This window comes from Girardinichthys multiradiatus, chromosome 8 (assembly GCF_021462225.1).
Source record: "Girardinichthys multiradiatus isolate DD_20200921_A chromosome 8, DD_fGirMul_XY1, whole genome shotgun sequence".
Taxonomy (NCBI): domain Eukaryota; kingdom Metazoa; phylum Chordata; class Actinopteri; order Cyprinodontiformes; family Goodeidae; genus Girardinichthys; species Girardinichthys multiradiatus.
Window position 1 is genome coordinate 23083842 of NC_061801.1, and position 288358 is coordinate 23372199.

General features: G+C 38.9%; 1 protein-coding gene and 2 long non-coding RNA genes across 4 annotated transcripts; 2 read left to right on the plus strand and 1 right to left on the minus strand.

Moving 5' to 3' along the window:
* Nucleotides 1-674: 674 nt before the first annotated feature.
* LOC124872455 (mediator of RNA polymerase II transcription subunit 13-like) lies at nucleotides 675-129362 on the plus strand. Of its 2 annotated transcripts, none has more exons than XM_047372477.1 (31): nucleotides 675-2073; nucleotides 33918-34155; nucleotides 81201-81285; nucleotides 89683-89766; nucleotides 102666-102811; nucleotides 103827-104033; nucleotides 104816-104980; nucleotides 106193-106349; nucleotides 106435-106539; nucleotides 108059-108715; nucleotides 109124-109337; nucleotides 111112-111190; nucleotides 111278-111393; nucleotides 111617-111713; nucleotides 112411-112628; nucleotides 113141-113319; nucleotides 114586-115514; nucleotides 115619-115798; nucleotides 115941-116170; nucleotides 119689-119887; nucleotides 119985-120258; nucleotides 120357-120612; nucleotides 120702-120890; nucleotides 120988-121211; nucleotides 122951-123093; nucleotides 124208-124366; nucleotides 124752-124916; nucleotides 125051-125211; nucleotides 126729-126893; nucleotides 127541-127650; nucleotides 127764-129362. In XM_047372477.1, the coding sequence occupies exons 1-31, from the start codon at nucleotides 2002-2004 to the stop codon at nucleotides 127894-127896; spliced, it is 6336 nt and encodes a 2111-aa protein (XP_047228433.1). In that variant the 5' UTR covers nucleotides 675-2001; the 3' UTR covers nucleotides 127897-129362. The 2 variants fall into 2 exon arrangements, with proteins under 2 accessions (XP_047228433.1, XP_047228434.1); XM_047372478.1 differs by having other exon boundaries at nucleotides 112414-112628.
* On the plus strand, nucleotides 14983-16059 carry LOC124872456. Its single transcript, XR_007039289.1, has 2 exons — nucleotides 14983-15621; nucleotides 15876-16059. It is a non-coding gene; the product is annotated as an uncharacterized LOC124872456 (long non-coding RNA).
* Nucleotides 129363-142254: 12892 nt separating the features above from the next.
* Nucleotides 142255-150755, minus strand: LOC124872034. Its single transcript, XR_007039188.1, has 3 exons — nucleotides 150595-150755; nucleotides 146729-146835; nucleotides 142255-142586 (listed from the first exon to the last, which is right to left on the minus strand). It is a non-coding gene; the product is annotated as an uncharacterized LOC124872034 (long non-coding RNA).
* Between the last annotated feature and the right edge of the window lie 137603 nt (nucleotides 150756-288358).

The window sequence follows — 288358 nt, forward strand, 5'->3', positions numbered from 1 at the left end:
TTTCTTCCTGCTTCTAACACATCAAATTTGAGGACAACATGCTTACTTGTAAAATATTTCTCGCCTGCTAACAGGTACCATGATGAACAAATAAACCCTATAACCCTAATCGTATTGTTAAATAAAATAAGTTTTTTTATCAGGGTGGTTATCTGGAGTTTTTGGTCCAGTTTGGGTTTTGTTTCTTGTGAGACTAACCTATACAGATTCTGTATCTCTTATGGAACACAGTGTGAGCAAAATAAATCATGGTGACCTCTATTCTGTCACACCGTCTTGTTGTGAGAACAGTTGCATTATGTAACAAATGCATCACAGAATGAGACCATGTAGTGATGAGGAAACTGAAAAATCCTTAGTAAATATGCATTATTAGAATCAACAAAAGGGGGCAGTTAAAAGGGCTTCTCCGTCGTCCCATCCAGACTCCCATCAAACAGATACCTAACAGGATTGTAATCCCAGACTTTGGTCACGTGAGTGCAAACTTGGCCAAATAGGAAGGAGTCTCTGTAGCACGCTTCCGACCGCCATTACATTATTACAATGCCTTGTAGGCTGGACCATGGTGCACGGAAAAAAAAAAAAAAAGCTTCAGCGCCTCGCGTGAAACCCACCCACACACACCCATACCCACTCACACACACGTAACGACGGAGAGACAGGGTGACACATTCAGACTGCGCGCACGCCCATCGAGCAGTATAATAACGCGCTCTGACAGATAAACAATGAGGAAGGAGCCGCTGCGGTTGAGAAAATCATGCACATGTTTGAGGATTTAAATCAACATTCGCACCGTTTCTCGACAAATTCGCGGATGATGCGCGCTTTGTGAAGCCGCGATCTGCAGCCATGCAACATGGTCTTTATTTCAGAGTCGGCGCCAGACGAGGAGGGTCACTTTTGAATTGATGTGTACACATTTACACAAAAAAAAAAAACCATCTGACTTTTTTTCCCTGCAAGACTGGGGCTTTTGTGGCTTTGAGAGCACGTTTCGTAATGATATAAAACTGAAAGGAAGGAAGGATTTTTTTCAAACCTCCGTTTACAGCAGCCGCCTGCTTCTCGTTTTCCTGGTTGGTGGAGTGTCAGAATAGTTTTTTCTTTCTTCTTGCCTGAATGGTTTGACTTATGATTTTGCGTGTTATTGCTGGGAACCCGCTTGACTTTGTCCACCAGGAGCAACGCCGAACAAGGAGGGGGTGGATCTCTTTCTTTCCCTTTTCTTTTCTTTCGTTCTTTCTTTTTATAAAGCAATCGGGATCCTCGGATCGCTTGGTTCAGGAGCAACAGAGGGATTAAACATTTCTGCTCGCAGCGCCCTGTTTGTGCGAGCTAGACTGTCTTACATTGTGAGAGGAACGGTTGTGGCAAGAGAAAGAAGGGCTATAAATAGCGCATGCAATTCTCGAAAACTATCACAAGTGGTGCATCAGCTTGTGGAGCACACGGAATCAGATATCCTGCACTGCAATCGCCTTTTTTCATTGAGTTGATCTTTTGTTTCTTGCAGTGTTTCTATTTAAAGTTTTGACGCGTAGAATTTCTACATATTTGGGTTGAAAGGAGGAGAAAAGGAGTGGTTTTCTCATGGATCGGGATGATTTAATGATGAAACTACTTGCGGAAAGACTTGATTTGGAGACAAGCTGATTCTCCTCTGTGCGTGGATTGAAATGGATCTATTGTATGCCAGGGATCGCATTTGGAATCGCCTGACCTGGATTGTAACAATGTTGTGATCTCCCTCCTTTATCTCCCTCTCGCTCGCTCGCTCTTACAGCACACGCTTGGATTTATACGCACGGGCTTTATGGATGCATTGTGCACTTCGTTTTGAATACGCCCATTCTCTCATACCGACCATCCCGACTCTATTATCCGCCGCTGCGAGACTCATACAGGGGAACCGATTTGCCAGCCCTGATCGGTGTTTGGATACCGATGTAAGGATTTCGACATGCCCTGCGCTGGCGACCCCAAAGGCGGACGATTATGACTGCAACGGCGAATTGGGTGGCTAACGGGGCAAGCCTTGAGGACTGCCACTCCAACATCTTCTCTCTGGTACGGTATCAATAAATCATGCTCGGCCAGCTATGATAGACAGGTCATAAGACCGTGGGAGGCACGCTTATGTGTGTGCCTGGTGTACAAAGGTGAACCAATTGGTTTAGTTGTTATTGGGCAATCATTAACACACATGCAAACCAACACACTTAATCACTAAACCTGTTAGATTAAGAATTTTTGTTTAATTTATAAAGAAAAATGGAAATTTATAAAATCTAACAAATTAGATTAGCATTTTTTTTTTTTTGCATGCATTTGTAGAACCATTGTGTTCCAAGCAGATATTAACTGAACCAGCACCACATTTTCTTGTTATCATCATCCTCTCCTTTTACTTAATTATATTACTGGAAATCTTCCTTGAACTCTGTTGCAATGCCAAGCAACTAACTTGAAAAGAAGGAAGCCTCTGTTTATTACCTCAAGATTCTTTCATGTGCTTATGAAAATAGGTTAGAAAGTGTAAAATATCCTGCCTTTAGCAGGACATGAAAAGAGTTGTAGAGAATGCAAAAAAAAAAACAAGTTCAAAATCTTGACAATAACAGGCATACAACGGAAGCCACACTTTCAGTTATTCTGAAAAAGAAAAAAAACCGTTGGACTCCATAGGTGCAGTGTCATGTTTTTTTTTTTTTGCAGAACTCACTGGTTTTGAGGTTGCAGGAGACAAAGCAGCATGCTTTTCTCAGTTTTCCTCCTGCGATCAGTGAGTTAACTGTCTTACCACTGTAAGCAGCCAAGTGGAAAGGCACGCATGAGACTGATCTCAGGCTCCCGAGAACCACAACAACATAGGGGTCCTGAGGGCTTTTCAGGTGATGGTGCAGGTTGCGACCCCTGTTACGCTGCACTAAATATGACATCGGAGCTATTTAAACACATCTCAAGGAATGTTCTTAAATAGAAACAGACTTTCTTTGAATTGTGAGGCTTTCTCAGAACTTTTTGTTTATAATCTACATATTTGACTTCAAGAAGTAAGAAATTCCATCTAGTATCATTAACTATTCAGATGCATCTAGTATAAATTCTTCTGCACTGATTTTGATATGCTTGTAGTATTATACATCTTACATTTCCCCAGCTTGACACAACAGAAAACGGTGATTGTGTCTGTGTCACCACCTCATCTGAGGCTATTCCCCTTGTGGAAAAAAAGCTTTAATTCACTCACTGCAGCTTTATTGGCCATCATGAACATCCCTTTCAAACTGAGGGTGAAAGAGACCATCCATCAGCTGGCTTGTTGAGAATATTTATGACTGGCAAGTGCCTCAGCGGTTACTAACTGGCGTGGTTCCTACAGGGGAGTCCAAGACAGGACAAAACAGTAAAGCACACACCGTGTGTACTGGTTTGATGGTTAAACATAGACGTGCGCAGTAGTTGAACATACATCTTGATGTTGAGACAATGAGAGTCAGCGGAGTAGGTTGCATCAGTGTTTCTAAAGGAGGAAGCTTTTTCCCTTTAAAACAATAACATTACAGTGAAAGTTGTTTCATTTAAAGGTTTCAAGACATACATTAAATGTATGCACTTGTGGCACACTGGCATGAATAAAACAGTTTTTATTACATTTGGTTATAAGCAAATATTAACTCAACTTCTGACCTGAAACAAGAAGTTTAGAATAATGATGTAAAATGAGTTTTTTGGTTTGGTTCTGACCTGTATTTCCAAACCATTTAATAATTGGTTTGGAAAGCATAATCAGTATTTCCGACTGTGATCTCTTAGTTAACTTTTGTTTTTGCCGGATGGATTTTTAGACATAGTACTTTAAACCATAGAGCTTTGCTGTGGCTTCATATAAGCTTAATGCTTAATAACATTATGGACTCTCTCATTTTAGCAACAAGCAGAAATTTAGTACTTAATATCATTATTTATGCAGATGATCAAATGATATTTTATACTGACTCATTACCTTGCTCTTGTTTTGGTGTTACAACCTCACTTTACTGTTGAAAACTGGAGCAACATTTTTTTCCTACTTTCACATTGTTGTAGGAAGCCCAATAAAGTAGTTTGTAATAACCAGCAAAACTATTACAATCATAATGCCCTGGAATGTTTTTGTCAGCAGCACGCAGTCTTTATATTAGGGTCATATTCTTTGAAATGACCTGTAGCATACCATTATTTGTTTTGTTTATAATTATGAAATAATCCAAAAGTTTTAATCCTCAGTAGGCGTATTACTTGCATTACATTGGCCCACAACTGAACTGAAAATATGCTAAGCAAATGTGAACCTTTTGAGTTAAGAATGAATCCTCAATGCTTCAGACTCTAATCTAGAACTAAAGTTTAGTTTATACCAGAGAGATCTTTAAACATGGCACTTTTGTGCCCACACATTGTTGAAGGAAATACAATTAAGTAGTTTGTTGTAACAAAATAAAACTACTTGCTGTCAGCATGCAAACAATAAATATTCATTTATCAAAATTTTGTATGAGCATTAAACTGTTTGAAATGATATGTAGCATTAGATTATTTATGTGGTGTTTCATTTTATACTTAAAATAATAATAACTCAAGGAATATCATTTCTCAGTGAACATGTTTGTTATAGATGACCCACTTGATCAGAAAATATAGGTATCACACACAAGCTATGTCAGTTAAAAAAACGTAAATGACAAGCTGGAACATGATTACAAAATATTTTAGACTCTGATGTCTGATTTGTTTTTACCTGAGGGACATTTGGTACTTTTGCCAATAGAGCTCACCTATAGCTTCATATACACAGAGTCCATGACTCAATTCCATGGCTTAATAATATTATGTAGCTGCACATTTTAGCAAGAAGCATTGTTCAGTAACTCATGTCATTCTTTATGTGGACAATCTAAAGATTTATTGACCTAACTGGAGACTATATATATTCAGATGACATTAATCCTCAGTTAACATGTTGCAAGTATTAGATGTCCCACTGGGTCATAAAATATGCTAAATGAGATGTTAGCTTTGCTAGTTAAGGTTTCATAAATTCAGAAGGTGGGAAACGTCCTAACCTTTTTCTGTAGGTCATGAAGGCTGCACTCTTAGATAAAGATCTTGCAGCAAACTCTTGAATGCTCTTCTCTGACAAGCTGTTAAACAGCATTCCTGTATGCATCAATGCATCAACCTTGTCCCTCACACTGATTTGCAACCCACAGCAGTTAAAAAAAAACAAACAGCTTACTAGAAAGCATAAGTGCCCATAGTGTGGGGACTTTATGGGGGCAACAGCAGATTACTGTCAAGGCTGGTGTAAGATACTCGGGATTGCCCGCAATCACACAACCCACAGAACAACTGTTTTGTGTGCTGGTGATCAACCATCTGTGACAGAAAGCAAACTAGACCCTTGTAAGTGGGAGAAAAGAGCCCGAGCTGGTGAGATGAAGTGGCAGTGAAGGAGGGAAAATGGTGGAGGAGGGTTTTTCAGTAAGAGGCTGAAGGACTGCAGCAGAATCTGTTTTCATTTTAGGAAAGTATTATGACTGATGTGCATTTCCTGACTGCAAGCCTCAGCCTATTTGAGCAAGGAACTGAGAGTGAAAGAACGAGACAGAGCACAAGAGAAAATTAAAGAGGGAGACGGAATTGAGGGAGAGAAAGGGACAGAAAGAGAGAGAGACAGAGAAAACAAATATCTTTCTGTGGACAGGCCAGGGTTCCTTTTAACACTGAATTCTAGGCTGATCATGAAATGCAAGGAGGAGACAGTTAAAGGCTACACAACACAGGAAGCCTCAGTGTGTGTGTGTGTGTGTGTTTATACTGAGCACATTGTAAACCACGCAGACTCAGGAGACAAACTTCAAACAGCCATCGTTTTATACACACACAGACACATTCACAAATACAAGTAGCTAGGAGAGGGGAAAATCCTGGTGCCCACACAGACATATGTACTACAAACGTGGCATGCACTGCATTTTGCACACACACACACACACACACACACACACACACACACACACACACACACACACACACACACACACACACACACACACACACACACGTATGTCGCCTATATTTGGGCTGTGAATACACCTTGCATTCCGACAATGTGGGTTTGTGCAAACAGAGGTAAAATGCAGGGACCTTGATTGAGGGACTTCTCTCCTCTCAACAGAGGTGTGTAGAGTGCAACGCTGGTAATTAAGTGTCCTCATGTAGAGGTCTAATGTGATCAACTCGGATGTGCTCATTAGCCCAACTATATCCCAAAAGAGATCCTTGCTTGTATAACGATGATGCTACTCTCTGGTGAGGAAATAAAGTGCTCAAAGATGAGGCTGGAGGAAATAGCTGCAACGTGGTGATTTATGGCAGGTGAGTGGCCATGGCTTGTAAGAAGAAGCAGGTAATCAGGAGTGGTGCCTTTTTAATATATCCTGTTTGCATTAGCTCATTATTAATGGTAGTGGAGGGTGCAGGGATGCTTAAGCATGAATAAGAGGCTGTGCTCGGATGGAGTGTTAGCTGAGCTGATAAATAATGGGGAGTTAATGTAAACCTGGGAAACAGTAGAAATTTTGTGATGTTTGTGCTGATGCAATATTGGGTAGCTGAAACCAAAGCAAAGCTCTTTTCTTACACTGGAAAATATGAATAGGTTGATAAAGTCCTGTTTTGCTTCCAGCTCGAATAATAAATTACTTATTGGAAAGTACATATAACCTGTAAATACTGGAAATCAGTTATTTATGTGTATCTTAATAGAGAATTAGATATGGAGTATATTTAATCAGTTTGTAATTATCTTGGTCAGTTTTTTTTTCAGGCTCACAGTTATAGCATTTCAGCATTTATTAGTCACGCTGAACCATGCGATCTCTAACTACAAATTGTAAGAAAAAGTTCTAATTAGGCAATAATATCACTTTCTTTTTTTAAACAATTAAAATTGCACATATAAACAAATTTAAAAGCATTTAGGCCATAGAGCATTATAGGACATTTTTCTCTATCTCTACCATTTCTCCAACTTGTGTCTAGTACAATTAACATTAAACAACGCAAGGCTTCAAGTATACTCAGTGTGATATTAGCTTGACTTAGAAACTGTACCTTTTAGAGGTAGGTCGAAACAACAACTGTGTATTTGTACCCCCATTCAGTGGCCATGCATTGTCATTTCCTCCCTTTTATTATGTTGTACCCCTGAGCCAGCTATGTCATACCCTAATTACACCGCTGCATATCTGTTTTGCTTCTCCGTGATTTAGCATTTTCATGAATTGTAGAAATATATAGTCATAAAAAAATTCTCAAATCTCAGATATAAATCAGTTTAACTGTATATTATTTTTTATAACTTTATATTACACCCCATGTCCATTTAATTAGATTTTTTAAATGAAACCTAGGTCAATTAGGGTAATGTTTACAGAGCCAGTTCACAACATTGTTCTTCATAGGGGACCATACAAAGAAATTACCTAGTCCAATTCAAATATTGTTACCTGTTTTAACAGCCACATTCAACATTAACTGTATGTATATAGAGTCCACCTGTTATTACAGACAAACCATTTCCATAAATTAGTAAAAAATTTGTAATAAAGTATTTTCATAAATTATTGAGACAATTAGTCACAAAAATGATCGAACCTCACAAATTAATCTCCAGAATGTTACATTTAATAATGCATTGTTAAAAAAAAAAATGTTTTACCCAGCTGACATTATTATTATAAATATGGATATAGACCCCTGCAATGGACTGGCGACCTGTCCTGGTGTACCCCGCGTCCCGCCCATAGACTGCTGGAGATAGGCACCAGCTCCCCTGCGACCCACTATGGAAGAAGCGGTAGAAAATGACTGATTGACTGACCGGATATGGACCCCTGATCCAACCAAAAGCAATTCTGGACAACCTCCTGCTAGTAGATATTTACTGTAGTGATATCACCACATTTTCTTTTCAAATACCATGTATGCAATTGTTGCATATTTGATACGAAATGTCCAGTGGCTCAATTTTGCATGGAGCCATCCAATAAAAGACGAGTATAAAATAGCCGAAATGGTTAGCACCCCTGGTGGTAAAGTTTGTTGTTGATTTTGATCTAAAATGAACATTTTAAAAATTACTGTCTCAAGTGGCCAATTGAGAAACTGCAGTGCGGGGCTGTTTCGAGATGTAAATTCCCAGATTTGGTGAAGAAGTTTATAGCATTCATGCATTGATACATATATTATGAATAAATACGACGTCTTTTGTTTGGAAAAAAGAAATAGCAGTATGCTAGTCGTTCAGTAGGCTAATTGTCAGATTACAGCTAAATTAAACATAATTCACAAGCTGAATGCAATATATAGTAAAGTTAGTATTAAGTGGTGCTTATCTTGAATGTTTGCAGGTTATTAGGGATTGTGAAATCATATAGTATTGCTTTAAAATTTGCTTTAGATTGGCTTATAGGCAAACCTAAAAAAAGCATTAATCTGTACTAGACATGAAGAAATGATCCCGAAATTGCCTGTGGCACTAAACATTAGGATAAAAATGGACTACTCTAAGCCATGACAAACTACAGAGAAAATGCTATTTATTTTACATATTTACAGTTTAAATTAAAAAGCCTGTAATAAGGAGTAAAACTGCTAGTCTAAAAAAGGGTCTATATTTAACCAGAGATATTCAGGCTGAATATAATCAGTTAGGCAACTGCTGTCTTAAAATATCGTCTGTGTGCTCAGTGCTAAGAAGGGAAATTAATTTTTATGTCATAACACAATGTTTTTTTTAGCTGAATGTGAAAGAAATACTCAAACAGTTCTTATTTTTCATGCCCAATTAATCTCCCAAGACAAACTACTTTGATAAATCACAGTTTCATCGGGATTCAAGGTTTCCTTTTTTTAGCTTGTTGTTCATCAGTTACGTTCAGGTTACGCGCAGCAAAATGACTGTGAAATTGGAAAAAAAAGGTGAATAGAGCTGAAAAAAGAACCCCTTGTCCTGGAGAGGGGAGTCAATTTGTTCATCTAATATGATGTTGCTGGAGCCTCCCATGAGATCATTCTCATTTATTTTATACATGCGCTTATGGGTATAGGCCACCCGAGACCGAGGGACAGTCCTGCAGCGAGAGCGATGAAGCAGGTGGACCCATTCTCTTTCCACATGCCTGTCTCCCAGCTCTATTGCTGTCCATACACTATTTGAAATAGTTGCTTTTTTCTTCTTTACCATCTGCATCTCTAATTGGAAACCACGCTGAGAAATAGTTGCAGGTACACGAGGAATGGAGAAATAATGACGCCCTCTCAGTCAGAAGAACAGAGGTGGATTCACCCACCTCTGTTCATTGTTTCAAAAGCAACTGTTACATCTTTGATGTTAAAAAAGGTTCACAATAAAAAATAATTGAATAATTATAATGATTTTCTCTGCAGAGGAATTCATAAAATCACTCCAATCATTCCTGAATTTTAGTAATTTTCCCAGATTTTGGAGCGCTCTTGAGTAGATCTATTCGGATTTTCCTCTTTGTTTTTTCTCTTTATTGATGTTCTAAATCAATTTTCTTTTCTTCAAAAGTGTTTACTTGTTTTATGTCCATTATGTTTGTAAAAGCCAGTTGATGAGTTCTATTCATGTAGCTTTGGTGATGTCATCATATCAGCCACAAAGAATTATCAGTTCTTTTTCCTTTAGTTCCCTTTTAAAAAATCTTTATATTTTGTGAATGCAGCAGTGAAAATCCATAGTTCATTATCCAGCTTGACAGTGTACATCTGTTAGGGAAAAAAAATACATTACTAGTCAATATCGTTAATCTGCTTATGATATTTTTACTGGTTTTGCTAAAAAAAAACAACTGAAAAGAATATATTATCCCCCCTCAATAAAATCATAAAGGATCTGATAGAATTGTGACATTATGTAAAACAATTTATTCACTTTAGCTCTTTCCACTTTTATGGGCACCTCTGGGAAAGATCTTTGAAATAGATAGATAGTTATGTAGATGTGTTGACCCCAAGTTGCCACTCTTCAGCAGTTCTCTGACAGTGACGTTTGGAGTTGCTTTTACCTGTCTTGCGTTCGATCCGTTGTGCTCATCGATCCTTGTTCCAGTTGTGGAAAACTGTAAAAGTACGTTGCTATGTTATAGGAGCCATTTTGTTATGAAGATCAACACACATCTCCCTCATTTGAATGCCATGTTCTCCTGGCTTTCCCATTTTGAAGTGTGGCTAATAGAAATGGTCCTCTGTGTCATGTCTTTTTTCGTTGGGTGGCGGAGGAATGCAGTCTTTGATTCTTGTGTTTTAAGTGTATTTAACTGTAGAATTTATAGGGAAGGTGATCACAGGTAACATTGAGGGCATGTCACCATCAAGGAGACAAAAGTGCAGGTTTCCAAGGCAGCATCTTTGTCTTCTGCTGCATACCCCGCAGAGCATCTCCATCTGGTTGATTTGCACTAAATAATCCACCCCCTATGCCCAACCTGTGCTTTTGGCTTTGCTAGCTTGCAGTTCAAATAGATTGAATTGGCTTCACCTTGAGCATATATGAGGCACCTCCCACTAATCTGCCCCTGTCACTGCTGTGGGAATTCCTTGTCATCTCAATGGGAGAACATCCAGACAGTATGAACACTGTGTAAATCAGAGAAAAAACACAGGCATATGGGCTGTTGTAGGAAAATGATTTGTGAGTCAGAGTTGCCGTGGGTCAGAGAAACAGGGTGGAGTGTAAGCTGGAAACAGGAAGGCTGGGATCCTCTCACTTCTGTTTTTACAACACATCTCTTTTCTAGTAAATTCTCCAGAGCGTAGTCATGGATCTTATCTGAGAAGCAGGCTTGTCAGAGCCCTGCCACAGAGGTGAAGAACAGTTCAAAGGCGGAGTGAGGAGAGAGGGAGGGGAGGAGGAGAGGCGGGGAGGGAGGGGAACCACCACTGGTCCCGGAGCTGGAATTGGGACAGGATGGGCTGGAGTATTTTTTTGAGCATGGTGGCTTGAGTGTGAAATATGTAAGCCCTGCAGTGCCAGCTGTGTTCTATTCTTAGCGCCTGCTGGTGTTTCGGCATGTGTGCTGGGCAACAGAACGCTGTGTGCAAAACGAGTATTGGCAGGAATCGGCCTAGAAGGGGTGCCATCAAATGCCTGTGATAGCGGGAAAGTCAGCTTGTTAGCTGATACATGTATACTAACCATGTTGGTATCATTTGCTTTATTAATTTAATGCTAAATTAAGACCTACAAAAAGTGACAAATATAAATATATGTTAAATATCTCACAATATTTCAGCCCCATTCAAGTTTTAAGACAGAACAATTTTCCTATTGTTTGATAACTTATCTTTTGTATTGTTTTTTTGAATTATGAATTTTAACTTACACCTTCTAAGATCGGAATTGTGACTCGGAAAGTTGAGACTCTCCACCAACCCTGACCTTGAAATCCAATATGGCTGCCTCATGTATAAAACAGAGTGATAGCAGATCACAGGTATTTGCACTTTTGACAGATTTAAAAGTTTCTCTTTTTTTGTAATGTTAGAAAGTAATATTGTAATATTAAAAAGTAACATTACATTACTTTGTAATGCAATATCTCAGTTTTCTGTGCATTTGGGGTTTTCATTTGCTATAAAACAGAATCATCAGAATTAACAGAAAAAACTTTAAATATATCACTCTGTGTGTAATGAATGTAAGCAATACGAGATCCACTTTCATATGACCTTTTTAATTACATTGAAATGTATTAAGATGCACCTGTATATGTGTACAACTGGTGCATTTTCCAACATGTCTTTGAAGAATGTTAAACTCTGTTGGAGCCCTAGGCCTGCAGAAGGGACCTTAAACTGTTGCAAAGTTTGCTTATACAGGTCCTTCTCAAAATATTAGCATATTGTGATAAAGTTCATTATTTTCCATAATGTCATGATGAAAATTTAACATTCATATATTTTAGATTCATTGCACACTAACTGAAATATTTCAGATCTTTTATTGTCTTAATATGGATGATTTTGGCATACAGCTCATGAAAACCCAAAATTCCTATCTCACAAAATTAGCATATCATTAAAAGGGTCTCTAAACGAGCTATGAACCTAATCATCTGAATCAACGAGTTAACTCTAAACACCTGCAAAATATTTCTGGGGCCTTTAAAACTCCCAGCCTGGTTCATCACTCAAAACCCCAATCATGGGTAAGACTGCCGACCTGACTGCTGTCCAGAAGGCCACTATTGACACCCTCAAGCAAGAGGGTAAGACACAGAAAGAAATTTCTGAACGAATAGGCTGTTCCCAGAGTGCCGTATCAAGGCACCTCAGTGGGAAGTCTGTGGGAAGAAAAAAGTGTGGCAGAAAACGCTGCACAACGAGAAGAGGTGACCGGACCCTGAGGAAGATTGTGGAGAAGGGCCGATTCCAGACCTTGGGGGACCTGCAGAAGCAGTGGACTGAGTCTGGAGTAGAAACATCCAGAGCCACCGTGCACAGGCGTGTGCAGGAAATGGGCTACAGGTGCCGCATTCCCCAGACCTGGGCTACAGAGAAGCAGCACTGGACTGTTGTTCAGTGGTCCAAAGTACTTTTTTCGGATGAAAGCAAATTCTGCATGTCATTCAGAAATCAAGGTGCCAGAGTCTGGAGGAAGACTGGGGAGAAGGAAATGCCAAAATGCCAGAAGTCCAGTGTCAAGTACCCACAGTCAGTGATGGTCTGGGGTGCCGTGTCAGCTGCTGGTGTTGGTCCACTGTGTTTTATCAAGGGCAGGGTCAATGCAGCTAGCTATCAGGAGATTTTGGAGCACTTCATGCTTCCATCTGCTGAAAAGCTTTATGGAGATGAAGATTTCATTTTTCAGCACGACCTGGCACCTGCTCACAGTGCCAAAACCACTGGTAAATGGTTTACTGACCATGGTATCACTGTGCTCAATTGGCCTGCCAACTCTCCTGACCTGAACCCCATAGAGAATCTGTGGGATATTGTGAAGAGAACGTTGAGAGACTCAAGACCCAACACTCTGGATGAGCTAAAGGCCGCTATCGAAGCATCCTGGGCCTCCATAAGACCTCAGCAGTGCCACAGGGTGATTGCCTCCATGCCACGCCGCATTGAAGCAGTCATTTCCGCCAAAGGATTCCAGACCAAGTATTGAGTGCATAACTGTACATGATTATTTGAAAGTTGACGTTTTTTGTATTAAAAACACTTTTCTTTTATTGGTCGGATGAAATATGCTAATTTAGTGAGATAGGAATTTTGGGTTTTCATGAGCTGTATGCCAAAATCATCCGTATTAAGACAATAAAAGACCTGAAATATTTCAGTTAGTGTGCAATGAATCTAAAATATATGAATGTAAAATTTTCATCTTGACATTATGGAAAATAATTAACTTTATCACAATATGCTAATATTTTGAGAAGGACTTGTACATCAGGCCAGCCCTGCTTCAGGTGTTGCTACACTGCCTATTGATAAAGCGTAAATCCTGAAGCCCACTTTCATTTTTATAGACACATTCCAGAAACATAAAATTTGTAAATCTGGGGATTGTTGAGTAACTCACGGAGTTTGATGCAGAAGATCTGTTTTCAGCCTCCTCAACTGACTGTCTGCATATCGACAAGGAGAATTTCTTTAAAGGGAAATACTGCCTCGCTTGTAACTGGGCAAATATTTTCTGCAAGCCAGACAGCTTTGCCGATATGGCTGGCTGGGATTCAACAGCAGTTAGAGCGCTCTCAGGTTAAAGGATGTCAACGCTGCAGAACGAGAGGGAGAGAGAAAGAAAAAACATTAACGTTGCCTGGCGTGCTTTTGCAAATTGTAATTATCACATGTTGATCTTCCATTGAGAGATTATCCGCAACCGATTGGACCGGTGCTTGATGAGAACAAACACATTATGCACACACTGTTGATTCACAAGCGTTTGTGTTGCATTGATTCTCTGTGCTCTGCCGAATGGTGCTCACTCCCATCGTGAATTAGACAGACGCTCATGATTTTTCAGATGCTAATGAAAATTTGTACAGCTCTATTTCAGTCATGGCCTGATTTACAGGATGAATGGACAGTGCTGGACAATAGGGAGGCAGGTAGGCTTTGTGAAAGTATCTGAACAGGCGTGACTGAGTGAACTTGGACATGCTAAGGTGGTCTAGAGACAGGTGCAGACAGGGTGGTCTTGGCAATAAAGTATTGTAATTCTTTGCAAATAGTAAAGTGCATAAGTTGTGTGATTGCTTGCATATTTGTGTTGCTCTGCTGATAACTTCTAGAGTTAAAGCTGAGATTGGCAACCACTCCCAGTTAGTAAGTAAACAACAGATTTTGAGACAGCAGTCGGGCGAGTTGCAAGTTGGAACTTGTTCAGGTGTGACCTGCAGAGATGTTGACAGCCTGGCCCAGGCTATGTCCTGCATACTCATGCACTGGGTTATTTATTGTTTTCCACTGGTATTCTGGTAGCAAAGGAAAGAAAATTAAATGCTGACTTATGCCTTGCTGTCTTTTTAACTGACATAATATTCCTGCAGCAGAAAAACAAAAATTAATGCAGGAAATTAGAAGCCAAATGAAACATTTTTCATACTGCTTATGCACCATTTGCCCAGTTTCAAGAACAATCAAACTAGCTGCTTCTTGTGGCCAATTCAGAAGCCTCCATGCAAGACTAATTGCACAATTATTGGACTAAAATTACCAGAGTAATTTTTAAACACAAGTTAAGCAGTTCTCTAACTGCTCTCATTCACTAATCCTGCTGTATGAAGCCGTAATCATCGGGTAAATTTGAACTCATGAATTCCAGCTGCAAGAGAACAAATTGGGCTTTTTGTTCTGCTCTGGAAAAGTCAACACACACACATGCATTGGAGTGATTTTTAGAGTACAGTAAGGGATATAATGTGTTATGTTTCTACTGTAACCCTGGAGACAGAAATCTCTAAACTTGAGCTTACTGAATTCTTACAGATGTTTTATGTTGCCTAGTAACTGTTTTCAATTCTCTCTTCTGTTTTTCTTTTTTGTGTCTCCCAGTTTTTATTTCTTTGTCTGTTTCTCTCTTCCCTTCATGGCCTCTAGTTTAAGAAATTACAACAAATACTTGTTTATCAAGACATGTTTTTCATGTAAATAATTTAGGCTAAAACCACTGCTTTAGCCTCTTCTTGATGCTCCAACTGATTTTATGTGGCTAATGGCTGTTGCATCTTATTGGTCCCTCTGCCGCCGTTCCTTCTGCTGCCTGCCTCTCTTTGTGTCAGGTGAGAAGTCGTGGCTTGGCGGAGGGCTTTCTAACACGTGATTGGCAGGTCTATCCGTCACTCAGCTCCTGGGACTCTCGCTCGCTCTAATTAGGTCGCTTGGCTTGTTCACCTCCCAGGGTTGGATGCTACAGCAGAGCACAGATCAAATGACACCCCCTTGTTTTGTGGGGGACGTTTAAAGGCGGTGGCAGAAGGCAGAGGGAAGGCATCTGTTTGGCGTCTGAAGCCCCCACACAGAAACGTCCTTTCCACACAGGTTCAATGCTTTTCGTCACTTTTTTCTTGCCTCACAAGTGCGATAATGTGCATTGCTCTTGATTTGTGTTGCAATATGCCAGAGGGGAGTACGACTCCTTGTGGGTTAATTTGATTTCTGCGGGTTAATTGATGAAGGGAGGGGAGGGAGTCAATGCGTGTTCTTATTTCTGCCACTGGCTGTTCTAATTGGTGACTTCTCTGTGTTAGCAGCACAGGCTTTGCTCTAAACTGTCCTGTATTTTTTCATTTCAGGGAAAATATTAACCAGAAATTAGCAGCAGCTGCATGGGAAACACAAAAAGAGGAGCAGTAACTGGATCTCTCTGCTGTACAAACAAAAATGCAACGTGAAATCATCCTGAAATTATTATTATTGTTTTGTATTTTGTATTTGCTGCTGTCTGGTCTGGCATTAAAAACAATCAGTTGAAGATGAGATTGTGCAGATAAGGTGCTTTTCTTTATTTTGTCACCTTCAAATTAAAACCAACCAAGAATTACGCCTGCTGAGTGCTTTAAATGGAGAAACAGCAAACAGTTTGGCTCATATCCATGAGATAAAATTACAAGCAGGCGGCTTGAGTTGTGCCACTGCTGGAATAAGGAACAATAAGAAAACATGATAGAAAGGAATGTAATAAAACATATCAGGTATTTGTCAAAAGCATTACATTATAGTATTTAGAAATAATAAACTTGAATATGAAATCATTTTAACTGATCTTATCTTGCCCCAGATATCAGAAGCTTCTCAAGCATCTAAACAGATTAGACATAGACAAGGAATTGATGCCTTTTTTACATAATAAGTGATTTGCATGTGCCACAGTACTTAAACTTGCTGATACAGGATGCCTCTAAATAGATTAAAGTGCATTCCTTGTCAGGCTGTGAGGCTCTCGTGTTGTTAGAAGTAGCACATCGGCTGGGATGCTGTATTAACCACAAATGTAAGATCAGTCGCATCAGCTGCATTTAAAGTTGAGTAGTGGCCCTAAGAAAGCTTAAACAGCAGAATTAGGTGCAAGCTGGACCGGGCTGGTATGAAACTCTCACAGTAAGTATGATAATCTTGAGTAAAAACAGTTTCACAGTATTAACACAAACGCAGGATCTAATTGATTTTGTTGAAAACAGAAAAGCAACTATTGTTGCCACTGCTTTTTACAACTAATTGTGCAGAATATTAGACCTTTATAGAATAGCATAAGTATAACAAGCTGATTAGCTGGTTAATTAGTCTGGGTATCTGCTCAGGTACCCAGCCTGGAGTCAGGTGCTTAAAAAAAACAACTCTTATTGAGGTTTCGCTCCTAGCGTTACCTTAATAAGAGTTATGACTGGCGCTTCTTTTGTTTTCTCATCATGACTGTCTGTGCTTTTTGCGACCAGAGATATTTTCAAACTGCAGGATTTGTTTTTTCTTTTAAGGGACGGAAAAGTGTAGCTTATGCTTACATAAGCATGAAAATACACCAGTCACCAACCGCTTACCTTTTAGTGCAACATTCATGGCTCTTTTTCTGTATTAAGAAGCTAAAGTTTCTCCAAACGTTCCTTAGTTTTCATACATTGTTCACTCCAAAATAGAGCGCTGTTTAATGAGCCCAGGGAGATCCATGCTTAGTTTAACTGCAAAATTTAGAAAACAGCAAGGTCGCTCTCAAAAGAATCAACGCCATTCATTTACGCATGTACAACACTAGCTAAGGTACTCTACTCTCCATACAACTATAGAAAACCTTGGTGAATTCGGTACTTTCTCTGGCATCTTTGTAAAACTACTTTAAACTGTATAAACAGTATGATGGATTTTTTGTGGTTTTGAAACTGTAGCTTTAAAACCTTGTTATACCAATACTTAGCCTATTGCACTTGTATCTTGCAGTATGCCTTATTTTCTGCTTGACACTGACCTCTTCAATAGTAACAGTAACAGTCCCATTTAAAAGGTAGAGGCAAACACACAGCAGGTATAGAAAATGGTGAGTCCTGTCACAAGCAGAAGAAGTAAAACAATTGTTTTTAAAAAGTAGAGTGTGTGGAGATCCACTGTTTTCACTATGTAGATTATTTATCTCTCAGAAACCACAAGGACACATTTTCAAGGTTATTGTATTCTTGCTGTCCATTATTGAGAAAATTTTATGCTTTATATATAAGTAATTCAGTAAAATTTGGCTTATAGTTGGAGAACTTGAATTTATGAATATAGAATTTAGAAAGTATAATTAGCAGGTTAATAACATTAAAGTGAGAACTGAGTTTACTGTCAATACCTGTGTAACCAAACAAAACATTCTACCAGTAGAGTTAAGGTGATCAGAATTAAAACGTGAAAGTTTGCTCCGAAGATGTTTTGTAAACAAGCAATAACAGAAAAAGTTAACCAGTATTTACCTATCGACCTTACAAAAAGTACAATTTACATGAATAAAGTCTCTGAACGTAGTGGTTAGTTGTATAAAACCTATAAAGCATTTTTCAGGTCATCAGTTACCACTTCTTCTATTCTTAATTGAGTAATTGTATTCAGTTTTGCATGATACTTTCTAACTTAATAAAGTAAAAGAAAATTTGCTCTCATTTCTCTAACCACTGTTTTCTCACAAATGCCCCTTCTGTCCTCCTCCTGTATACAATACCCAGCCTTTCTTGTAATTTATTTAGCTCTATTTTATCCTCCTCTGTTTGAGACGCTGGAGAAAGCTGCGAATAAGAGAAGCCTGTATCTCACTATTTGTTCTCAAAACAAGATTGGGAATGCACAACTGGCTTTAGTCCTTTACTCTGTTTAAAAGACTCTTAGCTAATAAATAATTTTTGGTTTCAAATGGCGAATTATATTAGATGAGCTTTAGAGTTTTACAATTGATTAATTATTTCCATTATTCCTTACATTGCACTGGATTCATAAGCAGGAAAAGTTGAAATCATTATCTTACATTAGGTTTCTTTACCAACCAGCATCTGGCCAGAGTTGTTGCTTCACAAGTGCATAATTCATTTACAGTAACTACTAAACACTGATTAATACACTTGTTTTTCTTTTTCTATTATATGCAGGTAAACTTCTTTCAGATATGTGCGGTGCAAACATAAAATGAATTTAGTAAACATTTTATTTATAAGAATAAAAAACAAACAAACAAACAAATAAGATAATCAGTCCAGAAGTACAGGGAAATACATTGACTGTCTAATCATAAAGAAATATTTATATAAAGTAGAAGATGCTTGGACAATGTAGTAGAGGATGGGAGGACACTAGTGTGAAGAGGATCACTAGGAGGTTTTGGGAAACTGCTTCCAAACCTGGAACTGTGGTCATTCCGCCTGCAGAGCTGTCTGTTTAAAACTATGAAAAATGGAAAATAATAAAGAGTTCACACTTCACTTCACAGTTTTACATAAAAAAGCCAGTCTTAGGGAAATATACATTTATTTTTACATACAAGGAAACATAAAAGAGGTCTGTTTGGGGTGCTCCAGTAATCTCTTTTGCTTTTAGAATTGTGGATAACAATTTGTAAATTATTATATACTTTCTCCTTTAAAAACATCTTAAAACTACTTTTTGTGACAAATTAACACTATAAAAACGCTCAATTTGAACACTCACTTCTGCCATTACCGCTGCTGGTGGCGCAATGCCTTGCTGCACACAACCCTGCCCCTTTTACAATCCCGGGGACATCTGGAAAGACCTGCCTCAGACCAGGACCTATTACTTGTGAAAGTAAGGCCCCGGGAAGTCAAATTACCCTGGTAAATTTGCATCAGACGCGCCCTGGACTTTAGCACAAGTTCGAACTGCATATCCCTGAGTGGTAGGTTTGGTTATTGTTTAATTTGAGCGATTCCAGTTCTAATTCCGATTAATTGTTTCCATTTCAGTTCCTATGGATTCTCAATTCTAATTTTTTTTTTTTAAGTCAGGGTGAAAATAGTTTACATAGTTTAAACTGGCCAGCTAACTAGGGGTGTATTCACACCAGGAAAGTAGTTTGGTCCGCTTGTTAGCTTTTGGTCCGGACCAAAAGCTAACTTTATTTTTTTCATTTGGTGCGGTTTGTTTTCACATTGTACTTTTTGCAAGTGAACTATTACTTGTAAACAAAGCCACGCGGGTGACGATCATTGCTCCCATTGGACAGAAATGACGGGGCGGGACAGAGCACAGACCCGGAAATTGAGAAAAACAGCTGTAGACGTGTTGCGTTCAGCTCCTCTGTTCTGCATATTTGTGCCGTTATTACAGCTTCAATATTATTGTGAGGGTGAAGAGCAGCTCATTTAACACAGACTTTGAGACGTTCCATTTATAATGTTGGAACCCCGTCGGAGAATGCGTGCTGAACGCCGACGTTCTCTACGTGCCTTGTCCCACAACAAGCCGGTAGCGTTGCTAAGCAACACACAGCTTATCAGATATGATTACCTTACAACACACACCTTTGCTACCGGCTATGGTGGCTTTTTATGTCCAAAGAAACGTACGCTTTTTGTAGTTGGTTCGGATCGGGGCCGGTTTGTATTCAGACCATAAGCAAACCGCACCAGAGTCCGTTTGGAAGCGGACCGAGACCACCTCAAAAAGTGGGTCTCGGTCCGGTTGTTTGGTCCGGACCAGGGTTTGCTTGAGTGTATTCACACCTGCACAAAATGTCCGGACCAAGGGGGGAAACGAACTCTGGTCCGTTTAAAGCGGACCAAAAGTGGCAAGTGTGAATACACCTGAGTTCTCTCTGGATGCAACAGTTTGAACTTCTCTGTGAATTTTATGAACTTTTTTCTCTTTATGAACTTTATGATGACTCTCTCACAGGGCTATTTTCAACCAGTATATATGTAGCAAACCTATCAACTTGAATGTAAATGTTATGAGTTTTCTTTTCACAGGGGTACACTTTCACAAAAGAGCTTTATTTTTGAAAACCTCACTAAACAAATTGACTCATATCCAGTGTCTGATGATGCAGGTATACACCTGTTACTGAGTTCCCATTAATGGGCTAACCTGGTGCAGAATATCAAACAAACCAAAAAGAACAGCTTGCACAACCCAGTCCAGATTAGCATCATGTACAGTATAAATTCAGTTCCTGTTGAAGAAAGCGATCATATCTGCCTTCCCAGGCAGTATGCGTGAGCGTTCTGGACAGACAGTGTCTCCTGCAGTGGAGAACACAGGTTTGCTGGGTGTAGAAGAAGCTTGACTGCTATATATGAGAAAGTGAGACCTGACAGGAAAGAATAAGTCTTTCGTTGGTTCCACCGCTGTGCAGCAGGGTCCTCCGACATAATGCAGTAGCAGATCACAAAGTCTGGTCCACTGCCCGGCTAACGTTAGCTGGGTGTGCATTTGAGATGACCCACTGTTTTAGATCAAGTATAACCTGTTGGTGCCTCAATGTTGGTATAACATATATTTTATTGTTTTACTTAACTAATGTTGGTTTTGCACTCTCCAATCTCCTTTCAGCACTTCCTAGTTTCCTAAACTGGGAACCGAAATGTAAGGATTTGAACAATTTTTGGAGAATCGGAATGTTAGTCCTGCTTCCAATCGATTCTCGAGACTCGATGGTAACCCTAGAGTGGAACACTATGCTGCAACTAAGTCAGTAATGGTATGACTAAGGGAGTGTGCTTGTTAGTGAGGGCCAAGCAACTAAAATTTATGAACAAGGAGAGGAAGGTAAAGGCCTTATGCAGCTTACAAGCAAGGCTAACATATTTCTTGGCTTTTTCTTTATGCATGGTGAAGAGTTCACATTTAGGTTTGGCTTTATGTTTTATCAACATAAAGATGTGGTGTTTCCTGGCTGAAGGAGGTTTTCCATTACAAATCTTGGCTGTTTAGACTTGTCTGTGTAGAGTTGATGGTTTTAACATTGAAAAACCACTCAGGTTTAGTGAATTGCTGATTCCAGATAGTTTATGAGGGTGTTTGATTATGATTGGACAGTTATCTCGTGTGTCTCTGTGATGGACCGGTTAAATCCCACATTCTGCCTGATGCCAGCTGGAAGAGACTGCAGCTCCCACCCTATGGAGGTAAACTACAAAAATGATGAATGAATAAACGCATTAATTTGTAGTGGCTGTAAAATAAAATGCTTTGCATAGTCAGGGACGCAAAAGTCTCTTTATTATCTTTGAGGAAGCAACACAAATACGCCAGCATTTTGAGTTGTTCAAAACCTCAATTGAAGTCGTAAAGGCTTTCGAAAGGCAAAAAAAGACAAGCTGAAATATTTTCAGTCAGCAGAGGCATTTCTAAAAGGTGCGTTTCAAGGATGTTTATTTTTCTTAGCCTCGCTATCTTCACCGTTTACAGGAAGATTTCCACTTCATTTAAAGATCATTGGAATGACAAACATTTTTAACCATAAGTAGGATTATTTTCTCATGTTAACAACCACTTCCTGTATGAGGAACATATATCTGACATTTGATTAACGGCTTTCATATTTCTCTTTGATAAAAAAGAAACCATGCTTGCTTCTATCCCAAGCATGGTTGGGATAGAAATGATATATACTGAACTTACATGTGTCAAAGGTTTGCTGCACCACTTTTAAAACATACTTAACACATGAAGCAAAAATATTTTCATGCTTTTGAACTTTCTTGGAATGCTATAGATGCATTGCAATATGTTCTTTTTAGCCTACGTACATTCAGGGGTTTTTGTCCTAACTGTTTACTCTGCAAAAATACATAAAGAAAGGACTTGAATAAGGTAAAAAGAGGGCAGAAGATGCTCCGTATTCATAGGCATCCATGACAGCGAGAGAGCACTGAGAGATGAGAGGGAGAGTGAAGACGGGGAAGATAATAGAGGTGAGGGTAAGGTCAAAGCTCCAGTCCGTATCGGCAATTGAAGGAAAAAGCTCTTGTTTTTGGTTCTGCACTTTATCAGAGACTGAACCAGTGGACCTGCTGAACACGGGGCTTGGATCAGTTGAAGTTTTATTGACAGAGAAACAAACTCCATCATCTTCTTTTTCTTTTCATTTTTATGCCTGTGGTATTTTTTTTTTAATAAGCAGAAAATATTTTTTTATTTCTTTCCCTGAATTATGATCTTAAGGAAAATATAGCTTAATCAAAGATGAACTGATGTCAGAAAGAAGCTGTTTTTGTCAAGTTAATTCTTCCCAAGTCAACCTCTAAATTATAACATTTTTGCATTCTTGTATTCACCTAAAACACTACAACAATACCCTTTAAGCAGTTTCCAGATTGTCTTTAGTACCCCTGATAGGATCAATTAAAGCTTGTTTCTATTTATTATATTTTGATTAGTGTTATAATTGCTCTGCATCTGTTTCTTAAGTGGATTCAGTCATTTGAATTTACATTCAGGTTTTCTCCTATGTGTTACACATGATAATGTTTTTAAAAATAAATATGAAAACCAGCTGTTTCACATGAATTGAAAAGGACATTTATTTCTGTGCGCACAATAGTGTAAACATCCACATGCAGAATGAAAACACTAAACCATAGTTTTCTGCAAAAGTATTGAAACCATTTAAACCTTTTCAGTATTTTAATGTCATCACCACAAACTTTAATTTCATTGGGCTTATGTGGTATTCCAAACCTTTGAAATGGAAGGAACATTTTTTGAAAGTACAAAAATTAAATGTGTGACATGCAGTCAATGCTTTGAAAACCATGTTTGTCTGCAATCAAAGGTGCAAGTATTTTAGAGTATAGCTCTACTGGCTTTCAGGAGTGTTTTTATCTATCTAAAACATTGCTCTAGCTCAGTCAGATTGAATGGAGAGCATCTGTAAACAGTAATTTTTAAATCTAGCCACAGGTATTCAGTTCTGGACTTTGACTGGGCCATTCTAACTCATGAATAGGCTTTGATCTAAACCAGCTAAAAAAGCAGGAGGTCCACTACCTCCATTATCCAAACACCTTGGGTCGGAACATTTTAAATCAACTGACAAAAATATGTTCTCTCATTTTTATTTAATATTTAATTAACACTAGTTTTTTCTGTTTTTTTAACTACTGATCAATTATTCATATGCCCATGAAATCATCTGCTGAGCAGAAAAGTGCATTCAAATAACACTATTAAATGCACTTTGAATGGCACAATTGAGCTGGGTCTGTACATCTTGGTATAAAAGTTCTGCACTCCATGTTGTACTTGTGGCAGGCAGGGCAGTTTGCTTAACCTTTTCCTTAAGTTGTTGTCTTTCTTTTCCATCTAAAGGTGTTTCTGCCACACCTGCCATGCACTCTTTGATCATTTCCCAGTCAGTGAAATGCTTTTTGGGTTTTCCTAAAATCCACTGTGCTTGCAGTGAACACTCGTATAGTCGCTGTTGTGCCGTAAGAGACTCTGTTATCAGCCGTTTAGCTCGCTCATACTGTCCCCTCGGTTCATTTATTCTCCTTGTCCTACCGTCAGACCCAGGCGGATAGCTTTTGTTGAAGTTCTTATGTTTGGTTTCATAATGTCTCTTTAGATTTTCACTCTTTATAAATCCAACTGATTCATAACATATAAGGCAGACTAGCCTTAGGACCCTACAGATGTTAAAAGGAAAGCGTATGCTCCTGTCCATTCATCTTTAAATGTGCGGTTTCATATTCCACTTTAGCTATTTTTGACAAAGCCATGTTCTTTTACTCATTCACCTGTGGACCATCATGTCATTGAACTGTAAGTAAGCGTGAGCTCCCAAGCTAGTAGCAGTAGCTATTAACAGTAACATTAATAGCGCCACAGCACAACACACTGACGGCTGGAGGCGGGGCTTCAGCCGCCATAGCTCCAGCTGTCAGTGGGTCAGTGGAAACACAACTGGTACCGTACCGAGTAGAGCGAAACCAAGTGAAGTGGAGCTGCACCACCTAAAAGGAGCCAGTGGTTTAGGGGCACTAGCAACCGGTGTTCAAGAACCCCGCAGAGCTTCTTCTTTGTTGTTTTCTGGCAGTTGGCATACAATGGTGTGGTGCATTAGCACCACCAACTGGCTTGGAGTGTGGACCAGAATGCCGCTGACCCACATAGCTGTCTGTCGCGCCTGTTCAAAAGTCAGACGCAGCGGCCAACAGGAATAAAATGTCAATATCTATGTGGTAAGTGAGAAAATGTTTTTCAATCCGGACAAAACGCTCTCTAGGTCTGGATTAGGACCAGAGTGGGCCAGGCATTTGGGGACCCCTGATCTAAACCATTCCATTGTAGCCCCGGCTTTATTTTTTTTTGTTGTCCTGATGAAAGGTGAACATCTGGTCCAGTCTCAAGTTCTCCAGGGTTGCCCTGTATTTAGCTCCATTCATCCGTGCTGAAAGAAAATAAATGCATGATACTGCCACTACCATATTTCACTGTGTGGATGGTGTGTTCTTGGTGATGTGCAGGATTAGATTTCCCCAATACATAGCATTTTGCAAGTAGGCCAAAAGGTTAATTTTTTTGTCTAGACAAATTTGTTCCACATGTTTGCTATGTCCACAACATGGCTTATGGCAAACTGCAAACAATTATTCCTATGCCTTTTTACTTCAACAATAGTTTTCCTCTTGCCACTCTTCCACAAAGCCCAGATTTGTTAAATGTCTTTGCAGCTCCTCCAGAGTTACCATGGGGTGGTAAATTTGCAGATTTACCTCTTTTTTTCCATTTTCATTTTCAGTGAGGATCACATCTGCACACAACAGCTGGATTCATATTGAGATTTAATTATACACAGGTGACCTCTGAAGGGGACAAAATGAGAAAAAGTTGAAATGCCAAATAATTTGGTGCTCTAAATGCACAAAGAGCAACAGGCAGATCTTAGCTTTGCTCTCTGATACACGACCAGACATCAGGTGGAAAATATGTCTGCGTTTTTCAAGCTCTTCTGGTCCGCACATTCTTACAGCTGCTTACCATGATGTGGATGTTGCTGTGTCTGGATGCTGCCTACAAGCTTGTAACTGCTGCTCTATTCCCTTTCCTGCAACCATGCCCCTGCTAATCCTTTACAGGAGTTCAGTCGGGTGTTATGGTAGCGTTTTCCACATGGCTGATAAATACACAGCACCTGTGTTTGCACAGCCTCTGGCCACTGATTTAACCAGGAAATTTAAATGATCATATAAAGTGTAAGCCTCTTTTGCTGCACTAAAAAGTGTGTTTCTCATTGTTATTTGACAGTGAGGAATAATGCATGAAGCTCATTTCACATTCATGTGATGAAAGAGGAATGTTTCACTATGATCATAAAACATGGATCATATAGATTCTGGGAGATGTATTTTGAGATGTTTCAACCAGTTTGCAAGCTAATCATTAACTGGTATCCAGCTTAGGTAGTTTTAGTGAAATACTATTAATTAAGCATATTTGCCTATTCATGGATTCCCTTAACAAGAGGAAGAAGATTGAAATATAATATTTATTAGCCTGCTAAAATATTTTATCAGCTCCGACTGATGTTAGAATTTAGTGAAATGAGCACAGCTCCTCTCTCGTCTGTTCCCGTTTTGTTGGAGAAAAAAAATGTTTCCAAGATGAGTAATTTTCTGTCTTACATGTCTGGAGAGGCCCATTTATCAATGAGTTTGAAGGAGAGCTTGTTTTGCTTTTTAACACAACTGGTGTGCCTTAGCTGTGACTATATTTCCTGATGTCTTGCTTTCCTCCCCGTCTTCGCCTTTGCGTTCAGCGCTTGGCAGACAGCTGGAGGAACTTTTGACATTGACTGGGAGTGACGAGGCAGTGCGAGCAGATGTCTTTCTCTTTGCTTTGGGACAGACAGCATCCTTGACCTTGTCATGGCTAATTTTAGTGCTTGGCTTATCACAGCACCAGTGTTTATGTCTTTCATTACACATGCTGTCATTACAGGAGGGACGTGCTTGTAATTATGGGTGCACTCTGCTGTTAGGATGCTCGTGGGTGTCATGCTCATGCCTTAATGTGTGCTCACCTTTAGGATGCTCCAGAGAAGTCTACATCTGGATATTATAACTCAAATTTTCTGCAGATTTTTGTTTTTTTTGCACTCAAATTTACATAATCATACTTAGTCCCTTCCTCCACAGTCGTCAAACCTGGGATGCATCCTTTTCTTCACCCACTCAAACACTCTAAATGCTTTGTTGTTGAGCTGCTTTTTCATACCTGTCCCAGTGTGAAAATGGGTCAGTATTTTTCTGGTCTCAGTTGTTGTTGGATGGCTCAGTGCCCAGGACAGTGTGCCAAACATGGTCCACACAGCTGGGTGAACACTGGGGAGGAGAGGAGGGCAGTGCAAAGTGTTGAGAGACCCCTGCCCCTGCACTCTTCCCCCGCCTCCTGCCCCTCCATGCCAAATCTCTTTCCTGCTCTGCAATGCCTTTTGTGAACAGCGCTCATTCATGTACAAATGCAAACACAAAGATATAGACAAATATAATAAAAGGTTCCTAAAGCACAGAGGGGTCAATGATGGTTTCATGGGTTCTTTGTACAAAGAAATCATAGCAAGTATCTATTTCATGTTCTGCTGCAACTGAAATATAAATTTGTGGTCTGATGTTTACTTACATGCTCATCATGGGCATTAAAGTCATAATAAATTTGGACTTTTGATGATGAAGTGGTATGTTGATTCAGCATATACCCTCAATGATTTTTAAAAGCAAGAACAGGGTGGCAAAGTTGGAACGTATTGAGTATTTTCTAACACAAGTTCAAATATATACATACACCCCTATTACTACTTAGTTATTTGTCGGCTAGCAATTTCCAGTTACGGTCAGTTCATTTGTGCAGCCTTCAGTTAGCTTCTGGGATCATTGTTGCAGAAAATGTTTTCACTCTTTTTGGCAGAATTTGTAGAGTTTATTTAAATAGGCTGGTTACCTGTCATGAACTTAGCCTGTTGGCATGGACCATAATTTATTAATGATAATTTACTGTGCGCCCATCTCCCTGCTGCATATCAGCTTTGCAGTTCAATAGAATAGGAAAATACATTTCCCTAAGTAAATACCACTTTAGCAAAGCCTTTCACTGAGGATAAATAATTCGATTACCAGCTGAGCCAGGTTGATTGATTTCTGTAGACATTTATACAACTAGTTCTCAAATGTTGCAGAAAGGACTCTAATATGACATTTTTATCATATTTATTCATATTTTATCTCATGCAGCACCCTGCAAAAGCTCTGTCTGCACAGATGAAAATTCACACATCATAGGTGTGGTGGCTCGATAAAAGTACGGACCCAATCCTGACACAACAAAACACTGAATTCCACACCCTTGCTCCCTGTACACTCACACAATTCAGGTTGGTAGAGCATCAACAGCAACAACAATTCTTTAAAGATAAGAGAGGACATGATTTTGGTAATTTCCTAATTGTTGGACCTGTGTAATATTAAAGAGACTGCTTCATGTTAATGTTAGCCTTATTATCCATTCCAGATAATTTTTTCACATGTTTGAGATTACATGAATATGTCTAATATGTAATCAAGCCAAATGCTTTTTAGAGAAAAAAAAACTTTATTGTATTATCTTGTTGGTTGCATCCGGCTCAGGGTCTTAGACAGCACCTGTGGAACCAATGCATTGCTTTCAGAATGTCCCTAACCTCAACTTAATTCAACATTTGTGGACCTTGTCTAAAAAGCTCTGATAAGAACAGCTGTCAAATGATTAATTCGAATTATGCAAGGACCTGGTTTATAGCTACAAAAGCCCTGTGGTTTCTCTGCAGCTTGCCATGTGACATTGAACTAAATATTACTGGGAGATGTATTCATATATATGAGACTGTGAGAATATTTTTGGAAACGTGTGTATTAGAGGAAAATCCACAGAAACGTGAAAGTTGTGCAAGCTGTTGATAATGAATTAATGTGCAATCATTCCACCCTGGAAGAAGAATCATTCATAAAGGTTAATAAAAGTCAATAAAAGTCAACATAAAATTATTGGCCATGACTGTATACAAACGTCTTATTGAAGGTGTGGGTACGTGCAAATAGCCGTTGGATCTATAAATGCTAAAAGCATCACAAACATTATTAAGACATATGCTCTTGTTGTTTCTTCCTCACTCACGATATACTCAGCTTCACTCAACTGTCTCTCTTCGGCTTATCTCTCTGCAGTGATTTCACTATTTAGTCTAATGCTGTTTGCGAGGTTCTAACAGTTTATCAGCAAGACGCTGACTGAACTTTAACATTTTAAGAAGCCTCGCGGCCGTCTGTGGAGTTTAGGTGAAACCAGTGCTGTTTGATTGGCATTTTTATTCGAAAACACAATATGTGAATAAAGAATGGACTTCACACCAAAATCAGATAATGGATTTATTCACTGAGCTTAACAAGACACTCAAAGCTTTACATTTTGATATAAATAAAATTAGACCATGATAAAGCATTTCAAAACATTTCCACATATAACATGTGACAATTAGCCTGTACAATTGGACTGAAAAAGAAACATATCTGTTAGAAGCAACAAAATGAAAAAGCTGCAATGCACTGGTAATATAAGTGAGCACACCCTGTAACTTATATTTGGTTGAAGCACCCTTTTCATTAAACTTCAGGATCGGTCTATCAGCATCCAGCATCTAGACATAGTAACATTTGCCCACTTTATCTGGCAGAAATTCTGCTAATCTCTCTGAGTGTGAGGACATCTCTAGTCAACAGCTGTCTGCAGCTGACATAAGGTTTGGATGTTTTCTTTGGAAGAAAATCATTTTGTTTTGCAATCCTACTCTGTAGTCCAGACATGGAAAACAAAGGTAGTGTTGCCACATGCCACATGGAGAACACAACCAGGCCTTGCTGGAAATTCTGTTTGGGATGTCTGGGTCTGTTCGAACATGGTTTTCATCCTACATATCTTGTAGGAGTTTTAGTGTGTCTTCACATCAGATTATGTTTTATTTTAAGTACATATATTCTTCCTTTAAGCCAGATAATTCAGCAGTTTAGTGATGTTTTTTATCATCTTTTTGCATATGATGTTCACCTATACTTCTTATTCAAGCCTCCTGAGGACAAAAATTAAAGTTTGATTTTTGATTATTAGTGCAATGTCTGACATTGAACAGCAGCTGGGTGATTTAGGGAGACTCACAGATGCACAGCTTCAGAAATCTAGGTGTTTGATTTGGTGAAACTTTTTCCCTAGAGTATCATTTAAAACAAATAGTAGGAAACTGCTTATTTCATTTGAGGGACATCTCAAAACTTAGATCAATGGTGAAACAAGTGAACTTGAAATGATTATTCATCTTTTTGTCTCCAAAAAGGACTGGACTATTGTAAATATCTGTTTATCTGTTTCAGTATTTAGGGGCTGGCTTGTCTTCAGGTTGTCCAAAACTCTGCTGTGAGACTACTGACTCAATCAAACAGAGGAACTCATGTAACCCTTGTTTTAGTCACTACACGTGTTGCCAATCAGATCTAGGTTTTATTTTAAACTTTAATTCTTAACCTTTTCAGCTTTACGTGGACTGACTCATTCCTATATTTCTGATTTGATTCAAATATATACCCTCTCCTGTAGTCTGAGGCCATCGTATTAAAACTTTTTAGTGGTCCCTCAAACCCACTTCAGAACTCCAAGAGACCGACCTTTTTAAGCTGTTGCACCCAGACTATGGAATGTATTGCCTCTTTAACTATTGAGTTTGGACTATGCGGATAGTTTAAAAAAGCTGCTAAAGAATTTTTTATTTAAGATGCTTTTGTTAGATTTGAGCTTTTATGATATGAAATGTATTGTTGACCTTCAGGTCATCTGCATTGTTGGGTCTGGTGTCTCTAATCTTCCTCTTGACAATACACCGATTCTCTGTGTGGTTCAGGTCAGGCCAGTTTGCTGGCCAGTCAAGCACCATGTTCATTGAACCAGCTTTTGTTGCTTTAGCAGTGTGGACAGGTGTCAAGTTCTGCTGGAGAATGAAATCAGCATCTCCATAAAGATTGTAATCAGAGGGAAGCATGGAGTGCTCTTAGATTTCATTGAAGTCGGCTGCATTGACTGTGGAATTCAGAAAACATAGTGGACCAATGCCAACATATGACATGGCACCTCAAATCATTGCTGTAGAATTTTCACACAAGACTTTAAGCAGTGTGGAGCCTGTGCCTTGCCATTCTTCATCCAGACTGTTGGACCCTAGTTTCTCAATGAAATGCAAACTTTACCTGAAAGGACTTTGGACCACTGAGCAACAGTCCAGTTCTTTTTCTCCTTAGCCCAGGTAAGACACATCTGATGTTGTCTCTGGTTCAGGAGTAGCTTGACATGAGTAATGTTGCTTTTGATGTGCTGACTCCAGCCTCAGCCAGCTCCTTGTGAAACTCTCAGTTCACGGCTTGTAAAGCTTCCCTAAATTCTTGGATGAATTTTGCTTGAAAAACCTCAAGGCTGCTGGTATCCCTGTTGCTGATGCACCTTTTCCTACCACACTTTTTTCCTTCCACTCAATTTTCTATGAATATGCTTGGATTCAGTACTCCGGCTTCTTTGGCAATTAACCTTTGTGGCTAACCCTCCTTCTGGAGGGTTTTAATTACTTTTTTCTGGACATATGACTACTCACCAGTCCTCCCCATGATTGTATAGACTACTGACCCAGACTGAGAAACCAGAGGTGGGTTTTGAGTTACTAATTTAGTTAGGTGTGACACCATGGGTTTTCAATATTTAACCTTTTCACAATATTAAAATTTTCTGAGACACAGAAATTTGGGGTTTCATTATATGTAAGCCATACTCATCAAAATTACAAGGAACAGAGGCTTAAAATATTTAATTCTATTAAATTTCACTTTCTAAAATGAGTGACAAAAACTTTTTCACAATATTTTATTTTTTTGAGATGTACCTATTATGTACTGGATTATCTGCAGAAACACCAGTCCCACCATAGAGAGAACTTACAAACTTCTCACAGAAAGCCTTGCACAGGTACGTTTCCAGGAAAACAATCTTTGCATTTTTTCTTCAATATTTGTTTCAGTAACTTCCAGGACAGCTTAAAATGCAGAGGGTTCTTTCACTTCCCCAATTTTCTTAAAGCTCTTCCCTTAGTACTTCTTCTTTCGCTGCCATATAACCAAATGTCTAAAATGAGCTTTGTTTTGGAATTTATAGCAGCTGCGTCTCAGGGCTGCCTTGATGTTAGATCTGTGTGTTCATAAAAGGATTTGATGCTTTCTTTCTTGAGTCCACATATCTGAAGTTTTTCTCGCCAATAATTCACAGCATGCTTAGACGCGGTAATCCTGCCCTCAGGAAGCATACACAAACCCAACTGAGGAATGTGCTTTACAAATATATGTACATGTGACAGCATCTGGGTCAGTTTCAGTTTCCTGCTACACTTTTTAGATTAGTAAAATCGACTAATAAACTAATAAAACTTCCCTTTAAGCATCTATTGAACACTAACTGGATTGCTGATATTCCCTTTTCCGCTTTTTTGAAGCTACAGTGTGCTGTTTCTAAGCAAAGTGCACTTCTGTTAAAAAGAAAATATTTGAAAGTGTATCCTCATGGTGAACTCAGCTTGAAGCAGTTGAAGGTTGTGAGGAAAAATTACTATTTTATTAAAGCTGTTGACAAATAATTGGAAAGGTGAAAATGTCCAGAGATGATCATGGATCCATCAATGTTTTGTACATGAACTCTAGCTAAAGAAGAACTTACAGTGTCAACCATTACTGTTTTGGGCCATATGGCTCACTGCCAAAGTAGCAACTGCACTTGGAAAAGTAATCTGTCAGTTGTGCCCTGAACAATGTTTATATTGCTGATTTGCACACACTATCACAATGACAAGTGGGTGCCCAGCTGTGTTGTGCAGTGTTATCACTGTAAGAAATTATAATAGCACACTGCACTTTGCTAATGGTACGAAGGTGGTGTCTGATTTGAAGTTTCTAAAGGGCAACACACATTGATGAAATACAAATGAAGCCTCAATTATTTTCTCTCTAACAATCCACACCACCAGTGTCAAGACGAGGTGCCCAGCAAGCCTTTTCTGACCTCTTCTATTTAGAAGTGTAAATGGCTCTGAGAAAACTATCGTCTGAAGTCCAGTAAGTACATCGACCAGAGCTTGTTCGATGTACTTACTGGTCGATGTACTTACTGGTCGATGTACTTACTGGACTTCAGACCAGTAAGTACATCGACCAGAACTTGTTCTCCACAATGCGGCTCTAAATCAAAGGGAAATTTCACAGCTTTTAGGGAATCTGTCCCACATTTTATAATTTCTAGTTTTAAAATCTAAAACACCTACATTTGATTTTTCTACACTGGACACAGATTCTTCAAAATACAGTTTATTCTATTTGAAAAAAAAAAAACACAAAAGAGATTACTTTTACTTCTTTATTTATGGATTAGGAACACATTAGGTCAAGTAGTTTGAAAACCACAATATATCGCCTATATAAAATATCCAGAAGAAGAGGCTCTCCTAAAATTTAAGCAAGAACTGCCACATGTCCTGGTAGTGGTAGTGAATAGCTGGTTAGCAGTTGCTCTTTACTATGGGTAAAATCCTGCAGAAGAATTTTTTCTCTACAGATATGCTATGAGCTCTGGACTATTCCCTGGAGTATTACCTTTCTGGAGATTAAGTATGTTTAATTCATTTTGGACATATTATTGTCGAGTACATCTCTCAAAAAAAGGCCTAGGCTTTAAGATGTTAAAACGAGACCACATCAAAAGCAACACACACATGGCAGGACTTGATGTTCAATAAAACTGCTTCATTTGCTCACATTAAGACCTGTGTAACACAAGTTTTTCAATACACTACCATACCCGGCAAGATATAAAACAGCAGCATTAGGGCTTTGGATTTTTAGTTTGGGCAGAACTGTCTGAACCACGGTGGCAAAATCTCTCCACATTGTTTCAACAAGGAAAACAAATCAAAAACACATCCAGAGAAATTACTGCAAACTGTTTTGGTGTCATAAATATTAGTATGCAAAATAGAGACACTTTAAAACATTTTACACAGCCAATTGAGGCCTTTTTACCATTGTATGCCAAGCAAGACGTGTGACTTATTCTGTATGAGCATGTTAACTGCGCTCCGCAAGCTAACTTGGGTCAACTTTTTGTTTTATTATACTGACACACACACACAGCTACAAGCAAAAGTTGTTCTGAACACACTAGTAATAATATTGTCAAGCATAAACTGATTTTAAGCTTGTTGAATGGCTAAATGTCACTGCTGCAATGCTTTAATACTTACTCTCCTTTTCCAGGCGGAGTTGACGGGCATCAAATGGCGCTGCTACAGCTTCTGCAGCGGTGGGGAGTACGGGCCTGTGATCTCGGCCCCGGCTCAGGATGACCCGGTCCTGCGCAGCTTCATGCACTGTGTGCAGGCTAACCTGCTTTGTGTGTGGCGACGCAAGATCAAGCCCGATGCCAGGGAGTTGTGGATCTTCTGGTGGGGCGAGGAGCCCAACCTCTCTAATGTCATTCATCATGAGCTGAAAGGTGAGAAAGAGAGGGAGGAAGAAAGGGTGACAGAGATGAAGGATGGGGCTTGCCGCTCTGCTCTATCCATCTCAATTATTTTTTCATCCCATCGGTCTTTCCCTCAGCTTCTATTGTGCTCTCAAAGTTTGGGATAGAAACTTGTACATGCGGCATTATTTGATGGCTGCTCTTTATTAAGGTGCGCTGACTTAGAGTATATGGTGTGGGGAAATATTGCATGGGATACAACGATATTCTAGTTTTAGTGGGTTTTTATGAAAAACTGTCTGAAGAAATCAGCAATTGAGGTGCATGCCGGAGATGTGAGCCATGAGTGCCGAATGGATCTAAGCATTGAAGTGTACCTGTGCATAGTGCAGTACATGAGCCACAGAGGCCAACATATAGCATCAATTCAGTCAGCTGCAGATTGGAACTGCTGTGCTGTTTGTTCACGATGTTCTGAAGACATTGATCTGTTTTCTGTGGAGCGCTCCTGTTTTTGAACCTCAAATAGCATAAATGTGAAATGTGTTTGGTTTGCAAACTCAAGCATATTTGTGCTGCTTCAGGAGTATCGCTGTGATGAAGCACAGGGCGAGAGAGTGGATTTCTTTTCTTTCCTTGCTGCTGTTTACCAGATACCTGGATTTGTGTCTGTGCGTGTTAGTGAAAATTACACTGAGATATCTCACTTTGGAGAGTGCTACTGTCAGCATTATTGTCCCTATTTATAGAGACATTTGCATTATCTCCCTACGCACGTGTACGGCTGTCCAACATATCGACCGAGCCACGGCAAGACAGGGGGAGAGGGATTATAATGGGCTTGGTTTTGCAGAACAACAGCCAGGAGGGGAAAACAGGTATATTGGTTTGAGAGGTTGAAGCATCAGTTACCTAATAAGCTGACTTGATATGAAAAGGCCTCTCAGGGACTGCAGTAAGTATTTGCCAAATGTTCTAACTGCTGCTGCAGGGAGAGCTCTTTACTATGTGCAAATGAGCAGCAGAGAGTTATATATTCATCAAGCTGTACATGTGTATAAATAAGTGCACCATGCTGCAGTGGTATACAATGGCCTCACTGAAGTATGTATTTTGTTGTACTTATTGATTTTGAAAGATCCACACAGGCAACTATCACAATAACACAATGAGTCAGTGTGGTGAGAGGAGGAGGCAGCGATTTGATTTTGAGAGCAAAATCTTCATTACCTGAAGCCAGAAAATGAGAATGTAGGAGGGTGAAATTTTAGCATTACCTCACCAATTTACACGCTGCTAATGGCTGCTGAAAATATTGATTATGACTCTGTTTGAGGTCCAGTAAACTTGATGATAACTGAGACCATTCAATTACATTTTATGGCTATTGATTTGGAACTGCTGCAGTTGTGTCACTGCTTTGAGAAGTGTGATTTTATTTGTCTGTTTATTCATTCAGACCATAAAGATGTAATCAGTAGATTGGTGTTTTAAATTATGTTTTTCTCCATGTCTCAGGTTTATGTGTTATAAAAGAAATATAATGTTTTGCTGCTACAAAAATTAATTGGAATCGTATTTTATCAGAGCACAACAGGCTTTGTTTCAATCCTATTTTGGCTGTGTTCAGATAATAATAATAAAAAAAGAATATTTCTAACTAAATAAGTGGTAACAAATTTCCATTTGAGTACTTTTAGTGCAAATTTATTGGTTTGCTCTTAAGATAGAGGCTGTTTTTGTTTTTATTGACTCTCAGTGCTTTTGTTTTTTACATTTTTACCATGCATTTATTGATGTTTTGGGTTAGGGTTAGGGCAACCCTCTCTTTTACTCCACAATATTAGATAAGTTAAACTTTAAAATATATCAGGACAAATCTATTTCTGTACATTTGACTAATAATTACACCGATCAGAGTTTTGTGGCTACTTCCAGAGTTTTCTGTAAGAACTATAATTATCATAGTTCAAACAAAATTTTCTGTGATAATTAATTATTTATATTAGGAGCAGAGGCTACGTCATACTGTGTGTGTGCGTGTGAGAAAAGTAGCTGCAAAACTGGGTTTTATGTATAGATATTAAAACAAAGTGAAAAATGAATATAAATTAGATTTTTTATGCTGCCTCTAACATCTTATGTTAATGATTAGCATAGTTAGCGTGGTTAGCATTGCTAACTTTAAACAGCAATCTCCCTGTGATTGGCTGCAGAATGTAGATCTTTACCTTAGCTTTGAGTTTTCCAAAAGGCTGCCAACATTTTCAAATCCAGAATGTTTCATGGCAGACATGGCCTGCAAATTTGAAAGGGTAAAGCAGACCAATGTTTGTTGTATTGTAACTGCTTAATTCACGGTTTCTCCTACATTCAGAAAAAAACATAGAAATGTGTTTTTGCTTTTACACAGCTGCTTAAACATTTTATGCTTCATCTAACCTTATTTCTCATTACCTCACCTATACTGTAATAGCTAACCTTGCCACTTTTCTGCTCAGTAACATCAGTCTTCACTAAAGATGTTTTTTGTTGCTGCAGTCTGTTAACCCTTAGGTTCACTGTTCAGGAAAAGACTGGATTTTTGAGTTTCTGATTAGCTAATTTCTTGAAACATCTCCAGATAAAATATTTCTCCTAATCTAAATAATTAGGATTTATGACACTCAAGAGAAACCTGAGCTTACCTGAAAAGTGGAAAAGAAAACAAGTGTAACTACTAAAACCTGTGCTTTAATATTTGCACAAATGTTACTTGAAGAGGATTGCTTCAAAACAGCAGGTGCTGACCTACACACACACACACACACACACACACACACACACACACACACACACACACACACACACACACACACCAAACGCACAGACACTAACATTCTTCCTTCAGTCATTATATCAAGACTGCTTCACTCATTTTGTCAAATCTCACAGGCCTTTCTTTATAATTCTCATTAAGTGTGGAAAATAGCACTTAGGGTGTGAACAGGATTTGGTAATTGTTAATTAAAGAGAAGCTGAATTTTCTCTATAAATTAGTATCAGTTGTAGCACAGGGAATATCAAGTCTTAGAAAACTACACATCTAAACATTTATTGCTGTATTTTATTTTTTCTTCTGCAGTTTTTGTCTCTTTGTCTCCCTCATGAGATTTTCCTCTTGTCTCTTTTCACCTGCAGTCCTTTGTTCTTTATCTGATTTCTTCCTTTTTCTTGACGGTTCCGTGCTGTCTTCTCTCTAAAGCTGGACGTTTATTAAAAATAGATAGATTTTTATACATTAAATGATCAGCTGTTGTTTTAGTTGGCTTCAGATATCCGAGACTCTTGTTAAAATGTGGCCCTCTTGTGTACAAACTAGACAGATGTACAGAGCTTTTTTATTTATTTATAAGATTTACATTAGTTTCTATGAGACGTTTCAGCAATTACTATTCATTGTTTTCTGTTTATGAAGACCAAAGGGTTTTCAGAGTGAATATCCAGAGAAACCAGTTGTAACAAATTAATGACTGTTGTTGCTAATCGATGCCATATCCACACACAAATAGTGCGAGTTAATTCCTGCGAAGGAGACACTCTTCCATTCAGAAACGACTGGCTGATTTATGCAGATTTGACAGAACGGCAACAGCTGTCGCTGTGTGAATAATTAACAGCCTGTTTTTTCATGTTTTGAGTCATAAATGAAAATTAAAGCAGTGCGGATTTCTGTGTGAAAAGGCGAGGACTGATGTCCGTCTGTAAAATGTTTAGAAGGTTTAATTACCTGGGTAGCAATAGGATGTTGTTTAGCACTCCTTACACAAGGATGTGAAATGAGACTGCAGAATATTACACATAAAATAATTTTTCAAAGAATATATAATAATTCCAGCAAGCCCTAAAATAATGCAACTTATATTGGAAATCTACTGATTTAAATTTGTATTTAATTGTAGAAATAACAAATTTGAACAAACATGGATAAATAACTTCTTTATGCATTTTGTGAACAATGTTAACATATAACTTGTTCTGAATGTGACCTGTAAATCTAAGAGAAATTCCACATATGCACCTAGTGTAGACCCTGGTTTAAGAGCTGGTTTGGCTTGTGTAATCTGCACAAATAATGTAGAGATCCATGTGGAGGCTTTCACAACAGATGATTCCTGAGGGAAAAATGCTTTTACTAGCATTGGCACCAAATCTTAGCTGGACCAGAGCAAAATACTGTGAGGTTAAAGAATTAAATCCCATTTAAAAATGCAATGTTTAACTTTTTTGGTTTTTATTAATTCAATTAGAAACAAGACATTAAAAAATAATGCAATAACAACAACTAAAAGGCCCCAGAATAATCAGCCCCTCTATACTCAACCACTGTGCATCAGTTAGTATATTTTAATTCAGTCAGTTATTTTCATCAATTATGGAATGTCAGTCATTTTCTACCGCTTATTCCATAGTGGGTCACAGGGGAGCTGGTGCCTATCTCCAGCAATCTATGGGCGAGAGGCAGGGTACACCCTGGACAGGTCGCCAGTCCATCACAGGGCAACACACAAACAACCACGCACACACTCATTCATACATACACCTAAGGGCAATTTAGAGAGACCACTTAACCTAACAGGCATGTCTTTGGACTGTGGGAGGAAGCCGGAGTACCCGGAGAGAACCCACGCATGCACGGGGAGAACATGCAAACTCCATGCAGAAAGACCACAGGGCGGGTATCGAACCCAGGACCTTCTTGCTGCAAGGCAACAGTGCTACCAACTGTTCCATAAATAATGAATAACGATCATAAAAATTCTAAAATCTCTTATTTCTAAAGATTCTATATTATAGCCGATTTCTATTAGTTTTGGTTCTGATACCAACTTGGGCCAGTTTATTTCTATGAAATATGAATCATTAAGATCCCTAATCAAACCAAAAATAACTCTCTGGAAATCGCAAAACCACATTTTATTGAAGTAGACTATAAGCAGAACAGAAAATTATTTAACTAATCAAGTATCTAGGAGAGTAAAAATCATCTTTAGTTCTGGAAACGGTGCATGTTTAATACCAAGCATCTTGTGTTCAGTAATGAATTGACCGAAAATCTTTAGTTAAAGAACCCTACTTGATATCTGTCAAGAGCATAAAAAGACTAAAAACTAGAATATTATTAATGTTACAGTAGAATACCAATTGCAGAAGTATCACCTAAATAACTTGCAAATTGGGATTTTAATGCATGGAAATCAAGTTCAGTCTACTGTAATAAAATCAATTTGGTCACTTCCATTAGAATTTAGTCTGTGAGATATTTTTAAAGATTGATAAAGTGCATAAACACACTTTAACACCTCTGCATACCTAATAAAGGCCATAATTTAAGACATTATTATTTTTGAGTGTTGGTAAGGTTTTGAAAGCAGTTTTTTGAATTGGCTGTTTGATTAATTAACATTCGTAAGTAAAAAAACTAAAATAATTTGAAACAGCTTAAGATATATTTTCTTGGTTTCTAAGAAATGCTGTGGTTTCTAAGTTAGAAAACAAAGTGATGTTTACACAGTAAAGAAAGATAAGTCTTTCAGCCACTTCTGTTTGCTCTACCTTTACCACTGCTCGCCATGACTGAAAACTCACTCTGTTTTCTGTTCTGCCTGTTTTAATAACTTCACATTTTTCAAATTAAATTCTCCCTGAATTTATTTGTGTTAAAGCAAGATTACAAACCCTAATACAAATAAATACTCACATAAATAAAATGGGAATGTGTTGTATTTGATGCAGCTGTGTAGAGGTAGATAAAAGTTTAGTAATCATGGCTCTGAGGTAGTTTTGACAGTGTGTGCAACTTTGACCCAGTGTTACATTTTTTTTTTCCTTGTCCTTGCCACCGCGGCACCCTGTCATGGCTCCTACCCATGAAACCATAAAGCATCAGGTTCAGCTCACACGGACTTGCTCTTCTGAAATCAGATGGTCTGTAATGCATCCAGCATATTAAAAACACAGTGTGGGCTGTGTACAGTTTGCGAAGCAACAGGATTAATGTGTTGAATGGGCTGAGTCAAATGCGTGTTGCCAGCACAGCCAGAGAGACAGTGACATATTTTGGACAAGGAGACATAAATATGAATGCACACACGCAAAAGCAAATAGGCAGGCCGTTGTGGACGCACATGCTCAAACGAACGAATGTCACAGCAGGGGAATTCACAATCTGGACCTAATCTCACAAAGGTATCAACTAACATCTAGTAAATTTGCATCCACAAACAGAGACGGTCTTTGTTCATGATGATGTCAACATAAACACACTTCTCATTTTAGTGTTTGCATAAACCGTGAAAGATAAAACGATTCAGTAAAAGAAGGAAGTATTCTTATTTTTAAGTTTAAAACAACAATATTGTGTAAACTTGTGTAAAACTAGAGAACCACTGATTATTTGTAATTAAATGGCTATGAACAAGAATAATAACAATAAATGATTGGATGTAGGTCACAATGAGTCAATAAAGCAGGATTATTGGAGGACAATGGACCTACAAACATAACTGCTTTACAGTATCTGAAAAACTGAACACATAAATTTTAATCATCTTGTCACTTATATTCCTTATTGGCTTGTTGCTGTTCTCTAATGATTACAAAAACACACAGGTTTATCCAGTAAGATAATTTGAATAGCCCATGGCAATCCATGGCAGTACGTCAATAGTTCTTATGCTATGTTAGGATATTGGTACGCTTTTATAGAATAAGGCTATCAATACGGTGATAAATAACACTAACAGCAAGACACTAAAGGTTCTTAAAGCTCATAAAATAATAGATCTGCTCCCAGGATTCTACTGATGAAAAAATCTAATCTCTTTGTGGTGCCCATATTCATGTATTTTTATGATATTCGGGGCAAAAAACGTTAGATTCTCCAAGACCACCGCAGTTTGTTACATGGAAATTGCTTGTAATTTTTACCGTCTTCTGAAAGCAGGTGGTAATTTTAATAAAGCTCAATAAATTAAAACGAATAAACTGGCTTTGGAAAAAAAGAGAGCATGGATGTCAAATAAGGAATAGTTTGTCCTATTCAAAATAAGTGTCCAAATAATGTAAAATCTTACCACCTAAATGTAGTACACTGCCTTATACAGCAATCAAGCCTTATGCAAACAAATGTTGCCTTAAATGCAGGTGGTAATAAACATAATTCAAATGAATTACCTCCTCGTGCAGTGCAGCTTTGTCTCACTGAGGTGAGTCAGTCCCTGCTGGAAATCAAGGGAACGCACAAAAAAAACCTAAAGAACCTTTTATCTTTACGAAGTGAATTTATTGATCTTTAACAAAGCAGAAGTATTTCTTTTTTATTCACACAGCATATCAGACCTGATCTGTAATTTACTTAAACTAATGCTATTTATCTTATCTGATCAAAGAGATTACTTATTTCACAGTTTTTTATTTATTTATCATCAGTAAATGTGCATTCTCATTTACAAATGTAGAAATTCCAACTAAAACTGAGAACTTGGCTCAATCCTGTAAGGAACCAGAGCTCACAATAAGGAAATATTTTTATTTTTCTTTGCCCCCTCTGTACTTTTGGTGTTTGTAGTTGAGTGCCATATGTCGAATGAGAAGAGAGGAAAACCGTGACTTGAGGCGAAACAAGCACAAATGACTCAAATCTGCTTGAATTGAAGGAAATGTAATTAGAGCAATCAGTGACAGAAAAGATAGTGAGCACAAGAGTTAGGCAAATAAATAAAGTGAATTGTGCACCATAATGAAGTTTTACACACAAACCTGTTAAAAATAGCTGTTTCATGAGTGGTGTTCATGTTATCTAGAGAATAAGGATGTTTTTACAGGAGTAATTTGAACCAAGCAAATCTTGGTCTCAGGTTCTGAACATATTTAATTCTAATCTTAAGTGTACGAAATCACACAACTGACATGTTGTGAGTATAAATCAACAATGAAGCTAAAGAGGAAAAGCTCTATGACAATATTGAGAGACTATGTTCAGTTTTTGTCCAGTCCTTTTTACAATATTGCTTCATGTCATTGACATTGGTTGATGCAATGCTAATTATGGGGTTTCACCACTTCTTTTCAACTTGACTGAGGTCTAGACTTTGACTAGGCCATTGCAGCACCCTGTTTAATTTTGTTTTTAACAATGCAGATTTTAATTTGCTGCTGTGTCTGATGTTATCTCATTGATTACCCAATTTAAACAACTTTTAGCTGTCAAACAGACGGTCTCACATTTGGCACTAGAATAGTTACCACACAGAAGAGTTTATGGTCGACTCATCAACTGCAAGGTGCCCCGGTCCTGTTGCTGCAAAACAAGCCCAAATCATTACCCCTTCACCACAATGCCCGACACTTGGCATGAGGTTTTTTTGTGCTATTCTGACCAGATATGTTGTATCTCTACTTTGGTTTTATCTTTTAAGAGGACACTCTTTTAGTGATTTATTCAAATGCATCTTCACTAAACTACACTTCACTGCCTTTTTCTTTTTCGAAAAAATAGGTTATCTCTTATCAACTCTTAAAAACTCTTCAAAACAAGTCTTACTTGTCTTTTTCTAATATTTCTATCATTACTTTAAACAGCTAACATTCACACTAAGGACTATAGAGTCTGGAAAAGCTACTTATTGCTCTAAATTTACATTTAGAGCAATAATTAAGATGTTTGAAACAGCTGGAAATGTGACAAACAAGGCTGGGCAAGGATTTGAGTTTAGATGGTAAGGAAGATAAATCCCCACTGTCAGACAGCTACATAAAGGTCTGAGATGATACTGCTCCAAAGAAGCATTAATATATTTCAAGGTTTTCCACACATCTTTACCGAGGGTGCTAATAATTGTGGATGATGGTATTTATCTTTATTACTGCCAGCTGTGCTTAGTGATTAATTCACTGTTAGTTCAAACCATTCAAGAGTAGTTTCTCAGGGTTTATTATTGAGCCTCCTGCCCTTTTTTTTATATGCGTTGCCTCACTATAATGCAAGTGGACCACCCACTGAGGTAGAATGTAAAACGTAAAAACATATTATCCTGCCAATAAAATGTGCTGAATTGTGACTACAAATAAGCTGAAAGGCAACACATTACCTGACTCTGATCATCATTGAACTGATAGAAACAGACCTTTTCTCAATTTTTTTTAATGTGGAAAAACTTTGTTTAAAGTCTTAGCATAGCCACAAAACACTTTCTTATATTTTTTAAATGTAACCTAGCAACCTAGAAAATTGGTACTTGAGCATTTCTCATATTAAATTCAGCCACCCACATAATATTAAATAAGAAAAGTAGAATACAAATGACTCATAGGTCTAAACAGAAACAGAAACAGGTAAAAGTGTCTTCCTAAACATAAGAAAAAATGAAAAAACTATTAAAAACTGTAACGGATCCACAAAACATTATTTAGGGTTTTGATTACCCATTTGTGGTTCAGCATAGTGTTTTCTTTTTCACAGTGTAATAATATTTTGAGTAACCCAACAGAGGTTTAAATTACCACTTTATATTAAATATAAAAACATCATCTTGCTTTGATGGCAACAAAAATTGATAACATAAAACAAAAATCAAAGAATGCTGTCTGTTTTTTTTTGTGTCTTTGGTTGATTCTTCACATACCACAACCTACAGCTGACTGCATTTACACACTGTTCTCGGCAGCTGCATGAAGTCTATTAAAGCTGTGCCTCCTTTTTGTAGAACCAACATATAACAGTTTCAACCTGCTACATCTGACTGCATCTACCAATGCTGACTGATCCATTATCTGACAGAGAGAAATGCATTTTCTGCTTCCTAATTTCATGTCTCGACTTGGAAAACCTCCTTTCTGTCCAGGTGCAATGTCTAGTAATTTATCCCAGTCACTACAGCAGCTGTCCAGTCTCTTTCTTTTCCTGTGGTGCCATGACTTTCGCACTTAAAGATGACTCATTAAATGAACTCTAATAAAACCTAAACACTTAGATTAGATTTGAGTCACAACTCTGGATCAAAATGAAGTGTGAGGCTTTATTATTAACCTCTTACTGCCTCATCCTACATTCTGTAGGCTCCACATTTATTACCGCCCCTGGGATAGGTGTGTAAAAATCCTTAAAATATATTCATTTTTTACTGCAGTAGCATAATCCTATGCCATAGAAATTGCTGCAGTTTTTTAACTGTGAGCTTTGGAGATGTTTTGCCTCCCTCAACTTCCTGCTCACTTTGCATGGTGGGTCCTTGTCCAGCCTCGTTTGTCACAGCTCCAGCTGTTTTAAGCCTTCAAGTGATTATCTTTTTTCCATATATCGGGATATTTTTGTAGCAATTTCTAAACTTATTTATCAGCATGTTTGGTTGTCTTTCCCATGTTGAAGAGTGGTAAAGAGTATTGAGCCTCTGGAAATGTCACACAGTATTTGTCATGCAGGAAAACTTACTGTTTGCTTGGTGTATAAACATCATGGATTATGAATTATTTCTGAATTTATTTCAAGGCTTTTTACACATATTTACTGTTTATTGTGAAACAATCATAATTTAAGATAATTTTCTACAGTGAGTTTTATTTTTCCTTTATTTTGTCATAGAAAGAGCTTTTTGGTTCACATTTAGCAAACTTAAGCGGTCAATAAATTTGCAGATGCTCTTTCTCATTATTAAGGCCTCATTAATGAGAAACACATGTACTGTTTTGCAGTCCTAACATTGCGTTCATGATTTATGAATTCCAAATAATTCTTCCTTTTCTATTCACTTAATAATCTGTATAAAATTGTGTGCTTGATTCCTAAAAAATAGGATGCCAGTTTGTTTTATAAGCCTGCAAATGTACTCATTACCAAAGGATGAAAAATACTAATAACAGGATTAAGAGCGTGTAACGTCATCTAGTCAGGAGTTTCCCTTGCAGAAAACTAGGAGCTAATAACTTTGATAACGCTGATGGTGGTGCTCCTGTGTGCCACTGAAACAGCATGTGGTCAAGGTGAATTCAGGAGCATAGGGAGTTAGAGGGGCACTCAATAAGCCACGTGTAGCAGGTGTTTCCCATTTTTAATGTGGCCCTATAACATCTTTTAAGATCTTTATGTTGGACTCATAAAGTTATTGCAATAGGAGTTTGCCTATCAGTTTCACTGTTTCTACTTTTGTTTTGACATTATAATACAGTACCTTGCAAAACTATCTCTACCCCTATAACGTTTTTTTTTTCATAATACAGCCATAAACCTCAACACATTTCATTTATATTTTATGTGATTTTATGTTTGGCCATTTCAAGGTCACCACTTTCAAAGATGACTTAATCAGTAAACAGAGTCCAACAGTGCACTATTTAAAGCTATAAGAAGGTGCATTTGCAGTTTGCCAGTAGCCATGTAGGGGTCTCGGCAAGCATGTATAACAAAGGGGCTTTGGTCAAATGAGACCAAATCGAAACTTTTTTGTTTGCAAAAGTCTGTGTGTGGTAAAAAACTAACCCTGCACGTTACCCTGAACCACTATGGCAACCATGTAACAAGGTGGTAAGGAGAGGAAAGATTTAATTGCAGGATGGGGCTTCATACAGGGCAGTCTTGTAAGGAAACCTGTTAGTCTGTAAAATAATTGTGTGAGTGTGAGTGTTTGTGTGTCCCTGTGTTGTCCTGTGGCTGAGGACAAGGTCACACGGTAACAGGAACAAAGTCCACCCCCCAATGCTGGCCTTTTGGCAGTCTGACTAGTTTCTGTCTTGTCTTTTCAATAATTCTAGTGAAATGTAATTTTTTTTTTATATTATTTCCCACCTTTTCTCCAAATATTGATGACTGTCTTTATTGTGTCATGGTTTATAACAAAAGTTGTAGAATGTTTGATATCCTTCTCCTGACTAACACATTTACACATTACACATTTACATTGCCAATCTAACAGATTTCTTTGGTTTTCAGCAAAATTGTACAGGATAAGTGTGACACTATATGAGAAAACAAAAATCCAAATAATTTATTGTAATCAAATTTTTTTACATAAAAAACCTTTTTGAGAGCCTCTGTGTGTATTGACGATGATATGAAAGATGATTCACTAAACAGCATTACAAGGCAGAACAGGGAAAATTACATTTGAAACGTTGGGAATTACATTTGCAAAACAGACTGGCAAATTATTTGGCTACAAAACCATTAGCCTCATTCTGTGTACTACTCCTGTCATCACAGTTACCATAAATGTGAGCACTAATTGAGAAATGCAAGGAGGGAATAAAAAAAACATGGCTTTGTATTATCAGCACAATAATAGGACCTTATCAGCAGGCAGAAAGAAAGATTGTCCTTTATTTGCACACTTTAAATAAGGTAAATCTCTAATAAATACAGTACATAGGGAGACTGTGACAGTCTGGTTGTCTTCTCTGCGCTAGAGCTACAGATGGGCGCTGTGCCCTTCAGAAACAGAGATGCTTGCCATACTTTACAGAGCTAGAGGCGTTGTTGAGTGTGTATGTGCACACCATGACAGGTTGTGTGAGTGGTTCCTCTGTGACGGTTATCATTCCTTCACTGTGTTTGTAATTGGCCAAGTGTGTTTGCCTGTGTGAGTGTGTGTGTGTGTGTGGGCTGGCAGAGGTCGTAAGGTAATTGTCCTGTGAAAAAGTGCTTGCCAAATATGTGTGTGTGTGTGTGTGTGTGTGTGTGTGTGTGTGTGTGTGGCAGAGCACAGGAGGGAGGACTAACCTCTGCCTCCATCTGTCCATGTCTGGCTGTGAACTCATAATCTGGCCTGTGGAGACAAACCCTCTCCACCGGCAGCCGCCTGCCTCAGAAATACAGGTTAGATTGAGGTTATTACTGTCATGGATCTACCGGCAGAGGAAACTCAGTTATTAAAGCACCGTACATAATTTCCTGTTTATTTTGTGGCTCTGCACGACCAATTCTCGATTTACATTTTCTACATCGAGCAGGCTTAAAGTTTTATTAAGGATTCTTTTCGGTTTTTGCAGGAGCAGCATGAATTCCTGACACTATGAACAGTCAAATGCTTTCTCACAGAGAGGGCGTAACTCCTGCTCCAGATAAATGCTCCTGCTTGATTTGTTGTATTAATATGCACCTGAGACAGCTTATGTTCCAAAAAAAGCTAAACTTTGACAGTCTGCGTCTCTGCATCAGTCAAAACATTTGTGCTTTTTATTCTTCAGGATTAAAAAATTAAAAGGCAGCAAATGTTAACGTACAAGGACATGCTTTTTTTCTCTCCTCGCAGATGAGGTAATTAATTCATTTGAGACAGGTATTTAACACAGTTGTGTCGTCTTCAATTATGACTAAAAATCTGTTTTTCTAAATTAATTAAAGCATGGTTCAGAAGGAGAAGGACACATGTTTAATGAAGTAGAAAACTGAGACTTTTTCTTTAAGCTTGCTGTGAATAAACAAGTGTAAATCATACATTTTTGTTTTCCTAACTTTTTATGAATTTAACAATATTAATAAGATGAAAATCTGATACCTTTAAGAAAGCTGAGCTAATGTTTACCAGCTATAACAAAGTTACACGTGACTGTTATCTACTCTGGCTTTTGTCCTTCCTGGTACAGTACTTCACTTCCCTTTTGTGCTTTCTATGCATGGAGCAGTATGAGATTCTCAAGTTTGATAACCTTAAGCAAAAATACCACAGTATTATGGCATTTAGATAAAAAAAATGAAAACAAATAATGTATGACATGATCCAATAACCTTTATTAAAGACAGAAAAACAGCAAATATTTTAATTGCTGCTAAAGTAATAAAGCATATTGATTATTCCAGTTACAGTTAGAAACGAGGCAGCACAAGCACTTTCTATTACTTTTATGCATGTGCATTGACAGGGGAGTGGGCACATAGGGTAAGGGCTTTCTGCTGGACAGCACTGATCTCCCCATTCTGCATGTTTATTTAGCTCTCCTACAATTATGTACAAATGACTTAGTTATCTAAATCCAGTTTAAACTGAATTCACTGAATATTCTCTTTTGTCTAAACATTCTGAGACTAAAAACTTTTCTAATCCTTTTTAAGTCCCGTATCAGCAGTTTGGAGTTAGATAAAATCTTGAAAAGATGTTGTTTGGTGGTTAAATTTAGCTTTTCAGCTCAACATAGCTATTAATCCCGCTCTACAGAACATCCCTCTCCTTGATTAGGTTTAAGCACCTTAAATCAAATGGTGGTTTTGGCATTAAATCCTATCATGTCTCAATTTTGAGTTTTTAGTTTGCTGCAAAATACACACACCTGACACAAGGACAGCCTCCAGTTACTTAAAACGTTATGTTATGAAATTGCTCCTCTCTGTTTGTGTGTGGTTGTAATCCCTGGATATTTTCACATAAAAAAGGTTTGATAACCTTTGTTATTGATAACTTATGCAGATCTCCCAGTATTAGGATTCCAAACTGGTTGACTAATTTTGTCTGCTTTTGTTTCACTAATTGTAAACCCAAACACATTTAGCTGACAGCCTGATTACAACCTCTGCTGTGTAGCCAGCCTGGTGGCTCTCCTAAGGCCAGTGGCGGAGTAAGTGTTTTGCTGAAGTGCATCTCAGCATCAGTTGTTATGGGACTGGTGTCCACTTCACCTCCCTGATTATCGCTGCCAAGATTAAAACCGCTTACTCAGTACACAGTCAGATTGAAACTGCTTGCTCTTTATCTTTTAGAGTGAGATGAAACCAGATGATCATTTAATGATGGCAGTGGGCACCATAACGTACTATGTACTTTATTCTCAGCCCAATTTTAATACATAGCATTTTAAGACCTGGTAGGCACAGTGCCTTGCCTAAATATTCAGACCCCTTGAAGGTTTCCACTGTTTGGCATCCTACAACCACAAATTGTAAAGTATGTTATTGGGATTTTAGTGAAAGATCAACTCAAAGTAGATCATTATCGTGTTTGCAGGTTAAAATCTTTCAGGGTATGGCTCTTCCAGCTTTGCACTTCAAGAGATTGAAATATTTGCCCACTCTTCTTTGCATAATTGCTTAGGCTCAGTCAGATTGGATGGAGAGCATCCATGAACAGCAACTCTAATCCTATCACAGATTATCAGCTGATTTTGGTCTGGACTTTGACTGGGCCATTCTAACATTTAAATAGGCTTTGATCTGCATTGTCTTTTTAGGCCTCTAACAGGTTTATATCAAGGATTGCCCTGTGTTTAGCTCCAACCATCTTCTCATAACTATGATCAGCAACGCTGTCCTTGCTAAAGAAAAGTATTTCCACAGCATGATACTGCCATCACCACACATAGCATTACTGATGTTGGTCAAAACATGCATTTTGATGTCATCTCCCACATGTCTACCATGTCCTCTGCATTGCTAATAGAAATGGCGAAGGCAACTGGTTGCCCTGCATTCTATTTAGGGACATCAGAGTAAAGGGGGCTGAAAAAAAGTCCTTAACTTCACAATTATGCACTACTTTGTGCTGGTCTAGCAAATAAAATCACTATAAAATACACTGAACTTTGTGGTTGTAACATAAAATAAAATAGGGAAAAGGTTTTGCAAGACACTGTATAAGAATCGCTGCTCCTGATCTACCTCCCACAATCTGAAAAAAGAAAGATGCAGTAACAAGAGGATTTCTCTGATTTGCATGCCCTGCAAAATATCTGTAAACTGATTGCAGATGCAATAAACTCAACCACCCAGGATGCTTTTATAAAATGTGAAGCAGGGGAAAAGACTCCAAGAAAGCAGAGTCAGAGCATGTCTTTGATTCTACATTCTGGGTGAACGTGATAATTTCTTTCCATGTTTGTTTTGTTAGAAAACCTTTAAAGTTCTGCCTTCTGTCATAAATTGGTAACGGGCATCAACTGATTGGAGTCAAAGATTAACAAGACAGCCCCCAAGACGGGTCATTGAGGGCAGAGTGTTACAGGCAGGATGTAAATAAAGGAGAGCAAATAAACTCAAAAGAGATGTCTGTGAATGGTTTGAAAAAGAAATATTTATGGTATAATAATATATTTTGTAGATGTGTAACAGATGAATTCATCACTTTTCCACTGAATGTGATTTTTAAGTGTATGTTTCGTCCACAAAGGTGAGATACAAAGCAAAGAAAGTGAAGCACAGGTTAGACCTCATCCTTTATTTTATGATCACACAAATTAAATGCTAGTCTTCCAATAATTTAATGACTCACTATCTCCATTTCTATGTCAACAAGTTGCCCTCCCTCCATCCTCTCCCATCCTCCTGCTTCTCCTCCCCCTTTTCACGCTTTTTTGGGCTTGATGATTTTTTTCCTCCTCCCTTGTTTTTCTTCAGAGGTCGCTCTCTGTGATGTCGGGATGGTGGATGTCTGCTAGCACGCTCAGTTCCTTGGCAAATAAAAGGGTGGGTGTACGGTTGCCAATCAAGGCCCACTCATTCTCCTTTATTCCTCTAAGATTTGTCTTTGAAAAAATAGCTTTTAGATGTGAAACACAAACAATGAAACTGCATAATTAGCCTCCCAAAATTTTCCTTTAATTGGGAACTGGGTCACCAGGCCGACACTTGTCTTGGTAGGGAACAACTCTGTTGGGAAGCAGTCTTATATTTAAAGAAATGGAGAAGCTGCAAGTAGACTCATGATTTGACTTTTTCCCCATGTCTGGCTCAGGCTATTGAAAAAGTGAGTCACATGTGGAAAGCAGCAATTTAGTGTTAGAACAAAAAGGCCACAAACAAGAGAAAGCGGGCAAGAAAAAGGAGAAGAAAGGGAGTGTGTGTTTTTTAATGTGAATTCATGCTTCAAGAAGAAGAAAAGAGGTGGTTTGTTTTGCGGGAGAGGAGAACATCTGCGATTTCCGCGAGTTGGTTATGCAGTTGGTGTGGTGTTTTGCACGTGTTTCTTCTCTCCCCTCCCAGGTTTCTTATTTGCTGTGTTGCCAACACAAAAAAATAAACATACGCATATTTTTGAAAAAGGGAAAATTTCACACCTCCTGTTCACATCTCGCTCACGCACGAAAGGATCAGCCTGTTCTTTGGCGGTGGTTGTTTCTAACTGGGTGGACAGTCAGACAATTTCACAGCACAAAGAAGAAAAAAAATGGATTTTTGTGTAGGAGAAACTTTGTCCTTATAGTTTTTCTTGGCAGCACAGTGGAGGAGGGACAATGAGCCAGGGAACAGGGATGAAGGGAAAAAATTGTCTCAGTCATGTTTACTTCTCTTTAAATTTGTGGCCAAGGAAGGAGGACCTCTAATTTCCCGCTTCTTCTTCTCCTTCTCCTCCCCTTTTGTAGGCTGTTGGGGCGTGGTCCATGACCTTCTGAACCTGTGCTTAACATGTGTGTATGCATGTGCATGCGTGTGCATAAGAAAAAAAGTTGCAATGGCAGGGGTGAAGTTTCCCAGCTGCACAGAGAAGGGGTGGGAGTACAGGCTTCTCCCTTCACAAGCTCTGAGTTTTGAAAAGCCACAAACTGAAAGAATGAGAGCTTTGTGTGTGCTTGTGTGTGTGTCTTAAGGAGAAGAAGAGGGAGAGAAGAGATGACAAGACAAAGTAAGGGGCAGACAGGGACAGGGAGTACTAAAATGAGAAAGAAGAGAAAAGAAAACAGAGTTGAAGGAGTCTTTAAATGTCAGCTGCAACGCAGAAAGAGTAAAACATGGTTGAGGGGAGGGGTAAATTATTGGTAGAGGGTAGAGGCTTGTATGAGGTAAGGAGGGGAAATGAGTAACTTTTCTGATTCGGCTAAGTACAATCAACAACTTAGACCTTACAGGTTTAATTAATCCTCTTTTTTTTTTCTTTTTTTTTGACTTTTCACAATTTATGTGCCTGTACTGCTTTTATTTAATCAGGACTGGTTTTCATAAATCTGGAATAGATAAAAAAGCAACAACAACACAATAAACCAGTGAATGTAAGGTTATTTTATGCCTGGTGTCCTCGGCCTCACAGAGTTCTCCCAGGCTGGTTTTGTAATTTTGGCTGCTTGATTCTTCTAACTTGCCCCACCAGTGCCGCCTGTTAAAACAGGAAGTGTATGTAGGAGTGTTTGTTTTTACAGGAATAGGTCTTGGGGAAGCAAAGTCAGTTTTTTACAAATGTTACATGGATGCCAAAAAATGCCAAATGTAACGCTGTTAAGGTTGTTTAGTTCTGTATGTGTATGAAGAAATTAACCCGTTTGTGTCTACTTCTGGTGCCATTTCTGCTGTTTAGCTGTACATGTTCCCAATAGCTCCGCTTATTGTTTAAGACAAGAACTGCAGTGAATGTATTGCAGAATAGACATATAGCAGTTACTTGAATAGAATTAGGACATTAAAAACTGTTGTTTCAGACAGAAAACCTTGCGGCCAATCTAAGAATATTTGTACAGAAATCAGGTTTTATCATATTTAAACTGCGTGCACTTTGTTTCTAAGCTGGGAAATTGTTATGTTCACATGTTTATCCATCTTATACCTATAATCCGTGATGATGTATTGAACTATGTGGCCGCCTTCAGAACCGGCATTCTCACAGCCCATTTATGCTCCCTTTTCATGTGTAAAACACATGTAATATCAACTGCTAAAATTGAAATGGCATAATATTCATTTTAACTGTTTACATTTGCAAGCATATTTAACTGCTTCTTCAACTATGTTTCTACATGTCTGTTCTGGAGTTTTCTGTGCTTTTAAATCTCTGAGTGGTAAGTAGTTGCATAGTTGACAATTTGTAATTGCTCATTTTCTACTGCAGATTGAAAATGTGGTTAAGGGGGGAAAGACTAGGATGTCATTCACTAATAAATCACTATGTTTCATATATTATCATTATTTGTTATTTCTTAATGCTAAAATCATACCCGATCTGTTCTCAGCAGTACTATTAATCCTTTTCAAAAGCCTATGTTTCTTCTCTGGTGGATGTTCGCAGCCAAACCATAAAGTAGGGTAAGGGTTTTCCTCTTTGTGTGTTTCCTTGTTAAACTAAAAAAAAAAACTGAAAATACAGGATCTTTGGGAAGGGCTTTGATTTTCCAGACACATTCATCTTTATTATTGGTTTGTTGGTAAGCGATGGAAAACAATCAACTCCACTTTGACTCTAAAATATGATGAAATATATTATGATTTTAGTTAAAGTAAAACTTTCTGGTGAATGAAATACAAATCAGATGAATACTGTATGTATAATTTCACAAATTACTAGACTTCATCGATTACCAGTTTGATACCAGCATCCATTTACACTGTTGGAATAACATTTTCTTATCAAAGCTTTACCAGTTGCTGACTTGGCAGGACAATGATCATTGTGGCACTTACTAGAGCAGATCAACCCCACCTTTTGCCTGTACTTATGCAAAATTAATGATCAAGATAGGCCTATAGATGTTAACGCTACCTCAGGCTGACAGTTTGGCACCCACAGTACACTTCTGCTTCACATTTCCCCTTCATTATTTAGCTGAAAATCTTTCCCACAATCATGATGCACAATAAAATCTTAAAAGCATCTGACAGTGGAGATTTCAGTCAGTCAAATCTGACAGTTTCAAGGATAATACACATTATACACCACGGCCAGTTATTTTTGTTGGTGTGGTTTCAGTTGTAATAACTGTCTACAATATTAGTGTTTATGGTTTTAGATTGTAAGTTATACTGACTGACTGAAAAAAAATCAAAAAAATGCTTAGAGCTAAATAGTTTATACTGCTCTCTGTATCTTCTGTTATTCTGAGTTAAAGATTAGTGAAATGAAATTGGTTTGTTAGCAAAAATGATGAAAGAATTCAGCTTTATGCACTTAAATTAAATAAAAAACAAGATTGAAGATTATATCGATGGACTACTGTTCTTCTTTACACCCTGCCTGCGATTTGAAGATGAGCCAGTTCTCTTTGATATCTGCAGTTTGTGAAGCCTCTCAGCCTGTCACAAGTGTCTGCAAATGCCAAATTGATTTTTTCCCCTGGCGTCGAGATGCTAATTTGGTTGCAGAAGCCAGAGAATCATTACCCCATCAACAAGTGTTTATTGTCCTGCAGGTTCTGCAGCTATTTGTTCAAACAATTATGAAAAGAGAAGAATTTCTTTTGAATGATGAAAACCTACATGTTACCTTGTAAACTCTTTTGATGTGAGTTTGCAGTTCATTAATCTAATCGAATGTAGTCAATGAATTTACACAGTCTGTCATTTTCGGTATAGATTTGACCCACATACAGAGAACACTCAGAAGGAAAAGTTTTACGGTTTTTATTGTCAATGGGACAGGAACCGGGAACACCAGCTTTAAGGGAAGGAAGCAGAATGGATTGGTGAACAAACGAATGATATGAAGCAACTGATTACTTAGATCTGAGAAATGGCTTACTAAATTGTTGTAGCTAGAACCGCCAGGGGTAGAGAGATTCAGAGTCTTAACTTGCGAAGGAGGATTGTCCAGTTGTCTTCTCTGTTGTGAGCTTGGTGCCAACAAAAAGGAGCTCAGGTGCTGATGTTCAAGAAGGAGGAAGAAGCAGGGTGTGCTGATGCCTAGGAATCCAAGGCTTAATCTGTGAAACATGAAACGTAGGGTGTATGCGAAGGCTTGCAGGTAGACCGCTGATGGGCTGATCACTGTCTCGATCTCATAGGGTCCGATGAAACGAGGTGAAAGTTTTCGGGACATAGACTTTAATGGTATGTCACGTGCAGATAACCAGACCTTTTGGCCAGACTGATAGTCTGGGGCAGGTTGGCGTCGACGATCAGCGAACCTTTTATTTTGTTCTGCAGTTCGTTGGAGGGTTTGAATGGTGGAGTTCCATATGGTCTTGCAGCGACGGATGTGTTGGTGGACTGAGGGGACCGTGATGTCTGTCTCATCAGCAGAAAACAAAGATGGCTGGTAACCTAGCGATGCTTCAAAAGGGGAATGTCCTGTAGCAGAAGAAACTTGAGAGTTCAGAGTATATTTGACCCAAGGCACGTATGAGCACCAGTCTGTAGGATTAGTTGAAGTGAGACAGCATAAGGTGGATTCAAGTTGTTGGTTGAGTCTTTCTGTTTGTCCGTTGGATTGGGGGTGGTAGCCGGAGGTTAGTGAAACTCTAGCTCCCAAAGTTAAACAAAATTGCTTCCAGACCTGAGAGATGAATTGTGGACCTCGGTCAGACAGTATGTCATGTGGTATGCCATGTAAATGGAAAACTTGTTTGGTGAGAAGCTTGGCGGTTTGCAGAGCAGAGGGGAGTTTCCTGAGTGGGATGCCAATGTCTTAGAGAATCGGTCAACAATTGTGAGAATAGTGGTCATACCTGAAGATGAGGGTAAACCGGTAACAAAGTCCAAAGCAATATGTGACCAGGGACGACCAGGTATACTGAGCGGTTGGAGAAGACCAGCGGGGGGTTGATTGCTGGTCTTGTTTCTGGCACAAGTGGAACACGCCTGAACAAAGTCTTTAACATCCTTGTGGATTGAAGGCCACCAAAACCTTCTCTGTATTAGAGCTATTGTCCTGCTAACTCCGGGATGGGCTGAAAACTTAGCTGTGTGTAACCAATCAAGGAGTCTATGACGAACCTGAAGTGGGACGTAGGTACGATTGGGTGGTCCTGTGCCGGGGTCGGGTGCTTGTTGCTGTGCTCTGCGGATTACGTCTTCCATCTCCCACCTGAGCGCCCTGACCGTCCAATTAGGTGGTAAGATGGGCGCTGGCTCCTTTACAGATTCATCATCTGCAAACTGTCTGGAGAGTGCGTCAGGTTTAGCGTTCTTAGTTCCAGGTCTGAAAGAAATACAGAGGTCAAAACATGAAAAAAACAAAGACCACCGGGACTGACATGGGTTCAATCTCTTAGCAGATTGTAAATAAGCCAAGTTCTTATAGTCCGTCCAGACTTGGACTGGATGTGCCATGCCCTCAAGCCAGTGGCGCCATTCCTCAAGAACTAACTTGATAGCCATTAATTCCCTATCTTCGATGTCATAATTTCTCTCTGCGTTGTTCTGACTGCGTGAAAAAAAGGCACAAGGATGTAATCTCCCATTTTCAGAGTTTTGTGATTAGACTGCTCCTACCCCAATGTCAGAGGCATCGACCTCTAAAATAAACTGTTTCGCAGGGTCGGGGTGCTTTGCTGTTATCTGGTACATGCCACTCCAGGACCGCCTTAATCTTCTCGAGGTCAGATCGAACTTGTCCACTCTCGAGAATGTATCCTAGGAAGGTGACAGAGGTTTGATGAAACTCGCACTTTTCACTCTTCACAAAGAGTCGGTTTTCTAAAAGACGTTGTAGTACTAAGAGTACATGGCGACGATGCTCCTCAATGTCCTTGGAATAAATTAAGATGTCATCAAGATATACAAAAACAAAAATGTTCAAAAAGTCTCTAAGTACGTCGTTAACAAGTGCCTGAAAGACAGCAGGAGCATTGCATAGTCCAAAAGGCATGACCAGGTATTCAAAATGACAGAGAGGAGTCTTGAAGGCCGTTTTCCACTATTCCCTCTGGCAGATCCTAACAAGATGGTAAGCATTTCTCAGATCTAGTTTAGAGAATACTGTAGCACCATGAACCGGTTCAAAAGCAGAGGAAAGTAGTGGAAGAGGACACTTATTTTTGACGGGGATTTGATTAAGACCTCTATAGTCAATACATAGTCTTAAAGAACCATCCTTTTTACCTACAAAGAAAAATCCGGCCCCAAGAGGCGAAGAAGATGGTCGGATTATCCCTGCTGATAAAGAGTCATTTTTATAATTCTCCATGGATTTCTGTTCTGGGTGGGAGATATTATAGTTTACTAGATGGTAAGGGGGCGCTAGGGAGAAGGTCGATAGCGCAGTCGTAAGGCCTATGGGGTGGTAAGACAAAGCCTTGTTTTTACTAAAAACTCCCTTGAGGTCATGGTATTCTAAGGGTACATGTGAGAGATCTATCTCCTCATTTTCCTCACTACTCTGTTCAGAAAAGCTCGGGGAAAATGATGACTGAAGGCAAGATGAGTGGCAACTAGTGGACCAAGATTCAACACGTCCCTTCGACTAATCAAGATGAGGATTGTGTTTTCGTAACCAGGGGTAACCTAAGACCAAAGAACCCTGCGATACTGGAAATACAAAGAAATAAATCTTTTCTCTATGGCTCCCTGATAACAAAAGGTCAATGGGTCTGGTCCGATGTGTAATTTGCTGTAAATTGAGGGTTTGCTGTAGCATGGAGGTGAGCTGCAATAACTGCTGGTTGGTTTGACGCTACTGCTCTGTAAGAAAGTGGAGAGAAGAGTCGTGAGAATGAAGCTGATTTGCATGTTCTGAAATAGTTCTTCTGAGTGTTTCTGCAGGATCTTGTTGGCCAGAGTGTTCTGTCACTTTCGGTATAGATTTGACCCACATACAGAGAACACTCAGAAAGAAAAGTTTTACGGTTTTTATTGTCAATAATGTAGTCTGGGACGGGAACCAGGAACACCAACTTTAAGGGAAGGAAGCAGAATGAATTGGTGAACAAACGAATGATATGAAGCAACTGATTACTTAGATCTGAGAAATGGCTTACTAAATTGTTGTAGCTAGAACCGCCAGGGGTAGAGAGATTCAGAGTATTAACTTGAGAAGGAGGATTGTCCAGTTGTCTTCTCTGTTGTGAGCTTGGTGCCAACAAAAAGGAGCTCAGGTGCTGATGTTCAAGAAGGAGGAAGAAGCAGGGTGTGCTGATGCCTAGGTCCTGGAGTCGAAGGAAACGGGAAGCCGCCAGCTTGGTCCATGTCCGAAAGGTTCAAATGGAAGTGAGAGAAATCCAAAAGAAGGTACTTCCTTAACTCAGTAGTTAATAATCCAGATGCTCAGAGATACTCTGGAACGGAGTCCAAACTCAGCAAGGTAAACAAAGCCTCAGGTAGAAACCACTAAGGCAAACACTCTGGCATCAAAGTGCTGGCAGCCTCCCACTTAAGTACTCCTCCAATCAATCAGCAGATGGAATACACCTGTCATCCAGCGCACCTGAGAACTCCAGCACCAACTGAAACACTGAATGGTTAGATAAACAAGTACACAATACACACCCAACACACACACACAGACTCAGACTCTGACACAGTCTTACGTATTGTTTTAAGCTTCACTATACGATGTGCGTAATGGCAGAGAAAATCCAGATACAGATTCAGTAAAGAAGAATCAAGTACTTGAAAGACATATTCACTATGGATACATACAGTCCCTTGCAAAAGCATTAATTCTCCAAAAGCTTTTTAACGTTTTGTCACTCTACAAGCACAAACTTCAACTTTTTTGTTTGAATTTTGTAGACAAACACAAATAAGTGCAAATTTGATAAATAGAATGTAAAAGACCAATGGTTTGCGGTAGGGATACATTCCTTCTAAGATTCGGGTCAGAGTTGATGTAAAAATGGATGGTGCTAAACACAGCGCAATCCTAGAAGAAAATCTGTTAGAGGCTACAAGACACTAGAGACTGCACTGCAGGTTACATCGGAATGATTTCGATATAAAGTATAATTTGTTTGAGCTTGAAAATTCTTGCAGCTGTAATTGCAGCAAAACATGGTTCTACAAAGTACTGACTCAGTGAGGCTGAATAAAAAAGGTATGCTACAATCTTAAGATTTGTATTTGTAAAAACAAATTCAATACCATGTATTATTTTCTTTCACTTCACAATTACAGTGCCTTGCGAAAGTACTCGGCCCCCTAGAACTGGTCAACCTCTTGCAACATTTCAGGCTTCAAACATGAAGATATAAAATTCTGTGAAGAATCAACAACAAGTGGGACACAATCATGAAATGGAATGAAATTTATTGGATGTGTCAAACTTGTTTAACAAATAAAAAACTGAAAAGTGGGGCATGCAATATTATTCGGCCCCCTTGCGTTAATACTTTGTAGCGCCACCCTTTGCTGCAATTACAGCTGTAAGTCGCTTGGGGTATGTCTCTATCAGTTTTGCACATCGAGAGACTGAAATTCTTGCCCATTCTTCCTTGCAAAACAGCTCGAGCTCAGTGAGGTTGGATGGAGAGCGTTCGTGAACAGCAGTCTTCAGCTCTTTCCACAGATTCTCGATTGGATTCAGGTCTGGACTTTGACTTGGCCATTCCAACACCTGGATATGTTTATTTATTAACCATTCCATTGTAGATTTGGCTTTATGTTTTGGATCATTGTCTTGTTGGAAGATAAATCTCTGTCCCAGTCTCAGGTCTCTTGCAGACTCCAACAGGTTTTCTTCCAGAATGGTCCTGTATTTGGCCCCATCCATCTTCCCATCAATTTTGACCATCTTCCCTGTCCCTGCTGACGAAAAGCAGGCCCAAACCATGATGCTACCACCACCATGTTTGACAGTGGGGATGGTGTGTTCAGGGTGATGAGCTGTGTTGCTTTTACGCCTAACATATTGTTTTGCATTGTGGCCAAACAGTTCAATTTTGGTTTCATCTGACCAGAGCACCTTCTTCCACATGTTTGGTGTGTCTCCCAGGTGGCTTGTGGCAAACTTTAAACGAGACTTTTTATGGATATCTTTGAGAAACGGCTTTCTTCTTGCCACTCTTCCATAAAGGCCAGATTTGTGCAGTGTACAACTGATTGTTGTCCTATGGATAGACTCTCCCACCTCAGCTGTAGATCTCTGCAGTTCATCCAGAGTGATCATGGGCCTCTTGGCTGCATCTCTGATCAGTCTTCTCCTTATTCGAGATGAAAGTTTAGAGGGACGGCCGGGTCTTGCTAGATTTGCAGTGGTGTGATATTCCTTCCATTTCAATATGATTGCTTGCACAGTGCTCCTTGGGATGTTTAAAGCTTGGGAAATCTTTATGTATCCAAATCCGGCTTTAAACATCTCCACAACAGTATCTCAGACCTGCCTGGTGTGTTCCTTGGTCTTCATGATGCTCTCTGCGCTTTGAACAGAACCCTGAGACTATCACAGAGCAGGTGCATTTATACCGAGACTTGATTACACACAGGTGGATTCTATTTATCATCATCAGTCATTTGGGACAACATTGGATCATTCAGAGATCCTCACTGAACTTCTGGAGTGAGTTTGCTGCACTGAAAGTAAAGGGGCCGAATAATATTGCACGCCCCACTTTTCAGGTTTTTATTTGTTAAAAAAGTTTGACGCATCCAATAAATTTAATTCCACTTCACAATTTTGTCCCACTTGTTGTTGATTCTTCACGACAAATTTGAATTTTATATCTTTATGTTTGAACCCTGAGATGTGGCAAGAGCTTGACCAGTTCAAGGGGGCCAAGTACTTTCGGAAGGCACTGTATGTGTTTTTCTGTGTTGGTCAATTCCATGAAATTGCAATGAAGAACATTGAGATTTGCAATTGTAACGTGACAAAATGTGAAAAAGTTCTAGGCGTATGAGTAACTCCTGAGACTAGGTGATACTTGCAATCCACTGTAAAATATTATATTTACTGTATAAATAAATGGAAAGGTCTCAATGTATTAGGCAAAATAAATGGAATTGAACAGTTCTGTTTTATTAAGAATAGAAACATGAAACAGATCACATGGGGTTATTTGGAAGAGTTCAAGAGTTCTGTCAGAACTGTCAGCCGCTAGGGCTTTACCGGGGACTCTGTGATCCAGTTGCTTTGTGTGGGTTGACAGTCTTCAGGGCATGACTCTTCTAATGATTCTGAAGGGTGAGAGGTGGAGGATCAGTGATTCAATGAGGTGTCAGTGGTGAAGGAGGTCTGAATGTGTCAAAGCAGATAAAAGCTGATTTAATCTTTGTGTTGATTGATTTCTGTTGACCAGTTTTATGGGGGAGAATGATGCTATTGGGCAAATATGCTTGTTCAGTGTATGTTTTGACTATTTCAGTACTGACTGAATCAGAAGCCTCACATAAAGTGTCCTTAAGGCACAAGTGCTCCCAGGGTCAAATGGGGACCAACCCAGACAGCTCAGCCATTGCTTGAACTGCCACTTGGTGTGCCAGGGCAGAGCTGAGAACCATCCATCCCTGCTGTATCTTTGAGACAGAAAGAATGAGAGAGAGAGCTTTGCTTGTCACTCTCCATGTGTCTCTCTCGTTTGGCCTCTAGTGGCAGTTAGGAAGCCCTGTGGAGTCCTGTTAAGCCTCTCAATAGCTGCTCTGCCTCCCACCTCGAGGCTCATTCACTTCTAATAAGGTGCTCAAGTGTCTATGGCTTAACACAAGGGTCAACACAGACGAACGGTTCCTTTTTACACCGTTTGCGGTACCATTGTAGGAAACACTTAAGTGATTAATGATAATGTCCTCTTATACTTTAATCTGCAAATGATTCACTTTATTATGCATCATTTGTGAACCTTGCCAAACTTATTTTTATTCCTGTGCAAATAACAAAACCTTTCACTGCAGCTTGTTTACATGATATTAGGCAGCTGTAATTCAGCATCTACATCACTGAAGTCAAAGATAAACAGTTTTTCTTTGCCTAATTGGTGTAATTTGCATGCCACAGCAGCACTGGCTGCTTAACATTTGACATTTACATGTAGACTGAGAGGACCATGCAATCTGAACAACACTTCAAATATCAAGGTCCCAAACAGACCTTGTGCACTTCAGATGGCATTACTTAAAACAAACAGCAGGCACTTAAGTTGGAATCACTTTCCACTCCCCCACTTCAGTAGCTCATTCATTGTTTTTTTTTTTGACTGTCATTTATTATCTCTGGCTGATATGCTGTCTTGATGTGAACGGTGCGGTTACACAGCCCACAGTTATGCAGTAGGTTCCACGTGAGTCTGATTTGCTCTAATTGCATGGTTTAAACAAGTATGAACAGGTACAGCCAGGGTTCACTCTCAAATCTGGGATTATTTAAAACAATCTATGACACATAGAAAATAGGCGTTTATAAAGGAGGTTTCAAATTATCCTGTTTCACCATTATAGAAATGTTTGTTGCATGGACAAAAGTCTTTCAAAATCCTCTGTAAAGTTTATCTTTGGCTTGGAAGAAGGTTGAAAAGTCTTTTGAAAACCAACATTCCAACCTTCACACCCACTCAGACCACCACTGCAGCCATCATAAATATCTTCTTTCATAAAAAGCAAACTGCAAATAGGAAGTCCTCCTCACTGCATTCAGCTATCTAAGCTGAAATAAACAGTCTTTGTTACTGCCTGACAACTTAGACAAATTAACGTTTAGCGTTAGATGGCAATTTGACACCCAATTTATGCCGCAGGCAATAAACCTGAAACTGTGAAGATAATGCACATGTGGGCCCAGTCATGGGGAAAAAAAGAACTGAACTACATACAGAGAACAAAAGAGAAGGGATTCAGAGTTTTTACTCTGAATCCCAGAATGCACAGCATTAACTAATTTTCATTACAGCTTCCAGGAAGGAGAAGCTTCAACTGGAATCCCCGTGATGCCATCCACTGGCTGTGCTGTGGATCTGGTACAACCCACTGGCCCTTTTGGTGTTAGCTTTGTTTTGTTGTCTGCTGTTTACAGCTCATTCTGTTTGTGCTGCAGTCGACAGTGGCGCGCTGTCAATTTCTCTTTGTTGCTAACTGAGCAGCTAATTTTGAATTTTACATCATCACTCCTGCCGTCAAGATGGCCAAATAGCGAGTGTATGCGTTTTTTGCCGCCATCTTAGTAGTCCATCACTCCACTTAATCAGCCATTGTGATGGCTAGTTGACGCAACGTTAAGAAGCAATTGTCCAAAAGGTTATTTATCTCTAATTCAGCAAATTAATTTTAAAAGAATATTTTATTAAAATAATATAACATTTTCTCTTGTAAACTGGTTGTCTGAAGACATCCGAATTCTTAATTAGTTTTACAGCTAATTGGTTCTTAATCCTAGTTCCTCGAAACAAACCTGGGTTCTTAAACATAGATATTCTCACTGGACTGTTATATCACTAGATTGTTTTATTGGTTATTGGTTTCAGTTTTATTCTTATTTGTTCCGTTTTACTATTTTTTGTAGTTTATTAGTTTTCTTTATTCTTTCTTTTTTTTCTAAGTAGTTTAGGTGAATGTTTCCAGCCAAGTTAAAGAGTTTATTGATTGAAAAACTTTTACTTAAAGTTTAGGTATTTTGTTAATACATTATTGGATTTGGGAATATGTTGTTACTGTTTGTTCTGACGGAGACAGATAGCTGTTTGCCTATTAATTCCTAATAATCAGATTGATTAAAATTACTAACTGCGTTAATAATGGCCCTTTGGAACTTATTAATAGTTATTTATAGCCAAACCAAACCTATTGTTGCACAACACAGTAGTACAGTGCCTTGCAAAAGTATTTATACCCTTTAAACTTTTGTCATGTTAAAAACACAAACTTTCTGAAATTGTGGCCCTTTCTTCTCTGCAAAATAGCTCAAGTTTAGTCAGTGCTAGCATCTCTGTTCAAAGCAAAGTGCTACAGATTCTCACTTGGATTAAAGTGTGAACATTGACTGGATCACTCACTAATGTACAAACATGCTTTGATGTAAACCATTCTATTGTACAGGGGTTGGACAATGAAACTGAAACACCTGTCATTTTAGTGTGGGAGGTTTCATGGCTAAATTGGACCAGCCTGGTACCCAGTCTTCATTGATTGCACATTGCACCAGTAAGAGCAGAGTTTGAAGGTTCAATTAGCAGGGTAAGAGCACAGTTTTGCTCAAAATATTGAAATGCACACAACATTACGGGTGACATACCAGAGTTCAAAAGAGGACAAATTGTTGGTGCACGTCTTGCTGGCGCATCTGTGACCAAGACAGCAAGTCTTTGTGATGTATCAAGAGCCACGGTATCCAGGGTAATGTCAGCATACCACCAAGAAGGACGAACCACATCCAACAGGATTAACTGATGACGCAAGAGGAAGCTGTCTGAAAGGGATGTTCGGGTGCTAACCTGGATTGTATCCAAAAAACATAAAACCATGGCTGCCCAAATCACGGCAGAATTAAATGTGCACCTCAACTGTCCTGTTTCCACCAGAACTGTGCGTCGGGAGCTCCACAGGGTCAATATACACGGCCGGGCTGCTATAGCCAAACCTTTGGTCACTCATGCCAATGCCAAACGTCGGTTTCAGTGGTGCAAGGAGCGCAAATCTTGGGCTGTGGACAATGTGAAACATGTATTGTTCTCTGATGAGTCCACCTTTACTGTTTTCCCCACATCCGGGAGAGTTACGGTGTGGAGAAGCCCCAAAGAAGCGTACCACCCAGACTGTTGCATGCCCAGAGGGAAGCATGGGGGTGGATCAGTGATGGTTTAGGCTGCCATATCATGGCATTCCCTTGGCCCAATACTTGTGCTAGATGGGCGCGTCACTGCCAAGGACTACCGAACCATTCTTGAGGACCATGTGCATCCAATGGTTCAAACATTGTATCCTGAAGGCGGTGCCGTGTATCAGGATGACAATGCACCAATACACACAGCAAGACTGGTGAAAGATTGGTTTGATAAACATGAAAGTGAAGTTGAACATCTCCCATGGCCTGCACAGTCACCAGATCTAAATATTATTGAGCCACTTGGGGTGTTTTGGAGGAGCGAGTCAGGAAACGTTTTCCTCCACCAGTATCACGTAGTGACCTGGCCACTATCCTGCAAGAAAAATGGCTTAAAATCCCTCTGACCACTGTGCAGGACTTGTATATGTCATTCCCAAGACGAATTGACGCTGTATTGGCCGCAAAAGGAGGCCCTACACCATACTAATAAATTATTGTGGTCTAAAACCAGGTGTTTCAGTTTCATTGTCCAACCCCTGTAGTTCTGTGTGTATGTTTAGGGTTGTTGCTTTGCTGAAAGCAAAACCTCCCCATGTACTCTTATCTTTTGCAGCTTCTAAAAAGTTTTCTTCCATCATTGCCTTATTTGTAGCTCCAATTTATCAACACCTCTCACCAACTTCCCTGTTCCTTCTGAATAAAAGCCTCCCCACAACATTATGCCATGTGTCACTATGGTTATTGTGTGTCTAGGATAATGTAAAGCATGTTATTTTATCCACTCATAGCAGTTTGTAAACAGGGTAAAAAGATACATTTTTGTTTTCATCAGAAATGTATCTGATTTGATTTTTATTTGTATTGTTTTGACGCGTCACTGTTGTGAGGTACCTTTTGTTGGTCTAGCACATATAATCCAATAAGACACATTGAAGTTTGTAATTTTAACATGACAAAATGTGGGAAGGTTCAAGGAGTATGAATGTTTTTACAAGACATCGTACCTCACTTTAATAAAGCTTTCCTAGTTAACAAGATGAGAAAAACTGAAACAATGATTATGTGTTGCACTGAACTGCACAATTCCCTAAGAAAGTTACTAAAGGCAGATTTTAAGGTTATTTAAAGAAATATTAAGTAGAGAATTAAAAACCATCCTGTCAGAAATACTGAGCAGTCAGTTTACAGGCACTAAATAACAGATGGAGGATTAGTTTTAAAGCAAGACTGGAATATAAAGGATAATCCAGCATTTTGGCTGGCAATCTGCATTTTATCTCCACTGAGTATTGGCACTGAGGCCAATTTTTGTTATTTGATTTAATTTTAATTCAGTTTTTCCTTTCTGTGCTGGAATCCAAGATGCCAATTGTAATTCTTTGAGACTACAGAGACAAATGTACTTTTTGTGTATGTGTGGTGTGTGGAAAACAGTTCAGACACCATGTTCTATTCACTTATTTACTTCTCCGTGACCTCAGGGGAAACACTTAGCACTCAGCATCCATCTAGTTGTAGCATCCTAGACATTGAGAAGGATCTGTGAGAGGTATTTCTTTGTGTGCACGTACGGGTGTGTGTTGCAGTGGATAAACTACGTAAGTGACTGTCAAATTATGTAAGTATGTGGGATATTTCTGCAGTCTTTCCTTTGCACAGTTTGCTCTTTTTTCATTGCCGGAGGTTGGCTTGAAGCTTAAGCACAATTCTGCAGCAGCACACACACACTCACTCCTTTATTTGGTATCACACAGAGCTGAATTCTATCTGTCACGACCTTGTTGCCACCTTTTATTGTTCTTTCTTGTCTGTTTTTGCCTGTGTTTTTCAATTTAAATTAACTACACCTCTTAGACCTTTGGCAGCACATTCAATCTTATTTGACTTTTGATGTTAATATTTAAGCTCCAGCTAAATTGCCTTCAGTCTTGGATTACATCACTGACTTTACATTAACATAGAAAATATCTTAGTAAATTATAAATGAAGTTGTCAACACGCCCTTCTTAATGGGAAACTCTGGAATCAGCCGCAGCATTCCTCCAAATTAGTGCTGGGTTAACTGGTGAGCTGATAAATAAATTATAGAGTTTGTGTCGTTTTTGTTTACTGAATTAGACATAAATTGAAAAAAAGTTGTTAAAATATGCACAAGAAGTGAATTACTTGTTAAAATTTGAAGACAAGCATGGTGTAATGTGTGCTGTCTTGTTTATTTGATGTGAAATTTAAGCTGGAAGCAGCTGGTACTTCTCTGTTAGCATAATGTTGCAGTGTTGTGAGCTTTGTGATTGTTCTTTGTAATTTTAAATAATTAATTGTCTTTCCTATTTCCTGTTTCCCTAAGCTGATTTACTTCCTTTTGAGTTGATAAAATATCTTTGCTCATCAGATATTTACTGTATGTGTGAGCTTTAATCTTCTGTTCACTGTCTAATGTTTGTTAACATAGTTAACACTCAGTGTGTACCTGTTCCCACTTCATATTGATTCCTTTTTTGTCTGCAAAAAACCTCTCCTTGTTTTTAGCCTGATCTCTTAAAATACATTAATAACAATTCATGCTGTGTATCGTTCTTTTTTTGGCATGTCATTACATGCTCCTCACTGTAAAGACATGACATTCTTCCCTGCACTTTATTTTAATTTTAACCATTTAGCATGTTATTTTAAAGGCTTAATTATGCAAAAAGCCTAAAATACTTAACAATTTAGAACCTGAACATGTTCCAAATGGGTACTACTTAAACCTGATTCCATTTGAAAATATTTACATTCAAATCCAGGTCTTTGCTGGCATCACAACAGCTTGTCTTGTATTTGTGTTTAACATAAAAGAATGCAGAAATGTTTTTTTTTTTCCTGTTAAAACTACACATTTTCTTTTTGTGGGGCTTTTACATCTTAATGTATTAATGATTAATTAATTAATGATTTTTACATTTGATAAACTTGGGTGAAAGTACCACAGATCTTACAGTATCATTTTGTTCACAAAAAAGTGTAACAAAATCTTTTATGTCAACTGTAACAAAAATAATATTACATGCTAATTTTACAGTTACAATAATTGTATTTTTTACCATTTTTGAAATGTATGCAAAACTAAAGGATAAACATTAGCTATATTTATTAGTAATTTCAAAGTGCTTAACCTACAGAATCTAATACCTTTTTGCCATTTTTTCCCTCATAAAGTAATCCAAGGTAATAACTGGTTATTGGTCAGGCAATCTGCTCAGGTAGCCATCCTGTAGTCATTTGCTGAAAACAAGGTTTTCCCATAGTAGATGGACAGTACCTCTTTGATGAGCTTAAATAAATTTTCGAAAATAAAAGCAGCTGTTTTTGGTATGTAGGTGCTTGAAAACATGAACTAAAGATGCTGTCACACAGTGTGTTACGTTTGCTGGCATGTGTGTTTTATTTGTATTGTGTGTTTTATTTGTATTTTTTTTATTTTTTAGGCATCAACAAGTAAAATTTTATTTTAATGTGCTGTGAATGCACCCAAGTCTTCAGATAATTAGCCAAAATAATCAGGAAATAGGTGATACTGTCAGTTTTACTTTTTTTTTTTTAGTTAAGTTGTGTCAATTCTGTAGCAATGGTGCACATATACATGACTTGCAAGAGTATTTCCAAAAAATCTGTTGTAGCCTGGCTCATGTGGTGATTAAACTGTGTTTGCTACAGTGTCAAATGCATCTTAAGGTTATACTGGAATGTTGTTTTCCTATGGCATCATGTCTCCCTACCACATTTAGAGAGAAGATCAGGATGTTTTTTTTCATAGGACTTAAATTTCAAGTGCGGCTCTAGAAACACTGGAACACTGAAATTTTGCTATGGCTTTTGTCTTTAGTGTCTCACATCATGATTATTTGTGACTCCTATGTGGCTACCCCCCTTACAAAACTTTCTGGAATCAGTACTGTAGCCAGCTGAACGGCAGTGTGCAGCAACAGGCAGGGGAGGGTTGGCTGCATACAATGAGAGAGATCTTTGGTCATCTTGGAATGTTCTCTGGCTTCAAATTAGAGGCCCTTTAAATTGTAGGAATGGCATGAAGGACACTTTTGGTATTTCTGAAATTTTTAAAACCTTGAGGTAGTTTGATACCGGTATCTTGCCCATGCCTACTTTAATGTTAATAAAAACACATTATTGCTTTTCTACAGTACATTACTGCAGCGGCTTTTGTTATCTGATTATCAGTCTCTGTGGTTGTTTGCTATTAATGATTCAGCCAAAAAGACTAGGATAAGTTCCCATGAACAATAAGTCATCCACTTTATCTCCACTGATGTCAGGATCGAACAAAGAAAGCTTTGTTTGCAGCCAACTGCAGAACTTTTGACATGCCTTGCTTGTGAATAAGACATTTTACCAGAAGCTCTGGAGAGAAAATAATGTTTCTTGAAACACTCTTTCTGTATTGTTTGTGCCAGGTTTTGTTTATATTAAGTCAATATGTTACAGGTGACTTATGTATTACCTGTAAGAAATGTTAGTGTCCTCTTGTGAGAGATTTAAAAAAAAGTTCTGTTGGTGTGCAGTCTGCAGATTGTTATATGGCTAAAACAGATATATAATTCACCAAAAGAAAGGAAAAAACACTAAGACCATAATATGTCCTCTCTAAAGCTGAGACTTGATATATTCTGTGCTTTTGCTTGCAAATTCAAATTGCTTCGGCATGCCAAATCTCCACTCACAGCAAGACACGAGCCATTTTTCTATAATATGTGCTTTCTTTCCTTTTTTTTCTTCAAGTCAAAGTCCCCCATTGACAGAGCCAGTGATACAAAACAAAGTGTGTTAGATCTGGTGCAGAGAAGTAATGAGGGGAAGTTGTGTAAGGGAATAGTGTGAGCTGCTGTGTTGACATAGCCTGGATCGGTGCCAGCCATCCGTTCTTGCCCTCCACTTTAACCTCAGATGAGGAGAGGTGGAGCCTTTTTTCAGTCTGAAACATGACTGGTGGATAATTTGCTAAAGAAGATTAAGGAAGGCAAAAGATTCACGCTGACGATTCAAACAGGAAAATTCTGTAGCTATTTTTGTGAGCTTGTGTTTATATGAATGCACACTGATGGCATAGCACCCAGTCTCTTCTACTGGCTCTATGCTTGACTCACCCCCACAACTATGCAAGCAGCTCCAGCTCAGTCACCTAATTGATTCCAGATTTCCCCTCATCCCTTCACTCTTTCTCAGTCTCCTCCCCCTCCTCCTTGCTGTCACCCCTGCTCTTCATTTTATCCATCACTCCAGGCCTGCAGGGTCTCACTGCCTTCCATGGATGTATTTATCTTCCTATCATTTAAATATACTCACATGGTTTTGCAGACTGAAATTTGTTGATGATAAAGCTTTCCTTGCATAACAATATTCAGAGTAATGATATAATATTCATGTGCTGAAATTCAGAGGTGATGTACAATATGTTGTGATTATTATTATGATTATAGTATTTAATATATAATGTTAGTATTATAATATTTTATGAAATAATAATTCGGTCTGTTAAGTGTTGTCCAGTGAATACCAGCCTAATAAGGTGGTGGTATTAGGACAATAGTGAAAAGGGTGGAACGAGCTCTGGCATTACTAAACAGCAAAACTCTGCATACACATGGAATAAATTCACACAATTTCTTAAAATCCAAGAATTTAATCACAAAAATGAGTCAGCTCAAACTCAAACATATTTCAATCAACAAACTCTCTACTATACTAGAACAATCCAACTAAACTACCAAACAAAATAGAAGAATAAGGAAGACCAACTATATACAATATGAACAAGTGAATCAAAGATGGTTAAAAACCATGACCAATAAAATGATGCAAAATTACCAATTAATGTTATTTATGTTTGAGAACCAAGGATTATCTTGAGAAATGAGGTTAAGTCAGTCTTGGAACTAACTTAGACGATAATAGGTATACCTTCAAACCACCATTCACAATACAACATCAGATAAAACATTATATAAAAAAAATAATATTTCAAAGAATGATTTGCTTAATAAACAACCTTATGGATGACTGATTCTCAACGGTGTTTAATTAGCTATCACATTTAGTAAAATAATATTTAGGAAAATATTATTTATCTAGATTGGAAACTAACAACCTTTCTGGATGAATGGTTCTTAATAGACTTATAAGATGGCGGTCATAAGTCATGTGTAACCACTCTCTAAATAAAGTTGTCTTAACTTTAAAAACACAACACAGAACACACCATTAGCTGAGCAGCTAGTCTGCTAGCACCTAGCTGAGTTTTCTCAACACAAAGAAAATGAAATGTCATTAAATAAACATTATTTAGATTATTTCATTTTAAACTAATCTTCTCTGCCCAAACACTACCTCTTACGTGAACCATGCTGAGGAAGGGTTTCCAAAGAGTGCTGGTTTGGGAAGCGAAGTTGTCCATCCTGGTCATCCACATGTGGACTTGACTGTACGAAAAAAGCACGTTGCGGCATTTTCAGTGGCCACGGTGCGGCGGGGTAGCTCTCGCTATCTGGACGTGCACGAAGGAAGGCGAGTAATGCTGCGGTTCCAATGCCTTCTTCTCCAGGCCATGGGGGAAAATCCGCTTCAATTACGAATGCTTCTGGAGGCCTCAGAAGAAAAGGCAATTTGTGCATGTCTTATTACACCCTTTTTATGGATGAACGCCGGGTTCTTGAACAGCAAGTCATTAGTTTCTACATGTTTTTATGTCTCCTGCTTGTCTTTTGTAGTATAAACATGATTTCTTTAACATTGGTTTTTTTCGTGCTGTTATTTAATGAAGTTCAGATTTGTAAAATGCAGGACTATCTTATGTCACACATTTCAGATTTCTATTTGTACAAATCACTTCCTTCCACTTCACAATCATTGCATAGTGTTAGTGTATCAAAAAAAAAATCCCCCCAAGATACATTGGTGTCTGTGGTTGCAACAGGGCAAAATATGAAAAGTTCAATAGGTATGAACTGAAGGAGTGATACACATGATAACTTCATTATTAGACGTATTTCCCCTGCATGAAAACAATTTAAACTATGACTGATTTGTTAAAAACCAGCAATTTTCTGTACAGAAAAAGAATTTCTTTGTTGCACTGGTAGCTGCTGTTTGATTAACTGATCTTGTTTGACTTGTGACTACTTCATGTGTGTTTGAAGGGCTTGTTTCCACAACATGAAACTTGGAACCTGAAACAGAGAAAATAGCAACGGCTAAAGGTTAGCTCATCCTCAAACACTCATCCAGCAACTTTCACAGAGTTCCACAGCTTCAGCCAGAAAGAGTGGGCTCAATCAAAGCAGGTCTCATAAAATCTCATATTGGTTATATGCAGTTTTACTGTGTCAAATTGACCCTAGAGAGAACGTTAAATAAATGGAATACTAAAAAATAGCAAGACAAGAATCATGCAGTAAGCCTGATTACATGCTTGCTTTATCTAACACATACGATCTATTTATAGCTAGTTATGTTAGTAATAGTTTGATGCATTAGGGTTAAATAATAATGACTCTTTAATTTGGGTTAAAATTTGAAAATGAGATGGTATTAGCTAAAACTATGACTTTTTGTTTATCCTCAAACTCTAATTTGATAAAATTTTATCAGCGGGGATTTTTATGGACATGAAAGGAATATTTTGGTCTCCTGATGAATGAAAGCAGCGGAGTGACTGTTCGGGGCCTTTGTTTTCTTGAGCTTCTGTAGCGCTTTATGCTAATCTCATTTAATTATAGAATTAGAGACAGTTTTGACATTTGAGTTCAGCTTTGAGTATAAAGTTAGAACAACAGTTACTTTATGATTTATTTTATCATCTGATTTTAGGATATTTCTTTGATATCAAAAAGACCCAGTGACAACAAAGTGTTCATTTAAAAGAACTACATCACAGAATCGGTCAGATCAAGAAACAAGACTACTGAGGTGTGATGACATTCCAGTAAGAAGTATTTTTAACACTTTTATTTGAAAAAACAAATAAAAGTGTATTCCAACCATTAACTTGCTGCAGCCCAAACTTAATTTCCAATTAAAAAACAAAAGTTAATTAAAAGCAGTCTTATTATTTGAAAATTAAGTTCGAATTTTTGGAATGCTAAGTTCAGGGTTAGTTTAGAGTCAGAAATTCACATGACCATTTACCTATATAAATACTGTTCAAATAAAAGTGAGCTCTTCATAGTTATTACCTAATTATCTAATTCTGTTAAACATGATTTATTAAATTTACAGTCTAAATGAGTATATGCCCTTTTGAATATCTTGTTGTAATATTATATTTCATCACTTTTAGAAGGGAAACATTAAAACAGTGCAATAAAAATAAAAAGAGATAATTAACATGTTTGTAGAAAATATTTTATGTCTACAAATCATGACAGCCCCATTTCCACCCAGTCAGGATATTATTAGCCCATTTATTGGTGGATTAGGCAAATAAATACTTTTTGGAACCTCCTCACAGGTTATAAATATTTCTATAATTATTTGCAGCTTATGTTGTATTGTGTCATTTTGGGAATCTCCACTGGTGTCTAATAAATAAAAAGTATGATCATTTCCTTCTAAAGGGCGAAACACATAGGGAGCGCAGTGCAGAAGTAGAGCAGCTACGGGAGCCAGAATGTAGTGGTATTTGCATTTGCTTTATTCAGTAACATTGACACTCTTGAATACTACAGGATCACTACCTTGGTGTGCCAGCACCCAACTAGATGCCAAAGCTTTTCATAGAAAATAATGGGGCTGTATTTTTCTACGCATGTCAGATGCAGCTGATTTGCATTGCCTTTAAGTTTCCTCAAATTTGTTAGAATTGACAGTGGGCAAATATTGAGTTTTATACAAAGTGTGCGCATTACTTTGGTGTTTTTGGGAAGCGAAGTTGTCCATGATGTACCGGTGCTCTGTTTTACTTTTCAGGCCCTAATGCTCACCATCAGTTCCACATTACTGCCATATTAACAGCGAGCACAAAAATAACAAACTATTATAAGACTATAAATAACAGGAGTTGTAGGCCCTGGTCAGTGACATGCGATGGGCTTCATGACTGGTGAGGCACAAGTCCCTCTGGAGTCAGATTTGCAAAAATATGAACCCTAAATAGTCTTATATTTCAATTTTGACCTTAATTGAAGCATTTAAATCTTTTAAAAGTTTTAAATCATGCTTTAATCACTTCCATACTGTTCAACAATACAATATCAAGGAAAATAAAAGAATGCTTCATATAAGGTAAAATTTAATTATTTAAAATTTTCTTTTCATTTTGTCTGATCTCTTTTTTTATTAAAATAAAAAAATTGTGTATGATCTTATCTTTATTTGTATATAAAGTCCATGGATGCAAGTTGCATTTCTCAAGTCTTTTAAAATCTCCTGGTTTTCACGCATATTTGCGTTGTGCACGCTATTGTTCAGTCTATCCTGGCCGTCTAATGCTAAGTTAAATTTGTGTACTCCACACTGTTTTTGGGTGTACAACGCCAGTTGAAAAGAGGGGGTTACCTTTCTCCCACTTGTCTGAAACAGATCTTTCAGCTCTGGAGTTGGTCTTCCTCTCTCTAAAACCTCCTGTTTCAATCCAGTTTAGAACAATCCTTTTCCAGATTATAAAAGTAACCTTCCATTTTTTCAGACCAAATTTAAATAAATATAAGGTTACAGGACTTGTTGGTGAAAACATCTCTGCCCTCTGCGTAGCTGAAGAGTACATAGCGTCGTGCTGTTAACTGTCTGTGCCTATGGGGCTTGGCACTGCCCCCTATCAGTGCGGCACGGTACGTTTTGCCTCACCCTGTCCATTTTCACTTCGCATTTTTGGCTGATGAGAAAGATTTAATATGTCACACACATTCATTAAATATATTTGACAGACTGTGGAACGTCAGCATGTTTAATACACATGTAATCCAGCATGTATATTGGGGATTTAAAGAGAGACAGGAATGGACATGCGCCAACTGCCTTCCTCAATCAGTGCCATTGGTGGTGAGGCACAACTATTCACTGCCTCACAATGCCTTCCTCCCATGTATTTCAATCAGCAATGCATACATTCAATAGTTTTGACTGTAAACATTTTGAAATCAAACAGAAAACTAATTTATACAACAGTCAAGTGGCGAAATAGATGTTCTCTTATTATTGCTAGTATTTTACTTGTCATGATGCCTCCCCTGACTGCACGTCACTGCCCCTTGTACTTCTTGTTTCTTTCTGAACGGTCTTCCTTCTGTTATTGTGACATCCATCAGAGTTCTGCATGGGAAACTGCCCTTTCTTGAGATGTCCTATTTGCAAACTGCCTAATACTGTATAACCAGAGCAGCTGTTCTGTGATTTGGAGAATACTGGCGTCAATAAATGTACAAAAAAGAGGTTGCCAATAAATCAACACTTGAAAGCTTTAATAGCATTATTGATGATGTGAAAGGAGAATTACTTTTATTTGTGCTGATCCAAAAGCTCTCCACAAAAATGGGTTTCTGGATATATAACAGTCAGTTTTTATGGCCTTTTAGTTTTCCTGGGTGGCACCTTAAGACCTTATCCAGCACCTAAGGGTGTTCACAAACTACCTATACTCATCAGTTTGACTGTAATAAAAGTTCTCTAGAATTTAGCACTGTACAGGTGTGTGTTTATGTGCACAGTTTCTCCTATAACTCAAAAGCTTTTATGGTCTTAACACATGACTGCATTTTACCAACTCCGCTACAAGGTTGGGATATGGTTTACAGTACTTTAAAACAGATTTCTTCTGTTTTTGCTTTTTTTGTCACACTTTAATGTTTCAGATAATCAAACAAATATTATCCAACAAAAATAACATGAGTAAATTTCAAATAAACTGTTCAAACCGTGGGTTCCTTCATTAAAGTAATTACACTACCAATTAAATTGCGAACAAACTTCATAAACCAGATCAGGAAATCAGGCCCAATTATTACCAGACCTGCAGAATCAGGAAATCACTTTAACTGACTATCTGACAACATAAAGTAGACCAAAACATCTCAAAATGCAACAGACCATGTCCTAGCTGTCCAGGATTGACTGGCTACCCAAACCACTCCAAGAGAGCATTGTCATCTCATCAAGGAGGTTACAAAGAACCCAAAACAACACCTAAAGCACCATAGTCCTCACTTGCTGCAGTTAAGGTCATTGTTCATGATTTGAACAGGGTTAGGGTGATGGAGATGGAAACTTCCCAAAAATTACACCCTTGGGAGAGGCACGTGAAAGCTCATCTCACATTTGCTAAAAACATCTTGATTAACCATAAGCTTTTTGGAAAATATTTAGTGAAAAATCAAGAGCACAACGTTTTAGAAGCTGATCATCTCATTACATCTGGTGTAACATCATTTGAAAATTAACTTGATACGATGATGTCAGTCAAACATGGGGTGGCAGTGTGCTGCTTTACTGCTTAACAACCTGGATGTCTTGCTATAATTGATGGAATTGTGAATTCTGCTCTTTACCAAAAACTCCTGATGTCTGATCGTTGGTTTGTGAATTTAAGCTCTTGCTTACCAGGGTTATGCAGCAGGCCAGTGATGTGAGGCATTATAGCAATTCCACCTGTGAATTACACAGGATGAAGGTTTTGAAGTGGCCTAGTCAAAGTCCGGACTGAAATTTGATAAGATGCAGAGGCATAACCTTATATGGGGCTTTAATTGTCAGAAACCCCCCAATGTGGCTGAATTACAGCATTTCTACAAAAGAGAGTGGGCCTAACCTCCTCGACAGCAATGGCCACTCATTGCAAACTTTCAATGGCAGGTTTTACAGCCAAGGGTGTCGCAACTAGTTATTGGGTTTAGAGGGCAATTGCTTTTTCATTCAATCCCATGTTGGCTTTTGTCCTCCAATAAAAGAAATCATTATTTAAAACTTCTTTTATATTTAATACAGTTATCTTCGCCAGATATTAAAATTTCTTTTGGGATCTAAAACATTTAAGTCTTATAAAAAAAGTCTGTGGGCAAACATAAATTTTACAGCACATCCCAGCCTCAGTAATTAAGCATCAATCAGTGATGTTTACTAAAGAAATTTACGTTTAGCTTTAATCTTGTAAGAAAACTTTATTGTATTTTTAAATATAGCCATACCTCTCTTTCAGACTTTGACAAACACATTTGCAGGTTGCTCCAGTTCTCTGTAATCTAAAAGCTTGTTGAGCCATGCATGAGTACATCCACTTAGGAAATGTATAATTACCATCTTTATCCCTGTTTCCCTGTGTCAATCTTTGCTCTGTTTCGCTTTCCACCCATCTGTGCAACATCGTAAATGTTTTTTCTCTCTTTCTATAGATGAAAGCACAATGAGCAATCACTAAATACTAAAAGAATAGCAAAAAGAGACTGATCTCTGCTCAGACAAGTGGCAGGGTAGCTAATTACTTAAGGAACGTTTGGACAATGAGTGAATTTGCACACACATCATACTTGGAGCTGATGGCACGCACCCTGCAGAAGACACAACATAACATCACTATGGCTGATGTTATCGATCCGAGACAAATGAACAAATGAGAGACGGGGTGTGGGGGTTTGGGAAGGAAATGTGGGGTGTGGGGCTACCATGCGCAAGATAGAGCGTTGTCACAGCTCAGGTCCCGCCTTCTCTCCTTCTCAGATTAATACCAAATTTGTATTTGTTTCCACAGAGTTGAAGCAGTGAGTTGTCAGTCCCTCTTGTGGTGTGAGACACGCAAAGTTGGGAGATGAGACAGAGAGAAAAAGACTGAAGGACAAACATGGGGAGGTGGAAATCTGGGGCTAGACCTGGAGGATGCTAAAAGAGAGAAAGAGAGGTGGAAAGAAATTAAAGAGTGGAAGTGGCGACCCAGTTCCATCACTGCTTGTTTGTGTTTTGAGCTGTGCGGCAGTTAAGAGCATTGTGGCACGAGGACGAGGGAGGAGAAGGTTGTGTGAAGGAAACATACATTTGTGAGAGCATGAACTCACTCCCCACACATCATGCAAAGTCAGGCCCAACTGCATGTTCTACTGACAGCACTGACTTTTGACCCATGGCACATTACTAAAAAAACATTTATACTGACAATAGTAAGACAATTATAAAAAACACATTTTAAATTGATCTAAAAGTAATAAAACACATTCAAATTATGGGACTTGTGAAAATCATGTAAATCAATTAGTTGTACTTATAGCCTTAGCAAAACACATGAATGTTGTTAAGCTCTCATTTTTATTATCTCTAAATCATAAAGTCTTACAGTGAATTAAAACAAATGTTTTAAACTGCAGAATTTCTTATGGATTTTCCTGCTGATCTTTGGCTTTCAGTGTGGATTATTAAATGTCTTTTATTGCCTGAATTATGTATTGATTAGTAGTTTAAAAGCTAAGCTGGATCAGTAATAAGCCATTGCATTTCTGTTTTAAATCACTAATTTGAATTATTTCTAAAAATATCATGAAGTTATTTTTTTTTGTAAATGAGTATCCTATTTAGACAGCATTTGCTTTATGTGCTTTGTTGGTGTTTTGTTTTTAGTGATCCAGGTGTAAGTGTACAAAACACTCACAGTCTGATCTATGCCTTCCTCTACTTGTCCCTTAGTTATACTTCTTTTCCAAACATTTTCACTTCTGACACCAAACAAATAAAACAACAAAATGTAATGATGGCACTGTGACTTATAACATTGTTTGTCACTTTGTTCCTTATCAAACATTACTGTTGACACTGACTGAAAATGACTTCTAGGAATTCCCAGAGTTATTACTTCTCATCTCCTGATGTTATCAAAATGGGAAACTTCTTTTTCTAAACTGGAATTTCCCCAGCATTGTTACATGCCATTTAATGCTCATTTAGTCAAAAAGATTTAATGCAGCCTGTTGTTTTTTTTATTCAAACAACCTGTTTAATTATTTATTTATTATAAATAAGCTACTGCTTTTCTATGAATTCAAATATACTTGTCCTAATGCTGGTTCTAATTCTGAATTTATTTGTAATTTACTGAATTCAAATGGAATAAATTGCTCTAAATAGGGTGGTAGAAAACCAGATTTGTGGTCTCCCCCCGACAAGGTATAAGCAGGTTTCCACAATAGATCAATAGAACCCAATTGATTTAAAGTGAATTTAACTGAACTGAGTCAAAGTGAATTGGATTCAATTGACCTGAACCGAATTAATATGAATTGAATTTATCTAGACTGAAATGAATCAGTTCTAATTGGACTGAGCTGAGTTTGACTGAGCCAAACTGAATCAAATCCAATGGAAGTGCACTATATTGAGTTGAATAGAAATGAATTCATTAAAACTTAATTCAATTTAAGCCAACTGTGAAGTAGACCGAATTGAATTGAAATAGATGCAACAATTTGGCCAGGAATAAACAGGCATATAGAAAAAATTTATGTATTGAACTTAATTAAACTGAATTAAAGGGTATTTACTGAACTGAGTTAAGTTGAACTGAACTGAAAATTGAATTGAGAAATAAGAGGATTTGGTGAAATGGAATTGTTGGGTTTTCAGTTCTCATATTTGATAACAAAATGCATGTACGAGGAGACAGGCTATTAAATATAACCCCTATGTTTCTTAAGTAACATAAACTGAAACCAAACTCATGATCAGTTCACGTTGTTCGTTTAATATGTGAAGCAAGAAATGTGTTTGGGAGGGGTAATAGTATGAGAGAGACCAGGGCATACTGCATTCTGTGCCTTTACAATATTTAGTTGCATTCATGTAACTCCGTCTGTGATGACGGATTGATCGTAACACTATAAAAACCACCACTGCACTTAGGTGGGCATTAAGTGTTTACAGCCTGCTCGTTCCCTGGCCTCTTCTGATTAATTGGAGGTAACATCTAAAAATGTGACAGTTACCGGCTGACAATTGGGAAAGATGTCAGTTTCACGGGGTGTCAGTTTCACACTCATTTGGGATATTACTGCTTTGAAATATCAGACAAATGTATAATTTCACACTCAATTTTTCTATATTTATAATGATTTATTGTGTGGTGTTTGTGCAGATGTTCTTGTGGATGCCTGACCTTAATTTCTGGCTACAGTGATTTGTCACACCTTGCATTGATATGGCGCAGTGAGCTGGCTTGCTGACAACTGCGATTTAAACAGACAAACAAGCAATCTACATTAAACGTGACTCCTAAAAATATGCTACTTTCACTTTATTGAGATTGGTGACACACTGAATGCAGCAGGAATTTTTGGGAGCAAATGTGAAAATTTTTTCTTGCTTACGGGAGTCACTGTAAGAACATGGTTTTAAGTTCTTCTTAAGAAGATGTGCTGAAATGATGGAGGGGTGAGAAGTTAGTTACATAGATTTAGACTAATGGGGGGTCAGGAGTTTACTGCCTAGCCTGCCACAGGAAGAGGGAATGAAGATGGCTTGTAGGGAGCTAGGAGAGCTGGTAATGAAAAAAAGGTTGGTGTTTTTTTTTTTCAAGAGCAGGAGAAAGAAGAAGATGTAGAGACAGGGAGAGCTAATGAGTTGAATTTTCCAGAGACTTTGCATTCTGCTCATGGTGCTCGCTGTATCTCTCTCAGCTGTGGAAGAGCTGGCTGGAGCGAGCTTCCTGTCTGAGCCCTGAAGCAGGAGTAAATGAGGGGTGGGTAGGAAAGGGGGTGTTGGGAGCAATAGAACAGAGGAAGGAGGAGAAGGGGAGGAGGGTGGGGGTGGCAAGGAGGGAGGGAATCCAGTGTTGAAATTGAATGCCAGGGCGCCATGTTCTCACCGCCAGCGTTTCCATGGTTACAGGGTAATTCTGGCGAGTAAGGAAATTTCATTCACTTTGGTTTGAAGAAGACAAAAACAAGGAGAGGGGGTATTAACAAAGCAGCAGAGGAGGAAGGAATACATACTAAAAAAAAAAAAAAAAAAAAATAAGGGAGGAGATTTTAAAAGAGAGGCAGAAGGAAAAAAAGAAAACATCTAGTGGGATTTATGCCACCCATCCCCCAGGCGAACTGCCTCTCTGCCTCTCATTCCTTCTTTTTTTCTTGTGTATTCCTGTGATGCTTGGTTTGTTTGCCACCACCCTATCAGCAAACACAACACCCACCCACAGTCTTCCAGTTTTTCTGCAGCCCTGCAGGTATACGATGAAGAACAAAGAGAAACACTGCTAACTGGCCGCTGTGTATGTTTTTGTCAGTGTGTATGTGTGTGTGTGTGTCTCCTCTTTAGGGGGAGGGCAAATATGGGGGTTGGTGCTGGGGTAGATTTAGGAAGAGGTCTGAGAAATCGGGAGGCTGCAGAATAGTTCACGAGACATGTGTAGTCGCTGCTTAAGCCTTTGCCAAAGTTGATTTAAGCATATTAAACCGTTAGACTCCCAAAATTACAAAGGAGAACAGCTAAAACAGTTGTGTGCATGTAGGTATCTAAGCACGCAGGCATGTGTAGCAACCTATACAAAAACAGACACACTCACACTGTCTGTCTAACAAGGGTTGACAACTGCAAGGGGGGTTGACTGGGATGTCAGTGCAGTCAGTGTGACAGCTGTACAGCCAAGCAACCCCTGTACACGCACACACACACACACAAACACACACACACACACACACACACACACACACACACACACACACACACACACACACAGATGTGGTATGTGTACATCAGCATAATTTCTGATACCATCATCTAAATGATATTATCTGTGAGTCTAATAAATTATAACGTTTCTTTTTTTTCCTTCTCTTTCAGTGGCTGAGGAGGGGCTTTGGGAGTGTGGACTGTCCTACGAGTGCAGGACCCTCCTTTTCAAAGCCATACACAACCTGCTGGAAAGGTAAAACTGATGACCACTGTACAGAATATCAGGGGGAGTCACAAAGTATCCCCTTGTCCTATAATTTGAAGTTACCATAGTTAAACAGGGTTTCAGAAAGGAAAACCTAAGGCTTTTTAGGATATCTTAGGGCTAATACTATTTTACAAATTTAATGACTGCATTAATTAACAAAAACTAAATCAGTCAGAATCAGCTTTATTAATGTATTAATTTAATTTAGCTAGGGTTTCACTCTCAATTAGGACATTTCAGTTCCAGAAATATAAAAGGGAACTAAATATAAATTTGTAAATATTTATATATACAGTGTTTTTACAAAAAAACAAAGACATTGTTAAATTGTGCGAGTATGCATGGTATCAATCAGGGCACTCTGATTGTTAAGTGTTCTTTAGAGAGACAGCCTGGGGGAAGAAGCTGTGTCTGTGGTGGCTGATTTTTGCAAATAGCGCTCTGAAATTCAGACCCAAAGGTAAAAGTCTAAACAGTTTGTTTGCAGGATGTGTGGGGTCTGCAGAGAAATTAGCTTTTCCTGACCCTAGACCTGGTCAAGTCCTGGATCGAGAGAAGGTCACCTGTCCTGTTTTGTGGATGAGCCAAACCACACAGTGATGCATGTGCACAGGACAGACTAAATTGACTAAATAATGGTAGTAAAGAAAATGATCAGCAGCCCCTGGGGAAGTTTGTACTTCTTAAGTTGCTGTTGTAAACACAGTCTCTGCTGGGCCTTCTTATGAACAGTGTTGTTGTGTGAGGAGCAGCTCATGTCCCAAGAAAGGTGGTTTCTAGAAACCGGAAGTAATCCACAGCAGTCATTGTATTGTTGAGGATGGCGAGGGGAGGCAGTGCAGGGAGTCCACTTTCATCTCCACTGTCTTGAATGGGTTAAGCGCCAGGTGGTTTGTCTGCTTCTCCAGTAAATCCCATGGGGAGCTGTTGAACCACCAACTAAGATTTCAGTGAGGCTGGGGTCGATTACAAATCGAGGAAAATGCCTAGAGAGGATGTTTAGGAGTTCCTCTCTGGTGTAAGTGATCACAGAATGGCAGAGAGCAGAATAAGCAAACAAAAACATACAAATTACAACAGAGCGAAGTACGGAGGCTGTTATCCACAGTGGCATCTTGGATGAAGTAACTCAATGACTTTCTTAATAACTTATATTTAACTTACTTAAAATTTAGGTGAGTGAAATCTCGTCTCTCGTCTCGTCTCGTCGTCTTCCGCTTATCCGGGACCGGGTCGCGGGGGCAGCAGACTCAGGAGAGACGCCCCGACGTCCCTCTCTCCAGACACCTCCTCCAGCTCCTCCAGGGGGAGCCCAAGGCGTTCCCAGGCCAGCCGAGAGACATAGTCCCTCCAGCGTGTCCTGGGCTGTCCCCTGGAACACCTCCCAAGGAAGGCGTCCAGGAGGCATCCGGTATAGATGCCCGAGCCACCTCAACTGGCTCCACTCGATGTGGAGGAGCAGCGGCTCTACTCCGAGCCCCTCCCGGATTGCCGAGCTCCTCACCCTATCTCTAACGGAGTGCCCGGCCACCCTACGGAGGAAGCTCCTTTCAGTCGCTTGTATCCGGGATCTCGTTCTTTCGGTCATGACCCAAAGTTCATGGCCATAGGTGAGGGTAGGAACGTAGACCGACCGGTAAATTGAGAGCTTTGCTTTTCGGCTCAGCTCTCTCTTCACCACAATGGACCGGCACAGTGCCCCCATTACTGTGGCAGCCGCACCGATCCGTCTGTCGATCTCCCGCTCCATTCTTCCCTCACTCGTGAACAAGACCCCGAGATACTTAAACTCCTCCACTTGAGGCAGGAACTCCCCTCCAACCTGAAGAGGACAAGCCACCCTATTCTGGTCGAGTACCATGGCCTCGGACTTGGAGGAGCGTATCCTCATCCCAGCCGCTCACACTCGGCTGCGAACCGCCCCAGCGCATGCTGTAGGTCTTGGCTAGAGGGGGCCAGCAGGACCATATCATCCACAAAAAGAAGAGACGAAATCCAGTGGACCATGTTCTCCGCATCTATTGTCGATGCTGCTGCCTGTAGCTGCGGCCGTAAGGTCTGCGGTGCCTGTCGTGGCGGCAATCCCCGAACCCGGTGGTGGACAACGGCAGTAAGGGACGCTGTCAAGCTGAAGAAGAAGTCCTATTGGCTGTGGTTGGCTTGTGGGACTCCTGAGGCGGCTGACGGGTACCGTGAGGCCAAGACTGCCACGGCCCAGGCTGTGGCAAAGGCAAAAACCCGGGCCTGGGAAGAGTTTGGTGAGGCCATGGAGAAGGACCACCGGTTGGCCTCGAAGCAATTCTGGCAAACTGTCCGGCGCCTCAGAAGGGGGAAGCAGTGCGTCGCCAACACTGTTTATAGTGGGGGTGGGAAACTGCTGACCTCAACTGGGGACATTATTGGGCGGTAGGAGGAGTACTTTGAGGATCTCCTCAATCCTGCCATCAGGCATTCCCTGGTGGAAACAGAGGCTGGGGACTCAGGGTTAGACTCTTTCATCGCCCAGGCTGAAGTCACCGAGGTCGTTAAAAAGCTCCGCAGTGGCAGGGTTTTCAGGGGTGGATGAGATCCGCTCTGAGTACCTCAAGTCTCTGGATATTGTAGGGCTGTCATGGTTGACACGCCTCTTCAACATTGCGTGGCGTTCGGGGACAGTGCTTCTGGACTAGCAGACTGGGGTGGTGGTCCCCCTTCATAAGAAGGGTGACCGGAGGGTGTGTTCCAACTACAGGGGGATCACACTCCTCAGCCTCCCTGGTAAGGCCTACGCCAGGGTACTGGAGAGGAGAGTCCGGCCGATGGTCGAACCTCGGCTTCAGGAGGAGCAGTGTGGTTTTCATCCCGAACACTGGACCAGCTCTATACCCTTTACAGGGTACTCGAGGGTTCATGGGAGTTTGCCCAACCGGTACACATGTATTTTGTGGACCTGGAGAAGGCATTTGACTGTGTCCGTCGTGGTGCCCTGTGAGGGGTGCTCCAGGAGTATGGAATCGGGGGCCCTTTATTAGGGGCCATCCGGTCTGTACAAGCGGAGTACGAGTTTGGTCCGCATTGCCGGCACTAAGTCGGAGCTGTTCCCTGTGCATGTTGGACTCCGGCAGGGCTGCCCTTTGTCACCAGTCCTGTTCATAACTTTTATGGACAGGATTTCTAGGTGCAGCCAAGGGCCAGACAGGGTCTGGTTTGGGGACCAGTGGATTTTGTCTCTTCTTTTTGTGGATGACGTGGTCCTGCTGGCCCCCTCTAGCCAATACCTACAACATGCGCTGGGGCGGTTCGCAGCCGAGTGTGAAGCGGCTGGGATGAAGATCAGCTCCTCCAAGTCCAAGGCCGTGGTTCTCGACCGGAAAAGGGTGGCTTGTCCTCTTCAGGTTGGAGGGGAGTTCCTGCCTCAAGTGGAGGAGTTCAAGTATCTCAGGGTCTTGTTCATGAGTGAGGGAATAATGGAGCGGGAGATCAACAGACGGATCGGTGCGGCTGCTGCAGCAATGGGGGCACTGTGCCGGTCCGTTGTGGTGAAGAGAGAGCTGAGCCGAAAGTGAAGCTCTCGATTTCCCAGAAAACTGTAAATCGCCGAAACCCTAAGTTACTTTAGATTAAAAACCTATTTGGTTAGAGTGGCCTTTGACTATGCCATCTAATCATTATTAGTTACGTTTTCAGTACAATTTTCCTTTCATTTTCTTATCCATCATTCTATTCTCTTTATTTTATTAATTTATTTTTTTTAAATTACCTCTGTTGTTTGATTTTCCGTATCATAGTAATGTTTTTCCGTATGTACAGCGCCTTGAGTGCCTTGTTGCTGAAAAGCGCTATATAAATAAACTTGACTTGACTTATTTCAGCAGTCGGAACAAGAAAGCTAAAAGTTAAACATATATGCAACCTTTTCTGTCCTAAATTTCATCTTAATAAAATTATAATCTGTGCGTTGAATCACTTGCTCAAGCACCCAAAGCTCTCCTTTCTGAGTCGTAGCCATCTGTTAAATGAAGCAGCACATATTTGCTCTCTATTAAGTTAAGCCTCAGTGATCATCACAGGGGAAAGGCAGAATTAACCTTCTTATTACCTTGGAGCTGACTCCTTTTATAGCTTACTGTTTCAACACTAGAGGGATCACTTTTGCTTTGCTTTTGTACAACTGCAATGTGCTACACAAATGCATCTAATAAGGGTCCCATGATGTTATATAAAGATAAACGCTTTGTAAAGGTTGCTGAATTTCAGTGATACTTTTATTAATATATTGGGAAAACAATGCAATTAAATTAGAAGTGAAGTTAATTGCTATAAATATGTTTTTCCCATTATGAGTCTGATGTGTTTGTTAAGATAGCTCGGCTCAGGCGCTCAGCGATATGTTTCATTACAAGAAGGTGCTCAGTGTCTGAAGGAAATCAACTAATGAGACACAGACGTTTTGTTGAGTCAATAAAGGGAAATGTCTTCCACCAGATTTATGGGGAAAGATTTATGAGCCAGTGCAGCAGGCTTTTGGGTGTATTATCATTTATTAGAAGATATAAAGTATCCCACAGCTTTAATCTGCTCAGAGATCAGCACATGAAAGAACTATGTGATAACTGGTTCCACTGTTATTTTAAAAGTGCATAGAAATAAAAGTAATACATCAGTAATGATAAATGACAAATACACAGTATTAGTAAAATTGCCCCAAATAATACTAGGTTTTGTTCGCTGTAGAAAAAGGCCTCCTTATCCAGCACTTCTGTGCTCTTTTTCAGTCTTTTACTACTTTACTCTCTTCATGTCCTTTTCGGATGCATACAAATTATTTAAAGCTGAATCTTAGCTGGTAAAGTTTGCATTCCTATGGTCTCCATGTGTAGGCTTGACGGGGAGGTGTTAATGCATTTTAAATATTTTATTATTTACAGTAGTTTTCTCCTTTACTCTTAAATGAATAATAGTGGGCAACTATGCCAGTTAAATTTAATTCACTGGTGTCATTCTTATCAGTTTGCTGGATTTAATGCTGCCTTTTTCTGTTTGGATCAGCCAATGTGAAAATTTGCACCTAATGTGAGTAAAAATAACTATGCAGTGAGAAAGTTTGAACAGAGACTTTAAAGTTTTATTTAGTGGCGAAACCTCATCCTTTGAACAGCAGATCATATTTCAAATTAAGGCCCATCCCCTACTGTGCATGCCTCTGTTGGCTGTGATGAAAAGCATTAATACAAGTTTCTGTAGCAGGCATAGTAGAACTGCTCTGAACATTTTCTGAAAAATGCCAAAGGTGCTCAGGATATTAGGCTTTTACATTTGGTTGTGTTCAAAATAAAGTAAAGAGATCATCTCGGAAAAGAAATTAATCTTACAAGAAGTAAAACAGAGCAATCCATTATTTAATATATCTAAAAATTGTGTCAATGAGTTCGCTGCTGGATTACACCAGCTTTATAGTCTGTATGGATGGGTGTACACATTTTCAAATACTCAATTATGACTTGAATACCCTGAAAACATATTTTTATAGTTTTACTGTCCAGTGACAGTTACATTTATAAAAGTGCTTCAACAATATTTACATTTTCTGAACAAGAAGAAAAGAAATAGAAATTCAACCCATACCAATAGCTAGGTTGTGATATTTAATTCCAAATACAAAGAAAACTACTGAGTAAAATTAGGAAATTTTAATTATTAGAAATAGGCTACAGACATAAAGGTCATACATCATACATAGCACTAATAAAACAGCTATTAAAGTATTAAAAAATTGTAGATAATTCCTATAATAAAAATTAAAGATCTTACTATTGATTCTCAAATTGTTCTAGAATCAGTATCTCTAGACATCAAATATTTTTTAGCTTTTAACTTTTATATAAAACATAAACATCCCAGTCAAATGGAAAAATGAAACTCTGCCATCAAAATATCTGTTAAAGTAATAAAAACATAACAATACAGTGTTACAGAGCAAAATCTTTAACAGTTTAAAGATCTTACCTATTAAATGACTCAAATTGCTGTAAAATGGATATCACAATCATATAGGTTTAAAGTCTGAAACCATATTAGAACAACAACCAAAGATGTGCAAAAATAAAACATAGCATTTGTAGAAAACTGTAAAATTCTAAAAAATAAAACTCACCTGACACTTTAGCCAATTTCAGAAGATACTTTCCAGTCAGAATCTAGGTCAGGATCCGTGTGTCTTTTTAAGGACTGAAGGTGACCCACCAATGACTTGAAATGTAATTTCAGGAGCAGCACCATTTTAACTAATAAAGCTATTCTCACTTGATGTTCCAGATGTTGGTTTTCTTAATATAACCTCACTGCATTTACCAATGTGTCCTCTTCGGTGGTTAAGTGATAAAAGGCCAAGCTAGCTTTCAAAAGGGGCATGTCTTTTCAGGTGAAAAAGCCTTAAGTTTGTGTTTTGGCTAATGAATTGCCTCAAACTGATATTAAAGTGACATATTTCCAGATGACCTCTACACTAGCTGTGTCTCTGTGTTGGATGCTGGTTGGTTATTTCATACCCCAACGAATCCCTCTGCCATGGGATGTGTTTAATATCGACCACATCAATTTGTACCCGCATTAGAGACATTTGGTACCAGCTATTACAAACTATACTTAAAATGAATTGTCTGTTATATGCTAATAGTCTGCTGTAAAGAAATGTTCTTATATATTTTAAATAACTCTAATCTACCAAAAGGAGGCTTCTTAGACCTATTTTAGTTTTCTCAGGAATTATAATCTCATATTTCATGAGTCACTTGTCCCAAACAGAGATTAGATAAAAAAAAAAATGTTATGACTCTCTAAGGGGATTTAATTTGCAATAATATATAAGTATTGTATTGTAATGTATAGGTATGAAATAGAGGTAAAAATGAGAGAAAAGTTAAGTTGACCTAAATAATTGGTGTTTCTATAGACGTTACGTTAAAACACAAAGTAGCATTTTAAAGCTCTAACATTAATTCACTGCTTGTTTTACAGATACACAGTCAGAGACTACAGAGTTTATGTCCTGATGGTAGACATATTTTAGATGATGTGGTAACCTACCTTTGAGAATTATTAATAATGATAGATTCGATTGGAAATGAAGGGCAATACTGATTCACAATTTAGGATGTACGTATTGCTATTCATCAACCTAGAAGATTTCCTGCACATAGTGACAAGCACTTTCAGTAATCATGGGACTACCAAATTGATAGCATGTACCTAGACTTTGATGTGCTCTGATTTTTTGATTTTAACTAGCAGAATTCGAAAAGAAATGTTAGAAACTCCAAAACATTTTTTTGGATAGCAAATTTGCAGACAATATGACTTATCTTAATTTTGCTCAAAATACAAACTTTTACTTAGTGAAATTTTAATTAAATTAAATTTGTGGAGAGCTTAGCTTTCATGTAGGTGTCACATTGTGGTTTTGGGGTGGACCGAAGTGCAAGCAAGAGCTTGGCAACAGCATTTCAAACAGTCTTCAGTTTTATTCACAGGAAGCTAAACGTAACAAAACTCACTGCAGGTACAAGCATGAAATAGTCCAAAACTTACGTGTACCACTGCAGGAACGTAACGTAGCAAAGGCTGAACTTAATTAGGGGTTGTGATCGGGTGTGAAATGAGGAACCAGCAAAGGACAATGAAAACAAAACCAACTAATATACAGAGCGAGAACAAAGGCAGGTAATCAAGGAACTAAGAAAAGGTGTGACAAGGAAGCAGGAAGGCAGAGGGAACAGGTGAAAACAATACATAGATTAAAACATGATGAGGGACTAATAAACAATACCAAAATGAAGCTACAAACAAATAACCAAATGAAGCATGAGAGTAAAGAATGATCATGAACCGAGAAACTAGAGCGAACAGAAGAAACACCATAACCTAAGAACGAACGAGGAACCCATAAAGCAAACCAGATTACAGAGTAACAAAACCTAACACAACACAGACTGAACTGACAGGAAGGGAAGCAGAGAACATGAGGACCAGGATGTAAACAAACAAAATGTAAACAATAAGTAAACACAACCTAACCAGAGGGCTGGAGAAATAAGATAAACAGACCACAATAATAATCATAATAATAATAAAGATAATAGCAATAATGACAACAAAGAGAAAATCATAGTAAGTCATAACTAAGAAAGATAACACTAACTAAAGGAGCTATGAACGAGGAGGGAGAGAAACACAACCTAACACTCAAAATAACTGAGGAGAAAACAAAACAAAGCCAACACAGAGTCCAAAAGGTGACACTCCCTGACAGTAGATCTTTCTTTAATCATGTATAGACGTTAATATGAAAAAAGTGATTTTTTTTTTTTTTTAATTGTGACTTTTTTCTTTTACTCAATGCTCCAGATGTCTGACGGATAAGGGGTTTGTGAGGGTTGGAAAATGGTTCTTTAAGCCACATAAACTGGAAGAGAAATCTTTGGGCAGCAGGTAAGAAACTATACACACACATTATTTCCAGGATGTTCTATGTGTTGGTAATAGTGCATGTGTGGTTATGTCATTCTGTGAGGCAGCGTGACTGACTTTCATGTGATGTAGTATTTGTTAAGCCTTGATATTCCAACAGCAGGCCGATGGTGTGAGTCTGTAAAAGAGAAGCAGAGCATGTGAATGGTGTCCAGAGGTTAGCGCTCTGTCTCTCCCTGAGTGAGGAGAGGTGTGTGTGTGTGTGTTCATGTCATGCTGTGTAACAGTGTTGTCATCGTGGGAGACAGACAGAGAGACTGAAACAGAGTAAAACGAGGGGTGGGTGTGATGACAGTTCAACTTGTTGCTTCAGGCAATATAGATCTCTTTCACAGCTCACTCTGCCCACTTTTCCAGGCGATGAGGATGCAACATTCCTCACATCTCTGACATAGCGCTGTTTCAAATGCATTGAAACACAATGAATATGCTAACGGCTGGGAACCGCTTTGCCATCAAAGTAGTGTCATTTTAAAAACCATTACATCGCTTAGATGCGGTAGCAGTTTTGGATTTGGGTGATTTGGATATTTGCCCAGGATGGCAAACCACAGGTGAGTTCCACAATGCAAAAAATACAATAGATGTCAGTTACTCACAAACTTATTTTTTATTCCTTATATGGATATCCTGTGTTTGGGAATTTACACCTTCTGTGTTGCTCATAGTGTAGTTACTAGAAGAAACATTGCTGTACCCTACAAGAGCCTGATTGTTATCTGATTCAAGGCTTTTAAATCGGCGCTAAATCAACAGGTTATGTCTGGTTTTTAGGTTAGTTTAGACTCAATTTGATCATCTTAAGTTTAAAATCATTCATATCTATATTGATCAGACATCATCTGGGTTATTCTACACTGCTAACATCTAAGATTTTTCAAACCTTTATTCTCTTTGTGGAAACAAAGAGAATACGTTTTGTCATTGGTGGAAAATTATATATTATTATTTTTATTTTTTGTTCAGACTGGGCATTTTTAGAGGATTGGGGAGAGCAGCAGAAAGAGGGGCTTACCCAGGGCACAGTTAATGCAAGAACATCCACTGGTTAGAGGCATCAAAGCCACACCTTTCTCCTGAAAATGACTAAAATGTGATTCATAGTAAGTAATGCACATGGAAGTCTCACTGCAGAAAGTTGCTGACACGATTGCTCTGTGCCAGGACATGCTGCAGCATAGCTAGGTTTAGCAGCCGAGAGCAGGTGGAAGTCCCTGATTTAGGCACACTGCCTGACACATTCAGACAGGCAGTGTGTCACATGTTCAGTTTGTATCTGGGGAATTTGGTGTGCAGAACTGATGTGATGGTGACATCTCTCTCTGTGAAGGCAGTCTCTGGGTGAAATATGCTGCACACTGAAGCAAAGACAGAAAGGCAGAAACTTGTACAGACATTTTAATGATTGCTGAAGTTTCAATAGTTGGACCTCAAATATATACAGTATATGTATAAAATATTTGAATCTTAAGACCATCATAAAATAAGGGAATACGATTTAGGAGCTGTGAATGTAACTACTTAACAGGATTTATATCAACACTTCAACCTTGATCTACTTTTTAATTGATCAACTTCAGAGAAAATAAAAGCCTGTAATAGCTAGTACATTTGCCATTATGCCTTCCCAGATGAAAGTAGATAGAAGAGTTTAAATTCAGCTCCTGCTGTTGCTGTAACATACCTTAGCAGTGGAGGAGTCCCAGGCCTGACGCAGCTCCTGCTGGAGAGATTATATCTCCCAGTTGGCTCAGAGCAGTCGGGGATACCCCAGAGGCAGCTGGAGGAAGCTGCAGACAGAACATGGATTCTATGCTCCCACCCTACAAACAGACTGAGCCGTGGATGGACTGATACTTTGTTTATTAAATTGTAATCACACCTTAACACAGAGCATAGAACAGATAAATCAATGATAAATATACTGTTTTCTTAAAGGTATGACTCATTGAGTTGGATAGTTTTCTTCCACTACATCCTGCTCAGTGGTATAACATGCCCACAGACTCAAATGAGAGGCACAAGGACAGAGACCAGGCTGAATAATCACTTTAGAAATTGTTTATTTTATCTTTATTAAGATTTTACTTGTCATCTTTCAGGCTTTCAATGTGCATTTGTTACTTTTAGTAGCCCAACAAGGGCTCAACAATGACTGCATTTTGAGGGGGACCCTCAGTTACATGCTCATATCATGAGAAAGTATCACCAAGTTCTAATGCTTGGGTAAAACATACGAACTTACGACTGAGGTTTATTCAAGCATTTTATGCAGTTTGAATGTATCTAGGGTTTTTAGAAGGGTACTTAGTCATTCACAAAGTTTTCCATTTTAACTGTACCTTTCTTTAATAATAACATAAAACAACAACCGTGTGAAATGTGTTGTGTTGGTCAAATTTAAATCTGATAAATTGTAATGGCTATTTATCACCAACGTTATTTTTCTATCCGTCCAGGCAACTAAAGAATCAGACAAACAAGTGTTTGGTAAACTGCATATTTAAAAGCGTAGATATTCCTTGTAAGTTTTGTGAATTTGCATCCCTATTGTAGAAGATGATCAGGCGCCCATGAATACCAACAACATTTCAAAGAATATTTATGAGCATTTTTACTTGAATGAAGTTACTGATGTCTAAAGTTGCAATTTTCTTTGTCTATTATGCAACATCCTACTTCAGTCCGCAAGATTGACTAAAGGCATTCTTGCTATCTTTAATGGCCAACGTAGTATTGGAAATAAACTGTATAAAAAATATACCACATTCAGTTATGGTAGCAAAACTAAGGTGGTTCAAAATTTCCTTTGTGCTAAAAACAAGTAAGGAAGACAGATTTATTCTTAAGCTCAATGCACATTTCTGTTCGAACTGAGATGTTGTAGCTATATTTAACTATTTTGTGCATTTCTGCTCCTTTAATCTGACATGTACAGGATTTATCTGCTTTTAAATGTTTAGGGCACTGGGCAGTTCACTTTGCACTATTAAAGGTTGTTGTGCAAGAGTCAGCATTAATGCAGGAGTTCACTTCTTTACTTTTGATGCCAAACTTATCACATTGTACTACAACAAAAGCAAGCCATTTTTCATATATTATGGATTTTATATTTTTATTTTGTGCTTTGTCATTTTTGGACTGGAAATGCTTTTAATTTACTTGAAAGGAAATTAGAAAAAGGTGGGAAGAAGAAACAAATATATCCAATCTGGCAATTTCTTAGAACAGAGTTTGAGACCGAGATAATCAGAAATAACTTAACATGGGAATAAAATGAAATAAGTTAAGAAAAGTATGAGTTTCAATACAGCAACAGGAATTGGAAGTATTATGGTTGAAGACACTTCCTGAGTATGCACATGTATATAAACATGAGTGCAGAGACCCTTTTGGAAGTTGTGCAGGTCTTCATGTGTGTGACAGTGAGACTTCTGTACATCATGTTAATTCCTCTTTGTCTCCAAACCTCCACCGCAATACGCTCTACGCCCCCTGCTGAGTCGATCCAGAGTCATTTTTTTGTGAATTATTGAACATCCTGAAGGCAAAGATGGGAAGGGAGATGGAGAAAGACAGAAATGTTCCAGAGAGCTCTCACCAAAACAAATCTGAATCCTTTGTATGTGCTGAGGTGAAGAATATGAATTTTTATTATAACACCGTTTTTCTACCAGACATTGAAACACAAAGGAGGTCCTGATATCAACCTGTTATCCGCACCCATATTCTCACACTGCCTCTTGATTCTATTGTCATAAAGGTGCCCCAAAGTTGCAAGTGTGAGAACACCTGCAGATTTCTGGCCAGCAATATTTTCAGCCCACAAGGGAACATTTCTCACTAACAATGACTTCCTATCAATAACACCTCTTTTGTCTCTTCTTTACTTCTACTCCATGCCTTTTATCCCCATTAGGGGGCGTATTGATGCTAGCTCTGTGCCATGCTCCCACAGCTGTGCCTGCAACCAGCGCCTTGGCACCGCTGCCTTTGTCAGGGCTTATCTGGTGTTTATCTTGTTTGTGACCATTGGGCACAGCAGGTTGTGTTAGATCCAGGAGATGATTCCCCAAACCACCACCACCCCCACCACATTTTCCTTTTCTCTGTCAACCCAACTCTCATGTTCTCTTTGTGTCTGAATGGGAGGAAAGCTCTCTGGGTTGGTAACACATTGCATCAGACGCCAAGAGGAGAACGTGTGAGCAGAGGGAGAGAGTTACAGGGATGCAGAGTGAGGATGGGGAGACGAGGCATCAGAGAGGGGAGGAGCAGGGAGGAGCGAGGAGGCAGCTCGGCATGGGTGGTGGTGCGGTGCGGTGGGGATTGGAGAAGGTGGGGGGTCGTAAATTAATCATTGCTATAGACGGCTGAATGGATGTATTAGAGTCTGTCTCCCTCATTAGTTCAGTCAATTCTTTGCATGCCAAGTATAACGCTCAGTGTTTTTTTTATCGCTGCTTTCATTTCACTAATGGCCATAAACTCATGCATAAATAATATTTGTAGTTCAGAATAACAGACCTCTTCTCTGCTATGAAAAACAAGTCAGCTACCTTTTGTTTTGTTTTTCATCTCAGAAATCCTTAACTAACCCAACAGAAGAGTTTTAAAATTTATTTTATAATATAAAAGAAATTGTAAAAGTAACTAAACAAATAAGATAAAACTCTCCTATTTAGGCTTCAGCTACTTGCAGAAAAATAAGCCAGAAATGTTTATATATGTTTAAAAAATCTATTTTTTTCTATCACACCAGCATTGCTTTATTTATTCAGTGATACCACACCACAAGTACAGAGACTGCTTCTTCGATTAGACTTGTGGAATAACTTTATTGATGTCGGTGCTGTTTGTTTGCTCTTATGTGTTTGCACAAATCAAATGCCATGATAAATTTATATCGGTGGGAGAGAAGGGAGGCCAGACGGGGCTTGTAAGAACTCACTTGAAAAGTACTCGTGGCAGGAGAAAAAAATCTATCTGACCTAATTTTGCTCATCTTAATATATTTTGCTCCACTCTCTCTGTTGCATTCAGAAACTTTAAAAAAAAAAAAAAACATTTCCCTGTACGACAGAAGTAAAAAAATCTCATTTTCTGCTTCTTCATCGAGTTGTGTCTCATATTCCTCTAGCATGTCATCTTAAAAGAGAAATTTAGTAATCATATACAGTTTTAAGGCCCAAATAAATGCTAAATTGACAGATGTGATTAGGAGAAAATGTTTTAAAAAGAGTGAGACAATTTGCCAATAGGTGGAAAGGTGTAAAGTTTAAGATACGGTGTAATTAGGGGTTGGAATAGTTGTAGACAGGTTAAATTAGAAAAATGACAGACAAGAAAAATGCTCCTTTGAGTCATAAATTGTGAGATTCACTGACAGGCTGACTGAAAGGATAAGTGGCTGCTGAGTGAGTAAACTGGAAGGTGATGACTTGCTTGATATAATGCATGACCGAATGAAAGAACAGAAATAAAACACCATACCACTTTTAACAATACCAAGGGAATTTGATGATTGCTATCATTGTGAAAAAGGTTTGTAATTGCTCAGTGATTGACTTGACATAGTATAATTTTTTTCTGCTGGGTGATTAGTTTCTATCATTTAACATTTGTCTTTATTAATCCAACCAACTCTTCCAAGCATAGATGATTTTCCTAAAATTTAGTGCATTTTTGTTTTCTTCTTCTTCATGTTCTACATGTTTCTGAGCAGTGTAAATGTAAGGTGCTGTCACTTGTATTTTTGCAAAAGAAAACCCAGAGAGGGTGGGTTAGAGATAAAGAAGGAAGAGGAAAAAAACATGCATGATCATATAAAGGATGGTGCTGAATCACAGCAGAGACATGTGACCGGATGATTTTCCTTTTTATCAATTATGACAACAGAGACAGCCTAACATACTGCCTGCTTTGCATGATACACTCTGTCCTATTTCCGGCTGCTTGGAAGGTCTGCAGGATTTCTCTGGAGATCTTCCCAAGCATGTACTAAACTAAACTAAACTAAACTAAACTAAACTAAACTAAACTAAACTAAACTAAACTAAACTAAACTAAACTAAACTAAACTAAACTAAACTAAACTAAACAGCCTACACACCCAACCCAGTTACACCTCACAAGAAAGAGAGATTCTGCAACCTGCAGTCTGGTCTGAAACAACTTTGTGATGCTTCAATCATAACATTAAATCTTGACTTCTGTAGAGTGGGCGTGAACATGGTGGACTCCTACTGAGCGAAACAATTAAGCCCTGGTCAACCTAATACAAACAAAGCCTGCTATTAATCAAAATCACAATTAAACCGATTGTGTGCTCAATACAACCTAGAAGAAAAAGCTTTGGAAAACCTGCAGGATTAGGTGGAGGAGTGTTTCCAACGTGTTGTCATGGGAAAGCCAAATTAATCGACGCCTACCGCCAAGAGGATGCACCCTGAACACTCAGATTGTTGCTCCAGCACCACATCTACTTCTGAGAGAGACTACAGAGACATCCTGGAAACCATTTATAAGAAGCTCTCCAGTTTGGATGCCAGGTTGTCCCTCATAGAAATCCTCCAATAAGGAGTTCAAAGCGCTGCAGGAATCAGCCAGGAGCAGGTGGCCTCTTTAGTTGCTTAGAACCAGAGCTTCATGTGTATAAAGTGTATAATTTATTGTTGTATCAATACAGGTGTATCATCTGATAATAGTGTTGCACAACTGCAAATCATGGCTGTCCACCTAGGCTGCCAGGCCAGGCAAAATGAGCAACAACCAGAGAAGCAGCCAAGAGGGCCTTGGTAACTCTGCAGGAGCTGCAGAGATTAACATCGCAACTACCTGTCCCTTTTGGAACAGTGGCAAAAGTAAAGAAAGCCATTGTTGAAAAATAAGCCAAAAAAGTCTGTTTAAATTTTACCACAAGGGAACAGATGGTTCTCTGGTCACATGAAGCCAGAATTGTACTTTTTGGTCAAAACGCAAAACAATGTTGCTCAAAACTAAAGCTGTACATCAGTTTTTACACACTTCCCCATACTAAAACATGGTGGTGTCAGCATCATACAGTGGGAATGATTTTCTTCATCAGGGACACGGAAGCAGTTCAGAGTTGATGGGAAGGTACAGGGGAATTTATTACCAAAGAATTGTCAAAACTATGTCTCATGTTAATTCAACTTCTTAATTATCCTCTACTTGTTGTTAGTCCTTCACATCAAATCACAATAAAATCCATTCCTTGTAGATTAAATTTGAAAACACTGAAAAAACAGTTTTGAAAACCTTTGCAAGACATTTTATATGACATAAAATCTCATGGAAGCTTGATTTGAGGAATTCTGCTCTTGGAACTGTCAAAACTATCCAGTAATACTTCTTACAAACATTGTTTTCAGTTTTAAGAGACTGGAGAATTTTCAGAGCTTATATGAACAATCTAATGTCACTGCTTTTATCCTTTCGCCTAGCACCTTATTATGTAACCATATAAATGCAGTTAGAGCATAAACATTATAATAGCCGTCCTCCTCAAAGCCACTTGGGACCCTTGAATAATACATCAAACTTAGTGTCTTTGCCTTTATGTTACTTTTAATATTTGGTGCATACTGCAGAAGGTGTGCAGGCAGCAACATTTACATTCACCTGCAATACGTCTTGGAATAACTCTACATGTTGGTGATCTATTTGTGTTGGGATAAATTAAACAATCATGGCGGCACTCTGGAAGCAGTTTCAGTGGAATGTGTACACATGCTCCTCACAAGAGCTTACAGGAGTGGAAACATCCTCCACAATGGTCCACAAGCATCAGTGGTGCATCTTATGCATGTATGTGTGTAAAAAGGTTTAGCTTAAAGGAAGAGGATAACTCACGGAGCTACTCTTCTGGTGGTGGGGAGAACACTTAAGGTTCAGTTTAAGCAGATTAACCTCCCAGATTTAAGAGAATCCAGATAAAATACTATCACACCTGATTAGTTAACATGGCTGTGGTTGCTATCTGAGCACCATTATCACACCATCGGATTAAGATGGATCTGTTGGAGGAGATAAAAGCCTTATGTGTAATCCTTATGGTTAGTGTGTAGATTGCTGTTTTTGCAATCTTTCTTGTTATTTTTGCTATTGTTATTTTTTTTTGTGACGTTCAGTAAAAGCATTTTAAGTCATTTAAATTTTTAACGTTTTGTCATGTTTAAACCACAAATTTCCATACATTGCATTAGGATCTTACTGTATGTGACCAAGACAAAATAGCACTTAATTCTGAAGGGGAAGGAAAATGGGGCATAGTTGTCACTTTTTTACAAACAGAAATATAGAGAAAAATATTATCATCTAAATTAGGCTGTTAGCCTTCTTATAACCAGTAAAAATAACAACTTTTGGTTAGTGAAGTCTTTAAGCAACTTAGATACTGTTTTGAGTGTCCATTCACGATTCTTAAAACACCTCAATCTTAACTTTAGTAGTAAGTAGAATTAGTGTTAACATTTGTGTTTTATTGTGTTCATATGTCTTTTACTTAAATTAATTATTAGAAAATAGACTTAGTGTGTTTAATCCTAAATATGATCCTCCATTACATGCATTCAATTTGATGGTAAATAAATAAACAATCTTCTTATTGCCTTTTTTTAAATGTGTGGTTAAATTGTTCCCTGGGACATGCAAACAATATGTCATTCAGAACTGATTTTTGGTCAATTTTGGCAAATTATGAGACTGATTAAGATGGATTGTTTATGGGCATTATTAGAATTGAAGGATCACACCAGACTGGTCATTAATAAAATGGCAGAGATGCTTAGAAAACCTCAGAAATAAAGCATTGGTAAGTCTATAGTTGGATGTGTGTGTGCAAAAGTGCAAACTTCCCAGAACATATTCATCTTAATTGACAAAACTGAGCAAGGAAAGCATAAATTAAGGAAGCAGCCAAGAGGCCCATGGTAACTCTGGAGGAGTTAGAGAGGTTCACAACTCAGATTGGAGAAGCTGTCAGCTGGGCAACCATCTGAGGGAATCTGGCCCTTATGAAACCCTGGCAAAAGGAAAGCCATTGCTTAAAGAAAGCCATAAGAAGTCACATTTAAATTTGCCACAAATCCCATAGAGGGGAAGACAAACCTGTGGAAGAAGTTGGTCGGGTCAGAAGGGAGACCTTTAGGCCCCCATGCCAAAGGCTGTGTGTTGAAAACACAGCACACCCCAGTGCAAAACGTGGTGGCAGCATCATGCTGTGGATATGCTTTTCTTTAGCAAGTGGAGGGAAGCTGGTCAGAGTTTACGGGAATACAGATGAGGCTTAATACAAAGCAGTTCTGGAAGAAAATCTGTTAGAGGCTGCAAAAGCCTTGAGAGAGGGGCCAGCTACCATAGAATGTTTTAGATCAAAGCACATTCATGCGTTTCAATGGAGTCAAACTCCAGATCTAAATCTAATTTAGAATTTAAGGCTATGGATGTTTATAGAGACCCTCTATTCTCATAGAGCTTGAGCTGTTTTAAAGCGAAAAATTGGTCAAAATTTCAGTCTCTCCACAAAGTTGACACTAAACAAATCACATTGGAAAGTACCAGTATTGACTGCAAAACTTCAACATTTTCAGATTTTTATTTCAAAACAATTTAAAAAAAACATGTATCAGTGTCCTACCAATTCCCAAAGAGGCACTGATTTGTGTTAGCCTATCACACATCCTAAGCAAATACAAGTAGGTTTGTGTCTGTGACATGACAAAATTCCTAATAGTTAAAAGTATACTTTTGCAAGGCAACACAAGCAATACACTCTACTTGTTCACATGCTGTTTGACTGCTGGATATGTGCATGCTGTCCAAACTCAGGAGTATAACATTTTGGTACATTTGTTACACATAATGCACAGTATGCTAAATATAAGCGCCTGCAGATAGTATGAAGCTGGGACAAGTGACACATTCACACAAACTATAATATGTCTGTGTGTTCCCCTACCTCTACATTAGCTGATTGATTTCACCATAAAATCATGCTCAGTAGCCTCCTATTAAAACTCTGATCTCATCGATATGTGTGCAGCATTTGCAGTGTGTGGCACTGAATTATTCACTTCCTCTTCTGTCTCTTACCCTGCTTTTGCTCTGGCTCCTCTAGTCTTCCTTTCCTTATCTCTTTAATTTCCTCATACTCCTCCCAACTTTCCCATTTTGTCTACGTCCTGCTCATGCATACTCCCAATACCCCCGCTTCGACATAATCCTCCATTTCTCCATCTTTTTCTCCTGCTTTCTTTCTCTTCTTCCTCTTCATGATCGGTTCTTTTTCCACCTCTTCTCCGGTACTGTCAGGCCTTAGGCATGTCTCAGCCATCTCTCTTCTTCATTTATTAATACCTGTACTCGTACCGGCACACATCTGCGGTCCACCGTTCTTACACACATTCTTATGCCTGCCGACTGCACAAAACCCCCCAGAGGATGTGCGGGGCTCAGTGTGTCCACACACTCACACACGCTTACTGTGCAGGAAAATGCCCTTTGTAAACGACAAAGAGCATCAATCTCCCAGTTGGGTCATCTTGCAGTTTGATGCTGCTTTTTTTAGCTCTGCTTTTTCCCCATTTGCTAGTGGTCACACTTCATTGCAGTTAAAAAGAATGTAATGTTACACATGTCATGCATTAGTGTTGACTTGATTACACTGTAATAATTTATGGCTGCTTATAAACAGTTTGTGTAAACATTATCAGAGAGACTTGTATTGATGTTTTGCTAATTTTAGCTTTAGTGCAAAAGTCTGAATCAAATTCTTAATTCTGTGTGTACTCACACATCTCACATAAACATGCAAGTATTTGCAGAAACATCAACATGGAAGACAGATAAATTTTCATTGATGCTTCATTTCACATTATTTTTATTACATTTACACAGAAATGTTCAACAATCTTACAGAAAAAAGCAATTATTCAAACCACAAGTCACTCAACTCTGAAAAAATTCCTACAACAAAAGTCTAGAAATCGATTTAAGTATTTTTCAGGGACGGAGAATAAAAAAAAATAAAAAAAGGAAACATATCAATCTCTCCATTTTCTGTACCCATTTGTCGGCTTGGTAAACCCTGATAGGTCGTCAATTGGACCCGGAGTACGCTGAGAGAACCAAGGTATGCATGGGGAGAAAGACAGAAAGACCCCAGGCAACATTTCTAAGAGCCATGCTATGGTGCAGCACCATGGAAAAATATTTAAGATATATTCCATCCATCCATCCATCCATCCATCCATCCATCCATCCATCCATCCATCCATCCATACATCCATCCATCCATCCATACATCAGTAGTTTTGCAGATTCCATATCTTAACCCTGGTCAAGGAGGAAATATTTCTCATATAGTAAACATAATATGTTTTTAATTATACTGAGAGGATTACAACCAGACAGAGAACTATTTGACATGCAAGATGTATTGGACCCCTTGAACATCTTGAAGCTGTGTCAGTTCTTGTAAAAATATTACTTTACTTACAAATTTAACAAAAGTGACCAAGATGAACATTGTTCCATGTTATTTTGCTTATGTGTATATTTGTGCAGAGCAGATTGGTACCCTTGACTTGCAGCTGTTTTCCCCGAGCTTCTCTGTGCACCTATATTTAGCTCCTCGTGTGACTGGAACGATGCGCGAGGACGAGGTTGAAGGGGCAGTGACATTGAAAGCATTTTTGACTCATGTGTTGTGGAAATGTGAACTGCAGAGATGATAAACTGCCACTGAGTTTTTGTGTGCGCTTGGGATATTGTCTGTGGGGTGAGAAACATTGTGTGCCCAAGTGCCAGTTTATCACAGGCATGCATATGTATGCACTTTAGCTGTGCTCTTCTCCCTGTGATTGTGCAAGCTTATGTTCGAACCACCTGCTGTCATTAGAGATTTTTTCTTCCTTTTTTTCTCTCTGGGAGCTTGAGGAGTGTTTATGAAGCAGAAAACCTTGCCTTCTCTCCTCTCGGCTGAATCCAGCGCCATCTGGAGGCTGTCACTGTCACAGGCAAAACTGAGACATCGGGCTCAGATAGGCTGTGTTTAGTTCTGGCTGCGCATGTGGAACTGGCCATTTTATTGAATTTGATGATCCATTACTGCTCAAATGGAGGAGGTACCCTGCTCCCTCAGGGCAAAGGGGATATTGCATAGGCAGCAGGGTAATCACAAAGCGATTAGAGTACCTGCTGACTTCATTGTAATTCTGATACATATAAACCCAGGTAGTGACGTGGTTTATAGATTAAAAATATACATCAGTGGAGCTGTCGAGGCGGTTAATGACGTCTAGCCCGCCCACTGTCATATAGATTGCAATAACGCTCCAACAATTACTTCTCCTTGATTAAAAAAAACACAGCAATGTATGATAAACTGCATGCAGGCTGGAGTAATAAAGACAGAGTGGCATATGTAAACATGCAGCCATCCCAATCATTCATAAACAAATTAGGATTTATACCTGTAATAAGAATCATTTGTGGAAGATGGTAGAGCTCATACAAACATGCTGTCTGATTGTGTTCTCTGATCTGAAGATAATCTCTCCTCATCTGTCAGATATCAGCCTGAAAACGCTGGCATATTTAACATTTTTAGTCAGCTTCATCTCCGTTGGACATAATTAAAAAGTAATTATGTTCCGTTTTAAACTGAGCCTAATTAAATTGTGTAGGTGATTTTACTTGAAATTAAACTGGACAGAGACATGAGTGCAAACTCATGTTGTCAGTCATTTTCAAAAATGAACTTGATTTGTAAGTTTTGTACATGTTTTATTGTTTCTTGTCTGTAATTTCATTGTTTTTCAATCTTCTTTCTGCAGTGAACATCTGTCCTGCTCCTTCTCCTTCTTCCTCCACGGTGAAAGCAACGTGTGCACGAGCGTTGAGATCGTCGAGCACCAGCCTGCCTACCACATCACTGAACGCCACATCCAACTCGCACAGATCTCTTCCACTCCGGTGCAAGGTAACACCACAAACCTTTTCTGCTGTCATTGGACAGTGTTGTTAAACAAAATTAGAACCATGATTTCATTAAACCTTGAGCAGCTTAAAAATGCACAACAGAAACAAAGTAAACTTTTTTAATCCTCAAATATAAATATATCAAAACACAATCCCTATTTAAAGTTGCTCATCAGATATTAAAGCTTATAGAAATAAATATTGATGCCTTTAATTTATATTATCTGTACTTGATTTGGTTTAATAAAATGTAATTTACTTGATCTTTTTTTAATTACTTGTGTACGTCACATGCCTTTTACCCTGCCCTTGTCTGATTAAGACTATGCTCCATTATTTCAGTGAACAGTACAGTTGAAACCAGATGTTTACATGTGGTGCATAAAAAGTCAGACTTTCCTGTTTTACGTCAGTTAGGATTACAAAACTATTTCTATTTGATAAACGTCAAAATAATGAGAAAGAGGATTTTTTTAATATTGCCGGGTTTTTTTCTTTTTTTTTGTAGCATAGCTAGTAGATTAGTCTTTGGCAATCATGTAATCATTATAAGCAGATGCATACATTTTGCAAGCATTATAAAAAACACTTCAATAAAGGATGAATATATTATGTGTTCTTACACATAGTGACCAAGTACAAAAGGTCCTTTATAATAGTGCATATTCTGTATGCCAGCTATATGGTACAGTTTTTGCATTAATGCATTTAAATTTAAATTATAGGCAATGATAGTTTACAAAGTACAGTATTTTTCTGTAATTGTTTAGTTCATTAACTAAACAATTACAGTTTATCAGGTAAATAAACTTACAGTTTCTTTAAATATTATTGTAAAACCACACGAGGTTAATTGAACGGTCATTGAACTATCTATTATTTATTCTAGTGCAAATACAAGAAAAATAAAAACAAAAATATTAAGTAAAATATGGGATCATTTGTTATTGAATCTTATTTAGTTTAAAATGTCCCCCTCCTTGCAGACTCTGATCATGCTCCTCTTGTCTTTGCAGTGATCCTGAGCCCATATGGCCTGAATGGGACCCTAACGGGGCAGGCCTTCAAGATGAGTGACCCTGCGGCCCGGAAGCTGATGGAGGAGTGGAGCTACTTCTATCCCATGGTGCTTCCACAGAAGGAGGGAAGCGGAGAGAAGGAACAAAAGGAAGTAGGGCAGGCCTATGACCGCAGTTCTCATGTGGCGGTGGATGTCATCGTAGGTATGGCAAAAAAGAAAAACACAGAAAGTAGTAAAAAAACATTGTTAGATTTTAAGAACATATATACTGTATAGGGAGTTATTCCACAAAAAGAAAACAGTTTTCTGCACAGTCCTTATTACCACCAACAGACCTTTCAACATGTAAATAGCAATTAACAATTATGTTAGCAGCGATGTTGCTTTGACAAAGCAGATGGTGAGACAATAACATCTCATTGATTACCCTCTGTATCACTGTTTGAGCAGAGGAACTAGTAAAATTGTTTTAACTGCAATGAACCTCTCAGCCTTTTAACATGCCTGGAAGGGGGAATGACTGAAAGCTATGAGAGGATATAGTGAGACATGCAAAGAGGAAGAGTCTGGAAGCTGAGCCATAAACTCCAGGGAGATTCTCTTACAGTCTAATCAGTCTGATCCCACAGCGTCGACCTGACCTGATTACAATTAAAACTCCTTTGGATACAAGCAGCTTTTATAGCTAAAGGAGAAAGCCTAAATATACCTGAAAGTAGAAGGATTTTAATTTGTCTGTTTAATCTGAGCAGTGAGTGAGAAAGCGTGTGATTACATTAATAGAATACAAAGCTAGCGCTTGACATGACTGTATTCGTGACTATTCATGTTGAAATTCCAAAACATGCGACAAATCTCTAATAAAAATACGTTTTAACCACACAATTTGGCTTTTAAAATGAATTTTACAAACTTGAGTTAAATGCGTGCTGCAGCCACCCAGTTGGTTCAAAACAGCAAATCCTCTTTTTCTTGCTTTCCTAGGTGGAGTGAGGATGACCTACCCAGCTGCTTTTGTGCTGATTGCCCAGGGGGACCTACCGGTGGAACAGCCTCCACCTGTTCCTGCAGCTCAGGGCCTCAACAAGGAGCTGAACAACTGCAGTGTGCCACTGACGCCGCCGACGTCACCAGATCAGCCCTGCTCTGGTAACACACATGCACAAACCTTATGCACAATATTAGACTGCAGAGGCATGGTGCAGGGCTTATTGTGTTCATTTAACTGGATGATGGAAATTTTATTCATACTACTTGAAGTAAACAAACCTAGATTCATGCATGCAAACTATTTTTCATGTGTCTCATTTAACACACTGATAATTGTAAATTATTTCACTCATTTGGTATATCTTGTGGATGATGGGGATTTATTTTCTTTTTAAAAATATGGATTTGCTGATACCTAGTGTCAGTCAAAAACTTCTCTACAATCAACTTCATATACATGCAGTAAAATCACACAACTTTTTATCTTTATTATTTTTGTCCCAATTACTCACTCAGTAGTAGCGCTCTGGATGCAGTATTTCCTACATATTTTGGCTCACTGCAAGACATTTTGTCCCAACAGTAGATTTTCCTGCTCAGCCTTAACATGCTTCTCCAGCAGGGGGTTAAATTGGTTAACAAAGCCCCTATAATGCTGACATAACAATCAGGTGACAATGGATCACCTAAAAGGCAAATAACTTTGTTTGTTTTTAAAACTACACTCAACACAGATGGAACTCTAAAACTGACAAACAGCAGTCAGAGTGCAAAAATGGTGTCCTCAGAAGACCTTAATTATGTTGCATTAGTGCATTTAAACCCAAATGGGTGTAACACTGACTACTGAATTAAATTAAACACTAAGAAAATGATTGCTTTCATCTGTTTTCTTCTATTACGTGTATGTTTTATGCAATCAATAGAAGATTTGTCTTTCTGTTATTAAATATTGTTTTATATTACATGCTCTAATAATTTTAATTAGTACGTTGATGATACGGGTACTATCATGGGTACTGCCCAATTTTCCATGAATAGCAAATAGTGTCTGTGCCCTTTCTAGCACTTATTTCCAGACTTGTCTGTGTGAAGCATAAGGAAGTGATTAATGTGTGAACGACTCAATGATGCTACCCCCTTTAACAGACCAAGGTATCCATTAATGTGTGACAAGAGCTCATGCTATACGTTCTCACCTTGTCAGATTTCCATTTCAAAATGTTGTGAAAAGGCAGCAGTTAGATATTTTCACACATGACACTGACTTTTTCAGCGGCTATCAGATGAATGGAAAGAAGTGGAAAAGACATTACACTGAGATTACAACACTGTTGCTGAGTAGATGGTATCTGTTTTCTTCCTTCCCAGCGGACAGTGGCTTTGTGACTTCATCCTCTAATGTCCCTACACCAGACAGCAGCATGGGGATCACCACCTTCAGCCCAAAGCATTCTGGGAAGAAGCTGACCTGCCAGGTGGTCCACCAGGCCTGGAGGGAGTGCTATCTCAACCAATCTCAGCATGTGTATGTTACCCCTAAATTACTTTCTTCTTGATCTGGTTAATATTCTAATACTCATGATAGGTTTTCTATATGATCTTTCCCACAGACCGAATCAGCTTACTGATGTGATCCAGAGAAAGGAAGTGCCTAACGAAGTTGTTACGTGGAACTTTAATGATCTTGGCGCAAGAGCACCCTGCAGCTGCTCCAGGTAACACAGATCAACTGTCATTTAAGCTTAACTTTTCAAACCCATGAAGACTTTGTTCAATATAGTAATATTCTTTCTGTTTAATTTAATTCATCATAGTTTGCAGCCTTAAAAAATGAACTTGCATCTTGGTCTATCACATAAAATTAGGATTTTATGTGATAGAACAACACAAGGTACACACAAGTGTGAAATCAAAGGAATATGTTACATGTTTTTTTTTTACAATGTTTATTAACATGAATCTGAGAAGTATAGCACGGATTTGTTCATATGTTGTAGTACCACTTTTTGTTGCAATTACAGCAAGTCTTTGGGGTATGTCACTACAAGCTTTACACATATAGACTGAAACGTTTGACTACGTTTGCAAAATAACTTTAACAAACTAAGTCAGACTAATTGAAGAGCATCTATGAACAGCAATGTTCTCCTTTGCTACAGATTATCAATTTGACTCAGGTCCAGACTTTGAAAGGGCCATTCTAACAAATAAACATGCTTTCATCTTGAAAACTCTATCTTTGCTCTGGCTGTATGCATCAGGTCATTTTCCTGTTGAAAGGTGAACTTCCTCCCTAGTCTCCATCTTACTGCAGCCTGCAACAGGTTTTCTTCCATCATTGACATATATTTAGCTCCCTCCAACTTCCCATCAGCCCTGACCATTTTTTCCCTGCTAAAAAATATCGTCTCCACAGCATGAGTCTGCCACCGCAATATTTCACTGTAGATTGATTTGTTCAGGATGATAAGCAGTGTTAGTTTCCTACCACAAATTATGCACTGCAAGTGGGCCTGGAAATGTTATTTTGGACTCATCAGACCAGAGTCCCTTCCTCCACAATATACCTTTTAATTGAAGTTCAAATGGTACTTCTAATGTCTTTGATCAATCCTCCCAACTGAGCTGTGGATGTCTGCAGCTCCTCCAGAGTAACCATTAGCCTCTCAGTTTAAGTGGTTAGCAGTTATGCCATTTTCATTCCATTTTTTGGGTGGATATTATTTTCTAATCTAACTCTGCTTTAAACATCACCACAGATGTATCCCTGATGCACCTGGTGTGTTCCTTGGTCACTAATGTTCTCTAACAAGCCTTTACAGAATAGCTGTAATTATACTAAGATTAAATTATACATAATACACACACTGTTTACTAATTATAAAATTTAATTTAGGGGTATCAAAATAAAAGAAGCTAAATATAAATCCTTGTCACACCTTGTTGAAACGTTTGGTTTTTAAAATCCTTCCACTTCACAATAATGCATCACTTTATGTTTGTCTGTCAGATAAAATCCCAATAAAAATCATTGAATTTTGCAATTATGTTGTGACAAACAGTGAGGATTCCAATGTGTATTATATTGTCTCATAATCAAAGAAATAAATAAAACAATTATATAAATAACTAAAAGAATATTTTGCATCACCGTTTCTTATCAGTACATTAAATAAAACATGTTTGATGCAACATTCAAGGGTATTAAAGTGGATTTTCTTGTTTGTTTTGCAGGTTAAAGCAGCAGAAAGTCAACATGTCCACCACACCCACTGCTACCATTCAACCCTGTCCCAGCTCCTCACTGTCTTCCGGCCCATCATTATACCCTACCTCCCTGCCAAAACACAAGACAAGTGACAAGACAGAAAAGGCTGACAAACAGTCCAAGAGGCCATCTGTAATTCCCTTTCACCATCGTCTATCTGTTACAGAGGAGTCCCCTTTGGAACAGGACTCGTCTGGAGGGCCCCAGCTTGGTACCCTTGTTGTGCTTGAACCACCGATGGAGCCCCTGAGCTCTCTGCCAAGTTGCAAGTGTTCCAAGTCCCTCTCCAATGAAAGAAAAGCCCCTGAGTCCCTTCTTCATTCATCCATGTCTCCACTTCCACCCACTCTCAGCCCACACCCCCGGATGCAGGACCCGGAGGTTCTAGACGCCTCTGTGGACATGCTTTCGTGTCCAGATGGGAACTCGGGGCTGGGGGTGATTACCAGTGAGACAGCAGTCTACACTGCTCAGCTGAGGCAGAGGGAGAGTGGGTCAAGCTGGTGGAGAGGCTTCAGGACTCCCAGGACTGATAAAAGTGACTTCAGGCCCACTGAACTCCCCACTGAGAAATTAGAGCTAATGGAGACAGAAACTGCCACTGTGAGAGATCCATTAAAAAGGTAGAAAATATGCTAAATGCTGGACAAATATGTTATGCAATATGTTTGCAATATCATGTTTCACAGTATGAATACTTTGGAATAGTATATTTGATGGCTATTATATTCCAGTTGAGATGAATTCACACCTTAAGAAATTTGGCCTGTTGGATCGAGTCACACTGCACTAGATGCTCACATCTGCCAAAGATGCCAAGCGAGTGTTGGAAGCATTTTATTGACAGAACCCCTAACAAAGGCTAGTTATGGATGAGATAAAGGTGCTGGTGTAAAGCTCCTCTACACAATAAATGAAAGATTACTTATTTTACAAACATGAAGGTGATGAACCACAAAGACAAGAAAGGTAGAACATAATGTGATAAGGAATATACTCCTGCTTCATTTGTCTCTCCCTGTCTTTTCCAGACTGTACGCTCAGAGCCACAAGAGATTTAAAATCTCAGAAGAGAAGGTGGCAGAGCACGTCCACGCTCTGGGCCTGTTCGAGCAGCCAGGTGTAGAGGTGCTGCGAGGAACTGGGGAAGATCCTTATGACTTTAAGGAAGGAGAAATTGAGTACCCTTTTCCCTCTTCCAAGAGGTTGAAAGGTTCAGGGCGGGAAGCCAAGCAGAAGTCCAAGGTAGGAGAAGAAACATTTTAAAAACAAAATGTAACAATTAAAGATTCAAAGCCACTACTATGTGAAGTCAGAGAAAGTGATTGCCTACATTTTGTATATTGGGAAAACTAAAGAGAAAACCTTACTTTTCTCTGATAGCAGACATTTTATCTTCTGTAACAGCAGAAAAATAAACTAAAGTAACTGGCTGGTGAAAGTACTGGTAAACATTTAGCATCACAAGAGCGAGGTATTTCTTGAAGGTTGTGTGAAATCAAAAGCAGCTAAATGGAGAGTAAATACTAGGTTTAAATTAACCAGATGCATGAATACTCTATTAGAATGCTAATGAGACTATGTGTAAGACTGCTTTTACATATTAATACTTTAATCCCAAGTGCAATTAAAAACATGCCAGCATAATTCTAAGTTTGTCTCTCCCAAGTGGCCAAAACATTACAGTGCAGATCTAGAAATGCAAACTATAGGAAAGCCTTAATTTGTTTCAGTAAATCAATTCAAAAAGTAAAAGTCATATACGATGTTGATTGAATGCACACAGACCGATATATTATTTAGGTGTATTTTTCTGTTAATTTGAAGAGTTTTGCTTACTGCTAATAAAACCTCAACATTCAGTTTAGTTGGGAACAATGAAAACAATTTAGTTTAGTACAAAGATGCCTGCCAAGTCAAACATATATCTATGTATTGTACAGTATAAGCCCTGAATACTTGGTCTGGTCTTCTTTTGCAATAATTACTGCATAAGTGGCAAGAAGATGATCACCTTGTGGCTCAAGTGTGGTTTTCACGGAGCCTAGGTTGCTTTAATAGCAGCCTGCAGCTTGTTTACATTGTTGCCTCTGGTGTCTCTCATCTTTGCTGGGCATTCAATTGGTACTTTTCAGCAAAATGAAGCAGAAAGTACCTGATAGGCAGCTGTATTCACTTGGGATTTGATAAAAAACATTGGACTAACACAAGCAGATGACTTCCCAAATCATCAAAAACTGGATTTCACACTGGGCCTCAAGCAACATAGAGTCTGTGCCTCTCCACCCATCCTCCAGACTGCAAGCTTAATTTCCAACTGAAATCAGAAATGTACTTTATCTGAAAGAAATGACTTTGGAACACTGAGCAACAGACCGGTCCTTTTTGCCTCCGATTAAGGAGTGACTTAAGACGAGGAACGCAACAGCGTAGGATAGGGTGGCTCTTGAAGCCCTATATTGTAAATCTCCCCAAAACTCTTGAATTAGCTTTGCTTTACAATCTTTCCAAGGCTGCTGTTAAATCTGTTGCTTGTTCATCTTTTTCTACCACAGTTTTTCCTTTTATTCAACTTTCTATTAATATGCTTACAACAGATACAACATTTCTGAACAGCCAGTAGCGTCAACACCTTTCTTTAAAAGTTTTGGTTAGATTTTTGGAGGTTTTTTAAGCTGTTACCCATAATTATATGTATATAATGAGTTTATATAATACACACGTTTCACATTTGGAAGTGAATTAGCAGAATATATTAAGTTTTACATACTTTGATTAATTGTGATACACCTGTATCCCTGCACTGTACTGGTAGGATTCATCCACAAAAGGGATAAATAAGGACAAACAGAGAATGTGTGTTAATACTAGCTAAAACCTCTAATTAATATTGATAATTTGCATGGCAATAAAGTGCGCTGTAATACTGCAGCCTGTATTCACAAAGTGTGTTTCTGTTTTTTTTTTTTTTTTTTTGGCCAACAATCTAATCTCAAGTTTATACTAACTCATTCTTTAGGGAGAAGAAATCACCAGCAATGGTTCATTACATGATGGAAATGATGCTATGTCTATTTTTAACTCTGCTCCAAAATCAGGTGAGAAATGACCACAAACATTGCCACGTTCTTGTGTGTATTTCACATTTTAGAGATCAGTATTAGTATTTTTTAACTGTGTTTTAGATGATTCGGGTCAAGATGATACCCCCAGTAAAACTAATCCCTCCCTGACCGAAGAGAAAGATCTGGTGGTCAACATCTCAGATCTGGAAAACATACTTGATGAAGAAGACGTAGGGGTAAAACATCCCTTTTTATGTATTATTCTCCAAAATTAATTTAGTGACTTACTAGCAACGCAAGATATATTAAGGTTTTTTTTTGTGAAGTTGTATTGTGCCACCAGTGTTGGAAATACATAGATAAGTTAATATTCAATTGTACTTTTGTTTTTTGTTTTTTCAAATTTTGCTGCAGTAAATGCTGGATTATATGAAACTGATCTTGGTTTCTATCTTGTAGACTGTTTATCCAAACCAACTCTCAACCAAGTTACTAGTGTCAACAGAAGATCGTCCTGGTGGGAAAGAAGGGAGAGTTAGTGTATCTTATCCATCAAGTAAGTAACACAGTTAAATCACAGTAATACACACTAGTTGTGATATAAACATTTATTTATTTGGGTAAATAATCCTATAGTAGGAAAGAAATTTTTTTTACCAAATCCCCAGAGCAGCAATTTCTAGAAATTAAAAGTAAATTAAACTAACTAAAAGTATTTCTTATTCCTACTTATTCCTACTGAACTTCCAATTTGTCTCCAATACATCCTGTCTTCCTTAGCCACCTTTTAAGATGGGAAAAACAAAATAACATGTCATTCAGTCTCATTCATGCCCACTGTTAGAGAATTACTGCTAAAAGGGGCACCTTGGCCTCACCAAGTCTCCATAAGAATCCTTAGACTATGTGCGCATGAGCATTTTTTTCAAGGTAATGCTGATACAGCCTTTCTCTCCCTCCATCACAAACATAAACTTATTTTAAACACTTCGGGTGGGTATTGTGACAAACAACCCATCTGTAACTATTAGTAGCAGGGAACAAAGTTGGCACCATAACTTTGTAAAGAAAATCCTTTTGCACTAAAAGATGACTTTATTTCATGGTTTCTGACAAATCTTTGCAATACAAGTAAATGGCCATATATATTCCAGGCTGTTTTACTGATATTGTTTCCTGGTTCCATTAAACATCTCCAAACCGTTCTCCTTCTTCCATTTCTTTTGCCCTTCCTAATGTCATTCTCCTTTCAGCAGTAGCAGATCTCCAGCGAATGTTCCCTACTCCTCCTTCTTTGGAGCAGCACCCAGCGTTCTCCCCCATCACACCGTATCGAGACACTCCGAGTCAGGAGCCCCCTGCACCCAGCGGAGTGATGGACCACTTGTCGTCTTTGGCCTCCACCCAGCTCACTGAGTACATGATGGAGATGGAGGAGGGTGCAGCTAGTCCCAGGCAGGACGACATTAAGGTAGATTCTTTCTTAACGATAGTAAACATGTCCATTTCTTTTTTAATTCATAAATTGTTTGCTGTCATCCTTTAATCTCTCAATCTAATGGTAACCTTAACATTAAAGCACCCTATCCCTTACTCTGACTCTCGTTTAGTAATTTTTCAACCTTAAGTTTGTGGATGTGTTGTTGTGTAAGGCAGTATAGTCTATTAAGCTTATTAACTTAAAGACAAAACTAATGCACTTCATTCATTTGATTATAAGTAAAAAATGACTAATTGTACCATTTTCCTCTAAAATTAAACTTTAACATCTCGTAATGCATGGTTGCTATTGTAAAGGCCACGTCCCTCGTGTGCCTTTGTGAAACAGTTTCAGGCTGTTGGGCCTCAGTGGGGTGTTAGACCTTGAAGTAGGACTAAGAATTTGCAGCTATATGTTGTTGTTGTTGTTACCACTCAGCTGACAAGTAATTGTGAAAGATGTTTCCTAAAAACCTTAACTAACATGCATCTGACTCTCTCCAGCCACAGATTGTATCCTCCATGTTTGCACCATTGACCTGCCTTCCCAGCCAAACTTTACCTCCACTGAAGATCCCTGAGCAATGTTACTATCGTCCATCCTGGGTTCTTTTGCCCAAAATGGAGCATTTTACACCCATCATGCATCCACAGAATACTGCATTCACCAAGGATGGATACATGTAAGAATAATGGGCCTAAGTTAAAAGCAGATATTTAGATAAAGTTTATAAAAAGAAAGATAACCTTTTTATTGTCACCGTCTGACATTAAATCAGACTAGGATTACCAAAATAATAACATTTTTAGTTGCCTGAAGGTGCAATACTCATCTGTTAAAGCAATTATATACAAGGGAAATCATATCATCCAGCCGTCATATATTTTATTGTGAAAATGTGAGCACGAACCCCAGAACAAAAGCAAAAGACCTTGTGAAGATGTTGACCAATTTCATTATTCACTGTGAAACGAGTCCTGTACAAACATGGGCTAAAAGGCCACTTGTTAGGAAGAAGCCATTACTTAAAAGCAAGATCGGTTTGCAAATCCGCACAGAAACTAAAACCTTAATATTTAGAAACATGTTCGGTGGTCTAATGAAGCTTAAAGTGAAGTCTTTGGCCATAATAATTACCATTACATTTTGAGGAAAAAGAGGAAATCTTGGAAGCCAGAGTAAACAATATAAAATTGTACTGAGTACAAAAGTACAGAGGTGGCAGCATTATGTTGAGTAGGTGTTTTCCTACAGGAGGGACTGATGCACCTCACAAAATAGATGGTATCATGAGAAGAAAAAAACGAAAGATTGAAGCCAGGAAAAGCTTGGACATACGAGGGTCTTCCAAATGGACAATGACCCTAAGCAAATTACAACGTTTGTTACTAAGCAGGTTAAAAACCACAGAGTTAACATTTCAAAGTCACCATCTTTACGTCTTGACCTCAACCCCATAGAAAATGTATGGGCAGAGCTGAAAATGTGTGTGAAAAGAAAGTGGCATACAAACCTGACTGTTACACCAGTTCTGTCAGGAGAAATAGGTCAACTTTCCAGTAAACTATGATGAGAAACTTGTGGAAGGATACACAATACCACTGACGCAGGTTATAATATAAACACAATTAAATCAACTATGAAGGGAATGTAGGTAAGTTTTAATCTTGGAAGAAAGTAATAGAACATTTTCTAAAACATTCTCTCAGTCAGTATTCTGGCATTTGGCAAATAGAAATAGTTATGGTAATCCTAAATGACCTAAAAATGAGACGTTTAGTCTGATTTGATTTCAAACTCTGGAAAAAATAGATTAGCTCTCTTTTTATTCAGTATACATAAATATGATATTGCAACTGTAGTTGTCCAAGCAAATGGATCCATGTGATCTTTCAGAGCTACTACCCAGATGTTTGACTGTTTGTTTTCTCTAATGTGTGTTTTCCAGGAATACTCCCAGTGTTAACATCCTCACAGACCAAGACTATGTCCAGATGAGCGTCAACACTGCCTCTTTAAGCACCACAACTGGCATCCTTCCTTCTCCGGCCACGCCACGCTTCTCTGTGCCCACTCCAAGGACCCCACGTACACCGAAGGGACTTAATGCTGCAAGCTCAGGGCAGGGTTCAGTGAAGCAGGATGGTACTGAGCTCAGCTCACCAGCCTCTACACCCTCCACCAGCCTGCCTCTAAGTTCTGTAGAGCATTTAGCTAGACCAGGGCCCCCTCTTCCCGAGGCCCACAGCCTCTATGTAGTTCTTCTGCTTTCAGACTCTGTCCTCAGCGTCTTTAAGGATCGTAACTTTGACAGCTGCTGCATCTGTGCATGCAACATGAATGTCAAGGGGGCAGATGTCGGGGTGTACATCCCAGACTCCACTTGTGAAGATCAGTACCGCTGCATGTGTGGCTTCAGTGCCATTGTGAACAGACGCCTGGCTCATGGCACGGGTCTCTTCCTGGAAGACGAGCTTGACATATTTGGTCGGACTTCTGAAGGAGGCAGAGCAGCTGAGAGGAGGCTTGCTCTTTGTCGCCGGGACTCGACAATGGGAGACTGCAGGGCTCAGCAGTCTCAGGACGCTGGTTCTGGCTCTCCATCGGTCATGATTGTTATTCAGGAACAGTGCTCCCAGCCAATTTCTTCTCTGGCTTCGCTGCATCTTCCAATAAATTCTTTCTGTCATGGCCGCAAGGGGCCGCTGCTCCAAAGTTGGATGTCTGAAAAGCAGTGGGCAGATGCGAGCGATGCTTGTGTGGACTGTTTCAATGCTTTGGAGCAGGGGCTCCAGTATGTGGATAACCCAACAGGAGGGAAAGTTGATCTCGCTGTTGTCAGAAGTACTGCTATTCATTCCTGGCCTCACACGAATGGTAAGTGCTACTGCTATATTTATATCATCTTTTGTATAAAGACCCTTGCATACCTTTTCATACCCTCTTGTGTATGTGTGTCTGCGTGTGATTGTACTCCAAAGTGGTGGACATGAGCAGGTTGTCGTCGCAGGATATGGTTCGCATGCTGCTATCGTTGCAGCCTTTCCTGCAGGACGCCATCCAGAAGAAGAGGACAGGACGGACTTGGGAAAACATCCAGCATGTTCAGGGTCCACTCACCTGGCAGCAGTTTCACAAGATGGCTGGAAGAGGCTCCTATGGTGAATTCACTTTTTTTTTTAAATATATATATATTTTTCTCTGTGTGTTGGAGCAGGGATGCAACTAAAAGTTGCAGACCCCTGTTCAATGCTGAGTGTAAAAGTGGCTACAGACTAATATGATAATCTGTATCTGTCTCAGGTTCGGAGGAATCACCAGAGCCCCTGCCGATTCCAACAGTGGTATTAGGTTACGACCGAGAGCGGGACTTCTTGGCGTTGTCCCCCCTGGCTTTGCCTTTCTGGGAAAAGTTGCTGCTGGAGCCGTACGGTGGGCAGAGAGACGTTGCGTATGTGGTGGTATGTCCGAATAGCACCTCCCTGCTCGCTGCATCGCAGGCATTCTTTCAGGAGCTCAGTGCTGTTTACGAGGTAAGTTCACATTAGAAACATGGTCTACAGTGCCTTGCTAAAGGTTACATAGCTCCTTGAATATTTTCATATTTTGTCATGTTATATCCACAAGCTATAATGTATTTCATCTGGATTTTGTGATAGACCCACATACAGTGCCTTGCGAAAGTACTCGGCCCCCTTGAACTGGTAAACCTCTTGCCACATTTCAGGCTTCAAACATAAAGATATAAAATTCAAATTTTTTTGTGAAGAATCAACAAGTGGGACACAATCGTGAAGTGGAATGAAATTTATTGGATGTGTCAAACGTTTTTAACAAATAAAAAACTGAAAAGTGGGGCGTGCAATATTATTTGGCCACCTTGCGTTAATACTTTGTAGCGCTACCCTTTGCTGCAATTACAGCTGCAAGTCGCTTGGGGTATGTCTCTATCAGTTTTGCACATCGAGAGACTGAAATTCTTGCCCATTCTTCCTTGCAAAACAGCTGGAGCTCAGTGAGGTTGAATGGAGAGCGTTCATGAACAGCAGTCTTCAGCTCTTTCCACAGATTCTCGATTGGATTCAGGTCTGGACTTTGACTTGGCCATTCCAACACCTGGATACGTTTATTTATGAACCATTCCATTGTAGATTTGGCTTTATGTTTTAGATCATTGTCTTGTTGGAAGATAAATCTCCGTCCCAGTCTCAGGTCTCTTGCAGACTCCAACAGGTTTTCTTCCAGAATGGTCCTGTATTTGGCCCCATCCATCTTCCCATCAATTTTGACCATCTTCCCTGTCCCTGCTGATGAAAGTAGTCCCAAACCATGATGCTGCCACCACCATGTTTGACAGTGGGGATGGTGTGTTCAGGGTGATGAGCTGTGTTGCTTTTACGCCAAACATATCGTTTTGCATTGTGGCCAAAGAGTTCGATTTTGGTTTCATCTGACCAGAGCACCTTCTTCTACATGTTTGGTGTGTCTCCCAGGTGGCTTGTGGCAAACTTTAAACGAGACTTTTTATTGATATCTTTGAGAAACGGCTTTCTTCTTGCCACTCTTCCATAAAGGCCAGATTTGTGCAGTGTATGACTGATTGTTGTCCTATGGATAGACTCTCCCACCTCAGCTGTAGATCTCTGACGTTCATCCAGAGTGATCATGGGCCTCTTGGCTGCATCTCTGATCAGTCTTCTCCTTGATCGAGATGAAAGTTTAGAGGGACGGCCGGGTCTTGGTAGATTTGCAGTGGTCTGATACTCCTTCCATTTCAATATGACTGCTTGCACAGTGCTTCTTGGGATGTTTAAAGCTTGGGAAATCTTTTTGTATCCAGATCTGGCTTTAATCGTCTCCACAACAGTATCTCGGACCTGCCTGGTGTGTTCCTTGGTCTTCATGATGCTCTCTGCGCTTTGAACAGAACCCTGAGACTATCACAGAGCAGGTGCATTTATACGGAGACTTGATTACACACAGGTGGATTCTATTTATCATCATCAGTCATTTGGGAAACATTGGACCATTCAGAGATCCTCACTGAACTTCTGGAGTGAGTTTGCTGCATTGAAAGCAAAGGGGCCAAATAATATTGCACGCCCCACTTTTCAGTTTTTTATTTGTTAAAGTTTGACGCATCCAATAAATTTCATTCCACTTCACGATTGTGTCCCACTTGTTGATGATTTTTCACAAAACATTTGAATTTTATATCTTTATGTTTTAAGCCTGAAATGTGGCAAGAGGTTGACCAGTTCAAGGGGGCCGAGTACTTTCGCAAGGCACCGTATAATAACACATTATTTTGAAGTGATAGGTAAAGATGCATCATTTGGCAAGTGTGACACGCATAGGTGTATTCATAATCTGATCCCTTTTAAAATGTTGCACAACCAACTGTATTCAGAAGTCTCCTAATTAGTAAATGGAATCTACCTGGAAGTTATTCTTGGTATAAATACAGCTGTTCTGTGAAGACCTCAGAGTTTTGCTAGAGAACATAAAAGAACAAAGAGCATCGAAAAAGACCAAGGAATACAGTAGTCATGCCAGGAATACGGTTACACAGAAGTTTAGAGCAGGATCAGGTTATAAAACTAAATACCAAGCTTTAAACATTTCATAAAGCACTGTTCAATCATCCGAGAAATGTAAGGAATTTGGAAACAACTGCAAATCTAATAAGGGTTGGCCGTCCACCCTAACTGACTGGCCATTAAATGAGAGGATCAATGAGCTGCAGAGATCCATAGCTCAGGTGGAAAAATCTGTTGACATGAAGACTAATGAGCTCTAGATGAGCTCTGCCATTTCTAATGAAAAAACAAATTGCTCAAATTTCCAGCCATAAATATTCCAGGACCTTGTTGAAGGCTGCATAAGGTTGACGAGACATTTCTACTAATATTAGAAGCTGTGTATATATTTAATACTGTATCTATAGCTTTTAGCTGCAGATGTCTGCAGTTCAGGCTCAGGGGAAAGAATTTGTCAACATGTCAACTATTGGTTAAAAAATCTAGAGATCTCGCCTTTATGGAAAAGTCACAAGAAGGCCACTGCTAAAAGAAAGCAATTAAAACTCTTGTTTAACGTTTGCCACAGTCTTAAGAAGGGGCACAGCAAGCGTGTGAAAAAAGGTGCTCTGGTCAGATGAGACCAAAGTTAAAGTTGCAATCTAAGTTGCAATCTAAGTTGCAATCTAAACACATCCTACCCACTGTGAAACATGGGGGTTGGCAGCTTTATGCTGTGGTGATGCTTTTCTTCACCAGGGACAGGAAAGCTGATCAGAGTTAATGGGAAGATGGATGGGGCAGAAGACTTGATACTGGGGTGGAGGTTTACCTTCCAACAGAACAACAAACCTAAGCCTATAGCTACAGCAATAATGGAGTGTTTTAGATAGAAACTTATCGGTGTAGTGGAATGGCCTAGCCAAAGTTTAATCACAAATTCACTGAGATTCTGTAAGAAGATAGGAAGAATTGAAAATTGTTGTTCACAAATGCTGCCTATCTTGTAACATTGCAAAATGTGAAAATTCTGTTTATTGTCAAAGAAGGTTTAGGACCCAAATGAAGACAGGTGGGCAGAGACAGCACGGTAAATTGAAAGGGAGTTGAAAGTTGAAATAACCAAAAGGAAAACTCACAGCACACAGGTTGTAATAGATGTAGGCATGAACATGGATAGCCTTAGTATGGAAACAGTCAAGGACATAGACAGGCTTGACTTAGCATGAACAAATAGTATACTCCAGCAAGGAGTAAACACAACAGAAGGGTATAAAAAGAGCATGACACAGGTGAAAACAAAGAGACTGATTGGCATTAAGCCGGTGGACCAAATTAAGCTGATTACGGAGGCTGTGGCTGAGAATAGAGTCAAAACATGACAGAAACTGAACCAAGAAACACTGACAATGAATGTGAAGGTACCTTACAAGTAAAACATTCAAGGAGTATTAATACATTTTCAAAGCACTGTCTCCAAATCTGAGATTTTGTAATGTATTTTTCTAATGGAAGAATGACTCGTTTTGCAGACATGCCGTCTCGGAAAGCACCGTCCTTTGTCCAAGGTGTCCAAGGATGGCCTTGTGCAAGTTGGGGAGGAAGTGGAGCTAGAAAAGCTGGAGGAGCTGAATGTGGATCAGTGGTTGAATGGACAATGGGCTGGACAGCAGCACAGTGACAACTTAAACAAACTTAAATTATATGCTTACGCTTTGAAGGAGCAGTTAGGTGAGAATAAATAAGCTGATTATTTCTGGTCTTTATTTTATGTTTTGCTTCTCCTTTTTAATTATTAAAAAACAAATTATTTTTCCTCTTCTTTAAGGCCCTCAGATTGCAGCCCTGACTTTGGATAGCAATCTTTTGTTGCCTCCCAAACCGCAGCCTCCTGTAAACAACACATCCTCTTCTGGGCAGCGTCAAACTTGGAGTGCTGATGGAGAACAAGCTTCAGGTGCTGTTAGTGCATCAAATGCATCAACCCCGAGTGGAGCCATCTCAAGTCAGCCTGGGGAGATAACCCAAGGCGGTTGTAATGATTTAAAGGGCCATGCCAGTTCCACACCAGCAGCCAACACAGCAGTGGATACTCCTGAACTGTAAGAGAAATGTTTTAGAGCAGTTGCTACAATTTAAATTATGCTTGAACAAGAGCAAATGTTATTTAGCTTCATGCCTCTTTTGCTCCTTTCTGCAGCTCCTCAGAGCAGACAAGAATCGGCATCCCCACTGTGGCTGACTCAGCGGACAGCATTGCAAACCCACCAGCAGTTGTTATTTATGTTGTCGATGCTTTTCTCAGCTCAAGTGGAATGAGACATGAAGGGGGAGAGGAGGAGGAGGAGGGGGAAGAAGTAGAGTCAGGAAGCATTTGGCTTCTCGGGCTTCTTCGCTGCTACACAGAAATGCTGCAAAACTTGCCTGAGACAATGAGACCAGCACTGGTTCTACAGGTAGGAAAATATTTTATATACAGTATGACAGCTCTGAACTAAACAGACATGTTGTTGCAGTTTGATTCCCTCCTGTGCCCGTGTTTCAGGTGGTGCCATGCCAGTATCTTCTCCAGCCAGCGAGTGGAGAGAGCCGTTTGTACCTGCAACACCTGCGCTCCCTGGCCTTCTCTTGCTATTCACAATGCAGACGGCTGCTACCCCAGCAAACGTATATCAAGTCCCTTACTGGTTTTGGACCAGTGTCCACTGTCAGTTCAGTACTGAAGAGTCCAGAGGTCTGCATGAGAATATAGCTTGATTCAAGCTACATATTCTTATACCAGTGATCTAATGTTCTTACTCATAAATGTACCTTTTCAATGTTTTATTTAGTATCCTAGACCACTCCAGCTGTATTCACCAGCATTCATACTTGGGCCGACTCGTCCAAAGCACCCAGAGCCAGGAGAGATATGGGCAGAGGTCCCTCCCAAATACAACGTGCTCTATGTAGGATACTGCCTGTCCCATGACCAGCGCTGGATCCTGGTGTCCTGCACCGACCAGCAGGGGGAGCTCCTGGAGACCTGTATTATTAACATTGACGTTCCCAATAGGTAAACAATGGTTGCCCTTTGCAAGCTCCTTTATCTGCACCCAATCTTGTATATTTATAAATTCAGTAGGCAAAATAAATATATTTCTTAATATTTAATTTCCTCAAATTCATACCAGATGTTGGTAAAAAACCCAGGTAAACCAAAAATAAATCAAGGCAAATTAGACCACAGTGAAGTTATGGGTACAAAATTGGAATAAGTATTGAACATGCTTACAGACCTTTATAAAGTAAAAACCTTTTTTCGTAATGACTCCAAGGTATCTTCAGTTTACAGGAACTAGTCACATGCATTGCTCAGGTGTGCTTTTGATCTATTTTTCCACACTGATTCTTTAACTCTTTCTGTGCACTCTAAACTTCAGTTCTTTCCATAGATTTTCAATTGGATACAAGTCAGGGTATTAACAGGGCCATTATAGCAGTTTTACTTTCAAATCAACTAAATGTTTCCTTGGCTGTGGTTTTTAGGACTATAATCCCGCTTAAAAATCCAAACTTATTTCATCTTTAAGAATCTCCAATTACGTTTCTCCATTCATCCTCCTTTCGGTTTTATGAAGTCTGCCAGTACCATATGCTGTAACACAGCCCACACCATGACGTTCCCACCTGCATACCTCACTATTGACTCTGTGTTTCTGGGGTGATGTGCAGAGCCAGTCTTCCTCTGCAAAGACATCCAAACATGTCACCTTTGGACTCATCTGACCAGACTATATTCTCCCAGTATTTCACTAGCTTGACAAAATCTTTTGCAGTAAATTCTAAACAGGCTTTAACATGCGTTTTTTATAGCAGTGGAGTCTTGCACAATGTTTGTACATAGAGGCCATTGCGGTTTTAGAGCATTACCAATAGTTTTCAGGGAAAGACTGTCCCTGCTATTTCCAGGTCCTCCTGAAGCTCTCTGCAAGTGCTCCATGACTGACGTACAACTGTTTTGATTTTCCTTGGACTCTGTCAAGTCTCTTACTGAAATGATTTTCTTTCTGCAGCCAGATTACATCTCAAACAGCACTCACAGAAACATTCTGAAGTTTCGCAATTCAGCTGTAGCCATTGCCATAGTTAGGTTTTTGCAACAGTAAGAGTGTTTTGTAAAGGTCTCTGCATTTACAAATCGTACCACTCGGTGCAAAAGTTTGGAAAGTAAAAATGTTTCAATCAGAAGTTGTTCTGATGCCACAAAAACATGAAAAAAATATTTGTGCGTTTTAAAAAACAGAATTGAGATTTTATAAATCCCAAACTGTGTTAATGAATCTCTGTGCAGTGTTAAATTATCCTGTCTAACTTGGACATGTCTAGATATTTTAGATTTAGATCCAATGCAGTCCAGATTCTTCAAAAATAGTGAGTTACCCTTTAATTCAGCCCCGAATAGAGATCTCAAATCAGTCGCCTACTTCTGCACTTTTATCCAGCCAAGGTGAACTGTATAGGCATAGTATCCTACAGTGATCACACAGTGCACAACATAGCTCACTTTCCATTGACTGGACATGCAAGATAGTAGCAGAAAAATCAACTGAAAAAAATCAACCCCTACCACAGAGGTGCCTTAGGTGATTAGCCATATCACCTATATCAAATACCACTTCTGGATTTATGCTATTAATACCGCGCTTGGAACATATTAAAAGAAGTTGTGCTTAACTATGATGCTGCTCTTTATAATATGTCAAAATATTGTAAATAATGTGTAATAATGATATGAATTGCTTTCCTTTTTAGAACAAGGCGTCCCAAAGTATCAGCTAGGAAGATAGGTTTGCAGAAAGTGTGGGAGTGGTGTATTGGCATCATTCAGATGACCCCACTGCCTTGGAGGATCGTTATAGGTCGATTAGGCAGATTGGGTCACGGGGAACTAAAAGGTGAGTAAGTCCTCAGGATAAAATGTCTTTGCTGGTTCCATTTTTTGTGATGAGTTATGGCCAATGAAAATGTGCTTATTCCTTTATACTTATTTAGATCAAAATTACTTTCTTTTAACATCAAAAATACCAAAAGGGCAATATATGTTTGTTTTTCTTTCTTTTTGAATGTGATATTTGACAATACTATCATATAAAATAATAGTAAATTCAAATCAGTGGGAAAATGCAATAATGCAATTTTTAAGGAGCCCTGTTTCTTATGTGGAAATATCCAAAGTCAAAGATTTGATTAAACTGCTATTAAATATTTTTAATTTGGTTTGTTTCAGTTAGAAAAAACATTTCTTCTGCTGGCACTGGTCTAAGCAGTCATTAGCTTGACCCATTTAATATAAAAGTGTAACTGCTTTGCCAAACATTGCCTAATGCAAGCACTAACAAATTAAAAGCACTACCTCTAACATTTCCATAAAATTGACCTTTGAATGTCCATGACCTATTCCAGCTCAAACGCCAGGCAAGTAGCAGGATTTACATCCTCTCTGGATTGTAACCAGTAGGAATGCTTAAAGAAAGCTTCCCAGTAACAAAAATGGAGGTTTGGGAATGCCAGTTCACCCTTGCTTTTGGGTTTCTTAGAGGTTTCTACTCAGTCTGGAAAAGTCTGAAAATATTTGGAATTTCTTTTTAGTTTTTCCAGGTCTAGAAAAGTATGGAAAAAAAACTTTATTTCCAGGCCTTACTCCCCATGCAATTATCTAAAAGTTATGCCCTTCCTTCTTTCCTTCTTCGAATCCTTCTTTCCTTCTAGTTAGTTTTGTTTCCTGGTTCCATATTTAAGTCATGCACAGTGTGAAAAATATCTGCAATAAAATCATTGTGAATGTTTTTGTTATTTAAAAATAATGTAATGGACTAAGAACTCTCGAAATTGGATTTGGGAAAAATCCAAAAAAGTTTACACAAATGATGTGTAAGAACCCTGGTTTCTGTAAATATTTATGTTTGATACTAAAGACATTTAGACCTCCAAATGTAAAATTAGATTATGGAAGGTAAGGTGACAAAAAGTATTTGGGGAGGACCTCTCACTCTGTGTATTTTAAACTAGACTGGAGTTCACTCCTCGGGGAGCATTCCCTCCAATCAATTGGACGGCAGCTGAGGGAGGCTTGCCGTGTGTGTGGGGTCTCAGCTGCTGAATCTCCCTCCATCCTCAGCGCCTGCTTGGTTGCCATGGAGCCCCAGGGCTCATTTGTGATCATGCCAGGTATGTAGTAACTGCACAATAAAATTCTTTACTGGTTTATAACTAAACAATGCAATACACTTAAAAAGTGGAAGTAAAGAAAAGTGTAAGTTGTATTCAGTTTAAATTACAATCTTTTTTTTTTAAATTACACCATATGTTTCTCATTTCATTTTTATACTGAATTTTGTAGACACTGTGCCCATGCTGTTCAGCATTAAGTCCCTCTATAAGGGGAAAACACATGCACTTTCTTTGATTTTAATTATTTCACTTGTAGCATTGCACACCTTTAACATGCATAAGTGGGTGCAATACATGTATTGGTCTGCAATACATTATATGACCTCTGTATGCAAATAATGCACAACATGGAATAAATTACCATCCTATTTCTTTTTTCTAGATGCAGTGACCATGGGCTCTGTGTTTGGACGCAGCAATGCTTTAAACCTTCAAACATCGCAGCTAAACACACCTCAGGATGCCTCCTGCACACACATCTTAGTCTTCCCAACTTCTGCCACCACCCAGCTGGCTCCCAGTTCCTACCCTACAGAAGACAATAATGGTATTGACTTAGAGGATGAAATATAATAATGTAAATAACATTAAATGTGACTGAAACAGGGATAAATCTAAGCTCTTATGTGCAGTGTTTTGTGTTCTGATATTCTGTTCCTTGTCCGCTGTTTCTTTCCTCAGACGACATGTTTGATCTTCCCTTCCCTGATGAACTGGAAAATGATATTGGCCATGACATGATGCTGATCACATCACTTCACTCACCCCCCAATACCTCTCCCGTGCCATCGCCTGGGTCACCATCAGCGATGGGAATAGGATCACATTTTCACCATACCAGGGTGAGTCAGGTATTAGTTAAATGGTAAATGGACTGGACTTATATAGCTCATTTCCAGTCACACTGACCACACAAAGCGGTGTACTCTAGAGCCACATTCACCCAAATGCACATACATTCATACACCGATATGCAGATCGGTGGGCAATTTGAGGTTAAGTGCCTTGCCCAGGGGCACATCGACATGTGGCAGGAGGAAGCTGGAATCAAACCCACAACCCTCAGATTGCAAGACGACCACTCTTCTCACTAAGCCACAGTTGCCTAGTTATGTAAAGAATTGTGAAAAGTGGCTTGAAACTAAACAGGAGCTCTGGAAAAATGAACAACTAACTCTTGCCCACTAAATGCATAAGATAGGAAAATATTGTCATATATTCAAAATGATCTTAATAGCAAACCCACTTTATCAACACTTATAGGCTGTAATATGTTTTATTACCTTGTTTAAGCTGCGATGGACTGGCAACGTGTCCAGGGTGTACCCCGCCTCCCAACCATAGACTGCAGGAGATAGGCACCAGCTTCCCCGCAAACCACTATGGAAGAAGCGGTGGAAAATGGCTGACTGACTGACCTTGTTTAAGACAATATATTGATTAAAAATGTCATTGGGAATTAATTTAAATCCTCAAAGTCAACATGTTTATTTTGAACTTCAGTGCCCATTGATAATTGACTCAGTTTGGTTTGCCAAGTTTTTGTGATTTAAGAAAATATGACCATAATAAATTATTTCAAATCTTTTTCCACGTATAAGATTTATTACTTATAATTCAACTGAGAAACAGATCTGTTGATCAGACAGAAAGGGAAAAAAAAGTAAATAAGCTGTTAGAACCTGGTAGCGTAAGTTTTACTTGTCAAATCCCACATATCTGTCAGCATTTTCCACAGCTTATAGATGATATCATGATCTTTCTGCTTTGGTAGGTCGTCAACATGTTCTGGCCCTTCACAATCTAATTGTTGTGTCCTTTATTGGTAGATTTGGGGGTGACGTTTAATGTTTTGCTCACAAGCAACGACAGAAACAGTGTGCTTACAATGTGCATGGAATATGACATTAATATGATTATTTAATTTACATTAAAATATAACTCTGTTAATGTAACTTTAGAATTATGGAGGGTTTTCTATGTTTGTACATACCTGGTGCATTTGTAAACCTTACTGTTTAAATTCAAGTGTTCTTGGGGCTCCAATGGGATCATTTGACCTTAAGTAGTTGTAAAGTTTGCTTTTGCAATTAACTTTTAAAAAAGGTCTTGATAGTGAAACTGATAATAATTAGGGTTGGATGGGGATATCCCTATTTATAACCTCTTTACTCAGTACAATTGAAAGCTTTGGCATTTTTTGTGAAGATAGGAGTTGATATTAATTTTGTTAGAAAAACAAAACCTTCATTTTAATGGCAAATGCTCACAAATATCGGCCGTGGCATCATGAATAAAATGAAAATGAAAGTAAAGGAATGAAGGTCATAACTTTTATGGTTCTGCTTTGTGTCTGTAGAGCCAGGGAGAGCGCCTGCTGTCCAGGGACAACCCTCCAGAGGAGCTGAAACAGCAGCCGCTGGCTCTGGGCTACTATGTCTCAACTGCTCAGGCAAATGGACTGCCTCACTGGTTCTGGGCATCCTGCCCACAAGCTGAGAGCCAGTGCCCACTCTTCCTTAAGGTATTTGAAGCATAGCATGTTCAGGCCTTTGGGGGATGTTCTGGATTCAGGCTTCCTACACAGGATGTTCATGTTCTGACATGTACAATTCCATACTTTTCCACACTCAACTTTCCCGTGGCAAGTAACTCTACAGAGGCAGGTTTACATATTGAGCCAACTAAAATCAGAAACAGGAAGAAAGGATCTGAGAAACAAAAGAAAAGAAGAGCACAAGGTGGAAGGAGGAAGGATAGAATGGAGGAAGGTAGGGCACACGGAAGACAGGAAGGACAGATTGATGGTTAGAAAAAGTGTGGAAGACAAAACAATGAAGTAAAAATACAAGAAAAAAGAACTAAGGATACAATGAAAGAAAGGAACAAAAAAAGCAAAAAAATAAGCACAGAAACAAATGAAGGAACATTTAAAAAATGGGACATTGATTAAACTCCGTGTTTTTCCATTAATTTTCTTCTTGCATACTTTTCCATCAATCTGGAAAATACTGATTTAATCTTCAGACTTCCAGACCTTGTATGAACTCTGGGGAGTTAAGACACACAGGAAATAAAAATAGATTCAAATGTCTGAAAACACTTTAATCACTGAGCTCTGCATGGTGAAATTTCTGCTTTGACTCTCTGTAATTTGTTTCTTCACTCCAGGCATCTCTCCACCACCATATCTCTATAGCTCAGTTAGATGAGATCACATCTGAGAAGACCAAGCGGACCCCTCACCCCTTAGACTCAAAGACCACCTCTGATGTCTTGAGGTAAATGCAAATCAACCCACACTTTTTATATCTATGTTTTATATTATGAAATAAGTCTTAAAATGTCAGAACCTCATACACTATTTTTATAAAACTGAATATTTATCTTGCAGGTTTGTGTTGGAACAGTACAACGCCCTCTCTTGGCTGACCTGCACACCTGCCACACAAGACCGTCAGTCCTGCCTGCCTGTCCACTTGGCTGTCCTGGTCCAGATGTACAACGCCATTCTGAACATACTGTAGCTTTGTGGACCGATTGGAGTCTACAATGTTTTTGTGCCTCTTTCTGACCACCAGAGAGCACCACTGCTCCTTTGTTGCTCTTGAGTAGCCATGGATTTCATGGGCAGGGCTGAAATATGGGGGGCAAGATCAGTTGTGACTCTATGAAACTGTGCAACGAAGAGAAAAACAGGTGGCTCTCCAGCTATGCTCCCCCAAATAGCAGCATGTCCAACATGGGCAGCGCAGAAGCATCTGACGAATGGAGTTCTGCCTGATTTTGTCACACCAGTAAATAAAGGCATCGAAGCAGGGCTACATAACTCCATTCTGTGCAACCAGCATATTGCATGACTACACAAACACATTGATTTGTTACATCAGTGATGTTTCCAAAGTTCTCCTACAGTTCTGCACTGCTGAGCTCTTCGGACTTGCGGCTGGTTGCTGAACACTTTTTCCTAAGGGAGGAACGTTTGATAACACCACTTTTCTCCTAACTTTCCAAAGTGTTCCAGATATGAACATCATAGGACGTATTTGACAAGATGTGATATTTATATTGTAAGGCATACATTTACAAAGAATTGAGACTTATTTTTAATATTAAAAACAATGAAAGTAGAAACAAAACCTTTTTTTCCCAGGTGACTGTTAATTGTCTTGGGATCCAAAATAAAATGTGTCAATTTAATGCAATTGTAAAAATGCCATATTTATACAGATTATATCATGTCTTAGTATTTGATATATATGAATCTAAATAAATATATATATAAATGTAAATACAAAAATTTATTTACCTCTTGCAAACAGGCACTTAATGATGGGATGAGCAAAGCCGACTCTAGAAGTGCGCACATTTATGATGCATTTTTTGTTCTCTTTTATTTTCTAAGCTTACATTTTTATTTAATAAGTTTAACTTAAATTGATGCAGGAAATACAGTATATTGTATATTTATGAAGTATTCATATTCTGCCAAAAAAAATCAAAACTTGAAATACACAATAAAATATCCCGGTGTTTCAAAATGATCAGATATTTAAGAATGACCCATTTATTTCATTGGCTTTCCTAAATGATGTCAGACAAACCATCACAAAGGCTCAGTTTCTTCAGCCTCCCTCAGTCTGCTCTTTGTTAGAGTCCAAGCATGTTTGTATATACACCTTTCAGATGTTTAGCTTTTGTTTTGCTATTTTGAAAGATCTGTACATTTCATGATGGTTGGTTTATTTTAAAGTAATTCATATCATTTTTATAATTATTTTTTTTCGCTGTGACCTTTTTAAGATACAGTATACAGTTAAAAAGTCATTGAATTCCAACCAGTTGCCAAGTAAGCGTACACAAATGTACAGACAAGTGCAAAAATTTGTTACATCTGTCATCACTTTGAATATTACACAGATCACCTTTAGTGGAAGTGATCTGTTACTTTTACACTCTTTTTTTAGTAAATTATTAAAACTCTTGAGAATGATGCAGCATTCCGTGCTCTTCTTTTTAACACATAAAGTGTTTTATTGTTATTGTTTTTGCCCTTGTGCATTGAATTGACTTTAAAAATCTACTTCCTACAGGACCGGTGTTAGGATTGTTGGATTTTATACCGGCTAATATTGCCTAACAGAGAGAAAGAAAATCAAGGCACAAACCAATCTGCAAAGCCACACAGATTACAAAAGAGGTTTAAAATCCACTTCCCACCCCCAAAATATAGATTAACTAAAATAAACTCAACGTACTCCTCTCAGAAATGTTTTTTGCAATTTCACGTGTTAAATAAAAAGCACAAGACCAATGGTTTTGCTTGAATTTTACACTGATAAAAGAATACCATCACTTTACCAGCAAATTATTTTAAGACAGACCGATGAAACCTACTGTTGCAATACCAGACAGGTAGTCATGGAAGAAGAAAGTCAGTGAACAATTCTGTTTACATAGTAGAACCATGAATACTGTGTATAAGATGAATGTAGATTGTATTTACTTTATTCACGATTAATCAATAGAAATCATAATTTTGTTCTGGGTCTTGATCCACACTACATAAATGATTTTTTTTTATTTGTTATGTACTATTGGTGGTCTTTCTCTCAGATCAGTTTGTTTTTATTTGGCACTATTGGTCTTTATTGACAGTTACCAGACATAAAATGGCAGAGAGAGAAGTGGGAAAGAGATGCAGCAAAGGTCTCAAGGTCAGGAATCGAACACAGGATGGCTGCACTGAGGACTATAACCTCTGTATATGGGGCCCCTCCTCTACTTCTACACCACACAATGCCCCAGATCAATTTCTATTGCAGGTATTCAATAAAGAATAATAATTTTGTGCATTTCTGTAAATTAGTACATTTTATGTTTAGAATAGGAGCATTCTGAGTTTCAAAGTTTATATTTCTATACTCAGTTGCACTACCTTATAATAAGCGATTGCCCCGATCAACACATTTTCAGATGATCTGGATCAGAATCCCAAAGTAAACTCAACTCATGATAGTATGCTGTCTATTATATTATATCAGCCACATCCAAGTAAGCCAAGTTGCCCCTTTTATTTTATGGACAATTTTTCAAAATTCATTATATGCACAGCTTGCAAAACTGTTTTGTAGGCCTTGTTTGTTTTAGTTTTTATATTGAATGAATCCATCCTTTCACTCTTAACATTGGCATTCCATTCACAGTGAAAGAGATACCATATTAGAAGTAGCAGCTTCGGTGTAATGTGAATGGTTCCGTTCTCTGTGATCAAGCAGATGTTGGTATAGTGGACCGAACTGTGCAGAGCACAGCTAAAACACTATACTTTACACTACAAATTGCAACGTTCAAAGCAAATAGCTTAGTTTATAAAGTAGGAGTTAGATAAATAATAGTCTTATGAAAACAAAACCTTGTCAATCCCCACATTGCCCTAAGAGTAAGCAACAAAAAAAATTCAAAGTTCAAACCTTAAAGGTGAAAGTACGTCACCATAAATATGTCCATAGATATGTCTAAATGTAGGTAAAAGATGGTAATTGCTGATCAAATGTCTTTGTTCTGGCAAAATTTAGACTGGATCTAAAGTCTAAAAGACTTCAATTTCCAACATATTTTTGTCTATATTGACACAATGACTTGAAAATTTTAGATGGCCAAAAAATATATCCATAGACATGGATGTTCTAGTGTTTGGAGGGTGTACATTGTAGTAGAAACAACAATTGTCGCAACCAAACTGTAAATGCTTAGGTATGTATACAAATTCAACCAGAAGAAAAAGGTTCTGTTACATATGTTTAGGTTGGCCACACACTGTAAGTGGCTGTGAAAGGAAATATGTAAGCCTTTTATTACACTCCTGAGTTTGGAGTGTGCAAATAAGGTTTGTCATGTCACAGCTTTTGAGGAGATTTTATGCTGCCTGTTAACAATCCCTCTGGAGCAAGGTAAATCTGGACTCATCAGACCACATGGCCTTCTTCCATTGCTCCAGAGTGCAGAGTTGTTGCTTCCTTCCAAACCGATGCCTTTTTTTCTCATATTGAAACCCATGTGGCTCATCTCTAGAGCTGATGAAATGTCTTCAGATTCAGCTCCCAGAGATCAGTGTGCAAACTGTTTTATAATAAGGTGAAATGTGGGGACAGGGTACAACTCAGTTGCTTGTTATGTGCATGAATGTGTGTGTGTTTGTGTACTTGTGGGTGTGTGTGTACTAGCTATAGAACTATGGACTAAGTCAGGCCTGCCTGTTATTGTTACATGCTAACAATTTCTTATGAATGGTTTTCTTAAAATTTAGCCCAAACTCTCCAAGTTTCCTCTTACTTGTGCTATTGAACATACATCAGGCAATGTATCTCAGGCCTTTCCTCCATATACTAAGCAGTACAACATGGGACATGGAAAAAAATGTTTGCAGAAGACCAGTATTTAATGACAGTTTGTTAGAGCAAATTAAAATAACAAATGCCACTGCTATGTGACTCTTCCAACTGCTGTTGCTCCTCCTTGTTCAGCAAGATAGTCTAGTACTGAAACCCATGTGGCTCATCTCTAGAGCTGATGAAATGTTTTCTGATTCAGCTCCCAGAGATCAGTGTGCAAACTGCTTTGTAATAAGGGGAAATGTTGGGTACGACTCAGTTGCTTGTCAGGGGCATGAATGTGTGTGTACTTTGGGTGATAGTGTGTGTATGATGGCTTTAAGATGATTGTTGGTCTATGTTATCAAAAAGTAAATGTCCAGAAAACATTAAGGACTTTAGAATTGGGTTATTGTGCAAATGTAATGATTCTAAATGATGTCCCCTCAGGAGAAGGTAAGAGCTGTGTTCACTTTGTGTGATGCAGCAGGGAAGCATATTTAAGGACGAGTGGAAAAAAAAAACACTTGCTAAAAGGGTTTTATTTGTCCATCAGGGTCACAGAATCATTGAGGGAAAAACTGTGTCTCTAAGCCACCTAAAAAAGCTTAGTGGACAACAAAACCAGACAAAAGGTATCCATTTTGGGGGACTGGGCAGTTCGAGGACACTACAACTGAAAAGGATTGGGTAGCTGTAAAGTAAAAGCCACTGAAGAGTCACTTGTTGCGGTGGGCTTGTCTAATGGCCATCACAACTGGAGGAAGTGGACTCTTTAATTGACTGCAATGTGTTTTCCACAAATAACCTATTAGACCATGGCCATTCACCTGTAATGTGGCTTGCCAAGTGCTGTTTTGCTGCCAAATGGCCTACAGACTGGACAATTTAGGCCAGGGGCCGCCTTGACATAGCATTGGAAACACAATTAGAAGTCAATTACATTTTACAAGTGCGTCTCTCTGCTGCCAACAGCTCACTACCTTAGACGTCAAGGTTCTTCAAAAAAATCTTGGATCAATAGATTCAACTCAGTGTCCACAATGTGGCAAAGGAAAGATGGCAAGCAGAATTAAAGACCTTTGAAAGACGTTTGAATCTTGTCTTGAATTGAAGCATTAGTGTAATGATCAAAACATTTTAATATGTGCTTAAAATAATATTCAAGAAATCTCAACAAGGTGAACCTTCATAAATTGGCAGTTAATGGTGAATTTAAAAGATAAACCATAATGTCTGGAAGAGGATATGTGACAGCTTAGGCTCCTTTAAAAAATATGTACACTGCTCAAAAAAATAAAGGGAACCCTTTAAAAACACAATATAACTCCAATTAAATCAAACTTCTGTGAAATCAAACTGTCCACTTAGGAAGCAACACTGATTGACAATCAATTTCACATCATGTTGTTGAAATGAAATAGACAACAGGGGTAAATCTTTGGCGATTAGCAAGACATACTCAATAAAGGAGTGGTTCTGCATGTGGGGACCACAGACCACTTCTCAGTACCTATGCTTTCTGGCTGATGTTTTGGTCACTTTTGAATGTTGGTGGTGCTTTCACACTCGTGGTAGCATGAGACGGACTCTAAAACCCACACAAGTGGCTCAGGTAGTGCAGCTCATCCAGGATAGCACATCAATGCGAGCTGTGGCAAGAAAGTTTGCTGTGTGTGTCAGCATAGTGTCCAGAGCCTGGAGGTGCTACCAGGAGACAGGCCAGTACACCAGGAGACGTGGAGGAGGCCGTAGGAGGACAACAACCCAGCAGCAGGACCGCTACCTCCGCCTTTGTGCAAGGAGGAACAGGAGGAGCACTGCCAGAGGCCTGCAAAATGACCTCCAGCAGGCCACAAATGTGCATGTGTCTGCACAAACGGTTAGAAACCGACTCCATGAGGATGGTATGAGGGCCCGACGTCCACAAATGGGAGTTGTGCTCACAGCCCAACACCGTGCAGGACGCTTCGCATTTGTCAGAGAACACCAGGATTGGCAAATTCGCCACTGGCGCCCTTTGCTCTTCACAGATGAAAGCAGGTTCACACTGAGCACACGTGACAGACGTGACAGAGTCTGGAGACACCGTGGAGAGCAATCTGCTGCCTGCAACATCCTTCAGCATGACCGGTTTGGCAGTGGGTCAATAATGGTGTGGGGTGGCATTTCTTTGGAGGGTCGCATGGCCCTCCATGTGCTCGCCAGAGGTAGCCTGACTGTCATTAGGTAACGAGATGAGATCCTCAGACCCCTTGTGAGACCATATGCTGGTGCCAACCGCCCTGGGTTCCTCCTAATGAAGGACGATGCTAGACCTCATGTGGCTGGAGTGTGTCAGCAGTTCCTGCAAGATGAAGACATTGAAGCTATGGACTGGACCGCCCGTTCCCCAGACCTGAATCTGATTGAGCACATCTGGGCCATCATGTCTCGCTCCATCCACCAACGTCACGTTGCACCACAGGCTGTCCAGGAGTTGGCGGATGCTTTAGTCCAGGTCTGGGAGGAGATCCCTCAGGAGACCATCCACCGTCTCATCAGGAGCATGCCCAGGTGTTGTAGGGAGGTCATACAGACACATGGAGGCCACACACAATACTGAGCCTCATTTTGACTTGTTTTAAGGACATTACATCAAAGTTGGATCAGCCTGTAGTGTGTTTTTCCACTTTAATTTTGTGTGTGACTCCAAATCCAGGCCTCCATTGGTTAATAAATTTGATTTCCATTGATGATTTTTGTGTGATTTTGTTGTCAGCACATTCAACTTTGTACAGAACAAAGTATTCAATGAGAATATTTCATTCATTCAGATCTAGGATGTGCTATTTGAGTGTTCCCTTTATTTTTCTGAGCAGCATATTATCCAACACAAAGGACGAAAACAAACTTGGGGCAAATTTCTACTTATTAATTTTTTTCTTATTTGCATTCAATCTCCCATTTTTGTAGAACACCTTCAAAACATCACATTATTAATCCAAGAGTGATATGATTGTTTTGTTTTGGGTTTTTGTCCATGGTAAAAGTAATCTGTATTCTTTTTTTTTCTAGTGGGTATACAGTAAATGACCTGCATGCTGAGGTTGTGCAAGGTTATACATATTTCAGCAGTCACATTGGTGTTCTTCTTTATACAGTCAGTGGCGTTTTTTGATATGGGTCATATGGCTAACTGGCCAGGGTGTCATTAATTTGAGGAGTAGCACAAGCACTGACGAAAACCGAAAGTAATAATTATCTCTCAGCTAAAGCCAAACCAAATTTTTTTTTTCACGTTTTGCACAGTGTAGGCCATGTGAGGAAATATGTTCATACCCGAAGAATGATGCTGAAGTTGGTATCTGATTCAAGATTCCTATTTGTGCAAATTTAATGGGTAATTTATGTTTTAAAAGGAATCTGTATTTGATCATCATATGTCCAAAATAAAAACTTAACTTTGTTTAAAAAAAACCAACAATGAATATTTAGAATTTGTGCTATTACTTGCCTTTCTTTCCTGGTTTGGGATTTGGATCATTTATTTTTTCCTGATCTTTTCCTGATCTTTAAAAAATTAAATCCCTCAGAAGAACTTTTCAATGAGAAAACCTTTCCAATTTCTTCTCTCTTCCTTTATTCCTTTTATTTATTTATTCCTTTATTTTTTGATAGACTGAAAATAGAAAGCGAACTGATTTGTTTTTTTGTTCCTGCTGTCATGTTTAATTGAGAACCTAAATAATAGTTTAAGCTGTTATCATTTGCACTAATGATTAATGTCACTGACTGCTGCTCCACATCTTCTACTGCCAAAAGTATTCGTCCCTCAAAATGAAAGTTTGTACTTGAACAAAATAAATGTCATGGTCAGATGAGTAACCAGCAAGCCAAGGGTTACTATGAATCAAGTGAAGAAGTGAATTTCTATGATTGGCAAACTATACTCAGTTATATTTCTAAATTACTCTCAATTTTTGTGAAGGTCTAAAATTTTTTATTTAGCCAGGTGCTTACAACTTAAATTCCAGAAACTTGACCATTACTTTAATGCTAGATCTTTTAAGAGACAAAAACAGCTAACATTAACTTAGACCAGCATAATAGAAGATATGGAAGAGCTCAAACATCCCATGTTGTCTGACTCACAGTTGCACTGATTAAAAAGAATCCCAAAAAATTAGGAAAATTGTTGCATTTTAGAATTTACTGAAATTGCTATGTTATTTCTAAAAGTTTTGTCATGATTGTCATGGTTCTACTTGTAATTATAGTGTTACTATAAATGTATGCTTCGAAAGACTTGATCGCTAGTATTCAGAAAACAGCATAAACAGTGAGAATGTTGATAAAGGGACAGAGGTAACGTGATTTTCGTTCTTTTGTGTAAGTAACTTCTGCAGACATACACTTTATTTTCTCTCCCACTAAAGCAGTGGCAACTGAGTGCTGTAGCTTCACACAAATCACACACACACACACACACACACGCTTGTCTTAATATATCTACTATATGTTGTGAGGACCTTGCATTTACTGGCATTGACTTCCATTGATTTCCATTCATTTTCAATCCTTTTTATGGCCTAATCCTGACCCTACTCTTAAACCGAGCCATTACCAGTTCATACTTAGTCCTAAACCTCACCTAAACTCAATTCACACCTTAGTCCTAAACTTAACCCCTGGCAAAATAGCAAGTGAGGACCATGAAAATGTACTCACTTTGCTACAAACGGTCCTCACTTTGCTGGTGAAATACAAAAAATGATCCTCACTCAGCCGCACAAACAGGAAAACACACACACACACACACACACACACACACACACACTGTCACTCTAAAACTGTTGCTGTCTGTCTGGTGTAGTCAGCAGTCATTCAGGGAGGATGGATTACACGGTGGGCCCTGTGTCTGTGAGCTCCCATGCACCAGTCAGGGCAAGAAAGATTCAGTGCTCTGTGAGAAAGGTGGTTGGAAAAGGTTATGGTCCTCATCTATTTTTAATGCAACATTTTATCTGCTTCATTTCAAAATGGTCAAACAATCAAACACGTTTGCTGTTGAAATGTCACCAGGGAAAAATGTGTTGACTGCCTGCTGTTTTGGTTGTGTTACTTTCCTCCAAGTCTCCTTTATTACAGGAAATACTAGCTATAGAACTATGGAATAAGGCAGGCCTGCTTGTTATTGTTACATGACTTGCATGTATATGTTCACATGTTTTCACATCCTTAAAACAAGTTCCATATCTGCAATACTTTAACTGCAAAATCTTTGCTCTGGAAGCTTCATTTAGCAACTGTGATTGCTTTGAATGGTGTCCTTTTGCTGTCTATGTGCATAAAATGCTAAGAAAGTCAGTGTAGTATTGCAAATAAATTCTTGTAGTTTTGAATCCGTTGTGCCTTAGAGTTGTATTGCACCCTACTTACTTTATCATAAGCTCCATCCATCTTTTCATCAGTGCCGACCAGCTTCCCTGCTCTTGCTGAAAAACCCATAGCCCACGCTATGATGCCACCGTGTTTATCATGGAAATGATGCATTTAGCTTGATATGGATTGTTAGTCTTACTACGTAGCATTTTGCAGGCAAAAAAGTTGCATTTTGTTCTCATATGACCAGAACCCCTTTATCCACACGTTAGCTGTGTCTCTTATACGCTAACAGTGGCTTTCTTCTTTCCACCTTGCCATAAAAGCCAAAGTTGTGGATTGCATGACTAATATTATCCCGTCAAAAGATTCTGCCTCCTCAGCTGTGGACCTCTGAAGCCCCTCTACCATGGGCTGCTTGGCTGTTTCTCTAGTTTTCTCATGACCAGGCTTCCCAGTTTCTGTGGATGGGCATGTCTTGGTAGGTTTGAAATTGTGCCATACACTTTCCAGTTTTGGATGATTAAACATCTCTCACTGAGATGTTCACAGCTTAAATTGTTTTTAAACCATATCTTTGCTTTAAACCTTTCCACACCTTACCACCCTTGGTGGTACTTGTTTTGAGTTTCACTCTGCTACATTCTCCTAGTACTCTACAGTCTCAACTACTACAATTTTGGTTATTTGCTGTTGTTTCTGCTTTTAACTTTATGCTCTCTGTTTCTTTTCTTCCTAGAAGCTACATCTGCCCTGGTTTTGTGTTTAGCTGTGGCACCTTCCTGAAGGGGGATAAAACTGGTTCAGAGTTTATCTGCTTAGCTGTTTTTCTCTCCTAGATGAAACCATTAAAGAAGCTACTACTACCTTAACATTTTAGTATACATAAAAGGACTTTTGGATCAGTGCTTCTGTGTTCTTTCTGTCTGTATGCTGTGTCCTCTTGGTCGTGGCAGTTGGCCACTCACACTAAGCCTGGTTCTGCTGGACGTTTCTTCCTGTTAAAGGGGAGTTTTTCTTTCCACTGTCGCTATATGCATGCTCAGTATGAGGGATTGCTGCAAAGTCAGTGACACAATACAAGCAACTGTACATTGACGCCATATGTTCATCCAGGAGGAAGGAATGCTGTAGTTCTCCATGCGATCTGCGGGGTTTCCTTGGATAATAAAACTTTTTATTTTGGGCAGTACTACTGGCCTTTATTTTAGCTATTTTCCCAAAGTCAGCAGACATGAAATGGTGGGGAAAGATGGGAAAGATTTGCAGCATAGATGTCCGGAAGCGGGACTTGATCCCAGGATGGCTGTATCGAGGACTGAGGCCTCTCTTGCTACACGATGATCTGTGAACGTTTTTGCCAATTTGAATAATAAACTGAATTTCATTGCATTGTTTGATAACTGGGGTCAATTGGAATCTATGAACTTGACTTGGCATCTGTATGATTCGATTTAATTGACTGTGCTTTGATGACGTGTTGTGAATTGGTGCTATATAAATAAACAGAAATAAACTCAATGTATCTGCTGTGCTCCTTGCTCACTAATGTTCTCTAAAAAATCTCAAAATCCCTAAGAAACCAACTCTACTTTTAGAGATCAAATTACACATTGCTGAAATGTATTTACTAATTAGGTAACTTCTGAATGCAATTTTTTCCATAGCATAGGGGGCTGATTACACAGTTAGGATTTTTTGTAAAAAAACAACAACAAACTAATAACCATGTATCATGTTCCTACTATGTCACAAATGTGCTGCTTTGACAAAATGCTTAATGTCTAAATACGGATAAATACTTTTGCGACATGCTGTAGATTTGGTGGTATTTGTTTTGAATTTCACAACTCCAACTTCAGCTCATTTTTCTATTTCAGGGTCCAATAAATCTAATTTTGAAGAAGCCCTGATATATTTTTTTCAGTGTTGGCTCCTGTTCTGTAAAATTGAAAAAAATAAACCTTCCTCCTGGGTCCCGAAAAATGACTGCTCTACTTTTACACGTGGAAAACATAGGTAAAGACAAAAAAACAAAACAAAAAAAGTACATTCAGACTTGTCCTTTGAGATAATTACATTTTACTTAATTATTTCTATCACTGTTTTTAATTCATTTTTTAAAAGATTTTATTATTTTATTTTGTAGGTCTTTAATTTGTGCAATTCAGTGTTATGAAGGTAAAAGATAATTTTAGCACACAGAGTAAAGTGAAGTTTTTATATAAAGATGCAGTCTGTGTCAGAATCTGTGCTTTGTTTGTTTGGTGCTGTTACTGTGCTTAGCCCCTAGATGGCGTGGAACCTGGAGGAGAGGTGACAGGTGTTCTTCATTCCCTTGATTAGGAGGAGGCTGCCAGCAACTCACTGCCAGTGTCGTCCCTTAGTGGTACAGCTCAAGCCACATTACCTTGTCTTGTTCTTGCCTTGAACTTTTAGTAATTTGAATTTTGTTACCCTGCAGGATTACCAGAACCTGACCTTGCCTTGTCGTGTGGAACTCTGCCTGGATTAACAACTTCTGGAAAGAAGCTATCCAGCTCCATGAGCAAAGACTAACCACTCGTTACTTCATTGGACCTCACCGGTTGGTAGCCTCCTGAATTCTTCGCTCCTTGGATTACCACTCAAGAACCCTGTCCACCCTCCTCCTTCCACTGCGCCAACTTCTGAAAACCCTGGACCGTCTTATCATTCTGGCACACCATTATCCACCATCATCTACCTCACGGGTAAACAACTATTTGGTCTCTCTGCTCCTCCACCCTCTGGCGGATCATTCCATCATCCCAGTAAGGCTGAATTATTATTCTTTAGATTTTGACCCTGAGTATTCCCTGCTTACCATCCTGTTTATTTTACAGTTGGTTTCCCGGTTCCAGTTTCCCCGCCCACGTCACTACACTGTAAATAAACTCTTCACCGAAAAACTTTGTCTCCTGAATTGCTTTCTGCATGTGGGTCAAATCCGTTAAAACCAATATGACAGTCTGTGGGTTTAGCTCAAAGGATGCATGTTGTCTCCAGCTCCTTTTTCCTTTCTGTTACTAACAAATAGCATCACTTTCTAGTTGCAACTTAAAATATGTGTTCTGTCAATAGACCTCTATAAATCCTGTGTACCTTTTTTTTTAAATAAAAAAAAAAACATAACATCAAGTGGATGTAAAAAATTTACACACACCTGGCATAATTGTCCACACTATTAGTGTTACTTCATTCAAGCACCTTCTGATTCAATTTTATCAGTCTTTGGTAGGAATCTATCAGCTTCCCATAACACTAGATAATATTTACCTATATATTATAAATGATATATTTAGACAACCTAAAGGTTGTCTAAATATATAATTTTGCTTGTGATGAAAGCAATCTTTTAATTTTGACATGTGTTAATACTCATTGCGATGCTGAAAAACAAAACTCCTCTTCTTTAGCTTTCTAACAGACATCTGAAGGTTTTGGCTCAAAAGCTACTGGTATTTAGAACCATTCATTATTTATTTTACCTTAAGCAGGTGTTGCTCAATCTGAAGAAGAGTAAACCCAGAGCATGATGTCACCACCACTATATTTCACTGTAGTTATGATGTTTCTGTGGCGAAGCTTAATGTCTGTGTAAACCTTATCTATTGAAATTGTGGCCTAAAGTTTAAGTCTGGTTTGTTCAGATTAGATGACATTATTTGACAAGGTTTATAAGATTTTAATCAGGTCTGGATGTATTTTCGTTCAGGGTGGAGGTTAGTTGGCGTTTTCTGTCTTTCAGGTCCTAGACCTCCGTGTTGCTGCCAGGTTCTTGGCAGCCTCCCTGACTAGTTTCTGTTTCTTCTTATCATTCATTACAGAGGAAGGCCCAGTTTACATAATGTCACTGCTCTTCCGTATTTTCTTCATTCATTGACGACTGTCTTCAATGTGACATGGTCCAAATATTTAATACTGTGCATTTTTTTGCCCTTCTCTGACACCTTTGTACAATGAGACCATTTGATACTTTGTAATCTCTCTGTAAACTATGGCTTTAGTTAAAGTATGCAAATGACCAAATATCAAGAACATCCTACTAGAACAGTGAAACTTTAAAGTTTGTCAGATTAACTCTATTAGTTGTGTACTCAAGAGGACTGAATCCTAAAACTGATTTAAATATTTGTTCTACAAAGTATTAGTTAAAGGGTGTGAACACTTATGTATCCACATTGTTACAGTTTTTTTTTTTTTTTTTTTCCTCTAATGGATTTGTTTGCTTTTTGGATGAAGTGTAAATGATTATTGTCACAGTAAACGTGGAAAAACAGTCTGAAATATTTGATACCAGTCTAATTTTTTTTTTACATCACCTAAACCTGTCATTTTTTGGTTGACTTTTCAGATCTGTATTGAAACATTGCATGTTTTTAGAAATGAATAAGATAAACTTTATGTTGAGCACTCCATTTTAAATTTGGTCAAATAGCGCTGATATTCTTTCCCTACTTTAATTAAAGGAGTAAATGTCCAAATGTTAATATATCTTCCCCAGACGTTAGGTCACTGGCTTTTGTTGGGCCATCAGTGTTGATTTTAATTAGTGCCCCTCACTCTCCCCGTGCTTCTGCAGTAGACCAGCTTCATCCAAGTAAATCCTCAGCCATTTCCCAGATGGCTCCAAGAAAAATGCAGCTCACACTCAAGGCAGAGAGCCATCAATAGCTTTTGTTTAAAGGAGCTCCCATTGAAGTGACAGAACATCTGCCAACTCAGCACGGCCACTCATTTGAAAACATCTGATTTTGTCTGGGAGAGCTTCCCATCTCTAGCCTTTTTTCCATTTGCATAAATAGTTTTCGTTAGAAGGGGCTGAGAGGAGCACGCATAAATTGCAATTAGCCTTTCTGTAAATCTCTCGTTGCGAGGTATTACATCCTTCAGGCCGAATGAGAACTCCACTTAACACTTTAGCCAATGTAAATAGAAGATGATAAAAGCTCTACAGACTTCAAAGCAATTTCTCTCTTGCAAACCATCAAAACACTGGGGAGAAAACAATGTGTCATTTACGTCGGATATAAAACTATGAGTATCAATAATCTTCTTGATGACTCTGTGCAACAAGCAGTTCACAAAGGCGAAGTGGGAAATTTAGCATTTCAAGAAAATCCAAAGTAAAGAAGGAGAGTTTTTATTGCATTGCTATAGTGATTTTGTAGTTTTGCTGTTCAATCATACAACATCAACTTCTTGTATGTGGTATTGAAGAAGTGAAATCAGGGACATAGTTTTGTGGACCAGACTTATTGAGAGCAGAAACAGATAATTTATGAATGAAATTATAAAGCGTCCGACAGAGGAATTAAAAATAGAAGCATTTCAATGTCTTGTACCAAAAATTATGCATATTGTTCCCAAATAAAAAATGCCAACTAAGCAAGAAAACGAAACAAGATAAATGCAAAGTGTTTTTAGACTTTTTACAAGCATAGCAGCAGCAACGAGATCTGTAAGAAAAACAAGAAAACAAAGTCAGGAAGATTGGCTTCTGTGAATGTAAAAAAAAAAACTACTGATCTAAATCAGCTTGGCAGGAAAATACATTTCAGAAGATTCAGCAAACAAATCTGTAGAGGAGCCCTTGATTGTCATCAGGTTTTATAAAAGTCTGCAGCAAGGCTCCTAAAACATTGTTTTAATGTATTTTCATCAGTCACCTGTTAAACTTTTACCCAGAAAGGTGAAACAAAATAAATTTACCTCTTCTTGTGAAATGATTATGACCATGTAATTCATTCCCTACACAGTTTTAAACTTCACTGAAGTGGAAAACAGAAAAGTTACACCAAAAAAACATTACTTAAACCTAATATGACATGTTCTGTAATGAGATTTTGGTTTCATAGTTTCATAGTTTAATTAGAACTTGCCTCTTACTAACTCAAATAACTCTTCAGACTTCGGGCTAACATAAAATCAATTCAGTGAAACGTTTACTGGATTATGCTGTTATTTCACTCATTATGGGAATTTAATGATAGTCTATGACTAAGCTTGGACCAATAGGAGCAGTTTTACAACAGTTTTACATTACCTCAGATTTACACAGACATTTTAAATAAAAATGCATAAAATTATCAGTGGGGGTTCTTGATATAGGCACATTTCACTAAATGATGGCTAACAAATCCATTCAGAATAATTAACTGAATATTATATATCCATAAATGAAATGATTGAATGTCTAAGCTAATGAACATTATTCTACACAAAGATTTAGTAAACTATTTTTCTCAAGGTGGTTTTATGACAGAATGTGTAACATAGTACATATCCATGAATGAATGAATATAACCCATGGGGACAATACATTACAGTCTTTAACCCTTTACTTATTATAGTTTATGCATTTATGTTTATTATTTCAAACACATTAATGCACATTCAGTTCAACCACCATTTTCTCATGTTCTGTTTGTAATTTTCATTTTAGTTCTTGTTACTTCTTCCTGGTGCAGAGGGTTTCTCATCTTCCATTGTCACCAGGAGCTTGGCCAAACAAAAGATAGCCACGAGGGCTTAGACCACCTAAATGCATGAAGGGCTAATTAGACTGCACCAGCTATTCTTGGGAAAATGGATATACTTCAGTTCAAGTAGTTTTTGTATCTCAATAAAGATTTGGTATTATGTTAAATATCTTTTTTTTTTTGTTTAGTTTTTTATTTTATGAACAAACTTAATTGTACTGTTTTGTTTTTTTATGCCTGCTGTGTTAAAATTGTCTGATCAGCTTTTATATAGACCCTAATGTATCATTTCCTTGTTAGGTCAGTTATGTTTTGTTTCCTTTGTCAGTTGGTTTGTTCAGTTCACATGTTTTGCCTAGTTCAGTCAGTTTTTTTTTTTACTTTCAAAAAGTGTAAAAAATATTGTATTTCCAAGAAATGCAGCCCTATTTTTTTATTATTATATAATTAGATGAAGTTAATGCCTTTTCAAATGATTGTTTAATACTACACCAATGAAGTAAAATCTTCTATTGCAATATTGAATTAGAAATGTTATTTTAAGCAAAGTTTTTGCATTATTGGCTTTATTATATTTAAAATGCCAAATATTATTATGCTATTGTTCAGTGTTACATTTGTGATTGCTGTATAGTGTTATTGAAATAAGAGTGTTTTCCCCTGTTCCCAAAATATTTTCTAACAGCCAGTTTCTTTTATTATGTGAGCAAGAAAAACATTTACAAGCCTTCTTTTAGCCCATTGATCAGTAGCGTGCAGCATTAGGTAATTAAAAATGCAGAAAAATGTGCTGCTCTTTGCTTTGTACAGCCTGAGAAAACTCCAGTCCCTCTGGTATTGTCTCTGCCGGCTTTAAAACATATTGGTATGACAGACAATTTTAGCAGTTCTGAAAAAATAACTTCTTAAAAACTTGATATACCTTGATACAGTTAACCAGTGAATGATATCTTTTCGACCAGAATAACACTGCAAGTGATTAACTGACGTCTATAAAGCAAACAGCATATTTGGTCCTAAATTTTGGCTTTGTGACATCTGACAAAGAGCTGACAGCCATAATAAAAACAGCAAGCTTGTAACAGATGTTTGCCATTGATTATCGTCACAAAGATATCTTAGCCCTCCTGTTACTTATTATGGCAGTTTTTTTCAGACAACAAAGAACAAACATTTACCAAAGTCTTCTTTAATTCCTTTTTCCAATACAACAGCACATAAAAGTGTTTTGCTGATTCTCAAAACCAATAAGCCATCCGACACTTCAGCCCCCCACTTGGCATGAAGATGAGGCCTATCAACGCCTCTGAGATGTAAAACATGGCCTCTCCAGTCTCATTGTTATATTATTTTATTAATTATTTGACCTAATTATCAAGAGGAGGTCCCAGTCGGCAGCTACGATGGGCCGAGACATGTTTGAAGCTGCTGCTGCTGAAAAAAAAAAGAAGCAACAACAGCACACCTGTGATTGAATCACTATGAATTTCAATGTTATGCGTGCGGATAGAAAACTGCTACTAACACGGGTAATTATACACTCCTGCTCATGTTGCCTGGAAACTGCAGCGTTTCCTACCAACAGCCTAAATGTAACTGTACTGCTGGCCATCATATTTAATGAATATCTGATTTATTACAACCAAATAGTTATAAAAAAACACATGTATTTCACTATTTCCTGATTAGTAAAAGTCAGAAAATGTTATTTTTATTAATGACGTGTTTGTATTCTGATAAGTTTATGCACTTCCCAAATAATACAATTTGAAACATATCACAATGGGTGTGTATTGTGTGCATTATTTCATGAGAGAAAATAAAGCAAGAGTTGCAATTTGACTTATTTAAAGAATGGAATAAATACATTTTCAGACGTTTCAGTCTCAGTGTAGTGTCCTTCGTGACCACAAGGGAGAGTTGTAAGTCAATGTATGAACTGCTTGTTTGAACTAATCCTGCAGGTAAAACAAATGGTATTCATTTCAGATCCTACCTCTCATTTAAATATCCTGACATATTTAAACAATATTTTACATACCATGAGGAGGCATTCAAGACAAAACAAATATATTAAAACAAAATAAATATGTATTAAAGCCATTATGGAGATCATAATACCTACAACCACAAGCTTTAATGTATTTATTGAGATTATGTGTGATAGACCAAAGCATAATTGTGAAGTTTTAGGAGAAATATGCTTTACACATTTTTGTATTCACTTGCTTGATGCAATACTTTGTAGTATCACCTTTTGCTGCAATTACAGCTTTACGTATTTTGGTGTATGTCTCTTTCAGCTATGCAGCTCTAGAGACTGACATTTCTGTCTTTTCTTCTTTACAAAATAGTTTATGCTCAGCCTCATTAGCAATTGTGTTAAATCTTACCACATATTCTATATTGGATTTAGGTCTTGACTTTGACTTTGCTATGTTGGGGTTCATTGTCCTGCTGTAAAGATAACCTCCAACCAGACCTCTAGTTGTTTTTATTTCAGGATTGCTCAGTCTTGATCTCCACCCATCTCCAAAATAACTCTGACCAGCTTCTCTATCCTGGCTAAAGAAAAGCCTGTCTACATCATGATGCTGCTGGGGGAAGGGGATGCTGTATTCAGCAATTTGCACGTAGGCCATAAAGTACATTTTGTTTTATCTCATTTGAGCAGAGCAACTTTTCTATATATTTGAGTTGTATTTAAACAAGACTTCTTCAACAGTTGTTTTTTTTTTCTCTTGCCCCTCATGTTGAATTTACAACTAATAATTGTTCTGATTCTTCCACCCGAGCTGTGGATCCCTGTAGCTCCTCAGAGTTACAACGGGTCTCTCGGTTGCTTCACCAATTAATGCCCTCCTTCCCCAACCTGTCAGTTAATCTCAAGAAGTTTTAAACACAATACACATAACTAGGAAGTTTGAACGTGACTCAACCTACATTGTTCCACTTGGTTAATGTTGTTTTTGCAGCATTAAATCTGAGCACGATTTTTATCCTTTAAAGAAATCAAAACAAGTTAAAAAAAAAGCACTCTCTCTGTGTGTTTCCCCAAAAGGAGGGAGGAATAAAGTCAAGTGGTTCATAAATAAAAAGGTCCTGCCAGAGGCACTTACTGTGCAATCTTCTGGAGGAGATCACATCTTAGTTCAGCTAGTCCACTCAAGTCACATTGGAGAAATGGCTCCAAATCAAAGCCAGAGCTGCAAAAGCCCTGCAGTCACTAGAAAGATAGACAGTGAGTGACGCATAATAATGATCCATTGGCTTTCTCTTATTGCATATAGACATGATCTGCCTCTTTTGGAAGAATAAATAGGCTTACCATGACTACTATAACTAAAACACAAGCACCCCCCCCCCCCCCCCCCCCCCCCACTCACATACACACGCTATTGTTATTCACATGGAGCACTTACAATTGCATGTAAATTAAGACTATTATTGTGGAGAAATGTTATGAAGCAATGCTGGATCCTGTGTTGGGCCTGTTTGTCTTCATGATCATAACAACTGACGTGCTATTATAGAGCGGTGGGCTTCCTCATGAGCTCTGAATGCAGCCATTATCATTACAACAATGACAACATGCAGCTTTTTTGAAACAAAAGGCTTTGCTGGCTCTGAGGTGATCCTCTTCTGGTCCTTCCAGCATTTTCTCTCCTGCTTTTTGCCCTTTCTCTGGTTCTAATTTAGTCGTCCCTAATTATAAAAGCATCGGCGAGCTGCTGTTGCAGAGTAAACCAAGAGGTGAAACGCGCCCCTAAAAATTCCATTTTCACTCAAGTGGACGAGCACAACAAGGAACGACGCTGCAGACACGGGCAGACTTCTCAGCTGCACAGATCAAATGGCAGAGGTTCATTATTAGAGACAGACAACAAACAGCTCTGCTGATATGTGCGTGTGAGTGTGTTTTGTTGCGGTCGTTCTGGTGAGCACGCAAAGGTGAGCTACACTTTGACATAATGTGGATCCACTTTGGGCTGAGCACATACCAGTTTATGCTTTGAAGTTTCACCCCCCACAAGCACACACACCTCCATAGATGTGTTAGATCCACTTTATAGTCTCTATACAATTGAGGAGAGGTTGCATCTTTGCAGGCCCTGAGCTCTAACCCCTCAGGGTCACCGGGTTGAACTGAACGAATGCTGTCTATTCATACTCTGTGCCATTTCACTACTGTAAGCTTGCAGTCCCCCCTGATGGGAGATAATTTGAGTCATCAGTCTCTATTTCTACACAACAGATGTTTCCCCATGTCAGCAACCCCCCACCCACCCCCCAACAAAGCAAGATAGAGAACCCTCCTCCTTTAAAGTGTTTCTGCTTCCCTTTCCCCCTGTACCCACACCGACCTTCTTCATCCCTACAGATAGTGTCACACGTCAGACCCTGAAGGGGGAAAAATAAATGAATGCCATTGCTTGTGTTCTTCACCCTATAATTAAAAAATCTGCTGGAGCGAAGTGCAGAAACTATGTGCAGTCTGTTATTGTATTTCTGAGAGATGGCTTGATGACTAATTTACCCTGAAACACAGACAGGGATCATGGAAGCCATCTGAAAGCTGATAAAAGACACTAATGGAAGGTGATTAATAGGCAATGGGCTAAATGACTGCTGTGATACTGGTATCATCACTGATGCAGGGTGACTGAGGAGGTCCATGCTGCATGACGGCATTCTCTCTGTTTTCAGATCAATTTGCAAAATGGCAATCTTATCTTTTCAATAATTCTAAATAAGTATTAATACACCAACACACTGGGGTGGCTGGCTGTGTGGTTGTCAAAACAATTCCTCAATAACAAGGTAAGTAAGCTGAATAAAAAAGATGAACATATTTATTTCTAATAAATGTGATTCATACAAACAGAAAATCAATTAAAGAAAGAAAGAAAGAAAGAAGCTAAAGTAGTTAAAGATTTAACAAAAGTATGTCTCAGTGTTTTTTCCAATATAATAAAACCAAACAAAAATAGAATATCATTTATTGTTATTATTATTATTAGATTTTACTTGTTAATTTATTGATATTTTTATTTTTATACATTTATAAAATTTGTTTAAAAAAATAAATTTAGATCCTTTTCAAGATCACAAATCTTTTGTTTGGCCAAATCCAAATCCAACTAAATAAATGATTATAAGACAAATGAAATGAAGACACAAATAAACCAAGTTTTAAAGCTGATGAAAAAACGGATTTTTCTTTAAGACTGGTGTCAAAGTCCAAACGAGTAAAAGCTCTCAGGTCCGTGTGTGATGACTGAAGCGCTAATTGGAGTCGACATGTTTTCAAACTCCCTTCAGGAGCGACCTGAAGAAAATGTTTCAAAGAAGGAAGAAAAAAAAACACATCTCCTCAAATGGACCCCGGTAATATTTCCTCCTCTTGCGCCGCCAATGACTGTGGGGTGGAGGAAAATTGCTAAGGTCATTACGCCGTAAAAATAAGAAGAGCAAAGAAAGATAGAATAGTGAGGAAGAGAAAAGTGTCAGTTTTCTTTGGGCAGTCTTTGAAGCGAACCAAGGGGATGTTATTGTATCAATTTTACATGATAGACCCAATTAGGCTGTTAGGGCGCTTCGTCCTCAAGCGGAGTCTTGGTGCTGAGGCGCGTTTGATTCTTGACATCAAAGTTAAGTCAAACAAAAGTTGATTCTGGTGTCGTAAAAAAAATGTTGGAGACTTTTAAAGTCACAAATAAATCGCTTATTCAGAGCAAAATAATCAAAGCTTAAGTGGAAAAAAGTAAACAGAGGCGGGAAACAGATCATTTAAATGCTTATAATATTTTCTACAAACTGAGCAGCCTGTGGGAAATAAACTACATGGATGAGTGTTTATTATCTTTTTAGATTTATCGATTTGAATTTTTGCATGTATACTCTAAAGCTTTTGACTTATAAAAGTAACAGACGGTAAGTATATTTAGAGGATTAGACTGCAGTGAAAATATTCTGCTGCCACTGCATGGCGCTGAGGAACCGCACACAGCGCGCTTTCAGTCCCGTTAAAAAAAAAGTACGCGGTCCTTTAAAATAATAATAACAAAATGGTATTGTTATTATGATAAGTGATACAAATAATTTAGCAGAGTTGGATTAGAGTTAGATAGAAACTTATAAAGTTTTTGTGCTTTTTTTAACCATTGTTATAGGAAGAAGTGGAATGAAAAGGATGCCTGAATTAAAATAAAGGACGTCATGCAATATGTGTATATTTCACTATTTAATTTGCCATTTTTATCATATTTTAGATACATATAGAAATTAATTTATTAAAATTTCACAGACTTAGCACTATTACAGGTCGCTCTTGAAAATGAGACCTTGAGTTTCAAAGATATTTACCTGTATAAATAAACGTGAAATAAGATACATATTAGGTTTTGGGCATCAGATACACATAAACATTTGTTTGAATTTCACTATCTTGAATTTGCTGTTTAAAATTTGAATTTTTTTAACTACATTATTTAGGTTTTGTTATTATCTACATAATACAAAATAGATAAGATGCTATTACTAATGTCATTGTCATATTTTACCATACGGTATATTATGCTTCAGATCCATATTTTTGGATTAATTAAACATTTAAAGGTGCATTAAACATTTATTAAAATTTTCAGTAAAAGTTTTAGTAATACTTATAACATTTTGCTGAAAAGAACTAAAGAAATGTTCTCTAAAAAGAAAGAAAATCAAAATAACAAATTTGCGTTTAAATTGTGTCCTATGACCTGTTGCTAAATTAAGTAATAAATCCAAAGAATTGCAGATTTTAAGTTTCAGCATTAATGAATGGCAATCTGAGCTGGGCCTGATATACAGGCACATGCAGCTGAAAATCACTACTGGAATCTGTCCTATCACGGTGCTCAGTAGATTAACTTTTTGGGTCAATCTTTCAAGGTGTAGAAATGAAATGAATTAGATAAAATAAATACATGCCTGCGTGTCCAATCACCTTATCTCGGCTGTCTGCTGGCTGGCCGTCTGCTCCGCTGAAACACACGGTTCATTCTCTGTGTGCTTTCTACCTACCTGCCTCTGCAGCAATATGCACACAGCAAGGCTCTGAATATTCTTACACACACACACACACACACACACACACACACACACACACACACACACACACACACACACACACACACACACACACACACACACACACAGCAGAAAAAAAGAACATTAAAGTGCTTCTGTGAACTGCAGGACAGTGACCACAGCAAAGTCAGGTCTCTTGTGGTCAAAGCGCCGCTGCTTTCCACATTACAGTAACTCGCCCTGCTCGCCTTGCTGCCTGGCTCCTGTTGCATCCTGCTGCTGTTCCCAGGCTCTGTTCGCTGCACAGCCTCTTGCTGATCCACATATGGATCAGCAAAGGCAAACACAAACAGCTGGGCTGTTGACATCACCTGAAAGGCTTCCCGTGGTTTATTTGACGCTGTCACTCTGCTGACCGTGTGTTTGCATGATCACAGTTTTAGGAACAAAAACACGAGGGAAAAAGGTACACAGAAAGCAACAAAATTGATTGTCTTCAGAAAAAAAGAAACTACAGAAAAATATGAGAATATTTCAGAACACTGGTTCATATTACCATAACTGCTGAAAGAGAGCCAAACTCCGCTGAAAACAACAGATTTTAAATAAACACGATCTACTCGAGGTCCTGAGAAAGCAATGCGATTTAGTTTACTGGAAATAAAAAGAACAACTGTGCTAGTTTCAGTATATAAAATAAAAATAGTTAGATTGCCTTAGTAATCTTAGGTTATTCTAGTTTAAAATTGTAAGCAAAATTAAATAAAACAAAAATCAAACCTCAAGGAAAATACTGAGAATAAACAAGTGAAAAAAATAAGATGTTCCAGTAAATATAATCTTAAAAAGATAAATAAAAAAATAATAAAAAGAAATAAGAACTCTCTAACAACAACAATAGATCATTTGAATTTAGCAAAAACTAACTTGTCTGATAAGATCTATGGAAATAAGAGCAACAAAGTGCTGCGAAGTTTAGATCAAAAGGGGTTTGGTGTAAGCTTGCCTTTTAACTTAAATCTTTGCATAGAGGAATATTATTGGTGTAGCAAACTCCCCTGTCCAAACATGTTGGGGCTGAGATGGATGAGTCACATCTTTGATTGCTTCATTGAACATTCATGACGGATCTCACATTTCATTAAGCCTCTACAGATAAATGTACGTCACTGCAAAAAGGCATGCAGTGAGTAGCTGACCAAATGAAGGCGGCTTGAGCTTTCTGAAAATTTAACCACATTCCAAATGTCTCAATGTTTTGCCAAAGAGAGCAGAAGACATGCTTCAGTTTTCTAATGTTTTTTAGAAATAAAGCTCCGCTCTATGCCTACTCCTGGTGTCCCAGAATGCAGAAACATGCAGCAAATAAAGGCATCCAAACAAACAAATACATCAAAAACAAACCACAAAAACATGTGGAATCGTGTGCATGTCAATACATTTACTACAGAGGCAGAAATGACCTTACAGAAAACAAACAAGCATGTGAAAATGTGATTGAACAGAAACTGCCAAGATTTATTCATCTATCAGCCTCCTAGTTCTTCAACCCCTTATCAGACCCACAAATCCAGTGGACGTGTCCTTGGATCCACAAAGAACTTCATTTTTCCTCCACAGAGTTTTTTCTACAGAGCTGCTGGAGGGATCATGTCTGAGGACGAGACCCTACCCCCCCAAACCCCCCCCCCCCTTCTTCTGGTCCCTGAGAGAGCAGCCTTGTTTGAAACTGTCTGTCAGTCAGGAAAAAGTGCTCCTTGTCCAGTCTGCTCAGCTCATGTCATCACCAGAGGCTCCCGCTTTCTCCAGGATCTTGCTTTCCCCCCCCAAAAAAAAAAAAAAAGTCATCTCCAAATCTGATTACTCTAATGTTTCACCAGGTTGAGAGATCTGGCCAAAGGCATCTTGGAATTTGAATTCTCTTTCACTTGAAAATAGAGCTCTGCTGCTGGCTGGAACTGAAAGAAAAGGACGTATTTAATGAAATTTTGCAGTTGTGTTCTATTTCGCCACTCTATACCCCATATTTATCCAACACTAGTAAATGAGTTTACAGTAGTTTTACAGTGACAACCAATGGGAAAAACATGGACCACGGCAAAGAAAGTAAGGTAGACAAAGATCTGAAAACAGACCTCAGTTCTTAGGACTTTTTATTGAAATTATTTTATCTCAGAATACCCACTCTCCATGTTGAATGAATAAAAATAAGCCTTCAAGCTTTAATCCACCAACTGTGTATGATTACATTTGTTCTAACATCTGTAGTGTCCACGAGCAACTCAAATCTGACCTTTGACTCATATTTGTCTACAAACGAGTATCTTAAAACATTTTTGACTGATATAGACTAATAGATTTAGCCACAACAATGTTCTATCACCCACACCTTGAACCTTAGCATTAATGTCTGTATGCAGGATCCTGAAATGTTATTCTCAAAAGACATCTTGTCTGACGGTCTGAATCTGTCAAATAATCCATTTTGTAATAGATTTTATTCTACTAATTTAGAAATTGAAACCAGATTTGATTAATTGAACACCAAAATGTAAGCCTAATTTAAAAACAACATATTAGATACTTATTATTGGCAGACTAGAGTTAGGTGGTCACATGTTTTCCAAAGTCGTCTTTTAATTATTTGGCCAAGCTTGTTTCCTTTTCTGACTAAGAGATGCATGAACAAAAGAAAGAGCAAAAGAACACACGAACTAGAAATAGAAGTCCAGTCAAATTCGGACCAAGCATAATGGACCTGCCTGATTTTGGTTGTGACCAATACTTCTGTTTGCTGTGTATGCTTTGTTATGTTTGTCAGATTTTTCTGTGAAATTCCTGCAAAGCTTTGTTTTGTTTTTAATCCACACCTCCGGTATACTCAGCATCACTCAGTGATGCTCATCACCTTCTTTTTTCTTATCTAGTTAGGTTCTGGATTGACCCAAAGTGGGAGACCATCAGAACATCCAAAGAACTGCGCCAGATTAGTCAGCCGCCATATCTTTGTCACAGAATGACTTTCATGTCAAAAAAAAAAAACAAGAGTTGGGCTGAGATTCACCAGTCAGAAGAGCTGAGAAACTGGATGGTAACAACTGCAGGTCAGAGACCATAGTAAGGTGTTCTACTTCTTCTGCTAAGGCACTTCTGAACTGAGAAACTAAGTCCAGCTGTTTTAGAAACTTCTCTGCTTGTTTTTTTTTCCCCCTTTAAATTACATTGTTATTAGAACTCAGAATTAGGCCACGACAATTTTGTTCAAACTTCAGAGAGACTAAAACAAATTTTGATAAAAGTTAAACCTTTACTCAGATTAGATCATCTTTTTAACTTTCACTTCTTACTCTCCTCTCCTGCAGCAGTATATATTTAGTCTTAGCCTATGCTTTATCGAGTGTTTAATTTTACATAAGTAGATCATATATAAACATTAGTGTTATTAACAAGTGAGTAATAGAATCTTTCCTTGGAATAGGGAAATTATTCCTCCCTTCAATTTTGATAGATTTTTAACAAGACTTATTCTGTTTAGGTACAATAATGCAATTTAAAAAAAACCCGACTAATCAGCTGCACACCTTGTCTTAGAAACTCAACAATATATAATGTTTGATAAACCCCAGAGTATGAGAATAAATGTTTAAGTGTTTAAGTCCTTCAGCAGTAAAGACTGAGGCTGCTCTCATGGAGAGCAATGGAGCAAAATGTGTGATGTTGTGTAGGTCAGTTGACCACTTGATCCTAAATTCCTGCAGAGTGTAAACAGTAGTTTCAGCTGACCCAACCAAGTACTCATTACTGTGACCATGATGACAAACTCCACTACCTCAATACAAACCACATGTGTTTCCAATGCTTTTCCAAGTAGTTGAAACAGCTCAGTCTTTCGGAAATGTATTTTCATAACATATTCCTAACAGCAACATCATTATATAAATAAAATTAAAACTGCTTTCTTTGCCAATAACAAATTACTAATGAAAACATACTTCCTTCAGTCAACTGATAAATGGACTGCACTGTCTCTTCTGTTAAATAAAATATTTAGGGTTCTTAAAGAATATGAAGTGAGACCATTCTGGGTTAGTGGATGCTTTGAGACGTGAAGGTATGAAGAAGTCTTTGACATGACTGAATTATGTGAAAACTGCAGTTCTATCTGAGAAACACTTGCCAACCCTCATCCTTATGCTTACTTTTCTTTTGACTCAAAATGGGACAAAAATAAACAGCTGTTACCTAAGATGCAGGGCTAGCATACAAATGGGATGAAAGACTGAGCTTGAGACACAAATTAACATAAAAGTGGAGCCATTTCCCAATAATGTGTATGTTAACAATGACAGCCTCATTATTGGCCTTCAGATGAATTACTGTGTGCAAATGTACTGAAAGTTGTACATATTTTGTCACAGTACAACAACAAACTTCTATTTATTTGATTGGGATATATCATAATAAACCAAGATGAAATGCAAATAATTTATAATCTGTAGCAGGACTTGAAAATTTCCATCAAAAATTTGACTGAGCATGAGTTGTTTTGTCATGAAGGATGGAGAAAAAATGTGAGGCTCCTAATGTGCAAAGTTGCAAAGCATTTTGAATCGGCTGAAGGCTTTTAACTGCATTTTGTGGACATCCTGATAGTAACAAATTACAATAGTCCAGCCTTGAAGTAACAAATGCATGGACTAGTTTTTCAGCGTCACCACTGGACAGGATATTTCTAATTTTGGCAATGTTCCAGAGGTGAAAAAAGGAAATCCTAGAAATCTGTTTAATATGTCCTGGTCAAAAATAACACCAAGGTTTTTTACTTTACTATCGGAGTTCAATTTAATGCCATCCAGGTTAAGTGACTGACTAAGCAGTTTTGTTTTTAAAGACTCCGGTCCAAAGACAACAACTTCTGTCTTGTCTGAATTTAGAAGCAGAAAATCTAAAGTCATCCAAGTTTTTATGTCTTCAAGACATATTTGTAGTCTATCTGACTGGTTGGGCTCATCAGGATTCATGGATAAGTAAAGCTGAGTATCATCAGCGTAACAGTGAAAATGTATCCTATGCTGCCTGATAATTTGACCTATTGGAAGCATATATATAGTAAAGAGAATTGGCCCAAGTACTGAACCCTGTGGTACTCCACAATTAACCCTGGAGTTTAAAGATGAGTTATCATTTACATGAACAAACTGGAATCTGTCAGAAAGATAAGATTTAAACCAGCCTAGCGCTATTCCCCTGATCCCTATAGCATATTCCAGCCTTTCTAAGAGAATATTGTGATCAACTGTATCAAATGCAGCACTGAGATCTATCAGGACAAGTACAGTAAACTTGTTTGTGTTTTTGTTTATTTCCTGGTCTGATCATTGTTTTCTGGACACCACCAAGACAGCCAGCGGTTGAATGACAGCTGGCTGACTGCTGACTGCTATGGGGAGCTACCCTCGGTGGCTCTACGCTGGCTAAGGGGCCTCGGCTATCATTGCAATGTAAGAAGTTTTCTAAAAATGCTTAACTGCTCTTATTTGGTTAATCTGCTTAATTTTCAAGGTTACCAAGTGGATAAAACCATTTATTTTATATGCACTTGTTTATACAGTAAAGCCCAAAATCATTCATACTTCTCCATTTCTGGATTTAATATTATTTGCATATAACCACAAAGTTTGTTTCTGATAGGAAATTAAATAAGCATCTCTGGATAGTTAAAAGTAAAAGGAGTGTCAGTTTTGAACAAAACAATTTGTTTTAATTTAAAAAATGGCAAGTCAAAAATCATTTCTACCCTTCTGGCCTTAATGCAATCAAACTCATATACTGACCAGCTTTAACACGTTTCCACTGATATTTAGGTCTCTTTGCCATCACCCTAATGTTTAGCTCTTGCAACAGATTCTTAAACGGAAATCTGTCTGATCCTTTCCGGAATATTAATAATTCAATTCAGAAGAAACATGTCGGTAGATTTAAAATAATATTTTCAACCAAAGTTTGCCAGGGGTCAGATTTTTTAGTACTTAACTGTATGTGAGACACTAGGGGGACATGTTGTTATTCAGATAGACTAGACAATGCAATGACCACACAATCAATAAGGAGATAAAAAATCTATTAGAATACAATATTTAGAAAAACAAAAGTCTTGCTACTAAAAGTCATTTGTAAACCCTAAAAGTCCAACCAAAAAATTCAGTTCAGGCAGCAAACATTCAGAAGAAACCACAGGTCTTTTGAGCACCTGCTGTTTGCTTTACTCCTTCAGCAGGCATCTCTTAAAAAGAAGAGGAGAACTCCAGTACTCATGGATTGACAGGGGGGATATGGTTTAGTGTCACTCCAGAGGCATTTAGAATACTAGACTCTGCCCTTTACCTAGGATAGACCACCCCCCTCCCTATTGGTTTTTTAAGTCACCAGGTGTTCCGCATACATGAATAATCAGCAGGGCTAAGTAAAATAGGAGGGACTTGTGCTTCAAATTAAAAGCATGCAAATAAATCCAGATAAAAAAAAAACATGCAACAACTACACAGTTTCACCCTGTGACTTATCGGCTAGTTGCTTCTGTCTACAAATGACAACCAAATCATAAATGCAAACTCACTGAACTCATGAGCTGTTTTGTTATATGAAGGCCGTCTCCGGTATGGCAGTCTCTGTTGTTAGCCTATGTTTGCTCTTATTTAAAATTCTTTATTGTGAATCACATTCAGATTCCAGAGAGACCTCAGTACCCTTCTAATTACTTCACACTTCAGCATACACTAACTGTGACCTTCTTACTGAAAAAGCAACAGGGTTTTTTGTGTGTCATGCTGTCCTTCCTCCTCTCATCTCTTATGAAAACACACTCTGACCCTCACTGTTCTCCATCAGCAGCCTGGCTGATCAAAGACATCGACACAACAACTAAATTTGGGACAAGCAGCTACCACCATCATGCTGAAAGAGCACGCATTATGTTTGTTTGCCTGTTTGTGTTTCAGCTTGTGTATGCGGGTGCGTTAGCCGCGGGTTTGTTAGCGGTCAACTCTTTTATTTCTCCTTGTTCCCACTCATGAACACACACACACTAGTCACACATTTATCTATCCACATGCAGCCAACATTCATTTACATTTTCAGAAAACCTGCTATGTACATACAGTATTTTGTGGAATGATTATTATTGTTTTTTTTCATTAAACTTTTTATGGCAAAGGTCCTGAAATTAACCTTTCATTGCCGTACCACTGTTAATTTTTAAAGGTTGCCAGGGCAGCCAAATGGTTCCAGTTCATGGCTATTTCTCTCCCCAGAATGGCTATTGTACAATAATAAAGCCTGTATGCACCTGAATGTCTTTTCTCATCATGTCCACATTTTAGGATGAATTGCTTATAGTCCTCATGTCCATGGGCTCATTTGGTTGACCCACTCCAATTGCTCTTTAGTGGAGACATCTGAGGCCACAAAAGCAGGTCTGACAAAAAGGTCTGATGAGGGCAAATAATATTGAGGTAGGCTATTTTGTTGTTTGAAATAAAATGAGAGTACATTTTTAAACGTGTACATTTTATAATTACCTGTTTGAATAGAATTGTTATTACGTCTTTATCAGAGATAAGAGGTCACATAAATGCTCTCTGTCAGTCAGTCAGAGGTAGGTCACTTTGGTTTTTTAAACAGCTTTTTTCAGACATGCCTGTAAAAGTGGCCGACAACTCAAGTCGAGGATGCTGTCTATGAGATTCAGTTGAGACTCGAATCAATAATTTCACAAAAACCTTCTGGAAGTAATATTTTTTCACATTTAGCCCGTTGGTGTTCCGTTAAATTCGGTCAATTTATGTAGCACCAGTTACCAAAAAGCATATGCAAAAATCTGTGTGTGTCTGTCCTTTAATGTGACTGCAGCAGTCCTAATTTGTTCCTTGTTAAAACTGATAAGTACAGTGAAAATCCAAAGTTTACATTCACTTGTCATCCCTATTAGTATCATATTAATTCGGGGATTTAAATGATTATGTGAAATGTTCTTTTATTGTCTCTTAAAGAACTGGGTGCACAGTCTGACAACAAACTTAGCAAGTTGCAGAAAAACAACGGTCGTAAGTTTCCATCAACAATGTCCTGACATTGTTCTGACAGGACATCTAACCACTCTGTGTCAGGCCATCATGTGTCTGTGTTTGTGTTTTTGTTTATTTCTTGGTCTGGTCTCTGTTTTTCCTCTGTTTATCACACCTGTTCCTAGTCTTACCTGATTGTCTGGTCCTGTCTCTCATTGGTTCCCCCTGCTGTTCTGTTTTGTATAGATGCATTTTTGTTTTCATTGTTCCCTGCTGGATCCTTGTCATAAATGTCCTTGTCTTACCCTCGTCATTGTCCTTATTCCTGTTAACGTCTGGTGACTCTCTGTTCTGGTCTGGTTTGGTTTTTGTATGTTCTTGTTTTCCTTGCCTGGCTCAGTGAGTAAGGAAGCATTACAATCTGCACTTAATTGCAGTTAATTTAAGTACGGTAAGTTGGATTATTGCTCCAAACTCACCTTTGATGCTAATTCAACAAATTTTCAATAGTGTTTAGTCAGGGCATAGCGTAGGCCAACTGAGAAGTATATTATTGATCTTCTTATCTATTCCAAAACCTGTGTGGATGTCTTTTGTGATTATTGTCCCGTTGGGACACCCATCTGTGTCAATGTTTCAACCATTTAGCCTTTGATTTGAGATACATTTGTAGGATCTGGAGATAGTCCCCACTGTTCAATATTCTGTACACTACTGGCAATGGAATAGCATGATAATACTGGTGTTGCAACATCTTCCAGTTCAAAACAGTCAAAACAGAACAGATCTTTTAGGGGGCAAATACAGTTCTTTTTCAGCAGTGTATATTTGAGCATGTTTAATTTGACCCTGTGTCAATTAGAGGAAGTCTGCAACAAAGATAAAGTTGTGCACCCAATCCTTGTTTTCAAAAATCATTGAAGTTTTATGTTGTATTGTCATTCTACCCTGAAATAAAAAAACACTGTTCAAATAGTAGTTAAAAGCCCAAAACCAATATATTATACATGATTACTGGATGCAAAATTTGAATTAGACTTCAGACTGCTCAAGCAAAATGCAGCAAAAAAACACCTGGTTGCTATTTGACACAAGGCTCCGACAAGTCCAGATTCCATTTAATTAACAGAAAACATTGTAAGTCTGAAAGGCGTTGCAGAGTTAAAACACTGTTTAGTAAGCTCCAGTTTGTTCTAACAATGAGAATAAAAGCTGGATGGATAAATGCAGTTTTAACTTTAACCTGTAAGCATTTATAAAACCACCATAAGATACTTAGTCTCCAAACCTGAACACATACAGTAGATAATATCTATACATTACTTTTGTATTACAGGGCTGTTTGCATGGGTTCTCTCCAGATAGTCTGACTTCCTCTCACAGTCCACAGTCCTCCCACAGTGCCCTCAGGTATGAATGTGTGTGTACATGTTTATATACCCTGTTTGTCTCTGTGTTGCCCTGTAAAGGACTGGCGACCTGTCCAGTGTGAACCCTGCTTCCCACTGTCACGATCCCAAGGCATTTGGTTTTTGATTTTCTTTTGTGTTTGTATTCTGAACCTTTTCTTTGCTTGTATGTACTTATTCATTGCTCTGTGTTTATTATTGTTAGTAGGTGTCTACATATTAGTTCGTTGTTTGTATTCAGCTTCCTAGTTTATTCTTGTATTATTTGGACTTTGAGTTGTTTTTCTGTCTGTTAGATATTTCCCCTGGGTTTCTTGTTTCTCTGTTTAGCTTTATCTGTATTAATCAGTCTCTCTCCCTCAGCCTTCATGCTTTCCTTCTACCACGGCTGTACCTCATTCCATCTGTTCTGGTTTGCTTGTCATTTCTCCAACCCTGCCTCAGTATTTATTTAAGCTATGTGATTCTCATTGTTTCCTGCTGGATTCTTCCACTGTTCTGCTATGGACTCTGTTCACGTTCATGACTCCATGTTCTCCACTACTCTGTGTCTCTGTGACTTTTTGTAAGTTTGTCATTGTTTTTTTCATTAAATCTTTATATTTAACATGCTGCTCCTGAGGTCCTGTCTGCAATTTGGTCCTGCAAACAACCCACCAAACCTGACCCCCGCCCAATGACTCCTGAAGATAGGCACCAGTCCATGACTCTAAAAGGGCAAGCGGGTATAGACAATGGATTGAAGGCTCTATTACTTAGTGTTCAACAGGGGTATCCTTAAACCTGTAGTTCTGATTAATATTTTCTCTCCTCCCATAGTGGGAAAAAATAGCATTTGTGACAAAACACAGTTTGTCAATTAAATCAATGAAACCATTAAGAGATTATTTATGGTCTGCCAGTGAAGTTTCACATAAAGCAGCACAAGCACTGCACTATAAAAATGTCCATGTGAAGATTGAAATACTGTCTAAATTCTTCCCTTCTTTTTTTCATATATCTATATTTTGTGTCTGGCTCTTTGAGAAAAACAAGTGAAGTGAATCTCCATTACTACTTCTGCCATTAACCAGGTTTTAGCATGATTCTATGTTGCACTATATCTCTCCTCTCCTTCCTAGTTGAAGTGGGGGTTGCAGATGAGGAAAGAAGAGTGAGGAAGAGTGGAGTAAAAGTAGGTGTCCAGGGGGCTAAAAGCATGTTTCTTTTTTCTCCAACTCCTTGTTTTCCTACTTTAGGTCTCGGGGACATAATGAGGGTCTTGGCTTTGTAAACATTATTTCTGGTATATTGCAGCAGCAATCAGCTATTATTTATGGCTTGATTTTAATAATGTGAGAGCTAACATGCTTTAGAAAGAAGGAAAACACACAGAGAAGCCTGAATACGACAGCCAAACGTTGCTTTTCTACACACACTAAGGAGACTGGCCACTCAACAGCAACATCAAACGTTTGGTCTCTGTTGCTTGGTTCACGTTAATTGTACATTTATTGTTCCTACATAGGTTCCAGGGAAACCAAATAAAGGGAAACTGACCATAGAGAGAGGAGACTGATGAGGCTGCAGCTGAATGAAAAGGCTGTAAAACAATATCACACTAAGAAAAATGTCAATGAGATAACTAAGGCTTGTAAGCCAATAACTCACAAATTTTAATACACATAGAATGCATACTTTAAACCTGCATGGATAAGGTATTTAATATATAAGACGTGACACACTCTGGCAATGTTTCATAATATCAAATGAAGCTCCATGGAATATCCTTTTACACTAAGAAAGAAAGTTATAGAAGACACCGAAATCTTATGAAATATTTATAATTTTTTGTAGAACCCAGATGTTTTCTCACTGTCAGATATTACCAACATTATATTTATATTTGCTAAATGTCAGAACAATGAGCAAGATAATTTATTTTAGATTCTTTATAGTCCTTATAGAAGTTTACGTATATTGGTTTCTCTTCAGCACCTCTTGGCCTCCAAAACAGTTGTTTTTTACTAGAATCCGCACTGTGGTTGACTTTTAGGTATTTGTTCAAAGATTCTTGATATTTTTTGAAGCATGACTTAATAAGTTAACTTTTAAGATAAAATCCATATCAACAAAGCTGACATTATTGTTGTACATCTGAACGATAAACCTGGAGTTTGTCATGCAGTCCCCAAAAGAAGGATTAAATTAGCTACAAAAACAATCTTAAAAGTGTCTGAGTGAATGTATTTCTGATTTTTAAAAGAGAAACGCAAATTAACCCAACAAAAAACTACCTAAAGCTGCTTTTGAGCTGTGCAGGCTGTTTATTAACAATATAGGGCCACGGCCAAGGTGACTGTGAGTAAAAAAGTGCAGAGTTCAGGAAAGTAAAGGACCCTGTACTGCTTCTCGCACTCCCTGGCAGCCCATATTTACGAGGTGTAATCTTTATGTGAGGGCCAGGCAACAACAGGTTTAAAAGGGCCAGTGCAACCTTCCTGGGGCTTTGGGTGACCTGCACCCCAGTTACGATAGACTCCCTGGGCCACAATTAGGATGAGGGCTTGACTGAGTCACCACAGCATCATACTCTATGCAGGGTCATTTTAGCCCAAAATCCCACTGTCCAAAATTGCTAATTGAGTAGAAACTGTCAGATGTCCCTTTTTTTCTCTGGGGACACTTCATCTTCAGAATATGTAGATGACAGCAAATAGCTTTAAAGAAAAAAGTAAGATAGAAAAAGTAAAGGAGGGTTGTTTGGTCTTACATCTAGTGATCCTTCCCTTCCCCTCACTCCCCCTTTCTATCTCTGCGGCACAGTGAGCTGTGACAGTTGCCACGATGTTCTGCTACAAAGTGAATATACAGCAGGAGCTCACTGGGTATGGCCACGCAAACTTGTCACCACCATTCACCATCAAACCCCAAACTACCAATTACCTCCTGAGCCCACCCCCACCTGCCCCAAGGCACAATGACCTGCCCCCCTTCAGTCTGCACTGCTCCACACTGCAATAACCCCCACTGCCTCTCGTTTCAGCCCCGCTCTGTACACTCTGAAGATGCCCCATGACTCTGTGACATACAGATGCTCAGAGAAATTCTTGCCCATCTGCATGTATCTCTCTGTTTGTCAGACCCCTGAACTTTATTGAAAGGATAAAGTCAATTTGTCTGTGCCTGTTCCAGGCGGAGCTCAGTGCAGCTAAAACTACAGCTTTTCATCTGAGGGGTAACAAGGTGGGACATGCTGGCTTCAAAGCAGAGGCTCGAGATGCAGGCCTTTCCTGCACAGTAAGTGACAGCTGGACTGCATTAATGCATGATTGACTGGATTAACTGTTGAAAAATCAAGTTTCTCCAGCTGCGACAGATGACAGGCCATGACTGTGTTTGTATTAGACGTGTATAGGAATGACAAAATATACCCGGCAATTCACACTGATCACACGCTGTTAAAAAATCGCTTCATATCTTGGCAACATAAACAACTCAAAAATCAGATTTTTTTTTACATTTAACACTATAGCTTTTGCAGAATGCCTTCATCATGATGTTGAACTGAGCTGAAATAGTCCTTTATCCTACATATGAATCCTTTAAGTGGTCTAATGCAGACTGAGAGAGAGGTCTGGAGCAGACTAAGAAACATGCCTGACCAACCTTTTCAGATTCAATTGCACGGTTTTTTCCAACCCAAGTTTCTTCTTTTATTTTTCCACTTGACGTTCAGCATAGTTCCAGCCAGCCTCATTTTGTTTTACCTGTATGCATTCATTGTATAGGTGAAACCAAACTTATCAACGAAGATGTCCTCTTGTCCTTTTTAGAAATTGGTCCCGAAGTCCAATTGAGGAACCCATGGAGATAATTTTTTTGCCAGTTCTAGAAGACAAACCCCCACTCAGAGGGTGACCTTCCCTCCTGTGTGTCAATATATTTCCCATTGAAATGTCTAAGATGGGTATGGGAACTTTACCTGCCAGATCCAAACCCTATCCCTAACCCAGAGAGAGGTTACAACAAAGGCTGATTTTGGACTAAAGTAAGGAGTTCTCTTATCAGTATTATAGTGTCAGTGTGGCAGCTGACACTAGGAATTCATTTCTCCTTGCTCTTTTCAAACATTTCCTTTAAAGTAAAATCATGTGTTAAGAACTTAATTTAATGCTCAAAATCTTGCTTTTAAATTTCAGAGAAAGAAAGAGAGGGACACGGATATTCTTTTATTAAAGTTAGAATTTTACCAGCTAATTATACTCTGGGCATTTATTGTAAGTACCCTTTACAATTTCTCTATTAGTAATGTTAGTTTCATGTTTGTTTGTTTAAGTTTCATCTCTGTTTCTTTACAAAGTTGACCCTTAAAATCTATTAAAGCGGTTTCTAACAGGTTAATTCTTACTTCCACGAGGAATTTGTTCCAACAATGTTTTAACTGATGTGTCAGTATTGCAATTATGTGAACATTTCCACATTTCTTTAACTGTTGGAAGAAAAAAGACATGTACCATGTTTTTGTGCCTTTGACCCATTTAACATGCGAGACACCCTGGCTTTTTCTACTTAGGTTGGCTTTTACTGCGTTGGGAATATGTCCAGGTTCATTTTTATCCATAAAAATGCAACAAATGCCAACAAGATGCTGGATCTAAATATCTGCTAGTATATGTTTTTGATACTTTATAATTTCACCAGTTTTAAAAGAACATCCAACAGTAACACCTAAGATAAACCCATAGACTATGACAGAAAGTCTACTGTGTTTTACAAATAGTTATTGACACTTTCTGGTGTTCCTTATTCCTGAATCAAAAATGTGGATATATTATAACTTAAAACCTGCTATTATGGATAACTTTGCAATTGATAGCACAGTTCTTGCAGTCTTGTAGTCCTGCAGTGTCCTGCAGTTTTTTCTTCCTTTATTTCCTAAAAACACTGAGCTCTTGAGAGCTATCTGTGTATTTAGGCCATTCCTAATGAGGCTTTAGAAAATTATTTGTCTTCCATTGACAAGTGCATTTTATTCGATTTGTTAAGGATATAACTTTCAACTTTTTATGCCTCTCAAGCTGTATTATCATTGATGCAACAGAAGAATCTGGAACAAATTGGACATTTTTGGATTAGCAGCAATTAACAAAGTGCTGAAAGTTACATTACGAAATTGATTTGGCTTAAAATCAAAGAAGCTCATTCACTGTAAATGCCTGACATAGGACTTAAGATGAAAATGCAAGAAACACATAGAATGACAAAATACAAATGGGAAAAGCTTTACAGACGTACATTTATTACAGCCTTAAAAGTTCAGAACAATGTCTGCCTCAACGGGAGCCAAAATATATAAAAATGAAGTGTAACTTTATATTTTATCATGGTATTGAATATTTAAATTGCATTAATACCACAATAAATGCTCACCCAAAGAACAAGAGTTTGGCTACAAGCAGCTGAAATGAACTTCCTCTATAGGGTAGCTGGGATAAGCCTTAAAAGGAATGTACATCAGGAGTGTCGCAGTGAGTCTTGTCATTTTCCGCATATCAGTTGGCATCTTTAACAAACATTGGATTTGTTTTGCTGAGGTCTTGCTGGACTTCCACTGTGGATAGTTTTATCACAAGTGTTCTCACTTCAAAAACAACTGCACAATAAGGTCTTAGAATAAGGCTGTATTTTATTTTATAAGCAAACAATGTATGTTGCCCTTTAGAGATAATAGTCTTTCCAGGCAAGTCCCATGTGAGAAGAGACCACAAGGGTGACCTAGAACTTGCTGGAGGGACTGTATACGGTCATATTCAATAAATTAGAATGTGGTTACAATGAGGCTTGTTTGTCCGATTAAAAAAAACAACCTTTAAGCAGCTATTAAACATACTTTTCACTAAGCCCATATTTCTGTACTAAAAATGTTTTTTTTTTATTGGTCTGATGAAATATTCTAATCTTAAATGATGTGTTGTCATTAGCTGTATACTTTCTGGCCTGCAAATGCCTTGACACAATGAGCTGGAGAGAGAAATGTCTTTAATTTCCACCTGGATCTGTAAGTTCTGCAACCCAACCTAGGATAAGCGGAAGACAACTGATGGATGGATATTCCAGTGTAAGGACTTTGTATTCTGTTGCGTCGTATTTTCTCAAAGCCTGCAATCCAACTGAATCATGAAATGAGTCCATTATCAGTCAGTGGATATCAAAGCATCACTACAGGAGAGAGAACCAAAAAGATAACTGATTACATTACCCATTAATGTATCACATTTTGATAGTTGTTCAACCGCAAATACTCTATTACAAAGTAGACTTCAATGACTGACAAAGAACTTTAAGGATCCAGAAGAAATTTTCTTATTTGGACGTAATCTTTTACACTTGCAGACCAGCAGTGGGTATGTAAATAATACATTTTTTGAGGTGTTCGTATATTTGGAACATGATGAACTAAGCCAAAAGTAGGTATTAGACAGTTCCCAGATAATCTGAGTAAAAAGGAGCAACCCTGTCAGTGACAGTTCTTGCATGAATGGGCAAACTTTTCCTTCTGCTTTCCCCAACCCCTACTACAGCACAGTTTGTGAAAACATAATTTCAGAAATATTCTGGACGGAGCATAGCCTGCTACAAGCAACATGAAATGTGTTTAGGGCACAAATGACAGATTTGCACCAAACATGGGGTTTGTGTGTACACTTATCTAATGCCACTGTGGGCAATTGCACCATATGGGCCACAAAAAGCATCACTGAATCCAATCAGTGTTGTGGAGGAAAACATGAGTTTTACTCCTGGAATCACAATGTGGGACACTGATGAGTTTCAAACAGTTGACTATAATGTCAATCGTCCTTTTTCTGCATTCATAATCACCGGAAGAATCTTTGAAACAAGGTAAAAAGTAGTTCTATTTAAACACAACTTTCAGATGAGGAGATGAAATCATCTGCATCAACATCTTAGAAGAACATAAAGAACAAGAGCAAGCTGCTCATCCTGATGGTCTCCAAGGCTCAGTCTCTATCTATCCAGTCCCCTTTGGATATATGTGGAATGTTGCATGACAGAGGTTGATACATTCTATGTCAGCTATGCTGGCTATAGCCTTTACATTTTTCCATCCTTCACCTTTGCAAACAGCAGGACTTCTAGCCTCAGCTCTAACTGTGGGATTTCAGATTGTAAGCCCAAAGTGATGCTTTCTTGCTAAAAACCTTTTGTAATTTGTGAACATAGTTTAGTCTGGAAAACATTTAATGTTGTTTTAGGGTAAACCCAGGTAGTACTAACATCATTCATTAGCACAGCTTACAATGTCTGATTTTATTCACTGATTAGATAAAAAAAAAAGGGGGTGGGGGTGGGGGTTAAGAAAGGCAAACTGTACTATAAGCAGATCACGAGAAATTTTTGTTCATTATACCAAATTAATTCAACTATGCCGTGAGGGTTCAGATTGGAGACAGCATACACTCTGTGTCTTGTTATGTGCAGACAGATGGGAGCAATGCTAGAGCAAAGAACTCAGACATGGTCAGTAAATGCTTGGCTACCTCTTAACTTTGCCCTGTCATATGACTGAGCTCCATGCAGTGTCCTATTATTGTTGATATTGATAGTAAAATATTTACAGCACAAGAAACACAAGTATAAACAATTATTTGGAGGATAGTGATTGAGTTTATTTGTTTGTTTTAATGTTAATTTCCTATAATGGAAATATGTGTAAGATCAAATCTGAAGAGAAAACCTGTCCAATATTTAGTCATTTTATGTTTAGACATATCTGCTGACATGTTTTCATTTTGTAGACACTTCTGAACAGGAATCGTTTCATTTATGATCTCCTTTCATAACTCATCTGCCAACTGTCTCACAACAACCACTGGAGAATCTCCTCCTGCTTTCTTCACAGCTGTGTCAGACAAGAAGCCCTGAATTCCCTGAGTCTTTTTGCTCTAAATTGAGAGAAAAATAACACACAGTGGTCAAAATGGGAAACAGGAAGTTTGATACAATAGAGAGGACCTTTGATCCATGATGAGGAGGAAGACTTCCCCTCTGGGTGCAAACTATTAATGTGAAAGTGACTCTGCCCATTACACATTTGTCACAGCAAATAATGGGTTTAAAATTAGCACACAATGGCAGGCAGATGGGCGACACTTGCACTCGGTTATGCTCAGGAAGGGAGCGGGAGGTCATTGTATAAAAATGAGTGATTTGTTGTGGTTGGGACTGGTTTGGAGCGCCGGGCCGTCGGCATGTGAGTGCAGAAGAGGAGAGCAGGAGACAGAAGGTGAGACAAGAAAGTGTGATCAGTCTCTTTCTTTGTATGAAACCAGACATCCATGGTTCATTACAAGTTCTAAGCTCTACACTTCTTGTTCCCTGTTTTGTTTTGCAGTCAACCCTGCATTATTTCAAGCTACCCCCCCCCCCCCCCCACACACACACACACACACCGCCACTTGATTCTAAATTGATTTTAAAAAGTAATTTCTAAAAGTGTATTTATAGTTTTAATAGCTATTTTTGTGCATGGGCTGAAGGGTGGTGCAATTGTGAGAGCTGTTGCCTAGTTGCACAAAGGTCCTGGGTTGCACTGCCAATGGACCTGCATGGAGTTTGTATGTTCTACCCATGTATGATTGGCTCTTTGGATACTCTGGTTTCCTCCCAAAGTCCAAACATACACATGTAAAGTTAATGAGTCTCTCTATATTTGCCTTAGGTTTGATTGTATTTGTGCATGATGGACAAGGTGGAGTTTTGTTTACGCCATAGCTGTTTTGATGGCAGACCTGCTCAATGTTAATTAGACTGTCTAACCTTTGGCTGTGTCTTGGAGTGTTTTCTAAATGATAAATTTGATTGTCTGCATTAAAAGTGAAATTAGTTGAGGAGAAACTGAAGACCGATACGGAGACAAGTTACCATATGAAGTTAAATTGTGGTAAATATAATGTATGCACATATTGTTTTTTTTTTAGTGATTCCTTTTGCACATTTTACTGAGTTTTCTTTGGTAATTATGATTTTTTAATATTTTTTATAACAAAGCTATAGTTTCTATGCAGCTAACATCTTCTATAAGTCTGTTGTGGAAAGTGTGATCTCTTCTACCATCATCTCCTGGGGAAGCAGCATCAGAACCAGGGACTTAAAAAAGCTCAAAAAGCTGATAAAAAAGGCTGGCTCTGTTCTGGGGACTACTCTGGAACCTCTGGAGATCATTGTGGAAAGACGGATTCTTCATAAAATGAAGAACATTATAGAGAACCCTGAGCATCCTCTTCATGAGACTGTCCTACAGCAACAGAGTGTCTTCAGTCAGAGGCTTCTTCAGATCTGCTGTAAGACGGAGCGCTACAGGAGATCCTTCCTGCCCACAGCAATCAGCATCTACAACGGCTCTTTGAAGAAACCTACATAATATGAGCTATAACAACATTTAATTTCCCTTTGGGATTAATAAAGTATTTTTGAATTGAATTGAATTGCATCTACACGTATAATTAATTATAGCAAGAAATGTGTCATGTTTTTCATGTTCATCATACACTGCTTAAACAAAAGACAAATCAGGTAATTGTTTCATAACAAACTATCCATGAGATTTATAGTCATATATAGTAGAGGACAATGGTGGAAAACTCAGCTTCTTGAGAGCCAGTGTCCCTGCCCTTCCTTAGCTAAATCCATCAGTAAATGTATACCTTTTGCATGTCGCCAAGTCCTACAGGAGCCTGCTAATGACCTATTTATTTAAATTATGTGCATTCAAGCAGGAAACCAATAAAAACATGCTATACAGCGATCATCATGGATCGTAATGGTCCTGGTTGACTTGCAGAAGCAGCTATTATAAGTTCTGGCCAGCAAGTTGTTGTTGCCTTTTATTACAACATCTAGAGTTGGTGGACACTAACACTCATGGAAATTGTGTTAAACTGAGTGGAAATTATTAAACTCAAAAAAGAAGTTATCTATTGGCAAAAAGGAGCCATAACTTCTGAAATAAGGACAATTTGAGAAGGTCTTTCAAGTTGCTCAGGCTGTGTTTGTACAAGTTACGTCTGCAACTGAACCTTAGCAGACAATAAAGGATAGATGCATAACATAATGATCTAAAGGAAACCCATAGGATTGAGATTGAGGCATATCTCACACATCAGAATAAAAAGAAAAGCTTCTCATTCCTTCAGCATGTGCAGTCCTCACACCACCGTCCTCACCTTTCAACTCCTAATATTCTTGTTTTTCCAACCATACCAAAAGGGGTTTAGGCTTTCTTACTTACAAGGAAAGCTGTCTTGAACTCTCGTCAACTATGATTAGAGTTCTGCACATTTCCTGTTCTGTCTCGCTTTTACTTTTTAGGCATGGTCTATGTTAGCTAACTATAATTGGGATTAATTGTGAACTTGTTTTCATTTGTCATACAGTTTTAAATGTTTATTTAAAGTTTTTACAGGATTAAAAACAATAAATTAAAGCTGGTTTCTTGGAACTTAGCAGCACTGTATCCAAGCACTTTAAGTTTTTGGTTGCCATGAATAATAAAGTTCCTCTATAATACAGGCTGGAGTAGGTAGATACTACTTATTTAAACTTAGGTAGAAATCATTCATTTGCTGCTGTCTGTTTGATTACTCCTCTTCCTCCATTTGTCCTTGGGATGAATGATAACAAAGATCTAATCTCGTGTTCCGATTTTGCAACAACCTTATGCAGCACCATCTTTCAGGTCATAGACCTTTGTACTCTACCATCAGGTGTCGACTTTTATGTCAGTGTTCACAAGCTGTGCATTTATATTAAGATTTTAATTAATATAAAAACAAAATCATCACATTAACCAGGTGTTATAAATACTTAGCTAATAGATCACTTGTTGCACTGTGTCAATATTTGTTTAAGAAGAACGAATTCACACGCAGAACCATGTTTAGTAGCAACAACTTGAAGTATTTTTTTATTCTTATTTTTTTATTTCTCGAAGTATTTCAGTATGTGTAAATCCTCAGAGTTTTTCCCCACTCCTCCTTGAAAGGCATCTCCAGTTCATTGAGGATTTTAGGTATTGTTCATGCACAGCTCTTTAAAAATTTTTATACATTTTTTTCCAGCATATTAATATTTAGATTTTGACTAAACTATTGTTCTTTCAGGCATTTTGCTGTAGATTTACCGTGGAGGATCATCATCCTGCCAATGACAAACTTGCACTCAAGATTCAGCTGTGAAACAGATGGCCTCAAATTTGACTCCAGAAGCCTTTGGTACAGAGAGGAGTAGGCGCTCAATACAATGACACAAAAGTGATCAAGACCTGAATCTGTCAAACCTGAAAATTGCCTTCTACCATGAAATGCAATGACAAAAAAGTGGTGTGCATGCTTTTAGGCTATGTTTTGTTTTCTCTTAATAACATGCAACACTTTACAAATAAACATCTTCACTTTGATCTCTTCTATTTAAAGAAATATAGGTGTTGTGTTTTGCAAACCTAGGCTATCATACTTATTTTAGAGAGAAGCTGCTTTTTCCTTGTAACCCTTCTAAATAAGCAAAACATGTTCAGTCTGTTTCTAATTGAACTCTTATAAACATTAACCTGTAACATGCAAACTGAGGCCTGTGAGGTCTAAGATGTAGGTAATGATGACTTTTTTTAAATGTTCCTGATCATTGCACGATCCATCCTCTGACTGAAGTTTCTGGGTGAGCCACTTCCTTGCAAGGCCGGCAACTTTCTCCAGGTATTTTCCTCTTATGAATCATATTTCTTAGTGAAGGAAGAGGAAATCTAAGTTCAATGGAAATGGATGATCATTTTTCCAGAGTTGATGGGCAGCAACAGCTGCTAATCTAAAACAATCAATTTTGTCAGGATTCACATTAATGCTCCAGATTCATAAACTGATAAAAGGTCTGCTTATAGGGAACGGGTTGCACTTGCTGATGGTTAGGTAACCAAATGCTCCTGTTTCCTCTCCTGGGAGTGGGGATATGCACTTAGTTATTCATGCACTGCTTCTGACAGTGTAATATGTCCTGTTTTGTTGCTCATACGAGGGTAAATGTATCTTGTACTCTTAGACCTAATAAATGCTTAATTGTTCCTTCTTGTTATGTCCAGTTTTGTAAACTTAAGAACTTACGGAAATACGCATCTCACCTTATAGAACATGCTCACCATTGGTGCTGAACCGATTAAAAATATAATCAAGCTGCATAATAAGCTACAAATGCTCTCAGAACCATGCTCTGGAAGAGGAAGCTGATTTGCAGGAGTTGTACAAGACCAAACAAAGAAAAGGAGAGTGAAAATCAGAGGCATAGGGAGAGACAGAGAGATCTGTTGTGCATTAACGTTTTTGGACAGCAGTAAACGTTTTCCAGGTGCTGAAGGATTCCTGAGAGGCCGAAAGGAAAGTGTGTTTGTTTGCCCTTGTGTGTACATGTTGTTTTTACCATTTACTGCCATAACCTGAAGGATATTCTTGGTGGAGAGGTCAACTGTGTGTGCATAATACATATGCATGAGTTTCATGAAAACACCCGCCTGTATCTTTACCGTCACTCTGTCTTTCGTTTAGAGACTAGCCAACAGCAAGTACTGTGCAACAACTGCTAAAAATGCCTTTATTTGGAGGTGAGCAGTCATGCATGCAGGAATTGCTAAGCAGAAAACAGTTAATTTTTATAGCAGTAAAGTCTGGTATGGAAAGCATGCGATATCAAAATATACTGGAATAAAAGTATTTACACCCCTTTTTTCACATTTTATCACGTTACAACCACTAACCTCAATGTGTTTTATTTGGATTGTATTTGAAACAACAACATTAAAAAGTGCTCACTGAAACCCGCAGAGCAAAATCTCCTACGTAAAGAAAACGGTGGTTTTGCTTCAGAATGTTGTCAGCGAACCTGACCGGAGGCTTTTATCTGAGCACTTTTCTGTCACAACAAAGACTGAGATTTTCTTGCAGAATATAGGCAGCTGGATTTGTTCTCATAATGTGAAGTGAATTGTGCTTTGGCCATTGATAATTGTGAACTGGAAAGAAAAGGATGCCTGGTTTTAGGATGTTTTACAGATAGAATAAGTGTTCCACACAAAATAAAAGGTATTACAAATGCAAATAAATCAAAAACCAAACCCAAACATATTGGCCAGATAAAAACTTATCTAAGATTAATTTAAGCTGAAGAATGTCTGTGAACATCAATTATGAAGTCTGGCCCCAGATTTTTGATTGTAACCCCCCATATACACATAGGGTTTTTGTAATATGACAAAATGCATAAAAGCCCCAAGGGTATGAAGTCAAGTCAAGTCAAATTTATTTATATAGCGCTTTTCAGCAACAAGGCACTCAAAGCACTGCCTTGCTCACAAATCAATGAAGATACAGCTGATTGATAAGCCAAAAAGTAAATGATAGTTTAGGAATGTGCAATTCATTAAGGGACCTTCATTTACCTGAAAAAATATAGAAGTGTAACCTGATTTTGTAATTGTGTTCACCTGTATGTAAGCAGGTATCACAGTTTTGTTTGCTGATAAAAATGGTAGTTGAACAGAAATGGTACTTATTTGACTGCAGAAAACAGACGAACAAAGGAATGAATAAATGACCAGACTGTGAATGATGTGCTGATTTTGATTCAAAAGTGTCTTTCCCGGACGGCTGATACAGAGATCAGGAAAGAAGGAGTAACGGTGGTAAACAGTGTCCCCAGCTGGTTTCGGCTATCTAATAAACATGTAAACACTCTGCGTTCTCTCCCTCATTAGGTGATTGCAGAGGCTGTTTGCTCTCCATAAATCAGGACCCAGGTTATCAAGGCCTCTGATCTTAACTGTAGTGGGCGCCCAGCTGTCTACAGCCACACTGACTGGGAACAGCAGGCTCGGAGGAATCTAATTCTCCACCTCTCCCACCTTCCTTACTCATTTCACTAATCAAAAAAGAAGATATGCTAAGTCCACAGATACACAACTTAATTCATCGTTTAACTAAAATTATGCTGTTTGTCCAGGTTAAAAACCGGGAAAACGAAACATAATGGGATGCCTTAATCAGAATTGCTATGATTTATAAAATACTTTTTTTTTTCAAGCTGACCCCGGAGGCATTCCTGAGTCATCAAGGAACAGTTTTCATTTTAATTGCAATCGTGAGAAAGTCATGTTTGCAATGGAGGATGCATGACTCAAAAATGAACGGTTACAGAATGAAAAACTGCTTTGTGAGTTTGACTTTGAGCACCTCTCATACCATTATAAAGGTTACAACATGCCAGGTTCAAGCACAGTGTCACTCACTTCTTCTCTAATGTAAAACACACCCTGCGTGCTCTGCTAGACCGCTAAATGTTACAATGCTGAAACACTTAATATTCCTGTAGTGTTTTTATAGCGTTCATCTATACAAATATAGACATTGAAAGAATAATGAGACAATATCCCAGCAGTTTGTTACAGGTATATATGATAAAACACCAATTAAAACACACAACACATCATTAAAATGGAAATTAGGACTTCTCCCATTATCAAAAAAAAAGGTCTGTATTTTATTAAAGGTTTTTTAGTCATACCTGAACAGTCTGACTTGTTAGATCTAAGAGGATTGTGGAGCCATGAATAGTTGGTGAGGGTACCGCGGCCCCCTAAGAGCTGGAAATGTACATAAGAGCAGTAAATTTTGAGATAAAAGCCTCCCTCTGAGGACCTCAAATTCCAGGCTCAGGTTTCCGGGCATGAGGTGTGGAATGAAGATTTCCCTAAGCTGAGCCCAAGAGACTCTGTCATTAGCTGATGAAGAGACAGGTGAATGGGAATGCTGAAATGCTTGCAGTGAGTCGTTTTGTTAGCAGGTTGGTTTTACACAACATTATGACCAAAGCTTGCATAGTTTTACCAGCACTGACTGTTAAGTCACAGCAAGTTTTATCACAGCAACATTTAAAAGGACATAGAGAGGAAGTCTCCTTGATGTCACTTGAGGATCATGGTTTTTCAAGGCCTTTTCATGTGCTACCATTGCTTTGGAAAAACAATTGTTTATTTTATTCAGTATAAGGCTGGATCTAATAAGGAAAATAATCAAAAATAAAACTGGTAATTAGATTTATCCATACAGGCCCAAGGTTGTATTGGGCTTCTAATTCCTGCTGCTGTCCACAGCTCAACTAATATATTTAAATCATCCCTGTTTAATATATATCTTCAATAATGATTATTTTTATTTGCATTGAGGATGTAAGAAGGAAAATCAGCACACTGTATATTACATGGACTAACTGCACAGTGAAATATGGGTTACTTGTATCACATGAGTCACTTGATGTGATATATATATATATCACTTCGGAGAAATTGTGCATTTTTAACATGTTTAAATGAGAAATTATGAGCTTCATGAGCTCAAAAATTAATACTTGTTGAGTACAGTTATGATCTAACAGAACACTGTGAAACAAACTCTTAAGAGGTTTGTTTAACAGAACAACACTAAAATGAAGATTGAAGTTCAGCCAACGATTGTACAATTGACCAGTGAGTTATTATAAATATTTATTGTTAATTGTTGTCACATAATAAAATGTCTTTCTGCTGGCATGTAGCTACCAGTATGGGAACAATGTACAAAATTTATGTTCTGGCTACAATAATAATAATGTATGTTTTGTACTTAAATTGGGAAGAAATCACAACTCGACTTAAGACTTAGAGAGAAGTAATCCTGTAGAAAGTGCAGAGTCCAGGTCCAAATTAGTCTGGCCCTGGGTTTGCTCAAGCATTTGTTGAGATAAAGAGCACCATTCTGTTTTCTTTGTCTTACAGCATTTCCTATACAGTAATGAAATTATTCATGCTACAGAACGCCTGAACAAAAGTCTGATTATTATTCTTCCCCGTTCACTCTAATAAAATATGTGCATTTAGATATTTATCATAAACTGTGAAAGCAGTGAGGATTAGCAATGATGCTGTACAACATACATTCTCATTTATCACTAAATCACTGGTGAATTTATGAAACCAAATGTATTGAAGCTGAGTATTGTGACTCAATAAATATTATATAACTAACTTTAACTGATCCGTATAAGACAAATTCATATACGTGAAAAAACGAAGAGGTTTTGTGCAGTAGCATCCAGAACTGTCCCAGTAACTTTGTTTTGCTATAATGACTGAGTACAGATGTTACCCTGGCAGAAAGAGACGTGTTTGATTGTAATCTGCGCTTCTCTCATTACTCACTTAATGCATTCTGTCAAGTGTTGCAGGGAAGATGCCAAACAAACCAGAAAAGAAGTAGCACCACTTTTCGCTCCAAGAACAGCATTTCACAAACAATGTCAAGAATTTTTAAAGCTCTTAGGTTTTAAATTTCTACTGCTGCTTCATTTATTTTCTGTAAGTGGGTCTGAACAGCCGCTAGTTGACACTATCATGGTGGTTAAAAAAGTAATCTGGAAATTTTTTTATATCTTTTAAATGTTCCATTTATCTATGACAGATGTCCAGGTTTTTATCTGCTCCAGAATTCCCTGTTTTGGTTTATCCTTACTACAGTTCATTGCAAAATTATTTATTGACGCTATAATCACAAAATTGTTACTGTTTTTATCAAGATTTTATTTAACAGACCAACACAATATAGTGCATACTTCAGAAATGGAAATAAGATATCCATCATTTTCCAAAAATGTTATGTGTTGTATACATTCATTATCAAGCCCCATTTATTCTGACATCTCTATATAAAATCCATTACAACCAATTGCCTTTATAGGTCACCTAATTAGTAAATATAGTTGAACTGTGTATTACTCATCATCAGTAAATTCAGTTTAAAACTGTCCTTGGAGGCTTGAACACCCTACAGTGTAACACGGTGGTGACGGCAACATGCTGTGGGGTTGCATTTCTTCATTAGGCAGCGAAGAGCTGGATAGAAATAATGGAGAGTAGGATGGAGCTAAATACAGAGCAATCCTAGAAGAAAGTCAGTTAGATTCTAAGGAAGGCTTGAGACTAGGTTTCCTCTTATAGCAGGACAATGAGTCTAAACATACACCAGGACCTATGATGGAGCAGTTTAGATCAGAGAGTGGCATAATCCAAGCCCAAACATAAATTCCAATTTAGAAATTGCAGCAATACTTGAAAATTGCTGTTTACAAACACTACATGCAGTATTGCTGTGCATGAGCTATTTGGCAAAGAAGTAAAAATGTCAGTCTCTTCATGTGCAAAGCTGGAGACATACTGGAGACATACCCAAAAAGACTTGCAGCAGTAATTGCAGCAAAAGGTAGTTCTACAGCTCATGGAAGGTAAATACACGTGCAGGTCACACGTTTTATATTTTTACTTATAAGAATAATTAGAAAAAAAACATATAATATTTGTGTTTGCCCATCATTAAAAATCCCAATAAGAAACATAAAAGATTTTGATTGTAAAGTGGCAGAATGTGAAAATGTCCAGGGGGGGATAAATACTTTTGCAAGGCACAGTAATTTTCAAGTAACTGTTTAGGCTGAGGTAATAAAACGAATACCACGATTAGATATAAAAGCTGTGTATTCGAGAGCTCTAGGAATGTAAAATGGCAAAGTTGAACTGTGCTGATTGGGGTGAAAGAAAAGAGAAGACCCCCTCAGCACAATACAAAGCTTGCCAGATGAGCCGCTCTTAGAGTAATTAGTGGAACCTGCAGAGGTAAGGTTAACAGTTATTGACAGGCCAGGCAGGCCTCGGCCACTCTTCACCTCTAATCAGGCTCTGCCTTTAATCAAGCAAGAGACTGGGGCGCGATCGTCGAACTACTGAGGAATGGATGGACGATTGAATTACTTCATGACCTGGGTCTGGACTGCAACAGTGACACACTTACAAGATAAATAAATTAAACATACAAAAAGCCAGTGATTTGAACATTCAACCAAAAAAACTGTGTGTTCATTCTTTCCATGGTTGTTCTAGCTCCTGTTGTTTCTCAACAAATTAATAGAGTCTGTTGCACTGTAATTTATGTAATTTGATGGGAGGCTGCAGAACAAGGAAGCGGGGAATATCCTGGCCACATCTTTAACCTATTCAGGCAGGATGATGTCATGATTAGAAGAGGAAATTGGGATCCCTCCAGAACCTAAACAGCCCAAGGCTGTTGGGCCAGCTATCCAGACGGCTGCAGGGAGGGAGACAGAGAAAGTGTAGGAGAAGAAAAGAGAGATGAGAGAGAGAGAGATGGAGGCTTGTGTTGACCCACAGTGTGAAGATCAAAGCGGAGCACCATTTGGCTGATGAGGAGGGGGCACACTCCAGGGATGAGTGTGTGCACATAGGTTTTAGTGTGCATATCTGCGCAATGTGGGTCTCATTCAGTCCGCCTCTTCACCCGAGGCCCGTGTCAAATACGCCATGCCATTAAACATATCTGGTCTCCTCTCATGCTCACATCCCCACACCTCATACACAAATGCATTCAGCAGATCGGGCTCTGATGCTCTTCGTGGCTTTCTTCCCTCATGGTGGTGAGACGCCAGAGATGATGAGGTGAAGGAGACAGAGAGCAGAGACACGAGGGGAAAGAGAGCAAAGATTCCCTTGCATGGCCCTTGAATACCTCAGATATATAATATAATCACATGTGTGAAATAGCATAATGAATCAGCCGCAAGGCATAAAAGACACAACTGGTTAGTTGTAATGTTCAGGACTTTTATGACTTTTATTAACTCTTAGTGATAGAAAAAAAGAAAAGAAAATTCTCTCTTACAGTGATCTGTGGAGCAATTATTTCCTCCTCGTCTGAGAACTCAGCTGAGTTGAACTGGAAGAGGGCCAAGATGGGCACAAGGGATACTGTGCACATAAGCAGCATACAGACGCTGTACTCCATTCATCTAGTTGCCCTTTATCATGTCACTTTGACTCCTGCAGCAGGAAAACCCCGGCTGTGCTTTCCCAGGCATGTTTCTGTTATTTTTCCCAGTAGGTTTGATAGCGGCGGCTTATCACTAGGGAGGTTATGGCCCCAAAATGAACTTTGTATTAGCTGGAAAAAGAAAGGGAGCCATTCAAAAGCAGAATTTATTGATGAAGAGTGTCTTGTACTTGGCATCTGTAGCTAGAACAGACACTGTGGGTGTAGTGTTCAAACTAAAAAATGATGATAAGGCAAGTGATCATAAATGAGTGAATCCTTGGACCTTCTGTTGCACTATTTGATCTCCAAAACAGTTCATGCTTTTCCTTAGTTTGTGACCACACATTGCCCTCAATAACCACTCACAAATCACTTCCCTGTAGCTCTGGGCCTTTTTCAGTGTGGGTGTGTTGAAACAAGTCTAGCTTTGCCCCAAGGCCAAGATAGCAAGGGGGGAATCGCTTAAAGAGCTTTAAAGGCTCACATTTCCTGTCCTCATCACATAGAATTTGGCTTGCCTTATGACCTCCAACACCATGAAATATGTTCTCGCCTCGAACTAAAACAAACAAAGCATAATTCTTCATCAACATCATCTCAAACGGGCCACAGAAAGACATAGTAAAAGACGGGGGAGAATGTTCGTTGGGGGAAACAACTCAACCTCGCAATCACGGGTCCATTTGGAAGAAACATTGCAGGTGTTAACTACGTGTCAGTGATCAAAATAATTTACAGCCCTTCATGCAGGTCAGGAACAAGTTGCCTCAATCGTTCTGTAAACACATCATTTATTTGGTGACAATACAGCAATTTTGGACAATGATTTAGGTGTAAAGATGCACCTCTCATATTGAAAACATTTGGGGAAAGCTGAAAAAAACAAAAAACAAGGTCCTGATTAACTGAACGGCTGATATGTTCCTGTAAAACTACACTTTTTTATTTTTATTTTCTAACACTTACAGAGCAACCTTTGTGGACAATCCTTCTTTTCCCTGGAGGAAATGATCACAAAAAGTGAAATTAATAAAAAAGTATATGCTAACCCTAAAAAAGTAAGATTATGAGTTTACTAGAAGTTTAAACATAGATCCACCTCACAAAACATGATACAGGGTTGATGAGAACAAAAAGAAACAAGGTTTTATCTATAGTTAAGGGAAATTTTAAGATGGGTTTAGACTGTTGGGTTTAGGAAAGTTAGATTTATACTACTGATGATGAGTTATTGCAATCATAATACTGCTCACAATGAAAGGATCTGCAGACAATTGATGTATGTGATTGGCCGAAGAGCTAGCCGAGCACCACTACCATCGGTGGTATTAAGAGTGAACGCCTTTAAGTTAGAATCCCACAAAATTATCTTCATGGCTTTTACAAGTAAAGGTTTGACAAATCACAAACTGTGTTTAAAACAGTGTACACAATATTCCCGGTGCAGGTTTGGCTAGTCTAGAGCGGGCCAATTCCAGTCCTCTAGAGTTATTATAATGCCTGTTTTAAATTAATCCCCCTCCACAACCTGCCGATAAACCATTCATTTTATACAGATTTGTTGGACCAGGCAAACATCTGAAACACCAGACTGGAGGTCAAGGGTTTTTCCGAAGAATCCTAGTCCTGGCTTGACCAGTCTACATATTTTAGAGTTTGACTAAGAAATTGTGAAATGCAGTTTAGACATCTTAAAAAATATATATAAACAGCTCTTTAGGTTAGTGCCAATAAAAAGCTCTGAAACAAATGTCAACTTTAGTGTTGCTAGTGGCAAACAGCTATGCCCCTTCTCCACTGGCTCTATTTAGTCCACATCCACTCTGTTCGGCCTACCGGTACCTACTTTTTTCGTCCCTGCTCCGGAGCAGGTATAACCAGGGCTGAGTAAGGACTACATGTGATGAGAACAGACTCAAAACATATATAACAACATATTAAAAACTACCGTGAGTCCTGATTCGATGTATTTTTGGTTTTGTTGTCCTTTCTAATAAATTCAGAAAACATATGCCTGTTGCTGACTTGACAACTAGCTATATAGCATACAGTAAATGGCAGTAATGATGTTACATCTATTAATTTAAAAGGAACTGGAAACCTCTGACAACATCTACGATCATGAAAGGAGGCACTGAATTTAATGAGGAAAAGTTTAACCACTTCATCTTGTGACTTTTAATTACCAGCTAAGGGGCAGGTGATTATGCAAAGGTTAGGAAATAGTTTGGGTCTCAGGGACATTTAGTCGTAGCTTCTAATTCTATCGGCTGGGACGTCATATTATACTGCCATGTTCTTACATCTTGATACTTAATATTTTAGTACAGAAGCCCTTATTTAGGGTTATTTATGGATTTTATTCGACCAACGCAACCTAAGGTGCTGAAAATTAAGCTATAAAGCAAACAAATGTATGTGCCACAAACGGCAATTCCTTCAATGTTTAAAATTGGCAACGATTGTCACAGAACTTGATGCTCAGACTAAAGTTGGGTAAAAAAACATTTTGATCTAAATTACAATGGACGGAAATTTGAAATCCTTTTTTTTTTTAACTGAAAGGAATAAAACTCATGCATAATTAAGAGCCAGACTATTTGAGTGATGGGTTTGTCTGGGGTTGCTACCCGAAGGATGTGCATTATGTCTACACGTTCTCAGTCAAATCCATCTTATTCATGTCAGCTCCACTCCCAAATCCTCCTGGTTCCTGTCTCTGATATGTGAAAACATTCTGTCTATAATTCTAAACAGTGTTGAAGCTAAAAATCTGCAACTTTTGGAAATTTGTGCTCACAGCCGAAAGTAACAAATAGTCACTTATAAGTCATTATTTAGAGAGAGTAATAAATATCACCTCTCATTATTCACCTACCTATTATTATGTGGCTATTCATTTTAATCATATTTATTATATTCACAAAAAATTACAACTTTGCTAGTAGCACAATCAGAAATCTTTTAAAAACAGTTGACTCTCTTTTTATAAAACATAAGTAAAACAAATTCTGAGACCAATAAAAACAGTGATTATAGTCTTTTGAAATCATAGAAAGTGTATAGGCATATAGTTTAATTACTACTATATATACCATAACATATTCTATATGGTTATGAACTGATGCAGAATGAAGGTCGTGTTTAAAGACATTCTATCGTTACTATTTAAAAATAGAAAATTCTCACAGGATGAACTTTTTATCAACAGGTAACTAAAGGTGTTACCACTTTTTAGGAGTCAACACTAACAATGTGAGTATTCACACTGTTGAAAAATAATATTCTGCAGCAGTACCAACCATGCAAACCCTTGACATCCATAGACATGTTTTATGACAGTTTAAGGCCAAACATTCCTTGTATTCATTAAGCCCGAAAAAATATGTTACAAAAATATGATATAGGAAATTAGACAGGCAAAAAATTATAAAAATATCAGTTTTTATTTACAATGTAATAAAGAGCGGAATCATGTTTATTAGAGAGACAACAATTGATGCATTTTTATAACTGCTGACCAGGTTTTAGCATGTTTCCAGTGATATCTTGATGATTTATCTTTGGTGATGGGCTCCAAGTCTTTGAAGCTGGAGGACCTCCTTAACACCATCCTTATCTTTAACTCCCTTCGCAGATTCTCTCTCAGATTTAAGTTGGGACTCAGACCGGGTCGCCCAAAAACTTAAATATTCCTTCTGGTCAGAAGAAACGTGTTCAAATTAAGAGATTACTTCAAACCTACATTTGCCAGAGGCATGAATAATTTTGGCCTTAATTGTAGACTCAAAACCAGCATTTTCTCACTGTTGTCGTTGTACATTAAACCGAGAAAGAACATTAGTATATACAGTATGTTCAAAAAATTCAAAAGAGACAAGAAGAAGAAGACGACATTTCTAATGACCAATTTCACTTTGAGGGCAAAGTTTATTCTGTACTGTTGCTGGAGTTCACATTACTTTGATAAAGGTAAACAAGTGCAAAAACATAAAAAATAAATCCAAAAATACCAAGGCGTCTGCTTACTTTGGTGATTGAACATTTAATAAACCTTGTCTAAAACTACTCTGAGATTTCAAGTGAAATTGAATTGCTAACCCGGAAGCTAACTCAGCAAGTTCATATAACAGTCAACAATTGCAAAACAAGATTTAATGAAAGTAAGTCATATTATTTTACCTGTGTTTGCTATAAATGAGTGAAGAGCTGGACATGTTTTAACAACATTTTTTATCTGTATGTAAGCTTTGACAAAAACTGAATACGTGTAAGATTTACAACCACAGACCATAGTACTTTTACAATAGTAAACCCGCACCTTAGATTATGTTGCCCTCATTAAGGTATGCTCAGGCTAGAAACCTCATATCCATTTGATCAAATAATAAAGATAGAATCAATGTGTTTCAATCCACTAATCAAGCCAGAAACTCTCTGGATGGCATAATAATTGTTTTTTGTTCTGGGTGTTTGTGAGAAAGAAAGACACTTCCTTTTTTTTTCTCTCTGTGGCCAATTTCACTCGAGTCTGTACAGATTTGGGGATGAAAATAAGAAGCCTGGCACAGCTCTGGAAGCTATTTACCATCAGAGTTAAATGAACTGAACTCAGGTCTGGCCCCTGTCAGAATGGTGGAAGGAAGGTGAAAAGAGGTTAAAATTAGTGAAGGGCATAAGGGGCCTCAGGTTGGGTGTCAGACTTAATTACGTGGTTTAAGGATTTTGAAAAGAGCGTGGAAGCAAAAACGTATGCATGGAAAAAGTTAAATCACAGAAAATGCAATGCTGATGGGTGTGTGGAAAACAGACTTCGCGAAATAAACGCCACTCACACTTGAGAGAATTGTTCATCTGTACTCTTAAAATGACTGGATCAGAGGATGTATGTATATATAAAAAAAACTAACCCTCATTCATTTCAAATAAGTGCAATACCTGTCTTAAAGGTTTACGAAGCTGAGGCCTCCTTAACAAGTCTGCAATGAGGAAGGAAATGGAAAGAGACTCAAACATTGAGGACCTTTTTGTCAGAAATTCTGACAACTGCTTTCCGAAAAAGGTGACAAGGCTGCCAAATGTAATATCCATCTTGGCATAAAAGTGGGGAGCACTTTAACAGCTAGCTCATCAAAACTCGCTTGATCTCCCACATGTAGCGATTAGATGACACATTACACCCATTTCAGCGACATCTTTTTTTCTGCTGTTTTCCACCATGTGAGATTTTTTCATTGGCCCATTTTAACGATTTTAGTTAGATTTTGGCTCGACAAAAACAAAGCAAAATGAAAGTAACATAAAATACAAATAAAATAACAAAAAAAGACAAAAACAGCTAAAAACAAATGGCTAAGGGAAGCTACCTGCAGTGGGGTGTCTATGGGTACAAACGGTGCCAACTCTATATATTCAAGACGCTTTTTTGAAACATTCAATATTGGTCGTAAACTTTACACTTCTATCGAGCTTTCTTAATTTCCACATTAAAGAAAATATCTAAATAAAGCATTTCAAAGTCTACAAGACAGAATTAGGTAAATTATCCAAGATTTAAATGCGAAAACCTTTACTAATAAGGAACAATTCCTTTTGTAATTAAATAACAGGTTTTCTTCTTTGTGACAGAAAAGTAAAAAAATAAAGGAACATGATATAAATGCTACCTGAAAGTTTGGGGCTTCTCATCTGCGAATGAAAGAAAACCCTTTTTTTTTTAAATGTGACGCAGCTGCCAAATATGATATCGCTCTCAACCCACAAGTGGAGCATGCGTTCAGTCATTAGCCCATCAAAAGCCAGCTTGAATACACTCGTCACGATTACAGGAGACATTACTGCCATTTCTGTTTAATACATGAATCAAATATGAATGGGTTTTTTCTCTAAAGCACGCCAATTGGTAAGGTGGGTGTCTCTGGAAGGAATTTGAAGGTGAAATGTTCGTTTCAGTTGATTTTAGGGAGATTGTTATACTGAAAGATGAGAGCTGATGGAGACATGGAGGTGACCCAGTGGAGGCAGAGAGGGGGGCAGTGAGGGAAAGTGCTGACAAGACTGAATGGGGAATGAAATCAGAAAACACATACTTTGCTTTAAACTTTATGGATGATAAGAACATCTGCATGTGCCACCCCATCAATTGATTCACGTAAATACATTCCAGGCTTTATTTTGTGCTTTATTGGTAGGACCTTTTTAATATCCCTTTAGCAAAATAGTCATTTTGCTGCATGACCACTAACAAATTGGACTACCCAGAGTGAATCTACGCATGCACAGAGAAAACATGCAAACTCCATGCAGAAAAACACCAGTCTCCAAAACAAACGTACCATTTATGGAAATGTCAGGGACTCATTAAAACAACACTGAATTATTTGCTAGACAAAGATTAGGGGCTGAAGGCTTTATAACTGTCTTAGTTTCTACAAAGAAATATACAACTGAGCCATCAACAAAGCTAACATGCTCAGCCCAAGAACAGAGTCAGGGAGGTTATCTTGAAGCAGTCAAAAACAAAAGAACAGCCCTGCAATGTACATGCGGCCTATGTGTTGCAGCTGTAAATAATCCATCTTGTTATCCAAGACGCCACATGGGCAGGAAGGAGTTATTAGTTATTAGTGACTCCTTACTCCATTTAATAATCAGTGGGGGCTGCTTTGGGATCTTCTTGTCTCAAAGCACTCTCGGGTAGTTGAATCAACTTACAGCAATCGGTCCCTGCTGCGATCAGAAAAGGTGATGTTCACTTCGTAGCAAACAGATGGCAAATGGGAACTGGTAGGGTAGGGTATAAATGGTCTTATTATTTACTGTATATAAGACAGAAGTGGGTTGAAGAAAATTAATTTGAAGGTCTAAGCACATTTGTGTTTTTATTGTACTTACAACTTATCCTAGGTATTACAACCCCTCTCCTGAAAAAAAAAAGGACAATATGCAGAAAAAGAGATGGTGTTACTTACAGATACTTTTTGGAAAGCCAGTGGCTACTTTCCCTACTAAGGAGTTGGTAGCAAAGCTTCTTGAATCACTTCATGTCTTTTTTTTGCAGCACTAGTTGCCTTTATTTATTGTTTTTTATTCAGAGGTAAGCAGACTGGAGAGAGGTGGAAGACACAGGTCTCGGGATTCGGGACTTGAACCCGGGAACACTGTTGAGGACTTAAGCCCCCTGTATATGGGTCACGCGCTCTACCACTATGTCACGCGTCGCGCCCGATCACTTCATGTCTTAAAATGTCCCATGGTTGAGCAAAAGACTTTACAAAAAAACTACACTACACAAATAAAAGCTAACCATTTTCTGTAGACTGCACCTTTGGCATATTTATATGTGTTTCAAATTGAAAAACAATTGGTGACCAATCAATTTTACAACACAATATGTAATATGTTTTTCTCTTCCTAGAAGCTACAACTGGCCTGACTCTGTGTCTACCTGTGACACCTTTCTGGAGAGGGGAATTGTCCAAGCTTCTGCTGGCAACAACTTAATGCTCACCCTCTACCGATGATCCACATAGCCCTGTCTTTCAATGTTTAACCCTTTCTCTCTCCTAGACATGGTGATTGACTGAGCTTTTACTGTGACTAACTCTATGTGCTCTCTTTCAGACTCTAACCTTGAAAACTGGCTCAGAGTTTATCTGTTCATTCTTTCCAGGTGAAATGACTAAAGGAGCTACAACCACTAACATTTACTTTTCCTTCCCATAGAAAGGACTCCTGGATGAGTGCTGCTTTGTTCTCTTTGTGTCTCTGCTCTGTTCTCTCAAACCCCCTTTCGGTCGTGGCAGATGGCCGCTCACACTGAGCCTGGTTCTGCTGGAGGTTTCTTCCTGTTGAAAGGGAGTTTTTCCTCTCCACTGTTGCTACATGCATGCTCAGTATGAGGGATTGCTGCAAAGTCAACGCCAAGGACTGTCCACTGTCTCTACATGCTCATCCAGGAGGAGTGAATGCTACAAGTCTCTGACTCGATGCAATCTGCTGGTGTTCCTTAGACAGAAAAGGTTTTTAGCCAATTTGAATAAATAACTGAATCTGACTGCACTGTTCAATGGTTAGGATTAATTGGAATGTACGGGTCCTTCTCAAAATATTAGCATATTGTGATGAAGTTCATTATTTTCCATAATGTAATGATGAAAATTTAACATTCATATATTTTAGATTCATTGCACACTAACTGAAATATTTCAGGGCTTTTATTGTCTTAATACGGATGATTTTGGCATACAGCTCATGAAAACCCAAAATTCCTATCTCACAAAATTAGCATATCATTAAAACGGTCTCTAAACAAGCTATGAACCTAATCATCTGAATCAACGAGTTAACTCTAAACACCTGCAAAAGATTCCTGAGGCCTTTAAAACTCCCAGCCTGGTTCATCACTCAAAACCCCAATCATGGGTAAGACTGCCGACCTGACTGCTGTCCAGAAGGCCACTATTGACACCCTCAAGCTAGAGGGTAAGACACAGAAAGACATTTCTGAACAAATAGGTTGTTCCCAGAATGCTGTATCAAGGCACCTCCGTTGTAAGTCTGTGGGAAGGAAAAGGTGTGGCAGAAAACGCTGCACAACGAGAAGAGGTGACCGGACCCTGAGGAAGATTGTGGAGAAGGGCCGATTCCAGACCTTGCGGGACCTGCGGAAGCAGTGGACTGAGTCTGGAGTAGAAACATCCAGAGCCACCGTGCACAGGTGTGTGCAGGAAATGGGTGCCGCATTCCCCAGGTCAAGCCACTTTTGAACCAGAAACAGCGGCAGAAGCACCTGACCTGGGCTACAGAGAAGCAGCACTGGACTGTTGCTCAGTGGTCCAAAGTACTTTTTTCGGATGAAAGCAAATTCTGCATGTCATTCGGAAATCAAGGTGCCAGAGTCTGGAGGAAGACTGGGGAGAAGGAAATGCCAAAATGCCAGAAGTCCAGTGTCAAGTACCCACAGTCAGTGATGGTCTGGGGTGCCGTGTCAGCTGCTGGTGTTGGTCCACTGTGTTTTATCAAGGGCAGGGTCAATGCAGCTAGCTATCAGGAGATTTTGGAGCACTTCATGCTTCCATCTGCTGAAAAGCTTTATGGAGATGAAGATTTCATTTTTCAGCACGACCTGGCACCTGTTCAAACTGCCAAAACCACTGGTAAATGGTTTACTGACCATGGTATCACTGTGCTCAATTGGCCTGCCAACTCTCCTGACCTGAACCCCATAGAGAATCTGTGGGATATTGTGAAGAGAACATTGAGAGACTCAAGACCCAACACTCTGGATGAGCTAAAGGCTGCTATCGAAGCATGCTGGGCCTCCATAAGACCTCAGCAGTGCCACAGGCTGATTGCCTCCATGCCACATTGAAGCAGTCATTTCTGCCAAAGGATATTTTAGTGTTAAGTTTCTTAATTTTACACAGACACTTGTGGTTTCTAGAAGAGATATGCTGTGTGATTTGTGATCAGTGTGAATTCTAACTAGTTTTTCCCTTTTTGTTCTATTGCCCGAATCAAATCAAAATTTAAACAATGAAAGTTTTAAGCTCTTCTCAGTACCAGTTACAAATATGAATCTGAATCTATGACAACCATGATGAAATTTGGACAGTAACCGATTGGAAAAACATTGCCTGGTTTGATGAGTCTCAATTTCAGCTGCGACATTCAAACGTTAACAAGATAAAACTATGGGCAGCATGGTGGTGATGGTATAATAGTATGGGAGGTATTTTGTTGACTCACTTTGGGACCCTTGACTTACTTTGAAAATATTTCTGACTCCTACTTGAGTCTATTTTAAAAATAATTAAGTATTGACAAGATGTTTCTAATAAAGTGGCCTGTGAGTGTAAATCCTATTACTTACAGGATTTGGTGATCTCACTGACGTAACAAAGAAATAGCATATTATTCATCTTCCAGGGCTGTTGACAGCATTTTCTACTAAAACAACATGATCCTTAAATAAATCCTCATAAAGCTGCTGCTAATTTAATTTCAGTGTATTAATGCATTTCCTCCCTTCCTCTCAGTATTCGCATGCCCCGTGGATCCACTTGTCCAAGATGTGCAGTTTCCTAGCTCTATTATCTCAGGTGCAGCCATCAAATCTGAAAGTGAATGAAACTGTCACTTAATCAGCCAACCAGGCATTCACTAAGGTGGACTTGTGAAATATTAATTAGTAAGTGCATATCATCTGGCTTCACCGATGCTGAATGAGGCAGGAGTATTACACAAATTTAATTATTCATTCCTGAGCCTTTCTCTTTTTCTGACAATGTTTAGCTGTCCAGAACTCTGATTAACTTCACCCCAGTTTGCTGCTGCTGGCAGCCTGGTGAAGACTGTTGTATTCATGTTGCCAAAACCACCAGCTTAGGTCAGAGAGAAGTAAGCACATTGCTTTTAAACCTCACAGCCTGAAAGTTTAGCAATTATTTTTCTTTGTTCTTTGTGTCTCTGTAATGCTTTAGCCATCCTAACTGTTTTTACACTTTTTTTTTTTTTTTCTTTACTTATGTGTGGTTAATAGGTGTTGTGGTTACATTTGTTTTCACAGACCAAGCTCAAGGCAGCCATAACTTTATCAGCTACTTGATCCTTAACCATCATTCTGAATCTTGGCTCTGCAAAACAAGCATGGTCATACCTGATGATGCATAGCACACCTACTTACACCCCTTGTAAACGGTCACAAAATGAAATTATTTTTTTATTGTACGGTGGAGGATTTCTCATACTGTGAGGCCATAGAACCATGACATCACTGAAATTCCCGCATAATTTTTTCAGAGTTTTCTCTAGGTTGTCATTTAGTCTTTAAGCAGGGTATTGATCTAAAACAGATGGCCAAAATGAACACAGAAATGATTATGAGACACAAAATCAGCTGTCTTGCATGGGATCTCAGTCCATAGATCTAAATTCTATAGAAACTCTGTTGGGTGAGCTAAAGGCAAGAGAGCAAGAGTGGACCCAGGATTCTGATTGATATGGTGCAAGAGAGATGGTGCAAACACCTCCCCCTGTATGCTCCAACTTTGTGAATTGTGATAATAGCTGTGTTGCTGGTAGTAATGTTTTGAAAAAAGTAATTTTTTTAATGAGAGTTTTTCATGGTCTGATTTTTCCAAAAATATTTGTACTATTGCTGCTTTCCTTTGTTGGATTTCAAAATTTCACCATTGCAGTGAATGTGCTGAACAATAACTGATGCTTAATCTGCCATGATGTGGCAAAAGAGTTATTGGATTGGTATATGGTAAGCCTTGAGCCTCAAAATCCAGTAGGGTCTGTGGATGGCGCCACTAGTAGCCAGCCAGTCTCTCCCCCACCTCCGCCTTCCTTCCACCTCCCTTGTGAGGAGCACTCAGAGCCAAGGTCCAGGAATTAGCCCCAGCACTCGCCCAGACAACAGATCAATGGACCCGGTGCTGTATTGATAGGGCCACTTGGGCTCCAGAAGTGCCTGCTAATCCCTGCAGTTTATCAGCTGTGCTGGCTGGCTGTTTTCTGTTACAGACCTCAGTTAAAAGACAAGCTTATGTTTTTGGCTGCAATCCTTCCTGTGCTTGTTTCCTTAGTCCAACCACTTACATCCACCTCCACCGCTCCCATCATCGTCCCATTTTGCCCCTGAACATGGCGTCAATTGCATTATCAAGGGTGTTAGGGCCACAGCTATAGAGTTGCCTTGTTTGAGTTAGCTGTGGCTGCATGGCTGTAACCATATCCAGTGTCCTACTAAAGGGGCAGGAGGGCTGGCTGGCTGGTAGACAGAATGTCTGACTGGAGCGTGGACCATTGATTCTAATGGGCTTTTTAGGGGGCATAATGATGGGAATCTGTTCACGCCTTGCTTGTCACGCCTAATTAACCCCAAGCAACAATAAGTCCTTTCACACTGGCTCAAGTTACCACTCTCACCCATCCCTTTACATCTAGATTTTGCTCAATTTAGCCAGTATAACATGACTTGCTCCTGGCTTAAAAACTGATTGGAGATTTTACGCCGTGGAGCCATTTTTGGCCAACTATTTTCCTTGCTTTATGCTATTTGCTTCAGATAAGTGAATATTTTGTAAACCATATATTCCCTTAAAAAAGTGTTCATACTCCTTTGTTGTTTTTACATTGCGTCATGATACAGCCACAAATGTCAATGTACTTTATTGGGATTTTATGTAACGCAAAGTAGCACATAATTGCAAAGTTGTAAGAAAAAGCTTTATTTTAGCTTCCACTTTTCCAAATTTTTACAACTTGTCTTAGTATAGCATATCAAAATCCAATAGACTTGTTAAATAGACATCGTTTTAAGTATTTTAAAGGATATCAATTCTTATAAAAGACACTGTATGAATAAAAAAAACCTCAAACAGACATCCAAAGACATGCATGTTCATATCTTCTTTCCTTAAAGTTAGCTTTTCTATGATTAATTACACAATTTTAAATGCTGTGGAATACAATTTAAAAATTTGGTATGGATTATACAAGCGCATATAGTGACTAATTAGTATTGGATCAAAAACCCTGCACTTATATCCATAAAACAAACAAATTCAGTCAATAACGTCCACTTGTCATGTAGTTGATGGCAAATGTGTCACCAGTCATTGACTAATTGCCAGCTTTGAATGGATTCACCCTGTTCAGTTTTGTGTACACATCTGTAAGCCTGCGTATCTGCAAGCTTGCATTATGTTCACAGCTCAATTTACCTGTGAGGTTAGATTGAGTCAGTCCCTTTCAAGTTGGGCGATGGCTATCTTTCAGGTGTTTGACAGAACTGATAGATAAATGGCGAGCACAACCTTTCTGTCGGGCACTGTTTGTGTACACATGCTTTTAGCCAGCCACTTAGCTCCCAGAATTATGTCTCTGAGGAGATAATTGCGGGGTGGACTTAGACAGCTGACAGTATGTGTGTGTATTTCGGTGTGTGTTTGACTCAAACGATCCATGCACTTTTTGTCAACCTTTACCTGAGCTCCTGCTTTTGTCTCAGGGCATTGTATGTCTGTAAAGATGGAGAAGGAGAATAGGAAGAGTGCATACTTTTGTCTGAGTAAAGGTTCAGTATGTGGGTTGGACATTTGCAGAGAGTTCTGTTTGTTCTATCCAACATGAATGCTGTTTAAAGCCTGGGAGTGTCTGTAAATATTGATCTCTTGTCTGTTGCTGCATGAAGAACTCTGGCACAGACTAATTCACTCTCATTATTTTCTCTGAATATCTTCTATTATATCATTCGATTTGTTTGACAAGGAGTGAACTGTTTAAATATGGCAAATAAAAGACATACAGTAGGTAGGCTTTACCTGAGGGCAGATGACAAATTCAGTAACATGAAAGACCAATTTAAGGACCTCCCTAAGCCCTAAAGCACTATTTAAAAATATTTAACTTTAAATTGTCTTACCCAGCACAACATTCATGTATAATTTGTTACATTCAGGCAGGTTTAGAGATGAAAGAGTAGGTACACCATTTGAAGCTGTAGAAATTAAATATTAGAAAATATATAGAGTTTCTCTGTGTAGGGTGTTGTTGGCACTGTGTGGTACCATGCTACTACTGTATGTCATCTGACCTTACACCAATAGTTCTCAAAAACAGATCTTGTGATAGGGGAAAAGAAAGAAGGGACTCCACTTTTTAGAGATTCTGACGGTGTCTTCAACCCTTTTCGTTATGAGTCAGGATTGTGAAAGACTCAAAAGAAAGATGGATGGCATGACAGAACAGATACTAATTCATAAGACTCTGCTGCCATTATTTAGCTTTTTTGTAGGCATCAGGCAGTGATTTAGAGTTGTATGTAAACACTAAAGCAGAGCATGAAACGAATTGGTGGGGAGAAGGTGGGGTTTGTCTGTGTGTGATCACTGCCTGTGTTTGTTCTACATATCTCTACAATGGTCTTGTTGCACATTGTTTGACTGTAAAGCGATTATCCATCGGAGATGAACTGTCGGAGTCCTATGTGCTGACAGGCATCACAAGAACACAGAGTAAAGATGGTGCCCTCATCCCAAAGTTCACAATGTCGCCTTAAATATAGCCCTGAGGTGCTGTGACCAGTTTGGGGCCTTGACGACTTTACTTCTGTTCATCTGGACTATGTCCAACAGATGGCCCTGATAAACAACTTGTTTTTCACAGAGCCTTTCATTGACCTGCCTGGTCGGATGCCTGGGGTTGTTGGATCACACCTAACATGATAATTTGACAGTGAGAAACTATAAATTAATCTGACTAGTATACGAAACAACAACACAAACAGCAAGTAAACACACCAGAGAGGGTTTTATTATAGAGGTATTAATACATGTCGCCACGTGTCTCTGGTCACTTTAAAATATTTTAGTTAAGCTTTTAAATCATATTGTGTATTTTTACACAATATGTATTTTATAATATATAATAATATATATGTATTTTAACACACTTATTTTTTTTCTATTATCATCAGATAAACTCACATCAGATATCTACAGAAAAATGTTTTTAGTAAAAAGTATATTTATTAAAATAAAAGCAAAGTGGTGCAGATGACACCACTGTCATTGGTCTGATCCAGGACGGTGATGAGTCTGCATACAGACAGCAGGTGGATCGGCTGGTACACTGGTGTTGTCAGAACTACCTGGATCTCAACCCACTCAAGACTGTGGAAATGGTGGTGGACCTTTGTAGAACACCACCCATATACAACCCCTCTCCATCCTCAACAACACCGTGTCAGCTGTGGACCGCTTCAGGTTCTTAGGAACCACCATCTCTGAGGACCTGAGATGGTCTTCACACATAGACACTGTTCGGAAGAAGGCCCAGCAGAGACTGTACTTCCGGAGGCAACTCAAGAAGTACAATCTTCCACAGGAGCTGCTGGTCATCTTCTCCACTGCCATCATACAGTCTGTCCTGTCTTCATCCATCTCAGTGTGGTTTGGCTCATCCACAAAACAGGACAGGTCCAGACTGCAACAAATAATCAGGACTGCTGAGAGAATAATCAGGGCTGACCTTCCCTCCATCCAGGACTTATACAGGTCAAGGGTCAGGAAAAGAACTGGAAAAATCTCTGCAGACCCCACACACCCAGCACATAAACTGTTTAGAGTTTTACCTTCAGGCCACCGCTACAGAGCACTGTTTACTAAAACCAAGCCACCACAGAGACAGTTTCTTCCCCCAGGCTGTTTCTCTGTTGAACATTCAATAGAGTACAAAACAACAGCATACAGATGTTGCAAATGCACCTTTTTATTTATATATGTGTATATTTGTATATTGTATATATGTATACTCTTTAATGCAAAAAACAAAAACCAGAGAGCAAAGTGTACCGGAGTCAAATTCCTTGTTTGTATGTGCGAACTTGGCAATAAAGCTGATTCTGATTCTGAAAACAGATAATCAGTCCAGACTACCGGCAGCCATCTACCCCGGAGCAGATCCAGCCATGGACCCAGAGACTCGAGACTTCAGGGCACATCACTTCCCAAGTAGAGGCCTGACAGAGCCAGTCCCAGACACAGAGAACCACCAATACACCAGTGGCAGAGACACCAGCCATCGGCAGAACGTGTGTCGGGGCCTAAATTGATCCAGGAGAGGGATCAGCCTAAGACCCAACCTGATACAAAAACAGGCACACACAGTCACAATCACACATTCCCACCCTCATGTGTACACATAAAAACACTCAAACCCAACATAAAGACACACAACAATGGACATCGTACACTCACTCACATTCCCCATATATACTCTATACTCCCAGGTCCAGGTTCCGATACCTCAGAGGGGCAACCAGTCCCCGGACCCAGGAGGTGGTCCTCTTCCTTCCGAGGTGGAGACAGGCAGGCCGCCCCCAGCACCAGCCTAGACTAGTGCAGGCACCGCCTGAACCCGAGTGACCACAGGTCAGACCCCAGCCCCTTCCCTATCCAGAGAGGGGGCCATGTACAAAAGAGGGATCTACCTGGTTCAAATGAGCCTGCCAACCAGAGTCATCCTAGGATGAAACACTCCAAACCCCCCAATGAATTCCAATCTCAACCCCATGAGCCCCCCACCCTCCATGAACCCCAACATGAATATCCTCACAGGGCCACCCTCAACCAGGACACAGATTTTGGACACATGCCCCTGAACCCGAATGTCATGAATCCCCTTTCATGACAGCCCCACAGATGAGCTCCACCTCCGACAAGCCGATGAAGACACAACCACACACACAGCTGCACACAGATCCCCACTTAAAAAACACCCCCGCCGCAAGGGACCTGCGCAACACCACCCCAGCCTCCGCCCACAAGAGAAACAAAGCAGACACCATTGAGCACCGTGCTTACATCGGACCCTATAGAAGGAGAGATTGATCTGATGTGGGAGCAGAGGCAGTCTTATGTAATCCAACAAAAGGTTTCTATACTGGTTAATATTAAGAAAAAATTTATTTTTCCAATTCATAAGGATAGTTTTCTTAGTGATATATAAGGCAGTGAAAACCATGTGAACTGAATTTGTCTCCATGGTGACATCATCTAAGTTGCCCAACAGGCAAACCGAGGGTGGAGGTTAAATATTACATCTCAGACACTTTGATAAGTCTTCACATATTTGACACCAGAATCTCTGAACAGGTGTACATAACCATTGTGCATGGATGTAATTGTCAGGTATATTGCTTGCGCACTGCAAGCATTAGACGGTGCAATGCCCATCCTGAATATCCATTGAACTGTATAGTATACTCTATGGATTTTATAATAAAGGATTTTATTTTGTATTAATTGTAAACTGTGGTAACTAGTCATTTTAAAAGTTCTTAAACGCATCTGAGACCAGAATGTTTGGTTAAAGTTGACTGATAAATCCGCCTCCCATTTCGTAATAGGAAGGGATATTGATTTATCTATTTTAGACAGTGTCCTGCATATTTTAGACAGTAATTTGGGGGGGTCGAGATTAAGGAACTCCAGTGCACTTGACAGCATTTGTAACCCAACGTTATTGAGCCAAAATGTTTTTTTTATTATAGGTTTAATTTGTTGACATTCTAAGAATGGATTCCTGTCCATCCCTTATTGTATAATTGATCTGTTAAATGGGATGAACTGAATTCCTTCAAATATATGTTCCAGGTATTCAATTCCTTTACTCATATTATTTTTTGTTGGATGTTGGGATTGTTCCAGATGGCTGTACGTCTGCATAGGATTAGTGAAGACCCTGTCAATTTTAGATACTCCCACCATGCTGTCAGAGAGGACCTGATATTGATGCTTTTAAAGTATACATGTCATTTTATATTTAAGCTAATAAATGGTAAGTTTGAAATCTTAATATCATTGCATAATGTGTTGTTGTAAGTCTAGCCAGGATTCAACTTTTTAAATCCACCTGTCTACACCAGGGCATATATACTCTCCTAAACTCCAAATACAATAGATTTTCTACATGTATTTACATGAAATCAGTAGACAACAAACATTAGAATAATTTGGTAGCTCAGAAAAAAATGAAAAAAGATTCAAGCTGCACTCATATCAGGCACAAAAGCTAATTTAAGTTATCCCAAACAAAAACAGATTGCTGGCAATATGATGTGTCATTACTCATTTTTTTCTTTCCTGTCTGATAACACAACACATATTCTGTCTTTCATAAGTTTTTTAACTGAAATTCTTTGTTGACATTAGTTGACATCTGCTGAAACACATCAAAGAAGTACTTCATACCTAAGATGCAACTGTCTCTGTAGAGCAATATCCAGAGACGGTGGCTCCCCTGGTCCACAGGGTGAACATGGCATATTATTCTTGTGTTTTTCTCCTCACAGCCTCTTTTTCTTGTCACCCTGACTCCATCCTGCCTGCATTCATAACATACGGAGCCACACGCAATGTCATAGGTCGGGCATTTTGCTGCGTCACCGGATTGATGACCCCACTGTCTGGCAACTAGCCTCCTTGACTGTTATGCTTTTACATTCCAGCCTTTCACGTCCCATCACAGAAATGATTTATAGCCTGAAATATGGTAGATAGTAAATAATTACTGCAGAACGTTTGGCATATTTTTTTACCAATTACTTCTTGGAAAAGCTATATGTTCCTTTAATGCATTGGTAAATGCTGGCTCTCAGGAAATTATCCACATTTTTCCTAACTTACTGGGTGGTTTTGTAATTTGTAGTTAAATCGCTTTCTCTGGCTCCACAGCTACATGGTAATTGTTGAGAGTGGATCTCTGACCATTCAGCCCCAGGGTTTAAAAGCTTCTGAAACATCTTTGTATTTTGTTGCGTTTGACAGTCGGGGTCATCTTGATGGATGACCTCTCCATTGTTCAGGCCATGCTTGAACAGCAAATATGTGTATTGAGGTGCATCACTCCAAGCCACACGCAAACACTGAGCAGGGCTGAAGTGACAGATAATAAGACAAGCCCCGACACATCTGAATTTCTGTCATGATGCGACACCTAATGAGTGATGTTCTCCCAGAAACACAAAACAGATACACTCGTAAGAAAGGGGCCTGAAGGCTCTCAACATAAGAAGAGCTTTCTTTCCAAGATTAAGAAAGAAAAAAGAAGAAAGAGAGTCATGTAAATTGGCTAAGAAAGCTGTGTTCCCTTCAAGTCTCCATATTGCATGTTTTGAATTTTGTGGAAAGAGTATCTCACTTTGTTTGCACGATCTTTTAAACATTGAACCGTACTGACAGGCAAATCTAATTTTGTCAAAGCCTTCTCTTTGATTTTATGTTTAAAATGTTATGTTCACGTGTCCTCACCCAGTTTTGCAGAGGGAAGGATGGAATTAGGAATATAATCAAGTCTGTAAGTAGTGTGTTAAAAGGCCGTGGATTATGATTTTGTTTATTGACGCTGGGTTTTTATTCATTCACACTGCTGTGCCTGAGGCCCGTTTGACTCTGCATTGATGAGGTTAGCAACTGGTCATGTCTCTGCAATGTTTCACATGATGTTGCCGGTGTGAATAGGCCTGTTTGTTGGGCATCAGCTAGGAATGGACTCTTTGTCAGATTTGGGGAATTTTGGAGAAGAAGGCACAGACTAAAATGTTACACCATAACATTTGTACTATTTATCTGCAAAGATTAGGAAAAATACTGCAAAATAATTTTGAAGTTCACTGAACTTGGTCCTGAACCAAGGCAAGATAAACAAATAAATTAAAAGGGGTTCTCCCCAATCTTATGCTTTTTTTTCTTATACGTTTTACAGTGCGAGAAGGTGTCTTCTCCAGCATAGCTCATTCAAGTGAATGTGATGGTTGGAATAAACACTTTCAGTAGGTTTTTTGTAGTTTGGCTCATAAGTTCAAACAGCCAGTCTGATGCGATCTGTGACGTGTCTGTCAGTGAGGGAGCTCCTGTACATTGATTTAATTTTCATCTGTGAAAATGCCATCTCACAGAGGTAAGTGGAGCCAAAGTAGGCACTGGATTTTAGTGCACATGTAGTGAGGAGAACTTCTCTTAACTTACAAGACCCCAAAATTCATTGTCCGTTGACTTTGCATTCCGTTTTATTGTCAGGATCTGTCTGTGTATTAGTTTGTGTTTTTGTTTATTTAAACCCAGTTTAGTCTTTGTTTACCTTCTGTCTGTGTTATAATGTTAATTGGTCTCACCCCCTCTGTCTCCCTGCAGTCTGTTCCACACCTGTTCCTAGTTTCCCTTGATCACCTGGTCTTGTTGTTCATTGATTTTCCCTGCATTTCCTGTCTGTATTAAGTTCCTTTGTTGCCTTAGTTCCCCGCTGGTTCGTCATGATAGATGTCTTGTTAGACAGTGTTGTAGCTACCGTTAGATTATGTCTGGTCTTGTCTGCTGCACTGTATCCTGGCCTGGTTCCGTTTCCCTTGGTCCTGGCTGCCCTGCCTGGGTTCCGAGTGAGAGCAAATAAATCCCAACTTACTTTCAGCCGTCTGGCTCCTGGCATCTCCTTACTTGCCCGTTGGTCCTACTTAAAACCCACATCATGATCTAAATCAATTATCTCCATGTCCACACCAGTTTGTAAAGCAAATACGTGATGGAATTTGGCCGCTAACTGCTCTACATCAATGGGCTGAAAAGGGTTTGACACAAATGCAGCAATGTCCTCGTTTACATTTAAATCACCAAAACGTGAACTGAACTCTGCTGTCACTTTGTCCAGATGTGCGCAGTACATTTCCAGGTGGAAAGCATCCTTGATTGTTTGCGATAATTTTACAAAAATGTGTTAGTTTCCTTGTGTTGAGGTGTGTCATCCAAACACAAAGCTTGGCTTTTAATGCATTCACTGCACTTATCATGTGGGACAGGTGTTTGTTCTTCCCTAGAGTTCAATGTTGAGTTTAGCAGTTAAATTTGTGAAAATCCCCAGGTTAAGCAGCTAGTTGACAGAAAAGTCTGTATGTCTGAAAATAAATTAACGAATCTCTGCAGCACTTTGCCACGACTCAGCCAGCAAACATCAGCATGGAAAATTAGGTCTCCATAGGCAGCATCAAGCTCATCCATTAATGACTTGAATAAGCAGTGTTGAAGAGCTTTTGCTCTAATAGAGTTGATCAGTTTGACTATCAATGTCATAACATGAGAAAAGCCAAATGCTTTCCCAACCAAGGCCTGTTGATGAATCATACAGTGGTAACTCATAAAGTCTGGGAAATTGGGATCATTGTGGTACAGCGCTTTAAACCCGAAATGGACGCCATGCATTGATGGCGCTCCATGTGTAGTGATCGCTACCAGTTTGTGGACGGGTATATCATTTTCACACAAATACATTTAAAATCATTGAAAATATTCTCACCTCCTGTTTTGTTCTTCAAGTGCAAAACAGTGAGAAAGTTCTCCTTTGTTGTAGAATCCTGGAAAGCCATTCTCACAAATACGAGTTGCACTTTGTCTGTTACATCCAAAGATTCATCTAACTGTAGTGAAAAATATTCACAAAGGGACAAGTCCACAACTCCAACAGTGATTGTACTCTTCTTGTCACAGTTGTAGCGCCAAGTGGGATACTCTTGATTGCTGCTCTGATTTCATATTTGTTTTTGAAGTCGCTAAAAATTGTGTTTGCTGTGATTGCCTCCTTGAAAAACGTCCCATCAGTAAACGTCTTCTTGTGTTTAGCCAACAGGTAACTTAAGTGATGCTTCTGCAGCAGCTTTATATCGTCCAGCAGGTGTAACGAAGAGTGACTGCTGGGCTTTCAACTCCGATTTTAGCTCCAACTTTCTTAGCATGGATAGCGGTCTTTGGTGGAAATAGTTCAATGAATTTTGGGTGGTTTGTGCTGTGGTGCCGCTTCTACTCAGTGTTTGATTTTGGTGGCATTACAAACATATGCACTTGTCTTTGACTAATGTAAAACTAAATTCATCCTCCCATTCTGGATGAAAATGGTCTGTTTTGGAGTTCCCCGGGAGGGGAGGGCACACAAGTGGTACACAGATGGGGCATTTAATTTTCCTGTTATTTTCGGGATCAACGGGTAAAGTCTTAAAAATCTACTGGTCGACAACGATTGATGGGTTGAAGACCCCTGAGTTAGAAGGTTGACTGTTTATTCAGTTCCGTTGTATAACTCTTTATGATTGTTCCGTTTTAGGATGGTGAATAAAGACTATTGCATGATAATACAATATTTGTACTGGGATAGTAGCTAAAATGTAAACTAATTTGGTTGGGCTATTATGCAACCCATTTTGACACCATTCCTTTATAACTGTGACTGTGTTTTTAGAGTTTTTATCCTGTTGGAAGGGAAACCTTCTCCCCATCCTTCAGTGTTTTGCAGCCTCTAACAGGTTCTACCCTTCAATTGCCCTGTATTTAGCTCAGTGCATCTTCCCATCAACTCTGCTTGGCTTAGGGTTAGTCCGTAGAGAAGAGAAGCATCCTCACAGCATGATGCTACTGTGTGTCATCATGAGGATGGGGTGTTCAAGGTCATGTGCAGTCTTAGTTTTTTGTGACACATAGCAGCTTGCATGCAATGCATAAAATTCAATTCAGTTTATTTATATAGCGCCAATTCACAACACATGTTGTCTCAAGGCACTTCACAAAAGTCCGGTTCATACGTTCCAATTAATCCTAACCATTGAACAGTGCAGTCAGATTCAGTTATTTATTCAAATTGGACCATCTGGCACGACCGACTCGGGGTTTGAGAAAACAGAGCAGAGACACACGAAGAATACAGAAGCACTGATCCAGGAGTACTTTCTATGGGAAGGAAAAGTAAATGTTAGTGGATGTAGCTCCTTTAGTCGTTTCATCTAGAAAGAAAGAACAGATAAACTTTGAGCCAGTTTTCAAGGATAGAGTCAGAAAGAGAGCACATATAATTAGTTACAGTAAAAGCTCAGCCAATTGCTATATCTAGGAGAGAGAAAGGGTTAAACACTGAAAGACAGGGCCAAGTGGATCATCTGTAGAGGGTGAGCATTAAGTTGTTACCAGCAGAAGCTTGGACGATGCCCCTCTCCAGAAAGGTGTCACAGGTAGACACAGAGTCAGGCCAGGTGTAGCTTCTAGGAAGAGAAAAGAGGGAGAACATAAAGTTAAAAACTGAAATAACAGCAAATAATGCAAAATTGGAGAGTAGTGTGAGAATGTAGCGAAGAGGGTGAAAGTGGTCATTATGTCCTCCAGCAGCCTAAGCGTATAGCAGCATAACTACAGAGATAGTTTCAGTTTCAGTTTATTTATTTATATAGCGCTTATTTATAACAATGTCGTCTCAAGGCACCCCACAAAGGGTCCGGAATGGCTGCCAGGGAGGCCAGACCAAACCACCGAGAGCCAGAGCCCGGCCACCCCAGAACGGGCCATGTGTAGGGGCACTAAGTAAAATAATAAACTGATAAAGTTTGTCCATCTAGAGCCCACTGATGGCCATTGTTATACTAAAAACCACAGGTTATACAGGTAGCAGAAATGGAGGGTGTGTTTGCACCTCAACCATAACTGAGCCGATTTAGGCTAAACCTGACTCCCCCTTACTCCATCCAACAGGGTGGGAAGAAGACGGAGGTAAAAATAAGGAAGATAGCTCAGGATAACCTAAGCCACTCTAACTATAAGCTTTATCAAAAAGTAAAGTTTTAAGCCTAGCCTTAAAAGTAGACAGGGTGTCTGCCTCACGGACCAAAACCGGGTGCTGATTCTACAGGAAAGGAGCTCGATAACTAAAGGATCTGCCTTCCATTCTACTTCTAGAGACTATAGGAACCGCCAGTAAACCTGCAGTCTGAGAACGAAGTGCTCTGTTAGGAACATATGGAACAATCAGATCTCTGATGTATGATGGAGCTAGATCATTAAGGTCTTTATTTGTGAGGAGGAGAATTTTAAATTCTATTCTGGATTTAACAGGGAGCCAATGAAGGGAAGCTAAAATAGGAGAAATATGATCTATCTTTTTAATTTTCATCAGAACTCTTGCTGCAGCATTTTGAATCAGCTGAAGGCTTTTAACTGCATTTTGTGGACATCCTGATAGTAACGAATCACAATAGTCCAGCCTTGAAGTAACAAATGCATGGACTAGTTTTTCAGCGTCACTCCTAGAGAGGATATTTCTAATTTTGGCAATATTCTGGAGGTGAATGAAGGAAATCCTAGAAACCTGTTTAATATGGGATTTAAATGACATGTCCTGGTCAAAAATAACACCAAGGTTTTTTACTTTATTACTGGAAGTCAATTTAATGCCATTCAGGTTAAGTGATTGACTAAGCAGTTTGTTTTTTAAAGACTCCGGTCCAAAGATGACAGCTTCTGTCTTGTCAGAATTTAGAAGCAAAGCATTTAAAGTAATCCAAGTTTTTATATCTTCAAGACATGCTTGTAGTCTATCTAACTGGTTGGGCTCATCAGGATTTATGGATAAGTAAAGCTGAGTATCATCAGCGTAACAGTGAAAATGTATCCTATGCTGCCGAATAATTTGACCTATTGGAAGCATATATATAGTAAAGAGAATTGGCCCAAGTACTGAACCCTGTGGTACTCCACAATTAACCCTGGAGTTTAAAGATGATTTATCATTTACATGAACAAACTGAAATCTGTCAGAAAGATAAGATTTAAACCAGCCTAGCGCTGTTCCCCTGATCCATACAGCATATTCCAGCCTTTCTAAGAGAATGTTGTGATCGACTGTATCAAATGCAGCACTGAGATCTAACAGGACAAGTACAGACACATGTCCATTATCTGAGGCCTTAAGAATAGCATTAGTGACTTTCAGCAGAGCTGTTTCAGTGCTATGATGAGCTCTGAAGCCTGACTGAAACTCTTCAAACAGGTCATTGCTGTGTAAATGCTCACACATTTGATTAGCAACTATTTTCTCAAGAACTTTAGATAAGAATGGAAGATTGGATATAGGTCTGTAATTTTTCAAGTCATCTCGATCAAGCAAAGGTTTCTTAAGTAAAGGTTTAATTACAGCTAACTTAAAAGCCTTGGGTACATATCCATTTACTAAGGATAGGTTAGTCAGTCATTTTCAGTCAGTCATTTTCTACCGCTTATTCCATAGTGGGTTGCGGGGGAGCTGGTGCCTATCTCCAGCAGTCTATGGGCGAGAGGCAGGGTACACCCTGGACAGGTCGCCAGTCCATCACAGGGCAACACACAAACAACCATGCACACACTCATTCATACACCTAAGGGCAATTTAGAGTGACCAATTAACCTAACAGGCATGTCTTTGGACTGTGGGAGGAAGCCGGAGTACCCGGTGAGAACCCACGCATGCACAGGGAGAACATGCAAACTCCATGCAGAAAGCTGGAAATCAAACCCAGGACCTTCTTGCTGTAAGGCAACAGTGCTACCAACTGCACCACCGTGCAGGATAGGTTAATCATATCTAAAATGGGGCTGGTAATCAGAGGGAACACTTCCTTAAATAATTTGGTTGGGATTGGGTCTAACATTCAAGTTGAAGGTTTAGATGAAGCTAATATTTCTGATAACTCAGGAAGCTCCACAGGATCAAAACAGTCCAAACACAAATCAGGTTCTGCAGTTATTTCCAACGTTGTCTCACTTGCTGAGGATGAAGTAATCATCTTCGGGAGTATGTCAAAGATTTTATTTTTAATAGAATCAATTTTATTTAAGAAGAATCCCATAAATTAATGATTGCTGAGAGGTAAGGGAATGGATGGCTCAACAGAGCTATGACTTTGTGTAAGTTTAGCAACTGTACTAAAGAGAAACCTAGGATTATTCTTCGTTCGTTCGTCGTCTTCCGCTTATCCAGGACCGGGTCGCGGGGGCAGCAGACTCAGCAGAGACGCCCAGACGTCCCTCTCTCCAGACACCTCCTCCAGCTCCTCCAGGGGGAGCCCAAGGCGTTCCCAGGCCAGCCGAGAGACATAGTCCCTCCAGCGTGTCCTGGGCCGTCCCCTGGGCCTCCTCCCGGTGGGACGTGCCTGGAACACCTCCCGAGGTAGGGGTCCAGGAGGCATCCGGTATAGATGCCCGAGCCACCTCAACTGGCTCCTCTCGATGTGGAGGAGCAGTGGCTCTACTCCGAGCTCCTCCCGGATGGCCGAGCTCCTCACCCTATCTCTAAGGGAGTGCCCGGCCACCCTACGGAGGAAGCTCATTTCAGCCGCTTGTATCCGTGATCTCGTTCTTTCGGTAATAACCCAAAGTTCATGGCCATAGGTGAGGGTAGGAACGTAGACCGACCAGTAAATTGAGAGCTTTGCTTTTCGGCTCAGCTCTCTCTTCACCACAATGGACCGGCACAGCGCCCCCATTACTGTGGCAGCCGCACCGATCCGTCTGTCGATCTCCCGCTCCATTCTTCCCTCACTCGTGAACAAGACCCCGAGATACTTAAACTCCTCCACTTGAGGCAGGAACTCCCCTCCAACCTGAAGAGGACAAGCCACCCTTTTCCGGTCGAGTACCATGGCCTCGGACTTGGAGGAGCTGATCCTCATCCCAGCCGCTTCACACTCGGCTGCGAACCGCCACAGTGCATGCTGTAGGTCTTGGCTAGAGGGGGCCAGCAGGACCACGTCATCCGCAAAAAGAAGAGACGAAATCCACTGGTCCCCAAACCAGACCCCCTCCGGCCCTTGGCTGCGTCTAGAAATCCTGTCCATAAAAGTTATGAACAGGACCGGCGACAAAGGGCAGCCCTGCCGGAGTCCAACATGCACTGGGAACAGGTCCGACTTAGTGCCGGCAATGCGGACCAAACTCCTGCTCCGCTCGTACAGGGACCGGATGGCCCCTAATAAAGGGCCCCCGATTCCATACTCCTGGAGCACCCCCCACAGGGCATCACGAGGGACACAGTCGAATGCCTTCTCCAGGTCCACAAAACACATGTGAACCGGTTGGGCAAACTCCCATGAACTCTCGAGTACCCTGTAGAGGGTATAGAGCTGGTCCAGTGTTCCACGGCTGGGACGAAAACCACACTGTTCCCCCTGAAGCCGAGGTTCGACTATCGGTCGGACTCTCCTCTCCAATACCCTGGCGTAGGCCTTGCCAGGGAGGCTGAGGAGTGTGATCCCCCTGTAGTTGGAACACACCCTCCGGTCCCCCTTCTTATAAAGGGGGACCACCACCCCAGTCTGCCAGTCCAGAGGCACTGTCCCCGACCGCCACGCAATGTTGAAGAGGCGTGTCAACCATGACAGCCCTACAACAACCAGATTATTCTTGTTCTCTTCTATTAATGATGAGAAATAAGCTGTTCTAGCTTGGCGAAGTGTCTTTTTATACAACAGTAGGCTATTTTTCCAGATTAAGTAGGAATCCTCTAGGTGTGTAGAGCTCCATTTTCTCTCCAATTTTCTAAGATTGTGCTTAAAGTACGCAGGTCTAAATTAAACCAAGGACCCTGCCTCCTGTGAATAAAGTTGCATTTTTATCATAGTTGAATAGAGCACCTCCTTCCACAAATTGCAAACAGGACCTATGGTATTAATTCAGCCATGCTTCCTTAAAGTCCAGATTGTCGAGTGCACAACAAAAACTAAGGTCACACTTCAAACAAAAGTTGCCTGAAATGAACTTGTTTGTCCAAATGTTTTTGACAGTTTGAGTGAACATTTTTTTTCAGATAAGACCAAGTTCACCCTCATATTAGGTCCTAAATTGGCTGCATATCAGATGTTTTTCAAGTAACACAAGAGTCAGAACATTAATTCCACATTTCATCTGACTTCTACATATTCGAGTATGACCAGAGGAGGCAGGTAAGAGCAAGAATAAATCAATACAGTTGCAGGTTTCAACTATCTCTCTATTCACACTTAAATGTGTCAAGCTTATAACATCAGCATACTCCTTTCTGTTACTAGTCAGTCTCCAACAAAGTGAAAGTCTTGCCACAATAGCATCTGCAAACCATACAGCAGAAAACATTGACAGACCTATTCATAGGCTCTGATTGCACAACAAGTTGCAAATTGACACTCACATGCTAACATGTCTAATGGTGGTCATATTAAAGTTACATGGCAAAAAAACAGGCAAAGAAATCTGATTTAAACATAATATAAATTTAAGCAATACCACTTACAGCGTTAACATAGCTGAATGGTTGTCCTGTTAACAGATACCCTCACCTAAACTGTGGATCCAACCAGCTCCTCCAGAGTTGCTATGGGCCTCTTGGCTACTTTTCTGATTAATTATGTCCTTACCCTGGCCTTGATGAGTATTCAGTTGTGTCATACTCATTCCATTTTTAAATGACCGACACAACAGCACTCCATCCATGACACATCCATAACCTAAAATATTGTTTTATAACTTAACCATTGCATTAGACTTCTCCCTATATTTATGTTTAACATCTCCCCTGTGTTCCTTTGTGTTTATAATCATGTTTGTTTACTGGTGTTCTCTAACCTCCAAAGACTTTGCAGAGCACCTGTGTTCATATTATAACTGCATAGCTGTTTTTACTTAATATGTGAATTCTTTAGGAAACTGGTTGCACATGCCATACTTTTTGATTAAAATCTATAAAAAATGGTAAAAAATCATCTATAATTGTGCTATAATATCATAATATGCGCTACTTCGTTTTGATCTGTTATATAAAATGCCAACAAAATACATTACTATTGTAATGTGACAAAGAAAGGTAACAATACTTTTAGAAGGCAATGTAGTTGTCCAGATTTTCTCCTTCCCCTTGTCAGAAGAGTTTAAATTCTTGGTGTGTAGACAGCACGGTTACAAATCCCTTGTTGTAGTCCTGATCAATCTCTTCAGTTTTACTATGTAACCCAAGACTGTTCTGCAGTCAGCAACATTACTTGCTTGCCCACTAGCCCTTTGAGTCCAGTTGGCACTCAATCCACCTGACACAGGGGAGGAATATCTCATGCTTTGTTTCCCACCACAGGTGCTGTTGCTTCAGTGATTAAATTTTAAACTACATTGCCTGGTAAGCCATTTTGTTGCTGGTATTTACACTGCTGCTTATTCAATAGCCTAGCATGCTGGTGCTCAGCGCTGTTGCAGAATAATTTGTAGTATATGTTGTATGTTATCTGAACTTTTTGGCCTTTCTACAAAATCATGTGTTCAGGATTTCCTGTTTCAGCTTCAAAAAGATAGTGCCAATGCAATGATAAAACTTAAGTTTTGCACTCATATGTTGGAGAATTTGCCTACATCATCCCATTTAGCTTACGCTACATTGTCCTAAAGGTCACCGGTCATTAGCATAATGAGCTCAATCACAGTAGACAAGCTTTATCCAGAAGTTAGCTACAAGCTATAATCAAAGTAACCTTTTGCTTCCTTCTAGCCTCGTTACAATAGTCATACAAACTCTGTTTAGATTATCTGCCTTCAAAGAAACGTATTTACCGGATTAGAACTGTATTTGGTAAATCGTGTAGCTGTCACAGCAACTTAGCCAGCAGCCTGTCAAGCAAAGCCCTGGGGGAGCTGTCCTTTCTGGGCCAATGAAGCCAGATTTTGTTTTGGGGCCTTGGACCTGCAGGCATGTTTTTAGCGGAATGAAATGATGGTTGGTATCTGTTTAAAAAGTCTTGTTACATATTTTTTAAACACAACTCAAAGAAAATCTTGGTTTAAAAAAGTGGAAGCTGTGTTAGAAATTTGATGGTGCCTGGATCTTCAGATTAGTTTAAGGTAAGCCACTTTCAGAAGTGGTGAAATGAGTGCCAATGACGATGTGTGTGTAAGTATGCATGTGTGGAGAGAGTGAGGTTTCAGTGGGTTGGGGCTGTGGATCACTCTGTGGTTGCTGAACTTTATTTCTCTAAGTCACATAGAGGCCTGGATTTCCAAGTGGTTTTAGTTTGAAATTTGAGTTTAACTTGAAACCTTCTATTCAGCCACAGCAGTGAAGTAAGATTCAACTTTTTGCACTTGACCTAAAAAAATGTTATGAAGCTTCATGTAGTCTGATATTTTTGATATATTTCAATATACAGGTCCTTCTCAAAATATTTGCATATTGTGATGAAGTTCATTATTTTCCATAATGTAATGATGAAAATTTAACATTCATATATTTTAGATTCATTGCACACTAACTGAAATATTTCAGGTCTTTTATTATCTTAATACGGATGATTTTGGCATACAGCTCATGAAAACCCAAAATTCCTATCTCACAAAATTAGCATATCATTAAAAGGGTCTCTAAACGAGCTATGAACCTAATCATCTGAATCAACGAGTTAACTCTAAACACCTGCAAAAGATTCCTGAGGCCTTTAAAACTCCCAGCCTGGTTCATCACTCAAAACCCCAATCATGGGTAAGACTGCCGACCTGACCGCTGTCCAGAAGGCCACTATTGACACCCTCAAGCAAGAGGGTAAGACACAGAAAGAAATTTCTGAACGAATAGGCTGTTCCCAGAGTGCTGTATCAAGGCACCTCAGTGGGAAGTCTGTGGGAAGGAAAAGGTGTGGCAGAAAACGCTGCACAACGAGAAGAGGTGACCGGACCCTGAGGAAGATTGTGGAGAAGGGCCGATTCCAGACCTTGGGGGACCTGCAGAAGCAGTGGACTGAGTCTGGAGTAGAAACATCCAGAGCCACCGTGCACAGGCGTGTGCAGGAAATGGGCTACAGGTGCCGCATTCCCCAGGTCAAGCCACTTTTGAACCAGAAACAGCGGCAGCAGCGCCTGAACTGGGCTACAGAGAAGCAGCACTGGACTGTTGCTCAGTTGTCCAAAGTACTTTTTTCGGATGAAAGCAAATTCTGCATGTCATTCGGAAATCAAGGTGCCAGAGTCTGGAGGAAGACTGGGGAGAAGGAAATGCCAAAATGCCAGAAGTCCAGTGTCAAGTACCCACAGTCAGTGATGGTCTGGGGTGCCGTATCAGCTGCTGGTGTTGGTCCACTGTGTTTTATCAAGGGCAGGGTCAATGCAGCTAGCTATCAGGAGATTTTGGAGCACTTCATGCTTCCATCTGCTGAAAAGCTTTATGGAGATGAAGATTTCATTTTTCAGCACGACCTGGCATCTGCTCACAGTGCCAACACCACTGGAAAATGGTTTACTGACCATGGTATCACTGTGCTCAATTGGCCTGCCAACTCTCCTGACCTGAACCCCATAGAGAATCTGTGGGATATTGTGAAGAGAACGTTGAGAGACTCAAGACCCAACACTCTGGATGAGCTAAAGGCCGCTATCGAAGCATCCTGGGCCTCCATAAGACCTCAGCAGTGCCACAGGCTGATTGCCTCCATGCCACACCGCATTGAAGCAGTCATTTCTGCAAAAGGATTCCCGACCAAGTATTGAGTGCATAACTGTACATGATTATTTGAAGGTTGACGTTTTTTGTATTAAAAACACTTTTCTTTTGTTGGTCGGATGAAATATGCTAATTTTGTGAGATAGGAATTTGGGGTTTTCATGAGCTGTATGTAATCATCCGTATTAAGACAATAAAAGACCTGAAATATTTCAGTTAATGTGCAATGAATCTAAAATATATGAATGTTTAATTTTCATCATGACATTATGGAAAATAATGAACTTTATCACAATATGCTAATATTTTGAGAAGGACCTGTAGATACAAGGAACAACATACATGACAACATGCATAACAGACCGCTTTATCAAGTACACATTACTAGGATCAGGTTGGACCAACTTTTGCCTTCGTAGTTGCTTTAAGTCTTCATGATACAGATTCAACAAAATATCAGAAACATTACTCAGAGATTTGGAGTAATGTTGACAGGAGAACCTTCCCACATTTGCTGCGTCAGCTGCAAATCTCACGTTAAACAACATTACAAAAGTGTTCTATTTATTCTGATCTTGTGACTACGGAGGCCATTTGAGTCCAGTAAACTCAATGCCATTTTCATGAAGTTTGAAATGGTTTAAGCTTAGTGGCATCCTCATTATCCTGTTGGAAGTATCAGAAGACTGGTACGTTGTGATCATAAAGAGATGGACATGGTCAGACACAGTACACAGGTAGACTTTGGGCTTTACATGCTCTGTTGGTATTAAATGTCCCGGCACACCATGACACAACGACCACCAACAGCCAACCTGAACCTTCATTATTTTAAAAGAAGGATGAATATATGCTTTTAATGGAGTTTGGAGGAAAATTTACAATGAAAGACTCACCTTCCCCGCCTGCTCCTTCCAATGACTCTTCCGTGCATCTCCCAGCCATCCAATCAGCATCCTGTCTCTCTTCATTCTATCGGCTTCCGACGCCTTGCTTTTAAAGGACCTTCAGCTACGTACATCCTCGCTTGTCAGCTGAGCTCATACCTCCTCCACCCCGCATCCTCCTTTGATGTTGCCAAGGCATTTCTTCTCATACAACTGCTGCTCAGGGGATATTTTCTCTTTTTCTGTCCATTCTTTCTCATCCTAGGATATCTCCTAGGATAAGAAAATCCCAGAAGATCAGCAGTTTCTTAAATAGACTAGCTTGTCTGGAACCAACAACCATGCCACCTTTAAAATGCACCTTCTCTTTCTTATCCATTCTGATGCTTGGTTCATGCAGCAAGTTGTGTTCACTATGTCCAGATGCATAAATGCATTGATTTTATATTTTGGTTAACAAGCAATTAAACAGGTGTAGCTATTAAAGTGGCTGGTAAATGTATCTTAAGTTGTTTGGATAAGTTAAACTCTTCCTTTTTTTCAATATTCATAAATTAAACAGAGAAAGCCTTTGAAGAACAGCAAAAACAAAAGTACATTCTACTACAACCACATATTTTACAACAAAAAATAAAAACAGCACTTCTTTTTACACATATTAAATTCAAGCTGTTCGCTAAGCACCGTTTTTCCTGGCAGTCTCTTTATCCTGATCTCTTGCAGGAACAGGTGTTAGTCTGCAGATTTGTTACAGGGATTAGGGCAAGTTTGTGAAAGACTGCCAGTGAAGGCTTAGATTTTGAGATTACACATATGGGCAGGGTCAGAAATAACAGAAAATTCACACTTTAATCCAAATGTAAATCTACCAACAGGATGTGATTGGGGATAGATATATATTTTCTATGTTTGGGTCTTTGTGCCTAGGTAGCCATGGATAACTTCACCAAAGCAGTTAAACCAGGTTAGTAAGTGTAATTTATGAAGCTGTTTTATAATATAGGTCTATTATGTGACAAACATAATAAAACAAAAATATTAACCATTGATTTATCATACAAGTATGGAAGAAAAGTCTGTACATAAATTGTCAGATGAATACAAAAGAAATGCTAAGGTGGCTCTTCTTTGACAGACATTTTTAACAAATATTTAGTTTTCCTTCTCATTGCCATTACCTTTACTCAACCAAAATAGTTCAATTACTTGCTAATTTAACGTAGAAAAAATTTTATATTGCAAAACTGTGACATAAATCTTGTATTTTTGTGTATGATGACTCTTCAGCTTGACCCACATTTTTCATCTGGTCTTATTTATACAATTTACTGAGATTATTTACTCAATCTCTCTTTCCAAAGGATTGCTTCTCCCTCAACTGCTTTGGGAAGTCAATTATTGCCAGAATCCTTGGTACCATTGTGCCAGCAAGGAATGTCAATCGAATCATCAGTTTTCCAGCAACCAGTTGCAGAAGGAAGTAGTGATGTACCCACCATTGACAGGTTTAACGGTAAACATGGTTTTGAATATAACAAACATCTTTCTTTAAGTAAGAGTTGCATGCTGATACTTTCAGGTTGTAACGGAAAACGAACCAAACCGTGTGGAGCTGACCCGACCCAATCCGATCCTACCCGAGTCGCAGTAGAGCAGGTACTAATGGCACAGGGGCACAAATGTTAGTTTGTCATAGCGGGGGTTAAAACACTGAAAGATGCATCAAATACACAACAAATACACAATCCGTTTTGACATTGACAAAACTCATTAAATGTCTTCAGACGTTTTGTGATGAATAAAAGTTATGTCAGTTTATTAATAAATGAATCAAAGTTACTGGATAAATAACAAAGACCATTAATAAGGTCATAATACAACATGCATCCCTTTTATATTCTAAGGTTTTATATGTCTAGAATTTTAATATTTTGTGCATTTTTGGGCTCATCTTTGTCTAATAAAGAATGACATGATGGACTCTGTTGTGTGGTTTTTAAGCTTGAGATTTGTTTTAATTGAATTCAGCTTGCCTAAAGCAACAGTTCGGAGCAAATGTCATTTCAAATCACTTTGCAAGATAAGGAGTCTAATTCCTATCCAGTTACAAATAATTCAGTTTGGTCCAAATTAAATTTTTATCACAACACCACTTGTTGTAATTTATGGAGCCATGAATTCTGTTCTCCACTGGAAAATCCTGACAGACATAGAGGCCAACTGTATGTGAGTTTCAGCTCAAGGGGACTTGGGTTATGCAGCAGCACTGTCATGTTCGGCAATAGGTGTTGTCAATAACATGCAGCTCTCATGCCCGACTGCAACTGTGCACATCAGGGGGAAATGTAAGGAACTGTCTGACGTCCAGTCTTCACATGATGATCAGCCTATGAGGTACAACCAAGCCTCCTAGAGACACTGTGTGTGCTCAACTTCATGTTGCTAACTCCCTGTGTTCTCTGTGCCTCCTAGGTTGGCTTTCTTGCTTTTTCCACCGGTTTAAAGTTGGTTTGCTTGACTCACCTGCCTAACAATTTTTAAATGTTCTATTCAGGATTTTCTCAACAAACTCAAACCATCCTCCAATGCCACATTTCATACTTCTCTATGAGTTTGTTTCTATCTCCTCCAGAGCCTTACCTACCTCCTGGAACCAGTTAGCACAGCCTCAGGTTATTGAGATTGAGTGCATATTCTCCATGCCCTCTTCTAACCAGTCCTCTCATATCTCCCATAGATGTCTTCTGCAACAAAGGATATGCGAATAAAGGCCTTTGTTTTTATATTACTGTAAATATTGAAAATGAACCATTCACCTTTTCTACTCTGTGTTCCCTGAGTCCTCTATGTATGTTGATCAGGAAACTAAACATGAATGTGGGAGAAACACACCAGAATATCTACCTCTGAATGTCTCAAAAAGAATGTTTCTGAGTGGCCTACTCAAAGTCTGGACCTAAATCTGATTAAGATGGTGAAGCATGATCTTAAACAGGTTGTTCATGCTCCATAGCAATATCAAAGATGGTAGTTATAGCTGTAACATGTGGCACAACTTGGTGTTTGTTTTCAAGGGCAAATGCTATTTCACTTTTGGGATTGGACAGCTTTTTCCCTCAATAAACAAAATCCTTTAAAACTGCTTTTTGCATTCACTCAGATTATCCAGGTCAAATACTAAAGTATAATGATTTGATACATTTACGGTTGAAAAGGACGCAAAAACAGAAGACATCAGTAGGAGGGAAAATACAGTTTAATAGCACCCTAGCCACCAGCAAGAGAAATAAACTGATGTGAAAATGTCAATTACATTGGCCCAAAATGGAAATTGGTTGAGACATACTGAGTGGGTATGAAATAGATTTAAGAATTGGAAAAAGTGTCTTCGTTGTGAGCCCCCATAGATTTATGGGGCTCACATTGAGCCTCATAAATACATACATAATAACACTGAAGACACAAACATAAATAGAAGAAAAGAATAACAACACCCATGTTTGTTTTGATTCACATGGGGATTGAACAATGTTCTTCTCGTCTGGCCTGCAGTATGAGCAATATTATTGCAATATTAATGAAATAATGTCAGTTTAATTCATCCAGTTATTTGGCTTGTGTCTACATAAACTGATGCCAGTAGCTCTGCAGAGTGTCTTAATAAGAGGCTACAGTCGAAAAGGGTCAATATCAACATATTACTGGGCTCTAACAGACTCGCAGACAGTCACAATGAGACAGGATCAGCAAGAACGCAGCACCTGCCGCTCTCTGTGTGAGTCAATGCTCACAGCCAAGGACAAACAAACAAACACATATGCACAAAGATGTTCAAACACATACACACACACGCACGCACACACTACAGAGCTTAGGCCAAGCTTAATCTAATCAAGTGTGATGGCTAGCTCGATTAATAAAGCCAGCTATTGACTTCTAATTGGCGCCGCTCTGCTCTGCTAATTTCCTGGGACAAAATTACACTAATGCGGTTTGCCTGATGGAGTACTCATAGTTGGCTCCCAGGAGAGGCAGCCCTGCAAGGCGGATAGATAGCAAGGTTGCAGAAAGAGAGAAAGAGTAAAAGATGGGGGGAATGTGGATTGGCAGGCGGGACTGGGGGCGGGCATGGCATTAAGGAAAGGGGTGTGTTCAACTTTGATAAAGATCGGAGGCTGTTGTTTCAGTGCAGACCATTTTCTAATCAGTGGGCCTTCTGTCTTAGAAATGTCATCCAGGCTGGTGTAGCTTTACTGCTCGATGAGAGAGAGAGAGACCACAGGAACCGGAGGGAGTGGAGTACAAAACAGCTCATGCAGTTTCACTAGTGGAGTGTAACACTAGCCACCTGTCTGCTCACTAATGAATTCTTTTCAAACCACTCACTTCCAGTCCTTCCACTACTCACACGCTCAGATCAAAATGCTCTAACCACAATTTTGGAAAACAACAATCCACAGGGATGGAGGCCGCAATTAAAGGAGGGTGTGAAACATGTAACTTGTTTTCATACACATGAACGTTTGACAATAGATGCAAAATCAGCCTCTAACGTAGTTCATTTATGTCTTTCAGCAGATGCACAGGACAACAGAAGACACTGTCCAATCTTACTAATAGGGATGTAGTGGAATTCATCACATATTGCAATATCCGGCAATGCAAATATGTTCACATTTTAATTATGATCCATTTTACAATTAAAATTTAATTACTGTGTTGTGGAAAACGATTAATTGTTTTAAACCTGTTTTACACATTGCATTTGCCCTGCATAGAAACACATTTTCCTGCTACTACAACTCTTTTAGGGTTGTTTTTCTCTACAATAACAACTAGAGATTGTCTGCTAGTCTTTACAAAATACTGTAACTCAAGCTGAGTCAGATTGGATGGAGATTATCTTTGAACACACATTTTTAAGCCACAGTTTATTACTTGAAATTAGGCCTAAGCTTTGGCTATACTATTCTTATCTGTGAATATGCTTTGATGTAAACCCTTCCATTTTAGCACCGTCTGTTTGTCTCCACCCCAGCCTCAGGTCTTTTGCAGTCTCTGCCAGGTTTTCAGTCTTCAAGGATGGTCTCCACTCCATCCATCCTTCTATGAACTCTGAACACCTTCCATTTTTTTGCTAAAGAAAAACATCCCCACAGCATGATGCTGCCACCACTATGTTTCACAGTAGGGATGATGTGTTAAGAGGGATTTTCCGCCACACATATTGTGTGTATTTAAGAAAATCACTTTTGGTGCCATCTGACCGAAGTGCATTCTTCCACATTTACTGTCCTCTACAGGGCTTATGGCGAACTTCAAATAAAACTTCCAAAGGCTTTTTTGCCCCCTGGCTGCTTCTCTTACTAATGTTCTTCATACATATCTGTTGTAGATTGTAAATTGATGGATGGAGTTAGTTACAGGACAATCCTTATAGAAAACTGGGAGAGACTGCAAAAGGCTTGAGGCCGGGATGGAGACATTCAGCTGGTGCTACAATGGAAGGGTTTAGATCAAAACAATTGTCACATCAGGAAGGCCTAGTCAAAGCTCAGGCGCTAAATTCCGTTAAGAATCTGTGGGTTGAAAATGTTCGCAGATGCTGTGAATGTCCCAGGTTTTGAACCCTCCATAAAGTACTGGTGTTTTACAACCTATTCCTGCTTTACAATTCTCCACATCTGACCAGTTTACTGTGTTCCTTGTTCTTCATTCTGTTTATTCATTAATGTTAACCTCTGAGGTTATCCGTCCACTTCACAATTATACTCCACTCTTTGTTTGTTTAACACTCTATCCCAAATAGTCTTAGTTTTGTGGATGTGGCTGTATATAAGAAACGAAAATGAAAAGTTTAAGATTTGAATCCGTTTGCTAGGGACTAATTTTGCTTACAAAAAACTAAATGAAAGCAACAGTATGCAATGTTTCTTTTGTTTGTGGCTGCAGAATGAGTCAATGACAACCCATAATGCATTGTACTGTTGCAAGGCTCAATAAGCTGTTAGATCTCCTGCTAAATGAAATTAGAAATAAAGTATGGTTTATTTAACTGTGTTTTGCTTTTAAGACAGCTTCCGTCCTGTTGCAATTTCCAGGTCAGATTATAGCTCTTCTTTTCCATTTTTTCTCACTTATTCTTTGGATAAGTGTAAACTGTTACATACTAATATGAGAGGCAAAGGTATTTAGAACAAAGAACATGGAATTAAAATTTTAGATTAAAACCAATGCAAGTAAACATTTTTTTTATGAACTCAATATATTATTGTTTTCAGTCGTATTCCTTTCAGATACAATCCCTTTTATGCAACACAAACAAACCCTAAATCAAACATGCACATACCCAGGCCACGATGACACTGTTTTCACAAAAAAATATATTTCTTTTCAAGGCCCACTGACAGATTATCTTGTGAATTTATCACTATCTGTGACTTTGCTCCTAATCCATATTTTAATCTAAGTACGGATGATAATAAATCTTGAGTTGCATTCACAATCCCTTAGCAGCACATGCAGTAATCCCCAGTTGACACTGATCTTGAAGACCAGCAACACCTGTTCTGTCTTAAGTCTCGAGAAGAAACACAAGGCACTTTCCTTTGCCCACTTTTGAACCTTTTTTTTCCCTCCCATCTCTTTAAACGGTTTATTAAACTTGATTTCTTTGAGAATCCTTTTGGGTGGAACAATACAATACTCTCTTTTTACAATGTAATTTTAATTTTCTTTTAATGTGCTTAAATATTGCAAAAATATTCTAAAATCATAAAAGTTTTAGATACATAGATACAGACTTTATTTGTGCTACGTTCATGAATATGAATATCTTAATTAAAACGTGTGTTTAGAATACCAGAAAAACACAATGCCCTGTGTTTTTTCCATTCATAGTAAGAATAAAAATGCATGTTTGGATTATGATATCATACTGTCATCTCTACACAGAAGAGAAGTAAAAGGCTTAGGGTGACAAATGAGAGAAGCACCATACTTTAAACGAGGTATTGAAAGTTCATTCTTCTCATCTTTAATATCCTCACCCATGTCCTGGATTGTCTCAAGTTGTTATGAACCGGTGTTAAGATCCCATATTAAGGGACAGATTGGTGTTTATTTGATGCCCTGGATTACCAGTAATCTTATCTCCTTTAGATTAGATTAAGATAGTGCTAAATAAATCTGGTATGTATCATGCCAATAGAGATTTGCTATTGACATCAAAACCCAGAAAAATCATAAACACATCCTCTGCATGGTGGTGGAGGGGCACAAACTAGATTTAAGAACTTTAATCGTATTTCATTTCCTGTTCGGTGTTTTTGGGTCTGTAAATTAAAAGAAAATTGCACACAACAAAATCTGTTAAAAACATTTTATGGATGTTTTTGGGGAAACAAAATAAGATTAAATACTTATATTGGATATAAGGCATATGAAACCTGCAATCCATTTATTTTTTATAACATCATCTCTACTAATATGGAAAATACAGTCACCGCTGTTTGTGTTCAATTAATCTGCCTGCAAACGATATTTTTGGTAGAAGTGGTCATCAATGTTAGTGCCAGGATCAATGTTTATTTATACTGAATAAGAATAAATATTAGGAGTGCGATTTACTGTAAATGAGAGAAATAAAACAAATACAAAGAGACACACTGAATGCATAATCTTGCACGTAGACTTACTCACACACACACAACCAAGAGGTCCCCCTTAAATCCAATCCAAACACATACTCTCTCAATTAGCTGGGACCGCCTAGGTGACGTCCACATGAACTTCTAAACAATAGCCACACGGGATCCATAAAGCATAAGGAGGAAACATGAGCTAATACCACTATTCCAATTAAAGAAACATTTGTTGCCTTTGACACCTAAATGTGATTCTCCACAGCTGTGCCGCGCTCCAGTACAATAGTAGGTCTGCAAGGGCAGGGTTTGTTGTATTGTTGGCCACCAATTGTGTGAAAGGTTGAGTCAGGCCCAGACCTGGTCTCCTGAGAGGAATGCTTCATCACAACAGAGGAGACCTTTTGTTTTCCCTTTTCAAAGGACTTCCAGCATTCCCTGCTCCAATCTTAGCCTCCTTCATAAAGACACAGAAAGTTCAAGTGGATGCTGATGGAGCATATAAATTTAACTCTGCTGCTCTTACTAGGCATTGTTGTATGTGGTGAAGTCTATTGGCAAGACAAGTGAGAAAAATAAACTTATATATGTTTTTGATAAAAGGCAGATTGTTTCACAAATTGTTCAACTGGTAACATTTATACTTCATCTGAATAGCTTAGTCATGTGGTCAGTTTAGTGTTTGATTATATAACTTATTCTGAGAGAAAAACGTTATCAACCTATTGTGTTGCTGTGTATCTTCTCTACTTGGTCTATAGTTTCTGTAACAGTAGAGGTCACTATTCTCTTCTTCCTTTCATAATTTAAATCAGAGGCCTGAAGCAGAGAAAAGTATGACATTGAAAGGAAAAACTCAGTCATACACACTACAAGCACACAACTAATCCAACATTCAAGGGCATATATAATCTTTTTTTTCTTTTTTTCACAAAATTTCCTTTTCAGTTCGAAATTAAGAAACACATAAACAAAAGTGTGAAACACAAAGGTGTGGTAACTTTATTTTTGTAACTGCAAATCTTCACATCAGTGTATAAGACAATGTCCAACTGAGCCAAAAGTGGTGATAGCAAGGTCTCCAATTTGAATTTGAATAAAGATTTATATATAATTTTATTTAGTAAGGAGGAGGAAGCCAAGAGAAATGTTATCTGAGTGCAGTAGGCTGGAAGTCACTTCAAGCCAATGCTACACATGTGGAGGATGGTAAGCAAATTAAAGTACTCGAACAGCATCTGCAGTCAAATGTTCTATTCTTTATTTAGCTCAGACACATTGAAGAAAACTACCTGTATAGCTACTGTGGGTAAACATGAGGAGGAATGTTTGAAGAGAGAGGTTATAGACAGCAGATGTCTTCCACTGACAGAAGATCAATAAAAAGTAATAACACAGTACAATAAATTATTTTTTTACCTAAAGAGCTTTAAGCAGAAAAAAAACTTCCTCAGTCACCTCAATGGCCTGGCTGTCTGTTGACACCCTGCTTGCATTTTTTGTTGTACCGGAGGACTGTGAGGGGTGCGTTGAATCCTCGTCCCTCACCATTGAGTTTTTTCCACTTAAAGTCAAGATTATGATTGTTTCATATTCCTGGGACATAAACTGTTTCCAACCGGGGACTGTTTATGGTTAATGAGAAATCTGTCCTCTGCATTGTGTTTACTTTTATTTAGCTCATCCAACTTTCCCTTGTAGATTACATTTCTAACAAGTGCTCCCTTTTCCTCTGTTTTCTGTTGCTGAAAAAGTCCAAATTTCAAAATATTGCTCAAAAATGTCTTTTTGTTTTTTAAGTGTGTTTTAAAATTGCTTATTCACCTAAAACAAACACTGGAAAGGCTAACGTAGATTTATTTTTAATGCTTTCAATATTTTTAGGTTTTCTGGCTGTAATATCCTGTCATATTTAGTCATTAAACAAATTTAAACATACACAACAATGTCTGCATACCTTGTATGTCAGTGTTATGACCTACGATGGCAACATCAATACTTGTGTTGTGATAGCCATGGTTACTGTCATTAAAGAACAGCTACTAAGATGCCTTTGGACTCAATGAAGCTTTACGCCAGGGGTCTGCCCCTGACAAACACATGGTCAGCTTTGATGAAGACGGGGGCTTTACTTTGACAGGTCATTGCTCTAATAAACCAGCCCAAACCCCAAAACACTAACCATGCAACAGAGAAACTGTACAGGAAATCTAATGAAAGTTTCATTAACAAACCATCTGTTTATCTTCCTTTTGCTTTTTTGTTTCAAACAAAAAAAAAAGGAAAAAAAAAAAATTGTTTCCAAGAATGTTTATGATTAACATTGACATTTATGAAACTACATGAGTTGTGTGTGAAAGTTGGATTTTCTCTTGAATATTACTACAAGTGTGTTATTTTTCCTTAGTAGGAAAGCCCTGATGAAAACCAGAAGTTAAATAGCTTTGGTGGGTGCTTTCCTTTTCAGGTCTTTCATCCCAGGCAGGCTAACTTGATCCCGTGCAGTCAGACTATGAGCCGGAGATCTCTGCACTTCCTGGTGTCCCAGTAATGATTGTTAATGATGTCATCTGATCAGGAGGAGCGGATGTGTGCAGCTATGTGTATTTTGTGTTCAAAAGGTGGTCTGTGTGTACGTCCAATGTTCGTTGAAGCAGATACCGCATTAGATTGAGGTGGAGGTCATTTTGTTTAGGTGGTGGGGGTGGAAGGGAGTGCCGCAGGAAACGCACTTGACAATAAACCCCAGTGTCTGATCAAGCAAACATAAGTGGCCTCATCTTCTGTTTGAATAAGAAGCCATTCCTTCCATTTTCATCAACCCTGGGTAGGTGATCTGGAGGACCAATCCTGCCATAATTAAGATTATGTACAGAAATAATTAAATGCTCAAAAAAAAATAATAATAATAAAATAAGCATGTGATTAAATACACAAAAATGCAGGAAATAAATCGATGCAGACAGTAATTAAATTATTCAATAATGACATAAATGTATATCTCTGATTTAATTAGCTTAGCTTCATTATGTATTCACCTTTGTAATAATTCCCTTATTTGTTAATTATCCATTACAAATTTCAACTTTATTTATTAATGGCTAAGGGTGACAAATTAGAGGAGCACAAAACTTTTAATGAGGTAGTGAAAGTTGAAACTCAAGTATTCTTCATTCTTATCATTTTTAATACTCTCACCCACATCCTGGATTGTCTCAGGTTGTTATAAACCATTGTTAAAATCCCATATTAAGAGACAGATTGGTGTTATTATCCATTACTATTTTCATCTTTATTTATAAATGATTTTTTTTAATGTATTTATTTATGTGTAGGTTTTAATATTTTCTGTCTGTTTTATTTTTCCTGTTTATTTGTTCTTACTCTATTTATGCTATTTGTTTGTGCTTGTGCTTTTTACATTTCCGAATGCATTTCTGCCTCATTATGGAAATGAGGAGGGGCTGTGTCTTTAGGCATCAATTCTGCCTATTGGCTTGTTAGCTTTAGCCTGTATAGCTCTAATCTGCATGGCTTTTTCAAAAAAGCATTGTTTAGCAATGGCGAACTTGGCAGACAGATGTTCGGTGTCCAACCTCTTAACAGCGTTCTAATTGCGTCAGTCTATTAGCTCTGAAGCTTCATACAGGGATCCAAGGACAAGGCCCTCAGACGACCACAGATGACCTCAGCTTCCTGATGTCTTACCTCCAACGGTGTCCGACCTCTTAAGGGAAGCTGCTAAGCTTAAGGGAAGTTGAAATTTGTAATGGATAATAAATAAGGTAATTATTACACAGGTGAATAAATAAAGAAGCTAATTAAATTAGATATATGCATTAATGTCTTATTGAAGTTATTTATTGCCTACATTTATTTATTTACTGTACTTTCTGTGTGTTTAATCGTATGCTTATTTATTTATTGAGCATTTATTTATTTCTGTATATATTCTTAATTAGGGCACGATTGGTCCTCCATAATTAGACAGTACTGACAATACAGTTAAAAAGGAAACACAAATGTTTGGTTTATTTGGTTATTTATTGTTAATGAAACTTATTTGTGAAACATGCTAAATAATTTAATCTCTGTACACTTGCATCTTCTGCACTAAGAACATATCTAATACTGATTACAGGGTTGTGAGAACTACCCGTACTGAATCATATACAGTGCCTTGCGAAACTACTTGGCCCCCTTGAACTGGTCAAGCTCTTGCCACATTTCAGGCTTCAAACATAAAGATATAAAATTCTAATTTTTTGTGAAGAATCAACAACAAGTGGGACACAATCGTGAAGTGGAATGAAATTTATTGGATGTGTCAAACGTTTTTAACAAATAAAAAACTGAAAAATGGGGCGTGCAATATTATTGGGCCCCCTTTGCTTTCAGTGCAGCAAACTCACTCCAGAAGATCAGTGAGGATCTCTGAATGATCCAATGTTGTCCCAAATGACTGATGATGATAAATAGAATCCACCTGTGTGTAATCAAGTCTCCGTATAAATGCATCTGCTCTGTGATAGACTCAGGGTTCTGTTCAAAGCGCAGAGAGCATCATGAAGACCAAGGAACACACCAGGCAGGTCCAAGATACTGTTGTGGAGAAGTTTAAAGCCGGATTTGGGTACAAAAAGATTTCCCAAGCTTTAAACATCCCAAGGAGCACTGTGCAAGCAATCATATTGAAATGGAAGGAGTATCAGACCACTGCAAATCTAGCAAGACCCGGCCGTCGCTCTAAACTTTCATCTCGAACAAGGAGAAGACTGATCAGAGATGCAGCGAAGAGGCCCATGATCACTCTGGATGAACTGCAGAGATCTACAGCTGAGGTGGGAGAGTCTGTCCATAGGACAACAATCAGTCGTACACTGCACAAATCTGGCCTGAAGATATAAAATTCTAATTTTCTGTGAAGAATCAACAAGTGGGACACAATCGTGAAGTGGAATGAAATTTATTGGATGTGTCAAACTTGTTTAACAAATAAAAAACTGAAAAGTGGGGCGTGCAATATTATTCGGCCACCTTGCGTTAATACTTTGTAGCGCCACCCTTTGCTGCAATTACATCTGCAAGTTGCTTGGGGTATGTCTCTATCAGTTTTACACATTGAGAGACTGAAATTCTTGCCCATTCTTCCTTGCAGAACAGCTCGAGCTCAGTGAGGTTGGATGGAGAGCGTTCGTGAACAGCAGTCTTAGGCTCTTTCCACAGATTCTCGATTGGCCATTCTAACACCTGGATACGTTTATTTATGAACCATTCCACTGTAGATTTGGCTTTATGTTTTGGATCATTGTCTTGTTGGAAGATAAATCTCCATCCCAGTCTCAGGTCTCTTGCAGACTCCAACAGGTTTTCTTCCAGAATGGTCCTGTATTTGGCCCCATCCATCTTCCCATCAATTTTGACCATCTTCCCTGTCCCTGCTGACAAAAAGCAGGCCCAAACCATGATGCTGCCACCACCATGTTTGATAGTGGGGATGGTGTGTTCAGGGTGATGCGATGTTGCTTTTTACGCCAAACATATCATATTTGCATTGTGGCCAAACAGTTCGATTTTGGTTTCATCTGACCAGAGCACCTTCTTCCACACGTTTGGTGTGGTAAACTTTAAATGATACTTTTTATGGATATCTTTGATAAACGGCTTTCTTCTTGCCACTCTTCCATAAAGGCCAGATTTGTGCAGTGTACAACTGATTGTTGTCCTATGGACAGACTCTCCCACCTCAGCTGTAGATCTCTGCAGTTCATCCAGAGTGATCATGGGCCTCTTGGCTGCATCTCTGATCAGTCTTCTCCTTGTTCGAGATTAAAGTTTAGAGCGACGGCCAGGTCTTGGTAGATTTGCAGTGGTCTGATACTCTTTCCATTTCAATATGATTGCTTGCACAGTGCACAGTCCTTGGGATGTTTAAAGCTTGGGAAATCTTTTTGTACCCAAATCCGGCTTTAAACTTCTCCACAACAGTAAAACTGGCTTCTCGGACCTGCCTGGTGTGTTCCTTGGTCTTCATGATGCTCTCTGTGCTTTGAACAGAACCCTGAGACTATCACAGAGCAGGAGCATTTATACAGAGACTTGATTACACACAGGTGGATTCTATTTATCATCATCAGTCATTTGGGACAACATTGGACCATTCAGAGATCCTCACTGAACTTCTGGAGTGAGTTTGCTGTACTGAAAGCAAAGGGGCCCAATAGTATTGCATGCCCCATTTTTCAGTTTTTTATTTGTTATAAAAGTTTGACACATCCAATAAATTTCATTCCACTTCACGATTGTGTCCCACTTGTTGTTGATTCTTCACAAAACATTTGAATTTTATATCTTTATGTTTGAAACCTGAAATGTGGCAAGAGGTTGACCAGTTCAAGGGGGCCGAATACTTTCGGAAGGCACTGTAAACTGATCAGATTTGATTGAACCAAACTAAATTTATTTTAAATCAATTAAATTAAATTTAACTTAACTTAACTGAATTGAATTTTATTGATTTAACTGAATTTACATGAATTGAATTGAACTGAGTTAAATTAAACTGCTTGAATAAAGACGAACTAAGTGGAACTGAAGTGAATACACTTAATAAGTTTAACTGAACTTAATTGTGCCAAATTGAAGCTAAATTAAAATAATTTCAAATGATCTGAAGGGATCTGTATTTAGTTAACCTAACAGAATTGAAAAGAGGTGAGTTGAATTTAATTCAAGTGAACTGAGTGGAACCAGTTCAACTAAAATGATTAAAACACTTTTTCAAGTTTAAAGCATTTAAAGACCATTGAAGGGTGAAAAACTGTTTTAACACTGATGTGAAGATAAGTAGAAATACAAGAACCTGCACCTACTCACAGTTGCTTTGGGAATGCTGGATAACTGACAGCATAGAGAATAATACACCCTTTCCATTTAAACAGTATATGTAACTGTTCCTCTATACACTTGTGGTAGTTGGCATATTATTGATTTATGAAGTAGATTGGTGGAACTGTGAAATTGGTTTTGCAAACAAAAGATGAGTGGAAAAACCCTGATCCATGAGAATAATCCGTATCCTTCTATTTGGGTCTAAAATTTAAGACATACCTAGCTTTACAATGATACGGGAGTAAATGTTGAAGACCACATACTGCATGGTTTGATAGTAACGTTTTTACTACTACATATTCTTTTACATACATCGCTTTTTATGGGAATTAGCTGTGTTGTCAACTCCACTGTGGCAAGCTTTGAGCAGTATATAAAGCACAGAGACTGATGCTGTAACAAACAACCTCATGTACTTCAACAGATGGCAGGCTGCTTCATTGTTGAGGAACCAGGGGGATCTACCAGTCTGGCAGGTGAAAGATTATGTAGGCTGAAAGTATAGTTTAATTTGATATGGATGAGGAGTTGTCTATGCTTTTAAATCTGCTGTGAGCATATCAGTCATGCATTTGACCATTAAATCATACCTGATCTGTTCTTACCAAGGCCAGTATTTCTATCTCTAGTTGTCGGTCATAGCTGAACAACAGCAGAAGGGGTAAGGGAGTGGAGGTGGGAATTTCCTCCCCACAGCCAATTTAATTCTTGAGCCACATTATTCTCTATTCGCTGGTTGTTGCTCACCAATGGAAACTGAACTAACCACTAACAAGAAAAAATCTGTTTCACTTTGGGTGCATGTTTAACACATCCTTGTTGAATCCACAACAGCTGGAACCTCATATATTTGCAAGTTGAAACTCAAACAGCTGGAAAAGTACCAGAGGTTCATAGGTACATGTCTGAAAGTGTTTGATCATCGAAACAGAAAAACATGAGAAATTTAACAAAACATTGTAACAGTTAGGTAAAAATACACCTTTACAAACAGCTTGACTATAGCATCAACTATCTCAAATAGTAAGAAAATTTTGCAGCAATACTACAAGGAATAAGTTGGATATCTTAATGCATAACCATGCATGTGCTTTAGTGTTTCTCCAAATCATTAGTAAAGCTTGTGGTAGTGGAAGCCATTTACACCTGTGCTACCAAACATTTAAACTGATAATGTTTGATCCTCATCTGTTCCTAAAATACCCAGCACTTCGCAGAAGTACTTTGATCAGTCCAAAGACTGTTCCTTTCTTACTAGTCTGACTCTTGATAATCTTTCAGGTAAAGTATACTTTGTGAGAAAATTACCCCAAATCTGACCTAACCATTGAAGCAAACATGAAAATAAAACTACACTGAATGAGCTGCACAATTTAGAGCCTTTAAGAAAGCAAATAAAAAAATATGTACAGCCACTTGGAGTTTATTATTAAATATGTGTCTGTAAATGTGTATAAATCTTTGTTTAAATACCATGTAGGGGAGAAGATGTGATAAAAACAAGAATTGCGTCTTTGGCTTATAATTGATGCATATGGGGATTCCAAAACTGTCCAACAATTATCTCAGTACTGCAGTACAGGAGTGGCAGTTTCATGATTTGTATTGTCGTTTTAGCTGCAGCAAATTTGGATAAAGAACAAACATCCGTATTACAAAATCTGCTGAACAGCTCTCACAGTTTTATTCTGCACTGATGAGTCACTATCTATCAGGAAAGTGAGAATGTAAAATAGCACCTTCAGGCCTATCAACAAAATGTATTAGGCCCAAAGGCAAGAGGGCCTCATAAAACCAGAGAGCAGTTAAAGTGAGGCAAAGAGAAGGTTTTTAAGGTTTTAAGGTCCTTTACCTCAATTTTAAAAAAACACAGAAATACAGAAAAATATATAGCAAAAAATGAATTTAATTTTTGTGTAACTGTACCCAGCCTTTTGTACAGTCAACACATACAAAAAGGTTCACTTGACACAAAATCTGAGGCATTTTAAACTGATATTACAGAATGGAAATCCATATCCTCACCAGAATGAACTGAGAATATGCCCACGCTGTTAGATAACTTCAAATCCTGCATGTGTCTCACACAAACAATGTTTAATGATTTCCTCTACCAAACATACAGATGTGGGTAGACAAGGTATCATAAAAGCCTTGCAGATAGTGCTAATGGGGCCGTGGTTGTTAATGGGGCCAGCAGTACTCTCATTGATAAATGATGCTTATCATACTCAAAGCACCAAGGATTTGTTGCACTTTTCCCATTGCCAGTTCTTTGATACACCCACTGATAACACCCTAATTATCTGTGGTATTGATGTGGCTTACCATGCAGGTTGTAATTGTTGATATAAAGGCAAATATGTTTCAGTTTTTTTTAACTAAAAGTACAGTTTTGGTGTGACCATGCAGTGCCTGATTAATGAAATATAGTAAAGGGAATGAATTACATTTGAAAAATAAACTGGATGTCTGCTAATTGCCCAGCTATCATACATTGTAGCTCTGGAATACAAATATAGCTCATGATTCTTTTTTGAGAAGCCTTCTCTTTGTAGATCCCATACAACCAGTTGCCAGTCCCACATTTAGATCTCAGCTAAATGGGTGTAATTGCATCATGTTTGGCTCCTAACTCATCAGAGGAGATGGAAGCGAAGGGGGATGACCCCTTATTTCCAGAACATGACCTGGGAATGTAGACATGCGGCCTGTGACAATGGCAAGCATGGTGACCTGTCTAATGGGCCACAGCTGATGCCCTGCAGCATCCATCTGTTCACTTCAGCTCCATGAGTCTTGGTGCTACTCATAAGGTAAATATGCTTTGCATTGTTTGTACATTAGTTCTGTTGCATGAATATGTGTAAAACGTTTTCTATGGTTACATTAAACTTTACTGTTCATCTACATTTCTGCAAAAGATCACAAACTGGGCAGGAGCACAAATGCACTCCTTTATCTGAATGATATTTTACAATATGTGCTCTAAAATGGAAAAAAAAACACATCTCTCTTGACTGCAAACTGGATGAAATGTATGTCCTGTCATTTAATATAGCTGTCTTTTGATCCTTAATGCACCATTAGGACTACATTTTATGTACTGTTTTATGCTGCACTCACTACCTCAGACCTGATTATGAGCAGCATGATCAATATCCTCACATATCTGTTTCTGGAGGGGAGAGAGAGGGTTTTTTAGTTAGGAAGTAAATTGAGGCGAAACTTTTCTGTCAAAGCGGTAAAAGACATCTTGAAAATTTTTGGCAAATTAGAGGCAGATGTATATGTTTATGCAGATAAATTAAATTATCTGGGCTTTGTTGCCCAGGCACTGGGTCCTCAGTGGCCCTCTCTAATCATGCTGTCAGTGATTTAACTGGCTTCAATAGGTAATGCCATTTTAGGGGAACTAAGGCAGGCACCAGGAAATGAAACATGGTCGCTTTAGCATAGATTGTTAGTGCCTTAACCACACAGTTAATCTCATTCTTTAGCTAATGTTCAGAAGGATCACATGAATTAAAAAAAATAAGGCATAGAATGTTTACTATGAAATATATACTTGTTGGTTACTCTGATTCTTATTTCAAGCACCTACATAATCATGTGAATGCCAAACAAACAAGCAGAGTCTCCACAAACCATTCTTGCACAAATGGTCGGGGATCTGGATGTTTTTGTGTTTGTAATGTTCCTTTCTCTCTTTCGAACCTGCAGGTTTCCACAGAGGGTGGAGCTGAGCAGTGTGCTCCTGCATCTAATAGAGCTTATCAGCTGGAGATTATGAGGAGCTGGCTGCTGGTCATTTGACATGACCAAGTGTCAATCCATGTGGTACTTCTCGCCCTTCGCGTCTTGCTCTAAAGTTATTTTTTTGTATTTCTGAGCTCATGCTAACCCTGATTTCTCTGCCTTATTCAGAGGTTACCTCTCAAGTTCTTCTCTGGATCTCCGCTCCGAGATGCTTTCTAGATTCATGGATCAAACGTCCTTGTGCCATAGCCTCATGGATATAAATCACCACAACCGGCAGCCTTAAGGCTTCCCTTTCCTTGTAGCCTTTAGCATAACCTCTCTGCCCACCAGCGCTTCACTATCTTCCTCTCATTGGAACTCTGTTCACCACACGGACCTACTGTACACCCCTGGACTAGGCTTATATAAAGGAGGCTTGCCCTGTTAAAACCCCAGACATTTAATTTGGGGATCTCCTAATTGTTAAAGTAACAATGAACTCCATGGTGAGATTAAAAGGGTTGTCTCAGGTCTTCAGAAAACAGACTCTAGCAGCATATAAGTTTGGAGAGGAATATAAAGATCTCTCAATAGAATGTGAAGTTAAAAAAACATATCTTGAACATGTAAAAAAAATATGCATATGATTTAAAAATATTTGTATTTCGATATTTAATTTCTACTTAATTTTCTTTTTCTTTCAATGTAATGAGGTGAGTGGTGGGGTCCTTGTTCAGGAAAAAGTGGAAAGACAGGTTTGATTCATCATCATAAACTAATCCTGCCCATCACTTATACATTTGACATGTATAAAATCCCGAATCACTTTTTACCAATCTTCCATTTCCCAGTTACCAACAGTATTTAACTTCATATCAGATTAAAAAAAATGCTTGAATCTTCCATCTAGATTATCTTGATCAACATAGGAAATGAGGATTTTTTTAAAGCAAGTTGCTTTCCAGCCTGCAGTGTGATGCCAAGTTCACAACTCTCTGGTGAAGCTTGTGTCAAGGCCCCACTCCGTCTTTTAGCAGACCCAACCCTCGACCAAGGGAAGGTCCTTTATTATTCTCCATCAGGTCTGCCATTTTTCACCTTTGTCTAAAAATACAATGGAGGAGGTTGGGAGGTCTGAAAGATTGCTCAAGAATTGCCGGAACAAAGGGAGCGAACTTGGAGGAGCTAAAAATACAGCACAGCGTGTGAATACGATAAAGGACTTCACGAGAGGACGTTGACAAAGCTTTGCTGACTTTCAAGTAGGAGAACAATGTGGCAGACACTTTCAGGGCGTTTGGCTGCTCGCGGTGGCGGCTGGACAGGCTGTGAAGCAGGATGTCGACATCAACCCTCATAGAGAGAAGTGAAGGCTGCCTCAAGACAGCATATGAGACAACAGGGAGCAAATCATGATTGTTATTAATATGAAAGCATGAGAGACCCTTATTAATAAACTGTTATATATGTGATTTTGGGTGAACAGAAAATAAAAAGCAAGGGGAATGGATAGGGAGCTAAAAAAGAGCATACCAATAGGTGCAACATGAGACGGGCCCATGACCCCTCGTCTCATCGATTCAGACAAGGAGGGCTGGACTTAATTACCTTAAATTATCCCCCAGCCATCACTTTCTCTGTTGATCACTTTCCCTGCAAGTAAATATGTGTGTGTGTCTTGGGGGTTTTTTTTGGGTTTTTTCGGGGGGGGGGGGGGGGGGGGGATTTTTGTGTGTGTGTTTGGATTACTTTGTGTCTCTCAGAGAGGTGGGGAACTAAAAGAAATGGTGTATGTTTTCATGGCTAAAGCATTTGTAGTGGATGCGGTGCTCAGGAAATTATGGGCTCCCTCATCTGTAATCTGATTTCAATGGCAGTGCCTTTGCAGGTGGAGTCAATCTGATTTTCTACTTTGACCGTCGGACTGGTTGATGTATAAGTCTATGCATGTGTATGTTTAATGCAGAAGGTTAAATACTTAGAAGGCACCACTCAGGCAGTTGGTCTCCTTTCTGGTAAGGCATCATGGGAGTATTTGACTGGGTGAGCTACAGAATAGGAAGTCAGATAGAAGGCAAGGAGACATGTAAGGTTGTAAAGAGGAGAAGAAATCAAGAAAAACAGTAAAATCAATAAGGGGCTTCCTGATTTCATCAAATTATTTTTGCTAACACAAAGAAAATAACCTTGTGCAGCTATTTCATGTATGATACAAACATGCAATGCAGCTGGTTAATACATTAAATTGTCCTGAAGAGGGCTAAAGGGATAGCTCAGTTGTTCTTTGCTTATTTAATGCACAACTATGTAAGGCAGTTATCAGTAGTAGGCGTAAGCCGGTTACCAGTGTCAAGGGGTATCAAGATTTTAAAAATGTACAATTACAAAACTGGTAAAAATGTCTGTGATTCTGTTCCTATGGTTCAAACTCAATTTAGAGAGAAACCAGAGAAAGTTATGGAGTGACCAGCATCTTCTCCATCTGTATGGAGCATAGAAAAGCTCCATAACCCCAATCCAACCCCCACCTGCTACTTCCTGCCAGCTAGCTAAAAGAGGGTTGCGCCACATTATTGTCACTTACGAGGCAGACAAATTTAGTTGTTTTAAAATACTTCCAGTTGCAAAAACAGTCAAGATATGGAAACCAAGTGCTTAACAGATGTTTTGTTTCACCCAAAATGGAAAGTAACATTTAGATTTTTTTTGTAAAATTCTTAGATGTTTGAAAATAAGTAAAAACAAATAAAACTCGGACACAGAAGGGCTCGGTCCAGAATTACATGCAACTCTTGGTGGAATGCTGCTGAAATGACGGGTCTAAGCTGATTAGGTAGACTAATGATGTTTGGGTGCGAAAATAACAACAAACTAAACAGCATCATGAAAAACCTTTAAGGTTTAGAAACAGCACAAAAGGTGTTTGACTACCTTAGTATGAAACCTTTGAGTTTTACATTAAGGGGCCACAGACTAACTAGCATCGTCTCTTCATGAGAAATTTTAAATGACTCAATTTATTGTATACCAGTAGTTGTTTTGTTTTGTTTTTGTAAATGTGTTTCCAACATACAAGCATAGATGAAATTGCACATTATATTTTATATTTGTCAACCTTGGATAGAGTCTTTAAATAACGCCATGGCAATATTACATAGCAACTCATTCTCTCCTGCTTCTCTGGAAAGGGCGCCAAAAAATAACACTGGTCTTGTGTCATTTAGATTTGTATGTATGGTTTTCAAATAAAACAAAAATCATCAAAGCAAAATCTCTTGACTGAATGCTTGTTTCATTCCAAAAACTTACATTGTCTCCCGGGGGACAGTTATTGCCCACAACATGCATGTGTTTACATTAAGACTAATATTAAAGGATGAAAGATAACAAGAGGAAAATTTTAGAAAAAAACCCAGAATACCAAATGTTTAAGTGTAAGTGCAGTTAGTATAATTTACAATAAATCAAGTTAGCTTAGCACACATATGCTTAAGGTAATTAAGTCCTGTTTTCAAAATTCTCTTGTTCTTATAAAGTAATATTTATTTGGAGGCCTTCTACATAAACAGCTTAGAATACCTACAAGGAGCTTGGTGTTTTCAAAAGAACACACACGAAAAATGTTTAATTATCAAGGGGGGCACTGCTGTGCTCTGAGAGTTTTTTGGCTATTCTCTCTACATACCTGCTAAAGACTCCAGGATCACCTGAGAAATAATAGAACCCTTTAACTTTGTGCAATGGACATCCTGATAAGTCAGGGCAAGATTTTTTTTTTTAAGGGAAAAAAAAAAGACTTTCTTATGTACAGTATTAATGTAAATTACTTAGTTGACCTTAGCTGCTGGGTTGGGATATGGACTTGGATGTCAGCAGTTCGTCAAGAACACAACTCTTTTTGTAGAGTTAAGCAGATGGTCTCAAGTACATCTTGATTAATGAAAAGATTCTTCAACAGGATAATCCAAACTTTCAATAGCTGTCTCATACATATTGCCTTGGTTAAACAGTTATATAGTCTTGGACCAGTATCGTTGTGAAATTCCAAAATGTATTTTACAAAGCGTTCAAATTTATTGATAGGAACAAAACATTTTTCAGTGTAAAATGCATACTTCAATGGATTATACTAGTACTTAGCTAAAATAAGTGTGGACTGGGTTCTTGACTGCTGTTGGGTCTACCATCAAATGAATCCTTTAACACACCCACCCTTGACAATCAAAATAATTGATTAAAGACTCATGATTGCTGCCTAAGGTGGATGTGCTGGACCTCCTTTCACAAGATTTAAGACTGCCTAGTTTACCACATGCATGCATGCATGCATGAAAATTCACATTCATACAAACATTCCCCAACGTGGTACTGTTTACTGTAATTAGTATCAGTCCATTTGCAGCCCACTGACCCAGGGTGACCCGCCAGATCTGGGTCAACAGGGAAAGCCGCGCCACAGTGGAGACGGGTGGGGCTTAAGGTAAGGCAGGCTGTCCACGTAAGAGTGCACTGTCATGTGTGTCAGTGTGAGCGAGGTGGAGGATGGATGTCTGGTGCTGAAGTGTGTCTACATCTAGTAGTGTCTGTTGGCAGGTGACAAAGGCTAGTGTGCAATGTCTAAGTGTTTCTGCGCACGTGTGAGACTTGGTGGCTGTGTGCTGTGTGAGCTTACTCCTCATTGTGCTGGACTTCAGAGGCCCAAGCGTCTCCTGCTTCCTCTCGGAGGGAGCGGGTTAAAAATAATGTGGTGTGCAATGAGCAACGGGGAGCAAGGCGCAGACAGCAAGGAGCCAGAGCGTCACACATACACACACCCTCAGCCAATCACATACTCTCACTAGCACACACACAAAAACACACTGTACGGTGGTGCTATATGGATTTTTTTCCTCTGTTTTATGGGTATCTTACAGACCAAATATCCTCATAAACGCTATCATACACAAACAGAAAAGATTGTCTTTCAAATCACTCACCCTTCATCTAAATCATTTATTTCAGAAGAGATAGGAAACAAATTTAACATCTGTGAAGCTTTTTTTATTTTCACGAATTATAAATACTTAATACCGACTACTCCCACTTGATAAATCATATTATGACTGTAAATATATGTTTTTTAATTCAGTATATTCCATATTAAGGCATCGGCTAACTCACTAATTGATGAACTGCAGGTTGTTTCTCTAATCGCAATATAAGAGACATTCAGTGACACAAGGTGGCACTGAGATCTTGCCAGTGACCAAATAAACCTTTGACTCCGACAAGCCATTTACATGTTTGCGCTGACTGTCAGACAATTATGAGAAGAGTAAGTAGACCAATGACTCAAAGGTAAATGTCCTATCGCAGCTTTCTCCATATCTTTCTTGTCTACCCCTCCCTCTATCGCGTGAGGAAGCCAGGGCGGCTGCAGTCTCTCTCCGCCATGAGATAAGCCTGACTCCAGTCAGCCCTGCGCACCTCCTGTCATCTGTCTGGTCTCCTTTATCAGCTGGACTGTGCAGGACAGTGGTGTTGACGCTCTAATTAAACCCATGCTTTCTCACCTGGCCCCAGCACACCAATGTCTTTGATCTATACAGTGTAACTTTTTGCTACATTAGTCTTACAAAACATTTTAAGGCCACATATTAAGTCCTTACAGTTTTTCCCTCACACTTTAAGGAAACCTGAATATGTTTTCACCTAAAGTTTTTGTGAAATAATTTTTATATCCAGAAGAAATGAACTACACAATATATATAGTTGAAACAGTGTTTGTGTACATTGTATAAAAAGATATATAACCCTTTCATTTCCTTCCTTCATTTTCCTTAGCGTTAGGTAATATTTGGTTGCCTGTGTGACTGTTTTTAATACTTAACACCACTCGAGACAGGCACCAATCATTCTGTGTCCTAGTATAGGACTAAGTGGTTATACAGGACTGATAGATGGGTAACTACTGTTTTGTATTTTGTTTTGTTAAATTAATGAACTAAATATAGTTCATCATTGGGTTCCACAGTTAAAAAAAGAAAGATAATAATTCCTTTCCATTTACCTTAAAACCACATAAACAGCAATTGGTCATTAACTGTTTTTGAAAAATATCCAGACTGTGTTCTCTTAGGATGGTGCCAGGCTGGGTTTATGATATGCTCAGCTCAATAATAATGACAATGACAATAAACAGGCAGTCACTACTATAACACCAGGCACTGCAAACAATGATATGTGTCTATCAGGTGCATTTCTACTGGTATTCATTTTGATTTCAAAACATTTGATTCACCTTCAGCAGGTTTCTTAAAGGCTGTATAGCACACATGTAGTCAACACCTTTCTTTAACTTTATCTGATTTTAGTGTGTACAAAGTGTGTTGTAACGTTTTATATTCTTTTGACTCATGCATTTCGAAGAAGAATTTTCACACCTTTTAGTCGTCTTATCAGTACCTCCGACCTACAGCAATTAAATCACCTCTGTCGACAAAAAATCAATATTCACTGAACAGACTTAAGTCTTGACCAACAGATTATGTAGGCCCAGCCATTCAGGTAGGTAAAATTAGCTATTTTGCCTCAATTCAGTGTATCTGTAACAACATGTGCCTGATAAGGAGACTCTGATAGAGGTCTGGAGAGACACTTGAGCAGAGGGTTGCACACAAAAGGTATACTCATAAATGTTTATAGCTCACCATTAAACTTTGCTTAGATGTCGGATGTGTCACTCACTGATAGCACAGCTCTGTCAGTTGATTTATGGTCATCCCTGAAATTGCCTTAGTGACGCCTGGAAAGGATGACTAACCAACTCAGGTAGGGTCAACAAGCTCAGACAGTCAGATAAGAGAAAGGCAGACACAAAGACAGAGACAGATAGCCCCTGGGACAGACAAGAAGAATGAGGGTTGCTTCATATAAAGATGACAGACATCTTCTGATCTGCCCTGAAGACACATAGCTAGCCGCAAGCCAGTTTATCTGATGATGCTGTTGTTTATCCCAATTTGATATGGAGGCCATACAAGTTAATATTTAACATTATCAAATTAATTTGAAAGCTTTTTTTCCCTAAAATACGGCATTAGTCATCTATTTTAAGTGTCTTTCAGTGTGTTCTTGTAGGCAACAAAAGCACTAATGTGGCATTTATCCACATGATATCATTACACAGAGTGTGTCCATCTTTTGCACTTTCTCCCTCCCAGTTGAGATGTCAGGCCTCAATACCATTTGTCTCAATCAGCTGCCACAGCTTCCATTTGGCCAGTGCACCCATTCAATACTGAAACCAGCAGCTTCTAGTTCAGACATTAAACCTTGCACACACATGCAAACTCACCCAACCGGCAGCACACCAGCATGTCTTGCAGCCACACATCCCACCATAATGCTATTTAGAATAATAGCTCTGCGAGCAAATAGCAGTTAACTGTGTTAACGTCTGAATCTGGTTCACCAAGCTTATGCGAGCATCTGTCATCTTTATCCATAAGCAGAGGCTCTGACGCGAATCCAATTTGCTCCCCAAAACCTTTTGTTCTTATGTCTTCTGAATTTAGATCCAAACACAAGCAGTCAGTGACAGTAATGTCACAGGTGCTTGTCCTGTGCTCCGACCTCAAAAATATGTCTATTTGTAGAGATGGACTTCCTACTCTCCCAATTAAGGCACAGCAAATCTTGTCAGCGCTGCCCTGAGCTCAACCCTGGTCATAAAAACAACACTAATTTTCAGGAGGTGAGTTTGAATTTTTTTTTTTGGGGGTGGCATTGATGGTTGCAGAACTGGGCCTTCCCCCTGACACTGACCTCCTGACCTGCTTGACCTTCAAGGTGGCTCGGACAAAGGAAGCCTTTCCCTTTTAATTCTGTCCAGGGAGCGTTATATGGGACCTGACCCTGTGCTCCTCTTAACCTTTTGGACCTCCGGCCTGATGTCCATGATTTAGGGCAAATTTCATTACATGCATTCTCAGGATGAGACTGTTTGCTAAAGGGATATGGCAAAGCAACGACTCAGCCTGATTAAAATGTCATGTAGAGCAGACTGACATAGCACGTACTCACATGAACAAAAAGCATGTGTCTTGCAACGATTACAGTACGATACTAGTTGATGCACAGCAGGCAAACTCTGTATTATATTGTGCAAAACAAAAGGTAAAATAGAGTCAGTACTATGTAGAACACCCTTTTGCTGCAATAACAACTGCAAGTCTTTTGGGGTTAAGTCTCTACCAGCTCGGTATATCTGAAACTGAAAATCTTGCCTGTTCCTCTTTGCAAAATAGATCCAGCTTAGTCAGGCTAAATGGAGGCCGACTGTGAACATAATTTTTTTACAATTGAAATTAAATCTGCAGTTTGACCTGCTCACTCTAGCACATACATAGGCATTGATCTAAATCATTCCATTGTAGCTTAGCTGAATGCTTAAGGTCTTTCTTAAGTGTTTTGCAGCCTCTAACAGTTGTTTGCTTTGTACTGCCTTGTGCTTAGCGCCATCCATCTTCCCAAGAACTCTGACCAGCTTCCCTTTCTCTGCTGAAGAAAATAATCTTGAACAGAATGATGATGCCACCACCAAGTTTTGTCATGGGGATGGTGTGTTCAGGTGATGTGCAGTGTATGTTTTGCATCACATATGGCAATCTACCCTACTCTTCATTTACTCCAAAAGTGTCAATTTTGGTATCATCAGACCAGAGCACCTTCTTCCACATGATTACTCAAAGGCTTGCAGTAAAACGGGATTTTTATCACTTTCTTTTAATGTTGCCTTTCTTCTTGCCATGAAGGGAGAATTTGTGGAGTGCACATCGGCTACGTTCACAAGGCAGGCAAATGTGACCCATATCCAACTTTTTCATGGCTGTTAGAACAACCCAATTACAATCTTTTCACTTCCTAAAAAATCCAAATTCTGCCTGCCACGTTCATATGTGATACATATCATATCCGATAGTTTTAAAATGGTCTGTAGTCAGAACACTCATGTCGGATTTTATCTGACAGTCATTGTCCTGGCTCCGACTTCAACACAGACTCTTCTGAAGTAGTGGTCACTGCTTCATAAAAGGCCATTGTAATTAGCTGTGCTCTCTGTTTTATCTTACTTGTTCTTTGTCTTGATATGATGTGGTCATAATATTTTTGGGTCGAATTACTCAGCAACTTAATAATAATACAGAAATGCTGACATCCATTATTGCTTCAGTAAACGGTGTGCTGCTGTATGAAATCTACATTCTCCTCCTGCGGTTTGCTTTTGGGTCGTGAACCGTTCAGACTGAAGTTTGATGCCGGTCACCTTTCATTACTATTTTGAATTACCAAAATCTGATTTCAGCAAAACATCAGAATTGAGCATCAAGACCTGCAGTGTGGACGTAGCCATAGATTCTGCCTACTGAGCTGTGGATTGCTACAGCTCCTCCAGAGCTACTATGGGCCTCTTGGCTGCATCTCTCCTTACCTTGATTCCCATGTCAGCTAAGTGAACATGTCCTTTTACAATTGAACAGTGCTTTGTACAATGTTTAAAGCTTGCTATTTTGTTTTATAAACCTAAAACTGATTTAATTCTCTTTACCTCTACGTGACTTTTAAAGATAGTTGGTTGCAGTGGATTTTATTTAAAGATAAAAATGCATCACATTTTTCAGATTTTTATTGTAAATAATTTTGAAAGCAATGTATACATTTTCTTTTATTTCAAAATTATGGCTATTGGCTAAAATCATTGAGGTTTGTAGTTGCAAGGTCATTACATTTCAAGGCACTGCATATTCTATGTACTTGCAAAATAAGCCTTGATATAATGTGCAATTCAAGTGATGTGAAATCATTATATTCTCATGCTCAGTATGATTTTTATCATACTCATGTATGCAACTTAGCAGGGGAGCTTGTAGCATTCAGGAAAACAGAACACATGTGCCAACAGTGAAGGAGACAAAGGATGAGTGAGAAGAGTAAGACAGGAAAGACTCTTGAGAGCTCCTGCCACAATTGGCGCCTCAGCCAGTGTGTTGTCTACCTGTCTCTCTCCCTAGCTGCGATGTTCTTGTCAGTATTGACACCCTGTCAGCTCCACCTAACTGAGGGCCCATAGGTAGTAGGCAGGCGACTGAGATGGAAGTACACAAAGCAGGCAGTCTGAATGGGACTGACTGGGCTTGGCTCTAATGGAGTCAGCCATCAAGATGCACACAATAGCGGGGCCTGAGGCCGGGGCCTGTAACTTGAAGCCTTTGCCTGGTATTTTAAGAGGCCTGAGTGGCTCTGGAGCCATTTGTCAATCAGGCTAAAACAAGAATTGACTGGGTGGAAAAATAATTGACAGTGACAGAAGATAGAAAATATTGACAGAAAACCCTTGAATTAAGATTCACATTTTTTCACATATTCCTAAAATCTGCACATGTAAGCAGTTGATTTTTCTTTTTTCAGCTCAAGCTTTCTGATATTAACTAATTTCATCAATAGGTAGTGTATGTATTCTATTATTTCTTTTACATTCACTAGCATCATTTCATATCAAGAGGTAGAGTACCTATCTTTCTCTTCTCAATCCCCTTGCCAAAACTGAAGGTGTGGCAATGCTACTCTCAACGATGGAAAGCTTGAAACCTGCCTATAATAATTGTTGACACCCTGCATCTCCTTCTGTTGTTCATCATGCCATCTCTTCATTTCTATCAGTCAATGTTTTGTCCTACCTGTCCACCAGATGCCCTCAGTGTGTTCCGCAAGAGCAATTTGCTCTGCAGCTTTATTTCTTAGTAGTGTTGGTGATGATAAATGTAATGTTTGCTATCTCTTCTTACATCTTTGCATCTCCAATAGTATAAAATGTAATTCCAAAAGTTTAATTCCTAAAAATAGGATTTACATTTCCAACTAGAAAGAGAGAGATAGAGTGTGTTCAAGTATTGCCAAAGAATATGTAATTTCAGCCCTTACATAAACCACTATGATGTTTTTGATTGGAACTGTTTCAAAGTGGTAGAAGTCCTCGTTAGTCTTGGCTGATCTCACACAAGCTGTTAGCTTTAGCCTCGAGAACCAACCAATCTGAATTTTTTTTTTTTTTTTACAAAATCCCATCTCAAATATTTTGAGCTATTCTTTTAACTTTGTTAACAAAGTTTGAAAAATCAGAGGCAGGAAAACTAGCTGCGTAGCAATTTCAAGTGCAAAACATCCCCAAACCTTAAACATCTTGTAGCTGTTCAAGTGAACACTTTGTTTTGAATTTTCATTATGCATGACCTTTACATGACTTTACAAAAGAGGGATGCATTAAGTGTTTCAAAGCAGATGTCTCCCCTACCAGAGGTGCAGGACGAGCAGAGACAGCTTGTGAGATGATCACTCTTTTAATGAAGGTGAGCCACTTACAAGTGCCAGTGCAGGCTCACAGGAGATCCAGGTAACAAAGTTCATGAAAAAAGTCCTAGTTTCTGGATTGCAGAACAAACTTCGATGAAGCTAAACAAACAGACTAAATAAGACTAACGACACCGCATGGAACAAGGGACAAAGACGAACTTAAATACAGATGAAGGTGGACATGAAACAATAGGGCAGGTAATCAGGGAAGACAGACACAGGTGTGGATCAGGCATGTGGGGAGACAGAAGGGCAGGTGAACCTTATTAGGAAGGGACGAGAACATGAGGAGCCAGACAAGACAAACTGTAAACAAACCCAAGGAAACCAGAACACAGATCTGAGAATAAAACTCATAGAACAGAACCTACAACAACTAACAAATAAAGTACCAGAAACAAGGACTAAGGAAATAAGTCACACTAGTAACAGAAAACACCTGACTAAATGTAAACCAGTACCAAACCAAAAATACACGCTGTGAAAAAATCAGTCTGAATCAAATGTGGTTTAGTGAAAAAATCTAACTTTAGAAATCCTGAGGGAGAATTTTTTTTGGTGAATTTCATTTTTCATATTTCCATACCTACTAAATCCTTGTAAGTGGGCTGAATGCCTACCTCTAGCAGTCACTGGGCAGGACAAACTTTGGACAGATCACCACCCATCACAGTGAGTTATTTCAGGTGGTGGAAAAACGTTCTTAGTGATTCCTCCTCTGATAAAGGTTACGATGACAAGTTAGTATGGCTGGACGACATCCATCTGAATCTCCAAACATTGATCAGTCTTACTCTTCACTCCATCCCATAAGAAATTTAGAAATTACAATGTCATGAAAAAAATCTGTTAATCAGTCATTTTCCATCGCTTCTTCCATAGTGGGTCGCGGGGAAGCTGGTGCCTATTTCCAGCAGTCTATGGACAGGAGGCAGGGTACACCCTGGACAGGTCACCAGTCCATCGCAGGGCAACACACAAACAACCATGCACACCTAAGGGGAATTTAGAGAGACCAATTAACCTAACAGGCATGTCTTTAGACTGTGGGAGGAAGCCGGAGACAAACGAATGTATATTATCAAATAAAGTTGGCAAGGTATAATGTCTTAATATTTTAAAGTAATAAATTAGGTTAATACTTTCTCTAAATAATGGTTGTATAAATGTAAAAATTCCAGCACTTTTTCTTATTGTTTACTATGCTGTCTCAACTTTTTCATATTTGAGGATGTAGATCACGCCTTTCTTAAACTTTTACTTGAACTGTCAAAGCTCTGCTGTTGAACTAACTATGTCGGCTATCTGGAGACTGGTCACAATATGTTGCAAGATGCCAGAGACACTTGAGTTAGGGGTGTTCGAGATTAAAAACATGCAGGTCTTGACTGAACTGTTGCAACTCTTTTTGCCAGCAAGATGCAGATTAGAAGTGACCAGTGGTACCACCAGGGCTGGGTGCCTGCCACGTGTTTGTCAGTGAAACATGCATCCAGACACATCTGCAAGCACTTGACGGGGCCTTTTCCTGCCGCCCCGTTTCTGAGGGGTCTGGAAGGGTGACACGCTGATGCTGACCTTATTGTGCCCCACCTGTCACTTAACCTTTATGTTAGATGTCAGTTCCCCCTGCCACTGCCGTTCAATCGCCCCGACCCTGATGCCAAACACCATGCACTGGTTAAATTGTGACCTCAAACTTCAGCATGTGAAGAGAAGCAGTCGCAGAGCGGCCAACAAGCAAATTAATTATTCCATTGAAGTTCAGCGCAAGGCTACTGAAATTGGAGGGATATTAGCATGAGAAATAAGGTATCTAATCTATCAAGAAGAACTTTATGTTAAAATTTCTTTATTGTAATTAGAAAAAACCTCACTTTCTTGAACAGGAAATTGTGAAAACTACTACTTTCTCACCCAAAGCAGTTATGTTCCTCAGCCTTTGAAACAGCACGGGTGAGTGTGATAAACTGTTTAAAAAAGTTTACATTTTCTTTGCCTCTGGAGCCTTAGAAACACAAGCTTGTGCTGTATAAATCTGTCAGGGCTACAGGGCTGAGCATATACAGAGTCTTGATTTACACGTTCCAGATGCGGGATTAAACAGCAGCGAAGCGCTGGAGCATCACATACACCCTGCTCCGTCCGCTGCCTTGCTCCCCTTTGATGGAAATCCCTCCAGCTTTGACGGTGACCATTAAGATCCCCCTAACAAACAAACAAAGGCTCAAAAGACAGTCATACATAGACTTTCAGGGTGGTACACAATTGCAATGAAACACATCTGTCCAGTTTGAGTTAGACAATTTATTTTTTGATCTTACAAGAGAAACTTCCACCTCACGAAAGCATGAGAATGTGTCTCTGACTTTATGAAGATTCCCCATTGGTTTAGCACAATAAGACATTGTTGATTATGTATTGCTTCACATTTGTTTCCAGAAGGAACTTACATAATAACACATTTTAGAAACAAAAGGCTTACAGAGAGGAAGAGAAGGCTTGTGCTGTGTGTGTTTGTTCTCATGGGCTGATGTGGTGTAGCCACACTCCTATTTCTGTAAGGGTTTAGCCGGGGGTGCGTAAATAGTGATCCTATGGTGCTGGGCGGAATAATTCAGTGTCAGAGAAAAGGTCAGCCTTCGCTGTTGAGCTCCATCAGGTCAAAGAAAAACACAGACGGAGAAAGCGGGCTAAAGTGGTGAGGGCCTGAAGAATATGTTTCCAATAGACCCTAGTCAGGCTGTGTTAGCATCTGTGTACAACACGTGCACCGCAGGGATCATGACCCTTCACTTCCCTTTTCCGTGTTCTCCCCAGTGGGCAAAGCAGCCTTGCAAGGTCACCACAGTGCTGAATGGGGCAGGGGAAGGGACAATATAAACTGACTCCCGGCAAGCACCTTCCCCTAAACAACTTACCCCTCCTCTCTCTTTCAGCACACAAATATGCATATACACCCCCTGGACATTTCTAGAGAGGAGAACACCAGAGAGGTCCTACCCCATCGCTGCCGGGGTCACTGTCAGCCTGCAAAATCACACCAGAGCACAAAGTATCAAGCCGGAGGGAATAAAGCATGCAAGGCCTACACACACATTTCCTCAATGACAATGCTTGTGTGGGACTTATGCGACTGAAACTGAGCACAAATATGCTGTTTGTGTGACAAATGACTATTTGGGTGGCACAATGAAGTCAGAGGTTTTGGAGCACAGACAGAACACAAAGACCTTCATGTTGTCTTCACATATAATGAGAGAACTCGTGTGACAGTAAGTGTTATAATACAAACTGACGGGATTACAGAGAAGATGAATATCATATTGTTCTTTGGATTACAAAGTAAAACCCTGTTTTGTTCCTCTTTAAATTGTAGTTAAGGTAAATGCTTATTTTTTACCATTGCAGTCAAAGAAGCAGAGGGTCTTGAAAATCTAGTCATAATTCTGGAACTATTAAACATTTTGTCACTTTACAAACAGAAACTTCAATGTATTTTTTGGGGACCTCATGTGATAGGCCAGCACAAAGTAGTGAATGATTTTGAACTGAAAGGACAATCATACATGGTTTCCAAAATGTTTCACAAATAAAATCTGAAAGGCAGGGCATGGTTTGTAAGCCATAAGATGTCCAGTTTAAAGTTTGCCATGACAGGGACACAGCAAACATGTAGAAGGTGCTCTAGTCAGATGAGACCTAAGACTAACTATTTGGCTTCATGTAAACACTGTGTGCTGCGCAAAACTAACTCTGCACCTCATAATAAACACAGCCCCAGCATGAAACAAGATGATGGCAGCATCATGCTGTGGGGGTGCTTTTTTTTGGAAGATAGATAAGCTATACAGTACTGATGGGAAAATGAAAGGAAATAAATACAGGGTATACAATTTCTGCAAGAAAACATGTTGGAGGCTGGAAAAGACTTTAGACTGGGGCAGAGGTTCACCTTCCAGCCTGAAACATAGAGCCAAAGCTAAAATGTGTTAGAATGGCCTAGTCAAAGACTCATTAGGACTCAAATCTAAATGAGTCTCTTTGGCTAGAATTGAAAATTTGTGTTTAGACAGTCTGAAGTTATGTTTGAAAAGAAGAGAATGCAAAAATTTTCATTTCTAAATGTGCAACTGTGGTAGTGACATTCAACTCAGGAATGTTCCTGATCTTTTTAGTCAGTCAGTCAGTTTCTACCACTTATTCCATAGTGGGTCACAGGGGAGCTGGTGCCTATCTCCAGCAGTCTATGGGCGAGAGGCAGGGTACACCATGGACAGGTCGCCAGTCCATCACAGGGCAACACACAAACAACCATGCACACACCTAAGGGCAATTTAGAGAGACCAATTAACCTAACAGGCATGTCTTTGGACTGTGGGAGGAAGCCAGAGTACCCAGTGAGAACCCACGCATGCACGGGGAGAACATGCAAACTCCATGCAGAAAGACCCCCGGCCAGGAATCGAACCCAGGACCTTCTTGCTGCAAGGCAACAGTGCTACCAACTGCACCACTGCTTTATTATTGGACTATTTAAATTTTTTGCCCATGTACTTCATAAAGGGTAATCATTAAAATATTTTGCTCTGTTTAGTAATGAAAAACATAATATCCAGGATGTATTAATCCTCATGTCTGTTACAAGCGTTTTTTTTTCAAAGCTTTTATGAGATTTTCTAGGTCCTAAAATATTTCAGTGTAGATCAGAATACAAAAAATTGCAACACATTGCCAAAAATGTTCAATATGGAGCAAAAAACACATCATTCCGCTTCACAGGGGGAAAATAATTATTAATTAAAATGCACTACCTCCTTTAATTAGTTTGTTTGTGGAGGGAATGAAAGGGAAGGAACTCTGATCGAAATATGTGTTTTTTTCACTAATGCATGGCCACAAAAATAACAGGAAGGGCTGGAGAAGGGGAGGAGGTAAAAGAGAAAGGAAAAACATTCCTGGCTAATTTAAATAGTCTTATTAGTCTAATGACCAGAGTCTGTGATCACTACTCATCACCATTAATGCCACAACTCTCTCCTGCTTTGATTGCCCAAGGCTTGGATTTTTTCCCCCCTTAGCCCACATTCGGCTAGGGAACCAACGCATTTTCCCTTCCGCTACACATGAAATGTGACATGAGGACACTAATGTATGTGGAAAAGGGATGGAAAACAGGGATGTGAGACACTCTGCGCTCCTCCTTTCGCGGTTAATGATATGACGTGCTGCATGGAAGCCAAAAACTCCACTCTTTTTAAAAGCCATCAGCTCTGAGGCATGTTTCTATTAAGGAACACTCCTAAATGTTATAATAGGTGGCCCTAACAAGCTTTGGCTTTGCTTTCCTATCTCCCTTCTTCAAGTACCATATTGGCCGCATTGCTGATGCTTATCAAAATGATGAATGCGGCATTAAGTTCAAATGAGCTGGAAGATTGGGAAAAGAGGGAAAGCTCGTGTTTATCATTGCATGATTTGGTCCTGTTTTCTGCTTCACATTGCACAAAGACTGCTTGTTATTTTAACCGCATGTTTTTCTGAGGTTATCAATTGTGTAATAAGACTATAATATATGAAAAAACATGCTATCCGTATGTGGATTGTTTGAGAAATCGAGGGAAAAAATCCTTTTAGTGAAAGAAAGATGAGAAGAGAGACGAGTAACTGTACTGATTGGCTACTAAACTGAAGATGCTTGCAACACAAAGTAGATTACGTAGTTTAACTAGACTTTTTTACTTAAACATATTTATTTTCCCCCTCTCTGACCACACACACACATACACACACACATTGCCCTTTCACCTGTCTTTTTTCTGATCAGAATAATTTTGATGTTTCACTGACATCATCTACATAAATGTCATGTTAAATTTAGGCTATTAAATATTTATTTGAATTGTTCTTAAATTTATCTGAAGGGTCAAAATAAAACACATAGCCCCGACTATACACAGTCACCCGACTTATATTTGATCATATATCCCTTAGCAACTTGAGATACCGCATGCTGCTGCAACCATGGACAAGCTTTCGGCTTAATTCTAGATGAATATATGTTCACTCTCCTTGTCAAAAATTCTAGAGTTCATTTAAATTGGTAAGTTTTCTACCAAGGTCCCAGCTTTTAACCATTTAACAATAGTCCATACATTTTTAAATAGGATTAATGTAAGCCTGCTTTATCTTTGCCAAAACAGGTTTTGATATATGCTTGGAAACATTTTTGTTTTGCAACATTATTTCTGTCCAAGTTTCAAGCATTTAGTTGTGGTTTTGAGGTGAAGTTGAAAACTTTACACTCACTGGCCACTTTATTAGGTACACCTGTCCATCTGCTCATTACAACAAATGTCTAATCAGCCAATCACGAGGCAACAACTCCATGCATTTAGGCATGTAGACATAGTCAAGACGATCTGCTGCAGTTCCAACTGAGTATCCGAATGGGGAAGCAAGGTGATTTAAGTGACTTTGAACGTGGCATGGTTGTTGGGATTTTCACACAATACCATCTCTAGGGTTTACAGAGAATGGTCAGAAAAAAAGAAAATATGCACTGAGCGGCAGTTTTGTGGGCGCAAATGCCTAGTTGATGCCAAAGGTCCGGGGAGAATGGCCAGATTGGTTCGAGCTGATAGAATGGCAACAGTAACTCAAATAACCACTCGGTACAACCAAGGCATGCAGAAGAGCATCTCTGAATGCACAACACGTCGAACCTTGAGGTGGATGGGCTACAACAGCAGAAGACCACACCAGGTGCCACTCCTGTCAGCTAAAAACAGGAAACTGAGGCTACAATTCGCACAGGCTCACCAAAATTGGATAATAGAAGATTGGAAAAACGTTGCCTGGTCTGATGAGTGTCAATTTCTGCTGCGACATTTGGATGGTAGGGTCAGAATTTGGCGTCAACAACATGAAAGCAAGGATCCATCCTGCCTTGTATCAGTGGTTCAGGCTGATGGTGGTTGGTGGTGTAATGGTGTGGGCGATATTTTCTTGGCACACTTTAGGCCTCTTAGTACCAATTGAGCATCGTGTCAATGCCACAGCCTACCGGAGTATTGTTGCTGACCATGTCCATCCCTTTATGACCACAGTGTACCCATATTCTGATGGTTACTTCCAGCAGGATAACACGCCATGTCATAAAGCACGAATCCTCTCAGACTGGTTTCTTGAACATGACAATGGGTTCACTGGACTCAAATGGCCTCCACAGTCACCAGATCTCAATCCAATAGAGCACCTTTGGGATGTGGTGGAACGGGAGATTGGCATCATGGATGTGCAGCCGACAAATCTGCAGCATCTGTGTGATGTTGTCATGTCAATATGGACCAAACTCTCTGAGGAATGTTTCCAGTACCTTGTTGAATCTATACCACGAAGGTTAAAGACAGTTCTGAAGGCAAAACGGGGTCCAACCCGGTACTAGCAAGGTGTACCTAATAAAGTGGCTGGTGAGTGTAGATCTCTGCAATTAAGTAAATCATTCAAACCCAATTTTGGCTCCAAATGATCACAAATACATGATTTTTATGCTATTATTTTGGCAAATTACACTTTTTAAGTATGCTCTTATTTTATAATGTTTCATGATTGATGCAGACTTCCACCTCTTTCGAAGGCTTTAACCTATGTTAGTCTGATCATGGTTTGAAAAGCCAATGCAAGATGGCCAAAAAGGAAGAGGAGAGTAACAGCAGCATCATCCTAACATGTATTAATGTGTGCATGGATTGTACTGAACATCACTTTGTACCTGAAGGGAACAAAAGTACCAGCAATCATTGCAAAAGCAGCAGCAGCAGAGCTTAGCAATCAAAAAAGTTGCCAGTTCCTTCATGTGTGAACCTTTTTGATGTAAAGACACAAATGCAATAAAACTATATGTTAGATTTGAATAAATACTTTGCCAGTTGTTCTAAGGGAATATTTTACCAGAAGGTATCAAGGAAAATGTTGTGTTTTAAGACCGTTCAATGTGCTACAAATAACTTTTATTTGATCAAACTCAATGACTAATCATTTTAAATAATCCTGACAACAGCCCTAGAGGTTTTGGAAGTTGCATTCTGTCTTCATTATTCTACCTTCGACCTTGTGCAATGCAGCAGTAAACCTGGTACTAAGATAGCTCTTAGCATGCTTATTTTAGTTAGTACAGTGTTCTTAGGCTTGAAAGCCTCACATTGACCTCTAAACAAACCAAATAGTACATTTTTGTCTCATCTGATCTTAAAATCCTTTTCCACAAGGCACACGGCTTGTGCGGGTCACTGCAAAATTCAGTGATGTTTGAAAGTGTTGATTTTTGAGGAGGCATTCTTTGTCAGTGGATATGTAAAACTGGCGTCACTGTGGAGTGGGACATTGTTGATTTAGAAATTTCCACGTTATGACAGATTTGAGCACTAGTAGTTCCTGTATTGTTCTTGAACATCTAATGAATTAACTTATTTGTTGAAACTTGAGCACATTTAGGTGTTCCAACTGGACAATAATCTGAACTGGTTTTGAATGGTTAGAGCAGGCTAATATTAAGGTTCTAGAAAGCTCTCTAGAAAGTCTTCAAACTTAATCATTTTGAAAATCTGTGGAGAGTACTAAAGAAAATGGTTCTGTACCAGAAAAGCATCCAGTTTAAATGCACGTTACCATTTCTGATAAGAAAAGTGGTCAAATATCCAGCCAGTATGCCAGCTTGTTGTTGGCTACTAAATGTGTGTGGTCCATGTGTAACATGCTGAAGGACATCAAACCAGGTACTAGTGGGAGTGAATGGATGTATGTGTGTATTGTTTAATCATTCCACTCTGGAAAAATGGTTCAAATACATGATTAAAAACCCCAAATTAATATGACATTTATCCCCATGATGAGTGTTTGTAATGTTCTGACAGGAACTGTGTCTTATAATAGTCACAATTGTTTATTGCATAGACACAAATAGTTTTTCTCTGAAGCTGTAGAATGTATTTACGGATTTTATATTTTATTATAAGAAAGTGCCTTGCCACCAGTTTTACAGCCCTTATACAGTCCACAATAAAGAGCTGTTGTCAAGGGCAAAACCCCAATGAAGGAAAACCTTGGTTTATAATATGACAACAAATGATGTCTGAAGTCATTTTAAGCCATAGATTGAAAGTTATTGTTATTTGAGCACCACCTGCATTTCACCTGCTGATCTATCCCCAGCTCACAATAAATGTAAAAGGCCAGGGAACGTTAGGTGAAAAAATGAAAGTCACACGTCTCATGTCAGCATCATGCGGCATGCTTCCACTCTGCTTGACAGAGTGACACAGCTGGCAAAGAAAAGAGCAAGCACAAAGCAGGCAGCGTGTTAAATGACCCTGGGATGTGAACAACCTTGGTAACTGGGGAAGGCCAGCACTAATTAACGCTGGGCAGCAACGTTCGCTGTCAGGGATTGTTGCAGGGGCTCAATCCCTAGATCCATCCCCGCCCCCCTGCAACCCTCCTGTTCCCTCATGGGTGTCCTAGTCTCTACCCATGCTACTACCCCAATGAAGACCCTCAGGAGGGCTTTTCACCCCCTCTCACACCAGCCTTGACCTTGCGCATGATAATCAGGGGGATGTTTGTGGGACGAGCAAACCGACCCAAACTGTACCAGTTTTAGCCTGCTCATAAACCCATCATCATTAATGTCAGCTCCTTTAATCTCCACTCCATCATTTAATCAGCATTCTACTTTTTGTAAATATATCACTTAAAAACTAGAAGAACTTCAGCTTGTACATGTTTTCTGCGATATATACTTGGACATGATGGCTAACATTTTTACTTCTTTAACACACAGATAGGGGCAGGTCTAATTTTTCTTCAGCATGGAAGTGAGAATAATCCTTGCGGCAAAACGTTACTGGTGATCATTTATTAAGATTTTTAAGTGCTGCCTTGCATACAAGACATTGCAACAAACTCTGCATCCTTTCTGATACAGTGCTGTGTTCTGATGCTTTTATAGCACTGAGGAATGATTATTCATGGCTGACAGTTTATGGATTAATTTATCACCCACATCTTATTTGTTTCCTTAAATCAAGCCGGGGGGTGTGACTATGGCCTTGGCTGGCCACCAGTGCTGGAGCTTTATTCCTCTTCACACGGCCCTAGTGTTAACGCCGCTGGCCAAATTCACAGATTTGACTGACTGTGGACTTAATGCTGCTTGCCTTGTTTTCAGCACTTGTCCCTCCAGATTTGCCACCCTGGCTGCACAATTTCCTCCAATTCTAATTATTCATCAGCTCATTATGCCCGTTCCCGTGTGCCTCCCTTAATTAGAGCTGACATAGGGTTTGGTCCCAGGCTAGCCCCAAGTGAGGGAACCAGTTCAGAACCAGTCCACAGCCTGTGCTCATAAAGACTGGGTAACTGCCAGCCTCTCCAGAAACATGAGGATGGTGGGTGCTGTCTTGACAGTCTGACGTGACGTGCCTTCACACGGTTTCTTTTCCCTCACACAACACACACATTATTTACGCCATTATGTTCCATATCTGTTAGCGTAACCTCTAGATATTTATAGGAGCCCTGAAACAATGGAAATTCTTTCGATCGGTGGTGTTATGTATTGCCTGCATGGTGTGACTTTTCCATTGTTGTTATGCTGGTTACGGAGCTGTGAAGCAGAAATTGGGAGGCAGGGCCGCTGAGAACAATGTCAGTAGGCAGGGTAGAGGAGCGTGAATTATTAAATCATTGTTTCCTAATTAGCATCAGGCGTTAGACAACACAAAACCCAAAAAACTTGCAAGCAGAGAACAACTGAACTTTCTTGTTAATATAACGGTAACTAAATCATTGCTATTGAAGCAGAGCAAGAGCATGTAACAATCACTGATAACTGGGACATTACATTTTTATGTTCTCATATTTTTAACCACTTGATCAAAAATCATTTGTATTTTTTTACACTACTGAGGTTTGTCTTCCCCCATAGAAAGAACTTCTGGTTCATTGTTTGTGTGCTTAGCTGTGTTTTCTTCTTGGATGAAGCCACTGACAGAGTTCTTGCATGTTCTTGCACCATTTACTCTGTGTACTCTCAGTTTTTCTTTTTCATAAATAGTACTCTTGGCCCAGTGGTTTTATTTTAGTTGTGTTTTTTTTTTTTTTTGCTGACATAGCTATCTCTACCTTCAACTCTACGTAGTCTTTGTTTTTCTTTGCCATAAAAAGTATTCCTGGCCCAGTTCCTCCTTGTTTAACTGTGATTTCCATAGAAAGAAACTCTGGCTCAATGTTGCTGTGCTTAGCTGTGTTTCCTTCTCAGATGGAGCCACTGACAGAGTTCTGTGTTTACACCATTAACTCTGTTCTCCTTTGTTTTTTACCATAGAAAGAGCTCCTGGTCCAATAGATTCATGTTTAGCTGTGTTTCTTTCCTGGACAAGGCCATTAACAGAGCTATCGCTGCCTTTAAATCTATGTACTATTGTTTTTTTTCGGACCTGAGGGAACAAGATGAAGTGTGGGGTGCAGCAGACAAATATGCTGGTGCAAGGCCATTGAGAGACCTAACAAAAATAAAAAGAACTTCAAAATTGATCCTGAAATAGATAGGCAGCCAGTGCAAAGAGGCTAACACTGGATTGACGTGCTCTCATACCTTTGTACATGTTAAAATTGCACTGCCACATTTTGGACTAGTTGAAGGCGTGACAAAGTGACCTGGTATTTCCTTTTAAAAGAGAGTTGCAATAATTCAACCGGGAGGTAATAAAAGCCTCGACTCACCAAGGAAAATCCAGGTCTCAGATAAACAGAAAAAATCCAATCCATGAAAGAAAAATAAATCCTTAAGAACAATTGTCTTTTTTGTCACCGATCTGGCATTCACTGAGCCTATTCTAATTGACACTGGCTGGCAGGCTGCAGTGTCAGGTGAACTGCATGCCACCGGCAGCAGATTCTGCAGGTTCAGTCCTCACCAGCGCAGGAATTCAGGAGGGAAACGCAGAGGTTGATACGTCTGACTCAGTCAGACCACAGGAACCAGCTAGGAGCCCACAAAGTTCAGAGTGCGCCATGTAGCAAGGGGCTGGACGAAAGATCGGCGAAAGGTCCGAAATTCCCAGAGAGAGCAGGACAGCCAGACCTTCAGCTTGCTGGGACACCCACCTTGCGTACCCCAGTGTCTGCGCCGCCTTCTCCAAGGAGGTTGGGCTAAAATATAGAGTAGGTGAGCTGGTACCTCAGCCAGAAACAGAGACACAAACTTTATTTTTTATTTTTATCAAATTGCACCAGTAAGACTGCAGATAGACGAAGCTACAGGAGTGTCTGAAAAAGAAAGCACTCCTGACCCATTGGTTTTCTCAATGTTTTCTTCTCATACTGAAGAAGCTTGAGGTCTTTTCTTGTTATGAAGGAGTGGTTCCTCTCCACTTGATGCAGTACTATTACAGATGTTGCTGCTACTCCTGGCCTAGAGCTTCCATGTTTCTTTTTTGATAAAGCCTCTGGCAATGCAATTGTTGCCACTAACTCTGTGTTCTCATGTTTTTACCTACCCATAGAAGGTACTAATAGCCCAGTGATTTCATGTTTAGCTGTGATGTTTTCCTGGACAACATCATTTACTGACCTACCTCTGCCTTTATATAACATATATATATATATATATAATATATATATATATATATATATATATATACATATATATATATATTAGAACGCACACCCTGGTCCAGTTCCTACTTGTTTAGCTGTGTTTCTTTCTTGACAGAGAAATTGCTTCCATTTACACTGTTGTTTGTCTCCACTGGAATAATAGCTACTACTACTACTACTACTACTACTACTACTACTTGTGTTTTCTTTTTCATTTCCTGTCCTCTTAATCCCCAATGATGGCAGATGACTGCTCGTATTGAGCCTGGTTCTACTGCTGGTTAAAGGGAGTTTTTCTTTTCAACTGTCACCACACACTTGCCCAGGATAAAGAACTGCTGCAACTTGAAGCAAACAGCAGAGCCTCCTTGCATAGACATTTTTTCAATTATGGGCATTAAACTGACTTTGTATTGTATTACCATTTATTTTGGATTGGACTGCATGTAGCTGGAAACCAACAGCATGATTAGACTGATTTGATCTGGACTAGATTGGATTTATAATTGTACATGAATTGGGCGTGTTTGTATGGTTAAGTGCCTTGAGATGACATTTGCTGTGAATGGGGCAATATAACTAAAATAAACTTAAATTAAATGAAAATAAATTTTTGGTAATAGCCCTTTTTATGCTACCTGCTAAATGTTTTTAGGGGTAACATTAAACCTCAAATTATTTATCAGCTGCATGTTGATTCTCTCCTGCTGCCCAAAAGGTAAAAGCTGAATTTACACCATTTCATCACCAAGCCTAAATTTAAAACTTAATAAAATAAAATAATTGTGCCATCTATGTGAGGCTCACCTTGATTGCTTTGGGATTTTATTTGATGCTTCAGTTCAAGCAATAACTTATCTGTGTGTGTGTGCTTCTGTGTTTGTTCATTTAGGGCCTGCTATGACAATTAAGTGTTACCCTCCACCTTTTTCTTACCTTCTGATATTCTCACATTTCCCACCTGATCTGGTCAACCGTCCTTGGCCTGCAGCCAGGGAGACTGAATGACAAAATTGCTAATAATGCACAATTCCTCTTGGTAAGCAAAAAAATGTTTGTGGATGCATGCAAAAGTGTATGACTGTCACTTGCATACAGGAAAACTGCACAGACTGGAGCACTTTTATTCACGCTATCATATGCAAACATGCTTGCAGAGAAAAAATGTAACACATGTATGAACACAGTAGTGCTAATTAAAGCCCTCAGTGCAAGCAGAGAAATATGTAATGCTGACATTTAGTCAAGGGAGATTTGGGGAGATGAGGAAAAATTCTAGCGCTCTACTTGAGTTGGGCCTGGGGCTGGCTGGCAGACAAAAGGACAGCGGCAGGCAGAGAGGCTGGGATAGAGAGCGGCGGAAAGGTCATCTCCGTGAAAAGGCTAACGTGTCAGTGCTTTTGTTCCTGGCCCTCGGAACATATGTTTGGCCCTCCTCCACGGCCGCTCTGGCTATCAGGATGAAATCTAACCCCCAGCACCCCAAACGCAAGAATAAAACTCACTTAGACAGACAGGCTAATACACCCACACACACACGGTGGTTATGTTACTATACCACAGTTGTTTAGGGTAAATGGATGAAAGTTGGGCTGAAGGTGTTGCCTTACCAAACTCAGTGCCAGAACACCTGTCTGCTTCTGTGCTTAGAAATCAAGATAAGCGAAAGGTGACAAAGGAGGAGGAATCAGCAAGTGTGTTAGGGAAAGATTAGATTAAGGTCAATTCACACAGACCTTTGCTAATTAATTGACTAACGACAAAAAATAATGGATAACTTTATTCTTTTTTTTACTTTGTGAACCTTGGAACCTGCTGAGATTTTAACCAAGCATATATTAAAAGGACAGCTAAAAGCTGTTTTTTCACACCTGGCATCACAAAGAGTCTTATCTTTTGTCTCAAGTGTTCACTTTAAATATCAGATCCTAAATCAACCTAAGATTTCCCTGATTATGTTCATTTAAACAAAATCAATAACAAAGGATGTTTTAACCAACTGAACAAGGTCTTTGGCTGAATGGCCTCTTTCGCCCACTAATAACATGTATGCAACAGTAGTCATAAGGTGGTGAAAAGGTTTAGACATTAGACAATATTATCCCTCATGATTATTTTACTGGATTATTGACATGTGAGTTTGCTTTATTCAGTGGGTTCTGTCTATATTTTTAAATCCATAACAATTAATGAGTCAGAATAAAAAAAAAAACAAGTTTTAATGTGGTTAATCAAAGATAAAGGATGTAATAATAATATAAAATAATAATGATGATGACGATAAATAATAATTACTTCTTCAGTAATAAATTCATAATATTATCTTTTAGACAATGGAATGAGATCTGGTTTTATGCAGACTTTTCAAGACTGCATGAAAACCTGTCTGCAGATAGGAGATCCAGGTGGCTGTTTAGTGAATGCGAAATGTTGTGAGCATCTGTGGTAGAAATGGATGTTGTGACCCTGGTATTCAGTTCTTCTAGATTAGGTATTCTATGTCCTATGGTCTTGAAGGCTGTGCTGGTTGTTTGTGAAAATAAATTATTCTTTTACTTCAGAAAAAGTGTATAAAATAAAATTTTTGAGTAAAACTGGATTCAATTATTAATTCAGTATTTGTTTTTAAATATATAAAAAACGGGCTAAAATTGTTTTTAGTTTTTTATTTCATACTAACCCCTCAATGCACTTTACAATTGAGCCATATTCACCCATTGGCAGCTTGGGGTTAAGTGCCTTGCCCAGGGACGCACTGACATGTACCAGAGTAGGAGGCTGGGATCAAATCCATGGCATTTCCACTGCACGAGGAAGACTCTGACCATTAAGCCCCAGTCACCCATAACAGTTCGATAATAAGTAAATATGTTGTTAACTGAGCACCCCGAAAGGCCTAATTTTTAGGCTTACTGTCCCTTATCTGCATCACCATGTAACACATTCACAAAAAGCTTGCCTTCTTCTGAGGTATCATGTCTACAACAAAGACTGAGCCTTTGTCTGGAACTTTATGGAGTTTTATGTGGGCACTCTGGATCTTTTGGAGAGCTTAATCAAACTTGAACATAGTTAAAAAGACAAAGGATAACAATAAGCTCCATGCCACTACCAGAGAATTACAGAATGTAAATCTACATTCTCTAAAATGGATTTACATGTTATAAATGTTAAAGTGGGGCTCTTAGTGTCATGTTTGTTAAGAGTGAGACTCTCCTGCAGGCAACAATCACGGATACCAAGAAATAGTTTAAGAAGTTTATTGGTAAATGACTTCAGCAAGATGATTCTTCCAGGAAAACGGCAACGGCACAGGTCAACTCTAGGAGCAGAGGTAAGTGATTAATGTCTGAGATCTGAGATGATTGAGATTGATTTTGCAATGAAGTATAAAAAGCAGGTTTCTTGTGTGCGGGGGAGGAGATGGTGTTCCAGGAGGAGGTGATTATATTCATAGAAGTTGAGGTTGGCAGGGGGATTGGTGGGTGAGCTTGTCGGGATTATCTATTTCCAGGCTGGAGTGGCAGAGTGATGAACTTTGGAGGGTGGACAGGCAGGTAAGTGAGTAATGGGAAATCCACGAGCATTAAGACACCGGAAGTAGTGTGCCTGATTACCACTCGTGAGCAAAACAATCTGACATCTGCCTCAGGGAACCCACTCCTTTTTAAGCTCCTCCTGATAGGCCTGGGTGGAGCTGGAGGACACACCTGCTGGTTCCACCTTGAACTGAGAGGAGGTAGTTGAGACACACACACACATTGCTCTGTGGATATGACACTTAGGGTGTTTTAAAAGAAAAATAGTACATTTAATTTTCATGTTACATTCATTTTGTGTTACTGTAACATATAGATGTATTTACCTCTTTGTGTTCATGCAGACAAATTACCTTCTCAGATATTCCAATCCGCAAGCTATTATTCACATCAGCTATTCTGCTCCCCAAATATGAACTCAGTTTCTGCCTCCTTGAATCAGTCTTGTCCCTCCCTCATGCCCCACCACCCCCAGACCCAGTTAACCCTTCACACCAATTGCACGTGCCAAGTACAATGACCTATATTTGCATGAAGCCTCTGTTGGCAGACTGAGTTGAGGAAAAACTCCAACCCACTAATCACTGCCTGGTGGTCAGCAAGTACAACTGTCAAAAGAGGTAAAAAATAAGGCAGCTCATAACGTAGTGGGATCCTACATGTTGAAATTACCATTTTCTCATGAATGTAGAGTTGGTGTGTGTATATATCTGTGTGTTTAGGAACTCACCTTTGGTATCATCCTGGTCCTTTGCCTTAGAAATTGGGACAGATCAAAGTACTGAAAGAAAAGCCAAGCTGGAGAAGGGATAAATAAATAAATGATGGTGTGAGAGCAGAGTGAAAATGGCAGCAGAAGATGCAGAACGGGGAACAGAGGGAGAAGAAAAAGACGGTGATTAGGCAACAAGAGCGGGGTGATAGGCCTCTCTTCACAGTCTCTCTGGACCCTGGAGATGAGCCTGAAAGGAGGTAGGCAGACAACATGGCAGCCTTTCAGCTCACATCAGACTGTCGCCAACTTCCTTGGCTCACCCAGGAGACCACAGCGTGCTCGTTGAGAGAGAGAACTGATTCATAAAAGCTATTATTACCCAGATGGTTTGTGCTCTTCTTAGTTCACAACCTGTCAGTGTTTGTCAGTAAAAGAAAAAAAAACGAGGAAGAAGTTATAGTACTATGCAGGAAATAGCAAGTCCTGATCCATTTTCAGCTCACCTTAAACTTGCTATGCTCTACAATAGCCTTTTCATTTTAATGTTTATATACATTGCATTGGAAAAGTATACCATATACCGTAAACCTTTGTACATTTTGACCTGTTACAACCACAAAGTTATTTGATAAACCAATACAAAGTACATAATTGTAAAGTAGAAGAAAAAGTATAAATGGTTTCCACATTTTTTGCAAACAAAATCTAAAAGCTGTAACATGCATTTGTCATGTTACCAGCCCCCTTGCATAAAAACATCTTCAACCACCTTTTTACTTTAAGACTTTTGCCCATTTTTCTTAGCAAAATAGCTAAAGCTCTGTCAGAAATTGATGGAATGTTGTCTGTGAAAAGCCTCAAGTCTTGCTACAAATTATTAATTTGATTAATTAGATGGCCTGAAGTTTGTCTGGGCCATTCTAACATATAATGTTTTGTCAGCCATTAAGATAATATCTAACAACATTGCCTTGTAATTAGCTTCATCCATCTTCCCATCAACTCTGGGCAGCTTCTCTGTCCCTGCTGAAGAAAATCATCACCACATCAAGAAGCTGCCACTACTATGCCTTACCATTGGGATAGGGATGGTATGTTCTGGGCGTATAGTTTTGGTAGGCACTTTTTAAGGTTTTACCTAAAGTGGACAAAGCACATAATCCTTGTGCACTAATTCTCAGAACGTATTGCAGCCTCAGTAGCACAGAGGTTAGCACCGTTGCCTTGCAGCAAGAATGTCTTTCTGCATGGAGTTTGCATGTTCTCCTCGTGCAAGCGTGGGTTCTCACTGGGTACCTCAGCTTCCTCCCACGGTCCAAAAACATGACTGTTAGGTTAATTGATCTCTCTAAATGCCCTTAGGTGTGCCTCTGTGTTGCCCTGCGATGGTCTGGCGACCTGTCCAGGGATTACCCCACCTGTCATCTGTAGACTGCTGGAGATAGACACCAGCTCCCCCGTGACCCTGTACGGAAGAAGCGGGTATAGCAAATGGATGGGTGGATGGATGTCGCAGCCTTAGCTCTGTGTGCTGACCAAAGAAGGCGTCTCACAATCAGGGCGTGAAATGCTAAAGACCTCCCAGCCAACACGTCTGCATGGTGTTTTCTCCCCACTACTGTTCATTTGACATTTAGTAAATCATCACTGCAGCTATGCCCTCAGGAAATACTCACACACACATATGAACACACACCCTTGATGATAACTGTTTATTAACAAGTTAGGTGACCTGATTTCATTCGGTTGCCAACATTACAGCATCCAGAGGTGTGTGATAAAATCCCCTGAAGCCTGCTGACATTTCATTCAACTAATCGTCAAAACCTTCATGTAATCACAAATTTTGAGCATTTTTCTAAATGAATGATGAACTGAGTTTGTCTAATTTTATAACGCTTATTGTTGACTAAGTCTGTACTTTATCTGTTTAAATAAAATGATCAAATGTTTGAATGAACACGGTGCTATTGTCTACATGAACAGGCATGCTACTGACAGACTTTCACACTACATAGACAGGTGCTAAACTTCCTCCCAGCTCTTCAATCAATGTTTAGTCAAGAAAGGGGGCTTAAAGATGATAAAAATCAAAGTTATATAATGGTCTGTCTGTTTGTCTGTCATCGGTTTCACATCCACATGCTGTCAGCAGCTTGATACCTCGAGAACATTTTCAGCCACTGACAGGTGACTAAGAAAAGTCTTTAACATTTAAAAATCCCACCAGCGGCATTTAAGTAGGCATAGACGGGTATAATTTCCTCACGTTAAGATAAACCTGAGCCAAACATGAGCAAAAATATACAAAATGATCTGATCACTGCACTGCCTGGACATGGTACCAAGAGGAAGCTTATCAAGTGCTGCCACCAGATTCTTATGAAGGTGAATGGGTTTAAAACCCTCAACTGACAGTAAAAGACCTCCAGCAAGTCCTGGTGGCATCAGTCCCTTAGGTTTCAGTTTCCACAGTAAGGTTCATTCTAAACACTGAAGGGCATTTAGGGTACACCTTTCTGTAGTTTTGGTCAGTAGTGGAAGGACCTTTTGGGACTATGGATCAGCAGTATAGGAGGAAGAATGAAGCATAAGCTGAAAAGAACGCCATGCGTACAATGAAGCACAGCAGTGGCTCAAAGATCCTCTGGTGCCGCTTTGCTTAGCCTGGCACTAGAAAGCTGTGGCGTAAGGAGGGCAAGAATGATTCAATCAAGCAATAATAGGTCTTTAGAGGAAATGTCATGCTGTCTGTGAAGAAGATGTAGCTCGGGCATCATTGGACCTTCAAAAAGAAAAATGATCCCAGGCAAATCTCAAAGTTCGCGTTTGGTATCAGAAGATGACCAGGAAGATACTAGATTTAAACTCTGTTGAAAAGGTGGTTGCAGAAGGCAAAAATAAAATATTAATAATTTGGAAGATTCCTAAGTAGCATTCCCAAAAGCTGACTGCCTATAAGTCACGTTTGCAGCAGATCATAACAACAAAGGGGTGTTCTTTTAAGTACTAAAGATGTCTGTACTAATGATAAACATATTTCAACTTGAAAATGTTGCTAAAAAATCTAATTTGCAGTAGACTTTAAATAATTTTAGGTGCAATTTTCAAGCATACAGGACTTAAAAGCAGATATATTTTTCTCTTGCCATTTTTTGCAGCCACAAGGCTTGCATGATGCAAAAGTATCCTAAAGAGACTATTTCCTCACTTTATCAGCAGCACTCACTTAACTGCTGCCACACTGATCACCACCCTCTTAATTAATGCAAATGCAGCAAGCAAGCATTGGGTCTTGCAGATAATCCTTTGCTTTGTCGTTATATTGTTTTTCGAAGTGCTTTAAGCCCATTGTCTATATGACTAGCTAATAAAGAGCTCTTAATGCCTTGTCTTGCACTCATAGTGCACATTTCCTTTTAATCCATAAGCTCTTAAGGCGTCCATAACTGCCTTATTCACGTCAGGACAGAAGTGAAACCAGTAAAGGGTACTAAAGCAACCTTTATAGTCCATACACATTCACACGCACTTAATATCCAGGAGTGAAGAGAGGAGAATTGACTGTGTGTAGATGAGAGCAATACCCCGCAATCAAATAAAGATGAAGCTCAGAAGTGAGACATTTTAATGCTGGCCTTGAGAGCCTTGAGTGGACAGAATCAATAGAATAAGAAAACATAATATATTTTCCCTTTGCGTATACAACTTGAAGGGCAAACTACACTTTGAAAATACAATAAGGCCTATAAATTATAAAGATATGAAAATGACTCTTCAGTTTTACCATGTCATTGAGAGAAGGGGAAAAAGACAACCACTTTGTCTTTCACAGTACTTCTTTTTCTTCTTTTTTGCCTTGCAGTATGTTAGACTTAAACTTAAATGATGTGTTCTTCAAAAATGTGATATATTCAAATCTCCAATCTTTCACCTTTATGCCTATCCCCAAACCCCCCCAAACCTGCCCCAACACTTCATCATCACTTTGGAGTAGTAGATGAACACTCCCTTATCTTCCTAAGGACAATGAACCTAAATGTTATGTGTGGGTTGCATTGCCCTCTCAGACACATTAAGGGTTGTCTGGGCTGCGTTCAGAGGAGACTAAGGGCGATGTCCGCGTTCGAGCCCCACAGGCAGGATGGAGAAACACGCCGAGGTGGGAGACTTAAAATGAGAGATGCTATGACTCTGACATGGCAAACCTACTGCACCCCCCCTCAGGGTGTACACGGCATGAGTGTGCGTTGTGTGGAAGTGGGAAGGGGTGGGTTTGGCCATCTCTGCTGTAGTGGAACTAACATGGGAAAGAAGAAAGTTCAAACAGACAGAAAGAGAGAAGGAATTGAAGAGTGGGTCATTAAAATTATTAGAAAGGGCAGGGGTTGAGATATGGCCGTTGCCTCAAGCTTTTGGTCATTTTCTTAAGGAATTAAAGGGTGGAAATACTACAGCAGAGAGGAATAGCCTCGCATTGGTATTTGACCATGTTTCATCTATCTTATTTTAAGGATAGAAAGATGAGAATATTCTGCTAATCCAACTTAAGATCACAGAATTTAACACTTAATTTTTAACACTGCAAAAACAGTCAGTCAGTCATTTTCTACCGCTTATTCCATAGTGGGTCGCGGGGGAGCTGGTGCCTATCTCCAGCAGTCTATGGGCAAGAGGCGGGGTACACCCTGGACAGGTCGCCAGTCCATCGCAGGGCAACACACAAACAACCATGCACACACTCATTCACACACCTAAGGGCAATTTAGAGTGACCAATTAACCTAACTGGCATGTCTTTGGACTGTGGGAGGAAGCCGGAGTACCCGGTGAGAACTCACGCATGCACAGGGAGAACACGCAAACTCCATGCAGAAAGACCCCCGGCCGGGAATCAAACCCAGGACCTTCTTGCTGCAAGGCAACAGTGCTACCAACTGCGTCACCGTGCAGCCACTGCAAAAACAATTCATTTTAATTTTTGATTATAAAAGTGTCATATAGGTCTTCCCGTTAAGCTTAAACTGGATAAATCCTGACATTTTTTAGTAATCCCATCTTCCCATCAACTTTGACTGGCTTCCTTTTCCCTGCTGATGCTGCCACCATGTTGGATCATCTGTCATAATTTTCTATTTGAAGACCAAAAGGTTCAGCTTTAGTCTTCCATCTGATAAAAAGACCTTCCAGATTTACATCTGTATACACTACATGCCTTGGGCAAACTACAAACAGGATATCATATGGCTTTCTTTCAACAATAGCTTTCTTTTTGCCACACTTTGCCACACCTGTATGATCCTCTCTCTTTTCCAATGGTTATGGTCAATCTGACAGAGAGAGGTATCCCAATCGTTGTGGTTTTTAGTATAACAATGGCCATCAGTGGGCTCTAGATGGACAAACTGTCTACTTTTAAGGCTAGGTTTAAAACTTTCCTTTTTGATAAAGCTTATAGTTAGAGTGGCTTAGGTTATCGTGAGCTATCTGTGTAGTTATGCTGCTATAGGCTTAGGCTGCTGGAGGACATAATGACCACTTTCACCCTCTTTGCTAAATTCTCACACTACACTCCAATTTTGCATTATTTGCAGTTATTTCATCTTTTAACTTTGTTCTCTCTCTTTTCTCTTCCTAGAAGCTACACCTGGCCTGAGTCTGTGTCTACCTGTGACACCTTTCTGGAGAGGGGAATTGTCCAAGCTTCTTCTGGCAACAACTTAATGCTCACCCTCTACCGATGATCCACATGGCCCTGTCTTTCAGTGTTTAACCCTTTCTCTCTCCTAGACATGGTGATTGACTGAGCTTTTACTGTGACTAACTCTATGTGCTCTCTTTCAGACTCTAACCTTGAAAACTGGCTCAGAGTTTATCTGTTCATTCTTTCCAGGTGAAATGACTAAAGGAGCTGCAACCACTAACATTTACTTTTCCTTCCCATAGAAAGGACTCCTGGATGAGTGCTGCTCTGTTCTCTCAAACCCCCAGCCGGTCGTGGCAGATGGCCGCTCACACTGAGCCTGGTTCTGCTGGAGGTTTCTTCCTGTTAAAAGGGAGTTTTTCCTCTCCACTGTCACTACATGCATGCTCAGTATGAGGGATTGCTGCAAAGTCAACGCCAGTGACTGTCCAGTGTCTCTAAATGCTCATCCAGGAGGAGGGAATGCTGCAAGTCACTGACTGGATGCAATCTGCTGGGTTTCCTTAGATAGAAAAACTTTTTATCCAATTTGAATAAATAACTGAATCTGACTGCACTGTTCAATGATTAGGATTAATTGGAATGTATGTACCTGACTGTTGTGAAGTGCCTTGAGACAACATGTGTTGTGTATTGACGCTATATAAATAAACTGAATTGAATTGAATTGAACTTTAATAACGACAAGATTTGTGGAGTGCATAACCGGTAATTGCTATGTCAGCAGAATCTCCCACATGAGCTGCAGATATCAGAAGCTCCTCCAGATTTAGCATGAACCTCTTGGCTGCCTCTCTGATTAATGCTCTCCTTGTCTTGGTAGGTTTGCAGTTGTGCAATACTCTTCTTTTTCAGAGGATGGATTGAAAAAAGCCTGGGATATTCTTTTATAACCTAACCCTGCTTTAAACTTCTCCTCAACCCTCAACCGTCTGCTGTGTTCCTAAGTTCAATATGAGTACTTTTGCAAGGCACTGTCGGTACTTATCTTTTACTTTTGTCTTGGATTTTTCTGTGCAATCAGGGGGACAAACGCACTTCTTGTACAGTACTTTTATTCTCATCATTCTCATCATCATTGCAAGCTGTACAGCCTTAGTGATTAAAGAGCGTCATACCTGCCGAATATGTGCTGTTGGGACAATTTCAAACAGTTAGTTTAATACACCAGTTTTTATTGCCAATTGTACAAAGTCAACAGTGAAACCTAAGGGTTAATTCTGTGTGCAAGACTGGCCTTTTCTGTTTCATACTTGCGACGGTTTTCCAGATGCAGCATCTCCATCTAAATCAATCATTAGTTCAACTTCAGCCTTAAGGGACAGCTCACTTCCCATCTGGGGATCGATAGCTGCCTGTCTTGCATGCCTTCATCATACTTCGGCAATGCCTATGCGTCCATACATGTTGTGAGCCATTTTTGCTGTCGTGTACACATGGTTGTGTAAGGTCCCACATGCCTGTATGCAGAACTATGCAGATCACAATGGTTTTGGCAGTTTTACAGTGCCATGACAGCTTGCCAACACTGTAACCTTTGACATACTCCCTGCTGTGCTGAAATATCCCTTCTTGTTACATTTCAATGGGTCAGGAGTTCACAGTCTATTTGTCATTGTCCCGAGGGGCTTGAGCCGTCCTTAAAAAAACTGAAAAAGAGGAGAAGCAGATCTGCTGTTACAAATGGCCAAAACTGTAAGATTATAAAACTTTTGATCCCTGTGTGAGTTTCCATTAGAAATATATTTGAGCAAAGCACTTTTGACCCAATTTTCATCTAAATCCTGTATACATGTTCGCTTAAATGCATGAAAATTAATACAATGCTTAATTTTCATGGGATTTAAATCTAGATATATTTAAGCAGAGAATGTTTCTTTAACAATCAAATGTGGAAAGCTAGATTTTAAAACCTCTAATCCTGCTTGGAATTGAAAATCTGTATTAGGATAGCTTGCAATGTGCTGTACATTGTTTTCATTTGCAATCAGTTTTGTAAGATTTTTTTTAATCTAATCAAAATATCCCATCTTCATTTAAAGTGTACATGTTGAGTGCATCACATTTTAAAATGAAATAAAAGAAAGAAGGGTTACAAGGCTGAACTACAGGGAGATTCACAAACGTAATCCTCCACCTAAAGATGGGCAAGTAATGCTACAGCTCCTTTAAAAATGGAAAGGAGGATAAAACAGGACATACCATGTAGGAACTGCTCATTTTATAGTCTTGTTTGTACTGTGATACATTTTTGTGAGTATTTATTGCTGTGAATGTATTAGGTTACCTTTAGAGAACATTTTTCTATTGCTTTGTCAAAATGAAAACTGTAAATGAAATGCAGCTGAGAACCAGCTATGCATTCCCAGATCAGTAATCTGCATAAAACAAAAAAGATACAGCACCTCTTCTGAACTGTAACCCCTGTTAACATTACACTTCTATGCAGTTCTTTCACCCCAGCATGTGTTGTGTTTCAGGTAAACATAAATACAGAGAGTGATGGGGTGCAGAAATGTGGAATTGCATGCATTTGAACGCACATAGAGCCCCTCAAGCAGAAGAGCTAAAGAGAAGAAGGCACACCAACGCTGTATTAATTTTTTATAACATCATGCTCAATACAAAATGCAATAAGTGTTTCTTGTAAGACGACTCCCAGGCACTTATAGCACTAGAGTATGCGGCAAGGTTCTCCTCTGAGGTCCGGACTGCGTGTTTGTCTGATTTCCATGTTGGGATGATATCTGATGCCCAAGATCTTCAGAGTGTATAGAATACTGTATACACAGGGCGCGATCTGAAACCTCTGAGGATACCTCTGTTTCATAGTCAGTTCATGATGAACATTAAATATTTAAATAAAAATTGCATATTTAAACGGGCAATCTAAAAAAATAGAATTTTGAAAAAATGTTTAGAGAGGTCAGAATACCAGATTGTCTTTAAGAAATCAATGCAACATTAGAGCAGAATGAAATTATAATTTTGTGCAAAAGATAATAACTATTTATGTTATTATCATTCACCCCAAAGGGTGTCTTAAAAACAATTTAATTCCCTATCTACCCATCAGGTCTCGAACAGCCTTGTGCATTTGGAAGCTGAACAGCAATTTTCAAGTTTTGAAACAAATTCTCATTCGGATTTAGGATTTCCCTAATCCAGGCCATTCTGAAATCTGAAAAGACTTTGATGTTGAAAGTTGTCGTCCGGCTAAAAGGTGATACACTGCCCCTCTAACAGGCTTTGGAGTTTAGCTCCATCTTCGCATCAAGTCTCTCCAGCTTCACTATCCCTGCTTAAAAAAAGCATCCCCACATCATGATGCTGCCACCACCATTTTTCACCATGGAGATGCTATATTTAGGATAATGTGTTGTGTTAATTCCTTCGCATACATCTTCCATGAAAACCTTTTAAACAATTACTTTTTTCTTGCCACTTTGCCATAAAAGACATATTTGTAGAGAGCACAACTAATAGTTTCCTGTCATCAGCTGTCCATTGGTGTTCCTTGCGTTTTTGTTCCCTGTTGTTCTCTAACAAACCTCTGAGACTTCAAATAATAAATGAGTTTATGCTCAGTATGCTTAACACACACAGGCAGACTCTTTTTACTATTTAAAACAATTGGCTGCACTGGATTTTAATCAGATGTTTCAGATTAAAAGATGCTTAATATATGCGAAAGCATCATATATCATTTTACTTTCCGCTTCATAACTGTGTGCTGTTATGTTAGCTTCTCATATAAGATTCCACTGAAAAAACTTTATGGTTTATTGTGGCAAATGTAAAGAATGTGAATGAATACATTTTCAAAAACTTTATGTATCTTTACTTGTATTTAAGTACACCAAATCAAGCAAATCGTTTATAATCAGATCGATTGCAGCAAGAATAAACAGCAGTAATCCCGTTGTCTGCTTCCATGATGTAGAAAGATTATTAAATGTAATAAAATGGACTACGCAAATATTGTGACCAGTTAAAAAATACTGTTTTTAAAAACAGAGTTTTAACTGAAGAGTGCATAATTTTATTTCAGGCAACCTCTGGTCATTTTGTTTTAGCAAATAGTTTTTTGTTAATTGGTTCAAGTTTGAAGGAATTTGAGTAATCTCACAATTTGCACAAGTCAGCTGGAAGACCTTAGAAGGGAGGGTAAAAAAGACATTGACATGCAAATGATTGTCTTGAACTTTATTGAGCGGGCACATTTAAGTTAATTTGCCTTTGGGAGTGGCTAATGGAAGTAGGCTACTCCAGTAACTCTTAAGGAGTCAATCCACCTGATTTAGAGGAAGCAAGTGCATAGATCTCTTGATTGACAGAGCTGTTACTCTCTGTGTGGCGTAACCGATGGACAGAGAGGAAAAATAAGAAGATGGGAGGGAGAAGGATATTGCTAACAGAGCAGCCAAGTGTTGTTTGAAAACCTTCAGGGTGAATAATACATTTCGCAGGCGGAACTTAATGAAAAATGCAATGCATACACCCCAAAGCTAAAACAGAGTACTTTTTTACCCCTGGGAATGAAGCATGTTGTTGTACCATCAGTCAGGACAAGGAATTAGTATTTTAGGGTTTACACTGTAAAAAGTGGAAGCTTGTTCAAGTTTAAAAAACAGTTATTAAAGAGAGCTAAGGGAAAAATAAGAAAACGTGAAGCTGGAAGTTAACAGTTGAAATTTATGTGGTAACAGTGGCAGTTTTTGATGTGAGCCTTGTGGCTTTCTGCCCAGGGTGGCATGGCAGATTGGGTGCAATGAACAATCTAGAAGGAGCTTTCTATTGCTTAATTTAGCAATTTACAATTACATGTTAAATGTTTAATTAAAGGGTTATTTAAGTAGTTTTAGGGAGTCTGCATCATGTTTGACCATCTCTGCTTCAAAATATCATATATTTAAACAGGTCAGCTTATCCAATATTTAATATTTATGAAGCCTTCATTTAAATTGTTAAAAAAGGAGCAGTCTAGATGAACTAATATCAGATCTATATCTTTTATTTCTTCCTGTTTCTGATCAAGTAAAAGCTAAAAAAATCTTTCCCCAATTTTTACAAAAAAGAGGGCCATGTGGTTGTGCACTGGGCAGCAGATGGAGAGATTTACCAAGGGCACCATTAATGCAAGAACAGCCACAGTTGGGTAACATGATTCACAAATTGAAAAGGTGTAGGGATTAATTACTTAACATACCCCGATAGCTTATAAAGGTTAATTTAACTTTGTCCCCTTTAGGATCATCAGACTGCATGTGTGTTAGGCTCCTATATAGTGTACATGCATGATAGTGTGACTGAGCACAAAAATGTTTTTTCAAATCACACAGGCCTGTTACTTCTTGTGTGTGTGTGCGCGTGCTTGTTTGTCCTTTTATAGATGTGTGTGAAGGACCCGGCAGAGGAGCTAAAAGTAAAGCGTCAGGCCATAATTGGGTTACAGGGACCAGTGATGGATTAAAGCACGGCTCGGGAGACGCTGCAGCAACATTAGGGTGTCTGAGATGTCAGGGGCAAAGCGCTCTCATTAATCGCCTCGGCCCTTACATTACTGCATTAGTTGTATTAGCAGCTAGGAGTCGGCAAGCACTTTGGGATTTCTCGCCGAGGCAGGCCTCGTGCCTTTCTTTTCTTTCTAGTTACTAGGCTAAAGTAGTCATAGTCTCTCTCTTTCACCCTCAGGAGAGAAGAAGGAAGTCGAATTCATTTGTTTGAACTGCCCCTTTTATATTCACAACCATTTTTCAATTTTAGGCAATACATAAAGTATAGATTTACTATGAGAAACTCTAAAAGTCAGGAGTGTAAAGTTTCATTGAAAGTTGCTGGGTAATTTAAAGAAAGTGCACTCACACAAATACACACACCAACATACAGCCACTCGCCTGGTCTCCCAATCAGTCATCTCACTTCTCAATAACCTAATAGTCTTCCTGTGTGAAAATTGATTTTTTAGGAGCCTGCTGCATGACCCAAGTTCCAGCCACCGCCAAACATAATCTGAGTCCGCCTTCTCCTCATTCATTTCTATCCATCTCTCTTGGAATACATATCTTTACACTATAGCCGTTATTAATAAACTGAAATTGATTTTCCAGTGTGGTAAAAACATAACATGAGCAGTCAGGGCAGTGTAGGTGACTTGACCCTGTTGATTATTGGCTGAAAAAGTGGGCGGAGTTTTAGCCTTTGCCTGATGGAGGGGACCGGGTGGAGTAGAGGTTCTGATGAAAACACAGATGAGGCAGTATTAAGTAACATTAGCGATCCTTAACATTCAACCCCTGTCTACTCCCTCTTGGTGAATTGAGAGCTTCATCACTCCGCAAACCCCAAACACCACCAGGTCCCCCATTACTCCAATCCTCCAGAGGATAAAATATAATTTAATCACTGATAGAGTGGTCATGATTGCCTTAAAACGGCAAAAACCCAAACAGGCAATGAAATGAGATTTTATGACCATCTTATTATTCTTTGACCCTAAAAATCATAAAACATTCACTTTGAAGGACCAGATTTTGTGTCACTCTGTTTTTATCCATATTTGTTTCTTGTGTTTCTTTTCTAGCCATTAGAATCAGAATCAGAATCAGCTTTATTGCCAAGTTCGTACATACTAACAAGGAATTTGACTCCGGTACACTTTGCTCTTTGGTTTTGTTTTTGCATTACAGAATATACAAATTTACAATGTACAATATACACATATATAATACAAAGGTGCATTTGCAACATCTGTATGCTGTTGTTCTGTACTCTATTAAATGTTCAACAGAGAAACAGCCTGGGGGAAGAAACTGTCTCTGTGGCGGGTGGTTTTAGTAAACAGTGCTCTGTAGCCGCGGCCTGAAGGTAAAACTCTAAACAGTTTATGTGCAGGGTGTGTGGGGTCTGCAGAGATTTTAGCAGCTCTTTTCCTGACCCTAGACCTGTATAAGTCCTGGATGGAGGGAAGGTCAGCCCTGATTATTCTCTCTTCAGTCCTGATTATTTGTTGCAGTCTGCACCTGTCCTGTTTTGTGGATGAGCCAAACCACACTGAGATGGATGAAGACAGGACAGACTGTATGATGGCAGTGTAGAAGATGACCAGCAGCTCCTGTGGAAGGTTGAACTTCTTGAGTTGCCTCAGGAAGTACAGTCTCTGCTGGGCCTTCCTTCGAACAGTGTCTATGTGTGAAGACCATTTCAGGTCCTCAGAGATGGTGGTTCCTAAGAACCTGAAGTGGTCCACGGCCGATACAGTGTTGTTGAGGATGGTGAGGGGGTGTATGGGGGTGGTGTTCTCCGAAAGTCCTCCACCATTTCCACAGTCTTGAGTGGGTTGAGTTCAAGGTAGTTCTGATACCAGTGTATCAGCCGATCCATCTGCTACCTGCTGCCTGTATGCAGACTCATCACCGTCCTGGATCAGTCCAATGACAGTGGTGTCGTCTGCAAACTTAAGGAGTTTCACGGACGAGTCCGATGAGGTGCAGTCATTTGTGTACAGAGAGAAGAGGAGTGGGGATAGAACACACCCTGGGGGGCACCAGTACTTATTGATCTGGTTCGGGAGAAGATGCTCCCCAGTCTCACCTGCTGCTGTCGGTCTGTCAGGAAGCTGTTGATCCACTGACAGGTGGAGGCTGGGACGTTGAGCTGGGTGAGCTTCTGGTGGACGATGTCTGGTATGATGGTGTTGAAGGCCGAGCTGAAGTCTACAAACAGGATCCTGGCGTATGTCCCTGGGTGGTCGAGGTGTTGCAGGATGAAGTGTAGACCTAAGTTGACAGCATCATCTGCCAACCTGTTTGCTCGGTAAGCAAATTGCAGGGGGTCCAGCAGGGGGCCGGTGATGTCCATCAGGTGCTTCAACACCAGCCGTTCAAAGGATTTCATGACCACAGACGTCAGGGCTACAGGCCTGTAGTCATTTAATCCTAGGATGGTGGGTTTCTTGGGCACCGGGATGATGGTGGATCGTAAGCAGTTTGGTTGCCTGAACTAGTTTAAATGCTTAAAAGATTCTATTGTAAGAGCAATACACAGAAGAGAATAAAAAGGCAGAACATATGAAATTAAATATTTCTGCAAATAAGTAAATGGCATTGGATTTGGTTGAATGATCTCACTGGGCAAAGAGAGTAAAATTTCTAAAAACTGCAGGATTACAAAGAATTATAAATTCCATCTTAGTTTACCTGGAGTGGAGTTTGAATTGGATATACATTATTTCACTGAATTATTTTATTAAATGTTGGTAATATATTTTAACCTGACAATGTCTATTAAGTTCTTGTTAGTGATCATGATAGTTTCAATTTGCCATCACCAAAAAAGATTTGTTTGACAGCCCACAATGGACAGAGTGTTAGAAAAATCCAAGGAACCCAACGAAGACACAATAACGAAAATTGGAGATTTACACAAGTTGTGACATTCTTTTGCAACCATTTCTCAACAACTGCAGGCTCTAGAGGTTCAAGCTTACCATGAATTTGAAACTGCGGTGGCACCAGGGTTTTGTATTCCCATGTACCGAGAGGGTGACAAGCAAAGAAAATAAAGTCTAATGTTTTACAGGTTTTCTTTGTTTCTGGAGATTTACACAAACATTATCTATTTGGACCCTGTTTAATGAATAATAATATGGTGGAATCTGTGTTGCAAGGGTCTTTATCATTGAGGTTATTGAGGATTTAAGTGGCCTTCACAATTTTTAGATATGTTTTACCTCCCTTACAACCCTCTTCACTGTGTCAGTGTTGAGATAAACTTGGGTCCTTATCCAGCCATTCTAATTGTTTCAGACCTAACTATTAAATATAACTAGGGGAAGAGTTGGTATTTTCTTATTGCCATCTCCTGACTTATGTTGATCAGCCCACATCTGCCTACATGAATGGCCTTTTGTCAGAGTTTGGTAATGTCTCCACCGTATGTTTGCGTGCCAGCTAGGTATGGGCAAAATAGAATTAAAATTGTATCACGATACTTTGTAGCATTTACTGCGCTAATGATGATGATAAAACATATTTATAAATTCATTACTATCACCATCATTAATTGCAAAGCAAAAAAGGGCACAATAATTGCATCAAATATTCATTTAAAATATATTGATTTAAATTATTCTTTTATGGAACCAACACTGGGAAAAATGCACTTTATCAATTAGAGTTTAATGTTGTCATGATAAATCCGAATTATGAATGCAATAACTTTTTTTTCACGATAGCGATAAACGATACAATGATCACCCATCCTTAGCATTAAGATAACTTTTGGGATTTTTGGGATGTCCAAGTTTGGTTTCTTCAGATATCAGACAATACGTTTTCCCAGAAGGTTTTGGGAAGCGGGAAATACAGATGTTTGCTGTCACATGTACAACACAACCAGCACTGGGCAGAAATATCTACATTATTTCATAGTTGCAATTAGGCACTTGGCAGCCTTGCTGAACCAAATTCAGTCTTTGTTCATCAATTTTAGAGAAACGTCATGGTTATATCATATTATCTTTAATTTTTGATTACTTTGTTTAATGTGCCATGGTATATATATATATATATTAATGCTGTTAACTTTTTATGTACCTATGTCCTTAATGCGACTTTTAGAAAATTTGAATTATGATAAATTAATACCAGAAAGGTTCTTGCACCACCACCCACCGCCCTTGCCACCATGACACCGTGCCCCCTCTCTGGGGGCACTGTACACTCGAGAATAACTCCGCTAAAAGATCCACAGAAGAAAAAAGAGAAACTGTGCTACAATAGATGAACATTATTTCAGAAAAATCAGATCCAATACTATTGTTGCCAGGTGTAATGACTAAATGCAGGAAATGTCCTTCAAGAAATAACAGTTTAAGGGTGTGCACATTTATACCACCAGGTTGTTGCACCTTTTTCATACTTTAGATTTTTCGTCATAAAAGATTTGTTTTAGTTTTTGTCATAATGTTGTTGTTTTTTTATTCACAATAACCTGTAATTTTAAGAGGGGTTTTCACATTTTTGAGATCCACTTTATCTCATCTATCAGAATTCCTTGGAAAAACATATATATGCCGTGACTTGAGCGATTTATTTTTTAAGTTGTTACTTGATCCGCTTTAGACAGATGAAAAAGAACTTAAAAGAACAATCGACCATTTAAACACCATTTAATCTGTGCCCTCTAAGTGGGAATAGGAAAATCCCATCATATCGTTTTCTCATGGAAGGATGAATGGCGAGGGACCGAGGGTAGCATGTGCAGGGAGATGGGCAGAGGAAGGACTGTTATAGGATCACAATCGCATTGACTACAATTTCCCATGTGAGTGCTTGGGTACCTGATCTATGCAGAGAAATACTGGTCCCCTTTTCTTTTGATCTTCACATACGATTGCACTATGACGACCCCCCCCCCCCCACACACACACACACACACACACACACACACGTACAGGTATCCGTTTGACTTGTGCCTCTGTTCACATGGAAGGGGTTGTCCTCCTGCTCCAGGATGAGGTATTGGCTTTCCCCGGAGGGAGAGTTCTAATTAGGTAATTGACTGATGTATAAAGCAGGTGCATGTATCTGTTACAGCTGGCTCGACCTGTTCATTATTAAACAGTGACCCTCTCCACCACTCGTGCCAAAGCCTTCAATACAGAGGAGAAAGTGGGCAGGAAGAGCTTTTACAGGGATCAGCATACTCGTAATTACACTTGCTGGTTACCTGAGTCTTTCCCCGTTACTGTTGCATGCTGAACAAGAGACGTGTTCCTCCTTTTTCCCATTGACTGACTGGCTTGCTACAATGCTGTCATTAAAAAGGATTAACAAAAGTTGTCTAAGCTGGAAACAAATTATTTCAATTGTGCAACAAATCAATGTAATTTCATACGGAACCAAACTCATAATCACTGAGCTGCTCAAAATAGTGTATCATGACAGTTCAGAAAAGTTTTCATTCTCACACATTTGCTTATTGACAGGCAAATGAAACTTGAGCTACAGTAGGTCAGAAAGGAGTGGAAAGATTTGCCAAGAACCAGCAGGCAGCACTTCATTCTGACATTTTGACATCAGTAAAATATATAAAGTATTGGGTTGCTGTTAGGTCTTGAGGCCAGTTTACTCACATCAGGGGTTCCAACGATCCAGATATGGATTGATAGCGGAGAAGAAAATTGATTCAAAGGAGTGTGTGTGAATGTTTATGCTTGTGACAGCAGTTTTAAAATGTGAGCTGGCCAATCCATCGTGCTTCTGCAATTTGCACACTTCTAGCACTGCAATTGAAGAAACATATAAGGTAAGTAAGGCAAAGAAAGTCAATAAATGGTCCAAGTTTTCATCTGATTTTTTTTGGTTTTCTTTTGGGATAAATCACTGAACATTGTCATTTTTTGTTTACAAAGTTCTACATCCTTTACGTAATCCAGTTTTAAATGCTTTGCAAAGCAGAAGACTGGAACACTGGGTACGAGATCATTGTTTGTACAGTAATTCATTTGTAATAGTTAGCATATCTGTGACTTAATTGTTTTGTCCATTAAACTTTATATTCTTTAAGCTCTTCACAGCTCTTCACAAAAATATAATTTATTAGCCTAGTATTGCTTTTAAGTGCTTTAAAATGGTCCCAATACTGTTTCAGGAGCCAAGATAATGAAAACTGAAATTAAAATTTACAGGAAGATTCTTTCTGATAAATTTAGACTAACTGATCTTTTGGAAGAACATTATTCAGCACCCCAAATGACACTGTGGAATTAATGACAATGACTTAGCTCAAATCTGAAACTCAGATTGCTCAAAGCAGATGTGGCAAGCAGCAAGTGTTCAAGGGAGCAGAAGGCATGTCTAAAACAACTACCAAATGAACAAACAGGAACGTAAGAGAAGCGTAAAGGAATAATACTATGAAAAGTAGAGTGAAGAGAGCTAAACCTACTTAAAGTAAAATAAAACTCAAGATTCACTCATTGGAAAAAATAAATACGTAAAGCCAAATTGGATAAAGACCATGACAGTTTACTTAGAGGCCTTTTACACTCCCTTACACAAGTATTCATAGTCCTTCACATTTTATCATGGTAAACTACAAACTTCACTGTGTATTTGGATTTTACATTACAAACCAACACCAAGTAGTGCCTAATGTAAGAATTAAGAGTATAGATTAATTAACATGTATCAAGAATTATAATTTAAAATCAAAATTTGAAAAAAAATGATTTCTTAACCAAAAATCATTACTTATGAATCGAAATCAGAGATGACCTCTGGTGTTGTAATTATGGCTCAAGGCCTTTGATAATTACAATTATTAAATTATCATTAATAATTGATAACTATTACTAGATGTCACTGTTTACTCAACCGCTTCACCGAAGGTGGGGGAACTTTCTACTTCATTTTGACAGACAAATCACTCTTGCTCAAAATAAACACAAACTCTTTCTCTTTATCTACATGAATATTTATTAAATCAACAGCCCTGATACACCTCGTTATTCTGATTCAATAATCTTCACCTAATCAAGCATGCAAAAGTTCTACACAAAAGGGGTAAAATAACTAACTAAACAAGATAAACAACATTGTGTGTGTATGAAAGTCAAAACAGCCGTTATGGCAAAAACAAGAGAAAATAAGTACTGAGCAAAGCTTTGGGAGCGGCCTCCACCAAGCTGCAGTCATAAAACGCCCAAAGTTGTAGCTCAGTGAACACAAAGGGTTATAAAACAGATTAAATAGAGAGTTTATGTCAAAAGCAGTTTTCAAGTACTGCCACACATTTTCCACTGGGTCGGGACTTTGACTGAACTATTTTACTGCAACAATATGATTGGGTCAAAACCATTTAGTAGCTGTGGCTCAATGTTTTGTGTTGTTTTCCTGCTGAAAGGTAAACCTCCAGCCAGACTCAAGTCTTTTGCAGCCTCTGACGAGTTTTTTTCTAAGATTGCCCTGTGTTTTGCTGTGTTGAGCTGGTGATCTCTGCAGCTCTTCCAGAGCTTTGCTGCTTTTCACACTAATGCTCTTCTTCACTGGTTTGTCAGTGGATGGTCATGTAGGATTGCAGTTGTGTCATAGTGATGGATGAAGGACTAAACAGTGCTCTCTAAGATCTTAAAAACCTGTAATGTTGTTTATAACCTAACAAACTTCTCCATAACATTATCCCTGACCTTTCTGACAAGGGCCTTGGTCTTTATGATGCTCTCCATCCACTTTCATAAAAACCATCTATCTTTTCACCTCCAATTCACAATTATGCGCTACTTTTTGCTGGTCTTAAACATAACTAAATTGCAATTTGTGGTTATGTGACAAAATGTAAACATTTTCAATAGGTATGAATACTACAAATCAATCTAACATCTCTGTGAAACATATTGGTTATTTTCAGTTATTTGGATAACTCAGTTATTTGTTACTCAATTGTTATTAATTTCTGTTTAATGAAATTTATTTTGATATTTTCATCCTCATCAAACAAATTATCTTTCTTAGCTAATTTCATTTTAACTGATGTCTAATAATTTTAAGAAGTTACAAATGATTATCACAAATTAGCCTTTTAAATCTGTTCTTTATTATACTACTGAATGTGTTAGTTTTTATTATAGTATTACAATTTGCAAATTTTTATTCAAATTATTGGTAGATGGATTTGCTACAACACTAGCCTTTTTAAGTTGCCTAGATGTTACATATCTTACATTTTGTTTTCTTGAGCAGATTATGCTAAAACCTTCTGCACATGAAATATTGGAGATGATGCAGGCAGAAGAATTACCAGCACAGGTTTTATTGTGAATCAGAGTCAAATCCCTTGTAATGCACATCAGAAGCCTTAGATTTTTGCACAGAGATTGGTTTCTGCATAATACTGATTGTTTATTTCCATACAATCTCTAATCTGATATAGCCTAATCTAATCCCATCCACAGTGATCATTGAGATCACTGCACATACATTAAATCTCCATTCCCTTCAAACTGGTTTAGGAGTAAGAAAGACATTTTCTTACATCTTATTATTGTATTTATTCAGCCATAAAACACATTTAAACATGTTTTAATACAGATTCTTTATAACTTTGGTTTGAGTTATTTTACAGCCTCAGCTTAATCTGTGCTGAAATATATAATAACAGACATATCACCATCTATGCACCACAAACAATGCCCCTCTTCAGTCAGTGTCATTCAGTAAAATGATCATGTTCAAACATCTTTGCACTAATCCATTATATTCTAAATCTCTTTTTTCCTGATTATTCATTGTTCACTCTGATATCTACATCTGTTACAGACTAACTGCTAAAGAACCCATAACTTGAAATGCCCAAATCCAATCATAAAGTTTTGCAGTTCATCAGACAGATGTAGCCGCTAGACTGCAGGATTGATCAACCCATAATCCAGTCAAGATTGTCTGGAGATTTGTCTGATGAAGGTTAAAAACTCTGTGGATTTTGCATTGACTTAGTTCCCCTTTTTGGGATTTTTAAACCCCTAGTTTGAAACCTTTAAACATTTGTGTCTTCATGGGTTTAACTAAGTTGAGTTGTGTCATGTTCCAAATGTACTACCTTCAAATGAATCAAGAAAGAAAAATGCCAGACAAATGGAAATATTTCCCAATATCTCTATATCATTATTTTTTCTTCTCTGTTTTTAAATTGTTCCATTATAAACAGCAAGCCCATTAATTCCTTTCCTGATGTAAAAAAAATCATCCCTCTTTTTAATAAAAACAAATCATCAATGCAGTTGCCTCTTGGAAGTTTGAAAGGAGAGAACCTTCCTTGCATTTGGTCTATTCAGTTATAATTCTAGTTGCAATTATATACAGAATTGTAGTGACACAGCAATCATTTTCCTTCAGTCAATCAAACTGTTGATATTGCTCCAAACAAGACATTCCTCTTTGTTGGAACTTCATATCAAACATTTAACTTTAATCTATTTAACTTTTTTCTCCCTTAATACTTAGTTTTGCACAGATCAGTTTGCCACTCTATGCCTGAAAATAGTTTTTAAGATTTAGCAGGTTCGAGAATGGCTGCATGCATATCTGCAATGACCTCTCTTGCATCAGGAACAGTGTTTAGTTTTGGCTCCATGCGCTAAGGAGCAGATTTTTCCTCCAGTGTTGGATGGACTTTAGGAAAATCTTTGAAAAGATATGGAGGATAATACAAAGATGGCATGTTGTAGGGGGAAGAACCTGCATGACCAACTACTGATTAGGCAGCCAGCTGCCCAACTGTATGCACCGAATGTGAAGTGCTCCAAGGCACAAGCTTGGAAGCTGAGCCATTAGAGAATTAAGAGATGGAACAGGTGCTGCACCTCTCTAAGGTGCTGTTTGATGTCCTACATCTAAAGAAAAATACTACTTCATCAATATCCTCAGGACAAGAGAAAAACTGTTTAATCTCATTGACCAAAGCAGTCTAGGAAACAGGTTGACCATTGGACATTTCTCACGTCTTAAGTGTTTTCCTAGTATTTAGTTAGTATTTTAACATATATTCATTCATAATTTATTTAAATCCACTTTGTCAGGCTGGGCGCTCTGAGAGTGCTCCTTCCTGTCCTTTTAACCTCCTGTCGACCACTACAAACAGTTGGATTGTTTCGATAGTTTTGTGCTCGTGGCATTAACTAACGTGCACCTCTGCACAGTTACAGCTGATTCAAAAACCGCTAAAGATAAAGGAAGGGAGAACACCAAGTTAAACCAAAAGTACCCACTTAATGTTTAACTAAATTAAGGTCAATTAATGCTATGAAATATTCCGGCCAGTCAAATGCAGGCAAGGAGTTGCATGAAAAAAACTAAAGTTCATACCAAAGCTGCTGTTTGGTTTAATGGGGATCAGAAATCAGAGCTTTTATACTAGGAATGACAGGAAAAGATGCTCCCAATAAGTTGAGAACCCAATGAAATATCTGCCAGACAAAATAAAAGCATTGCACACAGAAGCCAAATCCTCATTAGATAGGCACGTGGTTGATACAACTCAGGACAAGGGCAGTATTGAAATGAAAAATGTCCTGCATTATATTGTGTCTGTTTTAAACTAAATTAAATATTGTTCAGTGGATTAAAGTTTCAGGTCATTTGATTTACAATTAGGCCAAACATTATTTATACTCCTGGCAGAATTAGGTTTAAAGTATTCTTTTAATTTTACCAACATGATTTTTTTAACTGGAAGTAGGTTAAGGGTTTTGGAGTAACCCTGCAAAAGTGCCAAACTTAAATCTGAATGTGAGGAGGGAGCTAAAGATTAGGGGGATGGTATGGAGGCCTTCCAACCTCAAAGACTTAGTGCTCATCACCAAAGATAAAATACCACTGGAAACCTTCAAAAAGATTGCCAGAAATTGTGAGAGGGCTTTGGAAGGGGTTTGACTGCTGTAATATCAATAAAGATTTTTGTTAATTTTTGCAAAGGGTCTAAATAAACACAACTATTTTATTTTCAAAATTAATAATAAAGTTTTAATATCTTTTGAAATATCTATGTCTCATTTAGTATCAGAAACAAAATGTCTTTAATGAAAATAATTTTAAACCTAATTACGCCAAACGTTTTATTAATTTTGGGCATAACTGTAGTTTAGGACAAATTTGGCTTAAATAGAAAATATTTTCCTTCACAATGTCTGACATTACATGTCCTAAAAGGACCTTCATGTGAAGGTCCTTTAAGTATTTATTTTAGATTTGGGCTTAATCATAACTTGGTGTTATATCCTGTAGGTGTTTGGGTTTTCGTTTTCTATTGCATTTCTGTTTTCACCAACTCCCTGTTATGTTCTAAATGCTCTTGCCATACTCAGTTCATTTCTGTTTATAAGGTTGCCATATCAGTTTATTCCCTCGGATTTAGTTTCTCAGTTTATTCCTGTTGTCTGTTCCCTGTGTATCCTAGTTTATTCCCCATGGGTTTGTATTTGTCTTTTCCCCTTAAGTGTTTTCTTGAGCCTTAGTTCAGCTCCTGCCGTGTTAATTAGTCTCCCTCCCACAGTCTCTCCACTTACCTTCTGCCTCAGCTGCTCCATATTGTCTCCAGATTAACACAGTGACCTCCACTGTCATTCCCCACACTTCCCTCTGTGTTTAAATTCACTGTTGGCCATTGTTCCCTGCTGGATCCTTTCGTTCTTGTACATGTACTCAGGGTTTCTGTTAAATCTACCTGTTTTTTGCCAGTGCTCATTGTCCTGTTCTCCATGTGCCACACTATTTGTACATTTGCTTTGTTATTAATTCAGTCTTTCAGTTTTCTATGCCTCTTTTGAGTTCCTGTCTGCACATTGTTCTTGTACATATCACACCTCACATGACAGTTGGAATTGTTTAAGTTTAGAATGCTGACCTCAAAATCAGTATGGAATCTAAAAACCTGCAAAAAATTATACAATCTTTACTGTTGACTCTACATTCTACTTTCTGGAGTGAGATTGGAGGCATTGGTTCTGTTTCCTGATAAACTTCAAATGCTTGTGAAACCATTGTTGGAATGACTTCAACCCCAGCTGACACTTCACATGAACCTCTGTTTCAGACCAGACAAAAAGAAGTGCTAACAGCCCCTTCTGTCCAATCTGAACCTGAACTTTAACCTTTAGATAACTCAGAACTCCCCAAGAACACTGACTCACAACCTCTTCTTCTCAGAAACACTTTGGCCTAACCCTTGTTGATAGTAAGATAGGGCATCATGTACTCCCTCCCCCGTGATCAAATGTCTGCCGGGATGCATAGAGGACTGGTAAAGTGGGAAAAGTGCAAATAAAAATAATTTTATGAGATAGTAAAGAGGGAAGGAGCCCCCTTTCTTTGAACCTCGTCAAGTTTGAATTTGACGATAATGTTCCTCCTTCCATGGGGTCTGTGGTTGAAGTGTCAGCAGTGACGCATAGCAGCTTGGCTATAATACTAAGAACATGAAGAAGATATTTAAGATAAATCTTTTTTTTTTTACCATTTTTTCAGCATTTTATACAAATAAAAATAAGTTAAATGAGACTGAAATAATAACAGGTGATCAGCTAAGCAATGTATCTTTTTTCTTCTGGATGCAATTATTTTTACCCAAGAGAATCTCTGATTTCTCTGTAGAAAGACACGGAATCTATGATTAAAACAATAAATCTGATTAGACCTCTCCTTCATCTTTACAAGGAGTCCACAAAATGTGGGAGCCATTTTGGTAAGTTAGATCTAGCTTATTCCATTCCTCTCCCCGCAGGTGTGCCTGTGCAGCATGTGAAACCTGAGAGTAGATTAAAGTGCCAATCCCCTAAAAGGAAAAAATGCTTTTAGGAACTTTTAAAACTGTGTTTAACAATGTGTTTTTAGTGCCCTCTAAAATCTGCACACCACACCACATGGCCAAGAAGGGGAGATGGAGCATCCTACAGACAGAAAGAGGTGAAGAGACAGACAGAGAGAGGTTTAGGTTCATATACTTAGTTCAGAAGAACATAAGTGGATCGTATTTATTTAGTTCTTCGGTTGAAGAATTGACAACATTTGCCTTCTTGATTGGTACAATATATATATTTTATCATGATGTAACTCCAAACATTCATCTAACATTTGTATGTTCTACAGAACTCTAATGTCTAAGGCATTTGATATATAATTTCATAGGTTTCAATGAATAGAGACCAATGGTGTTGAATCTGCATGGTATAGTTATTCTTCAAACTCGTATCTTGTTTTTATAAGGATACAAAAGGCAAGGGAGGCATTTCAACAGGAAATTTCGGTTTTCTGGCAATACTGAACTCACACAATATTACTGTCTTGTGAAACAACCGCTACAGTTTTTGTTACTGCAGCATGATGTATAACATGCCAGCTTCTTTTAGAAAATATTCTATAAAATAAAGTAAGAAACTTTTCACAGATAATTTCCTTTAAAAATCTAGGTATCGTTGTCTTTTCTTGTGTTCTTCTGTGTGTTCTCCTCCAGTTCCTTTGCTGCCGATTTTTCACAAGGGCGTGGCTGCTCCTGTTGTGCTTCAGACTCACCTGTCTCATTGCATCAAGACAAAGCTTGAAAGACTCTGTAGGACTCTCCAGTGGTGCCTGATTGTCCACCCTGTTTGTGTTACTCAAGTTCTCCTTGTATTATGTTTCCGGTGGTCGGTTATTTCATATCTCCTTGTGTCTTGTATAAACCTACCTGGAGCTTACCTCGAACCTCCACTGGAGTCAGCTTCGGTGTGCAGCAGTTTACCATTGCAATGGTTACGTGGGAAACATCCCTCAGTCCAATCCACAAATACTTACCTGCTCCAGAGATCAGCGAGCCTGGCTGCAGGAATCTAGACAAACCGCTTACCTCAACCTACCTGACTGCCTTTAACTACCTCGCTATCATCTGCTATTTTCTATACATTGGCAACTACCAGCAGAAAACCCTCAGGGTCCTCCAAGATGACCAAGGGGGCTAATAGAATTATATGTACTATGCATTCACCACTCTGTAAGAGTTGACATTTTCATTTCCCCTTTCATTTGAAAGCAGTCAATTTTCATCAAGATTCAACCAGATCTGTTAGTAGTTAGACAAAGGGACTCTGTCACCTCTGTGATTGGTAGTTCCTATATAAAATCAAAGCAGGAAATCACAACAGTTAACCTATAACAGATCTTTCACAAATGATACGACCAAGGTATTTAAAACTGCCTGTTTTGCTATAAAACATTTTGAAAGTAATTTTCAAAAGTATAGCACCAACCAATAGATGTAGTCGTCGGCATGTGCTACAGGTGGATATTCAATGCGGTAACAGGAACCATCAGAATGCTAACTTCTGGACAATTATACACTACATGCTACTAGTGTTACAATAACCCTTTTATGGCCGTATCTTCCAGTTCTCAAATTCCAATCAACTGACTGTGGGGCATATTGCAGAACTCCGTGAACATGATACATTTATTTTCAGGAGCTTAAGGTTATGTTTAGAAAAGCTGGGCTGAACCACTCTCAGTAGTAAAATGTTGGTGGTATTCATCGGCCTAATAGTGAAAACAATGAAGAAGCAGCTTTGGACTGGGGTAAATTAATTATTTTTATTACAAAACAAACCAACTCCAGTGGCAACAACGTAGAAGTCTTGCTCCTATGTGTAATACAATTTATTTTATTTATTACTTTTGACAGACAAACAGATTTGTACACAAATGAATAGGACAGCTACTGGACTGTTTTAAACTTGTAGCACTTATGTTATGAAAAGGCAATGCATGTTTCCTGACCAGATGTAAATACATGTGATACACTGACAACATCTTTACAGTTCATGAATAGTTGACTATTTATTATTTTACTGAAGCAGGCCTGCCGACAGGGTTGGACAAATGGGTCTGTTGTCCCAAGTTCAGGAGGGGGGTGAGGGTGCGGGGGGGTCAGTCTGTAGTGTGAAGGCTAGACGAAAGATGATGCAGAAATAGCTTCTCACTGTGGAGGGGCAGAATCAAGCTCACACCTCAATTTAACTGCGTGCCAACTCCGTCATCATATATGAATAAATACATTTTGGGAAAATGCTCCACAGTGGCAACCCCTCAAAGAACATGCAAATGTGTCATGATTTGAGGGTGTTTTGGATTTTGTTTAGGTTTTAGTTATTCTTATTTCCAGTTTACATTTTTGGATCTTGCTTCTGTTTTCCTGGCTGTGCTTTAGTTTCTTAGTATTGTTCATGTTCTGTACTTTATGTTGTCCCGATTAGTTTTGGACCTTTGGATTTCTGTTTTGCCCAGTTACGTTTTGTTTCTCCTTGACTCTGTCAACCATAGCAATCAGCTTCATTCAGTCCACCGGCATCATGTAATCAGTCTTGTTCACCTTTCCAACGCCCCATATATACACTGTCTTTCTGTTTACTCCTCGCAGAAACATTCTGTCAAGGCTGGTGTGACGGAGGACCCTAGAATGCAGACGAGCAGGAAGCATCGTGATGTAAAAGAAGATTTGATAAATAAAACTTACTTCAGCAGGTGGTGGCAAAAACAGGCATGGACAGACAGTCAAAACAGACTTGGCATGAACAGGGCAGACTTGGCAAAACAGGCTTGGCATGAGCAGAGTGATTACAGAGTGAATCACAGAGTAATCACAGAGGGAAAACATAACATACAGAACATGAACAATACTAAGAAACTAAAGCACAGTCAGGAAAACAGAAGCAAGATCCAGAAAAATAAACTGGAAATAAGAATAACCTAAAACCCAAACAAAACCCAAAACACACTCAAATCATGACACAAATGGACTTACATATAAGATCTCTGCAAATAACATTGATTACTGTGATTAAGCACCTGACCTGTTTAAAACCCAAATGCAGTCACAAGGTTTGCTTCATATGCTTCTTTCTGTAGCAATTGCTTTTTTCTTTTAAAAGAACCAAGTATTAACATTCAGGGGAAGAAAACTGGAACTTTCTATTGAAAACCTTCAATGAGTAAGGTTTTACAAGGAGATTTTTGTAATTGTATAAATGAAAGACACAAAGTAATATGACAAAGCCCCTGACAAGGGTGTTTTTGACCTCTTCATACCTGTGCTTGTAAAAGCAGCCACAGGGGGTCCCAAAAAGGGAAGAAATGGAAACCATGTGACACGAGACAGTGCCTATAAATATGGCCGAGATCACAGGGGCAGTTTATACAGGGGTGGGCGGACTGCCTTTTTACCAGCGCGTCTACAACATCTTTAAAAGTTCTGTCGTGTCATATGAAACCAATAAAACCCAAATACTTCCTCTCTGGCAGAGAGATAAAGCCCTAACCTAGCACAGCTCTGCTTTTGCTAATCTGCCAGACACTCTCTTGACCTTTATTTTGTTTAAGCTTCTTTTAGTTTTGCTTTTATGGTGTTGTTTCTCATCATGGTTTTATTTATCTAACCCCATGTCCTGTTTCTGTGCTTTCTGAATGCCATATGTGGTGCTCTCTTTGTCCTTAACACCTTTGCATGCCCTTCACGGGTATGTTTATAGTGGATATAATATAATAGATGTGCTGAGAATTTAATTAGAAGAAAAAGTAAAACAAATAACTTGCAAATGTATTCACAACCCTTTGTATTTTTCCACCAACCTACCAAAACATTGGAACCAAACTAAGCAATAAACAGAAAAGCAGCCAACTTTGCAGAATATATAGAAGGAGGTGCTGAAACTAATATTGATCTTTTTGGCCCACATGCAAAATTCCATGTGGGGCAAAAAAAACTGACCCTGAACATATCATTCCTACTATAAAATCTGGTAATGGCAGTATTAAGCTATGGATATTGTGCAACGAATGGCAAAAATGGGTGGAGGTAAGTACATCTGCCAGAATGGGAAAATGTTCAAGGGGAGTGAATACTTGCACAGTAATACTGTTTTACCTGTATCTTTTGTAATTCCCTTCTGGCACAGACAAAAAAATATACTGGACACATCAAGAAGGGTTTTAATTCTAAAAAAGCAATTAAAAGGTCAGCAATTAGGTAATTTCTCAACATACAGTACTTTTTCTCAAAGTGAGCATCCACACAGATAACATCAAACTTATTAAAGTATCAACATTAAAGTTTTAGCTGGACACAAAATAAAGATCTCATGTGTTAAGTTCCTGCCAGTAAATTAATATATAGGTAATCCTGCATTTTAAGCACAGTATTTGAAAACACAGCAAAGTGTTAATAAAAAAGTGGACTTTAACAATAGCTTGCCACAGTCTAATATGTCTGTAGGAGCTTGTCTCCCCCCCCCCCTCAATGTATCACTGACATGGACAGTAGTAGACTAAAGATTCCTACTGTGTCTCGTGTTGGGACAATGACCATCTTTAATCTGGCCATGGCCTACTAATGAATGGGGGTGGGCACACAGCCCAGGGAGAGGAAGGCAATTTCTGGAAATGATTACAGACTCATTTCCTTGTTTATCCTGCCTTTGAAAAGAGAAAGAAAGACCCCCCTGCCCTCCACCCACACAGGTCCTCCACTTATTGTGCTGCCACCCCCACCTGACTCCCCCCTCTGCCCCAACTGACAGCACTCGTCTAAATCTCTCATTGGTCGTTCGTCAATCACCCTCGCTTTATGCTCTTTCACTTTTGCTCCGGAGCTTTGACAGATTTGCCTTAGTCCTTCAATGCACTATTTTCTTCATCCCTCTATCCTTTCTTACCACGTATTGTGTTGTCTCTCTTTCTTGCCCTCCCCACTTGTAAACAATTTCTCTACAAGATCAAGCTGGGTCCCGTACCTTTTCATATAGCAACTCCGGCCTGGCCTGGCCTAGCCCTTGTCTGCTTCAAGTGGGCGAGTTGGCTCAGACTAAAGCTAATGGCTGGAAATCTCTAACTAAGCTCTCCAACAGCTGTCTCCAGGGTCCCTTCTTTTTGTGTCCTCTACTTCAGCCTTGTGTCCCTTAAGGTTTTTGTCCCTCTTTGCCCTTCTGCTCTCTCCATTGCTGCCAAAAAGTAGGGGATGAGTGCACTAGCTGATTGGGGGTATATCCTTTAGGAATTTGTCTAGAAATGTGCCTTTTCCTTCAACAAGTGGCTCAAGGCCGGAAGAAAAACGAGGGGGTATAACAGGAGGTAAAATGAGGCTCTAAAGGGTTTTTTTTTATTCTGTATTTCTTCTTTTCTCTCCACTCCTTCCAGTAAAAGAAGAATAAGAAAAGACTCTCCACTGGACAAGTCTTTCATTTTGAAACACAGGTTCAAAGCCACTGAGAGATTTGGGTCTTTTGTGAAGGGCTCAGAGTAATGATGAGAGGGGAGGAACAACATTCAATTCCAAACAGCTTCCTGGCCTATTCTGCAGAGAATCTCTCCAAGCCCTCGGCAGTAGGACCGGGACCTAATCCACACAAATCTACACTAGCCTGAGAAAAGTTGTTTCCAGCTTTAAGTGGGTGAAAGTACTGTTGGAGTGGAGACTGCTGGATGACTGCTGAGTCCTGCTGGCTCCCTTTGTAGCTTTCCAGCAAACATATAAATGGAAGGTCAACAGCTCCTCTGAATTTATAAGATAATGGGCACAATCGTTAACAAACCAATGAATTATCATGGACAAGCAATGCCGTTGCCCTAATGGGATGAAACGGATTTTGAAAAAACAAAAACAAAAACAAATGAAGATTAATCTTTGCAAAAAAAAGTTGGAGTGTTTTTATGTTTATTATTATTATGAAATTGTTAGAAAAGAGAAGAGGTCATCAGTGTGTGACAAGCAATGAGTTTCATACTTTAACCTAAATATGTTTGTTAGACTTGAGTCATGAGTGGCAGCATTAAGTCATGGTAAACTATCTTAATGTTATAGTTTATCATGTTATAGCTACATTAGTAAACATTAATACCTTTGAATGAATTCTACCTTTAAACTGGGTGATTTCTATTACACATTTAAAGACAAATTAGAAGATTTCTGTATATTTCTCAGGATAAAACTTTATTCACAAAGACAATTATGCTTTAACAATTATGCAATCAAGAATTATTTTTATTATTAATCTACTCATTAAGGCACTAGAAAAAGATGAACAAGAGTAACTCTTAATAGGGAATGAACAAAACCTTAATTAAAATGATTAGAAGCTGAAAATGGACTGAGAGCTTGTAGGGTTTTCTTAATCTCTGAGAAGCCTAAAGAAACAAGTTTTATGCCCTAATACTGAGTTCTAACATGACTTTTACTACGAGAAACAGTAAAAAGGGATGTATAACCAGGGTTAATATGTAAGCCTTCAGCACCAGAACCACCATTATAGATATAAAAGAGAGCGTCTTAATGTGATCCAACAAGGTAATTCTGTCACCTCTCTTACAGAGTCATCTCGGTTGTCTTGATGTGTGGTTTCCACACTCCTGTCTCTTTGCTTAAATAATGAGCTGGGTCACTGGAAAAACAGTTGGTTCAGAGAGTGGCAGCAGGTCAGTTCTTGCACCAGCCTTGGATGTCTGTGGGTACCACAGTTAGGTAGCTTAAATAACCTTTTTAGCAGCAAAAACAGAGAAAACCTGACGTGTATCTTGGAAGCCTTCTGACCAAAATGACACTGATTAAACTGTGGCTTGCTGGAATTATTTAGGGACACCTGATGGTGTCTGCACAAGCTGCAGTCTATTATAATGAATGGTGCTGCTGTCACTTGCTGGTTACCAGAAGTTAGCTTTAAGTTGTCCTCATAAGTTTACTCAGCTTTTGTAAGCACACATCATAGCAAGTC

What these genes read in the sequence shown, in the direction of transcription:
- LOC124872455 (XM_047372477.1), top strand. Translation starts at nt 2,002, where the DNA reads ATGACTGCAACGGCGAATTGGGTGGCTAACGGGGCAAGCCTTGAGGAC. An exon ending in CAGTACTGAAGAGTCCAGAG is followed by an intron (nt 120,891 to 120,987) that starts GTCTGCATGAGA and finishes TGTTTTATTTAG; the next exon opens with TATCCTAGACCACTCCAGCT. An exon ending in CTCATTTGTGATCATGCCAG is followed by an intron (nt 124,367 to 124,751) that starts GTATGTAGTAAC and finishes TCTTTTTTCTAG; the next exon opens with ATGCAGTGACCATGGGCTCT.